Source organism: Manduca sexta, chromosome 26, assembly GCF_014839805.1.
Source record: "Manduca sexta isolate Smith_Timp_Sample1 chromosome 26, JHU_Msex_v1.0, whole genome shotgun sequence".
NCBI lineage: Eukaryota > Metazoa > Arthropoda > Insecta > Lepidoptera > Sphingidae > Manduca > Manduca sexta.
In genome coordinates this window covers 404763-648555 of record NC_051140.1, presented here as the reverse complement: position 1 = coordinate 648555, position 243793 = coordinate 404763, and the positions used below count along the sequence as shown (strand labels likewise).

Below are 243793 nucleotides of genomic sequence, written 5' to 3'. Positions count from 1 at the left end.
ATCCAGCGACGCACCTAGAGTTGGGGAGACCTGGGCTAAGTCTAGTTTAAGGATATGCCTAATTAATCAAATAATTACCATCTTATCAAAAAGACTATTTTCGATAGTTTAACTATATAGGTACAAAGTACAATATTTTATTTGTTTATTATGAAATACACAGAAACAACTAAGTACTTACATAAAATGATTGCAAAAGAAATAATCAACTTTGGTTATGTATTAACTACTTATGCTAAATGTTTTTTTAAATGATATAGTGTCTACTGTCTTTAATGGGGACTACGGGCTTTATAAAACCAAGAGGCCCATGTCTACAGCCCAAGAAGCTCACATGTAGATTCGCATCTGTCATTATCTCGTTCTATTCCTTGTTATCAAAAATAGTTTTGTTAACGACATACAAACATTCCTACCTATCTATAAAATGTACTGTTTTCTTCCTTTTCCATAAACAGTTATTATTTTGTATATTCGTTTTTTGAATCCACATTTTGACATCAACTCTCACGCGAATAAAAACACGTTTTGTACAATGTTTTGCAACATGGCCGCGCGACCTTGATTGATTTCGATTTACAATTATCGAATTACGAAATCAAAATATTGCGTACAGTTCGGAAATGACGTCAGAGCGGCAGATTTTCGAGAATCTTCTGTTATTAGTCGTTATTTAGCCAACCATCCCGGTTGGATATTAATCCTTTGAATATATTACATGCATAGCATTTTAATATTCATTTTTATATACTTACTTAATATTAAAAGCAAAGCCACAATTTTATATTTGAGATCAGAATAATTAAACCATCTGTAAAATCCAAATTTGAATAAAATATAATTAAAATTATACAAGATTAAACAACAATTTGGTGATAAATGCTGTCGATTTTCGAATATGGATAACAAGATGGCCGCCACGAAATATGAAAACAATTGAAGTAAAATGGAAATTTGGTCCACACGAAACATAGCGTGCTGTATATTTGACATCGCCGAAGCCCATACATTGTCAAAAACGTTTTAATATTTCTAAATTTACTTAGGGTTGTCACTTGTCACTGAAGTGTTTAACATTTCATGCGGTTTTGTCCGTTTGTACTTTTTAAAGTCTAGATTCTGCTTAGGTATCCTATTAAATGTTTTTGCTGATTTAATTCGTTGATTGTTCGTTGACAAAGCGCCCAGGCATGCCATTTGACCACTTTTTTGTTAGTTGCGAAACTATTTTTTGTACATAATGGCATGTGTATTAAAGTCATTATTATCGGCGAATAGCTTTCAAATGTTAGCCCAAATGCACTGATTCGTTGTAGATAACGCTCACAATACGAAACAAAAAACGTAGCTACCTCTGTTGGCATACCTTTTTTATGTCAGTCACTAGGTGTCTCTGACTCATATGTTTGTTATAACAGACAAACATACAGCATTGTCTTTTGCTATTGTTATAGATGACTGCTAGTTACATTCTCTTGGGGTGCAGCTAGATGGGTAAAATAATAGTTTTTATTGTCCTAAAGCCAATACTAATTTAGAAAATTTTACATTCCATTTTTAAAAGTGACATTCTATTAACATTTAAGAACCTTCTTTGGTTTGAAATAGTATAATGCTGCCAAGGACACCTACTTTAAAAAGGTTTTATAATTTCAATTTATATCGCTTTAAAGTAAAATTCTTGTGTTTTTACACCAACAGACTTACATAATGTTTATTTATTATTAGTGTTTCGCAACAAAATAATACTGATAAGTGACGTTATTCTGTCTAGATAATTCGTAGTATCAAAGCCGTAAATACCATATTTATTTTTGAATAGTTTTAGCGCGTGGTTCCGCCTACGTTAATTTTGAATATTTCGCTTCGTGGGGGTCGATTTCGTGACTCCCTTTTATAAGGTACCTATTAGAGCCACGTGGTACATTTTATTTGTTGATTCGAAGGCCCCGAGATTACTTAATTAGTTTGTATGCGTAGATAGTACTGGAACTCAGTATTTCCAAATTGTTTGTGACTGGAACCACGTCGCATTTTTCTTATTTTGTAAATTCCACAAACACCAGCCGTAAAAATTCCCAAATTGTACAGGAACGAGCATAATCCCGGCCAGCGTAGCATTGATTGGATTGCGAACGAATCCATCCATTACTGTAAAACTGCTGGAGCGATCAAGCGAAAATTCCACTGATAGGCGCATGGATATTATCTATATTCGTACTTAACCTGTAAATCTGTATAAAGGTGTGTAAGATGTCAAAATCGCACAAAAGCTGATAGCAAGAGTCGAAAATATAAAAAAACAATTAAATTTATTTGCGAACAAAAAAGCGTTTCGTTTCAATAAGTTTTTGTAGAAATCTAGCTCTTGGTATAAAAATAAATTAACTTAACCGTCCGACACACTACGCCAATGTAGTACAATCGAAAATTACAGATAATACAAACATTTTTTTATTTTTAAAAACATTTTCTTTGTAATATTTCTTTTGGCTTTTTTCTTTGTTTATTGACCTTATAAGTTCGTAAAAACTTGTTTGAAAGAAAAGAATGATATTATAAATACGTAAGTACTTATTTAGGTACTTTGTGAAATGTTCCATCGAAAAAATATTTATAATAAAATAATGGTTCGTATCTAGGAAATAAAATGTGTTCATATTTTATGTAATATCACATTAGTTAATTACAGAAACTCGTTTTGCAAGTCTATTATAAGATACGCGTTGTAATCAGACGTGAACGCGATTCTAGCGATGTCATACCGATAACGACATTAGATACCTCTATTATAAATCGTAAAACATGTTAACATAGACCTATAAACATAAAAAAAATATATATTTAATCGCTCCATGTTTTAATACAAAAAAAGTTCTAAATGCATAAAATTTAATTTGAATCTCCAAATATTTATTTCAATAAATGACACAGTCTTGGCATAATATAAAAAAAAAAATATGGCTTTAAAAAAAAAATACACATTTAACGACATAAACTAATAGCGATAACAATGTAATTAGCTTATTGCGACACTTAACAAGACTGGTTTCAGTATATCAATTCATTTGATGATGTACTGTGCCAATCATTATTTAAAAAATGTGTGTACGAGTGTGCCTGTGAGCGTGAGACGTTCGCCATCAGGGCCGCCATGTTTACAAATATTAAAATTTTGTTTCATTTACATTCTAATTCCCACGATATTTTGTGAAAGTTTGATTATTTGATTAGAATATATTTTATTTTGCCCTTTTTTAGAAATATATTTATTTATGTGTTTGTGTTTTGGTCTGAATTTGCATTAGTGGTGCTTAATTGTCCATTATATTCGTACATTGACCGTTTCGAACTTTTTAAATTTTATTCTATGAGCGTAGGTATGATTTAACGAGATGCATTATGATTTATGAAATAACTTATTAAAATCAAATGAAGTTTACAAATTCATGGTTTTGGTAGTTTTCTACAATATTATCATGTCAATATACACTTAGCCGTTTTGATGTTAAAACAAAATCTCGATAGTTTATGTAATAGAAGAATATATTTTTATATAATTTAAAAATGTTAAGTTCCAAAGTTAGCAAAATATTTTTTAAATTCTCGAATGTTCACTGGTCTGACTTTAAATTGAATCTAGAATCTCCTCGGTTTCATCCCCTAATATCTCGTCGATAAATAATTATATTAACTATAGTTAATAATTTTCAAAACACTTTAAAAATGCACACATCGCCAGTACATTTCCTCCGGTTTGCATAAAATTAATGAAAAATACATAAATAAATATATAATTACGATAAATAGACAAGGATCAACCCTAACAGCCTCGGCGTGTGAGCGGGCAAGAAAATATCCAACACACAGACACGGGCCAGCCGCGTACCGAAATGGCTGTGTTCATGTCAACGCGGACGAACATCGCGCGCGTATTTTGACTTATTTTTAATCAAACGATCGCCATATTGTTTTTGTTGTGTACCATAATTTGTAAAAAATAAAATTTATCTTTTTTGTTAATTCGGTTGTATAATACAATGATTACGTGTGTTTTGTATGAACCTTTATGACATTACCTAGTGTTTGGATTTAAATTTATAATGTTATCTGTAGTGAATAATTGAATAATAATCCATTTTCGATCGTTATCGGCCCATCGATTCCGTTAATTTGTACGTCCGTTTACTAAATCCGAGTTCCTTTGATTTTTTATAATTAAAAAATAAATTTGCAAAGTGGTAGTGTCCAAAAATAGCTTGTAAAAATAACAGTTTGAGAACCGTCAGAGTTGTGTTTAAATTTAGTGCAATGTCTACGCTGAAAGTTAAAATAAGAATGCATTTGCCATTGTTGTATAAATAGTTAATGTTGTGACTTTCGTGATTTGTGCAAGTGTTACCTTCATGGATACTTTGTCTATGGGATTTTAAAAATGGATAAACCTTTTTTCCGAGTAAGTAAACAAAGGAAATCATCAATCGCTTATCAATTATTTATCTTGTTAAAAGCTTTTCTGTCCAATTGTATGAATGTAAATCTTCTATAAATGTTGAATTTAAAAATAAAAATACCTAAGGGCGAATAATTAATACAAAATCAATTTTGTATTCAGAAAAAAGATAATTGGTAATTCAATTGATACTTTAGTTAACCGGATGACGTCAGCCATTGTCTCCATCGACAATATTTTGAAGGAAGTTTAAATGATACCGTGTTCATTTTATTACATTTTTATGCATATTAATTCGAAAGAAACTTCATACAAGTTCCTAAAACTACAATTTGGTAGTCTTGAAACAATGGTGAAGTGAATATTTGCGGAGGGCGCATTATAAAATATAACTCGTATTTATTAGTAATTTCAACCCTGCTCCGAGCGCCATATCAGCAAAAGCGCTAGTGCGGGGACGCTGTCGATGTATCGACATCGATGTTTTTGTGTAATAAAATCGTTATAAATAGAACGATCTGTTGGGTGAACGTTTTTACGAGTTTTAATATTTATGCGTTTAGGCGAAGACGCAGTGTCGCTTTATCGGTTTTTATATTTTGTGCTTTTTCATAGATTTTTTGCTATTCATTTGAGTTGTTTATTTTTTAATTTCGATAGAAAAAGATGGGGTTTTGGGGTTTGGTTATTCTTAGTATTTCCTATTAAATAATTATATTTTTGTGTGTTTCTGATTTTAAAAACCAAATAAAAATAATTTATTTGAATTGGAGCACGTCATAGGCTTGACTTGATAAACCTAAGCTGATTATTGACCGCAAAATCGCTTTGTCTCTTTCTACATATGGTCACTCTTGTAACTATATGGCTTTCATTTTTTATGATGCGGACATACAGACCGTATTGTTAGCTGACACGCTATCATTTTTTATGTCATTTTTTTTGGCAATTATTTGAAGATACATAATTACATACTAAGTCATTAAGTATTTAAAAGGTGTTTAGCTAGTATATATGCTAGTATTTTAAGTATCTAAAATATACCACCTAGGAGTAAAGCAAGACGCCATTATGACTAATCACCCTAAATGACGTGCATAATGGTATATGAAGGTGTTTGGCCGCGCATCGTATTTTGACAAGTCGTTAAATCAATACTAAGAGTCGGAATACAGGAAAGGTTTTGGGCCGTTTGAAAAACAAAGATAGCATTTGATTACGGATCCGTTTGCGAAAAATACCCCGAAATAAAAAAAAAACAGTTAAAATATACCGTTATTCGAGGTCAGTGCTTTATCTGTGAAATGATTTAGAATCAGTTGAGTTTGAAATAAAACTATTTTTATGATTTTATCACGGTTTATATTAAAAAAAAATCCCGACATTACGAAGACTTTGCAGCCTTCATGGTCACGTGGGGACTGAAGTGTCCTCTGTAAAGTCAAAGTAACAATATCTACATTTTATAATTAGTTGAGTACATCTTTTTACTTTTAACCATTGAATGTTTAGGACCATTGATTTAGAAAGCATTCTGCAGTCATTATAAAAATAGTACTAAAAATTTAATACTTTTATGGATTCTTAGAAAATAATAAGCAGTCTTACATCAAACGATATTTTTAATACTGTATTCCCGCACTCCGGATATTTTCACAGTTTTATGGCCTATTGCTTCCAAAAATAAAACTGGCTACGAATCAAACTACTTAACTAAAACTTGTCAATGGTCATGTTGGCGAGCGAGGGGCGGACGGAGGAGTACACTGGGGGCATACCTATGACACGAGCTCATGTTTAATCAGTTAACTTATTTTGTTACCGCGTTCTTGAACTGTTCTTGCTTATAATGACTGTAAGGAAAAGTTTGAAACCTTAATATAGCGTTTGCCGGAATTAATTTTCAGTTAATATTGGTGATGTAGCTTGGCATACAACTAAGCATGTACTCCACTGAGAATTCCTGTGTCGTTGATAAAGGAAACAACAAATTTCAAAGCATTTAGTCTCAAAACAAATATAAGAGATCAATAATGCATGCGGATTTGAACACGTGGCATTTAGTTTCCAAACTCGTCCGCTGCGGCACGGAGTCTATTGTAATAATAAATACTTTACCGACAAGTTCGCTAATTAGATGGATGTTAAATGAAACAGAATATAAGGTGTTAATTTGATTTTAGGGTGTTATAAATATAATGAACATTATTTTTTATATATCGCGGATGCACGTTACTATTTTTTCAAACGTCAAATAGGTTATCTATCAAGTTAATTATAACCCGACTGATTATAAAAGTGTGACAAATAGACAAGTTTTTACATACAACTGTCGTTTTTAATTCTTATATATGGCATTTTAACCTAAAAACATATATTTTTTGTGATCGAAAAATCATTCGTTATTTAAAATCACAAAATAAAAAGTAATATTAATTATAATTAGTAACAAAATAAATATATATTAAGACGAATCACATCCTCTATTGTTCCTTCACCCCTATTTGAGAAGGGTCGTAAGTCGAGCATCGTTCGCATCGCACATCACTATTTATATTCTATTTCAACTCGCTTCCGTGACTCGTTTCCCGGGGTCAGGCTAACCGTTGCTCCGACACCGACATAATGATTGCGACTGTTACGATCAACTGTCTTTGGTAAGGAGTATTGAAGAATTTGATAACTATGCATATAGGCATCTTATTGAAAACCAGCGATGCAGTATTATATGTGGTATTGCAGTATATAGCTGAATGGGAGGCCCATTGTTAGTGCAATGATTGTTTATGTTATGTAGGATTTTTGTTTTTATTTATTTTTGTCTTTGTTCCAACAATAAACTTCTTTCTTTCTTTCTATATATCTTAAAAAGGTTCGTATTTGGATTTTATTTTCGTCCCATGTGATTGGGGGCGAATCTAACACATTAATAAGCATTCTAAATCGAAATCTAGTTTTTCGAGGTAAAAAATCTAACTAGGTACTATAACAAATATAGCTCGCGGCTACGTCCGTTTATTTATTAATATTTTCAGCGAAAACGAACGCATCGAGGTTAATATTGTAGTATAAAGATACGTATACAAACAATGTTATTTCAATAAAATCTATCCAAACACCACGCGGACGGACAAAGAAAAAATCTAAAATGGCGGAGTTAGTCATCGCGTTAAGCCCGGTGCACACTGGCTAATCGCGCACAAATGGAAAGTTTCAAACGCACCCTTAGGAGGGTGAAAGGCGTGTTTTAAATTGATGACGTGATCAGTACGCAATAGGCTATTTTTCTATGTTTGATTTTGTAAATTATTCTTTATGTAACAGCAAATAGTACTAAAATGAAAACCTGTAAAAACTGCATTGAAATTAGTTAAGAAATTAGGCAGTAATTTACCTTTCAATTATTGCAATGTGCAAGAGTGTGCGCGAGTGGAGATATCGCTCTGTCACGTTCTTTCGCACGCACATTACTTCTGATGACGTCACGTGCGCGTATTGTGCCTTGTATTTCTTATTTTTACCTTTTCTACTAATATTCAAAGGCTTATTGTAGAGGTAAATATTTGATGTAAAAGAACAAAAACGAGTCAAATACCTTATTAAAAATATGATTTGGTTTGTGTAAAATTGTAATGATCATAATGATTTGTTTAATTAATTAATTGACTACGTTTGACTGTACGACAGCAGTTAAACCAAACATAAAGTACTCGGCAGTAAATACAAAATCAAAACTTATAAGTCTGCTATACTTTAACGAAAATAGTTCCGCACGCACACATACACATTCGTGACAATGACGTCACGTGAAAGAGATGATGTATCAAAACCTATTATATCTGTAATAATCTTAATTGTCACTATTTTGAGCCTTCAGATTGTGTGTGCTAATGGTAATTCTGTACGTTTTAATATCCCATCTGTTTAGAAAAGGACAAATTTGTTAGTTTCGTGTTCGTATAGCGTTGTCTCTCTCACTCCTCCGTCTCGTGATAATATTTACTGCTGTACCGTACAATTTCTCAATTGCATTAGATTCGGTCGATTCCATTAATGTCTGCGCAACTTATTGTTTAGAACCTTAAGTGTAATAAAAGAAAGATTAAAATAGATTGTACACAGAAATCGCGATTACTCATATTTTTATTTATGTCCCGCGATAAATCAATGCTTCTCAACATTTTTTTGGCGGCGAGCCAGTGGTTGAAGTTTACGGAGCTGTCACTGGTAAAGGGGGGGAAGGGATATATGTATTTTTTTTTCGAATTGAATAAGTTACTTCATAGTTTTCGAAAATGTATTTTATAAATTTTACGTTTTTTTTTTAAACCTCACACTTATACATATCTTTTTTTCGAAAAACCATAATATATTAAGAAAAAAAAATTAATTTGTTTCATTAATTTGAAATACACACGCTCAAGCCTTTTATGCTCGAAAGGGTAGGCAGAGGCGTAATTGGTGCACCCATTTTTCGCCGTGTGTATTCCATTCTATGATGTGATAAGGCCGAGCCTATCGTCATATCCCGCCGATACTAAATAGAAAACCCCAATAGCACTGCTCCACCCGGGATCCGAACCCGAGACTTCATTGCAGTGTCGTATCGCATACGTGATAGAACTAAACCACCAAAGTACTCATACGGGTACTTATGTAATTCCGAGAACACATTGCATTCACTATGTCGAAGTTCTTTTCCTACTGTTTAGGGGCCGTTTAATTATTGATTTTTTTAACCCCCTTGTTAGCAAAAGTAAGTTAAGGTCACACCCCCTCTGTCATACCTACATGAGCATATGTTTACAAAATCTATATACACTACTTTAAAGCTATTTACTTAACAAAAAATAAATAACTATAGCTGACATAATCACTGTTTAGAACCCCTTCGTCATTCATATAAAAAAAAAACTAAAAACCTTCTTTAGCTCTTACATATTACTTCAACAGCTCCTTATGAACAATCTACACTCGAGCAATATGTCACTAAAATAATCTAGCTCTCGACTCCAAATCTAGTTTGGATATTGTAGAACTAGTTGCGCAGACGCAGCACGATGCTACACTTTCTATTTGGTTTGGTGAGATGATCCGCTAATACTTTGTTTAGGCCAGTCGCGGACGCAGTGTGAGCGCGGATCGCGTAGAGTTCCGTATATCGGCCTTTTGTTTTATATTTCGTTTCTAATGGATTGTAAGTGTGTTACGCTGCCTACCCTTGAGCATTCAATATTAAGTTTTTCTACATAAATATAATGTGATTTAGGAATTAAATTCTACTTCATAGTTTTCGAAAATGTATTTTAAAAATTATGCATGTTGTATCCCTCATACAATTATCCTTTTCTCGAAAAACCATAATATGATAGAAAGAAACCTCATTTATTTCATTGATTTGAAATACACATACACTCACACTTTTTATCCACGAAGAGTAGGCAGCCACAATTAGTATTCATTTTCCGCCATGTTTATTCCGTCCATAATGTGATAGGGGCAATCCTATCGCTATATCGGGCATTAATTCCAGACTCTGATTTGATACTCAGTAGACAAATCCAATATTACTGCCCGGGATCGAACCCGAGACCTCGGCACTGCAGTCGTACCGTAATACAACTAGGTCACCGAGGCAGTCGTATAACGTAGGTTATTTTTATACTGAATCGATTTTAACATTTAATATAATGCCACATTAATGAGTAACATAGGCCATAATATAATTGTTTGCAAAGTTTTTCATTAATGCTCGGCTCCTACTGGTCATAGCGTGATGTAGCCTAAATCCTACCTCAATTAATGGACAAGCAACAGTACGCTAAATCAATTTTTGGCTTATTTCCGTTAGAATGCAACATTATTATTTCTTTATCTTTTATGAGCTTACAAAATCTCTTTTTTTTTTTGCTAAAAAATAAATAATTCTTGATTTACACAAAACTCGTAATGAGAAAGCTTTAGTATTATAAAATGTATCTTATTTTTCACTTTAAACGTCTCCTGTGAGTTACATTTTCAAATTAGCGTAGTGTTAATTGCAGCTGTCGAAATAATGTTTCAATTCGAACCAGTAGATCCTAAATTAGTGCGTTCAAACAAACTCATCAGCTTTATATATTAGAATAGATAATATAATATGATTTTGTTACGTTTGTTCAGCGAAAAATTAGCATTCGTGGTGTCAGCCGACCTGCCCGCTTCGTCATTCATTCTATGCATCTAAAACGAGCAAGTCATGCGCTACGATTGTAAACATCTTAGAACTACAACGATATCAAAAGCTTTGTGTATGGTAGTGTTAACACTAATCATCCTTCTTCTTATTTGTTATGGCTGCCACTGTGTTTGCCAATGTCAAGTAATAATATCAGATACAAAACAAAAGGAGACTTAAAATTAGGTCATCAAATAAACTCCATTTTCCATCATACGCTCGCCTTTATCTTAAAGATATTGACCAACGTTAGTGTACATGTTATAATAACAGGCTACGATATTCTTTACAGAGGAAATAAACAGAGAAGTAAGGGAAATAGTCGCTAATCAAAGTAGACTATCATGTACCTTCATAAATTATAACTATAAATAGCATTGATAAATAGCCTCTACATTCTACACTTTTGTGTTTATACCAACATTTTTTTTACAAAAATAATGTTACAATTACACTTAACGTGTACAGGCGATTTGGAGTTTTGATTCTGCTCGGGTACTTTAGTGGCTGACTACTTTTTTTAATACGTGTAAGACGAAGTGACCCCACTAAACTTGATGGTAAATGGAGTAGGGTCCAATAGAATGTCGATTGACGAAATGATTACCCTGCGGCAATCGACACAGTTATGCCGGCTTGTTGGAGCCGGATATATACAAGCTGATCCCGGAACGCCAGACTTACGTGAGCCACTATGGCGGGCTTTGACACCTTGTGTACGATGTTGGCTATCCGGGCGGATATAAAATATATCCTACCTAAATACCTAGCATGTTATTACAATATAACTAGAAATAAGTGAAAAACAGCGCCAGAATCTGGCCATCTCTCGCGGCTCGCTATGAATGAATGTCGCCTTCAATGCCCACGCTCCATTTGCGCACTCCGCGAGGAATTCACTCTGACTGGCGTTATTGTTAACATCAACTTTGCCCGTGGCTTTTCTCGGGGTGATTTGAGTATATTTCAGGCCTTTTATGTCCCTTCTTTTTTGAGGCACGCTAATTTTCGAAATTTTTAAAACCATATTTCTTGTACCCCTCACCCTTCCTGTACTTTGTAATGGCAATTTCTTCAATATTTTCGTAATTTCCTTTGAGAGCACTGCGTGCGCCGCGCGTCCCCCACAAAAAGCCTAAATAGGAACCCAAGGGCAGTATTAATATATGCTATTCAGCATCGCTCTCAAGTACGATATCAGCCGTGACGTTAAGTTACAGTGAGCATCAGTATCGTCAGTATTTAATAAACTAAACAACATCTCAAATGATATATTAAGTGATAACATATAACGAATTTTGACAGCTGAGTTTCGTTTATGAAACTGCATCAACTCAGCTGTCAGGCGCTTAAATGATAGCTCAGGTTTGTTTATTAAATAGTTCATCTTAAACGTCTACTTAAGATCCTACTCAGAGGTGAGATCGGATTTTTAATACGACCCTTCGCAATCAAATTCAACGTCTTCAAAACAAATTTAAAGTTTGGAATAAGACGGTATCGTGACTGCTGCTGGTGAAGGATAATCATTTGTTAGCTGGTACTATTGTAGGATGCTTTACTTCTCGGCAGTCGACACAATTATGCCGGCCTGTCGGAACCGGATATGGACAAGCTGATCCCGGAACGCGACATACGTGCGCCACTATGGCGGGTTTTAACACTTTGTGTACGGTGGCCCGCTATACGGGCGGATATAAAATATATCCTACCACCTGCAGCAGAGACTGCTTCAACAAGATTTCTGGAACTCCCATCATCCCTCCCCACCCTAACCACTATTTTTAGGCTAGAAACCCAGTTATGCTCCGTTTTGCATTGTTTATTGGTTGTCAGATGGCCGAAGAGTTTGATTGCCGGCATATAAAAAACGATATGCGTAGTGTAATCAATGCAAATGCATTCACGCATTTTTACGATCTTGCATAATACCAATATTTTATTCAACAATTTAGTTATTGTTTACATAACATGTTTGTTAGTTGACGATAACGACGCAAAACCGACATAATGAACACATTAATATACAAAATATGATAGATCTGAAATAAACACCGCCTTAAGTGTGTTTCTAATTGTATTTTACTGATTCAGTTTTTTAGAATAGACTTATAATATTCATTATACTCATTCTAGAATTTGTCGCATAGCCATTTTTTTTTAACTAAACCTAAATGTTTTCCTTCTGAACCAGTTCCTCGTCAGATTTATTAAACCAGTATCGTCCCAATGAGATTTTGTTTCTTTGAACGGCTGAACCAAATTCGATGAAACATTCATAAGCAGATAGGAGACTTCACAAAGTAACCTTACCTAAAATAGTTTTTGTCTGCGACTCCGTCCGCGTGGGAAAAAAATTCGGGGATAAAAGGAGCTACCTATTAGTAAAAAAAATTGAAAATCGGTTTAGTAGTACCCGAGATTAGCGCGTTCAAACAAACAAACTCTTCAGCTTTATATATTAGTCTAGATTTATCTCTACAAATGGACTTTCCCACGGGTTGAGTCCTGATAAAATAGTTGCAGTTGTAAATAGACTAATGCCGATGCAGTTTACGTAGGTCGTATAGTGCAACCATGGTTACTAGAGCAGAAAGGCCAGTTGCGAAGGACAGAGTGTGATGGGTTCCCACTGGATGCTACTGGATGGCAACGGATCCTGGATCAATTAGAAGCACTTTTTGTGTAACCTATTTTTTTTATTGCTTGGAATGACGAGACGAACTTGCCGTTCGCCTGATTGTACGGTGATCGCTAACCAGGCGGATATAAAATACATCCTACCACCAGCAAAACAACTATTTTTATTTCTGTAACTATATTTCTTCTGCGAAGTGTGATTTGTAAATCCCACTGTCCTCTTAAGTCTTAAGGCAGTTTCGCTGTGAAGTAGAATATTAGCTGAGACGCTATCACCTTAAGGTCGGCAACTTAAGATAGTCCCTATTTAATAAACCCATATTAACATCAGCTCAAGTGATAGAAAGTCACAATAAGTGACTGATTTTGACCACTGAGTTTTGATTATTAAACAACGTCGACTCACCTGCAGACAAGCTCTTAAACGACAACTTAAGCTTGCTTTATTATATAGCTCAATACATTAAACATCTACTTGTAATCCTATTCCAAGGTGAGATAGATTTAGGAATATGGCCCTTAATGTAGGCCAGAAAGTAACATAGCCTGTACATACACAAGAAATTTGCGAAACGTGGGAAATATATCAAAATATTGTTCTAGAAGCGCTCATAACATATTACAAACTGCGCCTATACAAAAAAAAAGCTAAACGGATATCGCAGTGCGCGCCTACCCTGACGCCACGTATGGCCTCCAAAAATTATAAATTATGCTAATGTTATTGGCGCTGGCAACATTTAGACTTCCTTTTTTAATAATTCTCATAGAGTTAAACACACACGCAGAGATGGACATTGATTTATTATTATAGACATTATGAGCTATAACAAATTACGTAACGTAAATTATTTGTCGATAAACAACTTCCTTATATGTATCGCTAATATGTTAGTGATGCAGCTCGTGTCGATACGAGAGTGTATTTTTTGTCGATTTTTTTGTCTTGATAGTTTGCGTTTCGTCGATCGATAAGCGAAATTAAAAACGTAGAGCTTGGGCAATTTTTTTGTAATAAAACGTTTAATTTGTCTATGAGTGATAGGTTTTATATCTAAAAAAATACTTTTTTTGTACATAAAAATGCGAGCGGAGCTGCGTGCCAAACACTCTTAGGTAATTTAAACAACTTTATTATCCAATGTGGTATAGCTAGTAACTATAGGAAAGGTTTTAAACATATCACCATTTTAAAAATAAACACTTCTGCGTAAACGCTTACCAATCAACGGGTCGTAAATGCTAAAATTAGTGTTAGACGACTATTTATAAGAGAGAGCCCCGTGCTCCGCCGTAGGGTCGTTTAATAGCGTGTTTAATTTTAATTTACGACTCCTCAAATCGGCCGGTTAAATAAACTGTAGCGTTATTTTTGTGTGTTGTTTTTGGAACATTGTGACGCGGGGCCATGTGCGCGCGTATTTTTGTTGATAATAGATGGCGCTTAATTGAATTAATTTTCGGATTGCGGACTACCCGCTATCAACATTTTTACTATTTCAATGTATTTGAAAAGTGCTAGCCGGAGATGTATTGCACTCTACAGGAAATAGAGGTGTGATAATGTAAAGTATAGTTTCACGCCTTGATCCCAAAGGGATAGGTAAACCAGTGCAGACATGTCGACGAGCATGTATCGCTATATCGAACACAAATTCCAATCGCAAGCAACTCAAATGTATGTGTGTCATGTGTGTCCTCTTTCATAAAATTTCCTTAAGGAAAACAACGATGTTAATATTAAAATAACTCGTAAATGTTGGGAAAAAATGATAATTTTGATCTGATTCCAAGTTCATTAGTCCACGTGTATTATATAATGATTATTATATAATTTAATTTAGTATAATTGTAACCATGAAGGCTGCAAACGCTTCGAAACGTCGGGATAAAAAATTAAATAAACATCCGGGATAATATCCAAAGAATAATAAATCTGTAAACTAGTTTAGATGTCTATTGCGAATATCCTAGTATTATAAATGGGAATGGCAGGATGTTTATCAGGAATAAATGCAGTAACTGCTGAACGTATTTGGATGAAGTTTGGCACACGGATAAACTATGTTTTAGATTTAACATATGGGCTATTTTTTGTCCCTGTAATTAGCTTTCGTGAGGGATATTTGGATTTTTAATCTGATTTTAAAGTAATTGATCTCTAGAGTAAGGGAAAGGAATTTCGTAGTGGGTTTTTATACCCAGTTATATGAAGCCCCAACAATAATAAAAGCCTACAGGATGGTGTGGTAATCTTTGGAGGAGGCATATATTCAGCAGCGAACGTCCTAAGGCTAATGGTAATAGGGATAACACAGGAATCGAATAGAACTTCTATAGATTCTCGTCCACTAAACTACAACAGATCCTGCTTTTATAGGTGACCGAATAAACGATGAGTCAACGCGAGTGCGAGAATAGGTACAGCATGACGCTACACAATCCGTTTGCCACAATTATTGGGTTAAACATCGACGGTACGATTGGTCGTGGGTTCGATTTCTGTGTAGAGACTGTAGGGTCCTGCGCGCACTGGTGGAGCGGCTGGGTAAGGGGTAATAACAATGTGTCTAGGTTTAACAATAGTATCTGTTGGTGTTTGTTTTTAAGATAAAGAGTAGCCTATAGCACTCACGGGTCATGTGGCTTCCTAATAGTGAAAGAATTTTCAAAATCGGTTGTGTGAGATAGTGATATTTCGGTTCGACTTCCTGACTGCCCTAGGTAATGCTTTTTTATCGCTATTTTATACCACACTAGGTTTTGCTCGCCGCTTCGCCCGTTTTTGTGCCAATTCCTGAGATCAAAAGTAATGTAGCTTCCTAATAGTGAGAGAATTTTCAAAATGGGTTCAGAAGTTCTTGAGATTATACATCACGAACATATAGCGTCCGGAGCTGCTATTCTGGCCGGTATTTGCAGGGAGTCGATCCAAGTTCTAGCTAACGGATAATTTGATATCGTTACTACGCCTTAATACCATTTTTTTTTTTATCCTTAAATACTACTTTCGATTGAAATAAGTCTGAGAGTTCTTCCAATCCCTTTATCGATAAGGCGTGAACTTACGAACGATTTAACGATCCCCCCTATTTCCCAAATAACCAAACAATAGTAATTAATGCGCACACAAACATCCCCATCGAACATGGCCAGATTTCAGCGGGCGATGTGCACGTGGGGGCGACCCCCGCGTGCACCGGCGGGGGGCTGGGGGGTCGGGGGGTTACACCGGGTCAGTCCGTCACTCGGTTACAGTAAAGCCGTATCAATCAATACCTTGATAAGGCTTTGGGTATATCCGTTCGTTTCCGGCCTGCGTTTTGTCAGGAACAAGATTGTTGGCATGCGTTTTGACTGGATACCTGGTGGTGGTCGATTTTTTTGTTATTGCTTTGAATGATGAGACGAGTTCACCGTTCGGCTGATGGTAAGCGATACGACCGCCCATAAACAGTAGAAACACCGTCCGACACTTTGAATTACAAAGTATTGTTTAGTATGCCACTGCGCTCGCCATCCTGAGACGTGAGATGTTAAGTCTTATTATGTCCAATAGTTACACTGACTACAATGTCCTTCAAACCGGAACACAACAGTGACTACACACTGCTGCTTGGCGGCAGAAATAGACATCGCGGTGGTGCCTCCTCTCACATATGGGAGACCTACCTCCAGTAAATGTTAAAAAAACGTGTCGTTTTGAAAAGAGTCAAGTTAAGTGTTGTGTACGTCTAATGCTAAAGCTGTTTTAGTGTCTAATGACGTTAATTAACGCGTTAGAGGCGAACCCTCTGATTGTATACCTCTCAAAGCATAGGTGTAAGCAAGATTCATCTAAGTTAGATATTTGTTGACATTTAATTTTAATTTAATTTTACACGATATCTATAACATTTTTGGCTGTAGAAATTAATCTTAATATATTTTTTTCTCACCTTCTTAAAATCTATACAACGTTACACATTATAAAATAAAGTCGTCCGCAGCGTCTGTATGTATAAACGCGATAAACTCAAAAACTACCCAACGGATTTCGATGGAATTTGGTATGGAGATAGTTTGAGACCCTGGAAAGGACATAGACTACTCATTATCCTTCTATATCTTCTATTATCCTAAAAGTCTTCAACGCGAGCTAAAGTTAGTTTATAATAAAACTGATATACACACTGACCGGGCAATGCACGGACCTATGTGAACGAACCTTATATTGATTTGATAACAACGAAGTTACCTCTAACAGATCAGACACGATTTACGCAGAATGTACAGAGTTCGATTCCCGATAGTAGAATTATTTTAGTTTCAGGATTTGTAGTAAGTAAGTAGTGGAATGGAGTGTTAGTGGCGTAGAGTAAAGGTTTTCGATAACATATACGTACTTATATGCATAAATGTGGTCTACAAAGCGTTCCAATGATATGTAATTATAGCTTAATGCTGATACTAAATATACTACAGAAAAACTGTGAACGTTGTATATAAATACATAGCGGCCCGCTCTGGCTTCGCACGGGTATAACATAACAAAATAACAGTATTTCTCCACTATTTAATGGATGTTATTATACATATAATCCTTCCTCTTGAATCACTCTATCTATTGAAAAAAACCGCATCAAAATCCGTTGCGTAGTTTTAAAGATTTAAGCACACATACATAGGGACAGAAGCGACTTTGTTTTATACTATGTAGTGATTTATATGTTACAAAAATTACGAAAGGGGAGGCGGTAGGAATCGGGGGTATAATGATTTTTTATGTTTACGCGAATGTTAGACATTGATGTAAAACTGTTTTTTGGATTTTGATGCGGTTTTCTATTATATTATGATTTTCTCCCGACGTTTCGAAGACTGATGAATGAACCTTAAAACCTAAAAAAACCTTCATATGACGAAGCGGGCTGTTTTTTAATTATAATATATATTTTTTTATAATTTTAAAATGTGGATATTGTAACTTTGACTTTTCGGACGACCAACGCCTCAGTCCCCCCATGGCTAAGAAGGCTACTAAATCTTCGAAACTGCGGGAGAAAAGACAAAATTATAATATAAAAAATCACGATAAATTTCAAAAAATACTTTTACTTGAATACTGAGTGTACTTAGTGGATATTGGCTGTAAAATTCAACTCTAAAGTAATTTTGGAGTTCACTGCGCTATCTGCAGAAATCGGGATGATTCGGGTGCATTGTGATTCCTTTGTCTTTATATCATGCAACGTATCTATTTTGATTTTGTGTGAGATAGTGATATTTCAGTTCGACCTCGTGAAAGCCGTAGGTAATGTTTTTTCCTCGCTATTTTATACACTAGGTTTTACTCGCCGCTTCGCTCGTTTTTGGGCCAATTCCTGAGATCAAAAGTAGTGTATATCAAAGGGTTTAGCTTCGTATCAATGACAGAATTTTCAAAATAGGTTAAGTCGTTTTTATTTTATCCATAACTAACATAATATGTCAAATCTTTTCTCTATATTAGTTTAAATAAAATCAATAATACTTATAAGATTTCGTGACCTAAAATTCTATTGTAGATTTCTAGAACACAAGCGCGATATCGGAGGTCGTCGGCCGATACCTGACTGATGACGTCACGGTCGCCATTACCACAATAAATTAATAAAAACGCACAATATTTTCAGTTCCACATGAAATGAGTTGATTTTATTCGACGTCGTGTCCAACGTAATGGAGAGGTTCCCAAACTTCGTGCTGACTTCGTTTATATTTGGATGCTAATTTTCATTACTGACTCACTTATTTGTATATGTTTTTTAAGGACAAAATACATGCTTAATTATTCTTTGAAACGTCCTCTATCTGTCGGTGAAAGTCCCGTTAAAATCGGTTTAGTCGTTTTGGAGATGAACACAGATGAACAAACTGGGAAAAAAAAGATCTTTACTTCATCGGGTGACCGCACTTTTGTTAGGTGACCTATGCTACAAAAGGGAAATTGTTTTGGAATTACACTTTTTTTACAAGCTTTTATTTGACTTGCAATATATGTATGGTTTTTGTACGTATGTACGTATTTGTATGTACGTGCAAGGCATACTGAGCCCACAGCACCTGGTGATAAGTAGAGTGGGGTCTTAAAGAATATCGACTGACGAGAGACGATTACCCCTCGATAGTCGACACAATTATGCCGGCCTGTTGGAACCGGATATACACAGGCTGATAGGCCATAATGGCGGGTTTTTAACACCTTGTGCACGGTGGTCGCTATCCGTGCGGATATAAAATATATCCTACCACCAGAAAAATGTATATGTTCGGGTGAAATCTTGCAAATGAATTTTGAAGCAGTTATCCTCAAGTGATTTGAATGGAATTTTGCACACGCGTTTAGTTTGGGTGACATTGTGAATCCAATATGGCGGACGGCTCAACATGATGAACTAGTTATTTTTGTGTACGCCAATGATATGGGTATCAAATTAAAATATATTTATGCTGAGAAAAATTAATAATTAAAAAACAAACGAATTTTTAAATCGAACCAAACTTTGTTTTATGAATAACTAGCGACCCGCCCCGGCTTCGCACGGGTGCAATGCTGATACTCTATACACTACAGAAAAACTGTGAACGTTGTATATGAAAACATAGCGGCCCGCTCTGGCTTCGCACGGGTATAACATAACAAAATAACAGTATTTCTCCACTATTTAATGGATGTTATTATACATATAAACCTTCCTCTTGAATCACTCTATCTATTAAAAAAAACCGCATCAAAATCCGTTGCGTAGTTTTAAAGATTCAAGCATACAAAGGGACATAGGGACAGAGAATGCGACTTTGTTTTATACTATGTAGTGATTATAAGAAATGTGTTTATACTGTTTAATTTTGAGATTTGAAATTCGTGCAATTAGTGTTAAAAATTAATGTTTTGTATTCAATTATCGCACTGCAAGTCTGTCTGTCTGTTATTTATTTTTTTATTAAATATGAACTTTACATTCGGAATACTTATCAACACAATTATGCAGATTTCCTTGACCGTTCAGCGAGCGATTAACAATCAACACAAATATAGTTGCTGTGGGCGATTCATTATCTGATTTTTTTTATTATTAAGTTCTCAAAATTACTCAATTTTCCTGAATGGTATATTCCAACATTTAAATTCATATTTGCAAAATAAAAACAATTACAGTAACAATTCTCACGGACACCGGGAGATAGGAGCCACAACGGAACAGTTTGCTAACACCTTATTTCGTTGGGTTACCACGAAGGCTGCAGTCTCCGAAACGTCGAAGGAAAATTAAAATATGAAAATCGCGATAAAATACGCTAAAAGTTTTATTTCATTCTCCGCTAGTAAGGGACGTATGGTCACCCTAGGTCTTCTGGATGACTTAAGGCTAGGATCGAACCCTTGGCCAATTCGAACTCTTACAGTACCACGACTATGGCTACTCTTTATCATAACAAAATAAAACCCAATCGACATTTTCCTGTTTACAAACTGTTTATACTTGGAAATAAATTAATTGCATCGTCTTTTCCCGATATTAAAATCCGGATTGTCCATTTAATGCAACCCGCCTGTTCACCGTCTCACTTATAGACATTTTGATAATGCGTTATAAAATGAAACCATATAGTCGTCTTTAGCTCTGCTAACATTGTGCCAAAAGCATCAGAGAATAACGAATATTTTCACCTAATATTCCAGTTTTACTATTATTTTTTTTATATTGTAGTTAAGTGCGTGTATTTCTAACTGAAAGCGTGATTTTGCGGCTGCGACGAATACTCCTAGATTAGTAATGGCATTAGGGAGTGTAATTATTATATTAATCTGTTAGCAGTTTTATTTTCAAGAAGACAAGTTGGTTTCATTTAGTAACGCAATGTCAAAACGACCTTCTGATGAATGTAAAACTTTGTCAATACATTTGTTAGTAAAAATGGATGCCGTTAAACGAATTTTGAGGATATTTGGTACACAGGACATGTCTCTAAGAACATGAGCAACTTTTTATCTCGAAAACTTACTCATTGAAAGTCATATTCCGGACACATTGGATTCTGAAGAAAGGTAGTTCTCATAATTAATTAAAAAAAGTAACCAAATGCTCCTCCCGATCCAGTCATAGGGGATACTTAGTTCTGGCAATTGACATTTAAAAAAAAAGAAACAAAATGGGTTCTCACAACCCACAGTCTTAATATAGTTTTAAAATGAAACAAGAATGCATTTTTTTTATATCATATCTTGGATGCAGGTCGCTTGACACGACCGCCTGGAAATCTTTAAGGCGACTTTATATGGTTGATGATAGTGATATCCTGGGTATTAATATCGGATGCCGCCTCCCCACTTCCCTACTTGCCATCACCGTGGCCCTCTACGAGATGTCACAATTACCAGCATAATTACGTTATGATATCCAAAAGTTTCGTGTTCTGAAAAATAGTTTGTTATCAACGCATGCGCACTTATCTGTATAATGCTGTTCATATCTCCATCCTTTGCCTTTAGGGCCACGTACGTGATATTGACGATAACTGTGCGATGTTTGTTTCTCGAAAGATCACGGATTTTGTTTGTATGACATTTTCCTGATTTTTTATTTCATAATAACTGACAAAAATGTTGAGGAAAAGTATTATTTTTAGAATATATTTACCTTCTTTATCCGAATACAGCGAAGCGAGGAATAATAATTATGAAATAAAAAACTATATACATTAAAAATATCTCAAAATATACTGGTCTCTTACTTATTACTATGATATTATGAAGGCAAATGTTCGGATGTTTGTTAAAAGTAAACACAGAAACAGCTGAACGAATTAGGATAAAATTTTGTATACGGTTACCACACGCCCTGGTTTAACGCATAGGCTGCTTTTATCCCGGTAATATGCTCCAAGGAAAATAAGAAAAACAAAAGACTTTTCATGAGATCGAGCTGGCGTTATAATGTTTTGTAGCGGGAATGCTGTTTACGCGTGCTGTATGTACAAAACCTAGTAATTAATAATATTACCTGGAATAAATAAATCGTTTTACTAATAAAATCCACATTACCTTTGTAAAGGCTATATTTTTTTAATACTATATCAATGCACGCGTGAAATACGCTTTTTATGTAAAAAAAATTGTCTGTAACCCTGGGATTTTCTTTTTGCTATACATGTTTTATAAATTTCGATTAGATAGCTTCTAGAAATACAGCCAGCGAGCTGATTTGCTAGGAGAGCACTTCAGTATAAAATACTGTAAACTCATGAGCTGATGCTGACAGAGCCTATGGTGAACAGTGGACATAATCGGGCTGACGATAATTACGATATGAAGATGAAAAGATTTGTTTGAGTAAATAATTTGTAATAAATAATAATGCTACAATATTGTTTTTATTATATATCGTATATCATTCTTTGGTGGTCCTTAAATAAATAAATGATAAAAAACTAAAAGATGCGCGGTAAGCAAAATTATTTGGCATAAAAATAAGATTTCTTTGCGCATTAAAAATGCATGCAAAGTTTGGAAGCCGCAGTCGCTGGTACCCTAAACCTATATACGGGCGTTACATTAGAGAACAGGGTTGTGCCGCAGGGCTGCCGCGCGACAGTTATTGATTAATCTGGATAATAAGGTTTAGATTTCTTTTTCGTTTAATTAGTTTCGTCTATGTTATAGAGATTAATTTGTTTTTATTTGAACGCGCTAATTCTAATTATTGGGGATGAAAAATACCTGTACCATGAGATGCTGGGTATTCTGAGTTGTGACGTGTACAAATGCAGTGGATTTGGTGAATAAAAAATATATTTACGCAATTACTTTAGGAAATTTAATATAGTACAATTTGCTAATTACTGTTATTTATTGACTCTGTAGTACATTGTTAAGTATAAATTGTATTCAAATTGTTTCAGAATCGTCTGTCAAATTTATCGACGATATACCCAATATTATGTTCTGTGTTATCATTTTTATACACTTGCCTCGGTCTATCTCTGCACCCCGCTAAAGTCAACTGGGAGAGAATGCCCTTCGTATTTAGTCCACCTGTATACCACGTGGATAAGATTTTAAATAAATAAATATTTGCAAATCACCATCTTTCGCAATAAAAATCATAATCCCTCCCCGCGGTGCTAACCCTACGTCCACCGAGCCCCGGTTCACGGGCTCACGTTTTATTAACCTCTGTGCGGGCGAGACGCAAACATCTCCCCCTCTCGCTCGCACTTGTCGCGCGGCCGAGCTGTTAGTTTTCTTCGAGAAAAATTAATGGCCAATACAGATATGGCGTAATATGTAGAGGTCACGTGATTTGGACCCGCTGGCGATGCGCCTACGCTTCGTCTTGAAGTGCGAGCAACGTATTGCAGAAAATAACGCAATTTTTAATATTAACATTATCTGTTTCGCGAAACAGCTGCGCAAACGCTGTTCTGTTGTTTTTGTTTCAAATTTGAATAATGTATGAATTCATATCTAGAGCGGCGATAGCCTAGTTGGGTGTGGAACGGACTGCTAAGACGAATGTCCGCAGGTTCAAATACCAAGGGCACACATCTCTGACTTTTCTAAAAAATCATGTGTGTATTCTTTGTAAATGTATCGTTCGCTTTAACGATGAAGGAAAACATCGTGAGGAAACCTGCACGTCTGAGAAGTTCTCTATAGGAATTTCGAAGGTGTGTGAAGTCTACCAACCCGCACTAGGCCAGCGTGGTGGACTAAGGCCTAATCCTTCTCAGTAGTAGAGGAGGCCCGTGTTCGGCAGTGGGCAAGTATATAATACAGGGCTGATAATATTATTATAATATCTAGAGAATCTTGATATAGAACATGTCTTTAAAATCGATTGCGCTGTTTGCTGTGTGTGCATTACTATGATTCATTGTTGTTTTTTTCGACATATTTATTCTTATACCGGCACAGTTAAGTGTCAACACTGTACCTGATTGTAAGTGGAGTGGGGTCCAATAGAATGTCAACTGACGAGAGATGATTATCCCTCGACAGTCGACACAATTATGCCGGCCTGATATACTCATAATGATCTCGGAACGCGACACACTTACGTGGCATACTATGACGGGTATTAACACCCTGTGTACGGTAGTCGCTATATAATGTAAAATATATCCCAGTAGCAAAATCATAATTTACTTATAAAATATTATACGTAATGTATAATTTAACATTAAAAAAAAACGTTAATTATTGATACCACACTAACGAAACACCCTGTGTAAACAAAGCACGTTTTATTTAACCTAATTGATATGACGTCTCCGAAAAGTCATTATAAAACGCACGTAAAGCGTGTTAGTCATAACTCCTGGAAGGGCAGGTAGAGAGATTACGAAGAAGTATTTCACCGCATTATCGTCCTTTACTTTATGGCCATTGGTCAAACTAATTCTACGTAAATTGTACCACACGCGAAACGTATGTAAATACCTTTTAAACACAATGACAATATCAAAACTGTTCAGTACGATGGATAAATACCAATATTTGAAATAATGAGGTTAGATCTGTGTACGTGGACTTAAGAATAACAAAACATACTTATAAACCAACTACATATTGTCATATATACACATTGGTCCCCGAAGGAGTGAACAGAGTTGCAATAAGAGTACCCAAATTTGTGATGATGTGATAGAGAGCGAGGTTATCGCCATATCGGGAAAGAATTCCAGACTCCGAGCTGATACTGAGCAGAAAACCCAATACCTATCCTTGAATCATTTGAACCTAGGACCTCAGTGTGATATCGTATCGCTCACGGAATACAACTTCGCCACTGAAACTATCATAACTCTATTAAATTAATTTATTTTTAATAAAACACTCTGTATAATCAAACGTCATCCAATTAAGTCGACTTAAAATGACAATTGACAAACAATAGCTTTTTAAACAGAGCGTTAATAATGTGCAATTAAAATACTCGCGAATCGCACCACCCTGTATGATGCACATGTCATTTCCATGGGCTGTGCAATGTTTGGAGAAAAAAGCGTAAGGTACTGCCCGCGGCGCGTCTAAGGCGCGTGCCGTCTCGCTCGCACGCCAGCAGCCCGTCCCGCTCGCACCGGGGCTGTTTCAATTTTATACTTATTGATTCAGAGGTCGCACGTTTGTATGTACCGTCAGCGTGTCACTGTTGTCTATTTTTGTTTCTTATTTAATTTTTATAAAAAATAATTGTGAATTATAAATATTTTGAGCAATTATTTATTAAAATTTAAGTAGTTTTTATTATTATAAATTCTCAAAAAGGCACATTTATTTTTAGATTTTAGAATCGAGCTCTCAACTTCAGTAGTTTCGCAACTCAAGTGCTAATGAGACGATGAAGTTGAAATTTCACCTAATTTTAATAAATGTTAAAAACAGTGACATCTAGTCCCAACTTGGATACTAACTATGTCTAGACGCGGCGGTCTAGATTCGTGCGGACTCCGGGGCATCCTCAATATCCCGAGACCGTCCTCAAGGGAGGGCGTTAAAACAAAATCTTTTTAAGTGAATGAAATTTTTATACAGCGAGGTCAACAGGTTGTGAATTTTTAACGGGTCCAAGAGGCATTAAAGGCCTCGCTTCTCTCATTAGGAGGTCCGTGTCAAGGACTCGAATGTCCAACTTCTAATATAAATATCGAAAGTATGTGAAGAATGGTTATGTCTGTTTGTTCTTTAGAAGTAAATGCATTAAACTCGATTTCACACTTGATTCCATTGCTATTATAGTTATTGAACGATACTGACCAAGTACTATCATAAAAACGATTTCGTCCTAAGTCCAAAAATAAAATTAATAAATTGTATATTTTTTTGCCGACCGTCCTGTTTAAACCGTTCACATCCGGAGTTTGGATTGTTACCGGCTCGTGCATTCGCCGTTAGCTGCACACACACGCACACACGCGTGTTTATGCACACACACACATTTTTTTATTAATCTAATAACTGGCCGGCGGATTTAATCGTTCTCGCGCGGTTTTGCCGAATTATATAACGTGATTTGATTGTTGCCAGGTTTTTGTCTTTAATCGGTTTATCCAACTGCACAAAGAAGGGGATTGTTTTTCGGAGTATATTAATTATACACAGTGATTCTTTTAAAGATTATAAAAAACGTTTGCAATTGGCGATAGCCTAGTTGGGAGAGGAACAGACTGCTGTGATAATGTCCAGGTTCAAAACCCAAGGGCACAGACTTTTCTAAAGTTATGTGTCTATTATTTATGAGTAATCGCTTGGGATTCGAACCCAGAATCTTGAAATTTTCGCTCGGATATGCGGGTTGCGTTACTAATGGGGATTGATCCCCTGGCTTAGCAACCGCAGCGGCGCTGAGAAGGGAAGGAGAAGGACATGGGGAAAGGAACAGTGGAGGCAGGATGGGAGCTTCCTAGGATTGGCAGAAAGGAAAAATAGGGGGAAGATTCGCGTTATTAGGTCTCAATGTGTTATACAACCACGAGGTGTACACACTGAACTGTGTACCTCGGCCTGCAACAATAGAGAACCGGCCCATGTTTGATTTTGTTCACTATTCTATATGTAATGGTTAATAATACGAAGAAGAAGCACTCCTGCGAAAACTGGATAAAAATTGCTTAAAAAATGGGCGAGTAATTCATATTTCAAATATCGTAACGTGTAGAAGTGGGCGTGTTGCCTGAATTAGGCTTCATCTCTTTATTTTTGCACGCGTCGCAATTCCCGATGATGTCAAATGTGGGTATTTCGTCTCTTTTCTGTTTCTCGTTAATTACCCCTTCCACTGACATTCAAAGACTTATAACTTGATTTTTTACTGGATTTTATGAATTCCTTCTGTGATATAATCTAACAGCGTAAATATTTGATGATAGTAAAGAACAAAAATGAGTCCGATACCCTATTGTCCCATCATACATTTGCTGTGAACACTGAGCGCACAATAATTGCCTCGGGGGACCAGAATCTTGAAGTCACCAGCCCAAATACTATGCAAATGTGTCAGTGAGGCTAATCGCCCTTCACCCACTGTCTTGGGAAGAGAAGCACCCGCTTATGAACTTATAAAATCATTGAAATAATAAAGAAACGTGAGAATTTGCTCAATGCGAGCTGGTTTATTCATTACCGTGTAAGGCGGCAGGTGGGCAGGGTGGCCTGTAAGGGAGGAGGGAGCGGGGAGGGTACAAATGTTTATCGATGTATTACTTATATCGTAATGTTTATAATAATAATAATAATATTAGCCCTGTATTATATACTTGCCCACTGCTGAGCACGGGCCTCCTCTACTACTGAGAGGGATTAGGCCTTAGTCCACCACGCTGGCCTAGTGCGGATTGGTGGACTTCACACACCCTTGAAATTCCTATAGAGAACTTCTCAGATGTGCAGGTTTCCTCACGATGTTTTCCTTCACCGTTAAAGCGAACGATAAATTCACAAAGAATACACACATGATTTTTTTAGAAAAGTCAGATGTGTGTGCCCTTGGGATTTGAACCTGCGGACATTCGTCTCGGCAGTCTGTTCCACACCCAACTAGGCTATCGCCGCTTTCGTAATGTTTACTGCTAGTTAATAAATATAGTTGAAGAATGAGAGCTGAAGGTCGAGAGTTGGAAGTGAGATCCTGTTTTACTGAACACCAACATTATTTAAAAATACGTTTTAACCGCGGCTCTGCCTGTGTGAAAAGTTTTTTCAGGGATAAAAAGTAGCCTATAGCACTCAGGAGTAATGTAAATTCCTATTTGTGAAAGAATTTTTAAACTTTAGCTGATTAGCTACTACAAACAAACCGTCAAACTTTTCTCGTTATAATATGGGAAATTAAGTTTTTTAACAATGATAGAATCAGACATTGTTATTATCAGCAGCCCGAGCGTATCCACTGTTCACCATAGGGTCTGTCAAACATAGACTACTGCGAGTAATGATTCTACAGCTTCATATACTAAGGTCCTCCTCCTTGGGAAGCGGCTTGCTGGCCGTATTTCTAAAAGCTATCTATTTGAAATTTATAAAAACGTACAGAAAAAAAATTAACATAGGTAGTTTTAATTTGTTTTAATAATATGATTGTTGTGACATTATTTCACACTAAAAATGCCACTATAGTTGTTGATTCCATGCATCTCCTAAAGTACACACCAATTAATTTCCAACCGACACTATTAAATAGACAATTTAAATGGTATTTTACTAGTTGAAAATTTTCAAAAATACGTAAAAATATTTTTTAAATAAATTATTCGTTAATATTTCCATTCCCGCCGTGACTCCTGCGTCGATCATAATGTATGGAACGAATGCTCAAGGCCGTTTGCTTGGAGGAAGATCTTAATACATATTAGTTGAAGGTATCTATATCTCACTTCCATCTCCAATATCTTACCTTGTCTCTTGTCTCCAGCTGGTGGGCGCGCCATGCGGCCAGCACGGGCAGTACACGTTCTACAAGGCGCTGCGCGTGACCGGCCGGCGCGAGCGCATCATCGCCATCGGGGACTTCTTCTTCGTCAGGATCTGGCAGGACTCCGAGCTGGTGTCCATCGGTGAGGCTTCTGATAACTTATTAATTTATTTGTACTATATTACCATCTCTTTACGAAATTTTAGCTCTCGTATGTGAGAGTACGACTGATTAACCGCCATTTTCAATAAACGATACCAATCGCTTTTTCGATTTCAAAAATGGACCAATCAGGGTAAAGTATTTATGACATGTTCACAAATGAGTTATTTTGATTGGTTGAAGATTAAAGATTGAGATTAGGATCGTTCATTGAAAAAAGCTGTAAGTGGTAGGAATTTACTTGTTCAAAGTCTTGTTTGTTAATTTGTACCGCTAAGCACCAGAGTGCAAGCACCGTTCGTCTGATAAGAAACAAAATTACACATAGTTTAATAATTTTAGAATGATCTTTTTTAAAATTTATTTATTGGTTTGAATGACGAGACGAGCTTACCGTTCGCCTGATGGTAAGCGATACGACCGCCCATAAACAGTAGAAACACCATCCAATACTCTGAATTACAAAGTATGGTTTGGTATTCCACTGCACTCGCCATCCTGAGACATGAGATGTTAAGTCTTATTACATCCAGTAGTTACACTGGCTACAGTGTCCTTCAAACCGGAACACAACAGTGACTACACACTGCTTGGCGGCAGAAATAGACATTGAGTTAGTACCTACCCAGGCGGACTCTCACACGAGAGACCTACCACTAGTGAACATTTTCATTTTCGATGACCTCAGCTCCTGTTCTGACGCGCGTGTTGACAGGCGAGCTGCAGCTGCTGTGGACGGACCGCGTGTCGGACCAGACCCTGGTCAGCTTGCGGCTGTACTTCCTGCCGGAGAACACGCCCGAGGGTCGTAGCCAGCATGGGGAGGTCAGTGTTTACACTTATACCAAACCCGTGTGGTGGTACCAATGCTGGACCTCTACTACTGAGCGTTAAGACCTTGGTACACCACGCTGGCTTAGTGCGGATTGGCGTTTAAACTTTTTGACATGGTTCAATGTGAGGTTAATATTTTTGTGAAGGTGTCTTGTAAACGTAGTCTATAGATCATATTTTTCGCTTTAGAAGACAATAAAGACTAAAATTCCTTGGCGTTATAAAAATTTGGTGCAGTTGAATGCAATACTACACGTTTCAGCGTATTTGTAAATTCCGGAAAAATTCCGGTTACCGTGAAATTTAATCCGGTCAAATTTACGCTATAGTGTGACAATGCTTTATCAACAGTCATGCATGACTTGTACTTATTGATTTACGCCCGAAATTAATAACCAATCCTAATCCAATGTATGCCATCTAAGATTGATAATTCATTCGTTTTTATGGATAAAGCATGCCAATAACCAATCCATAGATTGAGTAAGCTATCAGTAACAATAATCGATCTTTGAGAGGACGGATTACAGATCATAGATTACCCTCTGTTTGAAAATGACAGTTTACGCTTGCCAATACTCTATCTCTCCGTTTTGACATTTGATTTGATTGTTGTAAACAATCGCATTTTCCAATCGGACCAATTCCTCAGTTTACTCCATATGTTTTGAATATCGCTTACACTGATTTTAAGGGAAACGAAAAGGCAATGGAAATATCCATATTCTCAAGTGACAGTGACGACAGTGATTTGGAGGGATTAGCGATACTGATAGCGAAACTGAAAGTCGCGCTTCATCACTGGTAATGAAAAGAGTTAACTACATGCAGACCCTGGATGAGTTTGATTTCACGTTTAGATTAGGCTTTCGAAATCTGCTTGCCAATCAGTGTTAGTTAAACTGATCTCGTATATCCGTGTTACTTCTATGTACAAGGTAAATAATTTTTGACATTATTTACAAAAAATACCGTACCTACCGAACTATTAGATAGGTACGTACAAGGGGCAATTGCATCGTTTTTTCAGGAACTATGGTGTTTCTCCATTCCATCAACTTTTGCTGAGGAATAGGAAATATTTATATTATCTTTTTCAGGACATTTGGTACATAGAAACGTCGCTTCCCTGTGATTGCACTGACATTGCGGTTATCTTTACCTAAAGTTCAAACAATAATAATTGCAACTGCAGTTTTGCACAATATTTGTCGGAATCACAGGCTAGAGGAAATTCCAACCGAAGTGGAATTATCAACTGCTGATATTATTAATTATGAGAACAATATAGAGAATCAAAATGTTGGAGAAAGAACAGCATTAACAAATAACTTCTTTACTTAGTAAAATAAAATACCTTTACAATCACTGCTATATTTTATTGCTTATCTACATTTGTAATTCAAAATAATAATTGCAAATTAACATAGTTTTATTAGTTGAAAGTTAAAACATAGACACAGACAACATTTCCATATATTATCTATACTATTATATAAAGCTGAAGAGTATGTTCGTTTGAACGCGCTGGTCTCAGGAACTTCCGGTTAGAATTGAAAAATTCTTGTAGTGTTGGATAGCCCATTTATTGAGGATGGCTATTATAGGGTATATGTATATCATCACACTATGACCAATGGGACCAAAAACGGCTAAAATTGATTACTTTTGAGAGCTTCCGTTGCGTGCGCTGCATAAACGGTGTAAGTTATGCAACAATTATGTATAACGGAATTGTAATTTGTTCAATAACACTGGATAATGTGTACAGAGTCCAATTATTATTATATGGCACCGAGTTTACTGCGTACTTCATACTAAAAACTAAATCCTTTAAAGATTTATTAATATATTATGAACAATGTTATTAAACTTCAGTGTCAAAATATGTTAGCAACCACATTACTCACGTTCCATTTTGAAACTAATTAAAAAGTTTGTATCTTAAATATGACATGTACTAATTATTAATTATTTCTTTTGAGGGCTAAAATACATAAAATATTTTTTATTACTCCAAGTCTTATTTTTCGCAATTAGGCAAATATTGAAACGAATAGTTTGTATGGAAAATATAAAAGTATTTTTTTTACGAATGGAATATTCTGCATAAAATGGAATGGTCAGGAGGGAACGCATCTGGAAAATACTGCCAGCGATCTATCGTTGAAGGCAAGCAAGGATAGGCGAGTTAAGATATTGGCATGCCGGTAGGAGAGCAATCGAAAGATAGTCGGCAATCTAAGATAGGTTTCAGTCTTGGATAGTAGATACATTATTAATTTCGGGCGTTATTGTCATCAAATCCGCCGATAGCAAACGTCTGCCAAAACACGTATGACGATGCTTTTTGTGTTAGTTGAGAATAACTCGCGCCAACTCAACGTTTTAAGTATCAAATACGTATAATTTTGAAGGTTTTGTGTTGTAAGACTTAAGGCGATACCTCAAGGTCCATTTTCATACATTTTGTTTCGCCTTTAATCTGGGTAACTAAACAAGTATTGGCAAGTAAAGAATTTAAATTCACGTCTAGTTAGTGATTAGTTCTCGCAGTTGAAGAAATTTGTAAAAATAATTAATATTCATGGATATTTCTGCCTTTAAAATTTCGTCATATTAAATTTTAAAGGCCGAAATATCCATGATTATTAATTATTTTTACGTTTTTCTTTCAACTGCGAGAACTAATCACTAACTAGACGTGAATTTAAATTCTTTACTTGCCAAAACTTGTTTAGTTACCCAGATTAAAGGCGAAACAAAATGTATGAAAATGGACCTTGAGGTATCGCCTTAAACTAATCCCACTATCGTTACGTACCCTCAATAATCGACACATAATAAATCAGCAGTAAGTACAAATTTATAAAAGGATCTATATCCTAGTTACGTTTGCTTTGTAATTATTAGTTGGTAGATTTTAGTTTTAATTTGTCTTTTTGTAAAATATCAACATTGCGTACTAATTTGTGAGTGTTGTGTACTCCTATAATTGGTACACACATCTGAATGTGACTTTACTACTTTTATGTTGTTAATAAGAAATGTGTGTACTGTTGGAGAACCATATATAAATAAATAAATAAATAACGAAAACAACGCAAACATACAGACAAACATTAATTCGGTATTATTCTCGGTCGGAAATGGTCATCGCATTGTTTTCATGTCATACTAATTATAATAAAGTAATAAAAAATCCCGTTGAATTTGTCTTTGTTTATAACGAACATCGGAAACGAGTCAAACATTTGTGTACAAACTAGTTTTACCCGCGGTTCTGCCTGTGTGGAAATTTATTTATTATGTTTATTAAACACAAAACAGGTTACAATCATGAATGCATCATATTATGACATGAAAAATAATTCCTGGACTATAATTATAACCCAAAACCAGTGTTTTAGAAAGTATTAGTTACATATAGCATGTATAAATGAAATGAAATGATTTTTCTAGGATATATAGTATCCTAAAACGAGTAATATGGATTCCTATTAATGAATTTTAAAATCGGTTAAATAGTTCCAAAGACTAGGCCATACAAACAAACTTGCAAACTTGACTATCATATTAATATAATATTTTGTTGTATACTAGCATTTGACTGCGATTTCGCCGTGAAATATTTTTCAATTGGTATACAATTATTTGGTGTAGTCAGTATGTTGCTGTTGAAACTTAATTAAAAAAAAAGTACCTTAAACTTATAAATCTGATAGATGATATTAACTTAATTATATTTTAACTCAAATTTGATAACCTAATTGAATAATTTATGTTTAAACAAATTTTCCTAAATCGATCCTACGTACCAACGATCTTAGTCAACAACAAAGCCTCGCGCACCAATCGCTTATCAGTGAAAAAAACACACACTTTGAAAAAGTTCAAAAATCGAGACGCGGCGCAGGGTTGGCACGCGCGCGTAACCTTATTACCCGACGGAAGCTGTTCGGTGCTGGGCGCCCGCGTGAGGCAACTGCTAAACGTGCCGGCGTAATTATAGCAATTGTGTTGGCATGAGGGTTTAGGTTGTCTGCAAAAAAATTGTGGGTCAATTGGAAATGTGGTTGATTTTGGTTTTGTTTGCATCATGATGTATTTTTATCGTTTTTATAATTGTAAATAATAAATTAATAATAATACATACATATAAATAAGTATGATACAAAATCCCTTGAGACTGCACACCTCCCACCAATTGCACCCCCTCAAGAAGACAATCCTAATTGCGGAAACGTTAAAAAATCGAACCGCTCGTATTCTGTTGAAACCCTGTCGCGTGGCAACCCTACGCGGCGGAGGCCGATAGCGCCGTCTCGCTTGCACGCGCCACGAGAGATCTGCCGTCTCGCTCTAATCCCTATTTGGTAACGCCAACTATTTCATGGATGAAATTACTGAGCGGACGCGGCGCGAGTCATAAGCGAGCGATATAGCGATTTGGTGCATTGTCTTTTTTATTATTATGAGTTGGAAAATTATGTTGCAAATTATAAATTACTAAATAATATTATTTATGTGTATAATTTTTTTTTAATAAAAATTGGTTATTAGTGTCTAGTTTACTGAAAGAAAATTAAAGATGACTACATTCGGGTTGATACATGTATAATTGATTACTAATGAAATATATTGCGATATTTTTTTATTTTAGTTTTACACTTAATCATTCCGAACGCATTCGCAGAAGTATACGAAATGAACACTAATATTTAATAACTGAATGCACATTTTCTTAAAAAATATGTTTTTAGAATTTATATTACATTTTCTAACAAACTAACATCATTTAACACGTCATATAATATGACCTCAAAAACGCCAACAATGAAACTCACACGAAAAATAATAATAATAAATTCACAAAGAATATTTGTTTGCGCTCGGACCACACGTCTATCGGTATTGCTTTGTGGATGCGCGCGACTATCGCCTCTACTGCTCGGACTTAACCGTGAATGTCGCTTGCGCCCGTGGAAGAGTAATTTTGTAGTACGTTATGGGATTTTTGTACTGCGCGCGATGTGGCTTGAGCGTTGTAGTTTTTTTAATTTTATTTTTTAATGTTGATTCGGCATTTAGGTTAGAACGGAATTCTGAATAAAAGGTGGTATGTGTAGTCACAATAGACTATATTGATGTCGAAGTTTTGATTATTTGAGCTAAAAATTTAAAGAACGTTTTTGAAGTGCTATAATTTTTATGATGGCCGTCATGATAGCAAAAACCTTCCGCAAGCATGGATCTTCCTTTAATTACGTTAAACATAAGTAATAACATACTTAATTCCCATTCATCATATCTATTTTGAATTGATGCTAAGTACTGTAAAAAATTTATTGTTTGAATTGTTTTGCATACGTAACGGAGGTTAAATTAAATTACAAAATATTGTAATATGAAATCACGTCACTATAATCTAAAACTTATGGCGCTATCTCACGAATTAAAAGATAATTTAAATATGTTGAAACACAACTTAAATTATGTAACATCACATACATAATGTAATGAAAGTTATGCCTATTTTAAAATTTATATGCATTATAACAAATTGTAAAGTATCAAAAATCATCGGGCGCGCTACACAATACACTCGGCTGTGCGACGCGCCATGTGACGACTTTCGGTCGCAGCCGGCCATGGAGACGACTTCGAATAACATTTATTATATATAAAATATTTTTTTCTTATCAATTATATAGTTGAAGATAATGTGTTGGAAATTCTGACGTCATTTGACGTCATTCCGATTTATTCGAGATAACTACATATTTATTTTATTTTAAAACAAGTATTTTCATGGTTCGAATTGTTACATAAAATATTTTTCCACGTTTCGTCCTTCCAAAATACCTTGTCGTGTGCCTCACATCTTTTGTAATGTGTGTGTTTGATTAACTAGCTCTTAAGTCAAATATAAAAAATACGTAAGAAGAAATAAACAAAAAGTTCATCAGAATGGTCAGTAACTTTAATTAAATAAAACCTTATATTAAACATAATTTAAAGTGATGTAAGATATTAGTATTAACGGAAAATATAATGGCATTGTTAGAGATAGATATTGTTTCGTAAAAAAACACGCGAATTATTAATATATTTCTTTTTAATAGTAATCGTGAATATTGTTTCTAGACACTATATTGCACTTGTTAATTTTTTTATCCTATTGTCGCTCATCCGTCCCTTTCACCTCGCAATCCATACTACATCTACTCAGAATTTTTATTTAAACATGTTATTTTACTACACGATTTACGTTAGCCATTACGTGTTCTTGATGATTTGATAGTATCTAATCAATTGATAAACAACTTATCATTTTGTTATTAAGTGAGTCAATGTCTAACAAAGTCACAACTAAATATGAATTCATGGATTTTTAAGATCTTTTAATAGTACATATATTGAACTAGAAGGGTGCTCGCCTCTTATAATCCTTCTATACCTTCACAAAAACAATGATAACATCACCCAGAATTTCGAATTACTAAGTATTGCATGGCCAGTTTTACTTGTCATCGGATAGATAAATAATTAAAAAAAAACAGTGTTGTTTAAAGTCCGCAATATTCTTAAAAGCAAAGGACACGACTAGTCGCATGGTGCTGTTAGGACCAGACATATAGAAAACAGTCGTACGGAAAAGAAATTACCTTCATAAGATTTACCTATCAAAGTATATAATTTATTACATTTCTGTAGAATTTTTTGACGTTTAAATAAAATTTATAATATAATGCCCAAACGAGTTATGCATAATTTAAATGTGAAAAAAATAGAAGAGTAGGAACTTATGATATCATTAAAATGAAGCTGTAAGTAGTGCGGTAGGGCAGCGGCGAGCGCGCTCAGGTTCTGTTTGTAGGCAGTAGGTACGCGCGGTGGTTATCTTATCGCGGGTTCATTCTCTGTGTAAATAACTGATAACGCAATCGGTCGTGAGCTGTACGCTCGCGGCCATAAGCCGTTGGATTCAATTAGGAAATAGTTCTGGAAGTGATGAAAAAAACAGTTTTCATATATAAGTATTTTTTTGCTGACTTGGTGTTGCTGGCGGCTTCGCTCGCGTGTAAAGCGTTTTCCGATACAAAAGCCCTAAAATAATAACAATTCACAACGCAAGATATACGGTGCCAGAGCAATCTATTTAAAAAAATCTGAAAAAAAAATCCTTATATCCCATATGAGGAAATTACTGTGATGAAATGTAGCCTATGTGTTAATCTTGAACATGATCTACTCATGTGCCAAATTTCATTATAATCCGTTTCTGCGTTTACTTCCAAGAAACATCCAAACATTTTTACTAACTTTTCCATTTATACTTAAGATAGTAAGAACTAAGATTAGATAAAAATGAATTAACGGTCTTCATATATTAATCTAAAAAAATAGATGTAAAAGCTCATTGTAGCTGTTTCTAGTTGAAAGGTATTACCTATCGTTATCTTCAATGATAATGTATATTACATTCCACATGTTTAAATATAAAATAATATATAAAGATATAATTTAAATATGCTAATAATAAGAACCAAGAAAACAATGAATCATTCTTGAATCCATATCTTAAAATACGTGGCAAATGTTAGTGTTAATAATGAATATTCAATAACTTTTTATACTTTTAATTTTAAATGGAAATATAACAATAAAACAAGTTCTTCAAAACGACTGCTTGACTAATGTGTTTTTTGATTTTTAAATACATAAATCTTTACATAAGATTTCCAATTCTGATTATTAGAATTTGTAAATTTATTTTGTAATTAAAAATAGATCGGCCATTAGATTTTTTACTTCAAAAAACGGAAGTGATTTCCAATTTATCTATTTGTATATAATTTTTTGTATACAATAAGCCTTTATGTCAGTTCAAGATTTGGTTATTGTAATATATTGTATCAATTTGTATATGCACGATGTCCATGTAAAATGCAAGAGCTGAGTTTTAGGCTTGACATTGGATTCTGCTTTATAATTTATATAATATCTCACTGATAATTTGTTTAATAACGCACGTTTTAGCTAAACGCATCAGTAATAAAGTTAAACGAACCTACGTTCTCTTAGTTTTTTTTAAAATAATAATATATACAGCCGTAACAATGTTTAAACAGCTTTAAAAATGTAACTAAATATTTTATGCCTTTGTAAAAGAATAGTCATTCGGTGTCTCTGTCCTCTATTTGTAATATATAAGTGTGACTCGGTAATGAAAACCTATATAAAAATATTACAAGCGTATACACGAAATTTGATCTAAATTAGCACAAATCAATTTCTTTCTAGTTATAGCTGTAGTGTTTCTTTGTTTTAAAAGACCTTTTTTTTAATTACTCCATGTATAGAGTAGGTCATAAATGTCCAGTGCAGTAGATAACAATACGCGTACGGTGCGCGACTGTACAAGGCTGTAACTAAGCGATTGTGTTGATATTCTGCTATTTGATGTATTTTCGTGCACGTAGATAAAATATTCAGAACGATTCTCAAACTTTTATTTGTTAACAGATTGTATCTTCATTGACATATTTGGAGTTTACTTTCATTAAATATTTAATCGATCATGTGACGTCACCAATCACCAATCCCATTAAGATACAACTTTAAAGAAGAAACTCATTATTTTACGTATTTGTTATGTAATTACTAATTTATGTGCCAAAGTACACGATCATTAGCTATACTAAACTAAATATAGTGAGGAATTCTTCATTTAAACGATATTTAAATATTAACAATTATTTTATTCATAACTTATATGAACATCCTTATTCATTAAAATGGCGCTATTGCAATATTATTCGGGAGGAAATTAAAACAACTATTTAGAACATCTCTCTGCCGATGTGAAGATAGGTTTAAACAAAGGGATTATTATAAAAGAACGTAATATTTTTTAGCCTTTTTCTTTAGCTGAATATGGTACAAATAATTTCCTTTGTTCCAAAAGTATTGTAGAGAGCGGCGACTCCACTCCATTCGAGTTTAGCAATTATTTACCCGTGACGCGGCGCTCCACCGCTGCAGGGTTGGCAACCTTGCGCGGATTATATTTTTTAATGATGCCAACATTTGAATAAAATATACACGCACACACAAAGCCCGTGTCCGCACACAGGCGCTGTGTGTGTGTTTGTGTGACTTTGTGTTTTCCCACAGTTCACTGTGTTTTTGATGCGCTTTGTTGTGTTTTTTTTTTTAATTGGTGGAAATGTTTTCAACTGATTATTTTTAATAAATAATTTTCATTTTAAATTTTGTTTTATAATATTACAACGCTAAGATGGTTTACAAAAGCATTGGACCGTAACGGGAATCGAACGCCCGATCTCCAGTTACCGATCCTTTGTGCCATGAAGGCATTATTCGCTATTGTTATCGACTCTTTTCAACTATGCGCAGTGCTTAGAAACTAATTCGCCCGGCGTTGCTCGTTTTTTTTTAATCAATTTCATTTTAGTATAATTTTATTTTTATCAAGCATTGCTAGATGGTTTAAATGTCAATATAGCTAGTATAAATGAAAATCATTATAAAGCTTTAATCAGACGAAGCAATTTTCTCGTCTTACACTTGCAATTCTAGAAAACATAAAATTTTGTTCCAATTTAATACTGTTTGGTGACAATTTTTGACCGCTCGCATCAAGAAACTTGCCGCAAGAAACTCGCGCCGTCTAATAGAAGTTTTATGTTGCCACTGTTTGTGTGGGCGCGGTCATTAGATCCTAAATAATTTAAGTGTTAAACCCGCCATAGTGGCCCATGTGTGTCGCGTTCCGGGATCGGACTGTGTATATCCGGTTCCAACAGGCCGGCATAATTGTAACGACTGTCGAGGGGTACTCATCTCTCATCAGTCGACATTCTATTGGACCTCACTCCACTTACCATAAGGTACAGTGGAGTCACTTTGCAAGTATAAAAAAAATAACTGTCCCGCTGTTAATAGATGTAATGAATTTAGAAATTTCTCATTTTACTTGGTATTAAATTCAAAATCTTATATAATTTGTCGATTGACCTCTATTGATGTAGGTTTTTGATGTTATATTATTTCTTATTGAAACAATTTTTTTTTTGGGATTTACCGCGGTTTTTTTTATTATGATTTCCATCCAAAATATTGTAATATAAAAACTGCTATAAACCCGAAGAATAGTTTCATTTCAATGTCAAACGTTCGCGTAAACATAAAAATATCATTATTTTTATACTTAAGTGATTTAACATTAGGTTCAAAATTTAACAACGCGATTATTCTTGTACAAAGCTATTAAACAATAGCTTTGCTCGCGGCTTGGCTCGCGTGAAAAAGTTTTCTGGGATAGAAAGTAGCCTATAAACCTTCCCAGGGTCTTAAACTATCTCCATACCAAATTTCATAAAAATCCGTTCAGTAGATTTTGAGAAAATCGATCACATACAGACAGACAGGAAAGGGGACTTTGTTTTATAATATGTATAAATATTTAATTATCTATATTATTAACGGGCAGCGCCGCGACAAAGCCTTAGCTAGCTAATATAATATTGTCGAAAACAAACTTGTGTGTTTAAACATTTCGGTCAATCTTGTTGAATATTAAAGTTGTGGAGGAAAAAACTCCGAGCGAGACGGCGATAGACGTTTGTGGATGAGGGAAAGAGAGGTGCGACCTCCCGTGGAGTGCGAGTGTCAAATGTTTTTGTTAGCGCTAACACTGTGCTGTGCGCGCGGCTTGGTTTGATATGTTCAGTCAAGTAATAAGAGATGGAGAGGAAGAGAGAATGGAATGCTATGGGTGGGTTCAGCATCATCACCTGAAGAGAAGTCTGTTTAATCGCTGGTAAATTTGTCTAACAGATTTTTTTTAGTTTTTCTCTACACAAGATTGTTTGGAAAGTGATATTTAAAAATAAAAAAATCCAAATTCCAACCATTCACATTTCTGAGACGCTGACATTTTTACAAGACAAGGTCTGTTCGTGCCAAATTTTATCGAAATCTGTTCAGCAGATGTTTCTAACAAACATCTAAGCATACAAACTTTTACATTAATATATTTTTTTGTACTCAATTATTACATTATGAACAAGTCTAACAACTCCCGAGTAAATACTATTCGTCATACAAATGTATAACCCGACCAAATATCACTAATCTATGCTCTCAAATAAATAGTAATCAAATTAGTACTATCTAAATTAGCGGTTTAATACGGACCGTCGAATGAAATTCACTTGAAACATGTGAAATATGCCCTAAATCAGAGGTTCCCAAAGTTTATATTGCTGTCAAAAATATATGTGCTTCTCCTCTTCAATGCAAGAAAGAGAAAGCCGGAGACTCAAACCACTGACAGTTATGTAAAATTAATATTGTCGTTAAGTTTTCGTAAATTTTCTAATTTTCTTTGAATATTTTCTTGATTTTTTTCTTTCTTAAATTCCTTCTGACAGTAACAAACACAATAAAAAAAAATAGTGCAATCGGTCCAGCCGTTCACGCGTGATGACGTGACCAAGGGAAATAGGGATTCATTTTTATATATATAGATATATATAGGACAGCCAGTAGTTGTTACTATATTAGGTACATTATAAAGTTCAAAAAAACATATTTAAAAGTAACTCCTGTTTAAGGCGACAACATCCACCATTTGCGAAACATTAGGAATTCTTCATAAGTATTCTGATATTATAAAAGTGGCAGAAGACCTAGTAAAAGTTACTAGAGGTGGCTGGATGCGGGCCGCTTTCGATAAGTCGATCTGAGAATCTGTTGGGGGACATGTTCAGCAATGGACATCCTGTGGCTGATGATGATTGACTTTGTTTATTTACGCCTACACGCTTTTGAATCTCTCCTGGCAGAATTTCTGCCACGGCGGCCAATGTCAACGGAGATCAGCCAACGCAAGAGATATTATAGTGCACAAGTGTGTGCGCAATACAAAAGCACTCTCTGTTCCTTCACTCTCATAGTCCGGTGAGATAATCCGACATGACTAGAGAAAGATCTGGTGCAGGACCAACGGATTTACTAAGTACTAAACGGATGATCATGAATTGGCATATTTGTTATCAAGGGTGCAGAAGGACATAATGGCACATTTTAGTGGTGAAGGATGAAGTTTTACAAAAGGTAACCTGAGGAAAAAATAATTTCCTTAGTTTATATTCCGGACAATAAGGGACCGTCCTGTGTTTGATTTTGTACATTATTCTATGTGTAATGGTTAATAATACGAAAAAGAAACCCTCGTGCGAAAACTGCATTAAAATTGGTTAAAAAATGAGCCAGTAATTCATATTTCAAATATTACTATGTGCAGAAGTGGGCGTGAAGTGGGGATATCGCTTCATCTCTTTCTCTCGCACGCGTCGTAATGCCCGATGACGTCACACGTGGGTATCGCGCCTCTTTTCTGTTTCTCGTTACTTACCACTTCTACCGAAATTGAAAGTCTTATAACTTGTTGATATTTTACCGGATTTAAATAATTCTTTCTGTGTTGTAATTTATATAACGTAAATATTTGATAATAATAAAGAACAAAAATGAGTCCGGTCCCCTATAAAACAGCAAACAAAAAGTAAGACAAACATAAATGAACTAAAAAGGGAAGCCGGTAGTAATCGGGTTGTATCGGGTACCTTTAATTCAGGAAAAGTACAGTTCCCAAGGGGTAGAAATTGATTTACAAAATCTACATTAACGTCCCTCTTTTCATGTCACGCCTCCCTAGGTGTCCCCACTTTGAAAACCAACGAGCTATGATCTCAATATCCTTGTTTGGAGAACAACATATTGTATATAGCGTCTAAATAGTTTCTGCACGTGTTTTATCGAGGAAGCTATTATCACAAGGGCACCTCGACCTCGCCGATGCGCTGGAGGTCGCCGGTTCGATTTCGTGTCGTTCACTGTTTTGATCCGGTTTTTTATCCTAGTAAAGCAACTAGTAGTGGACTGTGTGTGGACTGGCAATGTTGCCGGGGTATTACTACAATGTTTTTTTTTTGTATCGGACCCCACAGTCAACATCGGGAGAAAGCTTCGAATGGGCTACTGGAATCCGTCGGCTTAGCGACATAGACCTGGAGGACAGTGAGGAGAGGATAGTTGGGTAGGAAGTGTGGGAGAAGAATAAGGAAACCTTTTAGGATGGAAGGAGGGCTAAATTACAATGCAGTTTTAACAGAAGGGCTTGTTATTCGAACCATCACTACACAGTATAAAACAAAGTCGCTTTCTCTGTCCCTATATACGTATGCTTAAATCTTTAAAACTACGCAACGGATTTTGATGCGGTTTTTTTAATAGATAGAGTGATTCAAGAGGAAGGTTTATATGTATAATAACATCCATTAAATAGTGGAGCAATATTGTTATTTTGTTATGTTATACCCGTGCGAAGCCAGAGCGGGCCGCTATGTTTTCATATACAACGTTCACAGTTTTTCTGTAGTGCATTTAGTATCAGCATTGCACCCGTGCGAAGCCGGGGCGGGTCGCTAGTTTAAGTATATAATGATGTACAAAATCACAGGCCAATACATTATCAGATATTATTCAGTACGGATGCGCTCTAGGGTTCTGTGAGTAAAAGTTAAATATTGATATTGTGGTACGTGTGGCAGATGTTGTTCCAAACAGACTATCGATTTGTGATTTGGCAGAGTTACAGTAGCCAAACATATATTACATACACGTTTCATTCGTAAAGGGGTGGATAGAAAGGTAACTGCTGCAACAGTATTTTCGGGCTAACAAGCTGATTTTTTAAATTGTAAATTGTCAGTAATGTTTAGCAGTTTTTTTGAAGCATGAATTTCGAAAGGGTTGTATTATTTTAAAGTGGCGGGGTTAACACTTTACAAAAGGTAGAAAAAACTGTCTTAGTTAACATATCGCGGCCGATTTAATGAAAAAATCTAAGATAAACGTTAATAAACCTAAAAGTGAAGCCGGTAGGAATCGCGTTGTATGGACGCTCCGCCACTGTCGTTTTAGGAACATTGTAGCCAGTGTAACTACTGGACATAATAGAACTTAACATCTCATGTCCACGTGAATGGCCTTGTTCAACATTTATTTCAAAGTTAGTATGTTATAATCTATCTCTATATATATGTATAAAAATGAATCCCTATTTCCCTTGGTCACGCCATCACGCGTGAACGGCTGGACCGATTCCACTATTTATTTTTTGTTTGTTATTGTCAGGAGAAGGTTCTTATGAAAGAAAAAATTAAGGAAGTTGAGCGGAACGTTAGAAAATTTAAGAAAAGTTAATTTCAGCGATTGACAGAATGCGCGCAGCAAATTCATAGTTAAGACGGGACTACTAGTATCAATATAGTTTAACACATACCATTTTAAATCCCTGTCGTTGAAATACCTCAAACTCCATGATCTGGAACGTTCTTATAATGTTAAATCTGTTTATCTTTATGTATAAAAAAGGGTGTTCCGTGTTTGACTGCATGTATTTATGAGTGTTCATCAACGGAAGTGTCAATATCACCCGATTCCTGTCGGCTTTACGTACAGTTTAAGTACACAGGTCTTTTATTATCACTTCTTTTTTGTGGCACGCTAAACCTCGAAAGTTGTAAGTCCTTAATTATTTGCACCCCCCTCCCTCTCTGTACTTTTTAGTGGCAATTTTTTCGATATTTTCGAAATTTCCTTTGAAGACACCGCGTGTCCTCACAAGAAAGCCCTGTAAGTTATATGTTGTGTCGGGATCTCTTTCACTATTGGTGTACATAGATTTTTTTAGTACGGAACCCACGCTCGTGGGCGCCGCTCGCGCGGTTTCCTCCGCGTTTTTGTGCATTGTCGGGTCGCGGCGCGATCCGCGCGACGGACGGACGGCGACACCCTTGACCCCCTTACATTAATGTTTTTGTAATGAACGCCTCTTGGACTGTGCTGCCGGAACACTAGAGACGCGCGCGGGTTCGCTCGCGGGCGTTTAAGTATCAAGTAGGTGATAATTAAAAAAAAACAAATATGTCTATCACATAATTATAGGCAGAGGTTTGGCCAGCGCACCCACTTCTCGCCAAGTGTGTTCCGTCCCATGATGTGATAGAGGGCGAGCCTATCGCCGTATCGGGCGCCAATTCCAGACTCCGGGCTGATACTGAGCAAAAAAACCCATACATACATCACTTTTGCCCGATCCAGGATTCGAACACAGGACCTCAGCGCTGCGGTACCGCGCATGCATTACCACTACGCCAGTCATTAGTTTATATTAAAAAAATCTAGCAAGTAATATTAATGATTAACTTCAGGAAATTATTAAGTTATAAGCTTACTAAATGTAATAGAAAGTGGGTATCGATGGTAAAGTCACGACATATATCGTGACGTCACTGCTATTACAAGCACGCGTGTGAGGGAGATAGCGCATCATTTTCATTAGATATCTTTATATTTGGAATATCAGAAGCTATCGTATTGGTGCATAACTAATAACAATATAATAGAGTAATTGAATACCCTTTGTTCAACACAATTGAACAGTAAGCCTATTAATAAAAAAACAAATAAGATTTTTCCAAAATCATGTGTGTATTTTTTGTGAATTATCGTTCGCTTTAACGGTGAAGGAAAACATCGTGAGGAAACCTGCACATCTGAGAAGTTCTCTATAGGAATCTCGAAGGCGTGTGAAGTCTACCAATCCGCACTAGGCCAGCGTGGTGGACTAAGGCCTAATCCCTCTCAGTAGTAGAGGCCTGATATTATTATTATATTAAATGTAAAGCAACATAATGTCAAAAACTGTCAATATTTTGTTGTAGTTTTTGCGTGATGCGTGAACAAACATACGGACAGACAAAAATTCTAAAAATGTTTTGGCTTCCGTTTTCCTAATAAAGGACCCCAATATAAATTTTTCTTCAATATCTATTATGTACAGTTATCTTCTACAATTTTATTATGAATAAAGATAATTCAATTCCCCCATAGAATTCGTTTAACACAAATTTTAACATTGGTAATGAAAAAAAGTTGTTTTTTTTCGCGCCAACACGCAATCTGTGACAAATCGACTTTCCATTGAACAGAGCCTCGTCCGCGTCCGTCCAATAAAAAAAATATTAAAAAAAAACAAACAAGTACAAATAAAACTAACTAATTATTGGCCCAGTTACGTCACCGCACCGCAGACGTGGTAACAAGAACTTACCGGCGACGTTTGAACAATTTCAAACCTTTAATTTGTTAATATAGGGTTTATTATTGCACGAAACTAATGTTGGTAATGTTTGAATCTTAATACTAGTTGGATAAAGTTTAAAATCCCACGTCTAGGAAGATTCGGTTCGCTCTCGACTCGTTTCTTTACATCACTGTGTACTCTTCCGTTCGATAAGGACTTAAGTGCTTGCACTTGTTGGTCGATTTTGAACTTTATGATGGGGTATTAAGACGTATTTTTGTCCGGCGGTAAGTGTATGGGATATAATAAATGTATGAACGGTCATAAAATTAGACGTGGCTGTGTGCGTGTATTAAAGGTTGCCTCGGCGGTGTGAGTGGTGTAGCGTTGCAACTCGGATTTTGATATTAATTTTTAAAAAATGTTACTTTTTTGAACATTGATGTAAATAATGGAAATTATTATTAGTTTTGGTATTGAAGATGAATGAATGAATAGTAATTTTGTTAATAAGACATTAATTGTTAATAAATAAAGTTAGTTAGAACGTAATTTTTTTTTATAAATTCATTATAACTATAAGAAATATTTGCGATGATTCGTTTTTATAATTGGTCCAAGAGAGACACACCGAAATTTGTTTACATTCTACTGTAATGTCGCTTCCTCCGTCTTCGCACATTCGTCTTGTCCACATACTATCGTGAAATTTGGCACGAAGCCTCGTCCAGGCATTGAACTTTTATTTTCCACATTTTATTAGAGCATATCAGTTGATTTTAATACATTTGTACACTTAATATTTGGTATTAATTAATGACTTTGAACTGATAAGTGGATTTAAATATTTTCGTCATCATAAAGAACATTATTTTTTCACGATTGTCGCTCGTCATCTCTTCGTCACCTACTAAATGATAACCTAAACCGATTATGCGATATTGATTGAAGTATCAGATCCATGTGTATTTTATATCTAGTTATGATAAAGAATCCTTTTGTGATTATTAAAACTTACCAAAAAAAAAAAAAAAATTTCCTTGAACGAGTGTGGACGCGTTTGATAGCCAAATATCTGAAAAAAGTAATAAAAACATGAATCAAACACCCTATTGTCTAGTCTAGACATTTAGAATGACTTCATAGATTAAAATTGTGTGATATTAATCAAACATGGTATCCATTAACCCGTGAGGTAGCTGAATGTTTGCCGGCAAACATTGACAGCTACGCGTGTGACGGAAAAATAACCTTATTATGTAGTATATATGTAGTATATAAGGTTATAATCCCGTGACACACGCAAATGTCATGTAGCTGTCTTGGCTCGCCGGCGATTCACGAGAGACCAAGAGTTAAGCAAATAAAAATAGTTTATGAAACGGAGCTGCAACGCTTGGCGAGTCAGCCGCATAAATATCAATGTACAATCGAGGTAATTTCTCTAGTTGGGGACGAGGCGCGCGCCGCGGGTTCGCTTGCGGATTTAATTTATGTGTTTTTTTTTTATAGAAATATTTTTTTGAAAATTTTATTTGCAAAATCTTAAATGCATTGATTTATTGATTAGTATTATTGTAGAAAAAATATAGGTTTTTTTTTTATCTTGATTTCAAGTTTTAACAAAATTCCATTTCCATGAATATGATAATTATATTATAAATAGCTAATAAAACTAATAAAGACATAATTATGTAAAACTACGTTCTGTCGGTCCGTTTAGGCTGTTTGTGTATTTATAGTCATGATTCACGTTTATATTGACTATTTCCGCGTCCCAGTGGACTCTTTGTTAGTAGCGGGGTGAGAACCGCCCGGTCACCAGTTCGATTTGAACCAAACATCTGTTAATATGGAAGTTTACCACTTACGATAGTTAGGATAAGAGGTAATATTCCAACTGTTGGGTATCGACCCCCCCCCCCCCGTTCCCCCTTCTATTCCAAATTCGTCTGCGAAGAGATAACTTTTTTTTTACTAATAGTTTAATGTTAATATTGTATTTAGTTCGTTGTTCGAGTAACAAGTAACAATTGCTTTCAACCGACTTCTAGAAAAAAAAATTGTTCAATAATCGTAATTATTTTTAACTTTGACACGAAGGGATTATAAGTTAAACGTGCATCTGTCTATCTGTGACATCGTAGCTTCTAACGGGATGAACTGATTTTGATTTAGTTCTGTTGTTCCAATAATACAGTTTTAGGATATAAATTAAATATAGCTACGAAACTTTAAATTTTAATTGTTTGTTAAGTGCTTTCTGGTTACGTATATTGACTGCGATGACCTGGTTCGATTCTCGGGTGGCGAATTTTAAAGGAACTTTCGCACATACATTAAGACTCAGATCATGCAAGCTGTTTCTTACTATTGCAGAGTACGCAAAGAAGCGAACCCGCGAAGAATACCTAGCTACTCATATATACACGCCGTTATCCAACAAGGGTAGGCAGATGTGCGCCACATGCTATGATAGTGACACTCTTCTAACCCCTCATCCGCATTCATAGTTCTCATACAAACATAATTAAACCACAAAACGGCGTCCTCAGCGCGAGTCGCGAGTGAAAGTTAGTATTACAATTTGTTCAATTCCCACGAAATAAAAACGATTTTAACATCTTAACGCGGCTCTCGGAGCTGTGCCGTTAACCTCAATGATAACACCGCTGTGTGTGTGCTGATAAGCGTGCGTGTGTGCGTGCGTGAAGGACTCCACACTGTATGTTGATGTAGTGAGAGTTTATTTTTCTATAAACGACGGGCAAGTTGCTCGTTTGATTAGCGTGTCAAATAGCTAATTTTGATAGGAAGCTATTTTTCTAATATTTTTAGTACATAAATGAGATTTAGTCTATGTTTTTTTAAAACGGTGTATTTTTAGAATCCTTTCGGTAGTTTGAGAGATTATCCTCTTCATACTTCACTTGTATTGTACATATATATTATATGTATATAATGTATGCATACGTGTACGAATCGTGTTACTAGGTATGTCTTTGTTTGCGAAAGTCCTTCGTTTAACATTCGTTCGAATGACGTCATAATTAATTAATTACTAAGTGCACAGAATATAATGGCGCTAGACAACTGGCGTGATTTTAGAATATAATGAGAAGTAACAAAAAATGAAAAAAAGACAAAATGGCGGATTTTCGTTTTGTTTTCAATCGTATTTTAGAATGTTTGAAAGTTCCATGTTTGTAATTTGAATAAAATGATGTTAACATAAAACAAAATGGCGGATTTGTATTTTTATTTTGTGGTTGTAGTTTCGCTCGTGGCTCGGATCGTGTGAATAGTTTTTTGGAATAATTGACAGAATTTTCCAGAATATAAACTATGTTATTCATCTACGTTAATCTGAGACAATCTGCGCGTGTGCTAAATTTCATCCAAATCCGTTCAGCGGAAACCAAAAAAATTTGCAACTTTTCGCATCTATAACACGTATCCAATATCCATCCGAATACAAAGTCATTTCATTATAAACAAAAATGGATAACATTATTTCTTTAATTTGGACGAGTTTCCGTACGAGTTGGAACTGTGCCAAATTTCAAGTCGATATCTCTACTTTGGGAGATAAACAGCTAACAGACAGACAGACAGTGTACACGGAACAAAAAAAATCTATTATCTTATATATTTCTATATTTCCCCTTATTTAAAATGGAACCAGTTTTATTTTTTATAAAAGTTTGAAATGACAAACGTATTTATGTCACATCTACTGACTCCAAGGTAAAGGATTAAGGTTAATAATATATTTCGCTGACGATGGAATATTTATGTTTATAAAAAAACAAAAATAAATACTTTAATTAAATAATCTCGGACATCATGTTTTTTATATACTTAATTAATATTGTTTCTTTTGTTTAAAAACCGACGAAATATTATAATCTTATTCCATTTTTAAATAATATTTCATCATTCGAAAATCCATTTGTACATTCACGAAATTAATAATAAAAATTAATGAAATACTAGTTAAGTATTTATATGCACGTCTCGAACCCTTCGCGGTGCGCGGGGGCGGCGGGGCGCGGCGCGGGGCGCGCGGCGGGGAGGGAGGGCGGCGGGGGAATGGATATAATGTGCGACAGGGACGGACGATTGTTGTAGCCACGCGAAAAACTATGGGGCGGCTTTATAATTTATTTATTTTTAAATTTAATATGGTTATATTATCATAGTCTAGAAATGTAAGATTGTGCTAGGAAACGTTTTTTTATATTTTTGTCTTTAAGATTTTGATCAGATCAAAATATTTATAATTTATTTCTCAATAGAATTCATATATGTATCAAAGATTTGTGCATCTTTAATAAACTCTGCAATGTAAAAAACATACTAAAAAATATCAGATCTTCATGAATTTATCATAAAATGACTAGCTATTTATAAGTCGCATTAATATGTAGGTGAGGACAAGGTGAGTTAAATCTAATTGATACATACTCTCGTGGTGATGTATTGAGGAAAACGTATTTTTTCATATTCCACCGTCTCTGAACGAGGTGGCACTGATATACTAACGACGAATAACAAACGAATATGTGACGTCCACTCATAGCAACTAAGTACAATATCAAATGTTTGTGTTTTACAACTGTACATTTACTATAATACATTCGAAATTTAAATATTTAAATAAAAAACCCATCACAGTGACCTCGTATTATTTGCAATAAAGATAACACAATAGACATGTTAAAGGATGTGGAAATTGTTAAGTTTAAAATTTTGTAAAATTTACATAAAACAAAATGAATATGATTCAAATTATACAAAACAATGATTCCCATTGTTTGAATAAAATATAAATTAAATAATTTAATGCATAAAATAATAATAATTAACACATCGCGGCGACTCCACGGCGTCGTGTCCGTCGGTGAAAAAATATCGGTTGGAGCATACTCCGCTCCAAGTGTTGAGGGCTGTCGCGCGCGACTTATTATTATTATTACTTTATATTTTTAATTTTACTAATGGATCAAGTTGGGTTAAATAAGTAAATAATGTGATGTCGTTTTGTATTTTTTTTATTTTTAGTGGAATTTATTTTAGTTTTGTTTTTTAATTTGTCAAATAATATATTTCTATACTTTTATAGTAATATTTAAGCATTTTTTTTCGTATAATGTACTTATTTATGCAAGCGCTTAAATATATTTTTTGAAATGTTGGATTCTGATTAATTTATATATTGAAATGAGGAAAATTAAATCAAAATATAATTTTTTCCTCAATATTACCATGTATTATTCCTTTATGTTTAAATATTGATCGACATTATCAGTAATATTTACTTCGAAGCATATTGAATCATATTATCAACACTCATATAGTAAACACACTCACGTCGTTTTCCCGAAGGGGTAGGCAGAGGCGAAGCTGGTGCACCCACTTTCCGCCAAATGAATTCCGTCCCGTGATATGATAGACGCGAGCCTATCGTCATATCACTGACAAAATCCAGACTTCGAACTGATACTGAGTAAACTAACAATATCACTTCCCGACCCGGGAAGCGAACCCAAGACCTCAACACAACAGTCGTACAGTAATATAACCACGCCACTGAGGCAGTTGTATATTTAAGAGGATAAGTTTGTATTTACGGAGTAATCTAAAGTTAAAGAACTTTGTTCTTAAAAGGACAAACAATTCACTTACATAAGACTGATACAACGATACATAAGCAATAATTGAAATATAGTAATAATAATAATATCAGCCCTGTATTATATACTTGCCCACTGCTGAGCACGGGCCTCCTCTACTACTGAGAGGGATTAGGCCTTAGTCTACCACGCTGGCCTAGTGCGGATTGGTAGACTTCACACACCTTCGAAATTCCTATAGAGAACTTCTCAGATGTGCAGGTTTCCTCACGATGTTTTCTTCACCGTTAAAGCGAACGATAAATTCACAAAGAATACACACATGATTTTAGAAAAGTCAGAGGTGTGTGCCCTTGGGATTTGAACCTGCGGACATTCGTCTTCGCAGTCCGTTCCACACCCAACTAGGCTATCGCCGCTAATTGAAATATACCATCTAATAATATACTGAATATTCTTTCATTAGAAGAAATTATGAATAACTTACAATACAATATTATTATTGCAAAAGTGTTATAGTCGTCTCAAACCCCTCATAATTGCTTATTTATTAATCAATTTAGACAAAAATTTTGTATTTAATAAAAAATACATTACTGGTATTAAAAAGACATTTTTAGGTTAGTAAAATAATTGTCCAATAGTAATCATTTATTAAAATTAATTATTAACTACATATACTACGTACTAGATTTGGTATTCCGAACATTCACTGTGTTCAACTGAATTGAACTGCAATCCATTCAAACTGACTAGTATGGTCAATATTGACAGCGTGTGGTTGTGCACTGACCGGCGCACGTAATATAAGAACTCGAGTCTAAGTGTAAACCTGGATGTGAATTAAAATTAGTCAAATAAGTACAATATTTGTTGTTCAAGTGAATAAATAGGTTATAACAGTGACGTTTCGGTTGCCATTTTAGTTCAAATTTAGAACAAATAGTTTATATTGACGTTCGTGTCTATAGAATATACGTTAATAGTTATTAATATAATATTATAATAAATAATATTAATTAATCTCTGAGCGCGCGACAGCCCTGTGCCCTCGAGTTTGCCTCGTTTGCTTGCTTTACTTACCACGCGCGAGTCGCACACGGCGGCAACTAATACAAATGGACACTAGTTTAATTTTTTTTTTTTAAATTTATGTCAACTGGCCAGTATGTGCGAATAAATTTAATAAATCGACGGTTTTAAGGCTGATTGACGTAAGCGACATTTTTTTGTGACACTTTATACGTTTTTAAAATCAGAACGTTTTTCTATATTTTTTTTAATCTAGTTAAAATTTTTCGAAAAAGGAATGTCGCTTAATTCAATTAGCCTTTTAACTAACGATATATAGATAAATATGTATAATGGTGCATAATAACTTAAATAAATTATTGGTTTTTAATATGACAGTAATTATTTAATTGGAATAAATTAACAAATAATATTGATGTTGAATGCAAATAAGTATTATAATAGTGGTAATTATTGATTATATAATAGTAAAGCATTTCATTGAAATTCATCTTTAAGAAATATGTATCAAATGTGAGCTGTTGAATTTATTTAAATCGTGTGAAATTTATAATTTACAATGCACTATTCAATATAATAATTTTATAAACTTGAAGTTGAACTAAACGATTGAAATAAACCTATTTACAGTTTTTATCGCGGTTATTTATGTATTTTTTTCGACGTTTCGAAGACTTTCCAGCCTTCTTGGTCACGTGGCGGACTATGAAAGTTACAATATCTACCTACATTTTACAATTATACAATTTTTCACATTAGTTTAGCGTTTGACGGTCGAATCTGCGCAGAACAATAAAATCCGGTAAATAGTTTTATTCTAATGTCTAACATTCGCATAAACATAAGAAATCATTACTAAACGATATTAATTACTGTATTACGTCAAATTGATTAAAGATACAGTAATTACGTTATTAGCGTATGATTCAACTGTTCGTTATTTACAGTTGCTGCATCGTTATCGCTATCTACGTATTAGATAAACATGAACTATTTGTGTTTAGTTCGAAGTTATATCATAATTGTATTAACATAAAAACATGACTTTAGTATTTCAACGATTTAGTTTTCAACTGCCATTAATATCCCAGCTGTTCATCGGTGTTTAATATATAGATCTATATTATCAATGTCAAACGATAATATTTTTTAAAGTTTTTATACGGTAAGTTGATCTATATTTTTTTGTTATGTATTTCATAATAAATATACATGAACGCACGCGCTAAAATAATATGTATTTTGTAATTATTTAGGAGATTAGTTTGAATAATTAAATGGACATTAGACCTTAAATATATTATAAAAATTAAATAATATATTAATAATGATTGTAGCGGTTTGTAGTTGCCCGTTTGTGCGTGTGGCGCGCGGTAACATTTCGTAAGCGACGCGCGACGCCGGATTCCGCCCGCGCTACCGCGACACACACCACTTGATACTTGCACTATTATATTAAATTATTTCAACGGTCAAGTACCAAAAATTACGAAATTTACATTTTAAACTAATTTAACAATATAATTTCGTGTCAATAATTTAAAATTTATATTTAAGTTAAATTCATATTAACATTATAATTGATACTGTATTTTTAATGACGTAAAATATTAATTTGATCAGCATTTGAATTTGTTTTTTCAAAGGTTTAGTCATGACCGTAAAACATGATTTTTAAATAGGCAACACACCGTCACGTCTATTTAATTATATTAATTAACCACACTAGTTACATTACTGCCTAGCCATTAGGAGATAAGACGTGAACGTATTACTGCTTTACATAAGCTTATAAATATGCCACCTAAATATATTTTTAATGCGAATCGCCTATCACCTAGGTATACACAGGGCAAAAAGTTCATTTGTCAGTTGCGCCTCTGCCTAGCCCGCTGGGTGTGATGTCGTGAGTGTGTCTTCTCGATGACTGATTAAATTCTAGTAATGCGATTAAATATTGATTGTTATTGTGAAGGTGATAATATTTGATTGTTAGTGTTGCGAATACTAGCTCGACTCCATTCCTCGTCAATTGATTTTTAACCGACTTTAAAAAAGATGGTTATTAAATTATTGACTTTTGTTTTTTTTTTCTTTATTACCTCATAACTCGGTCTTTTATTAACCGATTTGGAAGATTCTTCTTTTATTCAAAAGATTATGATCGTGATTGGTCTCATACAAATATTTTTAAAATCGGTTTGATAGTTTGTTTATTAAACCGAAATAATGTTTATGCCTACGAGAATGATGAAAATAAAAAATTTAGGTATTTAAAGCGATAATAAACAATTCTACTCGTAACTTAATTAACTCTTGGTCTCTCGTGAATCGCCGGCGAGCCAAGACAGCTACATGACATTTGCGTGTGTCACGGGATTATAACCTTATATACTAAATATATACTACATAATAAGGTTATTTTTCCGTCACACGCGTAGCTGTCAATGTTTGCCGGCAAACATTCAGCTACCTCACGGGTTAATAATCATATATAAAAACATTTTTTAACACAATTGTATAAAAAAAAAACACTCGCTCATCAAAAAACATTAATAATTATATACCCTAATCAATGGTGTACTTAAATCTAAACTTCAACAACAACCCCACCCCTAACTAAGGGGGTCAGCAGGCCGCGTCCGTCGCCATTAATAAGCTAAGATTTATACAAGTTTAGATTTGGTTTTGAATATAAAATGAGTATTGAATAACGTATATCGCACGAGGTGAGGATGGCGCGCGACCATCTGCTCCCGTAACTGGATATTGTGCGACCAAGGCGACCAGTGTAATGCGACCAGCGGTTTGGGATTAGATGTAATTATATATAAGTGTTGTCAACAACTTGGCGCGTGTAAATATTTCTTATAAAATACTTCATTTGGACTTGGAACAAAAGGTGTTGTTTGTGTTAATCGTAGAGTTTTATTTTTACTTATTTATTTATTTAACTGGTTTTTGGTCGCGTGAAAGAGTTTACCATATCTTTCTCGAGATAGAAAGTGGCCTCGGCTCGCCTCTATCACATCATGGGACAGAACACATAGGGCAGAAAGTGCATACACCAGTTACGCTTCTGTCTACCCCTTGGGAGATAAACGGCGTGATTGTGTGTGTAGTAAGATAGAATTATGTTCTTTAAAAAAAACTAGCTTTTGTTCGCGGCTTCGCTCGAGTGAAGGAGTTTTCCGGGATAAAAGTCCCGTAATATATTTTCCCGGGATAGAAAGTAGCCTATAACCTTCCCAGGGTCTTAAACTATCTCCATACTAAATTTCGTAGACATGCGTTCAGTAGATTTTGAGAAAATCATTAACATACATACAGACAGTAATGAACCCACTGTACACAACCGACATACATTGATACCAAACCAATTAGACAATACAAGAACTGACGAAACAATCAAAATAAAAAACAAAACTTGTCTCACAAAAATGTAGCTAATTAATCCGTCTGTAAGGTCGTAATTAGCGCACGGGCGGTGAGACGGTATTTCGGGCCGGATCCGGTTGTGTCCGGCTGCGACCGGCCAGTAATCCGGGCCGGACCGGCGCGAGCCGCCTCGTGCGCGGCCGCGGCGCGTGGTAGAGGCGGCCAGCGAGTTTACATTTGCATTTTTGTTCTTAGATTCAATGTCTTCAAGAAATGTAGAATAGTTAAAGTTACTGTAACATGTATCGGTTTATATCGATGGCTCCTTATTAAAAAAATCTTCTTTTATTATTAATGGATTTAGTACTAAATAGTATTAAGATAACGAATTGCTAAAGAAAAAGAAAAAAAGGAATGCTAAAGATTTTTGAGATACGATAGTGTACTTAAGGGTAACCGATGTCACAATTCTGACAAAAGTAACGTCAAATTGACCTTTACTCGCCTAGTTGTTAGGCGTAACAATTGCTAAAAACAACAGTGACACCGTCAGAACTTTTCCAAACACTTGCAATACACGTCACAATAACGATCGTACTAATAAATCTAACTCACATTTGTGTAGGATCTCAAGTAGACATTTAATGTATTGAACTATATAATAAACAAAGCTTAAGAGCTTGTTCTCGGCTGAATCAACGCTTTTTATTAATATAAAACTCCGTCGCATACTGTGATTTAAGATATCATTTGAGCTGGTGTTAACATAAGTCTATTAAATAGCGGCCATCTTAAGATGCTGTTCTTAATTTGACAGGGTCTCAGCTAATGTCGAACTTGAGAGCGAAACTAAGATGCGTATTAATACTTTCCTAAGACATTTGATATTATCGTCTTATAATAGCCAAAGGTACATGATACCAAACTCTAATCTTGACGCAAGGTTTCTAAATATTCCTTTCTATCACCAGCCCGTTCTACCTAATATAACCATAATGATTCCACAAACCCTTGACCCTCAGTCTTCATCAAAGAGCGACCTTCCCGGTCATCAGAAGGTAAACAAGAACCTGTTTAATTTCCTCGACGAGTTTCCTCCGAGATGTTATGCAAATCGATTGGATGAGCACAAAAAATCGATACGGATTCGAACCGACGACCTTGGGATCGATGCAATGACACCGAGTGACCTGCGTGTCTTGTTTTATGTAAATTCATTGAATAGCCGGTGGTTCTATAAATCCCGTGTTAAATATTTTTGATTATTTTTTACTTAAAAATATATAATTCGTTTTTATACCCGGAGAGGTAGGCAGAGGTGTAACCGATGTACCCACTTTTCCGCTCTGTGTTCTCACAAAATGATTTGGGCGAGCCTATCGCTATAACGGGCACAAATTCCAGACTCCGAGCTGATACTGAGCAGAAACTGTTTAAAACGGGATTTGTATCCCAAACATCAGAACGGTGAGGTACTATTCAAAAAAAGGAGGAGGTTCGACTGTATTTTTCGTTTTTAGTGGTTTTCGAAGGCTGGTGGCTGGAAAGTTTTGGTTGGTGCAACATACATTTTTATTTTGCAGAAAATATAACATAGTTCACGACAGGCCGTTTGTGAAGACATCCAAATTCACTCTTTAAGTTGCGTCTGTACGCTCGCAAAAACGGTAAAAAGATAATTACGAAAGGTTAGTGGTTGCTCGCCATTCTGTCCGCGTGATAACCACTCCAGAAGATTTTTTTTACATAAAACCAAAATCATAATATATGTAGATTACGATTAAATCTATACTAATATATACATACATATAGCAACTACTGAACCGTTTTTTTTATTAATAGGAAATTACACTATTCCTTAGTGTTATCGGCTTATTTTTTTTTTAAAACCTTGTTACTATATAATTCTTCTAAGGAGACATTGATATCTATTAGACACGTCGAAATAAAATGGCGCCTGTCGTATTAATATAATTTTACGTCATGACACATTTGACTTGTAATGAGGTCTAATCGCCTTCTTGAGTAACACTCTACCTCCTTAGAATTACTCCCCCGTGGGTACCTGCCCGCTGCCCGCTCCGCTCATGCCCCTATGCGCTACCTAACGCGTTCTATTATTAGTGTTCAATCGATAAGCCGGCATAAATATGACAGCGTGTGCACGACGCGCAGTATGGAAAACGCGGCTTAACCGACTTTGATAATGTGGCGTATGCGGTACAGAATTTTTTCCCGATTTTTTTTTACTAGTTTTTAATTTTTTTCATTAAGGGGGTAGCGAAAAAAATCGATAATCATGGGCAAGTTGTTTTCACATTAAAAATTCAAATCAAATATCAGCTGTACCATGTATCGTATGCTTGTCACAATGAATATTAAATTATCAAAATAAGTTTTTAACCGACTTCAAAAAAGTAGGAAGTTCTTATTTCGACGTACATATTTTTTTAAGTTTGTTACCTCAAAACTCATGCCTTTTATTAAACGATTTGGAAAATTCTTTTGTTATTTGAAAGTCCCAACACCAGTAAAACATAAGTAAATTTTTTTTTGCCTATATATATTAGCTTTTATGCAAATATAAACCATATATAATAGTTCTGAACTCGTATTGAAAAAATAATCAATCACAAGCTGGTGACATCTTTGTTGAACGGCTTAAATATTTTCCATATTGCATTGTTGAGTGACATTTAACGTCAGAGGAAGCGAGACAAAACATTACGTACAGACAGATGTGTGCAACAATTAATGAGGGTTATGGTGAGGTCAAATTCACATTTACGAAATAATCTTAGTACGTTAAGGTCTCCCGCGCGGGCGTAGCCAAGGTTTAATATAGGGGTTTAAAATAATTACACAACAAAAATGTGTTTAAATTGAAATTAAACTAATTTTCTGGACGTTTCAAAGACTTTGCAGCCTTCATGGTCACGGGGGGGACTGAGGTGTTCGTCGGGAGAAAAATAAAAAACAAAAAACCGCGATAGAATCTGGAAAATTAGTTTATTTCAATGTCTAACATTCGCGTAAACATAAGAAATCATTAAACAAAAATGTGCTTTAACATCAGTCGCAGGATGTAGCTGGGCCTCCTCTAAAGATTTTCTATTGGAAGCGCATCTATCGACCGATCTCCTGCGACTTTGATTAGGTCATCTGTCCTCGTGGGTGGACGTCCGCTGCGCTTGCCAGTTCATGGCCTCCATTCCAGAACATTCGTGCGCCATCGGCCATCAGTTCTGCGAGCTATGTGCCCGCTGCAACTTCAGCTTGCTAATCCGAAATGTGCATCGAATATTATTCATATTTATTTGAAAACATAATAGAAGATTGTCAATCATAAAAAGTCTAAAACCAATCTATTGTTAGTTAAACAAACTTCATTTCTGGGGTTTGAACTCCTTAAACCTCGCTTGGTTACGGCCGTGGTCTCGTGCGCGATATTCTGTCTGATATTGCTGTCAAGCAACGTTCAAGCGTTACTGGATATTATACATAATATGTCCATGTTTCGTTTAGAAGCCTTCATTTTGACTAGGTATTGCCCGCCCTTTCGCTCGCTCTTCCCTCTCAATCACTGTGACGATTGATAGCCCTACCTATAGGAGGCTAGCGACATCTACCTAAAAAAAACAATTATTTGCCATAGGAGCAAATTACCGGGATAAAGTGGCCTCTTTTTTAATCCAAAATATGTCCAAAATATCTATCCGTGTGCCAGATTTAATCGAAATCTGTTCAGCTGTTTCTGAGTTTACTTTTAACAAACATAACTTTTTTTTCACAAAGATTCTCATTTATAATATTACTAAAATCACACTGAAATTTAATCTTGTACATAATTAATTATAAACTTAAACAATGACCACCGGGGCCCATGACCCCCTTGCAACGCGCCGAGGTTCGGACCCTGCACTCCTATGTAGGTCATATCATGTCGCATTGAGTTGTGACGTCACAGCCAAATCAAAATGGCTGATCTCAAATTAAACCGACGCAGCGCTAGATTGGATCAGGCTTAATAATGCATGACGTCACTCCTGCATACAGTTAGCGGGTTCTTGACTGATGATTTTTGTGACGGATGCATTGGGTTGGGTACCTATTGTTTCATGATTTCAATGGATTTAATATCAAACTAGTTTAAATGTGAAAGTTTATGGATTTTTATAAGTGATGGAAAATTTGGAGGTTGGGTTCAGAAATATAGATGACCATATCATGACTAGGGTGCTTTCTCCAGGAAATTTTAATTATCTAGAAAAGACTTTAATTACAGGAAAACATAGTGTTATAAATATTTCACTAAAATTAAAATACCTTCTACCTGCCTGCCTACCTTGTGAGGCGTAATTTATCGCGTCAATGGAAAAAAATAACCAATGATCTCTTTACGTCAATCTTGGACTCGTACGTCAAATCAGTCATCAGTCAATACGTCCAACGCGACTGAAATGCCGCTCGAGTCGAAAATCGCAAAGAATGTCGTGTTCCATTTTTAAAATTCAAATAATGATAACATTGAGACAAGTTTGATCCAAAAACGGTCAAATTGTCAAATTCTATTTTTAAATTCGAATACGAGATAAAGACACATCATGACTCGAAAAGGTTTCACAAAATCGCAAACTCCTTTTTTATTGTTCGACAATTTGTTTATTATCTGTGCTTCGGACGGCCATGCAACGTAAATAGGCGAAAAAAAACTAAAAACGAAAAAAAAACACGGTTTCCTAATCTCCAAATTCTATATAAGCTAGGTATATTAATAAGTTGTGCAAACATTGTTGCCATTCTCAACTTTGTATTGTTAGTAGTAAAGTCTATTTTGATTTGTATAAAGTTTGACTGATTTAGCACTTAGGACGTTCCGCGCTTGCGGCTCTTTGAAAACTTCGTGAGCAGTCGTTAACTGCGGTCAAATGGTTTTGAAACTTGTTAATATATTTTTTTATCTTGTTGTCAGTAGGCATTGAGTACTGACAATTGAATGAACAGTTTTGTAATGTAGTGACAAAGTAATTTTTTTGCATTTAACTCGCAGCCAACTAAAACTTTTGTGCAAGCGGCGAAATATTTTTTTTGATTATTTGCATTCAATTAATTGTCAGTTTGGGAAAAAAATGACCATTGTATTCTATAAAAGAGAATAATTAACTAATTAGAATTCACAATAAGGTATTTAGATTAAAACACTTTTAAAACGATTCAAATGTAAATCACTTTACCAATACAGTGACTTTGTCGTACGATGTTAATAGTAAGTTTATGCTGAAGTCACCAATAACACGAGACAAGTTAAGCTCGGGCTTATCGTGTATCGCTTCATATCGGACGTCGATAAGAATAAGGGAGAGCGCACACTGCAAACGTTAAATATTAATAAGGCACGAGTCTTTGTATGAATTCTGTGTGTTGGTTTAGTTGTTTTTCGTCCAAATCTGTTTACAGTGTATATATTGTATGGATTGACAATTTAGCTAAGTAACGTCTTCAATAATGGTTGTTTGTTTTCTTAATATATATTATTACAATTTTTTAAGTGCACGATACACTATATTTTTTTATAACAAAATTATGTACCAAAAATTATTTTCACTAAACATAATATATTATATTTTTTCATTTATTTGTCTTTACACTTAGATGTCATATACAAAAAGCCATTGCTTTTTTTTAAAATATTCAATAACACTAACAAATTTAATTCAATAATAACATCAATAAATAGTAATTATAATTGTTAACACAAACCAATCAAAAAGATTACGTGTTATAAATAGTTAAAGTATCAAATCGTTCGGATCGCGCTCGCCGACCGAGCTCCTCATCTTTCACTGCTTTCGCACAGGGGCGGACTCGGGGGCGGCCGATTGTACATATTTTAATTATTAATAACTAGCACATGCTACCGGTTTTGTTTGTGTAAAAAAAAATCACGGAATATAAATGCTGTTGAATGAAACGTAGATCATGTTATTTTTAACTGACCGCGGGTCCGCACGCGTAAAGGTTTTTCCGGGATAGAAATAAAACTTTATATTTCCCCGGGATGAAAAGTTGCTTTTAGAACTCAGGAGTAACTTAGCTTGCTATTTGTAAAAGAATTTTCAAAATCGGTTCAGTAGTTTCAGAGATTAGCTCCTACAAACATATAAACAAACTCACACCCTTTTCCTCTTAATGTTAGAGTAGATTCGGGACTTGGTTTATCTGTGTAAAGAACTTAACTCGTGTAACAACTAGTACGATGACTGATAAGTATGTGTTAATATGTAAAAAAGTATCGACTATTAAAATTTACATCATTTTTCATACATTAGCCGTCGACAAATTGGAACGAGGTACATATTTATATATACAAAAAATAATGCAATATACTAAGAATTATTGATTTTCGACTTCAAATTTTGTTAGTTAAGTTATTCGTATCTCTAATATGTAATGTTCTTTATTTGGAAAGTCAAACTCCTCATATTTAGTCCATTGAAAAGTTACATTTGGGGTTGCGTTTTTTAGAGGACGCAATTTTATTTTTTTGAAGTGTAGGGGGGGTCAGTCTAAAGCTAAAACCAAGTTTGTGGGGTCGCCACCCTTGTCCCACGGCCGCCATCTTGAAAATAAGGGTTGAAATGGTTTTTACGATGTATCTCTTAAACTATTTATCTGACAAAAAAAATGTATAAACATTTTTTGTTGCAAATTAAATTCTCTACAACTTTGGTCCAGTAACTTTTGTCGTAGAACTATAAATAAAAAAGTTATAAGCGAAAATGTTAAGAAATTCAATGTTAAGCAATGTCCATTGCAACGTCATCAGAACGTGTGTTTATAAGGTTCATAATACTTTTTTTGTACTCTCATTAATACCCAAATACCCAAGGGACTATTAGGGAACAAAAGAACATCTGCCTGCTATTATTATTATTATTTCTAACCTCTCTTATTGTAAGAATACCTACCATGGATATTTCTGCCTTTAAAATTTCGTCATATTAAATTTTAAAGGCCGAAATATCCATGATTATTAATTATTTTTACGTTTTTCTTTCAACTGCGAGAACTAATCACTAACTAGACGTGAATTTAAATTCTTTACTTGCCAATACTTGTTTAGTTACCCAGATTAAAGGTGAAACAAAATGTATGAAAATGGACCTTGAGGTATCGCCTTAAGTTTGTTATTCTTAGTAAAGGACAGGTCAAAAGTTCCCGAAACCGGCGGGAATGCATGAAACACTTAATAAAGGTGGAGGAAGCGAGAGAAGTATGTCAGAATCATGGAATGTGGCATTCCATAGTCTCTGCCTACCCCTGAAATAAAGGCGTGATACTGTGTATGTATGCATGTATGATTTGCAAAAAAGATCAACAAAATAGTTGTTGTTGTTCGACCGATTATCTACCAATTAAAAAATTCCGAATAACAATAATTCATGTGTTAATTTAATTGCACGCCAAATGTCAAAAATTTCGTTTCCTGCACCTTCGTGGTTAACTGATACAATGTGTTTTAATAATTAATTGCATGTATTTCGGGAAATTCAGTGACTGAAGAACAATAAAATAATATTTTTTTTTAGTTTTGTATATGACATAGATCTTATTTTGCTGGTGGTAGGATGTATTACCGCTCGGATAGCGACGTACACGAGGATCAGCCTGTGTATATCTAGTATTAACAGGCCGGCATAATTGTGTCGACTGCCGAGGGGTAATCATCTCTCGTCAGTCGTCATTCTATTGGACCCCACTCCACCCATCATCAGATGCAGTGGGGACACTACGGTGCACGTATAAAAAAAGAAAAACCCATGATAAGACTTTTTTTTTAATATTACTAAGATAGCCGGAAGCTCGATTGCAATGCCTAATTGTCGCAGTTTATCAGCAATATATTAGCTTATTAGTATATGTAGTTGCTGGTGATCCTTCGTGATCCTTCGTGGTGATCGTTTTATACGATATATTTAAATTATGGATAATTAATAGCTTATAGTTAGTTAATACTGAATAATCATTAAAATATTTTGAACCCACACCTTTAAGTCAGCTACTAAGAGAACCACAATGAATATATTTCTTATTAATATACCCAAATGTAATGTTTAAAATTTTGGATCAATTATGTCAGTTATTTATTTATGTGCGACCTTGTTATATATATATTACTTCATCGAGAAACCTTGATATTTTGAAAAAAAAAACAACGTTTGCGGTATTATTTGTATTGTTTTTTATTGTATTTCGAGAAGTCACATAGGTACTGTAAGTATGCAAGCTCTGTAGCAATCAAACTCGAAAACCTTTCAGATCACTCAAACATGCGATTGCGTTATGAAACCATTTTCAAAAACTAAAATTAAATACACAAACCTTTTTTTATAGTTTTTTTTGTCTCTTTAAATCAGTTTTTATTAATACGGAATTCGTTAATAAAATTTTATTATGTTGTATATAATTCTCTCACGTTAATAACTCGTTAACAATAAATTTCATTAATATGTTTGTCTTATTTCCATAATAATAATAATAAATTGGCGAACGTGTCGAGTGCGGCCCTGTGGCGGCCGCCCCCGCCCCCGCCCCGCGCCGCCGTTTCGTGTTATTGAGAATTTATGTCGATTAGGCTGCGCACACACCGAGCTGTAATTATAGTTCGACAGATGTTTGTCGTATTTAGATTATTGTTAGGTCGTGATAAATAATGAAATAGATGACGAAAAATAAGAATTATGAATAATACTGGTGGGGAAGTTATTTTTATGTACTTTAGTTATTTATAAACAGTTTTTTATTCTTAAATTTTATTTTAATTTAGGTCTTTATATGTATAGGAAAATAATAATAATGTTATATATTTTAAGTCTTCACCGGTACAAATATATTTGTATATGTTTAGATCATATTTTTTTAATATTGGCTGTATTCAAAATCCCATGTACAATCAATTATTTAGCGTTTCATACGAATCTTAGGTACATTGTAATAAATATGAATTATAAACTTAACCTATAAAATATAAATAGAGAACCTAGGACAATAAAAAATGATAAAAAAAATGCCCCCAACAAGTACATATGGCCTTGATACCAAACAATTAAATTTATTACAATATAGCAATACAAAGTAGCACTAAATAAAATAAAGATGGCCGACAGCGTTTTTAAAACCGCCTGCCGCCACGTCTGCCCGCGTCCTAAGCCCGGGGCGTTGCACCGTCCGAATAGATCCGACGGGCGCTATCAATTCTGGCGGCTTGCGTGTGTGCGCGCTTGTGTGTGTGCGTGTCACATGTTCGTACAGGATGTTCCGAACGCGAACATTATACAAACATATCGAATTTTGTAGTAGTTATCGGCTTCCAATTTTAATTCTTAATTATTTTTTTTATTAAAATAAATTGCCATTTATCAAGATACGGGCTATTAAATGTAGATATTTGAATAGAAATCAAATTAAATCGAACGGATTCATCGAATTAAAACAAGTATAAAATCACCTTCAATGGAACGGAACTTGGAATACATTTGTAGAAACAAATCATAAAGCCGGCAATCGTAAATCGACTTCTAACAGTTTTTACTTATTTATTTACACCCTCGCCGGCTTCTACACCTATTCTAAGAATAAAAGGCGTGCATTTATGTATGAAATATACTCAGGTAGAATATATTTCAAACAAAACCTTTTTAGTGTCTAGTAATTCATCTTAATCTTACTACTAACATATTTTCAAAATTTGACATCAACTAAGCTTGTTTATTTGTAAATAATTTTCTTTAAATAAATAAAGTAATAAATAAATAAAAAGAAAATGCTTTTTTCATCACGTAGGCGAACATAGTTGCGCTTATAAGTCAGGGTACATGAGAATATTTAACTATTACATAAATAAAGTCACCTATAAACTAAAGATACTTTACATTGGACATAAAATAAGTGAGACTACAAAGTAAACAAAGAATCCAGCTCGGGCTGGCAAGAAGAAGAAATAAATAGGTTGTATATTATCTTAATAAACATTAAGGGAGGAACGCGACGCTCCTCACTGGTGAGGACGATAAAGGCCATAACCTAGCTAACCTCAGGGGCGTAGCTACCGCTGTAGCCGTATCAGTGATACGGGGCCCCTTAGCTTTGGGGCCTCTATACCTACATAGCCCCTACAAGCCTCCAACAAATATAGAGCCCAGGGCAAGCTACGCTACTGGCTAACCTACCAACCTTCCACTAGCCAATACGGGGCTTTGGGGCCCCTATACCTACATAGCCCCTACAAGCCCCTAACGACTATACACTCTATGGCAACCTACGCTACTGTCTAACCTACCTTCCACTAGCCATTTAAATAATATAGAAATAAGATCACCCCATAACGTCTCACCTTGTTCGGAGCCAAACAAACGCGTGTGTGTGCACGCGTGTGTGCGCACACATTTATGTTAAATTTAATTGTAAACGTAAACCGCGTGCTCAGTATATCTGTAGGGTACCGCGGGACGTGTGGAAAACCGATTGTACTCGATGTACTAATTGGGTTAGTATTAGTTGTGCACGCGGGTTTGTTTGTAATTAAATAATAATAATAATAATAATATCAGCCCTGTATTATGTACTGTCCCACTGCTGAGCACGAGCCTCTACTACTGAGAGGGATTAGGCCTTAGTCCACCACGCTGTAGTGCGGATTGGTAGACTTCACACACCTTCGAAATTCCTATAGAGAACTTCTCAGATGTGCAGGTTTCCTCACGATGTTTTCCTTCACCGTTAAAGCGAACGATAAATTCACAAAGAAAAAAAATAATGTTTAGAGTTAAATAAATATCAATAAAAGTGATTTTAATATTACACGCCCTAATTCCAATACTACTACTCTAAGAGAAGTCGTCGTAGCGACATCACACTTACAGTCAGAAATACATTTACGCGCCATATTCGCTGTTATTACAAAATAAATAAAAAAACCGAAAAGTAAAACTGAGATTTTTGTTTCCTGTAAGTATGACTTTTGACACAATGTTATCCGAGGTATGGACGAGTTCCTTTCTTAATTTAAATAAAATCTAATTATTATTAGAATGATCGGCAGACCGCATCCATGCATATAATTACTTACCTACTACATGTTGCATCGGGTTTCCTTTAGAAAAACTTCGCCCTTCGCCCCTGGAAGTCATCTAGTTAAGGAGCCGTTCGAGTATTACGTAACGCAACTTTTGAGGATTTATGAAATGTTACGCGCCGTAACATTTTCTTGTACTCCAAAAGTTATGTAACTCTAAAGTTACAATTTTATTCTGATAGTCACGCAAAATACCGAAAAGTCGCTAAAACGTTTGTTATTGTTTTAAAATAAACAAACAATGTTACATAACGCGTTGTACGAGATCCCCCTCCCGCCCCTGTAACGCATCGTAACGTTTTACAAGATCCCCCCCTTCAAATTGGGTTACGTAATACTTGAACGGCCCCTAAGAAACCCGTGCGAAGTCGGGCCGGGTCGCTAGTGGTAACATTAAAAGCAGTATAACTCTCGGTGTTTTGTAGCTTCTTATAAGTTAAAGAATTATTAGAAATGTAGCAATAGTTTCAGATATTAATTCAAACAACAAAGAAAATTTTACTTCTTATTATTATAAACCAGCTTTTTCCTGTGGTGTCACTCGCGTTATAAAGTTTTCCGGGATTAATAAGTAGCCTATAGTATTTGGGAGTAATGTACATTACTATTAGTGAAAAAAATATCAAAATCGGTTTAGTATTTCCTGAGATTAGTTCAAACTCTTCAGCTTTATATATTAGTATACATCATTTATCAATAATATTCTTGAAGAAATATCTCACATTGCAGTAGGGCAAATAGACGGTCAAGTAAGTATACGTATACCATCTTTCTCGCAGTCGGTTAAGTGGGGTGCGCTCACGAAGCAACCCTCGCAGTAATCACAAAGGATTGAATCAGTTTAAAATATTTTCCCAGTAAACTGCGCGCCGGCGTATTCTGAACTCTATGGCGTTGGAATATCCATTATGTATAGTTTTTATTATGCATAGAGTTTTTTTTTATTAGTTTTTATTGGGAAGACAACGGGTTCTAGCTCATACAGCCTTGTATGTATAGAGATGGGAAATGTTTTCTTTTTACAGATGGAAAGTTTGTATATTTATTTTTGGATCTGCTTATCTGATTTTGAAAATAATAAAAAAAAAATCTTATTGTGGACTGTATAGCAATAGCCGAAACCAAAAATATAATAATTAATATGAACATAAAGCAAAAAAATATCCCCGTAGACGTTGACCCAGCAAACATAATTAATATGAAAAGAAAGACAATTTTCATATTCAAGCGTGATTAGTATTAACTTCTGCAATCAAAATACGTAGATATATCCGATATCGAAACGATATTGTTCACCCGGCGCGGGATAGTGCCGCGGCTCTGTTACTTATTTGAAAGCAATTTTACCTCATCCCCCTTTCATTTAGAACCGTGCTGGGAGGCACTCGGTGGTTTGAAAGGTGGCGCGGACCCCCCGATGTATTTGTACTAGATTTTTTTTTAACGCAGTGTTAAATTTCTTGAATAATGATCATGTTAGTTATAGAATTTTATATCATGTTAGTTAAAAAAAGCGGCAATAGCCTAGTTGGTTGTGGAACGGTCTGCCAAGACGAATGTCCGCAGGTTCAAATCCCAAGGGCACACACCTCTGATTTTTCTAAAAAAAATAAGTGTGTATTCTTTTTGAATTATCGCTTGCTTTAACGGTGAAAGAAAACATCGTGAGGAAACCTGCACATCTGAGAAATTCTCTATAGGAATTTCGAAGGTGTGTGTAGTCTACCAATCTGCACTAGGCCAGCGTGGTGGACTAAGGCCTAATCCCTCTCAGTAGTAGAGGAGGCCCGTGCTCAGCAGTGGGCAAGTATATAATACAGGGCTGATATTATAGTTATAGAATTTGTCCTTACCTTTAGGCTTCTAATATGCGTTGAAGAATTTTTGCTGGATTATTTTATTAATAAACAAAATTGGAAAGTGTTTGCGTTGCTTGAAGATTCTTATTGTATAGTAAATCATTGTCGACACTCACTGATCAACGTTATAATTCTCGCTTTTTCAGAATATCAAGTTTAAGATTTGTTTCTTCGAGCGCGACTCGACCATTAAGCCTCTCGGACGATAAGTACATTATAATGTCAGTTCGGCTGTAAACATGTGGCGCCAGAGTCGAAGTCAATACACTATCTGTATGAATAGCTCATTATTATTAAGTGTTTTTATATAAAATATACTATTCAAACAACATTATTGTTATTAACTTACAATTTATCTGATAAAATAGTTTAAATACAATATTTAATTAGCTAATAGCGGTATATATTGCCTGATCTTTACAGAAATTGATTACAACATTAGTCACGAAGAGTCCATATAATTTGATTCCTGCCGGCTTATTTTATGTAATTTATGTAAAATCGTATCATAATTAGAACGATTTGTAAACTGCATATCTTGTGTTAGGTTTCTTTTCGGAAAACTTAACCTGTGAAAAAAAAACGTTTAAAAAAAAACTGTGAAACATAACGTTTTTAAATAGATTAACTATATGTATGATAATATATGTTTCAATTGAATATATGGCCAACACGTATTACTGGTGCTTTGTTTGATTTACTGACCGTGCCATCAGGGAGTTCTTACCCCATCGCCTCTATCTAAATCCGTCCCTGAGCCCCCCCCGCCGCCTCCAACCGAACGGTCGCGTGTAATTTCGCCGAGCCAGCGCCGGCCCCGGTGGACAATTTATTTGTTAGCTATTTAATTATGTACACAGAAGTGACACACGGGTTGTGCGTGGCGCGACACTCGTGTGGCTGTGGCGTGGCTTCGATAATGGATGAGATACATAAGGGATAAAAATTCAAATCTCGTAATTTTTTTTTATTCGTGCACCGCGTAGGTTGTTGTAGTGGAGTTCAATAGAATGCCGACTGACGAGAGATGATTTCCAGCAGTCGACACTATTATTTCGGCCTGTTGGAACCGGATATGCACAAGCTTATTCCGGAACCCGACACACTTGGGCCACTAAGTTGAGTTTAAAACCTTGTGTACGGTGGTCGGTATCCGTCTGTCTTCATTGTCGATTTAAAACACCCTCTCTCCTTCCAGGATGAGGTGCTGGCCATCAACGACAAGGTGGTGGTGCGCGCCGAGGACCTGATGAGCTGGATGAGCGACGGTGAGGGCTGGCGCTGGGGGCTGCGCGCGGTGTGGCGCGGCGCGTGCGCCCCGCCCGCCGAGCCCAAGCACACGCAGCCGCTGCACCACACGCGGCTCGACTTCAGCGATGTCGACAAGGAGAAGAGCGCCATTGGTTGGTTCACAGACTTCATAGATTATTCTACCAGCTTTGAGAGGTGATGCATGATGATATAGGGAATTTTGTTGATGGAGACGCGCGCAATCCATTGAGCAGGGTAAGGTGATTGATCCAAGCACTTTCCTTGATGCTATTATTCATTGTAGTGTGCGTGTGCGCTTATGCTGCTCACGCACGCTAGAAGGGATTAGGGTTAATAATGAGCCGCGTCTTCGTGGATGAAGTGATCTATATGCCTGTAATTTTTAAATTTTGATGAGACGAGTTGCTCTTGTATGATGGTAACCAAATGCTAAAAAATAGTACACTTTTAGGTCTCAATACGTCTCCTAAACGGTCTTCTACCTTTTAGGAAGGGGCTCCTAAACATTTTGGCCGATATGCCACCCTATTTTTACGTCACTAGATTACAAAATTCAACGCACTAACCCTCAACCCACTCTTATCCAGCTCAAGACGCGGAGTGTCCCGGCGTGGTGGTGTTCTCGTATCCAAGGTATTGCAGATACCGCGCGCTGCTCTCGCGGCTGGAGGGCATCCAGGCGGACTGGCTGCGGGACTCGCTGGTCGCCGCGCTGGGGGGGTACGCAGCACCCACCAAGAACACTAGGATATTATACTGCAAGGTACGTGGAGGAATCTTGATAGATGGCCTGGTGGAAAGATCGGTATTTCATAATATTTGAACATTTATGAACAGCACAGTGTTGTCAGACGTGGGATTCGAAGCTAGTATTTTTTGGTTGAACATCTAAGTTTATTTAGGCTGCTACAAAGATGATGAAATACAGCACTTTCCGTTCCTTCACTCGCATAGTCCGGTGAGACGACAAACCGACATGACCGGAGAGAGATCAGGCGCAGGACCGACGGCTTTACGTTCTTTTCGGAGCACGGGAGTATCACACCGCCAACTTTCTAACTCCGAGCTGCGATTGAGTAATTTTAAAATGAAGAACCCAGTCACAATTTTTTAGGCCCGACCCGGGATTCGAACCCACGCCCTCAGTAGTAGTAATACTGTGTACACATTACAGTTACCACACCGAGACAGTCAACATTTACTACAGCACATCCTAGACCTCTTCTAAACATAGACCTCAGACTTAAACATCCCATACCTCGCTGCACGCCACCTGTTTCAAGGTTCATCGTACAACAGGACGTCATATATGACGTGTCTACTGCCTTCACTCCAGCATTAGTCTGCTCTAAGCAGACCTTATCATCTGCTCAGATAATGAAGATATGGCTATTCTTGCAGGACACGTTCGAGTACCCCGAGCTGGAGGGTCACGAGTTCGTGTGCAACCACCTCGCGCCGCGGCTGAAGGGCCGGCCGCGCGGGCGTCGGCGCCGCGCCGCTCGCTCGCGCTCCCGCTCCAGGTCCTCGCGCTCCAGCGACTCGGACAGGGGGCCCGCGCCACCTCTAGTGAGTGTTGATGCTTCTCCACTGTTACTAGGTGCAGCTCACGTGATCTTTCCAGGGATAATAACTACCAATATTATCTGTATAAGCCGTGAATTTAGAGCTGTCATTAATCTTGTAGTTGATAACAACTACAAAGTGGATGCGCATGCGCAGATACCGTCAACACATACTTCAGCATGACCTGGTCTAAAAATATACACGTTGATGAGTTATTTACTTTTTATGAAACATTTCATCCACGAAGACGCGTCCCACTACTTTCCCTAGTCGCTTACAGGGTGCGTGAGCAGATTTTGATTGATCGATTTTCGGAATCGGATTGAAGATTGCGATTGAGATCGTTTATTGAAAACGCCTTGTATGTCTATGTCAAAGTCCGTTGAGCAGTTTCCACTCATTACAAACATCTAACCGTACAACATCACGTCTGATACCAGTTCGCCCTGTTTGCAGACTCCCCGGCGCCTCTCCCTTCGTAACGGCGCTCCGGACAAGCTGAGCGACGAGGAGGACGTGGACGAGAAGCCGCCCGAGGAGACGCAGGAGGACAGAGACTTCCTCGCGCAGCTCCAGCAGTTCTACAAGGACAGGAACGAGCCGTTCAAGGGGCACACTTTGAAGGACTGTGAGTGTCTTCTCTGTAGTATATACATATAATAATATTAGTCCTGTATTATATATTGTCTCACTGCTGGGCATGGGCCTCCTTTATTACTGGGGAATTAGGCTTTAGTCCACCACGCTGGCCTAGTGCGGGCAGACTTCACATACCCTCAAAATTCTTAAAGAGAATTTCTTAGGTATGCAGGTTTTCTCACGATGTTTTTCTTTATCGTTAAAACAAGCGATAATTTATTAATTTATTTATTTGTCAATGTAGTCTGCCCTTAAACTTGAATTAAAAAAAAAAAGGTTTTAATTCTCTATAAATAAAAAGTAAAAGTATAACCTTGTTATTGAATCAATTTTTGTTTTATACTATACTAGCTTTTGCCCGCGGCTCCGCACGCGTTATAAAGTTTTTCAGGCTAAAGTTTTCCGTTATAAAAGTAGTAGTTTCCCGGGAGCCTATGTTCTTCCCAGGGTCCCAAACTGTCTCCATACCAAATTTCATCTTAATACGTTGGGTAGTTTTTGAGTTTAACACGTTCAGGCAGACAGATGCAGCGGGGGACTTTGTTTTATAATATATTTTTAGAACTTTTTAAGAGGAACAATCCCGTCATACATCATTGTTGCATAACTTTAACCGTTTACGCAGTGCACGCAACGGAAGCTCTCAAAACTAATAATTTTTCGCCGTTTTTGCAACATGTTTCATTACTGCTCCGCTCCTATTGGGTATAGCGTGATGATATATAGCCTATAGCAATCCACGAATAAAGGGCTATCCGACGCAAAAAGATTTTTTCAGTTTGGACCGGTAGTTCCTGAGATTAGCCATTACTGCTCCGCTCCTATTGGGTATAGCGTGATGATATATAGCCTATAGCACTCCACGAACAAATGTCTATCCAACGCAAAAATAATTTTTCAGTTTGGACCGGTAATTCCTGAAATTAGCCATTACTGCTCCGCTCCTATTGGGTATAGCGTGATGATATATAGCCTATAGCACTCCACGAACAAAGGGATATCCAACGCAAAAAGAATTTTTCAGTTTAGACCGGTAGTTCCTGAGATTAGCCATTACTGCTCCGCTTCTATTGGGTATAGCGTGATGATATATATAGCCTATAGCACTCCACGAACAAAGGGCTATCCAACGCAAAAAGAATTTTTCAGTTTGGACCGGTAGTTCCTGAGATTAGCGCGTTCAAACAAACAAACAAACAAACAAACTCTTCAGCTTTATATAATAGTATAGATGTATAAGTGGTAGTACCCTACCACCAGCAAACCCTCCCTGTTCAATGGAAGTGTATCGTGTTGCAGTGTCGCTGCGCGCGCTGTACCTGAGCGTGGTGTCGCGCGGCGGCTACGCGGCCGTGTGTCGCCGCCGTCTGTGGCGCGCGCTCGCGCACCACGCGCCGCAGGCCGCGCGGCGCAGATACGAGAGGTACGCCACTCGGGGATCACCGGTGACTCACTATCACGTGTGGATCACCGGTGATACATAAACTGTGCATGTATCACCGGTGACCGAAGTATACTTGGTTGTCATTGGGTGTAATTTTTTTTCTTAATGCATAGCAAATGGCACAAACTTACCGACTGTGTATCACCGGTGACTCATACGTAACGATTTAACCCTTTTCTTTGGTAGTGATACGTTTGTTTAATGTTTGCTTCCTACGAACTGTCATGGTCACGGGACGATCTATCAATCTGTTTAGTAGTTTTATTTTGATATCAAACATTGGGTAACTATAAAAAATCATTACAAATACTATTTGTTTAATAAATAATCGCCCCACAGATTCCTCCTCCCATTCGAGAACCACGAGCGCAAGAACGGCGCCTCGTTCAAGCTGAACGGCAAGCTGGACGAGCCGCAGACCATCGACACGATCGACGTCACCGACTCCCCGCTGCGAGAGGTGGAGCACCCTGTACAGCTGCCGGAGAAGCGCCTGCGCACGCCCTCGCCCAAACGGGAGGTCAAGGTCAACGTGGACAGCGAGACTGGCGAGTATAAGGTGAATAAAAATATACTATAATATTAAACTACCAATTAAGCAAAAGTGTACGTTGGCCGGGAATCGAACCCGGATCAACTGCTTGGAAGGCAACTATGCTGACCATCACACCACCAACGCCCTTGCGTTTTGTGTCAAAAATTATTCTTAGAATCATAAGTTTCATTTACTTAAGTGTGTTGGGATAAGTTCGGATCATGGGGTAAGTCCGGCCGGTTACAATTTGGCCGGCATAATTGTGTCGACTGGCGAGAATAATTACCTCTTGTCAAATCCTCGTTCTGTTTGGACCCCACTCGGCTTACCATCAGGTGCAGTGTGATAACTGCAGCGCCTGTCTAAAAAAGATCGCCGATTCAAAAAAATCCTAACAAAAACTAATGCGATGGTATAAAAAATTGGTCCATGTTAGGAAATAAGTACCGAATTTATCAGTAATTTAGAATCATCGATCTTACCCCGTAATCCGGACTTAATAATATCAACCCTGTATTATATCCTTGCCCACTGCTGAGCACGGGCCTCCTCTACTACTGAGAGGGATTAAGCCTTAGTCCACCACGCTGGCCTAGTGCGGGTTGGTAGACTTCACTCACCTTCGAAATTCCTATAGAGAACTTCTCAGATGTGCAGGTTTCCTCACGATATTTTCCTTCACCGTTAAAGGGAACGATAAATTCACAAAGAATACACACATGATTTTTTAGAAAAGTCAGAGGTCAAAGCGGCGATAGCCTAGTTGGGTGTGGAACGGACTGCCGAGACGAATGTACGCAGGTTCAAATCCCAAGGGCACACACCTCTGACTTTTCTTATCCGGACTTACCCGAACTTATACAAGTAGATTGTCCACTGTTGGACACAGGCCTCTTCCAATATGCGCCATTTTACCTTGTCTTCGGAATGTCGCATCCAGTTCTTGCCAGCGAACTTTCGCCGACGAATTGAATTAAGTACTCACCTACTCTTCCTTTATTTACTTTCCAGGAGGAGATGAACGTGGTGTCCCTGCCCGCGGAGGAGTTGAACCGGGAATTCCTCGCGGCGCTGCAGCGGGACGAGCGCAAGATCACCGTCAAGCCCGTCGAGCAGCTGCTGCAGCCGCGGGACTACGCGCGGGACCACACCCGGGACCATGTCCGGGACCACACTCGGGACCACGGGCGGGACCACACCCGGGACCACGCCCGGACCAAGGACGGACATGTCAGCGAGCTCGCGCATAAGCTCATCAGTACGTTGGATACTATTATTAAATGTGATCAGTACACACTCACGCCTTTACCCTTGAAATAGTAGGTGGAGGTACAATTAGTGCACCCATTTGCTTAATATCCTATCGTCATATCTTGGCTGATACTGAGTAGAAAAACATAATATCACTTTGTCGGGCCGAAGACCCGGGGTCGAAGGCAGTCACAGTAGTTTAGACTAAACGTGCAGGCCACACTGTGAAGTCATTTTAAACCAAATATTATATGTATAAATAAAATACTTCATTTAAGGCGATACCTCAAGGTCCATTTTCATACATTTTGTTTCGGCTTTAATCTGGGTAACTAAACAAGTATTGGCAAGTAAAGAATTTAAATTCACGTCTAGTTAGTGATTAGTTCTCGCAGTTGAAAGAAAAACGTAAAAATAATTAATAATCATGGATATTTCTGCCTTTAAAATTTCGTCATATTAAATTGACGTGAATTTAAATTCTTTACTTGCCAATACTTGTTTAGTTACCCAGATTAAAGGTGAAACAAAATGTATGAAAATGGACCTTGAGGTATCGCCTTAATCCGATTCCGAGAATGAACCAATCACAATAACTCATTTGTGAGCATGTCAAAAATACTTTGCTCTGATTAGTAATTGTGATAGATTGACAGAAGCGATTGGAATCTATTATTCAAAATGTCGAATGGATAAGCGGAGAAAAGAAATTTATGCATTTGTTACAAATATTCTTAATTTTACGGTCGAATTTCCACCACTGGATGACCATTAGTTTTATTTAAATGGTAAATACTTTACAGGTCTAGTTGCCATACGTCACCAGTAAACCTATATTTCTCAGTATAGTTACATAAAGTTTTGATTAATTTCCTAATAATGGCACGTTGTGCTTGCAGCGTCAAGTGGTGTGGACACGCGGTTGTCGGATACATTGTCGGTGTCGGCGAGCGGGGCTCTACCTGCGGGGGCGGCGGCGGCGCCCGCGGGAGCTCCGCCTGCTCCCTGTCTCAACGGGCACGCGCCTGCGCCCGCCAGGACTCTCCCCGGAGATCAGGTACTTATATTTATACATTATCCTGACTTATTATATTGTTGTGGACGAATTTGTAGTCTTTTTTGATAATTTTTGTTCCATACATTTTTGAAAACAATTATGTAAGTACAGAAAATATCTGAAAATACATCAAATAATGCTGAGATAACGGTCCATCATAGCAAATAATAGTATAAGATTTCATAATCCATATAAAAATTATCGATTCGCTAAAGAGAGCTGAAAATAAAATTAAATTGTGAGTTACGTAGATAATATATTTAAAAAATTTAAACACGCACCATGACGTCAGTGGCATTAGGACACGCGCGTGCGAGGGAGATAGCGCGAACATTACTGAATTTTTCTCTTTTTCAGCAGCAATAAATATATACTTTTTTAAATGTATTTACAGAAAGCTCTTTTTTAACTTATTGTTTACAGTGTTTAAAATTAATTTGATTTATTTAAAAGTATATTTATTTCGATGACTTGAGCTGTTGGTAGTTCAACATCTCAATTGATCCGTGACCATGAAGGCTGCAAATTCATCGATACTAAACTATAATAATGATGAATCCTACAAATAGTTTGTGTTTGGTGTTGTGCAGAAGAGCAGTCGTCCGGCGGGGCGCAGCTCGCTGCGGGCCGTGCGCGTCAAGCCTGCGCGCGCGCCGCACGTCACCGCGCCCGCCGCCGCGCCCGCCACGCGTCAGTATACCACCACACACTTCACCATGTCCACAGATAGAAACTAGCCTATGACCTTCCCAGGGTCTACCACGCCAGACCTCACCATGTCCACAGATAGAAACTAGCCTATGTCCTTCCCGGGGTCTACCACGCCAGCCCCCACCATGTCCACAGATAGAAACTAGCCTATGTCCTTCCCGGGGTCTACCACGCCAGCCCCCACCATGTCCACAGATAGAAACTAGCCGATGTCCTTCCCGGGGTCTACCACGCCAGCCCCCACCATGTCCACAGATAGAAACTAGCCTATGACCTTCCCGGGGTCTACCACGCCAGCCCCCACCATGTCCACAGATAGAAACTAGCCTATGACCTTCCCGGGGTCTACCACGCCAGCCCTCACTATGTCCACAGATAGAAACTAACCTATGTCCTTCCCGGGGTCTACCACGCCAGACCTCACTATGTCCACGGATAGAAAGTAGCATATGATCTTCCCAGGGTCTCAATCTATCTACATACCAAATATCATTGAAATCCGTTTAGTAGTTTTTGAGTTTATCGCTTTCGAAAAAGTTAACGGCGAACTTTCTCGAGTAATATTTTTTTTAGAACTTTTTAAAGGAACAATTCCATCATTTATGGTTGTTGCGTAGCTTTAGCCGTTTATAAAACGCACGCAACGGAATCTCTAAATTTTTCCCATTTTGACAACCTTTTTAATTTATGCTCCGCTTCTAGGAGTCATAACGTAATGTAGGCTATTCAACACTAAAAGAATTTACATCCAAATTCGATGGTCCCTTATACAATTTTATCTCACCATAATGTCAGTTCTCGTTACCATTATTATTGTGTTGTGTGCAGCGCCGTCCCTGCCCCCTCCGCGCGGCGAGGCGTCGCCCCCGCTGGGCGCTCCGCTGCCGTCCGCCGCCACCATCAACAACTTCGGCATCCACCACCCGCCGCCGCACCGACAGCACCACAGCGACGACGAGATCGTCGAGGTAACTATCCATATTATTCAACTTTATAAGTATTTATAATTAAATCGATTAAATGAGTACTAAGTATTGATGATTGAACTCAAATATATCGATATTCGTCTACTTTCTGTAAGTTTCGAGTGTTAAATAATATTTTATTCATACATAACATAACATCACGCATTTTATCCCCGAAGGGGTATGCAGAGGCGCAACTAGGGCACCCACTTTTCGCCAAGTATGTTCCGTCCCATGATGTGATAGGGGGCGAGCCTATTGCCATATCGGGCACAAATTCCAGACTCCGGGCTGATACCGAGCAGAAAAACCCAAATATCACTTTGCCCGACCCGGGATTCGAACCCAGGACCTCAGAGCGCTATTGTACCGGACGTGCAATACAACTACGCCACCGAGGCAGTCATTCATGAAAATATAACCTTATTATGTAGTATATAAGGTTATATTCCCGTGACACACGTAAATGTCATGTAGCTGTCATGTTTGCCGGCAAACATTCCGATGCTTCAGGAGAATAAAATATTAACTATCGGAAATGAAAGTATATCGATACTTTCTGTTTCGATAATCGATATATCGCATATCCTGTATATTTCAGTATCGAATATAGAATTGAAAAAACATATTCACAATACCATTCTGTTCTCTCGTTCTAGGTGCCGTACAAACCAAAAACTCCAGAAATAATCGATCTCGACGAGTACCCGGAGAGTCCACAAGCAGTCAAGAAAAAAAAGCTGGACATCCTGAAGGAGCGCGGGCTCGAGGTGACGGCGCTGCCGGCGGGCGGAGTGGGCGGCGCGGCGGCTGTGGGGGGCGTGGGGGGCGGCGTGTGGGGCGCGGCGGGGGGCCCGGCGCCCGTGCTGCTGCCGCTGCTGCCGGCGCAGCTGCTGGGCGCCTACAGCGTGCCGTACCGCGCGCCCGCGCCGCCCGCCCTGCCGCGCCCGCCGCGCGTGCTGCAGTCCGTCTGCACCTTCGGCAGCAGCGGCCCGCAGAAGACCGTGTACGGCAACCCCAAGGACCCCTTCATGCCGCCGCCGCACGTGCTGCACGGCGCGCCGCTCCGCCCCGCCCGCGCGCCGCCGCCGCAGGACCCGCACGACATCCTGGACCTCACCTGCAAGCAGGACCTCTCGCCCGCGCCACCGCCCGCCGTCGAGATCGTGCGCGTCTCCGCGCAGAACCTCAGCAAGACCTACGTGCCGGACGGCAAGCCGGTCGGGCCCAACCTGGAGATCACGCTCGTCAACAAGGCGCACGCGCCGACGCCGGTCAAGAACCGCCCGCCGCAGAAGAGATCCTCGAACGGCAAGTTCGTGTCGGCGAAGACGCCGACGCCGCCGAAGGAGTTCCCGTCGCCGTCACCCTCGCCTTCACCGTCGCCGTCGCCGAAGCCGAAGAGGCCGGCCATCGTGGTGCCCACGTACCAGCTGGCGGAAGCGGGCGCGGCGCAGAAGGCGCTGCTGATGGACGTGCACAAGGCGGCGCCGCTGGCGTCCGTGGTGGACCCCTACGTGGCGCTGTACAGCTCGCTGGCGGGGCAGATGGACCACCGGCAGCTGGCCGTGTACCGCGACCTGATGGCCACGCAGTTCCGCTCGTACGGCGGCCTGCTCAACATGGCCACGCCCACCACCAAGAACTGAACCACTGTGGCGGACGTGTTGTATGGGAACAAGTTTTTATTCCCCTCGTTTTGTTTGCACAGACAAGTAACCTTGGAGCACGTGATCAGACAGTCATGCAATCAGACGACGGGTGTCTGAGGGGCCACCGCCACGATAGAGACATGTGAAATTGTCTCACAACTCATCCCCACCTGAAAAGGAGAGGAGTTATGGCGTGACGTCGTACGAGTGATAGTGACAAATTACGAATGTGGTGTGACGTCAGTTTTCGCGCAGTGGACCGTTAGTGTTTGTTGGTTTAATTGTCTGTGTGTTTGTAAATATTAGGGTACAATTGTGAGGGGTTCGCGGGCCCATGGTCCCCGGGGTGTCCCGGGCGGACCCGCGCGCGGCTCCGATAGTTCAATTCGTAGTTTAAAGCCAGACCGCCGTCGACAGCGCCGCGACACGATCTCTATTGTGATGTGAGGGAGAACTAATTATAATAAGTGTGGTCTGTTTCGAACTGTTTGAAAAGTTTTTGGTTGATTTGTCGACTGAAGAAGCAATTAGACGACATAATTGTAGCAAGCATCGTGATATACCCCGATTATGCTTGGAAATAAGTAACTTTAATTTGCTAGAAAATTTTGAAACACAAACTTTGCCAACAGTTTGAAACGAGCTCGTGATTTTGTGATATGGACATAGTGTTTACAAGTTATTGTTAACGCAATATTGATCTCTCACTAACTCTCCTGTGCCGTGGGTTTAGGGGAAGTTTGATGCAGACCACCCCCATTTGAAAAGTGGCCAAAGCGGGTATTTGGTAAAAGTTCAGGCTGAAAAAGATGCTTATGGTTTAGTTTGTTGAAAAATTCTAATTACTCTAGTGACTGTAAGCGTCTGTCTAAACAATAAATGTAATGCCTTAATTTAATGCTTACCAGGGGCCTTATTCTCTATCCCGCACGTTATTTAAACAGTGTGTAACAAGCACGTAACACAACGGATCATGTTTAGGACTAGAAATTTGGCTTACAGAATACCATTCCACGCACATTTCTCGAAGATAACATGACACGGCCGCGTTACGCGTTTACACTATCGTACAGAATAAGGGCCCTGTATACTTTGCACTGATTTCAATTTTAAGATACTAGTTTTTGAAACCTATCTGCCTCAAGGCCAACACAATCCAGTACTTTGTTTACATAAATTTTAAAACAATATTGCTATTGTGTACGGACAGGCGCTTACCAAGCGAGTATTAACTTCTCTCATTATAGAAAATATTCTAAGCATTTTTACAAGCGATGTGGTTGTGAAGTGTTCATCTATCCACGGCACAGAGAGCGGGTTGTTTCATACTTAGGTCATGAAAGACCTCTCATATCTAATTCACTACATTTTTTGAGTATAAACAGTGTAGTAGGCCTTTCTTCTGCATGAAAATACCTTATATTTTTAAGTATTTAAATTTTGTTCTGATACAAAAGTTTCTTTACTTAATTGAATAAATATTTGTGTCATATGTGGGTATAAATTAGTTATATTATATCTATATTTATATATAAAGCTGAAGCGTTTGTTTGAATGCCCTAATCTCAGAACCTACTGAACCGATTTTGATATTTTTTAAATTACTTCTGAGTGCTATAGGGTACTTTTCTCAAACCAAGTAGATATGGGAAATATTGAAACAGCCCGCTCAGGTATTAGGACCTGTTTATAAAAACGCTGCAGGTATCCAAAACGGAATAATAAGTATATACTTAGGTTTAATACACAATTTAACTTGACCGGAGTGAAGTTAGTCGCAGGTGCGACAAAAGGGCTGAAATTAGTAACAATTTTGTTACAGATACGGATGAATTTGTCCACAGTTTAGTAAATAATTCTATGGGTCTTACGTATACTAGTATAAATGCGAAAACACAACTTTACAGGAGAGCGATTTAAACATTATAAACTTTGTAAATTTGTCATAGTTCCTCACCTCAGTATTTCTTACCACTTTTTACTGCACTGTTGATAAATTTATCCGTATCTATATAAGCACAATTATTAATATATTACAGTCAAATTGAATTGTGTTTGAGCCTGGTCTCGGCAGGTCGCGGCGCGGTCTGGCTCGGTGTACAGGCATCGCACTGTGACGTTACGATTGGTGTACAAAATAAAACCTTTCAAACATTATATTGTGTTTTATGTTCCACAATCTGGTTCTGACTGCTTAGACGGATGTGTGCAGGTTCAATCAAGGGCTGACTTTTCTAGAAATTTGCGCTTGATTTAACGGTGAAGAAAAACATCGTGAGGTAATCTGCATTCCTAAGAAATTATCTATAAAAAATTTGTGGGTATGTGAAGTCTGCTAATGCACTAGTGCAGCGTTGTGGACTAAGACCTAATCCCTCTTAGTAGTTGAGGAGGCCCGTGCCCAACAGTCGAACAGTACACAATACAAAGCTGATATATATTCTGGTTTAGTAAAGTGGTTGTGAGGCCCGATGCGGAGTCCTATTTTCAAGTTTGTTTTTAGGTTGCCACACGAGTTTTTAAGCTGAAATTGACTATAAAACTCGGCAATGAACAGTGTTGTAGAGTAGCGGACTTAATATTTGCCGCCACGAGGTAATGGAAAAGAGCAGTCGTGTAATGCGTGCCCCTAGTACACATTCGAAAAAAAATGTGCGGTCTGGGGCAATTTTCTGCCCAACTACGCTACACCATTGGCAATAAACGACTTTTACGTCGTTTTTTCTTTTGTAGTCCACATCAAACTCTCATCTCAATAAAACACATTATTGGTCAACATATTTTTATTTGTTAAACCTTGTCTTTTAACATAAACTCGCTTCGTAAAATCATCCCCTTTTCACTCGAATTCCAAATGTCCACATTCGTCTCTTGCTCCAACACAGCCTAAGCTCTTCGATGACATCCAGTTCCACCAGTATGCTCAGGTCGGTGGCTCTACGCGAGCTCCGGCGCCCACAACTTGAAGGTTCTGTCGTAGGAGCAGGTCGCCACGTACTTACTGTCGGGCGATATGTCCACACTCATCACCTGGAAAGAGATATGAATTCATAACATATTCAAAGTAAGAAAAACAGTTATGTTATAAATAAATATTTTTGACATAGCAACTGGTACGTGTGAGAATGACCATTTTAAGCACGAGCGTAAACGTTCGCGTAATGGCTATGGTCTCCGCTGTCTATATTCCTGTGGTGTTGGGGGTGTCGCATTCTATATATGCATCTATACAGAGGGTGAATTTTCGTGTAGTCATGGAAAGCGAAATCCGAAACTATGAGGAATATGTAGGAATACTCAAAATGTGTCAACACGTACCTTGTTGTCGTGTCCGGCGAGGGTCCGCAGCGGGTGCCAGGCGGGATGCGACCACAGCTTGGCGCTGCCGTCGTACGAGCTGCTCGCCAGGAAGTGCCCGCCGCCGCTCTGGTACCGCACGTCTGCACCCACGGGACAATAGAAAGTGAGGTCAAAGAAATTTATTTTACGAATTTATACAGGATTTTCTTGTTGGAATTGTATAACGAGACGAGCATGAAGCTCGCTTGATAGTCAACTATATTGATTACGTTGAAACATCCGGCACGAAGGACCAAAAAAGGTTACTCGTACATTCGGCTCGGGGATCAAAAAAGGTTTATGTGTGTTGTACTACGGGACCCATAAACTACTTCCTTGTTATGATTGATAAACATAATCCCAATTTTAAAATACTGATATGTAAGATCCTTAATAATTATATGACACAATTGATACAATTAATTTGCAAAAACGACACAACGCACTTGAATTGATTTGGGAACTGACATGGTTATTTAATATTGGTGTAAAGTGGACGCCGCAAAGTACTTATAATACTTAGCTATAAGTTAGCTCGTATAATTACTTTATAATAAATTACGTTTTTCCACTCACCACTTATGAGATGCGTGTGCGCAGGTATCGTGTAGATCGGAGCTCGTCGTCGCAAATCCCATATTTTTATCTGTAATAATTGCGAAATACTAAAGGCACTGATATAGTTAAACACACAAAAAAATCGGACCCTGGAGGAGCTTTGAATTGTCCGGACCAGGACCAAGTATTCGGTCATGCGTGGGCGCAGTTATAGAAGCTCGCACCGAACGAATAAAAGGCTAGTCACGGCGCTGACAATATGGATATTCAATATACAGGGACATTTTGACATTGTGTTACTAAATGAAACCACACACTAGTATTCACCTTTGCGGGCGTTATGACAAAAATCATACATTAATAACTAATATTTTCGCGAAAAATCCTCATTTTATTTTACATCTACGACTCAAGTAACTTATTGTAAAGTGTTATTTCCAAGTAGATAAGTAGGGGTTTCATTTAGTAACGCGACGTCAAAATGACCCTGTCTATAAAACGTCTTTTGATGTCTGTCGTCACGTCACCGTTTGAACCGGCGTGGTACCTGGTGGTCGGCGGCGGCGGTGGCGAGCTGGTGTCCCTGCGGCGCCCAGTCCGCGCCCAGCACGCCGGCCAGGTGTCCCTCCAGGAACATCACGCAGCGCCCCGTGCGCAGGTCCCACACGCGGCCGAACGCGTCCATACCGCTACAACACATCACAACCAACTTTACAACAGATAGCATAAATAATCTCTGGTATTGCTTCGTCTAACGAACCTAAGGTTAAGTTACGAACAATACTGATGGATTAGAAAGATAATAATGCGAGTTATTTGACGTTATATTTGTACTAAATTTCATTTATAACAATAGGGTATTTAACTTATATTTATTTATGACTTTTATAAAAAATAAGGACGTCATATAAAATCCAGAGTTTGTAAGCCATTAAAATTAGGTAGTAGGAGTGTAGAAAAACAGAAAAGGGACGAAATACTTGCTTGTGACGTCAGCAAGAATTACGATGCGTACGAAAGAAAGAGATGGGGCGATATCCCCACTTCGTACTCACTCCTGTACGTAGCAACATTTCAAATATGAATTACTGCCACATTTCTCATCCAATTTTAATGCTGTTTTCACAGAAGGATTTCTTTTTGCAGTCATTGCTATTACATATAAAAAACGCACAGAATCAAACAGTCAAATACCTTATTGTTAGATCTGGTGTAGTCTTACTATGATATTTAGATAACAGACTTGGCTCTTACCCGGTGACGGCGAGCGAGCCGTCTCCCTGGAACGCCAGACAGTACACGGGCTTCGCGTGACCCTCCTGATGGAGCACCTCTGTCGCTGGAGACATAATACACGCTCATTTTGACATTACATTACATAAATTACTTTAAGTTATGATACTTTATAATTTTGGTGTATATTTGTTCTACCGACCCGATAACTCTTGTACTGTATTCTATTTGTGAAAGCTTTTAAATGGCCTTCTTGTTTAATCTAGCTGTAAGTTTTCCGTAAATAATAAAATAAATAAAATTACGTTAATGAAACCACATACCTCTGATAACATTGTGCCAAAAATTGATCATGAATAAGGAATATTTTCAGAAAGAATCCCAGTTTATTGCTAATATGATTTTTCATCATTTTGCAGTTTAGTACGAAGCGTGCGTGAGTGTATTTCTGACTGGAAGTATGATGTCGCTGCGAATAATTTTCTTAGAGTAGTAGTAGTGGAATTAGGGCGTGTGAACTTAAATTCATTTTTTTATTGTTATTTATTTTGTTCGAAACTTACACTTTTTTATTTTAAATCTACAGCTCAAGTAATTTACTGTAAAGTGTTATTTTCAATAGGTATATGATTTAATTTAGTAACGCAATGACAAAATGAACCTTTACTATTACCTTCTCAGTGCTCACTCATATTCATATGAACCAATTGCTATACTAACATAGTTGAAAACAAATTTAACCTGTCACAAAGAATGTATGACCCGCGTGACGTCACAGCTCTTTCTACGCGTGCGTGCGAGAGAGATAACAAGACATACCTATTAATCATTACTCAATCAACATTTATGCCTTTTTAACAAAAAAAAGAAAGTTTTCAATTCTTGACTTTTTATTAACATGTTTTGCCACTTTAGAGTTCAGACTGCTTCATCACAAACGCCTAGGAGTTGTGGAAGCAGTATGCGTCTTCGCATCTTAAACCCTTGTTACCTGTGGTGAGGTCCCAGAGGCGCCAGGAGTGGTCGAACACGGCGGCGGCGAGGAAGCGGCCCGACGGGTGGAACTCCACGCGCGACACGCGGTACGGACTGTGGCCCGGCAGCGACGCCAGGGGGGACTCGCTGCAGGGGAACACGGACATACACTTACTGATCAACTATCAAATTAGCAGCGACGATAGCCTAGTTGGGTGTGGAACGGACTGCCAAGACGAATGTCCGCAGGTTCAAATCCCAAGGGCACACACCTCTGACTTTTCTAAAAAATTATGTGTGTATTCTTTGTGAATATATCGTTCGCTTTAACGGTGAAGGAAAACATCGTGAGGAAACCTGCATACCTGAGAAGTTCTCTATAGGAATTTCGAAGGTGTGTGAAGTCTACCAATCCGCACTAGGCCAGCGTGGTGGACTAAGGCCTAATCCCTCTCAGTAGTAGAGGAGGCCCGTGCTCAGCAGTGGGCAAGTATATAATACAGAGCTGATATTATTATCAAATTAGAGTTTCTTAATATTGGAATATTATTTTGTATGAATTGGGCTACGATAAACATATTTTTAAAATGAAATTTATTTAATTAAAAAAAGGGGTGTTAGCCTAGTTGGATGTGGAACGGATTGCTGAGACAAATGTCAACAGGGTAAAAACCCAAAGACACGGTCTATAACTAACCATACTGTTTAATGCCTTCGCATACAATGGTTCTATAGCCCTTACCTGGCGAAGTTCCACAAGTAGACGGTGCCGTCATACGCGCAGGTGGCCATCGTGCACGCCTCCGACTTGTCGGCCGCGTCTCCTGCACCTGTGTCCATGATCTGTACAACCTCACTCTCACCAGCCTCCGCAGCCTCCGCAGCCTCCTCGATCTACAACAATACATTTGGGCATATACATAAAATAAGAAATCACCAGCATTGTATTATATACTGTCTGGGTTTAGCATGCTGGTCTACTGCGAGTTGACTGCCTTTGTAATTTCTTTGAAGAATTCTCATGTATGTAGGTCTCCTCACGGTGTTTTCCTTTCAATTACAGTGAACTTTAATTGATAAATAATACATGATATTCCTCTTCATATAATGTTCAGAAGGTGATGAATTATAAGAAGAAATTGAGGGTGTTACCTCTCTTTTAGATTAACGTACACGTAAGTGTGAGTACCCGTTTTTTATCATTCTCTGTCTGGGATAAAAAGTAGCTTGTAACACTCAGGAGTATTGTAGCTTCCCGTTAGTGAAAAAAATATTAAATTCGGTTTAGTAGTCTCCGAGATTAGCGCGTCCAAACAAATTAACCAACTCTTATATATGTATGCATAGATTAATTATGTTTATCGCTATAGAATTTGTATTGCTTGTGATGGTTGTGACCTTGTCCCTGAAGTGGTGCGGCAGGACGGCGTGCGGATGGAAGGCGGCGCCGCTGAGGTTGCAGGAGTGTCCGCGGAGCTGCTGCAGGAGGCGGCTCGCCGGCACCGACCACACCTTGCTCAGCCCCGACCTGCACACAACGCACTACTTCTAATACAACTATTTTTATATTCAACCTAGCTGTCCCGACAGACGTTGTCCTGTCTTAACTATGTATGCATGCGCGCATTCAAATTATTTCAAACCACTGACACTTATGTAAAATTAATATTGTCGTTAAGTTTTCTTAAATTTTCTAATTTTCCGCGTAATTTTTTGATTTTTTCTCTTTCATGAGAACCTTCTCCTGACAATAAAAAACACAACAAAAAAGAATAGTGAACCTAACCGTTTACGGGTGAGGGCGTGACCAAGGAAAATAAGGATTCATTTATATATATATAGATAATCTCCCGACGCTTCGAATACTTTGCAGCCTTCATTGTCTCTCTTAAAATCCGAAAAATTGTTTTATTTCAATGTCTCACGTTCGCATAAACTTAAGAAAACATTATTGCGGTAGTTATTGATTTTCTCTAGAGAGAAGCAGCTTTCCCGCCCTCACACCCACCACTACAACTCCTGTAAGCCAGGATCAGCATTGGCACGCATTTTATGACACCGAGCAGTGAAGCTCGGCGAGTCTCAAGGAACACTAATATGTCTCTATCCCGCAACGAAATTGATCAAATAGAAAGATAGGGAGGAGTTGGAAATATTAATTGTCCACTTCTCACAATAGCAAAGCGGGACACAAAATAATGAACTTTGGAGGCGTTTTAACTTAAATTAGGGACGTTTACAACTATTAGTAGATTAAAAGTTTCAAAAAGGCCTAAAAGTGTTGTATTAAATATTTTTTTCTTAAATCTTTGCATATTCCCACCGTAACTCCAAAATAGTATTGAACGAATTCTCAAGTAAGTTTGCTTGAGGAAGGGTCTTAGTCACAATAGAAATTTATTTATAGTATATATGTAAAAAGATTTTTGAGTAGTCTACATCCAGCCAGACAAAAACAACTCGGAAATACGTAGCAGCACTCACCAGCTGCCCGTAATGAGCATCTTGCTGTCGGAGCTGAACCTGCAGGAGCTTATCGGACGGGTGTCACCAATCTGTGGAAAAATAAGATACTATTGTTCACATATATTGTGTTTAATACATTTATACAAGGTCCTATTGACATTGCATTAATAAATGAAACTACATACTCATTTTCACCTCTATGAAGATTGTGCCAAAAATCAATCATGAATGACAAATATTTCTACCAGTTTTACTATTCTCATTTTTTTATTGTCTTATAGTTCACGAGGATCATGGCGTGTTGCGTGAGTGTATTTCTGACTGTAAGAGTGATGTTGCCGCTGTGACGAATTTTGTTGGAGGAATAGTAGCGACATTAGGACGTGTGAAATTAGTATTACTTTTATTGATGTTTATTTTGTAAGAAACTTACACATTCCTATTTTACATTTACAATTCCTGTCACTTATTGTAAAGTGTTATTTTCAAGGGGATAGGAATGTGATTTTATTTAGAGTAATTATATGTCAAGCTGACTATGGAAAAACTAGTAAATAAAATGAAATGAAATAATCTATTTGAATCTGTAAAATGTCCAGTTCTCACCAGAGAATGGGCAAGAAACTCTAGTGTTGCTCTTTTCAAAGTTAGTTTAAGGTATAAACTACAGTACAAGAGTAAGTGTGAAAGAGTACTGCGTACCTGGCTGCAGTAGATGGCGGTGGCGGCGGCGCGGCGCTGCGCCTCCTGCTTGGCGGCGGCGCGCACGCTGCCCGCCAGCTGCAGCTCCGCGCGGCACTTGCTCAGTCTGCACACGGACACGCAAAACTCTCTAGACTATTTATTTGATAATAATCAATTGTGAATTCTAAAATTTATATTAAGGATGCTATGTTATGAAAGGAGGCAAGGATTTCAAGAGAACACTGGTTATCTTCATAGAGTGGTCGCCTTATACATCTTTTTAGACAGTTCCTGGACATGCACTTTATTTCAAAGCTGTTAAGTCAATTTTAGAGTGACAAGCTCTCCACACAAATTATAAGTGAGACCTTCAATGGGTGGTATCAGCCCGATAATGTCTTAGTTTTCTGTCTGCTAATGTACTGATCCACATTATTATTACTTTTCCACGCATTATGATAGAATAATAAATTATCGTATATAAACGGAATTAGTTTTCATTAAGAATTACACGAGTTGAAGCGTGAAAGAAGACAGAACATACAGTATTTTGTTTTTAGAAAAAACTTATAGTCACAATAAATTACATTAATAAGGAGGTTGCCTTCATATTTCTTCACATTATAACTTTGGTTGAGCTTTTTTCATATCACATGGTCAATGCCAAATGTTACCATATTCATAGAGAATTGTTTCTGGCACATACAATACTTTGTGGTTGAGTTACCAAATCTCTTCCAAAAATCAAAAGTAATATTCTATAGCTTTCTGCACCTTCCATGTTGAACTAACCTTTTTTTGGCATTAGGGAGGGAATATCGCGCGATCCACAGCCTCGCCTGGCGCAGTTCCGGGGGTCCCTCGTGGTACCAGGTGCCCTCGCGCCCGCGGTCCCTCTCGATACGCGCCTCTTCCTCTTCCAGCTTCTTGTTTATCGCATCTTCTCCAAGGCTGGGAAAAAACACTAACAATTACGGACTAGAAAATCTACAATTTCACAAATTAATTCCAAAACAACAATGTTGACTTGAAATGTAAGAATAGGTATGAGCTACAATTATTCTGGAAAAGTGTGCCAGGGATTTAATTCTTGGTAATATATTTTTCATGAAATATTTATGCTATTTTAAATATGAGTTTAAAATAACATAAATATTAATTCTATAAAAAAGTATGTTCATAATATTCTGACAAACATGTCTTCACTGTGCATGTCCATCATTTAACAAGTTTTGATCTGAATACTCACTAGCTGAGCAAGTCCCTCAGTCTCACTCTTCTCTCAGCAGGCCCTTCTCCGAACAAGCACACTGGCTCGCCCAGCTGCCTGAGACTCCTACGGACCTACAACAAAAATACTGTTATTATTTCCTAAAGATTTATTGTTTAATTTAACTATTATACTTTCATTCTTGTGGGATACAAATAAGCTTTTTCTCCATGTGCCACCTCAGGATTACAGTATAATAACAATACTAGCCTTGTAGTATATATTGCCTATTGCCAAGTGTGGGTTTTCTCTACTACTGAGAGGGTTTAGGGCTCATTCTACCACACTAGCCTAGTGTAGGTTGGCAGTCTTCAAATACCCTCGAAAATCTTATAAAATTTTCAGGTATTCAGGCTTCTTCACAACATTTTTCTTCACTTTTAAGGCTAATGATAATTGAGAACAAATAAACACATTACTTGAAAATGATAGAGGTCCATGCCCTGGGTTTTAAACCTGTGGATCTATGTCTCAACAGGCAGTGCATGATTTTGGGTTATAACCATCACCATCATAGTATTTTATAGCAACTATTCATGAGACTTGACTAATAATAATAAAAAAAAAACACTAAAGCCTTATTTATTCATCTAGTTTTGTAGATTTTAGAGAGTTAAATTAGTTACCTCATCATCATCAGTAGAAACATTGAGTTGCCGCGCCTTCCGTCTACGCTCAAACTCCTCAAGCAGCGCCTTCTTGTCTCGCGACATTTCCTCCTCCAGCTCCATGTATTCTGGACAACAAAATTACTTATCAAAACTTTTTACGATGAAACTGAAAATTTGGTGGGAACTTGCACCTACCACTGGATATTTGAATGTCTCCAAGCTCTTTAACAGCGCCATCCTCGACTCCTTCCTTGGCGGCGGCGGCCAGAGCGGCCAGTCTGGCCTTCTCTTGCTCCTCCAGAGATCCATAGTGGACCTGTTTACTCTTTTTGGGTAAAACAATCTCTTCATCATCAGACATTTTGAGGTTATTTTTGGGGTTTCTTTATATATCACGCGATGAGAGGTAGGTATACAAACTTAGGTATTTCAAAGTTAATGAAGAGTTATTTGATACTATTAACCCAGAATAAATTGTTATTGCAATTTTTAAAGACAATGTTTAGCGTCTTGACATGTCAACATTAGTGACAAGAATAACAAAGTCATTCCAATTTAGTATTTATATCTTACTCAAAGTTTGAAAATGGACAACATTCTATGGGAGTTAAATTAAATACAAGTAAATTAAATTCTAGAAAATTAATGTATAATAATACATATGTTACTTCGTATATTATATTTTGCCACTTTTATTTGTACGTCATAGAATAAAAGTTAGTCTTATAATTTTTTTTCTTCTTCTTTTATATTATAGCTTCCATCATTTATGTATCGGTGATTTCGCCAATGTTGAATAATAACAATAGCGAACATAAAACAAAAAGTAACAAAAATCATGTCGCTATATAATTTTACGTAAATTGGAACATTGGACATAGACAACGATGATACCATTTTAAAATAATATTTACATGTTTGGGATTTAATTTTGCCGATAATGTGACGTGACATATTGTGTATGTTATCAGAAGGCAGCAACTGAAATGCATGTTCACAGTTCTAAAGTGTTTTTTGTATTAAAGTGTATCGTATACTAAACTCTTACATTTATAGTGTCGCATATTTAATTTTAAATATTTTAAGACTATGTGCCCGTATAAACTATGAACCCGCGCTACTTACTAAATGGTGAAATATTTCACAATTATAATAATTGAATGTAGTTGAAATATTAAATGTAATAGAATTTTGCATTACTATGAGTATGACCTATTGTAGTATTTTTTTTAATAACTCTAAATTGTTGGATTGAATGGACTGTCCTTTCTATCTCCTTTTTTAATGTCCAACCATAGTCATCTGGAAGATATTGGATAGATCAACAAGACCACCATTAATTGTGTTTATTGTTCTTTTTTTATTTAAAGATTATGTGACAATAAGTGGGAAAATAGCTAAATAAATTGGTAACTCACAATGTCTATGCTCGTTGTTTACGTCAGTGCGAAGAAGCATCAATAATCGTGAATTTTTGTATTATTTTACATAAAAATGTAATATTACATTTGATTAGTGCATAGCAAACAAAAATATATGAATTTAATGTCAAACAAATTTTGAGAAACTCATAAAACATAGGTTTTAAAGTATTATAACCTCAACATCATCTAGTCTTGTGAAGTGTTGTGTAGTTATCATTGTTAGTTGTAATTATGTCGCTCCAACTGTCCCGGCGGGAGGTGGAGGAACTGCGTACATTGCTGGACCGCGCTATATACAGGACCATCGGGAAATCGGACAGCTCCCTGCTCGCTGTCGTTTCCACTTGTCTCACCAATGGGTTCGTTCTTTTATTTGTAAATAACCTTGGGTTGTGTCATAAAATATACACCAAACGTTTATGAGGGTGCTTGTGTAGACCTAGGGTGTCAGTTATCGTTTTAACATTGAGTGAATCAACAAATCTGAGAGTGTAATATACTGATTTGTGTTAAAATCTGTCAAACTATATTGGGCTAGGGTTGTAGAAAAATTTATAATTTCTCTAATTTTATATATGTCCTATATTATAGGGAGCAGATTAGTTAGATAATTAATAATGATTTGATAGTGAATAGGGATTCACACTATTAAAAAAATACTGTATTCAAAAACCACTAAAATAAAAAACAAATTACTTGGTACCAATTTTGGAGTTGGTGCATCATTTAAATCAGACATTGTTTTTGTATGTATTTATCTAGCTTAGCTAGCAATTTTCTTTAGTCACTGATTCAAAAATTGGTAACCAGTATATAAGTAACCTTAAATTATAATTTGGTTTTAAGGTGGTTTAATTTTTTTTAAAATGATTTTATTTATAGCCATCTTGTGCTAGTAAGGAATAGACTGCTTTAATGGCGTAGTTATTTTATGCATGTGGTACTACTATTCAACTGAGGTATTGCATCTCTGTCTATCCCAGAGGAGAGAAAAGTGATGTTATACTGTATATGCTCTTATAATAAATACCTTTTTATTAAAAAAATGTAATGTGTGTATTATCTAATGGTGTCTCTAATAAATTAATAAAAATAATTTAGACGTAGAGTCAAAAACTGTAAAACACAGGAAACCAAATTCACAGTTTCATTTCCTTGGTTGGCATGCTTATTCTAGTTTTTTTAGTTTAAAAAGTATCTAATGAGCCATTTTTTTTTATATTCATTGTGGCCAATTTGGAAGTGTATTTTCCCAAATAATTTTGTCTTTCAAATCTGTTAATAAATAACTGAGTTTTTAGGTAAAAAACATAAAAAAATATACATAAAATTTAGAACCTGCTCCTTTTTTGGTTAGTAAAAATTGTGTATACATTAAAGTTTATCGGGGGAAATAAAACATTAAACATAGAATATGTCCAAATATATATTGGTAATAGCTTTTGACCACGGCTTTGCCCGCTTGAAAGACTCCCTGTTTAACCGTTTATGCAGCACTCACAATGGGACTCATTTTTCAACATTTTTCATAGATGCTCTGCACCTATTGGTCATAGTGTGGTGTTATATAACCTATAGCGTTCCTTGATAAATATGCTATACAACATCAGAGTTTTTTTTCAATTCGATCCTATTCCTCAGATTAGCATGTACGAACAAACAAACTCTTTAGCTTTTGACAATAGTACAGATGTGTAATTTATGGGTGTTCTATGAAAAAATTAAGTCATCATCAAAGACAAGACAGATGTCTTTGAAGTAGAATTATTAGGCATGTAATAACTTTCATTTACTTTCATAATAATTATTATTTAATACTTATTTTTACCCTCTATTCCAGATATGAACGCAGAAAGATCATAGACAGGATATCATCTCACATAGATCCAAAAAAGGCGAATAAGTTAGCCGACAAAGTCATAGCATTAGGACTGGAGTTGGCCTCATCTTCAAAATCACAGAAACGAAAGCATGACTCATCAGATAGAGATAGGGACTTCAAGAGGTCGAGACATGACGATGATCGAGATAGAGGAGAGGAGAGGAGGAAGGAGGCTGAAGACAAGTTGGGTAATGGGATGGAGCTGCCGTCCCTGTTGCCAGAAGGGGAGACTGTGGGTTCAAAGATAGCTGTGCTCAGTGCGGATAGGATTAAGGTGGGTGTCTACATTCACTATATTATTATCAGCAGGCAGTTTGTTCGGCTTATAATGTCTGCAATTTTCTACCATGGTTTCATTTGCTAAGATGGATATTGAGCCGCTTTTCAATCTTGTTTACATTTTCTGATGAGACCATCTTGTGGAGGCTTGTTCCACACTTTTATCACCCTGTTTGTCAGGAAATGTCTGTGAGGTTTGCTCTTGCATATGGTTTATAGTTTTTTTCTTGTGGCCTATGAGAAGAATATTGTTGTTTTGGTTAAACAAGTGGAGTTGGTGGATATCAAAATGCCTCTTTAATTTACATTCCAAAGCCATCATTCTTATATTGTCACAAATAAAAATTCCAAGAAATATTTCTTAATAACCATCTTTTCCAGCTAATGATGGCGAACGCTCAGAAGGAGATAGAGGAGCGCAAGCGCGCGCTGGTCGCGATGAAGGGCGGCTCTCAAGAGCAGAAGCCGAGCGTGAACGCGGCCGTGGCAGCCGCGCAGCATCTCAAGGTGCAGATGCAGCAAAACAACGCGATCCCACCACCAAGCGTTATCAAACCGGTGCTGTACTCCAAACCAGGTACTTGATAGCCTTAATGTATGATTTGTACAATATGTTATATGCTGGCGGCTTTAAAGGACGCGAGGCCCCGGGCGAAGTAAAAAAATAGTTTGCTGGTTTTAACAGTTGGTAAGATCGTAAAAAATGTACCTCCAAAGCACCTCGTAAGGCCAAAGTCTGCCTCTGATGTTATATACAAATATAAAAACCTAGAAAATAAAAGGAGTTAAAATTGATTGTAATTGAAGTAGAAATATATTATGCTTAAATAAAATGCTAGATATTAATTTTATGCTGCATTTTCTGGTGTTAACACGGCTTCACCAAATGTGTTTTTCGTTTGGTTAGCACATAAATGGAGTGTTGTAAAAAAGACTATCTCACTCACTCGCTTTGTGTAACCAGACGTCAGTGCGGGACAACATCTCGTTCGTGGTGTGCCGCACTGGTCGTTAATTGTTTTAGCGCAGCAGTCAATGTGTTAATGATGGAAATATATAAAGCATTTGATCCCTACATCATATACAGACCATTAACCTAAATCATAAATAACAGACATGCAATGTTAGTAACTATTTATTTTATCTATAGCTGCAATCAGTCACGAAGAGTTGGAGAAGCAGAGGAAGATAGCGGAGTTGCAGGCCAGGATACAAAGGAAGCTGGCGGGTGGGTTTTCTTTTTTGTTGTTTTTATATTATTAAATGTGGTACTTTGGGTAATTTTCGTATCATTTTTTTTCATATGGGCAAAGTATTGTGACTCTCTTACACCTGGTGGTAATTGGAGTGATGTTCAGATAGACTATCAACTGCCAAGAGCTGATACGCTGCTATACAACTGATTCCAAAACGCGATAGATGGGCCACTATGAGTGTTACACCTTGTGTATGGTGGTCATTATTTTGTTATCCAGGTGGCGCAGTTGTAATGCGTACGCGGTATAAGTACGACTATCGATCTGAGGTCCTGGGTTCGAATCCCGGGTCGGACCGAAATAATTGTGATTGGATTTTTCCATCTTAAAAATTACTCTGTCGTAACCTGGAGTCAGGTGATTGGCGGTGTGATACCCCGTGCCTCGGAGAGCACGAAAAGCTGTTAGTTCTGCGCCTGATCTCTCTCTGGTCATGTCGGATTGCCATTTCATCAGACTATGGGAGTGAAGGAAGAGAGAGTGCTTGTGTACTATATAGTCTCTGCATACCTGGTTGATCCTTCGTTGAGATTGACCACGCTGGCCGGAATTCGGCTAGGAAGGATTCATATACATGGTGGTCACTATTTTGATGGATACAAATATTACTAGATTTGTTTCATCAGCAATAATGATCTCCATGGTGCAGGTGGCGCGCTGGTGCCGGCGGGTCCGACGGGCCCCGCGCCGCTCATCCTGGACCGCGAGGGGCGCACCATCGACACCTCCGGCAAGCGAGTCCAGCTCACGCACGTCGCGCCCACCTTGAAGGTCAGTGGGGGGCAGGTCTAGCTTCATATTATAATTGGACATAGATTTCAAGGTCTATGATGATGTGTCAATTGTACTTTTCTTTTGTATCTCAAATAATGTTTTATCTAAGACGAGCGACTTGCCTCGGCTCCGCCTTGGTAGCAGAATATCAGGGTGTCAAACTATCTCCATAACAGATTGTTCGCGGTATCAGCAAAAAAAAAATCCGGGATAAAAGACCCGCTATTTATTTTTTTGAGAATTGATTTAATATTTAGAATGTTCTTAATTAATAAGAAATTATTGAAACATGAGCAATGTAATTTTCTTTCCAATTCGTGTTTTTATGTTTATATGCACATTAAAGATTTATTTGGAGACAGTGTTAATTATAAACTTATTTTAAACTTGTATTACTTTTTCTATTATTTGTAGGTTAACAATTATTTAAACAAGTTTATCATTTAGTGTTTTAAACATCACTCACATCAGAAACAGTTTGCATGACTTCAGAGTATCCTTCACCATGTATATGGTCTATGCCCCCCCCCCCCCCCCCCCCCGCAGGCGAACATCCGCGCGAAGCGTCGCGAGGAGTTCCGCGCGCAGCTGTCGCTGAGCGCGGGCGAGCCGCTGGAGGCGGCGTGGAACGACCCGCGCGTGCCCGCCAAGCCGCCCGTGCGCACGCGCCGCCAGCTGCGCTTCCACGAGCCCGGCAAGTTCACCGTCATGGCAGAGCGGCTCAGGATGAAGGTAACTCAGGAAGAAACCTTTATTGTCCATGAAGGGGAACAAACTAAGGTTCCAACAGACTGTTGAGTGATATCTCGTCAGTCGAAATTCTATTGGACTGTATTTTAGTTACCATCAGATGAAGTGGGGTCTTTTTGTCTCGCCCTTATAGAAAAAAACACTGATGCCATGTCCATACTGCCACGACCAGGTGGCTACCTCAATTTAAGCCGAGTTATGATAATCATTCTATCTTATCTTGCTTGCCAAAGTAGCTTTACTGCACCTGATGTTAAGCCCAAAGAATGTGCCAATCGGTAAAACATTCAAGCATCCCTGGACAGTCGACACAATTATGCCGGCATGCATAGTTGCTTCTTCACGTCCCGCTTGAAGAACACGAATAGAACTCAGACCAACGAAACTGAGAAATTCAATCTGCTTCAGCAAAGTAAAATGTAGAAGTCATTCCATGTATGGAAAAAGGATACATATTTTTCACATTAAATACAAAACCAGAGTATTAAATAATATATTGATATAAAATTATTCTCTATATATTCCATAACAATGTGACCTTCATTCCCACAGGCCCAGCTGGAGAAGCTGCAGAACGAGATCTCGCAGATAGCTCGCAAGACGGGCATCTCGTCCGCCACCAAGCTGGCGCTGCTTGCTGCCGACACGCCAGACTCCGACAGGGTGCCGGATATCGAGTGGTCAGTATCGTGGAATATATTGATTAACCCACTTAGCTTGCATGTGCTAGGTTGGGATTTTTTTTTAGGTACTGCCGCGGTTACCTCCGGGGGTATCCTGCTAACAGTGTACAAGCGATCCCCCGGCTTAGCAACCACGGCAGTCCCATGATGAGTTGGTGGGCCCTACCGCAATCACTGGATGTGTCAGTTGAAGGTTCACTGGCAGCATGCAGCTACTCGATCTTAGGGCCCGGGAGGAAGAAGGGAGGGGATAGAGGAAAGGAAGAGAAGAGGAAGGAGTAGGAGTTATTAGGATGGTTGGAAGGGTAAGGGAGGAGAAATGTTCACGTACCCTTATAGACCTCAATGTGAACTTAGCAACCATGAGATATACACACGGACTGTGTGCCTAGGGTCGCGGCCAATTTCCATGGGCGTGCATTTGGTGTGGAGACCAAGCGCACAAGATTTGTCTAGAGGGTGGTCAGGTTTGGTTAGGTTGCTACATCAAATGTATAACAGAAACACCCATTGTAACACCATTTTTCTTGTTGCTATTTTTCCATTGTTATGGAAATCACAGTGACATTTTCAATATCAGCCAGCTAAATTGATATAATAGGTATATAAAATCTTCAACAGCGTGGTCGTATATGTGACAGCGTCAAGTGGTCTGCAGGATACCCAACTCCTCAGCAAGTTACAGTAGATGTGGCGTGTTTGGGCTCACACGAATGGTCTCAATGAGTAGGTCTCAGATAGAGGATGATAGAGGCATTTTGTGGAGAAAAAAATAAATCCAAATCGGTTAATAAATTGTTGAGTTTTGAGGTAATAAAAATGAAAGAAAAAAACTCTTCCTTTTTTGAAGTTGATTAATAATGTTTGAAATTTTAATAATCACTGACACAAAATACCTCTAAAAAATAAAATGCGTTGGTCATTTTACTTTATTATAATTATCTAGAACCCCTAAAGAAGTATTTTCAAAGCCTTGGTTCAGGGTTCAGTCCCCTGACGTGAGGACGCCTGGGTAAAAATATTACTATGTACTTAGAATAACGTTAAATGACAAACAAACAAAAAATATTTTTTATATTTCACTTTTTTTGTGTTGGATTATTATTATTATTTTTTATAACCAAGCACTGATCACTTTGTGTTGGTCTCGAAAACCTGCAATATGAGATGTTAAAATCTCCTAATACCCACTTATATTAACTACATGTTCCTCCACATAAGTATAAAACAATGCTAATAGAAATAAACATAACATACCCACACAAACATAAGACCGTATCTTGTAGTAGAGACAGAATAATAATTAATTGATTAAATGCAGGTGGGACAGCGTGATCCTGATGACCCCTGAGGAGCGCGAGGTGAAGCGCCAGCGCAGCGTGCCCCGCGCCGCCGACACACACGCCGACACGCACGCGAACACACACGCCGACGCGTGCGCCGACACGCACGCCGACACACTCGCCGACACCCGCACCGACACGCAGCGTGTCGACGCGTGCAACGTCGGCGCCGACGACATCATCGACAACCTCAACGAGGACGCCATCACCAACCTCGTCGAGCACCCGCAGCAGCTGCGCCCGCCCAGTACGTACCATTGTATATATACTGTCCCACTGTTGGGCACTCCTCTACTACTGAGAGGGTTTAAGCCTCAGTCTGCTATGCTGGCCTAGTGGAGAGGATATAGGTCCACCAGGCTAGCCTAGTGCGAATTGCCAGATTTCTTATACCTTCAAAATCCTTATACAAAACTCAGGTTTGCAGGTTTCCTTACAATGTTTTTCATTGACTGATAAAGAATATACACATAACTTTAAACAAGGCAGAGGTGTGTGACCTTGTCTTTTGAACCTACGGACATTTGTCTCGGTACTTCATTCCACTCCCAACTAGGCTATCGCCGTATGTACTAAACACACATATCTATCTTCTAGTCCTATATATATATAAAAATGAATCCCTATTTCCCTTGGTCACGCCATCACGCGTGAGCGGCTGGACCGATTTCACTATTTTGTTGTGTTTGTTATTGTCAGGAGAAGGTTCTTATGAAAGAAAGAATTCAAAAAATTGCGCGGAAAATTATAAAATTTAATAAAACTTAACGACAATGTTAATTTTACATAACTGTCAGTAGTTTGAAATAACTGTCAGCGATCGACAGAATGCGCGCGGGCATACATAGTTAAGACAGGACAACGTCTGTCGGGTCAACTAGTTCTGTATAAATATAACATTCTCCATTACCCGCCCCGTAATGTATCAAGGTACCCACCCTTCTTAACACCTTGTTTAGTAATTTAGAATATCAAAGGTGCAGTAAAAAAATCATGTCAAATAAAATTATTTATTCAATCAAAATGCAATTAAATTAATGTCGCACATGGATGTGTTAAACATAAAGATAAAACTATTAAGCAGTTCTTTCTACACTGTATTTAGAGGATTTTGAAAACATTATTGGCCGCAGGTTGGCTAGTAAACATAATTTACAATAAATTTAACTACTTATTAAATAGGGGGAAAATAAAGTTGGGGTCACTGAGTAGTCACCTGAAAAATAGTTTTATTTTAAAGTCTAACATTCAGGTAAACATAAGAAATAATTATACAATTTTATTAAGTAATACCTAAAAACACAAGTACTCAGTTACTAGCCCAGTGTGGATGGCATAAGTCCCATCACAACAGTGCCTATAGGATCTAGATCAGCATGTACCAAACAGCGAATGCTTGAGGGTAATTTTCATCTAAACTCTAGCGCTATTAAAGCAATGTCAAAATTATCCTGTACAGTAAATCGCAATCTAATTATTATAACTACAACCATGAGTAATATAAGTAATTCTTAACCACCATTGGAAATAGAATTGGAATTTAATTACGTCAGTCAATTAGGCACATTAATTTTAATTCAGTTATCATCTAAAAGTTATTTGTCACTGCTCTTCCTTCTCTGAAGCATAGTGCGAAATATCATTTACAAATATAAAATTAATGAAAAATATATCCTCAATAATCAATCATGTATGGTCACTAACTGTAGTCGTCGTCGTCATTGACGCAAAGTATTCCCATCCTTTTCATGAACTGTGGACACCCTATGTTGCATATTATGCAAGATTTGTCGATGCGAGGCGTTGTCGACGTAACGTTCGGTGCGCTATATCCGGCTGCTGGGACGGGTGTGGGATATCCTGGGCTGTACGGGCTGTACGTGTTTGCATTATAGTTAGCGTTTGAGCTGGAACCCGGATATGGATTGTAGCCCGGGTTTTGGGGGTAAACCGGGTATGGGTTTTTGCCCGGGTTTCGGCTGTAAACTGGGTATGGGTTGTTGGCAGGATTTGTGCTATATTGGTTACGCGGAGTCCCGTCATGACCCGGGTATGTGCCGTTGCCCGGGTTTACGTTGAATCCCGGGTATGTGTTGTTTAGAAACTGAGCATAGCTAGGATAGTATACGTTGTACTTTGCATCTGTATTGTTCGGATACGGTGCATAAATCGGATACCGATAACCCGGGTACGTATTGTTATTCGGATTTTGTCGATAATACGGAACACCCGGATAACCGTTGTAGTAAACGCCGTTTGGGTTGCTTCCACTCGCGGTGTTATATCCGTTTGATCCGGATGTATTCATATTCCCGTTATAATAACCCGGGTAGGAATTTCCATAATTCCATGATGTGTTAACTTGATTCACATATCCGGTTTGCGGGTATACCGGGTAATTTCTCTTAACCCGTTCCTTAAAGTACTGTCCATTGAAAATTCTTTTTACATCGAGATTCGAATTGTGACCCTTATCTCCTGTAGTATACGGTTCAATTTGCGCGCTCCTTCTGACCCTTATGTCCCTCAATTCAGGCGTATTAGGTATATTGTAGTCATTGATGATGGCCAGGATGTTGATCACACCGAAGATGATGTATAGTCCGTACATTTTCTTGTTTACGTCACTGATTAGTTCCAAAACTGAAGCCTAGATGGCGCTGTTAGCTTATCAAATATGAAAATATTTTTCGTTTGGTTTTCTTGATGTTTGTAACGTTTTTTTTGTGGGTTTTCACTTCACTGTAACTTATTTTAATGTACAATACATATTTCCGTTAGTTTTTTATAGTTCCATTATCTTGAACCATGTTCTAAAATAGCTATTGTGTAATTTTATTCCGAAATGTTATTTTAATTGTAAACGTTGGATATCAACGAATTTGTTTGAATATATCAACTAATCACTGCAAAACTATATTCGTCACTAATAAATAACTATTTTCACAATTTTGCACGAATACCACGCTAGACTAAGACGCTAATAGCGTATGATTTATTTGAAACAGCTACATCAGTTTTATGCGCGCTTATCAGCAGCGACCTGTGTCATGAACTTCGGACGCGCGGATTGTAATATTGTGATGAAAATCTGCGTGTTTGTTGGGTTCTGTAGTAAATTCTAAGTCTAGCATCTACCAGCAACGTAGGCTGTATTTTATTTCCGCCCGGATAGCGATCACCGTACACAACGTGTTAAAACCCGCTATAGTGGTTCAAAAAAGTGTCGCGTTCCGGTAGCAGCCTGTGTATATCTAGTACTAACAGGCCGCCATAATAGGGGACCGGCCTATGCTTGATTTTGTACATTATACTATATGTAATGGCTTTTAATACGAAAAAGAAGCACTTCTGTGAAAACAGCATAAAAATAGGTTACAAAATGAGCGAGTAATTCATATTTAAAATATTGTAATGTGCAGAAGTGGGCGCGATGTGGGGATATCGCTTCATCTCTTTCTTTCGCACGCGTCGTAATACCCGATGACGTCATATGTGGGTATTTTGTCTCTTTTCTGTTTCTTGTTAATTACCCCTTCCACCGAAATTCAAAGACTTATAACTTGTTGATTTTTCACCGGATTTTAATAATTTCTTCTGTGTTATAATTTATATTATGTAAATATTTGATAATTGTTAAGAACAAAAATGAGTCCGGTACCCTATTGTGTCGACTGCCGAGAGTTGATCATCTCTCGTCAGTCGACGTTCTAATTTATTCCACTCCACTCACCATAGGGTGCAGAAGGATCACGGCCGTGCACTTATAAAAAAAATGTGTCACTTTTATAGGGGCTCTCTACTACTGAGAGGGTTTAGGTCAGGTGCTCCCAAAGTATTTCGGCACGCCACCCTGTTACTTAAAATAGAAATGCCCACGCCTCTCTTTGCTTTATTGCAAGGAAGAAGGAGTCAGGGGGCTCTCTGAGTATCCTAACGAATTAAAAAAATGAGTGGGATTCATGGTTTGATTATTCAACCGGTCGTAACAAAATTTGTATACCTACGTTGTCACCATGGAAGTTTCTTGTCCGTTTTTCTCTGGTGAGAACTGCTTTTTGAACTAGTGATAGAGTTAATATTAACGGAATCTAAATAATGTATAACATTTTACATATACAAATAAATTATGTCATTTCATTACATTTCAATATTTATAAGTAATTTCGAATAGTCAGCGATGTGTGCATTGGATTATTAATTTATTTATTTATCAATAAAGTATCACAAAAGTTTACAATGAAAACACACCAATACGACTGAGTGAAAAAAAATAACAAAATAAAACAATAAAAATTATCACGAAAAAAACAATGGTTTCATGAACTTGCGGATTGGTTTTGGCAATCCGTTCCTACACTAGGCCATCATGCTACATAAGGTATTATTCGTAGTATTTAGAAGTTGACTGCCTCGGTGGCATAGTTGTACTGCATGCGCGGTACGACAGCGCTCTGAGGTCCTGGGTTCGAAATTCGAAGCCCGGGTCGGGCAAAGTGATATTTGGGTTTTTTCTGCTCGGTATCAGACCGGAGTCTGGAATTTGTGCTCGATATGGCGATAGGCTCGCCTCCTATCACATCATGGGACGAAACACACTGGTTGCGCCTCCGCATATCCCTTCGGGGATAAATGCGTGATGTGTATGTATGTGTGTGTGTGTGTCTTTAAGTGGAAAATTCATTTTTTGTTATGACTGGATATCAAAATCTTAGCAGGAGGTCCCAATTCTAAAGGTGTCGTTTAAATGGGTTTTCTTATTTCCCTAAGGAACGCCAATATCAATGTTATTGTGTTTGAGTCACATTGTCTTGATATGTACATGATATTATTAATGTATTTATGTTTGTTTGTGAGATGTTTATATATGCGCAGACATTCACGATTTAATACTTCATCCTATTTTAAAACGTATTACAATATGTGAAGGTACATATTATCACTTAAAAAATATTGTGTTCATCATCACCAATTTTTTTTATATTTTCAATTATTTTTTTCATTATTATTGTAACACAATATGATCAAAGTATTACTTTAAAAAACATTGTTAAAAAAAATTACTTTATAAACATGGTTTACGGACAAAGCCACGAGTAAAGGCTGTAGTATTAATTAAGTTATTAATAAATAGATATCGTAAATTGTGTTGTAAACCGCAAATAGTTCCTTAGAATACATCTGTAAAATAACCCTGATTCAATGTTTAAAATCTATACTTATACATAAAGCTAAAGAGTTTGTTTGTTTGAACGCGCTAATCTCAGGAATTACTAAAAAACGATTTTGTTCTTATCTTTTATAGGAAGCTTTATTACTCCTTTATTTTAAACATCATGCATTTATCCCCGAAGGGGTATAGGCTGAGGAAACCAAGGTACCCACTTTTCGCCAAATGTGTTCCGTCCCATGATGTGACAGGGGGCGAGCCTACCGCCATATCGGGCACAAATTCCAGACGCCGGGCTGATACTGAGCAGAAAAACTCAAATATTACTTTTTCCGACCCGGGATTCGAACCCGAGTCAGTCAGTGAGTCTGAGTGATACAGGCTACGTTATATCCCGCGGAAAATATTAAACGGGACTTTTATCCCTGAAAACTTTATCATGCGGGCGGAGCCGCGGGCAATAACTAGATAAATATAAATGAACAACAATTCTTGTTAAATAGAAATAACGTAACGCGTAATAATAAATTAATCTATACTAATATGATATATGAGTTTGTTTGTTAGTTAGTACGCGCTAATCTATAGAACCATTGAACCGATTTTGAAAATTATTTCCCTAATACTGATATTAGGTCTGTTATATGTGACATTCTGCCTGGGTAGGTACCATTGCATGTCTATTTCTGCCGCCAAGCAGCAGTGTGTAGTCACTGTTGTGTTCAGGTTTGAAGGATATTGTAGCCAGTGTAACTTCTGGACATAATGACAGTTAACACCTCATGTCTCAGGATGTTGAGCGCAGTGGAATACCAAACAATACTTTGTAATTCAAGGTGTTAGATGGTGTTTCTACTGTTTATGGGCGGTCGTATTGTTGGCCAACGGGCGAACGCCAAGCTAATCTTGACATTCAACGCAATAAAAAAAAAACAATAATAGGAAGCTATATTACCCCCGAGTGTTATAGGCTACTTCTTATTCCAGAAAAGTTTTATAGGAAAAACTACTTCACGCATGGAGTCACAGGTAATTAGTTAAAAAGGCACCTAGGTGGGACCTGGCCTCCGACACCAATGGACCTATTTCTTCTGACCCTATTTCTTGCTATGGGACGCTTCGGAGTTGCGAAAATGTTCCACTGGTTGCTCTCTCCAGTGGAATCTCTCTCCACAGGCCCCTGTCCGGAGTTGCCATATATCCACGTGTGTTTGGTACATCGATCTTCTCTCATCCTCACTACGTAGCCTAACAGAGAATTATTTTAAAATAAGCATAGTAATTCCTTAATCTCCAGGATCCGCCTTCTCTCGATTTTCCGGTATATGTTTCGCTATACTTTTCCACTTTATTGGTGTGAGCAAATATATTTTTCCCCAACAGCGGAGCCACTGAAGCCGACATACATGCCGGTGTTCCTGACGAAGAAGGAGCGCAAGAAGCTGCGGCGGCAGAGTCGGCGCGAGGCGTGGAAGGAGGAGCAGGAGAAGGTGCGGCTCGGACTCGAGGCGCCGCCAGAACCCAAGCTCAGGTCAGACTTGCTAACGAAATATATGTACAAACTGAGAGAGGCACGAGTCGTGAGCACACTCGTGATTGGTCGGTTTGAGTCATAAGAAACGAAGTCTCGCGCGATTGGTTGCTCAATTAATGCTCGTTGTCTATTGGCTAGTAGTGTAGCTTGCTATAGAGGGGTCCTATATCAATATTTGGTGCGGGGCTCTTCAGGGCAGTGCGAAATTTGAGCGCCTGCTTAGTTTAATGTATGTATGGGCCAATAGGGGCCCCAAAACTCAGGGGCCCTGTATCACTGATACAGCGGTAGCTACGCCCCTGCTATTGGCTTACACAATACACATGCCATATTATTAACCTTTCATCCAATTTGCAAACGTGAGTCCATCCCACCACTGTTCATTCGTGCTCATGACTTGTGTTGTTTTCATGCTGTAGATTGTTGGTCCTGCGCCTGATCTCTCTTCGGTCATGTCGGATTGTCTCACCGGACTATGAGAGTGAAGGAACAGAGAGTGCTTGTGTATTGCACACTCACTTGTGCACTATAATATCTCCTGCGTGGCTGATCTCCGTTGAGGTTTTCCGTCGTGATCGAAATTTGACTAAGAAGGAATCAATCAATTAATTATATACCATCTTTTGAACAGAATATCGAACCTGATGCGCGCGCTGGGTACGGAGGCGGTGCAGGACCCCACCGCCATCGAAGCCAAGGTCCGGGAGCAGATCGCCAAGCGACAGAAGACGCATCTGGAGGCCAACAAGGCGAGGGCGCTCACCAAGGAACAGAAAAGGGAGAAGGTCAGGACTTGGTCTTATAATAGAGTTAATAAAGAGAAGTATCTGGAATCGTACACGATACCATACAATATTTCTCTTTAAGCCATGGTGCGTTGCTTTTAAGATGCTATTTAAAACTTAGTAAGTTACAATAATTGTTAATTTCCAGGTGGACAGAAAGATAAGAGAAGATACTTCAATGGGCGTCCATGTGGCTGTATATAGGTGTGTATTTAATTATATAACTAGCGACCCATCGCGACTTTGTCTCGTGTAGAAGAACATCAGAAAAATACTGGTCAATATTATACAGGGTGTTACAAAAATATTTTATCCATATAGAGGGTGTTGTTTTTAGAAGTTATTTCCAAAATGATATTAATTCGATAACTTGACTGTCAACTGTTACCGGCAGCCATTTGAGAGCGATTTTAATGGACCAGAAATAATTTTGGAAAATTATGAACTTTAAAATGTATTGATTTGAGCTTATTCTGCGCAGATCGGACCACCAACAGCTAACATTTTAAAAAGTTGTATAATTGTAAAATGTACTTGATTGACTTTGCGGATGAACAACACCTCAGTCCCCCCCGTGACCATGAAGGCTGCAAAGTCTTCTAAACGTCGGGAGAAAACTGAAATATAAAAAATCGCGATAGAATTCGAAAAGTAGTTTAATTTCAATGTCTAACATTCGCGTAAACATAAGAAATCATTACTCAAAATGTATTTTTAAATTTTAATAGATACATGAGTGATGTGTGTTGTGTGCAGAGTGAAGGACCTGTTCGAGTGTGCGGCCGCCAAGTTCAAGGTGGAGGTGAACGCGCAGCAGCTGCACATGACGGGCTGCGTGGTGCTGCACCGCGGCTGCTGCGTCGTCGTCGTGGAGGGCGGGCCCAAGCAACACGCCAAGTACAAGAGGTACGGGCCAGTCCACGCGCTGGATACACTAAATGTTACGTGAGGAATTCCAGATTTTGAGGGTGTTTGAAGTCTACCAATCCGCACTAGGTCAGCGTGTTGGACTTAGGTCTAATCCCTCTCAGTAGTAGAGGAGCCCCGTGCCCAGCGGGACAGTATATAATACGGGGCTGATATTATATTAAAGAACAGTAAAACTAAGTTCGTTGACTGCCCATTTTGAGAGAGAAGGGATTCGAAGCTGCGTCCATTCGTCGCAGTAGTCCGTTCCACACCTAACTAGGTTTTTCCCGCTTATATTACTACTGTTCTTACTGGAATCAAACCCAGCGACTACCATTCCACCGCTCAGCAGTGTTACCGGATTGACGATGAGGGTGATGTGTTTTCTTCATGGGTCTTGGAAGCGCGACCTCCTAAAGCCGTCATGTCACCACCAAAAGACCAATGAGCGTATTTAAACATAATTCCCATATACCTTCAACCAAGGGCGTTGTCAAGGCCCCCTCTTCTCTAGAGATTTTAAAAAAGTTGTCAAATGCAAAGCAACCAAAGTCCTAAGTCTTTGATTCGACTTGCTTCATCGATTATTCCCGTACGTGGAAAGTGGAAACTAGAATGAATTCACCAATTCCATTCCTAATATTCCTTAGGTGCGCTTGATTACGCTCTGCTCTATGTTATTGTTAAAGCGGGTGAGGAACATGTGCTCTCGACTTCAGCTACAATTCATACTTTTTTCAATCTTCATATAACCCCCCCCCCTCCCTAAGCTGGCGACGCTCTTGCCCTCAACATTACCACGAAGGCATCAACAGTTAACCCATCCATTTTGTCGCCAGACTGATGCTGCACAGGATCAAGTGGGAGGAGGACATGGTGAAGAACACGGACGTGACGGAGATGCCGAACAGCTGTCACCTCGTGTGGGAGGGCATCACCACTCAGCGAGCATTCGGAGACATCAAGTTCAAGGTGAGGTGATGTCATACACGAAGCTAAATTTACTCAGTATTACAAGGTCCTATGTTACTTCTTTGTTATGTTGCAAAAATGATTTTTCTAGTGGTAGGATATTATATCCGCCCGGATAGCGATCACCGTACACAATGTGTTAAAACCCACCATAGTGGCTCACGTAAGTGTCGCGTTCCGGGATCAGCCTGTGTATATCCCGATCCAACAGGCCGGCATAATTGTGTCGACTGTCGAGGGGTAATCATCTCTCGTCAGTCGACATTATATTGGACCCCACTCCACTACCATCAGGTGTAGTGGAGGTACTATACCGTGCACGATTCAAAAAAAGCCAACCGGAAATTAATGTATATGCAGATAAAGACCAAATGAATATATTACAAAGTAATTCATATGGCACGTCTTGTATTGACTGCCTCGGTGGCGCAGTTGTATTACGATACGACTTTAGTGTTGAGGGCTCGGGTTCGGTACCCGGGTCAGTGAATGATATTGGGTATCTCTACTCAGTATCAGCCCAGAGTTAGGAATTTGTGCCCGATATGGTGATAGGTTCGCCCCTATCACATCATGGGGTAGAATATGCACGGCGGGAAGCGGTTGCTCGAATTATGCCACTGCCTACCCCTTGGAGGATAAAAGGGGTGTGTCTTGCCAACGTATACAATCAATTGGCGTTGACTGTACATTATTTTAGTAATCTTTAATATCCCAGGTGATACCGACGGAGAAGCAAGCGCGGGAACATTTCCAGAAGCACGGAGTGGAGCACTACTGGGACCTGGCCTACAGCAGTGCAGTTCTAGGCTCCGGGGTCGACGAACCCTAGGGGAGACCGGGGATACGTCACCAACACTCACCCCACACGAGTGTTACGTGCTGCGAATGTAAAGAAATTAAAAAACATTTTTAGTGTTGAAGGATTTTGACCTTTAGACAATATGTAAGGGACGCGGTTATAAACTTTCCTTTCTGCCAACGTATCCTGTGTGAAATGATCATGCACACGTTTATAAATGTATTTTGTTAATAAGTGTGCGTGAAACAGATAAATATTTAAGGTGTATGTAGTAGTTGCATTCAAATAAACGGTTCTTTTTTGTTCGCGGCTATAAGCACGTGGCGCGTCCTGTCTTGATGGTCTAAGTACTCTCTAACGGATAATTTCTATTGAATGTGTTTACTTTCGCCTAAAAAGACGTTTGTTTTATGGCAAACAGTGTTGCCAACTTAGTGAATTTCCCCCTAAAACTGGTGGATTATATCCCACATTTTAGTGGAGAAATATTGGTTTTAGTTGCCGAATGTTTTTGTTTGTAGTTTATAACAGTTAGTGGGACGAGGTCCTTAATCCATAAAAAATATGCATTTCGTTGCATAATATAGCTTTTGCCGACCAACATAGCAGAGAGATGGCATACATGTAATACTACTGAGAAATGAAAAAGTTGCATAAAATGAGGCAATAATGTATATTTACGTGTGTAATATTTTAATACTAATTATTAAAATACGCAAGGAAAAGCCATTTCATTGAGAACACAATTTAATAACTTCTGACAATCTATTTCTTTTTAATAAAGAACCAAAACACCAAAAAGGTTATAACATAAAATTATATAACTTCTTATTATACCACAACGTGCCCAAAAATGCTCGCTAGATAATCAGATGTTTAATGGTCATTTATAGCAGGTTAAAGTCATTGATAGCGAATTTGGATAGAGATAACTTATGGCGAATCTTGTGGTTTTTAGTTCAACTGATACTCGGATGCTTATTCTAGAAGAAACTCGCTCAAGTCATGGTCACGATATTCACTGAACTAATGTGAAAAATTAAATGTATTTATGATCACCCCTCGGCAGTCGTAACAATTATACCGGCCTGTTGGAACCGGATGTACACAGGCTGATCCCGGAACGCAACACTTACATGGGCCACTATGGCAGGTGTTAACATCTTGTGTACGGTTTTCGCAATCGGAGCGGATATAAAATATATCCTACCATGCCAGCGAAGCCGTGGGCAAAGGAGTATTGATAAATAAGTAAGATCAGGGTTAATGTTTTTGTAACCCGCGTGTTTTGGGGGTATTATTTTCGCCTCTGCCTACCGATTCAGGGCGAAAGGCGAGAGCTTATATAATATGTAAATATACAGTAAATTCGACATGGCGTTACTAAATGAAACCACATACTTATCTTGTTGGAAATTACTTACTCAAGCCATAGATGTAAAATAAAAATGTAAGTTTCTAACAAAATGAACATCAATAAAAAGTAATTTAAATTTTACACGTCCTAATGCCACTACTACTACTCTTAGAGAATTCGTCGCAGCGGCAACATCACTCTCAGTCAGAAATACACACGCGCCTTATTCGTTCTAAACTACAAAATGATCAAAAAATCAGATAGGTAAAATTGTTTTTTTGGAGGAAATATTCATAATTATAGATTATTCTTGGCACAATGTTAGCAGAGGTATGTGGTTCCATTTATCAACGCAATGTCAAAATGACACTGTATATAAGAAATGCATTGAAAAATTGCATTTCTCTTGAGATACTAATGCAATGATTCTAGAGTTAGGGTAGTTATGATGTCATAGGATGTGAGAGATATAACTTCTCTATATTTTGACGCGAAATACGGTGCAAAGGCGATTTATTGTAAATAATTACGCGATGAATCTTTGGTCAAATATGTATGAAACTGTCTAGCATTTTGACGGAAAAATGAAGTAACTTCAAGAGATGATTACGTCTCATAAAATCACTTAGGGTCGTGTTAATAGATGCAACTCAGTTTCGCTCTCCAGTGCGATACCAGCTTGAGAGCCTGTCATGCAGCATCTTGAGTATCAGCTGAGAGCCTGTCAAATTAAATCAGCTTCTTAAGATCGTTATTTAATCAACGGATATCAACAACATCTCCAATCATATCTTAAGTGGTATTATCGATGTTGACAGCTAAGTTTTGATTGTAAAACAATGCCGACTCAGCTGAGAACAAGCTCTTAAATAACAACTTAAGCTTTGTTTATTAAATAGTTTACCTACTCAAAGTTGATTGATTTATTAATACGGCCCTTAATCTCAACTTAAGGGGATATAGGCCGCGGCGAAGTCAACGTCATTAGGGGCCCCTTAAATTGTGGGATGAGTGGTACAAGTTAGATTCAAGTAGTTTCTCCCTATGTATAATCTTTGAATTTAGAAATATTCGATAACTGTATGTATAATAAATGATTTTTGCATTACTTTGTGTTTTATTATAAATCGCTTTCGTGGGTATAATGGTGGAATGAAACCCAGGACCTTTCGACCCACAAACAGAAAAGCCCTAAAAGTTTATATTCTCCAGAGCAGAGGTTCCCAATTTTTTTTTCATAGACAATTGTCATTTTTCGTATTCCGGTGGACCGTTTTTTTGGTTTCGCGGAGAATTTGCATTACTAACTGGGCAACCGGACAGTTATGTTGGGGTTACCGTGCCTTACAAACCCTATCAATATTATCTGCCTTTATTGATCGGTGGAGTCAAGCCAACATTTTAGTTCTTTCTAACTAGATAAAATTTTCGTGTTACGCTCACGAATTGTAAACTCTCATTTTTAGTCATGCTAACGTAGACTCCCGCCGAGACTTCCGTGGACCCCTGGGGGTCCACCGGGATCACTGAGAATCAGTGCTGTAGATAAAACATAATTCATTCACAAGAAAAACAAACTCTTTGAGAGCTTTGTTCCAATTTAAAATGGCGTCACTAAAGTTCCTAGTACGGTGACTCAGAGCGATATTGGCTGCACAAAAAACAAGTGGACTTAATTTATTCGTTCAAACGGACGACCGGTCAATGATACCCAAGTGCTGTGACGTTAGGCTCCTTTCACATGCTACGCGAATTCTACGCCATGTTTAGTGAATTGTCCATCATACACACGAGTCGCTTGCTAGACGTCTCGTCAGTTTTAATTATAATGGAGCGTCGATTATCCGAGAATGTTCATTCGGAAAATCTGTTTATTCGGATAATCAAACTGTATAATTTTATATATGTATTAATATACTAAATATATATTTATATTATGAAGCTCGTTTATCAGTGTGGTAAGTAGGAAAAGTAGTCAATGAATCCCTCTTAGCCGAATTTCGGCCCTGGCCAATTTCAATGGAGATCTATCACGTAAGCAGGAGATAATATAGTGCACAAGTGTGTGCGCAATATACAGGAGGACTCTATTCCTTTACTCTTATAGTCCGGTGAGACGGCAGTCCGACATAACCCCACAGAGATCAGGTGCAGGACCAACAGCTTAATGTGCTTTTAATTAGGAATTGAAGTACAGATACCTTAAGGAACCAAAGATGTTTCTTTTTCTGCTTCGGACTAAAACGAACTTGACTGTCCACAAGGACCTAGTTGCATTTACTTAGGTTTTAAGCGTTAGAAAGTAACAAAAGTCCAGCAATTGGTATATATAATTGCGCCTTGTTCAAAAATATCTTATCCCAGTCTGGGAATGTCCCACTTTGTATCTCTATACTTTAATGAAATTAACAAGTAACAGTTATCATAATCCCATTATATTATCGTAATCGTTTATTTATTATTTCCTTCCTATCACTATCAAACGATATAACGAGTAATAACTTTTTTATTGTATCCTTTATTTGATTTGTTTATAGCAGTATTCGTAAACGCGGCCTTTGTTTTACTTTATTTTTGACGTTTACCGGGATACCAACTTTTGCTATAAAGATTCCTTAACATTTAGATATCGAACTGATATACAATATAATGTAAAAACATTACATGTTTAATGGATTAACTATTGCGAGATTTCATCTACATACACTTTTATTAAGAGATAAAGTAACTTGTCTAGCAACATGTAAATAATAAGTGATAAAAGTATTATCGCAACTATTGTTTCGCACGACAATTCTGTAAATCAATTACTATAATTCTGGATCGGATTTATATCAATAGTAATGAACTAATGGAACTACATACATAGATTTTAATCAGTCAGTCAAAACCGATATAAAAAATTAACATTTACATATTTTTAACCGCGACTTCATACATGTTTGCAGTGAAAATAATATTTTCTTCATGATATTTACAAACTAGATAACTTTTGTAGTTTTTGTTTTGCTATTCTACTATAACCTAAATAAAATAATTGAAAAGAAAAATCTTAAAAACTTAGTAATAACCCAAATATGCTATTATTACTGAAACAATACACGTACAACTTATGTAATTGAGATTTTATAAATAATTAAAAAAATTATATAAGGAAAACCTATGACCTTGAATATGAACTTGTTCATTGAATCCCCGTTCATTGAATTTCACCACTTAGTAGGTACTTTTGCCCAGTTCTTGGTATCCCTAGCGCAACCCGTCGCAAATGTCATTGACATCGGCACGAGAGGAATCTCTCGCACTGATTTCTAAACTGCATACCGTTAATTAATACACACAAAGTACACCGAACAATCACAATCTCATTACGATAAACCGATAAACATCTACAATTAATTAACAAGAATTTAATTAACGCGCAAGCATTCCGCGGCGTGCCGTCGTAGTGAGCAGACGTGGTTAGTGTTACAATGGTGATCGAGAAGATTTGCTGTTTGGGCGCGGGGTACGTCGGCGGGCCGACTTGCAGCGTGATCGCTCTCAAATGCCCCAACATCACAGTAACGGTATGCGACAAGAGTGTGGAGCGGATAAACCAGTGGAATTCGGAGAAGCTTCCGATATACGAGCCCGGTCTGGACGAGGTTGTGAAGAAATGTCGAGGTAAAAACTTATTCTTTTCTACTGATATCGCGAAGGGGATCCAGGAAGCGGATCTGATATTCATTTCCGTGAATACACCCACCAAAACTTTCGGTAACGGGAAGGGACGCGCGGCGGATTTGAAATACATAGAGAGTGCGGCGCGTATGATTGCTGACTTGGCGACTAGTAATAAAATTGTGGTGGAGAAAAGTACGGTGCCAGTAAAGGCCGCAGAGATTATCATGAAAATCCTCAGAGCCAACACAAAGCCAGGTGTTGAGTATCAGATTCTGTCAAACCCAGAGTTTTTGGCTGAAGGAACGGCTATTGTAGATTTAGTTGAAGCTGAGAGAGTTTTAATAGGTGGTGAAGACACTCCCGAGGGTCAGAAGGCAGTGCAAGCTCTGTGCTGGGTTTATGAACACTGGATTCCAGCTAAAAATATACTTACAACAAACACTTGGAGTTCTGAGTTGTCGAAGCTTGCCGCAAATGCATTCCTAGCGCAGAGAATCTCTAGTATTAATTCCCTATCTGCTGTCTGTGAGGCAACAGGTGCTGACGTGTCTGAAGTGGCCAGGGCAGTTGGTAGAGACAGCCGTATCGGCCCTAAGTTTCTTGAAGCGTCTATCGGTTTTGGAGGCAGCTGTTTCCAGAAGGACATATTAAACTTGATTTACTTGTGTGAATGCCTGAACTTGCCTGAAGTTGCTGCGTATTGGCAGCAAGTTGTAAGCCTGAATGACTACCAGAAGACCAGGTTTACACGTAAAGTTATAGAGTCTCTTTTCAACACAGTTTCTGATAAGAAAATAGCTATACTCGGATTCTCATTTAAAAAGAATACGGGAGACACAAGGGAGTCTCCTGCTATATACGTTTCAAATACATTGTTAGATGAAGGGGCGAAACTTCACATATATGACCCTAAGGTGGAGGTGGACCAGATTTACTACGAGCTGACTAATGCATATGTTACATCTGAGCCTGAGAGGGTGAGCTTTTTGATTTAATTTTTACTGTTATAACTAAAAATTATTCATAATAAGTTGTTTTTATTAATGCGAATTTTTGCATATTTAGCACCCATACAATATGTTTTAGTCAATTAGTTATTTTTTTAAGTGTATTATGACTTTCATCATAACTTCATACATATTAAATAACAAAGGGACAAACCAATGGTAAATATGAAGTTTTGTTAAATAGGTAATAGTGTTTTGTTTTACAGGGGATAATAACTGATTTTCACATCTTAAATAAAAAAAAAAATCGAATAAATTAAATTCTAAATCAAAGTTAACTGCACTCCACGATATAATTTTATAAAAATGATGCTTAATTTTAATAGGTATGTGACATAATTATGTACCCAGTCACCCACAGGAAAATTTATCAAATAATTCTTAAATATTTTTTGACTATTTCAGTTGATTGCAAAATGAGAAACATTTCTTCTTCTTTCTAAAATGAGAACAACATAAACTCCTGATGATTTCGGACTTTCTGAGCTTGCAGGCTACATCAGTAGCATACTCACTTTGATATAATGTATTGGAAAACTTCATATTTCCCTTGACAAATCGGTTGAATTAATCCAATTGGAACACTGTGAATTTTCATTTTAATGAAGAAAACTTGACTTTACTTATTGTTGGATTCAAAGGCCTTTTATACTGCTTGTTTAGTATAATAGTTATTAATTACCATAATATGTAACATAGTGCATCTACAATTGTTTTATAATGTTATTTGTTAGCTTTTCACATTCAGGTGGGCTTGTTTGCTAGATTAATTATTCTAGTTTAAATAAACATGTTTTAAAAAAACACACTTTTATAATTGAAGGGGAAGGGAAAGATGCAACCAGCGCACACACTTCGGCATGTGTGTTTAAGACCATGATAGGACGAGCATATCGCCATATCGGGCACAAATTTCAAGATACTGAGCATAAAACTCCTGCACCAGCATTTGACATTGAACATGTTTTATACATTTTTTAACATAAGTTTCCTCCTATATTAAGGTCATTGTGTATGGATTGTGCATTAGGAAAGACTGATCTCAATTTAGAGTTTGGAAAATATTGGAACAAGTATTTTTAACCAATTTTTGAAATACAACAATTAACACTTCTCAGTTTACTTAGTATGGCATTACCCAGGCCGATCTATTCCTGCTATAGGCATAAGTCTAACAGCTGTTTCCAATAAGCGATCACAATCTCAATCGTCAATCCGGATCCGAGAATGAACCAATCACAATAAGTAATTTCTAAGCATGTCATAAAAACTTGTTAACTAATTGTTCCAAAATATTTACATAGATCGCACTACGACTACCGCTACTAAGAATTTCCCCTGTCCAGGTGCGTAAAAACATCCAGATCCACGACACGGCGTATTCGGCGGTGACCGGGGCGCACGCCATCGTACTCTGCACCGAATGGGACGAGTTCAAAGAGCTGGACTTCAAGAAGATCTACGACGCGATGATGAAGCCCGCGTACATCTTCGACGGCAGGAAGATCCTGGACCACGAGGCGCTCATCAATATAGGCTTCCATGTGCAGACGATAGGGAAGAGGCTGTCCAGGGCAGGCAGCATCAGGGCGCAGGGGAGTCAGACGATGCCATAGTTTATGTGAGTGTTGTTTTTATTTATCATGAAAATATTAACCTGTGTCGTTATTGATTATTTTAAGTTCAAATTAAATGCAATGGCTCTATAAGCTACTTAAGCAGTTTATCTGCGGGAACATAACGAGCATCTTACGCTTTACAAATAATTGAATACCTAATAAATTGTATTCAAGGTATAAACATATATTTTTCATAGTTTAACAAACTTGCTTTCTTTTGGCTCGGTTTTAATAGGTATTGTCAATTTATTTAGACGATATATGATGCGCTTCTTGAGGGTTGTGTTGGCGTTATAATTATTAACTACTGGTACTGAAATTAAACCACTCCCCCTTATTATGAAGGCTGCAAAGTATTCGAAACGTCCAGAGAAAATAATAATAAAAAAAATCGCGATAAAATCCAATAAATAGTTTTATTTCGATGTCTAACATTCGCGTAAACACAAATTATTAAAGTCTTGATACGTCAAATATAATTAAGTTTTGTGTTATATTATGGGGGCCAGGGTAATTTCTTATTGTTCCCGTCGCCATGGCCATCTAGATCACTATAGCCGGTAACTGTAATAATATAGCGACTGAAGAAATTAATTAAAATATAATATGTGCAGCTGTGACACCATATTATTTTATTTACATTCACTGGTGTTGGCTTAGCTCATCTATTAATAAAAAATAAGTAAATGAAAACATGAAAAAGGAAATAAAATTAAGGCATAAATGTTGGAGATACATTAAAAATATTTGCAAGCATTTTTCTGTCCCTTTCACGCAAAATGGAGGTCAGTGTAGATTGAAGTGTGACGTCACTGAGAGGTCATGCCGTCCCTGTTTAACGGCGAATGTTAAAACCATTATGTCTGTATTATTTGACGTAGTTTGATCTGCGGATCAGTGGCGTAAGGAAATTTTGAAACATACAGATACTAATATGCATAAATGCCGTCTGTTAATGGTTCTTATGATAATTAGCTTCTACATAAGGGAAGCCGACGGGAATCGGTTTATATGGACTCTTCCCCACTGCTGCGGACACAAGTTATACCCAGCACAGCACAGCTGCTCATGCAAATTTGAGGCAATCCGTCAGTAATGAAAACTATATTCCCTAAGTTTAAAAACTTATATTGTCAAAACTTTTCTTTTATCCACAATCTTAATGCATATCATTATTGATGGTGCTTTCAGAAGCGACTAGAAAAGTAATTTAGTTGGCATTTTATTCTGTAAAATGTTTTATGTTTTATTCGGTGTGGTTAAGTGGCGATAGCTTAGTTGGTTGTGGAACGAACTGCCGTGACGTATGTGCGCAGGTTCGAAACCCAAGGGCACACACCTCTGACTTTTCTTTGTGAATTATCGCTTGCGTTTACGGTGAAGGAAAACATCGTGATAAAACCTGCACACCTGAGAAGTTCTCTATAAGAATTTCGAAGGTGTGTGAAGTCTACCAATTCGCACTAGGGTAGCATAGTGGACTAAGGCCAAATCCCTCTCAGTAGTAGAGGAGGTCCGTGCTCACGTGTGGGACGGTATATAATACAGGGCTGATATTATTACTTTGTAAAAGAAACAACATTCACAACATACCAAGGTCTCACTGTCGCAACTAACAGCGCTTTCTTGTTCAACCTTTATCGCATCAGATTATAAACGAAGAAAGAACAATTTCTTGTTTGCGGAAAATCTGATATAGTATTTTATCTTGTAGTTGTTTTATCGAAATCTGATTAGATCCAAATTGAGAAATGTACATCGTCGGTTTGATTCCAAGTATGTTTTATCGTCAAAATGACGGCAACGTACAATGAACGTTGAACGATAATATTCCTTTATGTTACATATTTACGCAATTTCATTGAAAGAAAAAATAGAAAGAATGATTTATTGTCAACAGAACACGTAGGGTAGATAATGAAGTTTTTTTTTCTTTTCCAATGATGAATCACAGAGTATAATTTAAATTATAAATTTTTTTTACATTGTGTTTCACAAAGGGTGAGGTTCTACTATTTGATACGCAATTCGTCCCCCCTAAGATGATGAAGTTACACCATCTGTATCATTTCGCCGTGTACTAATGTCCTTTTGGCTGCGAATTGTGAAGTTCCAGACGCAAATTACAAGACGGGAAAGTAAATATTTTTTGATGAAACCTCTAAAATTCGTTATGTTTGAAGTCGCGATCATCCACTATCACGTTTTGGGACGGAAAATGTCCAAGAAGTGTGAGTGCACTTTTTAAACATTTTGAGTCAAAATTACTAAAACAATAATGAAAATAAAATATCATCAATTATGGACGGGGCAGGCAGGGCAGGGACTGGGCTGGCACCTGCGTAATTAGACGATCCGGTCTATTTTTTTACGCTTTTTGGCATCCTTCCTATAGGACTTGAGTTTATTTTTAAATGCTAAGGAATGTAGATGACAGTGTAGCCAAAGTCTGTCGCACTGCTCGCTCTGGGCACCAACTCTGGGCCCTGGACTCTACCAACGGCCAGTCCTGAACGGAATAGCTCCCTAGCTTTGACGTGTTTTTGTTACAAACAGTGTAACAAATCGAATGAGTGTGACTATTCGATTGTTACAATGATTTGTGATAATGGCACAAAGGATTGGTCACGCCGCGTTACCTTTAATGAGCCGATGACGGTAACAATGTGCAGTTGATCTCAGACGAATAGGAACCATGTGCCATTCAGTTTGATTATATTATTGAAATAGAACTATTTTGCAGATACTATCGTGGTTTTTGTTTATGACTTTCTCCCGACGTTTCGTAGACCTTGCCGCCTTCGTGATCATGAGACAGAATATCATGTGAACGTTCGCGTTAACACAAGAAATCATTTTTACTATATTATTTAACTCAAGTTAGTAGTTCCCCTGTAGACACGCTCACTCGATAATACCAGGAGAAAGACAATTTTGGAATTGGAAGTCAATAACTCTGTACTACATGCGTCAAATTGTGATATAATCTTCCCGAAGCGGTTCTTTTACCCTCATTCTTCTCACCGAATGCTCAATGCATGGGGGGACATTTGTCGCGGGCCGAGGCACACAGTGTAGTGCGCATACCTCGTAGTCGTAGTTGTGGGGCTATTGCTAGCAATAATAGAGAACCGACCTATGTTTGATTTTCTTAATTATAATAATATCAGCCCTGTATTATATACTTGCCCACTGCTGAGCACTGGCCTCCTCTACTACTGAGAGGGATTAGGCCTTAGTCCACCACGCTGGCCTAGTGCGGATTGGTAGACTTCACACACCTTCGAAATTCCTATAGAGAACTTCTCAGATGTGCAGGTTTCCTCACGATGTTTTCCTTCACCGTTAAAGCGAACGATAAATTCACAAAGAATAGACACATAATTTTTTAGAAACTTCAGAGGTGTGTGCCCTTGGAATTTGAACCTGCGGACATTCGTCTTGGCAGTCCGTTCCACACCCAACTAGGCTATCGCCACTTTTCAAATCTTAATTATTCTATATGTAATGATTAATAACACGAAAAAGAAGCACTCCTGCGAAAATTGCATAAAAATTGGTTAAAAAATGAGCTAATAATTTATATTTCAAATGTGTAGAAGTGGGCGCGTTGTGGGGCTATCGCTTCATCTCTTTCGTTCGCACGCGTCGCAACTTCCGGTGACGTCAAATGTGGGTATTTTGTCTCTTTTCTGTTTCTTGTTAATTACCCCTTCCACCGACATTCAAAGACTTATAACTTGTTGATTTTTTACCGGATTTTAATAATTCCTTTTATGTTATAATTTATATAACGTAAATATTTGATAATAGTAAAGAACAAAAATGAGTTCGGTACCCTATTGTCAGAATTATCGCACCACACTGTTCAGAGGCAGACGAGAACTAATAACTCGCATGCGATTATGTCATACAAGAATCGCTTGAGTAACTCTCTCGCCTTTTACGAATGATTATACAATCTCATTTTCTGTAGTTCGTAAGTGTAATGTACAATATATTTTGAATATCTGTTAAATTACTGCTATGCGTTAATGTCAATTTGAAATAGAAGAAATGTGTAATGTGCTGTATTCATGTGCTAGCTTTTGCACGCGGTTGCTACTGCTAAGGTCTATATTAAGGTAATTCTTTGCATTAATGGTCAATTGTAATGGTCCTTAAATAATCTATACATACTATAAAACAAATTCTCCTTTTCTGTCTGTATGTTATCGATTTTCTTAAAATCTACTGAACGGATTTTTATGAAACTTGGTATGGAGATAGATTAAGACCCTGGGAAGGTTATAGGCTATCTTCTATCCCGGGAAAATATATAGCAGGACCTTTATCCCGGAAAACTTCTTCATGCGGACGAAGCCGAGAGCAAAAGCTAGTAAGTGTATATTATGTAAGTATTTAATTTTTATTTGATCTCTTTAATCATACGGACTGCCGAGTGTTGGAAGTTTCCAAACCCAAGGCACATTCTGTCTTGTATGACGCGACAACGTTTTTATATCCTCACAAGAATTGCAAATTGCATGTGTGAGGCAAATTGCCTTATCTAAATGAGGCTTTAACCGACGCCAACAAAACATAATGATGTTTTACAAACAGTCTATTGTTTGTATTGGCGATTTTGCCTGTGTATTGATTTCTTATGTTTACACGAATGTTAGTTATTTAAATATGAAAACCGCGATAAAACCTGAAAAATAGTTTAGTTTTGCCTGTGGTTCAGCCCGCGTGGGGAGTACAAACAGTCTATCGTTTATGGCAATTGAGCTTGCGTGGAGATCTTTTCTGAGAAAAAAGTAGTCTACAGCACTTAGGAGTAATGTAGCTTCGTATGAATGATAATGAAATCGATTTAGTTGTTTCTAATATTAGCGCTTTCAAACTCTTCAACTTTATTTTAGTATAGTTTAACGCATGCTATTATAGATTGCATACGTAAGTTTATTGGAACAGTTAAGTAAATATCGAAGCCTTGCGCTGTTTACGTATTTGCTATTCATTTTGTTTTTCTATAATAGTTCGACAAACAAATGGGTCACCTAGAGCCAGTAAACAGAACTTAACTGAACACTGAACCAGACGCAACCGCGTGCAAAACCTTGTATAGTAATAAAACACATTTGTTCTATTTTAAATTGACGTCGATTCGCAGTTATTGATCTATCGATGTTATGTTTTATTTATAAGTAATAAATCAATAGTGGACGTCCGTGACTTTTTGAGGCTGTAAATTGATGCTTTATGGTTTTGGAGGGGGGCAGGTGGCGGAGAGGGGATTAGTAAAAGTCAATATTTTAATATATCTAAGAATTTAAGTTAGAATTTCAAAGGTATGTGAAATCTACCAACTCAAGGACAGCGTGGTGGACTAAGGCCTAATCACTCTCGATAGTAGAGGAATTCCGAGCCCAACAGTGGGACAGTATATAATACAATGCTAGTATTTTTATTATCCATCATCATTATCAACCCATATCTTTGTCCACTGCTGGACATAGGCCTCCTCCAATATGCGCCATTTAACTCTGCCTTTGGCCTGTCGCATTCAGTTCTTGCCAGCGACCTTTCGTAGATCGTCACTTCACCTAGCTGGAAGGCGTCCTACACTACGTTTGCTGTGTCGTGGTCTCCGCTCAAGAACCACTTATTATTATCCCTTTCAGTATTTCTCAGCCACAAGCCAAGCGGCGGGCGTAAGCTAAACGTTTTAAACCAACGAAGGAAACGCACGCGATATATCCTCTCTCACCGGTGTTTTGAGATTTTCGACGAAATTTACTCAGTATTCATTGCAAGTATCAGATTCCCAAGCATCCGCTTGCAAAGTAAATGCAGTGCTCTATGTCGCTCAATCTCACGCGCGTGTGTATGCCCGTCTCTTTCCCGCAATCATTTGGGATTCCCGCGGCGTGCTGTGCTAATCTCGCAAAACAGTTACATGTTGTTTCCATAGCTATTGATTTTGTGATAACTTTCTGGTGGATTGTGGAATATTCTAGATTTTTATACTGTATCATGGTAGAAGCGGATAGCATTACAAGTGATTTTTTTTGAGTTTTTTTACGATTCGAGAGACTTTTTTTGATACGTGCATGACGTAGTGACCGCACTGCACCTGATAGTGTTAGCTTATTGGAATTACCATTGTTATTTTTATCTACATAATTATTAAAAGTAATGAATTTGACTAAATTATTTAATCGTAGCGGAAGTCGTTACATTTATATATAATTAAAGTTATGTTTGCGTTACCTAAAAGCTGTTGATTTTACCCATTATATTATACAAGGATTAAGATTGTATTAATGGCAAATGTAATAATAATTATATTAATTTAGTGGCTCAACGACACCTTTCAGTTCCTTCTCAAATAACAAGTCAATTGAGTGCTTGTAATCATAAATGTCAACTTCAAAGATGATTTTATTAATATAGTCAGTCGTCGTTCAGCCACTAAGTGAGAAGGTGAGGAGGAGAGACGATTGTGAATAAAGTGAATGTTACCGAGTTTATTTGTTTTAAAACTGAATAATTTAACAATAGTAAGTGGAGTGTGGTCCAATAGAACGTCAACTGACGAGAGATGATCACCCCTCGACAGTCGACACAATTATGCCGGCCTGTTGGAACCGAGTATACACTGGTCGATCCCGGAACGCGACACACTTACGTGGGCCGCTATGTCGAGTTTAACACCTTGTGTACGGTGGTCGCTATCCCGGCGGATGTAAAATATATCCTACCACCAGCAAATTATACATTTCTTTCATTTATACATATTTCACTTTCACTGAACAGTCAGCACTCAGCATCACTTCGGCTGTACAATATGCTAAAAAAAACAATTAAAATGGATTTACTTTATTTTGAACAAAAAAAAAAATATTCTAAGATACTAGAAGTGTGTAGATTATTTTGAATTTTTACCAACTTTGGGGCTGACTGTACTTAATATCATTACGAGGTAAAAATACTGGATAAATGTCTCTATGATGTCTAGTTGGCAATGAGCAGGTCACGCGAGCACCATCTTCGTTAATGACTCACAAACATTATAATTCCGGTGATGTTATGACGTCATTCGTCTTAAGCTTTTGCACGCGATTGAGCGAGATCCGGGAAGTTTTAGTGACCCTGGGGGGGGGGGGGGGGGAGGAGAAGGATGGAAATAAATAAAATAAATTTGAGTTCACAAATAAATCGACGTAAACACGACGTCCAGCCGTGTGGAATTAGTTTCCTAATATATCACTAAATTAACCGAAAACCTGGAGTGTTTTTCGGTATATTTTGGATCACAAGGAATATGACGCTGTTTGGATCAACCGGATTGCGGACAAAACCGCAATAACTAATTCATTGTCTTATATCATGTAAATTTGTACTAGCCGTATGAACTTAGTTCTTAATTCTTTACCACGTATTAGAAACTGTGGAATTAATTACCGCCAGCAGCATTTCCTAGCGACCTTCAAGAAACAGCGAATTCTCACCTAAAAGGTTCAACGCATTTCCATAACCCCTAGTATCCAAATGTTCATGGGCGGCGATGATCACTTGCCATCAGGTGAACCGTACGCTTGTTTGCCACCAGTAACAAAAAACGCGAATCTGTCTAGGTCATTGATTCCCAAAGTGGTACAGGTGGATTCCCAGGAGTCCACAGGAAACTCGACGGGCGTCTATGTTGACGTGACTAATTAATGGTGGTCCACAATTCGTAAGCGGGGGTCCTCGAAAATATTAAGGTTTGATAGTGAAGTACTAAAATGTTGGCTTGACTTCACCTATCAATGTAGGCAGATAATGTTGATAGGGGTCGTAAGAGACACGGTGACTCCAACATAACAGTCCAGACGCTGCCCGCGATGATCGGGCGGTAGCTATGATGCATTTTCTCTACGAAATCAAAAGAAAGGTCCACCAGAACCAGCAAAATTTTGAAAGGGGTCTATGAGAAAAAAAACTTTGAAAGCCTCTGGTCTTGATACGACTGTTTATAGTAATATGTAACCACTATAAATTCCAGTTTGAACGTCAGAATGTTAATGTGTCGAAAAAAGATCACAATGTAGTATATGAAGACTTTTTATCGCAATTTTGTACGCATGCCGTGTGTAGCAAGCGAGCGCTTCACTTAACATTATGTTATGTAAAAAATCTCATAAAAACTTTAGTATTGCCCGCTGGGATAGGCATGATTAATGTCTCAGCAAAACAAAAAATTATAAGTAGTTTGAGTTCACCAGATGTTGCATGGAGTGGTGAGAGAACTCTAAAGTTATGTGTCAACACATTTTTATACGATCGCGGCTTGTGATTTCACTGCATTTGATTTAAGTGGAGTAGTCTAGATCAGAGGTTCCTAAACTTTTTTCTCTTACACTATTTTCAAAATTTTGCTGGTACCGGTTGATCCCGTGCAGCTAAATCTATACTTATAATAAATCTGTAGAGAGGTCAATTCTGTACATGAAATATATTTCCAAAATACAGGGGGTGATTAGGGATCGATACTGATGCCAAAAATGCAATTAGTAAAATGTTTGTCTGTCTGTCTGTCTGTATAACCGTTATAGAAACAAAAACTACTCGACGGATTTTAACGAATCTTGGTACAATTATTTTTCATACTCCTGAGCTGGTTATAGTATACTTTTCATCACGCTACAATTAATAGGAGCAGAGCAGTGAAGGGAAATGTTGGGAAAACGTTAGAAGTTACTCCATTTTTTAAGCTTCCGTCGCGTGTGCAACCTTAATGATTAAACCTATACAGAAATCATGTATGACGGTCCGAAATCTACGCGGGCGAAGCTGCGGGCGGAAGCTAGTTAATAAATAAAACTATTTATCACATAGGCGAATTACGTTGCACATATGATACGTCAAAACAATGTAAGAATAGGTAATTACTATTATTTCTAATTATCAATTAAAATTACTTTTATAACTATGGACATTTTAAATCTATATATATAAAAATCAATTGCTGTTCGTTAGTCTCGCTAAAACTCGAGAACGGCTGAACCGATTTGGCTAATTTTGGTTTTGAATTAATTGTGGAAGTCCAGGGATGGATTAAACGGTGACGAACATAAATAATAAATAACGGAAAATACTAAAAACGACAATATAAGTTTTCAATACAAAATGTTCCTAGCCATGAAACATTCGATGTCTTTTGTCTTTTTAGAAATAAAGAATTGGCCTGGCTGTCACATATATATAGGTGCGTTCAGAAATTTGTCTGTTTCATAGTTGTACTATGAGGTCCGATTTCTTTGGTTTATTTTGTTCAAATACAAAACATTTCAGAAATAAATAAAGTGTAAAAGTGTCAGTGGGTTCTTAAAAATAGAAAATAAATAAATAAATTTCAAGACAATTATTAAAATCTATCATCAATTTGTCAGTGCGTGAGAACTTTATTTAATGTTATTGTCGCAAAATGCCACGGAGAAGATGACTTAGATCGTCGAAGTTTATCAAATGTGCGACGAGCTTCTTCACGTGCAAGCCGTACTGTTGACTAACGGGAGACAGATAATGATAACATACGTATTGGTATGGCAAAATTGCGTTCCACGATGAATAATAATAATAAATGTATGTAGGTGATACGAAGTTCACCGGGTCATCTAGTTAGGGATAAAATTTATAATGAAATCAAGGTACAAAACTAAGTAGCCAGCTCGGGCTGGCAAGTAGGGGGAAATAGATGGATAACGCGTCGCGATCCTCACCGGCGAGGAAATGAGCACTAGCCTAGCTAACCTACCAGCCTTTCAGTATAATATATATTTCTATCATATTTCCCAGAATATGCAATACGTAATTGTGCCAGTTTGTTTGAAACTGCGTATACGCCGACTGATCCCGAAACGCGACATATTTGTCACAATTAACCAAATTAAGTCGAATAAAGATTAAATAACTGTGAAGTGTCAATTAACCGACGAAACTATGACGTCGCTTTGTAAAAAAAATGGTGGATCGGACAAAAGATCGGCTGCCAGACTTCAAGACACTGTGAGCTCATTTTGCGTAGATCGGACCACCAACAGATAAAAAAAAAATTAAATTGTATAATTGTAAAATGTAGCCTAGTAGGTAGATATTGTAACTTTGGCTTTGCGGATGAACAACATTTCAGTCCCCCCCGTGACCACGAAGGCTGCAAAGTTTTCGAAATATCGGGAGTCAAAGTAAAACATTAAAAACTATTAACATAAGAAATCATTATAAAAAATGGTGGCCCTCATCCCCCCTACATTTGTAATACAGTAAATTTAATTTTAACTATTGCAAATTAGTTTTATCAGTTTCGTTACACTAAACAGACGTAACCTTCCTGTCAGCCCCGCCAAGGTCGGCGCGTGCTGATATAATTGTTAATCTGTATATAAAGATCTGCAGGTTTGTTTAAGTATACATTTTTTGTAGGGTTGCCAGAAGTTCTATTTTTCATGGACTAGTCCTATTCTCAAATATGTCCTGGAAAACCATTTGAAAATACTCAAATAATTATTTATTTGAATTTCCAAAATGTCCATATTTGCCATCCAATAAAGCTAAAACTCCACAGTTCTCAGCCTCATAATGCTGACATATCATTAGACCAATGGAGCCAATGTGTTTGAAACAGGAGTTTATTAAAAACACGTGTTGCAAAGTTACTTTTAACAGCTCACCCATAAAAGGTTGAAAAGGATGTTTTTTTATGTAACTAAAGAAACTTCGGTCTTCAGCAAAAAGTACATAAAACTTTTCCGCTCCATTGAGACCCGTATTAATAGTCAATATCACCTTTGAATAGGATCTTAAGTAGACATATGAGACAGTCTTACTTATAAAAATATCGCAAAGCTATCCTTAGTTAAAACACAAAACTTGATCAGTTGTAATCCAAAACCCGCCATCTTACCTTCTTAATAAGGTTTAAACCAGGAAACCGGTGATGATTTTCTTGGGCTTCGAGTCGCCCTTGCAAAGTGTGGAAAATAAACAAGGTTTTCCGTCAGATAGGAGCTTATATTTTTAACAGATTTAACACGTTAGACAGTCGTATTAGACTAGCACACATTGCTTAGTAACAGTACATTGTTATTTCATTCCAAATACAATAATTCAAAAAGATACATACTATTACGCGGCCAGTTTACATTACATTATAAAAAAGGTTTTGTATTTGTCTATGCAAACCTCAACAGTTTTTGACAGTTATTTAAGCAATTCTCAAGCACCTCTTAACGCTAAAACAAGTTTATAAGTAAGACTGCTAATGTAAGAAATAAGAAATAAATTTATTTTCCAAAAAGTTACACTTATTATACCAATTAGCAACGATGTCCACACTAGGCTATGCCTTATCAACTGTTTAATTAACAAAGCTTAAGTTATCGTTAAAGAGCTTCTTCTCAGCTAAGTCGGAGTTGTTTGGTAAATAAAACTCAGCTGTAAAAATTCTTAAGACTTGATATCATTTGAGATGTTGTTATCACTTTATGAAATGGCGACGGTCTTAAAATACTGATTTTAATTTGACAGAGTCTCAGCTGATATCGTATTCAGAGCGAAACTGATTTGCATTTATTAATATGAAACTAGAGCTTACGTGTTCACATCTTCCCGGAATTATATATTTCCTAGATCACATAATACAGCTTAAGCTGAGTTGGTAACCTAGTTGTTGCTATTTGGACACGGTGTCGGTGTGATTTTTTTTTGTTATTATTTATATATACAAGTATATAGGAATCCCTCCTAGTCGAATTTCGGCCACGGCGGCCAATCTCAACGGGAATCAGTCACGCAGGAGATATTATAGTGCACAGTTGTGTACGCAATACACAGGCACTCTGTTCCTTCACTCTCAGACGAGACGGCAATACATGAGCGAAGAGAGATCAGACACAGGACTGACGGCTTTACGTGCTTCCCGAGACACGGGGGTACCACACCGCCAACTTCCTGACTCCAAACTGCGACTTAGTAATTATTTAGAAAAACCCAGTCAATTTAAAATAAAAGAAGTCATATTATTCTATAAGTTGCAATACTCCAGACTCACTTCTCAGCGAGAACGTAATGTTGAACAAATATTTGGCGCGATAGAGAGGAAGTAGTTGTTTACGTAATGCAGATAGCGATCGACCGCGGTTCGGTCTCGTTCCTCTACAACGTTATTATTGTTGTTTTGTCTATTTTTTTTTTAAATTAACACGTTCTATGCTTGTTGGGTGAGGGACGGACTGCCAAGACGAATGTCCGTAGGTTCAAATCCTCATTCGTCTCGGCGGTCCGTTTCACACCCAACTAGGTTATCACCACTTAGTGGCATCATTTATGTATAAAAATGCGTAATAATAGTTAATTTGTGCAAAATTATTGCTTTACGTCATCTTCGGGCCGGAAATCATCCGATCGGGTTACGTTTTGCAATGTTTATATTAATGAGAAGAATATGTTCGATGCAATCATGAATGTACTTCCTAACTTGGTCTTACATTATAGCTATAAGTTATAATATTTAAATTATTGTAGTCGTAGCGTTATGTCTGCTGGAAAACCTAATAAATAATATAATTAAATTGTTAACCAAACATTTAGAAAAAGTTTACAGTGAGACTAGCTTTTGCTCGAGGCTTCGCCCGTGTGAAGAAGTTGTCCGGGATAAAAGTCCCGCTATATATTTGCCCGGGTCAGAAAATGAATTATACCTTTCCCAGGGTCTTAAACTATCTCCATACTAAATTTCATAAAAATCTGTTAAGTAGGTTTTGAGAAAATCGATAACATACGCACAGACAGAAAAGGGGACTTTTTTTTATAATATTCATAGAAGTTTGTATCATGTTTTCACAAGATTTTATTTACCTTACAATGTATGTTCGGGTCAACTCATGCAAATAATTTTATAGCTCTTATTTTCAACCTTTTACGATCAACTTATGCACACACGTTTAGTTTGGATGACAATGTACGGTCAACTAAGTAACGCCATTTTGAATCCAGTATGGCAGACCGCCCATTTGGACGTCATACTTAGTCTACTTGTTTTACTTTAAAAACCAAACTACTGAACCGATTTTGAAAAACCTTCTATGGGACCAAGCAGGAAGTATATTCTTTCAAACAAAGAAAGAATTGTTCAAATCAATTAATAAATGACTGAATTCTGAGATTACAAACAAAAAAATTCACGTCGAGTTGATAACTTTGTCCTTTTTTGAAGTCGGTTGAAAAGCAAGTCAATTTCTCTACTATCGCTCTACCATGATGGCTAGAGATTCTACGCATCATACCAAAGTGATGGCGCAATATGCAATCATAAGTCAAGGATGATAGCGTCCAAAATACACCGCTAAAGGTCAAAGCGTCGTGATTAGCTCGCCGGTGCTAATATTGACACGCGCGCCACTACACTGAGGTCTGTAATTGGCGTCGAGGTCCTATTGATCAATCGTTTTGACCTCACGATCGATGCGGCGACCTCTGAGCACTTCCTATTATTTTAATTACTTTTTTATTTATAATATTATAAATGCGAAAGTTTGTGATGGTAGATGTATGGATGTATGTATGTTTGTTCCTCTTTCACGAAAAAACTACTGAACGGATTTGGATGAAACTTTATAGTAATATTGGTTATACATCAGAATAACACATAGGATACAATTTATAATGATTTTGTGTAATTTGGTCATAATATAACGATACATGTCAAGTAAGTCGGAAAAAAAATTATGCTGGAAAACTCCTTCACGCGGGCGAAGCCGCGAGCAAAAGCTAGTTTATTATATTATGAATGCGAAAGTTTGTAGATGTTTGTTCGTTAGAAGTAAGCGAAAAAACAATTAAACGAATTAACACAGGACACTTTTTATTCCGGTAATTTGCTCGCATACGGTATAATAAATTATGTAATTTTCTTTTGTAAATAGATGGTGCTAATGGTGTATTTGTGACTGATTTTTTAAAAGGTCACGTAAAATTGAATAAAACAAATTAGATGTAATCTGACTCAATATAGGAAAGACAAATTGATAAGTTCATACATACAATACTAATTTTTAATTCCTTTGTGCCCTTATAATAATAGCAGCCCTGTATTATATACTGATTACTGTCCCACCACTGGGCACGGACCTCCTCTACTACTGAGAGGGATTAGACCTTACTCCACCACGCAGGCCTAGTGCGGGTTGGTAGACTTCCTATAGAGAATTTCTCAGGTATGCAGGTTTCCTCACGATGTTTTCCTTCACCGTTAAAGTAAGCGATAATTCACAAAGAATACACACATCATTTAAAAAACTCAGAGGTGTGTGCCCTTGGTATTTGAATCCGCAGACATTCGTCTCGGCAGTCCGTTCCACAACTAGGCTATCGCCGCTTATTGTGCCCTGTTTAATAAAAATCTGCTCCAAAAATTTGCGTTTTTACATCTTAAGTGCAGTGTCCCACTTTCGGTTTCCTAAAGCAGCCAAACGAATTAAAATTGATAAATACGCAATCACTTTTGTGGTTTTTATCAAACCGTGTCGACTTCCTGGCCTTTGCGATATGCTGATATGTGACCGTGAATGGTCAACTGAGTCACTAGTCGACGCGTCCTTGGTTCGAATCTGGGAGGAAAATGTGATTGTATAGAAATCTCAGGCGATGGATGACGGTTGATTTTGATTGTTATTTCGTTGCAATACATGTTGTAATGCCTTGGCATTGTCGGACTTGGGTTTGTTTTATAAATTCCAAGTGTTTTTTTAGATATCGTATTAAACATACTTTTACTGGTGTTAGATCTCTTATAATGAGAGTCCGCCTTGGTAGGTACCATTGCAATGTTTATTTCTGCCAAGCAGCAGTGTGTAGTCACTGTTGTGTTCCGATTTGAAGGACACTGTAGCCAGTGTAAATACTAGACATAATAAGACTTAACATCTCATGTCTCAGGATGTTGAGCGCAGTGGAATACCAATCAATACTTTGTAATTCAAGGTGTTGGATGGTGTTTCTACTGTTTATTCAGGGTCTTATCGCTTACCATCAGTCGAACGGCAAGCTCGTCTCTTCATTCGAAGCAATAAAAAATGACGTATTGCCTTCCTCCGTGGCGTAGTCGTATTACGGTATCACTGCAGTGCTGAGGTCTCGGGTTTGGTCCCCGGGTTTGTCAAAATTATATTGGATTTGTCTACTCAGTATCAGCCCGGAGTGTTGAATTTGTGCTCGATGTGGCGAAAGTAATCCTCTATCACATTATAGGACGGAATACGCACGGCGTAATTGTGTGCCAGTTGCTTCTTGAGGATAAAAACGTGATGTTTTTTATAATCGAAACTACATCAAAATTCGTTCAGCCTTCTTATGTAACGCGGAAAATTATCTATCTACTGGGTTATTTTATGTTTAAATTACTACAATTAAATACAATTAATTCATAAAAAACGACACGAATATCTTCTTAAAGGGCAAAGATTTTACAATTTATAAGACAGAGACAGCATGACGTTTTGTTGACGTCACATTCATATTGAAAAAGGTAATATCCGAAGTTTGTCAGTGCTAGAATCCTTGCATCCGCCCGGATAGCGACCACCGTACCCAAGGTGTTAAAACCCGCCATAGTGGCCCACGTGAGTGTCGCGATCTAGGATCAGCCAGTGTATCCGGTTCCAACAGGCCGGCACAATTGTGTCGATAGACGAGGGATAATCAATTTGTCACCTGCCACTGGTGCTCACTTCACTTACAATCATGCAGCGGGGTCATATAAAAAAAAATATTATTTTTACAATCTACACTTACACTACATTTTTCACGCAATTAAATGCTACTATTTCTAACCGACTTCAAAAAGAGAGAAGGTACTCAATTCGATGCGAATTTTTTAATATCTCTTAATTATTTTGGTAAATTTAGAGTCAGGAAAAACTTTGAATGATTTTGAAACACCACTTTATGTACAATTTGTACGAAATATTTTGACTTGCATATGTAATAAATTTAATTTCTAATTCCAGATGAACGTGGGACAGAGCAGTCGTGGGTCACCAAACATCAGTGACGTGGTTATTACTGACATATTTTATATTTAAAGTTCCTAGCGTTAACTTCCCTAAACGTCTGTAACCTGGGGTTTGAGGATCAGCTAATCAAAATCATGATAAAATCTAAATTAATGCCTAAATTGATCTTAATTTCTATCTTTGAGATCGAGGATGATCCAAGCAACATACTGTAAGTCAATCTTTATTCTGATTAATCCATTTTTGCGATCGATTTTTAAATAGATTGGGGATAAGGTTTTTAGATAGACAACTCACAGGAGATTTAATCGAAATAAGTACTTATTTAAGACTAGCTTTTGCCGCTGCTCCGCCCGCGTGAGAATTTTTTATAAATAAAGTGTTTCGTTATAAAAGTCACGCTATATATTTTATAGGATAGAACTTTAACCGTTTACGGAGCGCACGCACCGGAAATTTTCAAGAGGAATAAATTTGTCCTATTTGTGCAACATTTTTGATTAATGCTCCGCTCCTTTTGGTAATAGCGTGATGTTATACGCCCCATAGCCTTCCCCGATAAATGAGCTATCCAATACTAAAATATTATTTCAGTTCGAACCAGTAGTTCCTAAGATTTGCGCGTTCAAACAACCAAACTCTTCAGCTTTATATGATAGTATAGATTCCTTGTGAATGGAGTGTCAAATATTTTAATTCTTTACCAATATAAAATGTTTAATTCAAACAACGTACGGACCGACCTTAGCACATCCTCGTATCAATCAAACGGCATTGGTATAATTGAGTCATCTCTATTCCTTCATCGATCTACAATATTTTTTTCGGCTCATTAAAATTTTAATAGTCTTGTGGTGTAGTTTGTCAGGTTGGTGTCCTGAATTCGGTTCCCGGGCCGGGCTTGATCGAATAAATATTTAGTTAAATCGGTGAAGTGTCTATGCAGTAATTAAATGAAAAATAAGCGTGGTTAATAGTAAAAGAAAGATATACTCCCCTACCTATCCCTTCAAGAATAGCATGATTTTATTTGTTAATACCTTGACTGAGCATCGAACTTGTAACCTTACGATAATGGCTGATACTTTACACCCTAGGTTACATACATTGAAAATATCTTAATTTTTGTATCACGGATTATTATCTAAGATTATCAAATGTAATATCTCGAAAAGAAATAGACAGTCTCGAAAGTAATTTTAGGAAATAAACAACACAATTTACTTGATTGCTGACATGCGCAGAACTCAACAGAATAAGTTCTGTGTGCCAGATCTATACATTGGTCACTATATGTGATGTATTTATCAAGCAATAATAATGGCTTCTATATTTTTTGCTATACAAAGCCGCAGTGTTAGAGTTGCTAAGTTTGATCTTCGCTGGTGGTAGGATATTTAAATCCGTTCGGATAGCAACCAGCGTACACAATGTGTTAAAACCCGCCATAGTGGCAATCAGCCTGTGTAGTGTGTATATCCTGTTCCAATGGGCCGGCATAATTGTGTCGATTGGCGAGGGGTAATCATCTTTCATCAGTCGATTTTTGCAGTGGGGTCACCTTACCATGCCGATTAAAAAAAATCTGGCGAAATAATTTGCCTTTATTGTTGCTCAACAATGCTGGTCAACATGTATATGTGGAAGGTTTAGCGCCTCACATGTATCTTTGTGTCATGTCGCGCGACAAGTTGCGCGTGTCGTGTAGTCCATTTGTTGCTTAATAAATACTTTAATATACACTTGGTTGCTAAACCTACATTTAGTTAGAAGTCTATATTTTATGCTATAATTTCTGTTAATCAAACACAAGTTGAAGCTGACGAATAAAATAAGCGAAATGTAAGATATAACGCCTGGTGTGCGTGTAATGGTTGTGAGGGTGCGAATCCTGCTAAAGAAATCTTAACCAGCCTGGTCAGTGGAAAATGTTATGCGGGCCAGCGTAATACTGGCGATTGGCGACTGTCGACTTGTTTCATGGTCAATATTCCATTTGGATCATAGTACTTAATAATACCAGCTTGTATTATATACTGTCCCACTGTTGGGCACGAGCTTCCTACTGAGAGTTTAAGCTTTAATCCACCAATTTGTCCCAGTGCGGATTGACTTCACATACTTCAGAAGTTCTTTAAAGAATGCTCAGGTATGTAGGTTTTCTCTCGATGTTTTCGCTCACTATTAAAACGAATGATGTTTAAAAAAATATACACACGTAAAGTTGAAAAGCAGAGGTGTGGGCATTGGGTTTCGTACCTGCTGACCTTCGTCCTGATAGTAGGTTCCATTTTATCCCAAATACAAAATGTAACGGATAATATTTTTCAAAACGCACACAAAAATAAATAAGCTACAAAACTTTAAAATTTGTTGGAACGAGTACCCGTTAAATAAAAAATAATAGCAGATCGTGACGTCACGATTTGTCACCGCCCAGAACTGCGTGCGTGAGAATGAGATAGTGCGATAATCTTACCATACTCCCACTTTTATTCGCAACATTTTAAATATGAATAACTGCTTTATTTTTCAATCAATTATGTCCATGATTTTACAGAAAAAAAAATCTTATTCGTGTTATTCCCTATTAAATATTAAATAATATACAAAATCAAACAGGAAACTACCTTACTCAATCGTCGAATTAATATACATACTAAATAAATATTATTTTTTGGAACTCTATGAAGTTTAATTAAATCTCCCACTCCGTGCGCGCAATGTACTTAAAAAGGGACAAAAGTTTTTCGTCACCTATTAATATACTGATTTTCACTTTTCACACTCATACTCTGCTACACTCAAAACAGCAACAATTTGTGTTTGATTTTTATATGTTTTAGTTTATTATCTTCACTTGACCGGTTTTTATCAGTTTCAAAAAGGCTTTGGTGCTGACTATTCTCATGGACATATTAATGCTGTGTTGTGTTTATGTTAAAGTATAATTTATGGATGGCCATAAATGTATTTCGATATTTATTATGATTGTACAAATGGGCTTCATCTTACATAATATAATTTCATTAATTCAAGGAAGCCATTCTTGTGGCGAAATCATTTTAATTTTTATATAAACAGGGTCATTGATTTTTTATTTTGGGCCGGATTTTAAACACCTATGTTACAATAATTAAGATAAAGATATTTGAATATTTCATCTAGGGTCGGGCTAACACGACTCTAGTGTGGGTCTGGACCCCCCACACATTTTGCGATAGATAAGAAAAGAAAAGAGAAAAGATATTGTACACTGCCATAAACCTACATTTATTGCTTGTGGTCTATATCATTATGTTAAATATAAATTCACTGCCATTATGTAAGGAAATTAGATTGAGGTTAGGGGTGAAGAATATGTTGTGCCGACCACAAATTACAGTGGGATAAGGTCAGGTTACAGGAAGACTGGCATTGTGTTGTGTTTGAGCCTACATTGCAGGGAACATTTTTGGTGGAATATGATAAAAACTGGTCGACTTTTACTAGTTTTAAGTTTAATTTTGCCCTCAGTCTTTTGATGGTGTGACATATTATACATAAGCTCATTCCGGCTTTCTTATTGAATTGTTGTCTTATTATTATGATAATGAATACTGCATCAAAATCCTTTTAGCCCTTGGGAAACGCAAACAATTTAAAAGAGTATGGTTTTGTTATATCTATAGATTACTGTCACACCATTAAAAGTATGTGAACAGGGCCGGCGGCAGGTTTATTATGCTGGGGGGCATTGCCCCCTAAGTTTACTTTAAGCACAAATATCTTTAGTTTATATACACATTTCAGTTAGCCTAATTATTGTAAATTAATGTATGTTTAATAATAATTGTGATGTCTTTAAATCAACATATAAAGTATTTTTTAAATCATATTCAAGTGGCATTCCGGAAAAAGGATGACGTCATCTAGTTTTCTTTTAGCTAAACTAAGGCACAATCCAATTCGGCCAGAAAGAAAAATATTTTTATTAATTTTCTTAAAAGTATATTTTATTAATGACATATTTTAATTATGTTAATGTATTTCATGTCGACCGTATAATTTAGATATTTTATAACCCTAATTTTATATTTTTGATTATAGAATTTGACATAATTTTACCTAAGTGTTTATGTATGTTTGCAATGTCAGATATAAACTGTAGATACACCGGCGCGGACGCAGGACAGTGCTGCATTAACTATATTAATAATAATTTAGCTCATAGTTCAGAGCAGTAAATTTTATATAGAAAGTTCACAGGTTTTAAAGAAAATGCTAGATTAATGCTCTGCAGATCTTATAGTTACTAGAATTTTGTTTTTTTTTTGGCAATGCGACCCCACTATCACTGACTGCAATTGCAGTGGAGTCCAGAACGTGTCGACGATAGATGTTAATCCAACGCCAGTCGATACAATTACGTCGGCCTGTTACAAAATTTCGATGTGAAAATATTTTTTTTTAGAAAGACCTGTCCAGTGTTATGTTGTCTTTGTTGTCTACTCCGCCCAATGTCATTTGTGCAATAAATATAAATGCGTTCAAAAAATGGTACTCATTTACAAAGTTCAACAAATTGCAAGTATTTAAATTGTAAAGTATTATTTCTCGGTAAACGTTAAGTTCAAATCGAATTGTAACTGTATTTTCCAGTGATTAAATATATATTTTACGATATGTTTGTTTATTTAATTGTGTTGGACACCTATACAGACGGAATTATTTGCATTTTTTCCGAGCCACATTTTTATTTGCTCTTACCCATAACCCAAAATATTTGATACTTACTATAATTTACTGTAGTTTCGTTTAAAGCATTTCTAAATCAGCTTCACTCAACCTGCAACCCGCCCAGAACCTTTTTTTTTTGTTTTCGCGGAGAAAGTGTCTTATGACTACCGCTCAGCCTTCGTGGGGGGCGACTGAGCGGTTATGTTGGGGTCACCGTGCCTTACGACCAGGCATTGCGCCGCCCGGATTTGATGTCGACCTTCAGGCGACCGCCGGGCCGAGTCCCTAACCTATATACAACGCACGGCATACCAACTAAAACTCCGCGGTGGCCCTCTTCGGCGCATTAGGGACGACTGCGAGTTTCCTCTGACGGAAATGTCTAAGTCTACTTCCACAGCCGCCCCTGCGCGGTGCCGCCTAGTGCGGCCCGTCTCCTGTGAGGGGGGAACCCGCCCAGAACCTGACTAAAAAGTATTGAAACTAAAGAAACTATTTTCAAAATCGCTCGAGTTGTATGGTATTTGTTCCATCCTATAAGAATAAAATCATTTAGGCTGGCTCGCACAACGACTTCTAAACATATTTAACGCTAAACCCATTTTAAACTTCGTGCTGTCACTGTCATCTTCTTAAGAGTTGAGGAAGACAGCACTATAATTTAAACTTTTTTGCGTTAATCATATTTAGTGAGTGGTTCTGCAAGTCAGCCTTAGTTAAAAACTAAGCCACATTGTTCTTAATAATTTTCGTGGTGTCCCGTGGCATCGTCGATCTGTGTTTGTTTCGTATAAAAAATGTTGAGTACGGCTGATCTAGTTTATTATTTCGGTTAAACATGGACTAAACTACTGGTGGTAGGTCTCATATGTGAGACTGCGCCTGGGTCGGTACCACCGCAATGTCCAATTCTGTCGACAAGCAGCAGTGTGTAGTCACTGTTGTGTTCCGGTTCGAGGGACATTGTAGCCAGAGTAACTACTGGACATAAAAAGACTTAACATCTCATGTCTCAGGATGGCGAGTCCAGTAGAATAGCAAACAATGCTTTGTAATTAAAGGTGTTGGATGGTTGTTTCTATTGTTTATGGGCGGTCGTATTGCTTATCCTCATGCGAATGGCAGGCTTGTCTCATCATTTAAAGGTTTATATCTCAGACAAAGAGCAATGATGGCGTTTAATAGTAAAAAAAATCTTAGAACCGTTGCTATTGTTGAGGACGAGGCGACTCTTTGGAGGGTAGTGTTAATTACGACGCCCGTAGGACGAGCTGGGGTTTCTAAAAGTCGTATTAATAAATCAGTCTCACCTTAAAAAGCATCTCAAGTAGATATTTAATGTATTGAACTAATTAATAAACCAAGCTTAAGTTGTCATTTAAGATCTAGAACATAGCTGAGTCGGCCTGTTATATGCAAAAAACTTACTCGCAAGATCCGCCACGTATTGACTGTATTAAGATGGTGAATTTGACAGCGACTCAGCTGATATCGCACATTAGAGCGAAGCTAACAGCCGTTTTCAATAATAAACCTCAATCTCAATACGATTTCTAGAATGAACCAATCTAATTCATTCATTTGTTAACATTTCAAAAAAACTGTTCTGGTTAGTTATTTTTGAGGGGTCAAAAAAGCGATTACAATTGATAAAGATATGTTTATTCTGCAACTATAGGTAAATAACGATGACCAAACATGAGATTCTTTAGAGCAATCATATTTAACGAAAACACGGTATGCAAAATTACAATTTCTTCACGATTATACTACATATAAGATTTTTTTAAAGCATTTATGTCATAAGCATACATTATAAAAAATATCATTGTCAAATCCCAAGTAAGAATAATGTAAGAAAATTAGAAAAACATAAATAAATTAACAGTTCATTGTTTATTAAAAATGGCGGTATGTTGCATCTATTAATACGATCCTACGTATATAATATCAGAGCACTCTATATTGTCTCATACGGCATTGTCGATTGTGCGTCCTCTGGATGAATAGCTGTGTGGGTGGTTGGGCTCGCACTGCTCTTGATCCCAATTGGAAACGGGTCATATACTTCTTTTATCATTGGTCACGGGCGGTATGCGGCACCGCTCACCGCTTACCGAACGTTTGTGTTTTAGCGCCTGGTTGATTTCGGGTAAGTAATTGCTATATTTATGCAAGCAGGAGTAAAAATTCAGTAGGTCAAGTATTTTTTAAGTTACGTTACGTAAAACAAGAGAACATTTAATAATTAACTCAAAAATAAAAGTCTATGTAGCAGTAGCGAAAGGTGAAGTTTTCCGGAGTGACGAATTACGCCCACGGCTGCCAATCTCACTGAAGATCAGCTGAGTATGCACGAGATATTATAGTGTACAAGTGAGTACTCAATACATAAGAACGCTCAGTTCCTTCACTCTCATAGTCCGGTGAGACGGCAGTCCAACATGACTGGAGAGCGATAAGGCGCAGGACCAACGGCTTTACGTGCTTTCCAAGGCACGAGGGTATCACAACGCCTACATCCTAACTCCGAGCTATGACTGAGTATTTTTAAATAGAAAAACACAGTCACAATTATTTTGGCCTGACCTGGAAGTCAAACCCAGGACCTCAGCGCGGTAGTCATGCTCGCACCGTGTACAATTAAAATGTGCCACCGAGGCAGACAAATGTACCCATTTACCCGAAATCATAAATAAACAATAAATAAATGATTAGTTTGTGAAAATGTTTGTTTGTTAGAAGTAAGCGTAGACAATGGTTTTCGGTGAAATATGACACAAGAGTTGATTATGTATATAACACATAGACTTCTTTCGTCGCGGTAATTTGCTTCTACGGGAAATAATTTATTTTACAATAACATTGCTTTCATAGATGGCGCCAGCGTCATACTTTGTTTGTTGTTTTGCTTCGGTGACTTTTATACCGGTTCACCTGATTGATAAAGGAGTCATGCTTCACCCATTGATAAAATATTGCCAAATTAATGATTCAACCTGTTTATTAATGGAAAATGGGGCTAATTATTAAGCGAAATGCTGATGGGAAATATACGCCGCACATAAACATACATATATGGTCAATGACCTCGTAGCTGCGGAATTGGAGTCAAAGCGCAATAAACGATTAAATTGTGAGGTAACTCAGAAGTGACATATGCTGGAGGTATATTGTCAGATACTTGATGCCTCTATCGACTGCTTCGGTGGCGTAGCTGTACTACAAGCGCGGTACAGCAGCGCTCTGAAGTCCTGGGTTCGAATCCCGGGTCGGGCAAACTGATATTTGGGTTTTTCTGCTCAGTATCAGCCGGAGTCTGGAATTTATGCCCGATATGGCGATAGGCTCGCCCCCCATCACATCATGGGACGGAACACACTTGGCGAAAAGTGGGTGCCTTGGTTGCGCCTCTGCATACTTCTTTGGAGATAAATGCGTGATGTGTATTTGTATATTACCAGAGAGTTGATAACTAGTGCATGATCAAATTAACAAGGAGATCGTCGACGCAGTTATATTTTTACTAGGTAAATGTAAAGAGATATTGCCTTTTGTAAGCTTATTAAGATTTCCGCGCACTCCCTACCGTCCTACATTGCTAATCCGTAATCCATACTAGACTTATGTGATAATATGGATTTGTACGAACATAGATAATTTAAAATCTCGACACACATGCTCGCTGTTATATTCTATAAAATTTATTTATTTGAACAGCCAATAAAACATACACCTTACATTGTTATTTGTTACATTTTAGTAAGTAATTGCTGCAGTATGAGACATCAGACGTCTGAAGACAATAAACGTAATACGCAGTACATTGTTATAAACCCATGCAAATGATGATACTGAATTATTCATAACAGTAAGAAGATAATGGGACGCACAATACGCATTTACACACACATACACACACATTTTTTTTATTTAAGTACCTACAGAATGTTATCATTGTTATATCTTTTTATATTATGAAATATAAACTGTCGCCTTTTGCTGAGGAGGGCGTTATTTTTTTTAACCAGGTTCTTTACTAAGTGACGCCATTTTTGAAGATTTTTTAAAAGTTACGTAAATCTAAAGTGTTTTTTTTATAATATTCACAATTATGTCATGCAAAGTACCGGAAAGTCGCTAAAATAACTTTGTTATCGTTTTAAAATAAAAAAAAACAATGTTACATAACGCGTTGTACGAACCCCCCCCCCCCTGCCACCTCTGTAACGCATCGTAACGTTTTAGGAGAACCCCCTTTCCTCCAAATTAGTAATGTAGATATTATTGAACTCTAGCTTCGTCGGCGGCTTAAGAGCGTTTACGTGCCGCGCGTGAAGTCAACTATAGGTAATTCTTCGCAAAATTCACTCACACAGAGCCGTTGCGTAGCTGTGTGCGTAGAGTTAGCGCGTCGGCTATCTTTATAGTCAGACCAACCAATTTTGATCTTTTCGCTTTAATTATCTAATTGGAATGTAACTTATGATTTATGAATTTATGATAAATGAAGAATTCTATTATTAAACATATAAGAATTCATCATGAAATAGTTTATATGTATCATTTTGTAATTATAAAAAAAAATAAACATTTATAACAAATTTTAACGGCAATTTTATAAATCGTTATTTTTACTTTTTAAATGCAAATGCTTTAAAAATTTAAGCATTTGCATTTAGAAAGTACCCTTAGTAAAGTGGAGCTCATCATGAAGCCGAAAGATAGGCACCAGAACTCCGTAATCAGACTATAAATCAGGAAAATTACTGTGCTACGATGTTTATAATGGACCACATAATTACTCCATAGATCTGCAGTTTTTAATATTTAGCGTATTGAAAGTTTAAATTAAGTCATTAGAAATTACATATTGGAATTTATATTTTGAGTCAGAAGGTGTATGTAATGAGATGTCATTTTTAGATGTATAACTAACAAGTGAGAAATAAAAGACTTCTTTTTTCGGAAGTTGGTTATATTTTTTTGGATAGTTTTTTTTTAATAGGTAGTGCTTCTCAGTGACATCGATCATAAATCCATCGATTGTACATCTATGTATAACAATTTTCCAGTTTTGTATCTATAGTTTTGCATAATATTTGCGACACTCGACGAAGCAAAATAGTTGGTTCTGTACTTTTTTTCGACCAACAGCAGTCAGCTATAACTGTAAGTATGGGAATACCGTCTTTTACATCGCCACAGGCAACATCTTTATCAGTTTCTTCCCTAGCGGCCTCTTGCATCCTGTCCTCTGCAGCTAATTTCAATCATTTAGCTAACTTGTCGTAACATTTCATGTAAACATTTTGCGTTAATATTGGTAAATCTATGGAAGCTAACTGTTCGTTTAAATTTGATCTACCAACTCCAGTCATCATAGCTCCATTCACAGCTCCACGATATATGTCCATAATATCAGTATATCTCTTAAAGTTAAATTTGGTAAGTTCTATGGCAAAGAAAAGAGTTAGGAATAAATAAGTAAAGTTGTACGAATTTAACAAAAAGTTTGTAAGAATATATTTACAATAAAAAAAAAATCAAAAATAAGTTAAACATTTTGCTTCGACCGGATAAAAAAAGTTATAGAGCAAAAAAGAAAACTTTTATAAACATTTTCTCACATTTTTGCTTATAACTTCTTTAATTTTTAATTTAGGGCAAAAAGTTATATAAACATATTTGTAGGCAAAACAATTTGCTACAAATTAAGATTTTACAAAATTTATGTAAGACGCATAGTTTCCGAGATATCGCGAAAAAAGTGTTTTCACCCCTTTTTCATGATGGCGGCCAGGGGACAAGGGTGGCGACCCCACAAACTTGAGGTTAAGCTTCTATTGACCCCCCACACATGTTCTAAAAATAAAATTGGGTCCTCTAAAAAATACAAAGCTCGTGTAACATTTCAATGGGCTAGTGATTTTTGACATATATTTGCATGCTTCATACAAATATATGTCAAAAACATACATACCGACAACAAACAGACATATATTTACCCTTCTATTTCCCCCTACTTGCCAGCCCGAGCTGGTTACTTCGGTTTGTACCTTGTCTTTTGTATAAACTTTATCCCTAATTTAAAATGTCCATAGTTATATAAGTAATTTTAATAGTTGTTTAGAAATAATAATTATTCTTATTCTTTGTTTTGACGTATCATAAGTGCAACTTTGTTCGCCTACGTGATAAATAAAGTATTTTATTTTATTTTTTTATTTTTGGAATTGCGGGCCCACAATCGCGGCGGGCGTGGGTAAATACCGCTTTGTGAGTTTTTAGCTTAAGGTTCCATTTTTTTCCTGTGAGTAACTGTTGCTCAAGTGTTTAATGAGTAAAAAAAGCAACAACCATAACTACAGACGCATGTTATAACATTAGTACACCAATCTTTTAGCTCTTGCTTTAGCCGAAGTTTCAGCGTTGTTGCGTTTCCTTTTCTTGCCTAGAAATAGCTTTACTTCCCATTGTGTCTGAAATATAATAATAATTTATAGTAACTAATAAAAATATTGTCACTCATTAAAGAAAAAAAATATTTTACTTACTAAAGTACTAAGATGTGGCAATCACTGTATACACGTGACTATTTTATTACGCACAGCGAAGGCCAACTGGAGTCTGGCCGGAGCGACGAGCGATACATCCTCTCTCTAGAAAGCCTCAAGGCGGACTAATTTCAAACGATTTGCGCGTTGCGTTTTATAGTGGTATTTAAAATATTTATAGAAAAATAACAGAACTAATTTTGTTGAATTTTTAAATTGTATGTTTTTAAGGAGATGTTCTTCTATTATAGTAATCCAATATTATATTCAATTAAGTAAGATAAAGTGATAAAAAAAAATCATTTAAATGACCAATATTTTTGAAATTTTCGAATTCTTTGAATTTTTATTTCTCATGAATTAAACATAAAAAGATATTTTTTCTCTACTAACTTTTTTCTTCAGGATCTTTTTAGTTAGATAAAAATAACATATTGTTATGTTCTTTAGTGGTTTAAGATAGTTTGAGCTTCGAAATAGACGTTTGAAGCGCAAATTTGAAAACCTCTGTTCAGTAATCATTAAATAATTTACAAATACTCAATAAATCTAAAAATTTTCTCTACTAACTATTTAGACAACAAAATTTTCTATAATAATTACTAATTCATATGTTTCTAAAATAATGTTTTGATGGATATTATCTCCTTCGAAAAGTGCTGTTTTGGAGACGTAAGGCGCGCGGACGCGTAAACGCTCTTAACCCGTATGAAAAAAGTTTTTCCGAGATAAAAAGTAGCTTGTAACACTTAGGAGTAATTTAGCTTCTTATTAGTTGAAAAAAATTAAATAGATTCTGAGATTAGCGTTTTCAAACAAACTATTCAGCTTTAGATATTAGTATTGAAAAAAATACATCAATATTCCAAACAAAAAATATTATTATTAATTGTGTGTTGATGTCGTTTACGAAGGCATAGCGTATCATAAACCAATCGTCTCATTAAAAAACAAAACAGGAACCTGAATGTCGTTATGTTTAATTTTTTCTCTGGTTTTTCCTGTTACGAATTATTATTGCCTAATTTATTACTCGTATATTGTTGACGAGGGACATCCCACAGCTCTGGGTTTTTATCAACCGCTATTTTGCGAGTATATGAATGAACCGCTCTAAACGATAATAAAAAAAAATGATTTTTTTCTCTGAGTCATGTAGGGCAGTTTATACCTTTAACCAAGTTTGAACTTCGGATTCTTTTCTGGTGAGAATTGTTTTCCGAACTGGGGGTAGAGTTAATATTTACGGAATCTAAATAATGTATGACATTTTACATGTTAAAATAAATTATTTCATTTAGTTTTCGCTGGTTGAGTCCGAAGCACTTGTTAATGTCGGCCCAACACAATTCAGGCATGTTCGTGAGACGTTTTGAATTATTTTTTAGCTGCTACTAACATTGATTATAGTTTTAGTCCCAATTAAATTTTGATTGAAAAACTCTCATACATGGGAATTGATTTCATTACCTAAGATTTTGAGATAAAATAATTCTTGCGGATTTTATCGCGGTTTTTTATATTATAATTTCATCCCGACGGTCCGAAGACTTTGCAGCCTTCGTGGTCACGGGGAGATCATGAACAAAGTCTTCGAAACAGTAACAATCAATGACGTTTTACAAATAGACGCGTCTTAAACTAACACAATTGCACGTAAAAACAACGCACTATTTACTATAGTCACATACCTGTACAGCCCTAGCAGCTCGCATTGACACGGCCTGAACGTCGACCGCCGTGGCCATCTAGTTTATTGGTCTCTGGTCGTCATGACAGTCGTATAAAATGCATTAATTAGTTAATAATAAGTTAAATAGTGTCATATACTTATTACTGACGTATGATATGAAATGTTTTTTGCATTCACAGTTGGAGTATAATTTGTACATCGTCTAAAAACACAGGAAGGCATTTTATTTATAATACAAAAAGTTAGTAAGCCGACTAGCCGCGACAGTGGTTGGAGGTTGACTAAGTGAATGTCGGGCAATTACCTTGCTTTCGTCTAGCCAATATTGAGCTCGGACAACGTATCTATGTAATAAAAACATCTTAGGTCACAATTGCTGTATTTTTTCCGTAAAAATAAGAAATTATAAGTCCAAAGCACGCGCAGCCGCTAAGCCATAGAATCGATGTATGAAATTCTAACCTCCTAAGGCATAAAATCAATATCAATAAACATATACCTACCTTATAAACAGCATGATTTTATATATTAGCATAATCATATTTTGTTGAATGCATTGTGTTGTTTACATTCATTTGAATATTTCGTAGCAAGTTTTTTAAATGAATAACAATTGAGAAGACAAGCAAGCCCCTCGACAGCTTGATTTATAGGTCCCTACGTCACGTGCCACTACTACCGAAGGTGATGTATATAGGTGAACAAGAACCCAAATAAATAATATCTCCTAAGTGCGTGTAATACGACCAATGTCGGCCTTAAACCGAAGTCAGAACTCAGACGAGAGCAAAAGAGGTCTCCCATTAAACTTTTTGTAATTAGACTTACACTAACCTATTAGTGCTTTGTTAGTTTTTGAAAGGTGATAAATAAAAAGGTTGTAAATAATTATTTGTATTTTAAATCCTACTATAGAGGTTAACACGAATTTTAATCGTGATAAGAGAATATAATTTGAAAGATTTATCGATTGTTGAAGGAAAAATAAATATCTGGTCTGAAAAAGTTTGCTTTCTTGTCATCGATTTTCTAAAATATTTATCAATCAGTTGAATGATTGATAAATATTTTAGAAAATCGATGGTTAAAATTTTATTTATAGATAAATTTAAACATATATATACATTTTTATCATATCAAATTACAAAATAGTTGAAAAAAGTTAAAAAGTAAATCCTATCACTTTTCCTTTCATGTTTATAGGTACTTTCTCTCACTAAAACCCAAATATATATTATACAATTACTGAGGTCCGATTAGACAATTATTTTTTTGTCATAAAATTGATTTTATTAATCAAAAACTTTCTCATAACGCAAATGACCTGCGAATCTAATTCGGATCTTAACAATACTAAGACCTCTCCATAAGATCACGTGTTTTATTGAAAATTATCAAAATTAATACACTTAGGTTATTTATATTATTATGTTAATATACTAAAACCAGACGACCTTTAATACTAATTTGCATTTTAATATGTTTTTGATTTTTAATGTTTGGACTTTTTGCTACACAAAACATAGCATTGTTTTTCGGAAATTCTCTTCTTCTCTAATACATGAATAATTATTATTCATTTCGTAATTTCATAGCAATACAAATTTACACACTATAATTATATGCTGTACTTTAAAATAATAATAATTATTATTTAAGATAATATATTGAAATCTGTGAAATTAATAACGATGTCTTCCATAAAAGCAGTCTAGTTGAGAATTCCTTTTAAAGAAAATAAGTAAATTATAATTTAACTTAGCAATAGTTTGGATAAATAAACATTATTATTATTTAAATAAATATTATTAGTTCTGCAAATGTAAAAATAATATTAATTACACGAAAACTGGTACAAGCTAGTGTTATTATAAAACCTACCTATTTGAACAATACTAACATAATAAAATATGAAGCAGCGGCGTGGGAAAAAAGTTCATAAAAACAATAGCTTGTAAATATTTACTAGTTATGATGCGCAATCCTCTTCACAGCGCGGGATCTTGTTTTTGAAACGAGTTTACTTTGTGCTGCCTTATATTTTTCCTAAAATTTTTCCTTATTGGAACACGTTCGGTGTTAAAAATAGTATAAATACGCGTGGACTGTTCATTACGGCACAGAACGTCTCTGTGAGTGTAACTGATACGTCCGCATCCACTACTCAGCAACCATGAAGTTCACAACTGTATTCCTGATCGTGCTGGTCGCCATGAGCGCGCTGGCGGCCGTCACCGAGGCCGTAAGGGTGCCGCCCTGCGACGAGGTCTGCAACCGCATTCCGCGGGAGAGAGACGAGTGCTGCAGGGCCCACGGACACTCCGGATACTCCAGCTGTTCGCGGGGAATGTATTGTTATTAACGAAAGTAATGTTTCTACCTCTCTCTGACTGATAACGTATTTGTGATTCGGAATAAATGACTTGGCCTACATTTAAATCTTTAATTTTTAATGCCCTATTATTTTTAATATTTAATGTTTTAGTATTTGAACTAAGTTGGGTTCTTCTGTACAAAGGTTGTGCTAGGTCTTCGTGATTGGTTGTTTTAAAATATTAAATAATTTGTTATATTAGCGCATACGGCGCGGACTAATGGCGCCCACTATGGTGTCTAGTAACATTTTAATTTAGCGCCTTTTATATCTATAGAATATAAAGCAGCCAATTTACGTAACATTTAAGAAATGGCTTATGCATACAACGCTATATCTACCCGATAAGTATCTTAAGGAATATGTTTGATGCGCAACATGGTGTGCATCAAATTAAATTCCTTAGGCATTATATGATAAATTGGTTGTTTGCCAAACAACAGTACAAGGTTGGTCAAGTTCCGACGAAAGAAGATAATGGGTTCATTATGCGAATCCCGCGAAGTCTAATATTGTTATTGTGCACAGAAAACATTGTTATTTCCATAGTTTATAGAGTATTATGTGTTATTTTTTATTTCTTTATCGTTACATTTTTAATTGTTGTTGGATAAATTATATTATATTAATTAACTAGTCATATTACTAATGGAGCTTGGAATCATTAAAAGAATAATTTTAGACCCGTTTTTTATAGAAAAAATAAAAATAACTTTATTGATTGTTTAAAATAGCTCGAATAGGTAACTACGTCAAGATTTGATTATTTTTTGACATAAGTAGTTGTTAGTTGTTACCATTCGCGTATATAAAGGAAAATATAAAAAAAAAGGAAAAATGACGATCTGATTAGTCTCTTTTTGTTTTGTATCTGCTATTATTACTCGACATTGTCAAAATCACCGATAAATAAACGGTGGCAGCCATAATTTACAAGAAGAAGTATTTAAAAAAATTATATTAATAAAAAAAATGTTTTTTCTTAGGTATTCTCAGAGACGAATAAACTTTATTCTAAATGTTCATTTAGGCATCTTTACTTTATTTGGTACCTTTTCTGACCGTTTTAGGACATCTAATGTACTATTGTTTGTTATTCCGATTAAATATAAAAATAAATACTGAATGTTACGAAAATCGCATTTTAATAATTCCGCCCCTCAGTACAGTGCTTTAAGATACAATATTCTGTGTATTTATTACTATTGTGAAGGATAATTGTAATACTTACCAGTCAGATAGATTCTTTATTTATTTAAACATTGTATTATAACAACAAGCATTATATTACTGACACTAATTACTTGCAAAGGACACTTGAAGGTCGCATAATACCTAGGTTATGGACCAGATTAATGTTAACATATAAATATTTGTCTTAGTACGTTGTTAAATAAACCGTAACTAAGTATCTCTTCTCGGTACCGAATTTATTTTTTATGAGTGTAGGCCACTTTATTTCCGCCGCCCCATGTAGGTAAGTTTATGTATGTATGTATGTATGTATGTATGTAGGTTTCTAAAATCTATACTATTATATAAAGCTGAAGAGTTTGTTTGTTTGAACGCGCTAATCTCAGGAACTACCAGTCCAAACTGAAAAATTCTTTTTGCGTTGGATAGCCCTTTGTTCGTGGAGTGCTATAGGCTATATATCATCACGCTATACCCAATAGGAGCGGAGCAGTAATGGCTAATCTCAGGAACTACCGATTCGAACTGAAAAATTCTTTTTGCGTTGGATAGCCCTTTGTTCGTGGATTGCTATAGGCTATATATCATCACGCTATACCCAATAGGAGCGGAGCAGTAATGGCTGATCTCAGGAACTACCGGTCGAAACTGAAAAAATCTTTTTGCGTTGAATAGCCCTTTGTTCGTGGAGTGCTATAGGCTATATATCATCACGCTATACCCAATAGGAGCGGAGCAGTAATGGCTAATCTCAGGAACTACCGATTGGAACAGAAAAATTCTTTTTGTGTTGAATAGCCCTTTGTTTGTGGAGTGCTCTAAGTTATATATCATCACGCTATGACCAATAGGAGCGGAGCAGTAATGGCTAATCTCAGGAACTACCAGTTTGAACTGAAAAATTCGTTTTGTGTTGGATAGCCCTTTATTTGTGGGGTGCTATAGGCTATATATCATCACGCTATGACCAATAGGAGCGGAGCAGTAATGAAACATGTTGCAAATACCGGGACAATTTATTAGTTTTGAGAGCTTTCGTTGCGTGCGCTGCGTAAACGGTTAAAGTTATGCAACAATGATGTATGACGGGATTGTTCCTCTTAAAAGTTCTATAAAAATATATTATAAAACAAAGTCCCCCGCTGCATCCGTCTGCCTGAACGTCTTAAACTCAAAAACTACCCAACGTATTAAGATGAAATTTGGTATGGAGACAGTTTGAGACCCTGGGAAGAACATAGGCTCCCGGGTAACTACTACTTTTATAACGGAAAACTTTAGCCTGAAAAACTTTACAACGCGGACGGAGCCGCGGGCAAAAGCTAGTACTTAATAATTTTCCATTTGTTTGTATTACGGAAGGCACTAACGTTAAATAAACGAATGATTAATTAAATCGAATGAGCGTCCTCTGAAATCTGCCGCCCCTAAGAGACTGCCGCCCATAGGCCGCGGCCTATACGGCCTATTTACAAATCCAGGATTGTCTCCTATAAATGGTTTTTTGAAGCATACTATGGTATAGATGGGGCCAAATAATATCACAATGTGATGTGGCTGCCATCTGTAATAAAATTGGGATCCGTTTTATAAAAGTGTGAGTGCCTCGGTAACGACGACTACCGCACTGAGGTTCTGGGTTTGAATCCCGGGTCGGGCCAAAATAATTGTGACTGGATTTTTCGTCAGTCGCGACTCGGAGTCGGGAAGTTGGCGGTGTGATACTCCCGTGCCTCGAAAAGCACGTAAAGCCGTTGGTCCTGCACCTGAGGGTCTACTTCGAAAAACGAACGTCGAAACGCCGGTCCGAAACGAAGAAACGACGAACTTCGGATCTAATTTTACTACCAAAATACTTCGGACCCGTCACCGTACTGTAGTTTACCTTAGTGGTAGGATCAATTCCCCATATAATTTTTTGTTTTTAGAGAAAGCAGTGAAGCTTTATCTCCACAGATGGTTTTGTTAAAAGGGATGGCGAATCCCAATAAATTCTTAACATACCATACCAGAAATTCCATGTCTGAAATATTGCGATGAATGGATCGGATCCGTCACACTTCGTAGTAACAACACGTGCGATCCGTCATCCGAAACTACGAATTTCGTTTTTCGAAATAGACTCTCTTATCTCTCTCCGGTCATGTCGGATTCTCGTCTCACCGAACTATGAGAGTGCTTGTGTAGTGCGCACACACTTGTGCACCATAATATCTCCTGCATACCTGGCTGATATCCGTTGACATTGGCCGCCGTGGTCGAAATTAGGTTAGGACGGATTAATTGCTTCATTATGGACTTCAAAACGCCCTGAGTGGTGATCGAATTGTTACCTGCTAGCTGGATTGACCTTTCTTTAATTAAACAAATATAAGACAATCCAAAACCAACTTATTTTGTTTCGTTTTTTTTGCTTTGTTCTTAAAATAGTCAGACACAGGCGATCATTAATTAATTTATAGAATCGTTTGATATTATACCGGTTGCGAATAGGTTATGTGGATTTGAGTGCAATATATATTTACATTGGTATAATTGTAGGTATTACCGCATCTTCTCTCTGCCTCAAAAGTGCAATGTTCACTGTTCAAGCATTATTCCTATATTTGATAAATTTCGTTGCGTGATTGACAGAAAGTGTTCCCTGAGACTCGTCGAGCTTTTCTCCTCTGTGTCAGATGCGTGCCATTGCTGATCCAGGCTTACAGGAGTTGTAGGGGTGGGTGTGAGGACGGGAAAGTCTCTGTTTAAGCATTGTTGTGTACCGCTTTCTGGGTGACGCCAGAAGATTTGAAGGAGGGGCCATAGACAAGATGCTTTTTATAATCGTTAAGACTAATAGAAATTAAATGTATGGGAATGAATGCCTAAGTCGCTAGGAAATGTGATTCCCATACTTTTATTGTTTTTAATTAACATTATTGATTGCCTCGGTGACGTAGTTGTTTATTATTTTTATTTTGTTTATAATGTGTACACGGTATGACTACTACTGCGCTGAGGTCCTGGGTTCGAATCCCGGGTTGAGTCAAAACAATTGTGTCTGGGTTTAATCTTAAAAATTACTCAGTCGTAGCCCGGAATCGGTAAGTTCGCGGTGTGATACCCCCGTGTTTCGGAAAGCATGTAAAGCCGTTGGTCCTGCGCCTGATCTCTCAAGTCATGACGGATAGCTGTCTCATCGACTATGAGAGTGAAGGAACAAAGAGTGCTTGTGTATTGCGCACACACTTGTGCACTATAATATCTCCACGTACTTGGCTAATCTATTTTGAGATTAGCCGCCGTGGCCGAAATTCGGCTAGGAAAGGTTCATAAAAAGGCATATTGGCTACGGCATCAGTTGCTGGTAAATACAGACTACTATGAAAATATATGTATGTCTACTAACGGGAAGTGTTGCATTGCGAAGATAATATACTGCCCTACTAGTACTGCTAACATTTTTGTAAGTATAGATTATGAGAATATTGATTAAAAAGCTTAAAAACGGTTGGCAACAGAGTTTTAATTTGATTTCTTATGTTTACGCGAATGTTAGACATTGAAATAAAGCTATTTTGCGGATTTTATTGCGGTTTTTGCATAATTTTCTTCCAACGTTTCGAAGACCTCGCAGCCTTCGTGATAACGGGGCGGACCGATTTCTTTCATTGCTTTGAATGACGAGACGAGCTTGCCGTTTGTCTGGTAGTAAGCGATACAACCGCCCATAAACAGTAGAAATACCATCCAACACGTTTTTTTGTTTCGTCATTTCAGCCGGGAATCGTCAACTGTTGGACATAGGCTTCCCCCATTGAGCGCCACAGAGACCGGTTCTGGGCTGCCCTCATCTGTCGGACTCCGGCGACCCTCACCAGATCGTCGGTCCATCTAACACCTTGAATCACAAAGTATTGATTGGTATTCCATTGCGCTCGTCATCCTGAGACATGAGAAGTCTTATTATGTCCAGTAGTTACACTGGCTACAATATTCATCAAACCGTAACACAACTGTGACTACACACTACTGCTTGGTAGGGAAACAGACATCGCGGTGGTACCTAACCGAGCGGACTCTCGCATATGAGAGACCTAACACCAGTGAAGTGATTTAATTCAATGTTCAGAGTTAACATTTGTTTTCGTACATAGACAGTACTTAGTGATTACTTACAATCAAGTATACCACTAGCTGGATCACCGGTTTCTTACTATGTAAAAACTTATAAAATACCACGAACACAAATGACAATCTGTCCAATAACTTGCCAATGTTTTTGTTCCACACCCGAGATTGTCATTTGGAAGATGCATTTATAAATAAAAGATAATTATACTTGATATTCGAGTCACTGAACGTATAAAATAGGACACTACACCGGTTACAACCGGCTCGCGGTCCACGCTCGTGATCGGCTGCTCATTATCAATTGAATTTGCATCTTTTTTGTTTGTTTTTATACAGACTAGGGTTGAGAAGGGTCTATATTTATAAAATAGTAGCTTATGCTCGCGGCTTCGTTCGCGTCAAGGAGTTTTCCGGGATAAAAGTCCCGCTATATATTTTCTAGGGATAGAAAGTAGCCTAGTAGAAAGTAACATTCCCAGGGCCAATTATCTCCATACGAAACTTCATAAAAATCCGTTCAGTAGATTTTGAGAAAATCGCTATTTTCGTCGTAGTAGTTTCCACATAAAGGTAATTAATATAGAATAATAAACAGATAATAATAATTAAAAAATGTAATGTAATGTATTAAATTGCTATGATATATCCGTTGTACACTTAAAATATAAGTATGAGGCAATTTAAGAATACGTAATAGATGCTGGGGCCAATGCAACAGTTGTCTGATCTGATTCTGATTTTGTTTAATAGCACAAAAGATTCTCTGGCCTTTCCAGAGAGATAAGTGTATAATAAAAAAAAACCTTTAAAAATGTGTGATGTCTTACCCAAAGAGTAATTACTATCTAAATACATTGAATTAAAAACAAATAATATCAAATTATTTATTTATAAATATTATACACAATACACCAGGCCTTCGCGACAAGCCACATACTTAGAGTATCCGTGAACTTTGCAGCATGTGTTCTTCTCCATAGTTCCATGCACTCCGCAAATTTCGTTGCAGCCCGGGACAGGAACCGCCTGGCTCGCAGCTGGCGTGGAAACCATGAACGCTACCGCAATCAGCAGGACCATTAAAGTGTACTTCATTGTATCTGGTTTTTCCGAAGTACTTCGACGTACTGGTGAGTATTGGACGATTGGCTCGTATTTATACTGCTTTTCCTCATTTTCAAAAAGGAAAACAAGGATGATAATCATATGATATTGATTGCTTTGGTGGCGTACTTGTAAAGCGTGCGCGGTACGACAGATCTGAGGTCCTGGGCTCTAACCCTGGTCGGGCAAATTGATATTGGGTTTTTCTATTTAACATGAGCCCAGGAGTCGGGAATTTGTGATATGGCGATAGGCTCGCCCCCTATTAAATTATGGGACGAAACATACAATCGAAAAATAGGTGCCCCGGTAGCTCTGCCTACCCTTTCGTAGACAATGGCGTGATGTATTTGTGTGAGAACATGTTAAGTATCGGTACAGGAAAAAGACATCGGCATATATTTCAAGGTGAATTATAATAACCATTTAATTTTATTATTTTTTAACTATTGTATAAAGTTGAAGAGTTTGTTTGTTTAAACGCGCTAATGTCAGGAACTATAGGTTCGAATTGCAAATTCTTTTAGTATTGTATAGCCCATTTATGGAGGAAGGCTATAGGCTATATTACCCTAAGACCAATAGGAGCGAAGCATCGATGAAAAATATTGCTAAAGTGTGGAAAATTATTCCTTTTTAGTATGTATAATAATATATTCACAAGATATTGTGTAGGACGAAGCGCAATGAAACACACGTAAAACGATACTGATATTTATTGGGACGGTAGATCGAGAACAGGCCGGGAGGCACTACCCTGGACTCCTTTATAAATATGTCTATACTACATTATACAATATAGGTACGTACACACCACTTTTGAGAGCTTCTGTTGCGTGTGCTTCATAAACGGTTATAGTTTCGCAACAACCATGTATGACGGAATCCTAAGTCCTTAAAAATATATTGTAAAACAAAGTCTCCGGTGCCTGTTTACCTGTCTAAACACGATAAACTTAAAACCTCCCCAACGTATTTCGAGACACTGGGAAGGACATAGATTACTTTCTATCCCGGGAAAAATGTGAGACTTTTATCCCCAAAAACCCTTGCACACGGGCGAAGCCGCGAGGAAAAGCTAGTTTACATATAGATAATAAATTATTTGAGAATTAATTAATTTATTTATTTACTTATTTATTTAATAAAATTAAGACGCAAAACAGATTAAACAATCATAATTAAAGCAAATTATATAAAGCATAAAAACTAGATTGTATACCTAAACATTGCGCCCTAATTACTAGTTAATTACTTAAAGTGCGGACTAAGATAAATTAAGAGTATTGAGTATGGTGTGTAGTTAAAAAATTGAAACAAAAAAGTAGTACAAGTATAAGTAATTAGGAATGTTGGTGTCTGTGTTGATTTTTTAAAAGTAAAATTAATGAAACAATGTAGACTAACAAGAGATGTTCCTTCTACAGTCACAAGACTTAAGCTGTTGCTGGAATCCCTGGCCGGCCCCAAATGTGACTTGCTGGCGATTTAGGCTATAACCGACGCAAGTCCCTAAGGAAAATGCAAAAAGAAACGAAAGGAGACCCTGGACGGAGTAAAAAAGGGCTTTCTTTTAACCAGTTTCGTTGGTAAGATCGTAATAAGTTTCTCCGAAGCACCGCGCGAGGACCCTGTAAACACAAGGCCCTGGGCAGTAACCCGGTTCGCTTCCCCAAAAGGCCGCCTCTGCTTCTCTGCCGAGACGAGTAAAGCCTAGTTCAAACCACACTAATAAGTCGAGTAACACGTAGTTTAATAACTAAAAGAGTCAACTGATCTACTCGAATAAATTATCAATGTTAAGTCATGTTTATTTATTAATAAACCTTCCATTAGACTAAAATACTAGTGTAGACCGAACTGGACTGCCTCGGTGGCGTAGTTGTACTGCATGCGCGGTACGACAGCGCTCTTAGGTCCAGGGTTCGAATTTTGGGTCGGGCAGTGATATTTGGGTTTTTCTGCTCAGTATCAGCCCGGAGTCTGGAATTTGTGCCCGATATGGCGATAGGCTCGCCCCCTATCACATCATGGGACGGAACACACTTGACGAAAAGTAGGTGCCTTGTTTGCGCCTCTTCATACCCCTTCGGGGATAAATGCGTGATATTGTGTGTGTGTGTAGACCGAACTAGGCTCCAAAACAAACGATGCCTCGCGAAGTGATTTGGAAACCACTTATCGTATGGAAAAGCCGGAGTCATATTTCAATTTAATCCATGCTATAAAGATGACCGCAAAAGGAAAACGACTTGAGGAAACTTGGCTCCTTCTATTAAATGCATACACACACAGCATCACGACTTTTTGCCTTTGCAGGGGTAAGCAGAGGTGTTCAACAGTGTGTTGCTGGTAGGAGGTCTCTCATTTGTGAGAGCACGCCTGGTTAGGTAGTAAGTAGTATTGCAATGTCTATTTCTACCGCCATGCAGCAGTGTGTAGCAGTGGTGAAGCGTCCATACAACCCGATTTCTACCGGTTTCCCTTTTAGGTTCATTTATTTGTCTTAGTTTTTGTATTAGACGCGATATGGTAACTAAGGCAATGTATTTTTTGCCTCTGGTTACCTTTTGAAAAATTTCACTCTTCTCTACTAGTGTGTAGTCACTGTTGTGTTCCGATTTGAAAAACATTGTAGCCAGTGTAATTACTAGACATAATGAGACTAAACATCTCATATCTCAGGATGTCGAGTGCAGTGCAATACCTTATTCAAGGTGTTGGATAGTGTTTTTACTGTTTATGGGCGATTGTCGTTTATCAGGCTTATGGCGTCGTCTCGTCATTCAAAGTAATAAAAAAATCACATTCCTCCAGTTATGTCAAGAGTTACGTAATTGGGGCTGAGTTTTTTGCCATTTACAATTGCAAATTCCAGGCTGATGTTGAGCAGATAAATTCCACATTTCCCGACCCAGTATTCGAACCGGAGAAGGTAGCCATAACACGCATATATCATATCTACATGTTTTTGAGCTTTTTATTTCATAATAAAAAGCTATAAACTAGATATAAAATACTAACTAGTAAGTACTAAGGGCCTCTATACTTCTAGAAAGATTCTTTGTTTGAAATAATATTTAAAAACTTGCGAACTAATTTGCAGTTTGTTTTATAGGTGATATGTGAGACAAATGTGTATTTTAAGATATGAGTAATTAAAATTTACTGCATCTTTAATCTATATATATAAAAATGAATTGCTGTTCGTTAGTCTCGCTAAAACTCGAGAACGGCTGAACGGATTTATCTTATCTTGGTCTTGAATTATTCGTGGAGGTCTAGGGAAGGTTTAAAAGGTGAGAAAAATTCGAATAATTGCCGGGAAAATCCTCAAAACAGCATTTTTCTATTTCCCATACAAACGTTTTCTAACTAATACGTAGAGTCAATTTGAGCTTTATTGCTATTGTATAAAGTTCACTGTTCTCTAAGCAATGTAGGTGTGTTCCTAACATCAAAGCAGTGTGCGTTGGAGCACAGAATATAATAATGTAATGTCGCGTTCTGAAACTCAACAAAAGTGATATCGCGAACCCGACTAAATTGAACAATCACAAAATTTAATATATCATTAGTTATTTGGTTGGCTTCACGATATTATTTCTTTTGTTTTACTTATAAATGCATGTTTTCGTTATGGACAATTTTTGACCTACTTTTGCATATCTATACTTATAATAAATCTGTAGAGAGGTCAATTCTGTACATGAAATATATTTCCAAAATAACTGGGGGTGATTAGGGATCGATACTGATGCCAAAAATGCAATTAGTAAAATTTTTGTCTGTCTGTCTGTATAACCGTTATAGAAACAAAAACTACTCGACGGATTTTAACTTAACTTGGTACAATTATTTTTCATACTCCTGAGCTGGTTATAGTATACTTTTCATCACGCTACAATTAATAGGAGCATAGCAGTGATGGAAAATGTTGGGAAAACGGGAGAAGTTACTCCATTTTTTAAGCTTCCGTCATTTCGTGTGCAACCTTAATGGTTAAAAGTTCCTTCGATTTCACCAGGATCCCATCATCAGACCCTGACCGGACAATCGGACCACCTGCATACCACCATAAATTAAAAAAACATCCCGACAAATTGAGCACCTTCTCCATTTTTGAAACCCGAAATCCACGCGGGCGAAGCTGCGGGCGGAAGCTAGTACTTATTAAAATTGTTTAAACAATGACTATTTTTAAAGTCTGCAAAGTTACATAAAACAAAAAAAAAAAACAAGTTATTGTGTGTATTCTTTGTGAAGTATCACTTGCTTTATCGATGCAGGAAAACACTGAGTGGAAAATCATTTGAGGAGTTCTGTGTAGGAATTTTGAGGGAATGTGAAGTCTGCCAGTCTGCACTAGGCCAGCGGGTAGACTAAGGCCAAAGGCCTATCCGTACTAGAGAAGGCCTGTGCTCAGCAATGGAAGTAAACTGGTGGTATGATATAATTTATATCCATTCGGATAGCAACCACCGTACGCAAGGTGTTAAAACCCGCACATGACCCAAGTAAATTTGCGTTTCGAGATCAGCCTGTGTAGTGTGTATACCCGGTTCCAACAGGCAGGCTCAATAGTGTCGACTGTCGAGGGACAACCATGCAATGTGCCCGTTTAAATAAGAGAACAAATACAGGGATGTTATTATATTCATTTATTAAGTACATTAACGTCTGTAACAGTTCATTCCGCCATTACAGTGGGCGTGGAAGGCGTGTCCGTGGGCGCGGCAGCACTCGTCCTTCTCAGGGTTGCTGCGGCTGCAGACCTGGTCGCATGGTGGCACGCGGACCCAGTTGTTGATGGCCTCCGTGGTGGCCACGAACGCGCTCATGGCGATGAACAGGATCAAGGCGATGTTAGCGAACTTCATTGTGGATGTCCTTCGGTATTCTGCTTTGTGGAGAGAAATGCGCGCGTATTTATACTCTGAAACCAGTTGGTATGAGGAAAAATTTCGCATTAATATTGTGACTCGTTTCTAAATGATTTTGACGCGGTTTGCGAGTTAAGTACCTACATATATTGAGTAGATATAAATTATTTCATGTCATTGATACAATATTGCTTGATGGAAATAGAACAAATACTTAAATGTGAAATTTACAATAAAAAAGTATTTAGCACTTATATTTTTTGCCTTCATTAGGATCTGACATTTACCCTGAATATCAAAGTTAATGAGAAAATATATATTTTTTATCCAATGCAGTTTGTTTATAAACGTCTATAAACTAGTTTTTAGATTACATTCCCAGGACAGACAACATTCAGGGCAAACAATATAAAAATGTAGTTTTTCAAGTAAATAATTAACAGCACTAAGATAACAACAACTAATTGTGTTGTTTTTTTAAAAAAGCAACTACAGTTTTTTGCTTGGCAGATAATTCTTTCCGAAATGGCGATAGTCATACAATTTACGGTATTTAAATAGTATGTCGCATTTTGTGGGTTCATAAAAAAATAAAAAAGGAATTCATTTGTCAATATTCGACTTGACATACACAACTCTTTTATAAGCATTACAGTTTGTCCCCGATAAGAGAAAAAAATATCTCTAGGTACTAAAGGAGGCCCTTGTCCAGTGGGACACTATATAGGGTCATATTGACATCGCGTTATTAAATGAAAACAGATATCTACTTAACAATCAGTTACTTGGGCCGTAGATGTAAAATAAAAAAGTGTAAGTTTCGAACAAAATAATAAAAAATAGTTTTAATTTTACGCGCCCTTATGCCACTTCTACTACTCCAAGAGAATTAGACGCAGCAACAACATCATAATTTCAGTCAGAATTACACTCACAGACACGCCATTCGCATCAAACTACAAAATGATTAAAAAATCAGAAAACTAAAACCAGAATTTTTGGCTCGATGTCAGCAAAGGTGAAGAATGTGGTTTTATTTAGTAACGCAATGTCCAAATTACATTATTAGTATTATTATTATATTATGATGGCAAAATCGGAAACCACTTATCACATTATGGAATGGACAAACTGAGCGAAATGTGCGTGCAATAATTTCGTCTCTTCCCACCCTTTGGGGAATGAAGGTGTGAAAATATGCAAGCAGTTTTTCCAGGTGTATCAACGTTTCAATAGAAAGTATTTTTTTCCTTAACCTCTCTTTTGTTACAAGTTAATGCGTGCTTAGAACGTGTGAAGGTGATCTGTGTGGGTTTTTCTGCTATGCAATTTTTCGCGTCAATTTATCTTTCCTACTTGTTCAACGATTTTCTATTTAAATTGTTTTCAAACGTTGAATACTAATCACAATGAGATTAAAAGTGGTTGAATTATATATGTGCACCAAATATAGTCTAATCAACTACCGGTTTTTAGTTAACAATTATTTGATAATAGTTGAAAAACAATTACAATGAGTAATGTAATTAAAAATGGTTGCATTCTGTATACTAAGTACAGTTTAATATAACAAATATTTAAAACAGTGTTTGTAATTATAACAATGCATAGGCAGATTTATGTCGGCCTATCTTATTAACCCATTGTAGTTAGCATTAATAGTTACGTTTAGATAATTTCACCTTTGTTATCTCGTTAATACTTAATATTCATTTCGGAACACAAGTTTTGGGTTAGAATTATTTTAAAAACTTTAAACTATTTTGTATACAACGTGTACACGATTATAACTTGTTTTGTGTGTAATAAATAAAAATAAAAATAAAATAAAATGCATTATTATTAATATAGATATGCGTCGATACTGACTGACCCCAAAACACTGCTCTTCGGAAAAAGTCAATTTGGCCGATTTTTCAAAATGTTTGTGGTTACAATTAGGCGAAAAATATATCAGATACAACTACTACCGCTCCCAGTACCAAATAAATATAAATATTTATAATACCTACTTAAGTATATAAAAAAATCTTTTCTTTTTATAATATTACAAAACCTTTTTTCTGTTTTGCTATAAAAAAAGTAGTTTTTATTTCATCTTTTACTTTCTTATATTAACTGCAACCAAATCCATTATAGGGATACCGATCGTCTAGAGTAATAAGGATCACATAAAGCCTTATTAAAACGACTTTTGGAAATCTGAAGGTCGAGACGATCAGGTCATTCACAGTGGTATCGCATCTCAGAACTCAGAAATTTGTTACCGGGCCCTTACGGCGTCATAATATGTTAATTAGACGGCATAATGTTATTGTTTACTTTGGCTAGAATTGTTTGCGTATAATGCATAGCGCAAATAGTGGAGTTCATACTAGCACCTACTGAGACGGGTGATTGCATATTCTAGACATAACAAAACAGCACTATTATAAGCCATCTTAATTATCTGATACATCGATAAATTCTATATTTTTTGTTTTAAAAACCAAACCCTGTCGGTCCTTCAAAATACCAATTAACTGGGGCTTGTGTAGCGTCTTACGTAGTCGTTTTACTTACACTATGGCCAGTACGCTCTATGGCATATGTTCATTTGTCTATTACCCTTTCTTGTTTCGCCGTAGTCGAGTAAAAAGGCAAAAAAGGCGGTAATATTTTTTATAGGTTATTTTTAAAGCTGGCAGTATTTCTAAAATGACGGATCATATGTATAATTAATTAACGAGATATGTGTCATAATTATTCCTTAGACGCTCGCATGATTTATACTGTTATTTCCTTATAGTTTATAATGTTTAAGGAAAAATAAGAATTAGATCAAGTTATGCGGTCTGCAAGGACAATGTTGGGAACCGCAAGAAGGCTGTCATCGTTGACAAATGTTTTACGTTGGAATCATTTTGTTTCTATACTCTAGGTATTAATAAAAGAAATGTTAAGTATTTAAGCACTTTCAGAGGGGTTATAATATTATTCTGATGGCGTATTTTTATGACGATTTACTCTAGTGCGGCGTGCGGTCGGAATACTAAATTTTACAAGCATTTTCCTGTGTAGAGAAAGCAAGGGGCATCTTAACGCGATTACCTTAAGCGTTATATATGAAAAATTATAATATTGTCAGAGGTCGCATTATGGGTGTTGATCGGAATGAATGAATGAAAATACTTTATTGTATACTCCAAATATAGTAAAATAAGTACTTTGTAATTATTATACAATAAAAATGTTCACGAATAGTCTTAATGTGAAAAAGCGATTTCTTCAAGACAACCTGCCAAAGAAAATAACTTTATGCTTCTTCGGCGATCGGGTAAAATGCATTAGTTTCTCTATGTAAATTATGGTGTGTATTTGCATATTTTACCTTAATAATTTAATCTTGAAGTGCATTCATTATAAGCTTTTGTTTATTTTATTTAGATATGTCATATTTAAAATAATTAACAGCGTATTTTATTTATTAAGTAATATTTAAATAATTTCAGCATATTTTTAAAAACTTTCAAACTTTAGTTTCCCTCTAGCCATATTATTTTTATCAAACTTACGTTAATCTAATTAAAGAGATAAAATTAATGGTGCGAATGAAGTATAATTGAATGTGTTTTATAAGAGATATATTTCAAAACGGCTAATGATATACATTCTAAACACCATCATGTTGAAAACCTGGCAGAGGCGGCCCGAAACGGCGCGAGGTCCTAGGCGAAAGCTAAAAAACGTCAAATTTTAGGAGTATTTGAAGTGTCCCAATCCGCATTAGGTTGGCATGGTGGACTAAGAACTAATTAGTCGGACGATATATAATACAGAGCTTATATTATTATATAATAAATGATTTTCTTTAATAGGCGGCACCGAGCTCGCGCGTCTCGACTGCGCGTGGGCAAAACCCATGAGGAAGATAGGAAACACATCGTTAGACCGACGCGTTGAATGAAAGCCGTAACCTCTCGATAACCTGCGCCAAACAAATGTTGTTTACAAACAAACGGGTTTCGAGCCAACGCGATATTTAAGGAAATAGATTAGAATATTGTGATAAGGAATTTTTAACTGTTATTGCCCAATTTTCCTATATTTACATAACTTAATAATGGCAGCGTAGGTATTTGGGCTATGGAGAAAATTGTGCTTCATTGAGCATTCATCACATCATAGGGCATCAAAGACATAAAACTATATAGTAAAGACTGGACATTAGAGCAAAGGAGAATGCCCATTTTTGTATGAGAGTTGGGCTACGCTTGCGTCTGTACAAAACCTTCACAAAACTATAGGGAATATATCCTAATTTTTATACAAATTGAAAACAATTAAATATTCGATGGGAGTTCGGAGTAATCAGAATTTTTATAGCGCGGTTATTTTGAGGTTAAGTATGGACTGCAATAATGTAAGGTAGAAAGTACCTACGTGCCTGATTAAGTTCAATATTGCAGTACCTATCTACTTGTTATTGCTATAAGCGATTAGTGGACGGTCTTTTCACCTAGCGTTAATTGCCCTCATAAGAAACTCATAGGTACTAATATATGTGATAAGACGAAACTCCAATAAAACTTTTAACATAGTATGGCGGAATATTAGTTTTTTCGGAGCATACATAATATGTTACCTGACCTTTTGTGTATATGTTTTTCTGACTTACGACTTATTCTATAACATGGATTACTCTAATCTTTATTTCCACCTACCATTATCTCATCCCAATACGGCGTCAACACATATTGTAGAATAGATTCAGCTTAGTTTTTATGACCGGCCGTATGCCTGACGCCAACCCTATTTGGATGATTCCGATCCCAGGCAACTCATGTTAAAAATACCGAGATAAAATGTTGCTTGGCCTGGAAATCGAACCCAGGAACTCACTTCACAGCCTGATTAGGCAATAGTTATTTATCATAGGGAAAGAAAAATAAAACCAGAAATACGAAATCCGATGCATATTTTTATATAGATGTATATTTTTAATAGAGATATATATTTTTGGCATCCCAAAATAAAAACAAGAATTTAATATAGCTGCAGCACGTTTATATATACTCCTGAAGTGAGTGCATGACTTCTTGCAGCGCTGGTCGGGTCATGTCATGTTGTTGTTGTCTGTGAACCTCTCTATTAGCTGATCTCCAGCAGGCAGCATAAACTCATTCCAGCCTGGAACCTAAAATATTATGTAGAAGTTGAGTAAACATGTTCAGATTATTATTATTGTTAAACTGTTTTCTTTAACTTTGGCAAAATATTTCCCACATTGTGGGTATGTTAATAATAATCTACATAACTTACAAACTGGACAGCTCGTCTAAGAAATATACTTGTTGCTGTGGCGCCGCAAAGGTGCAGTCAATACACCGCCGGGATATGCGGTCTCGATTAACTGTCCTGGGTCTAGAGCCTAGGCTCTAGACGACATTGTGTTGCTTACTAAAAGCCTTACCTCTCAAAGTTCGAAACGCACATTATATACGTTGTTTTTAACATAGGATTTTTCGACTCAACATTAAAATACATAACAATAACACTCCGATCTTGAAGATATAATATAAGATAAAATATATTAAAATATTTTAATGATTTAACATTCAAACAAATCTGAAGTGTCAAAATGTCATTAATTTCAGTTGCCAGTGTAATAAAAATCTGTACCCATATATTCATTAATTAAAAATAAATTCCAAACATGTTTTAGCTGACCATTGTATTTCTGTCAATGCAAGTACAAGTCGCTATTTGTTTGTTTTTGGAACAATTAATATTTTCTCTTTTATTACCAGCTATTTGGAGTTTGGTCATAATTATTAAATAAAATATATTATTTTATTACAATATATTTGAGATGAATAATATATTTAATACATATATTATAGATTCAAATACGGGCACATTTATTGTACATAATATTTACTTTTTTATTCCATTTAAAAAGGGAATTTGTTATGAATTGGTATCAATTCGCCATATTGGCAGTAAATTATCCGGTGTTTCATTTGTAACAATTAAACAACTTTTTTTTCATGTCTTTTAAACCCCCATTCGCTTTTGACGGAAATAAATAAAAATGAAGTAATAATTAAAAAGATGATTTTTCGTGGATATTTGGTTAAGACGCATGACTGACGCAAAGATAGCCTGGTTTTGGGCATTGTCCTTTTTGCTCCAAAAGTTATTATCGATTTATCACTGTCTTATTTGAAATGTCCGTATGACGAAATGTCACAGCGTCCTTAGATATTAATACAAAAATAATATATTTACAGAAAATATGCTAATATTCGCATTAAAAACGTGCAAAAGATGATACGGAAAAAATATGAAGTATTTTACATTGTTGTTTTGCTTTTTCACAGTAGATAGAGTAACCATCGTGTGAGCGCAATATTTTTGAACGGGAAACTTATCAATGTCCGCTCTATAATATCTTGGACCTCTATGTGGGACGTTTAATTCGGGTCTAATGTGCGTATGACGTCGCATCGTCATAGGATAGTTGTTGGCCGGGTGCGACACGGCTCCGACCCGCCGCTCGTCTAATTGATATTCAAAACTGCTAGTCATTTGTTACAACTTACCACGGAATTATTATGTACGACGGTTATAATTCCCGATTGATTTATGTTTTGTTCGATACAGTTGCGTCGAGCACCGTTACAGGATAAGATTTTGATTTAACTTGTCCACGCAAATCGAGAAGTTTACAAAGAGTTCTTTTCTTCAGTATGGCCAATTTATTCAGACTTCATCATACAGAATAATGTTGATATAACAGTACTAATAACATTCAATTAATTAAACTTTACAAGCCGTTAACAATGTTGTTAATTCATTATCTTCAGGTGCATTCGAACGGTCGAAAAAATATCATTAAAATGAGTTATATTGTTAAAAATATTAAAATTATAATACCTATAATAAATATATAATACCTATAATAAATATTAGAAACAATATTATAATAAAGCTCCTCCTTTTTCCTAGCTCGTGTTCAGAGTTATTATTCACCTACACACTAACAGGTAAGCTGAAGATGTATGTAGGTACCTAATGCGTACTTTCATAGCTTTTCCCGCATGAATGCATTTTCCTTATTTAGGTATCAAATCAATGGTATAAAAGCGTGCAAAATGTTCACTACAGCACAGAACGTGTCTGTGAGTGTAACTGAAACATTCGCATCAACTCCTCAGCCGCCATGAAGTTCACAACTGTATTCCTGATCGTGCTGGTCGCCATGAGCGCGCTGGCGGCCGTCACCGAAGCCGTGAGGGTGCCGCCCTGCGACGAGGTTTGTCGCCGCATCCCGAGGGAGAGAGACGCGTGCTGCAGGGCTCATGGACACTCCGGGTACTCCAGCTGTTCGGGCGGAATGCATTGTTATTAATAGCGTGAAATTATTATTATGAAATAAATAATTTTACACTTTAATTTGATTATTTTATTATAGTATTATATATGTTATACCATCTCATTGCTGGGACCGAGTCTTCTCTACTACTGAGAGGGTTCAGGCCCTAATCCACCACATACCGAATGCGGGTTTCTAGACCCCACATGCCTTCTAAATTATTTTGTAAAATTTTCAGGTACGTTTTATAATTTTCCCCGATGTTCTCCCTCACAAGGGTTGATTAATTGACAGACATAAGTATATCGATAAATTAAAAAATCTGTCTATTCTCTGCTATAAATGTTATTATTCTCAACTAAGCTATCGCCAGTCACATTTTTGTTAAAAGTTCAATATTACTATAAACCGCCTAACTAAAACTCATTTGGAATTTAGTGCTTTGCCTATTTAGAATTCATATTATAAGATACATTCTATCACTTGAGAGGCACTGCACCCTTAACAGATTATTAACGTTACTGGTCTAGTTACTTGAACTTATTAGACACCAAATTGTAAAAAAACAAATCAAACATATTTCAAACATACCGGAATTATTATGTTGACTGGCGAGGGGGTTGACTGTCTCTCGTCAGAACGACATTCTATTTGGACCTACTCTTCTTACCATCAGCTTCAGCGTGGTAACTTTCCTAAACCCGTAAGGAAAAAGATGTTGAATATGGTCAAAGTACTATTGCTCACCAGTTTATCTCGGACACATCACATACCTTTATATTATCTCTTACTCTGTCATTCATGAACGCAAAATCAAATTCAAAACTCTCAAATAATTGTGCATAGTGAACAAAGGTCTAGATTTTTCTATAGAGCATAATACTATGGTAAATACTTAGGTTTAGGAGCCATAAGTGACATGACAGAGGTTTATACACCGAAGAATATGCTGTGGAGGACATCGTCACTTACATTTATATTTTGTAGCATTGTTGTAGCAAAAAATAAAAACTAAAAATGTGTATAATATGTTTAAAAGAATATTAGTTTGACATCTTAAAACCAGGGATGTTATGGATATGAAATTTCGGATATGGATATGGATATAGGAATAAAATTATATCGGTTTCGGATACGGTTACGGATATGTAATTATTTCGGATTATCCGGTAGTTTCGGATAGTTTCGGTTACGGATATTAGATTAAAGTAAATTAAAAATATTATGTAATACAGTAGGGCGGTGATTCCTAACTATCGTTCGTCATCATCGTCGATTATTAAATATCGATGAACTAATTGGGGGACATAGGTGTTCGGAAAACCTCTGTGTTTTAATTTGAGATGAAGTTTCAGTGAAGTAGCGCCACCTCCTCTCTGTGAAAAGTTTTTATCACACTGTTTACATTTTGCAAAATCAATTTAGTACGTAACACAACACTTCTCCTTCACTTTACTAAATGAAGTACCTACCTACTCCTAAATAAAAAAAAATACTATTTATGAATGAGGTTAAGTATGTTATGATTAAAAATAACAAACAAACTATATAAAATTCACGTAGCGCGTGAGCGGTGAAACAAAAATCTGTAGTAACATATTATCCGTGACTTATCCGAAACTTTTTTAACGGATACGGTTACGGCTACGGATATATTTTTATTTCGGATATCCGATAGTTTCGGTTATGGAGCTACATAACATCCCCGCTTAAAACTCCCCCTGGCTGCGTGCATGACACATAGGCCTAATCCAAAAATACAGTTAGCGCTCCGTTGTGCTAGGGGCAACTTAATGATAGTGATCAGTTATCAAGTGACCACTTGTTCGCTGATCATTTTCTAAAATAATAATAAAAAATGTGTAAATCCTGTCTGCTTATCGTCTCCGTAAATTTTGGTTCATTAAAATTCACGCTAAGATATATGAAGCGTTGATGCCGGGGTCACACCACTAAATAGATTTTCCTTATTTATAAACTTATTGATAACAAAGTGGTATAAATGCGTGCGGACTGTTCCCGACGGTACACACGCAGCTTTGTACCGGAAGCATTTGAACCAACTCAGCCGCCATGAAGTTCACAACTGTCTTCCTGATCGTGCTGGTCGCCATGAGCGCGCTGGCGGCCGTCACCGAGGCCGTGAGGGTGCCGCCCTGCGACGAGGTTTGTCGCCGCATCCCGAGGGAGAGAGACGCGTGCTGCAGGGCTCATGGACACTCCGGGTACTCCAGCTGTTCGGGCGGAATGCATTGTTATTGATAGCGTGAAATTATTATTATGAAATAAATAATTTTGCGGTTTAATTTGACTATTTTAATTATATAATTATATATGTTATTCCAAAAGAAAACGACATAGCCCTTAGAGTTACGAAACTAAAGTGGTAGTGGGCTGGGCACATAGCTCGTAGAACTGATGGCCGTTGGAGCGGAAAAGTTATAGAGTGGCGACCATGAAGCGGGAGACGCAGCGTAGGTAGGCCCCCCCACGAGGTGGACCAACTATCTGGTCAGGGTCACCGGAGGCCGATGGATAAAGGCGGCTCAAAACCGGTCCCTGTGGCGCTCCATGGGAGAGGCCTACGTCCAGCAGTGAACGATTCCCGGCTAAAATGATGATGATGATATATTATACCATCTCATTGCTGGGACCGAGCCTTCTCTACTACTAAGAGGGTTCAGGCCCTAATTCACCATTCTCACCGAATGCGGGTTTCTAGACTTCACATGCCTTCTAAATTCTTTCGTAGAATTTTCAGATAGGCTATAATATAAGTTTCACCGATGTTCTCCTTCACAAGGGAAAAAAAATTACAGACATACGTATATAGATAAGTTCGAAAACCTTTCTATTCTTAGCCATAATTGGTGTTATTCTCAGCTAGGCTACCGCCAGTATCATTTTATTTACATACATATATAGAATCACGCCTCTGTCCTATAGGGGTAGGCAGAGAGCAATTTTAATTAGGCACCGACTCCAAAATTGGTATCCAATATATACTTGTTATGTGAAATTATTTTTTGGTTTTGAGTGGTTTTTGAAGGCGGTTTAATTTTTTGTTAAAATTATTTTTATTTTTTGCTTTTTTGTGTTAGTAAAAATTATACCGTCTCAATGGCATAGTTGTGTTTCGCTCACGATACGACTATCGCGCTGAGGAGTTACACCTCTGCCTACCCCTGAAAAAGTGCTACATATATGTACATTTCTTTCTTTATATATATATACAGTTCCTATATATAAGTAGGAACTTAAAACTTTGTGAATTTATCGTTCGCTTTAGCGGTGAAGGAAAACATCGTGAGGAAACCTGCACATCTGAGAAGTTCTCTATAGGAATTTCGAAGGTGTGCGAAGTCTACCAATCCGCACTAGGCCAGCGTGGTGGACTAAGGCCTAATCCCTCTCAGTAGTAGAGGAGGCCCGTGCTCAGCAGTGGGCAAGTGTATAATACAGGGCTGATATTATTATTATTATTATAGGAACTTAAAACACACAAAACAGAATTAAACATAATTAGAAGTGACAAAACATAACAAAATCTTATGTTATAATTTAATAAATTATAAACACATATAATGTTGTAATGTCTTGTCACTTCTTATTATGTTTTCGTAAAAATGAATAAATTCGCATAAAAATAAGAAATCATTGGCCGACATGTATTTTTAATAAAATTAAAAAACAGTCAAGTACAGAACTATACCGAAACCATTTATTTCACTCGATTTTTTGCATTAGTGTCAATAACAATTCATTCCGCCCGTGCAGCTCCAGTACCCGGAGTAACCATGAGCCCTGCAGCACGCGTCTCTCTCCCTGGATATACGGTAGCACACCTCGTCGCAGGGCGGCACCCTCACGGCCTCGGTGACGGCCGCCAGCGCGCTCATGGCGACCAGCACGATCAGGAATACAGTTGTGAACTTCATGGCTACTGTGTTGGTTCAAATGCTTCCGGTACAAAGCTGCGTGTGTACCGTCGGGAACAGTCCGCACGCATTTATACCACTTTGTTATCAATAAGTTTATAAATAAGGAAAAAGTATTTAGTAGTTTGACCCCGGGACCGCGCTTCACATATCTTAGCGTGAACTTTAAATGAACTAAAATTTACTTCACGATTCGCAGATAGGATTTACACATTTTTATTATTATTTAAGAAAATAATCAGCAAACACGTGGTCACTTTATAACTAATCACTAGCATTATAGTGACCCCCTACAAAACGGCGCGCTGGCCGTATTTCCAGATTAGACCTCTGTGTCATGTGCGAATAGTTGAAGTTTTAAGGTTTGAAACTAATATTTTTTTTAGTACACATACCCTTATTTTTTCTTTTTTGCTACAACAATGCTACAAATGAATGTAAGTGACGATGTCGTCCACAGCACATCCTTCGGTGTATAAACGTCTGTCATGTCACTTATGACTCCTAAACCGAAGTATTTACGTAGTACTATGCTCTATAGAAGAATGTAGCCCTTTATTCATGTGTACAATGATTTGAGAGTTTTGATATTGATCTTTTGAACATGAATGACAAAGTAAAAGATAATATAAAGGTACGTGATGTGTCCAATATAAACTAGTGACCGATAATACTTTGACCATATTCAACATCTTTTTCTATACGGGCTCGGGGAAAATTACCACACTGACCGTGGTGGAATAGCATAGGAATAGGTCCAGAGAGATTGTCGTTCTGACGAGAGACAGTCAACTCCCTCGCCAGTCAACATACTTATTCCAGCATATTTGAAATAGGTTTGATTTGATTTTTTACAATTTGGTGTCTAATAAGTTCAAGTAACTAGACCAGTGACGTTAATAATCTGTTAAGGGTGCAGTGCTTCTCACGTGACAGAATTTATTTTATAATAAGAATTCTAAATAGGCATAGTACTATAATCCTAATGCGTTTTAGTTAGACGGTTTATAGTAATATTGAATTTTTAACTAAAATGTGACTGGCGATAGCTTAGTTGAGAATAATAACATTTATAGCAGAGAATAGAAAGATTTTTTAATTTATCGATATACTTATGTCTGTCAATTAATCAACCCTTGTGAGGGAGAACATCGGGGAAAATTATAAAACGTACCTGAAAATTCTACAAAATAATTTAGAAGGCATGTGAAGTCTAGAAACGCGCATTCGGTGAGTGGTGGATTAGGGCCTGAACCCTCTCAGTAGTAGAGAAGACTCGGTCATAACATATATAATACTATAATAAAATAAACAAATTAAAGTGTAAAATTATTTATTTCATAATAATAATTTCACGCTATTAATAACAATGCATTCCGCCCGAACAGCTGGAGTACCCGGAGTGTCCATGAGCCCTGCAGCACGCGTCTCTCTCCCGCGGGATGCGGCGACAAACCTCGTCGCAGGGCGGCACTCTCACGGCCTCGGTGACGGCCGCCAGCGCGCTCATGGCGACCAGCACGATCAGGAATACAGTTGTGAACTTCATGGCGGCTGAGGAGTCGATGCGGACGTTTCAGTTACACTCACAGACACGTTCTGTGCTGCAGTGAACATTTTTCACCTTTTTATACCTTTGATTTGACTACTAAATGAGGAAAATGCTTTCATGCGGGCAATGACGCTAACTTGTTTGTGCGCACGTAGATAATAAATACTAACTCTAAACCTGGACTAGAAAAACGGAGGAGCTTTATTTTTAGGTGTTATTGCACTTGGTTGGAATCCCAAACGGGGTGGGATACATCAATACGTTTTATGTCAACTAAACTGTCCAATGACAATGCTTCCATCCAGTGGCAGCTGTAAACAACGAGACACGCGGCCCCAGGCGAAATAAAAAGAACGCGAGGCCCCGACCGAAGCAAAAATAAGTTTCCCGGTTCTATCAGTCTCGTGTGTAAGATCAGAAAAAGGGTCCTCAGAGGCACCGCGCGAGGGCCCTGTAGGCGCGAGGCCCCGGGCGGTTGCCCGGTTCGCCTCCCCCAAAGGCTGCCTCTGATTACATTCCTCATATTACTTACCTAAACGATGGCTCTATCTTGTTGGAGTTACACCTAGAGGTAAAGCATGTGCGATAAGACAGACTTTACTGAGGAGCAGCTCTTGGGTTCGATCTGTGTGCCGGCAAAGTGGAACTGAGTTGGTAAATGGCAATAGATTCGAGACCTATAATAGCTGATGAACCACGGGCATTCACGGCACGCCATACATAGTATAGATGACACCTTATACCTTATTGTCTGTCGACATTCTATTGGCCCCATTCCGCTTACCATCAGGTGCAGTGGGGTGCCTGTATAAAGGAAAGAAATACCGTAAAAATAAGCAGTGCGACTTTTCCCGGAAAATCGTTCTACCGGGTCAAGTCGCGAGAAACTCCCTATTTTATATTGAAGTATCACAACTAATAAGCATCAGTAACTAAATATTCCTTATTAAATTGTCTATGTAATAATGTTAGTTGCGAATGAAAATAATGCGTACTTTAGGAGATGCACGTAATCAACAATTAAAGTGACATTTTCATTACGAAATTAAACAATATCCACATTATAAAATATTAGCTACTGCTATATACTATAATACTACTTTTGCTCGCAATTTCGCCCGCGTGAAGTTTTACGGGATAAAAGTCCCGCTAAAAATATAAGTATATCCGATTTAATTATATTTATGACTCACTATTTTGCTCATAGTGGCTTCCACATAAAAGGTATGCTGTCGCGGACTTTTATTTAGAACTATTTAAGACAAACAATCCTACGGTACATCATCCTTGTCTACTCCAACGGTTTAGGCAGCGTGTACGCCAAGATAATATTTTTTTCCGACTTATCAAATCAAATCATTTTATTTGCGAATACAGGCCACATAGATTATACAGATGTTATGTATTGAGAGAAGATCTCGCCATATTCAACCCTTACTGGGCATGCAAATGAGTAAATGGAGACATTTATATCATTCATTAACTTCTATTAAAAGTGATATATATACAGTTCCCTTATTATATTGCTTATCATTATATATGCTTAAATACAGTGTTTTAAGTTGTATAGTTTTTTTTTAGTGTTAGTTTTTAATTTATAATGTTATTATTAATATATTAATACCAATGAAATAATACAATATATTTCTTCTTAAATTTTGTCATCAAGAAATTCCTTTATCGAGTAATATGTCTTATCTAGCAAAAGCATTCTTAATCTATTTTTGAACATATGAGGTGGACCTGTTTCTTTAAGGTGGTAGCTCAAGGTCCATTTTCATACATTTTGTTTCGGCTTTAATCTGGGTAACTAAACAAGTATTGGCAAGTAATATGACGAAATTTTAAAGGCCGAAATATCCATGATTATTAATTATTTTTACGTTTTTCTTTCAACTGCGAGAACTAATCACTAACTAGACGTGAATTTAAATTCTTTACTTGCCAATACTTGTTTAGTTACCCAGATTAAAGCCGAAACAAAATGTATGAAAATGGACCTTGAGCTACCACCTTAAATAAATTTGTATCCCAATACTAAATATACTATTTTTATACAGTTTTGTTCTAGTTTTTAGGGTACATAGCTGAGTTTGATGTCTCGTGCTTTTTAGAGTCTTATAGTTGTTAATATCAGATCGAACCAAGAGAGATGCTTCATAGACATATAGAGAAGGAAGCGTTAAGATTTTCAGGTTTTTGAAGTATGGCTTACATGAAAAAGTCTGATAAAGCCCACACATTGATCTAATGCATTTCTTCTGTGCCTTAAATGCAGTATTTATGTAAGAAGAGTTTGCCCAATATAATACGCCATACCTTAATGTAGATTCCACATAAGCATGGTAAGCAGTCAATAAAGTTTTTTGGTTCGCTACCTTCCTAAGCATGTATAATGCATATGAATACTGATTCAGTTTGGTGCAAATGTGTCCAATATGAGTCCTCCATGTCATGTTACAGTCTATAAGTATAAATGCCCAGAAATTTGGTACTATTCGTTTCAGTGATTTGCACACCTTTATACTGTATTGATAGTGGCTTTGTTTTTGTATTTTTATTTCTAAAAGTCATATAGACTGTTTTTTCTAAATTTATTATAAGATTATTATTGTTTAACCATTTCATAATGTCAGCAAGGGATTTGTTAATTTCAAGTTCTTGATAATGATAATTATTATTTGTTAATAATGCTGTGCTATTATCTGCAAATAGAACCATTGGATGGGATATCGCATTAGGCAAGTCATTAATATATACCAGGAATAAAAGAGGACCTAATATGCTTCCTTGAGGCACTCCATATTTAACTGTTCTAAGATCTGATATATATTTCTTTTCTATATAAGTTTTATGACAGATTCTTGTAATTTCAGTATACTGTTGTCGTCCTGTAAGATACGATTTTATTATTTTTAAAACATTTCCTCGTATACCATATGTTTCGAGTTTTCCAAGTAGGATTGTGTGGTCTACATGATCAAATGCCTTTGTCATGTCCATATATAAGGCTGTTACTTGTTTTTACAATCTAGACCTGTCAAGATATTCCTTAAAAATTGGTTTATTGCCATGTTTATTGATTTGCCTTTACGAAATCCAAGCTGATTGGTGACAAAAATATTATTTTTTTCAAAATATTCTCTGAGATTATTGTATAGTACTCTTTCAATTTTTTTTGCTAAAACTGGTGTAAGTGTGATGGGCCTATAGAAATGAACGTCCTGTTTATCACCTTTTTTAAAGATTGGGGTAGCTACCGATGTTTTTAAATTTGTGGGAAAACATCCCCCTTCCAAGCATTTATTTAGTATAAAACTAATAACTGGTGATATAATATTAGACACGCGTTTAATGACTTGATGATGAAAATTATTGATTTTGCACCTTTAATATTATGTGCATAATTGTCAAGACATGTTTACTTCTTTATATTTACTACTATTACTATTATCCACAGTTTCGTTTAGTGCAATTTCAATTTCCTTTGGATCATTATCTGTTTGCGTTGCCCTGTTACACATTTCATTCGCCAAATTTGCTTTTCTTACCATTTCTTTAGTATATCTAGTATATTTACGAGAGTAATCTAGTTTTAATATGTCTTTCAAAATATATCTGCATTTACATAAAGTCATGTATTTTCCCTTGGGTCTGTACGTACTAAAATTCATATCTATGTAACTGACATTGCTGAACTTGCCACATACGAATTTCAGTTCATAGTTTAGTTTTTGCTCATTGAGAGTTTGATTGTATGGAACCTCACATACAATTATGTTTACATTCTTCATTTTGGTTAACCAGCTCTGTAGACATGATTGTATATCATATGGGTTTTTATCATTTGTTCCGGCCAGTCATACAAAATAGTCATCACATCCAAGGCTTTTTATTTCATCTTTTGATACGAATGCTAGAACATTTTGAAGACTCGCTCCTGATTTCCATAAGGAAGTCACGTTATATTGTACCCCGACTAAGTTTTGTAGCATATTTTGCATGTTTCTGCCTTGTTGATCCGCTAAAATGATTATTTTGTTTGGGTTCTGGTAGTCTATGTTATTTTTACTTTGTTCGTTTCTTTCTTCTATAGTCGCCTGTCGAATACTGCTATCATTATTTTGTGTTGATTTGATAATTGAGCTCAATGATCTGTCTAGGCTTTTTACTGGTGTACTTGTGATGTTTGTCACTAGAGTGTCAATGTTATTGTTACCAGCCGTAGATTGTTTCTTCTTTTTATTTTTCTTTTCAGATTTAGGTGTAGTATATTTGTTGTCATCGAATCCAATTTTTTTGTATAGTTGTAGCGTGTTATTTTTCTTCTCTAATTCTCTTTTTAGGTCTGTATTTTCTGTATTGAGTATTTCAATTTCTAGATGAGCAGTTTCTAATTCTTTATGTAACAAGTCAATTTTTTCTAAAAGTTCTTTTGTGTAGTAACTGTCGTCGACTGAGGTGTTATGTAGGCTCAAAATTGTATGCTCAGAAATTGACGAGTTGTTTGATGTTAAATCATTTAAAGAGTAAGTCCTTTTTTGTGGTTTTCTGTGAGTGACGTTCTCCTCCATGTTTATATTTATGTTTTTATCAATTTCTTATACTTGATATTTATTACTTCTTACTTACTTGATATTTATCCTTATATCATGACCAAATTACACTAATATGTGTATGTGTTACTCTGATGTATAATCAATATAACTGTAGAGTTTCATCCAAGTCCGTTCAGTAAGTACTTTTTAGTGAAAGAGGAATAAACATGCATAGGTACATCCATACATCCATCCTCACAAACTTTCGCATTTATAATATAAGTAGGATACACTACTAACGTATTTAGGTACTAGTGAATAATAATAATAATATCAGCCCTATATTATATACTTGCCCACTGCTGAGCACGGGCCTCCTCTACTACTGAGAGGGATTAGGCCTTAGTCCACCACGCTGGCCTAGTGCGGATTGGTAGACTTCACACACCTTCGAAATTCCTAAAGAGAACTTCTCAGATGTGCAGATTTCCTCACGATATTTTCCTTCACCGTTAAAGCGAACGATAAATTCACAAAGAATACACACATAATTTTTTAGAAAAGTCAGAGGTGTGTGCCCTTGGGATTTGAACCTGCGGACATTAGTCTCGGCAGTCCGTTCCACACCCAACTAGGCTATCGCCGCGAATAGTGAAACCAGTGGTGAAATCCAGGAACAGGCACCTATCCTCTGCCACCTGGGTACGCGGTCATGTATCGAAATATTCAACTTTCGCGAGAAAAACAACCATTATAATACTAAACTTATTTATTATCACTCTAATAAACTATAGGTAACAATACATTCCACCGGAGCAGCTGGAGCAGCCGGTATATCCATGCGCCCTGCAGCACTCGTCCCTCTCCCGCGGGATGCGGCCGCACACCTGGTCGCACGGCTGGACCCTCGCGGCCTCAGCCACCACGGCCAGCGCGCTCATGGCGACCAGCAAGATCAGGAATACAGTTGTGAACTTCATGGTTGCTGAGGAGTTGGTTTGGTAGACTTACTGTTGTTTCTGTGCTGATCGGAACAGTTTGCAAGTATTTATACCAATAACAACAGGTTTTGGAGTACCTGCCTAAAACACCATCGTAAAATATTAGCTAATTGTCGTTTACAAATATTAAAATATTTTTGTGACAACAATTTTTTTTATGTATTTTTGGTTGTGTCCGATTGCAATTCATTACATTTATTTATTTATTTACTTATAGCCGAAGTCAATGGTTTTATAATCGACTTCAAAAAAATAAGAGGGTTCTCAATTCAATAAAGTACTGACTTCAAAATTGTTAACCAGTATATGAGTAATGGTAACTTAACTTATTTTTTGAGTTTTGCCGGTTATTATACGTATTTTTTTTTGCTATTGTTTTAATATATGTTATTTTTAAAATGCTTTTTACAATTTTAGACTCTTATTTATTTTATTATTTGAGGATTGCCAACAAAGTTAACATTCTGATTGTTATTATTATGAAAATAAAACTATTTGCAACACAGAGTACAGGCCACCACAAAACGTGTTATATACTTAATTTTTCATTACCTAAAAATTAAAAGGAACTAAACAAAAAAAGGATAGATTTATCAAAATGTTTGGATGTTTAAAAGAAGTAAACTCATTAAAATCTAATCTGATTTGGGTGTTTAGCACTTATGTGCTAGACACCAGACCATTTTTTGGATTAACACATAGTTACTTTTTATCGCGGTTATTTGTTCCCATGGGAAATAATAGAATGTTTTAATCGTTTCATTTTTAATAGATAGCGTTGGTGTCGTTCAAGTGGCGTTATGAATCACAATATGGTTTTAGAAACTTTTCTAGCAGAGGTTTCAATACGGGCGAAAGTGCAATCATAACTTATGTAGATATAAAATTAAAGCCAAAGGTACTTTTTTTCCCCGAGTAAAAAACGGTTTACCTCTATCGTCACTTGGTGGGTGAATGGAACGGTTATGCCTATGCCTAGTCGACATTCTATTGGACCCGACTCCATTTACCATCAAGTGCAGTGATAAAAAATATCATATATATTATATTATATTTTACTAATAGTAATAATAAAAATATAAAACAGTCAAGTACATTATTAAATCGAAATCATTTATTTCACACCATTATTACATTAGTATCAATCACAATTCATTCCGCCCGAGCAGCTCCATTGCCCGGAATAACCTTAGGCTTTGCAGCAGGCGGTTCTCTCCCTGGCGAGGCGATAGCAGGCCCGGTCGCAGGCCGGCACTCTCACGGCCTCGGTGACGGCCGCCAGCGCGCTCATGGCGACCAGCACGATCAGGAATACAGTTGTGAACTTCATGGCGGCTGAGGAGTTGATGCGGACGTTGCAGTTACACTCACAGACACGGTCTGTGCTGTAGTGAACATTTTGCTCGCTTTTTTACCACTTTTTTATCAATTACTTAATGAATAAAGAAAAACTATTCAATAGTGCGGCATCAGCGCTTCATAAAGTGCGTTCTGCTAATTCCGAACGGTTTTTCGATTTGTTGCGAGGAGTCTCGAAAATATTTTTTTTCTCATAACATCTTTATGTGTTACCGGCATTTTTTACATGAAACTGGTTATAATTAATGCTACTTTATGTGATAATTCAATCATCCTCCAATTCTCTCCGTTTAAGCTTAAAAATAGGTGATAATATCTGTATAGAAATTAAAAATCCTAAGAAAAGATCGCCCGTTCGCGGGGTACGTTCGGACTTCGTTCTAATAACGCTTCTAAAGCTAGTATGATAAGGTCCACAAAATCAAATAGAAGTCTGGGTCAGTGTTAAAAAGAGCGAAATCCACCTTTTTTGTTTCACTACACACAGCACACATGTTCTTGATCGTAGCATGAACTTTGTCAATAGGGCGGGGCAAAAAGAAACAGCATCGGTGCGTATGTAGCTTAAACTAAAAAATAACCATAGTTTCTTGGTATTTTTCGTTATACGATCTTACCTCGTTTACTCGAACGCACCTTATATTTTAGCGTGAAGTTTAATTGGACCCAAATTTCCATACACGATAAGAAGACATTTTCACATTTTTGTATTATTATTTTATAATATAGCCAGCGAACAAATCGTCACTTGGTAACTGATCAGTACCATTATGGTGCCTCCAGCAAAACGATACGCGAAACGTATTTTTTAATTACCCTTATGTGCCCTGCGCGTATTCAGGGGGTTTCAAACTAATAGTTGTCCCCCTGAGGCAATTCTTGGGTGTTCTATCTCCACACCGAATGCACGCTCATGCACGGGGGGACATTGGTCGCGGCCCTAGGCACACAGTGCAGTGTGTATACCTCTTGGGTCAATAGGCTTAAGAAGGCTCGCGAACATTTCCTGACCAACGTCACTCCGCCCATCCTAATACTTCCTTCCCCTTCTTTCCTCCTCTATTTCTCCTCTTTCTCTCTTCCTCCAGGGCCGCACAGTCGCTAAGCCAGGGGGAACCAGTACACCGTTCGCAGGTTTCCCTCGGCGTTGAATGCAGGGTCTGTACTTTAAAAAAAACTAACAGTTGTTAGGTTTTAGACTTTTAAATCTAACAAACTTCTGTTATTTTTAAGTATATTATAGATGTATACATATTTTCATTTTTTTGCTCAATACTAAAACATGGCTTGCTAAAGGTTGATGATGAATCGTAGTATTAGAAGCTATCTATACAAAACATATATAGAAAAAAAATCATATTTTTACGTTACCTTTGCTTTGATACTTTCAAATATTTTATAATTTGTAATTCATTTCATAATGAAAATGCCATTTTAATTGTTGATTCCACGCTTCTCCTAAAGTACGCATTATTTTGATTTGCAACCAACAACATGACAGACAAATTTATAAGGAATATTTAGGTGATGTTCGCGACTTCCCCGGTTCAACGAGATTTTTCGGGATAAAAATACCACTGCCTATTTTTACGTATAAAGTCACATATGTCCTTTTATAGTTTAAGACAACTTGATACCAAACTTCACCAAATTTTGAGTTGGATTATAAAAAAAGATAAAACAATAAAATTAAATCTTTATCACATAGGCGAACAAAGTTGCACTTATGATAAGTCATAACCAGTTATAAAAATAGTTTTTATTACTACATTACAGTATATATAACTACGGACATTCTAAATAAGAGATAAAATTAATAATAAAAATAATTTTCACAAAAAATTAAACCGCCTTCAAAAACCACTCAAAACCAAAAAATAATTTCACATACTTAACAAGTATATATTGGATACCAATTTTGGAGTCTGTGCCTAATTAAAATTGCTAGTTAGCTATATTTGTTGCATAGTCCATCTATGAGCTAAATTTCTTTCAAATCAATTAAAAGGAGTAGGTTTGCGTGTACTACAACATACACAGTGAAAGGTGTAATACCAAGCACATGTATGGTGTTTCATCTTTTATTTCCTCTTTTTCGAGGCAGGGAGTGTAATACACCCACATTGGACCAGCTATATGTAACAGGGGAAGAATTTGGGTAGCGTACAGTTCACAAATTTAAATATTTCCTTAATAGCTTCCATTTGCTGTGCTGCGGCGATGTGTTTATCTCCAGTGACGATCTGACTTGCTGACTTTGTACGCTGTCAGCACATTGTTTTCGTATATTAATGTATTTATCTAGCTTAACTAGCAATTTTAATTAGGCACCGACTCCAAAATTGGTACCCAATATATACTTGTTATGTGAAATTATTTTTTGGTTTTGAGTGGTTTTTGAAGGCGGTTTAATTTTTTGTTAAAATTATTTTTATTTTTTGCTTTTTTGTGTTAGTAAAAAATAGACTGTCTCAATGGCATAGTTGTGTTTCGCTCACGATGCGACTATCGCGCTGAGGAGTTACACCTCTGAGTACCACTGAAAAGGGGAAAAGGTGTGATGCTATATATATATGTATGTATGTAAGAAGTAGAGTCAACTAATCCCAACGCAAAAACACAACTAATGTGTTTCGCTCGCAGTACGACTATCGCGCTAAAATGTTACACCTCTGCCTACCCCTGAAAAGGGGAAAAGGCGTGCTACTATATATATGTATGTAAGAAGTAGATTCAAGCAAACCTAACGCAAAAACACAACTGATATATTTGGCTCACAGTACAACTATCGCGCTGTGGTGTAACACCTCTGCCTACCCCTGAAAAGGGTAAAAGGTGTGATGCTACATATATGTATGTATGTAAAAAGTGGAGTCAACTAAACCCAACGCAAAAACACAACTAATGTGTTTCGCACGCAGTACGACTATTGCGATGAAATTATACGCCTCTGCCTACCCCTGACACGAGGAAAAGGCGTGACGCTATATATATTTATGTAAGAAGTAAATTCGAGGAAACCTAACGCAAAAATACAACTGATATATTTGGCTCACAGTACAACTATCGCGCTGTGGTGTAACACCTCTGCCTACCCCTGAAAAGGAGAAAAGGTGTGATGCTATATGTATGTATGTATGTAAGAAGTAGAGTCAACTAAACCCAACACAAAAACACAACTAATGTGTTTCGCACGCAGTACGAATATCGCGCTCAAATGTTACACCTCTGCCTACCCCTGAAAAGGGGAAAAGGTGTGATGCTATATATATGTATGTAAAAAGTAGATTCAAGCAAACCTAACACAAAAACACAACTGATATATTTCGATCATACTATAACTATTGCGCTGTGGTGTTACATCTCTGCCTACCCCTAAAAAGAGGAAAAAGTGTGATGCTATATACATATATGTATGTATGTAAGAAGTAGAGTCAATTAAACCCAACCCAAAAACACAACTGATATATTTCACACACAGTACGACTATCGCGATGAAATGTTACGCTTCTGCCTACCCCTGACACGGGGAAAAGATGTTATGCTATATGTATAAGTATGTGAGAAGTACAGGCAACCAAACTCAATGCAAAAACATAACTAAATACGTCACAGGAAAGCTAAATTCGCGATTTCGTTTTCTTGGACGACATAATTATTCTAGTTTTTTAAATTTTAAAACCAAACTACCGAAGCGATCGTGAAAAAAATTTTATGGGACCAATCTGGAGAGAAATTCTTTCGAATAAAAAAAGTATTTTCCAAATCGGTTCATAAATGGGCGAGTTCTGAGGTACAAAAAAAAATTAAAAAAAAATTTACGTCGAATTGATAACCTCCTCCTTTTTTTGAAGTCGGTTAAAAAAAAGGACAAGGTAGGCCAAAGAAGCGAGCTCGCGCGTATAAAATAAGTACTAGAAAACAGTATGGATTACGTTCCGTTACTTATTTCCTGTGTCTTCCAGTTTTTTTTAATATTTTACTCGTGGAAAATCTGCGATATTAATAATAATAGACAGACTGTAATATAACGAATGCATTAAAGCGCTATTTTTAGTTTCCCGCACAGGCGAATTCCTCTGGGTAGGCACTAGACACCACTTACTTAATTAAGGCATTTTATATAACCAAAACACACTTAAACAAACCAAACATACATTAATTAACTTAATGAATGGATGAAATAAAATCACAATTTGTGTTGTAGTCATATACAGTCTGCAAAGCAGTAAATAATACAGGAAAAATTGCTTAAAATTATACGGTGGGGGTTTTTACTCAAAAACTAGTTGTAAATGTTGGTATAAATACGCGTGAGCTGTTCAGATCATCACAGACACAACAGTGAGTCTACTGAACCAACTCCTCAGCAGCCATGAAGTTCACAACTGTATTCCTGATCGTGCTGGTCGCCATGAGCGCGCTGGCCGTGGTGGCCGAGGCCGCGAGGGTCCAGCCGTGCGACCAGGTGTGCGGCCGCATCCCGCGGGAGAGGGACGAGTGCTGCAGGGCTCACGGATACTCCGGGTACTCCAGCTGCTCCGGAGGGATGCATTGTTACTGATAGTGTATTTGAATAATAAATAATAGTTAAGTACTAGATTTTTTATTATTTTCCAATGAGAAGCCTTTAGTTTAATGAAAGATGTTGCTAGAAGTTGTTTTGTCTTTTCATTGTGATTTAACCTAAATTTTTTTTCACTACAAACGTGGTAGATTTGCTTTTTGTGGTATATATTCGATCAGTAACAGAGTAAGCTGTTTGTGGAAATTATGTAAACGAATCTAGGATGTACTTTATATGAGGGAAATATTATGTAGGTACTTACTAATGTCTTAAATATTCATAAATAGAAAATGTTGTTCGGATATAGTACTTTGGCGTAGTCGCAGCGCTTATAATCAGGTGAGTGGCGTGACTCACTAGGCACGGGCTCCACTAATACTGAGAGACATAGATTTCACCCAGAGATAGATTTTATGCTTAAGATTCCTATAGAAAACTCAGATATACAGGTTGCCTCATGATATCTTCCTTTGCCGTTAAAGCAAGCGATAATTCACAAAGAATACACACATAACTTTAGAACAGTTAGAGGTACTGCTCTGGAGTTATGAACTTGCAGATATTCGTGTTGGTAGTCAATTCCACACGCAAGCAGACTATTGCAACCAGCAAGCTTACAACAACTTTGCATTGGTTACGACTTTATTTACTTCTTTGGGCATAAAACGCATATCTGCGTTAACCAAATCCATTTTGTACATAGGCCTTTCTTCTATTACAATAGCTATATTCCGTCCAATATGGAGGCTCATTGTTGTGGTATACGATATATAATAAAGATAAAAAAAACAGGTCCAAAACTCCGCCCATTGCACGCACGGGAAAACCGCAACACAACGCGATATAAATTTTACATAAGGAAATAAAGAAGTCGTACTACTTTTTTATGACATAATAATGTATAGATCTCTATGGGCCTTAAGAAATATATCTCATCTTTAAGGTGGTAGCTCAAGGTCCATTTTCATACATTTTGTTTCGGCTTTAATCTGGGTAACTAAACAAGTATTGGCAAGTAAAGAATTTAAATTCACGTCTAGTTAGTGATTAGTTCTCGCAGTTGAAAGAAAAATGTAAAAATAATTAATAATCATGGATATTTCGGCCTTTAAAATTTAATATGACGAAATTTTAAAGGCAATTTAAATTCTTTACTTGCCAATACTTGTTTAGTTACCCAGATTAAAGCCGAAACAAAATGTATGAAAATGGACCTTGAGCTACCACCTTAAGTAGGATTGAGGAGGATAGTAAATAACAACATTTTTATTTATTTTACAACTTTGATGTCCGTCAATTACAAACTATGATAATCATCATGTAATGTGGCTCTGACATTTGCCGATACGCAATGTCAGTTGTCACTCTGATATTTAGTTGTGTGTACAAATATAACTTTGTTCCCCACTCGACATTGGCAAAATCACCGATAAAACGGTGGGGCCATTTCTTTTAAAAGAAGAAGAAGATAACTGTTCTCAATAATAAATATATTGGTGATTTCGACTCTAATTTGGACCAAAATTTTTTTATACTGGATTTTAAGATACTTCTAACGTTTGGCTTGGTTTCATTCTACTGGCTTTAGTATTACATACGCGTGGCATTACTCTATACATAACAAATAACATGGGAAGCGAGCGCAAACCTTATACAAATGTAAAACTAAAAAATAATCTTGAGAAATGCCACATGTAGTCAATTTTAAACACCTGGGTATTTCTTATCTCACAACGGAATAAATTACTTATTGCAACATATAAAATGATACATACTTTCGTATTTAGTAAACTTATATATATAAAATAGTCTTCGTAGAAATGTATATCATATAAGATTATTATCAAAGGTAAATAAGGGTAATAAAATATAAAGGTAATCAACTAGGTAGCTACGTCTTGATATTCTTTTTTCTTTATTTTCAATGTTATGCCTATATTTTGTACTGTCCAAATTTATTTGTTATCTTCAACCAAAAAAGGAATCCTTTTAGCATTACTTATAATTTGTTTTTTTTACTAACAGTAATCCATGTCAGTAAGTTAGATACATACTAAATAAGGATAGCAAGACTCATTGCTATTGTCTTTTGTTATCACTTCATCCTTCGGGTAAACAAACTTTATTTTAACAAATTCTTTTTCACAACAAACTGCTACTACTGCTTAACTATCTTAACTCATTAATGAATATTCTGAGAAATTAAACTTGAGGTCACATACCTTTTTTCAACGACAATATTCTATTAAAATTTTAGGTTAGATAATCCAAGATAAATAAATAACTAAGAAAAATAAATCATGAAACATGCTCTATTCACAAATATTTATTTATGTTTCCCACCTTATATTATTTTTATTATGTCTATGACAATAATTAATGTTAAGCTAAAAAAAACATTATTGATATTGATCGCTTCGTCGCGCCAGTCAGTCTGATTGACACCCTGTTACCAGGAACGCACAACATAGAGGCTTCCTGAGCATCTTTTTCTTCTTCCATCTGCAAATACGTCACTTCCATATAATGTCAGCGCAACATGTATTTTGATCTTTATTGTGGGAATAAATATTTTGGATTTGTTCTACCGACCTAATACACGAAATAAATAATAAGTATTATTTGCTTTATTGTCACAAAATAACATTATTATTTATATAAAAATTATAATATAAACACATTAGATAGATACGTAATTATAATTCACAACCTGTGAATGGATACCGCTGTTATATATTTTTTAAAATTAAATGCAATAACTAAACGTTTCCTTGACGTATCTCACTATCTATTTCTTGATACAACAGAGAAACACAATATCGAAATAAAACTAAATTTCGGATTGTGTCGCGGTTTTTTATATTATAATTTTCTGCAGACGTTTCCAAAGACTTTGCAGCCTTCATGGTCACGGGGTGGACTGAGGTGTTGGTCATCCAAAAAATCAAACCTACAATATCTACTTACATTTTTAAATTATACAATTAGTTGTTCGTGGTCAGATCTACGCAGAATGAGCTCACAGTTTTGAATAACTCAATATCACTTTATCCAACCCGGAATTCGAATGTATGATCTCTAAGGCAGTCATCGGAGGAAGCTATTAATAATGCAGTCGTCGCAGAATGCTGTCGTAGTCTTAAAATTTTACATTTAATTCATATAAAACTGCCATACTCGCGTATCTTAACAGCCCGTAGTTATAGGGCTTATTATTATATTCAACTTCATTTCGCTCTCAAGTGCTATATCGGCTGAGACGCTGTCAATTAAGGTCGGCTTCTTAATTCAGTCCCTATTTAATAAACCCATATTAACATCAGATAAATTACATTTTAAGCTACAATATGTGACAGGTTTTGACACCTGAGCTTTGTTTGTGTAACAGCGCCAACTTATCTGAAAACAAGCTATTAAAGACAGCTAAAGAATTTAAGACGCGCCAATGGCCTTGATCGTTCGGCCGGCAGTAGGTGACATAGAGTAGATATAGGTCTCAGGTATAGGTTACGACTGTGCATTCTAATAATTTTATTTCACTTCGCTTGTCAATATTGCGTCCAGCCGGCCGAGCATGCGCGGGACTCCGAAATTTGTGCCCGACATGACAATAGGCTCGACCCCTACTATATCATGGGAAGGAACGCACTCGACGAAAACTGAGTGCCCTGGTTACCTCTCTGCCCACTACTTCGACGTTCAAGGCGTGATGTGTATGTTAACATTCCTTGTTGTACAAACACGCTTTAAAATATGCAATTCGGCAAACAAATTTAGGCCTAGTGTTCAGAGCCTTTATTTTAGCAGAGTGCAACCACTATCGCTCATCCTCAGACGACTGGTCTATCTGTTACAACCATTGGTCGATACAACGTGAAATCGCCCTAAAAAAAGTGGTGACCGCTGGATCGAATCCCTAATACCTACCATTACCAGTACATAACCTAACCTAACACTACATAATATCTACACATCTACACAGACATACGAACCAAAATCCCGCGGGAGCTCTCTACGGCGAGATGACTCCGAATTCCTCTAATAATTTGTGAGGTAGCAGCCGCAACCGTTGATAGAACCCAGAGACCCACGTTTCTCGATCTACAGCTCCCACTAAACCGATGGAGCAAACAAATAATTAATTTCCTCATGATATGATTAGTGCGTTGCGGCTTTTCCACCGGATAGTAGGCGGGGCGCGCTCTGACCTTTTATCGACTGCTTAATAAAAACAAACACGATTGTCTATCTTCTATCAACAATTTATAAAGGTCTAGCTTTTGCTTGCGGTTTCGCCCGCTTGAAGAAGCTTTCCGGGATAAAAATCCCGCTATATATTTACCCGTGATAAAAGTAGTCTATAACCTTCCCAGGGTCAACTGCATTCGACACAATCACTCCATACGAAACTTCATAAAAATGCGCTCAATAGATATTGAGAAAATCTATAACATACAGACAAACAGAAAGGGCCTACTATTTTGTGTTAATTTTTTTACACACACACACACGTCTTTTATGCCCCAAGGAGTAAACAGAGGTGCGAGTGCATATATTTATCTATGTGTGCTCCGTCCCATGAAGTAATAGGAATCTGTTTCCATTCGGACACAAATTCAACACTCCTGGCTGATACCGAACTGAAAAATCTTATATCTCATAGCCGACACAGGATTCGAACCCAATACAACTACGCCGCCGAGACAGTCCTTTCTTTAACAGCTGAATAGTGCAAATCGCTTTCCTGTTAACCCTATAATGTGTAATTAAAATATAACATGCTTAGCATCCTAAGGTAAATGTACTATACCGTCTATTAGTCTGTGGATATATTTAGTATCATCTGACCATAAAAATAAAAAATCACGTCATTTTATAAAATACGTAACGAATTTCTGTAGTCTATACTGACACCAGTAACCTTAAAACGAAAAAGCTAGTGACGTCCCAAAAGCAGGTTTGTAATAATTCAACTGCGTATTGCAGCTTGCTGTGTATAAGTCAGGGATCTAGGCGCCAAAATGAAATTCCATAATCATTATTCTTCTTCTTTTATATCATGGCTGCCACCGTTTATTTATCGGTGATTTTGTAAATATCGAGTAATAATGGCAGATACAAAACAAAAAGAGACTATACAATCAGATCGCCATTTTGTCCATCAAATTCAAGGAGCGTAATCATTATTCCTACGCTCCTCCAGCCGCACTATGATGTTTTTTGATTGTATATATTTATCAGGTGACCTATTTGCTTTGTCAGACAACAACACATTTAGGGCTTTGTCCACTTGTGAAAAAAAATACTACGCGATCTTGTCATCTTATTGCATTCTCTAGAAACCAGTTATTATCCTTTTAAGTATTTAATTTGTTTATATATTGCACTTCATACATGATGCACAACATTTTCCTTATTGTCATAACAAGTTACAGCCATTATGGGATAAGAAAATGGTATAAATACGCGCGGACTGTCCACTACGGCACAGAACGTCTCTGTGAGTGTAACTGAAACGTCCGCATCAACTCCTCAGCAGCCATGAAGTTCACAACTGTATTCCTGATCGTGCTGGTCGCCATGAGCGCGCTGGCGGCCGTCACCGAGGCCGTGAGGGTGCCCCCTTGCGACGAGGTCTGCAACCGCATCCCGCGGGAGAGAGACGAGTGCTGCAGGGCCCACGGACACTCCGGATACTCCAGCTGCTCTGGCGGAATGTATTGTTATTAACGATAATATTTTATTACTGTTTCCCGGCTTTTTCAATAACTGTGTTTCGAAATACATGATTTAACTCCCATTTTTTTGTTTACTTCATAATCCTTAAAGTAATTACCTTAGGTCTTCAACCCATTTTTGGCAAGTTATGTGCAGTGCGTAATGTGATTTTTATTTAAGTATTAATATGACAATGAACTATTTTGGAGTCTTTTTCCATTTATCAAATAACTTTAATTGGACACATAACTTTAAAATTTTAACGGAATAATTAGATATATAGAAAATATGTCAAAATTACAAATTATAACTTATATATCATATATCCATAAGAAATTATGTGGCAATAATTAAAACACTTCTTTCACCGTTTACTCTGTAGGGCGTCTTATGTACGACAGATTTCAATAAAAATATAATTTTAATTCCTAAACACCACCTTCACTGTCGGGGTGGAAATGGATTTATTTGACATCTACAAATAATTTATTGTCATTGGTTCATTTTTACTATTGATTCGAAGTTAGGGATGAGGATTTAATATACAGAATAATTTATTACAATCCGCCGATGGTTAAACATGTCTTGCCTTTTTTGACGTTAAATATCATCCAACTTGATCACACAAAACACTGAATAAGCAACGCCTTTAGTGAGATGATTAATGGGGATTATATCAAATCATTTGCAAACGATGGTGTTTGTAAAAAACATTAATCATTTTCACAGTAATATGTAGCGACTAGCGAACAATGCCAAACATCTTGGAATATGTTTAATTTATTGCTTACTAGTTGTAGAGCAATGTGTTTTTAAATTTTTGCTGATAATCAACTGAGATAAAAACACGGGCAATATGATATCAAATGATCAGTTATTAAATGTAATATACCAGAAAGTCCAAGTTGGAATCGCGCATCGAAGATTCCATAACTAACATTGCATTTGCATGTTTAGACATTGGTTTTTGCCGAATTTCATGATTTTAAATCAGCGGGAAGTTTTATATCCTATAGGTTTTTATTTCTTTGTGAAATTGCAAAATATTGTAGCCAATGTAACTACAGGAAATAATAAGACTTAACGTCTCGTGTCTCAGTAGTGCGAGCGCAGTGGAATACCAAACAATACTTTGTAATTCAAGGTGTTGGATGATGTTTCTACTGTTTATCGCTCCTATCCTTTACCATCTGACAAATGGCAACCAGGTCTAAAAAGTAAAGGGATAAAAAAAATATACACGACATAAACGTTCAATATTTGACTTTATCACAGCTAAAAAACGCCATAGTCTAGAATATTTGAGATAAATGTCAACTTGATACGGCCACGTGCTTGTTGTAAAAATTGTCTATATAGAGAGATAGACGAGCAACAAAATGTATACAGGTTCCTTTTTGAAATGCAATTATTTATATGTACCCGTAAAGTGTTATACATTATTTAGATTCCGTCAATATTAACTCTACCACCAATTCGGAAAGCAGTTCTCACCAGCGAACACGGGACAAGAAACTCTAATGTCGCTCTTTTCAAAATTAGTTATAGGTATTAACAGTGCATGATACAGAGAAAAAAAAAACCTTTCGTGTTGTTTTATTATTGTTTACAGCATTTATTTTTGTATTATGAAACCCTAAAATAGACACTCTCTTTTTGAAATCTATTAAAATATGACCAATCAATTAATCGAAACAATGACAACACACATAATAATTGCAGCCATACATTATCGTGTAAATGTTAAACAGCACCAGTTTATCCCTTCAGTTCGCGAGCTGTTAGCGTGTTAAACAGGTACTTATTAACAAGTGACGCTAAGTAGGTTGTGTACAAGTGAACACAAACACAAAATATAGTGCATACTTTCTTTATTCTTACACACTTATGCCCTATCGATATTTCTAATCATAAAAACCTTGACAAGTAGGTAGTAAGTACCTTCCTAGTCAAATCATTGTAAAGTTGGTATAACCGACTACGATCATCATGTGTGATGTCACCCATCCTCCAGCAGGCCGTCCCCAATCAAAACACACATATCACTAAAATAAAAAAAATCGGATTTCATTGCTATGTTTATATTTTAAATTCTTCCCGATGTTTCGAAGATTTTTCAGCCTTCGTGGTCATGTAGGACTTGAATAGTCCTGCGCTTAATAGTTTCATTTTAATGTCTATCATTTGCGTAAACATCAAAATTATTACACATTTCACTCCTTTATCCCCGAAGAGTAGCCAGAAGTTCTGTCGCATGATGATAGCGGGCGAGCTAGATGCGATAGATATAAAAATCTAATATCACTTTGCCGACTCGGGGATCGAACCCGAGACGTCAGCACTGTACTCATACCGTAATACAACTACGTCACCGAGATAGTCAAAAGAACATTATGTATGAGTATAGTCCATAGTAATATAAATAGCTTTATGTATTAGTAGACAGATATAAGTGAACAGTGAATGAGTCGTAGAATATCTGAGACGATAAGTTTTTGATCAACATCGCAAATCAAACGAACCTCACCTGCAAATCGTACTTCGTCGCTAACAAATGAGCTTCAGAGACTTTTTCGCCCTCACACCCACCACTACAACTCCTATGAGCCTGAATTTGTCTTTATCCCGCAACGAAATTAATCAGTTATAAATATAGGGAGGAGTTGATAATATTAATTGTCTACTTCCCTCCATAACAGATGAGCTTATAAGATCGTGTCGTCCCTTTAAATCATCAGAACCAGTGTGATAAATGATTCAAGCAATAATCAAAATATTTTGGGAGCCTGCTCCCAAACATGTCAATAGAAAAATCAAAACAAAAGAAATTGAGTCCAAAACATTTATTCCGAATCGCAATTACGTTATTACAAGTTAACATTTGGGTTTGAACTTAGCGTTAGTAACAATACATCCCTCCGGAGCAGCTGGAGTACCCGGAGTATCCGTGAGCCCTGCAGCACTCGTCCCTCTCCCGCGGGATGCGGCCGCACACCTGGTCGCACGGCTGGACCCTCGCGGCCTCGGCCACCACGGCCAGCGCGCTCATGGCGACCAGCACGATCAGCAAGACAGTTGTGAACTTCATTGTTGATAAGTTTGGTTTGATGACAACGATTTTCTGTGGAGTGCCGAAAATTTCCCGCGTATTTATACCACTTTGTTGTATAATAACTGGTTATAATGAGGAAAAATTCGAAACAAAATATAACTCAAATAAGTACCTACTACAAAACTTGCTTATAGAGATTGCTTTGAGGCGTAATCCCGCGTAAATGCGGGACTGGTACGTAAATTAAATCCTCATTACTTAATTGGCAGGAACGTTTCAACAAACGTATGCAACTGTTTGAACCACGGCCTTTTTCCACCTTTTTCCGGAAAGGCGGTACAATTTTACTTGTGAAAAATTATTATTATTCTTTATTTGTAACTATTTAAAATCTGATTGTAGTAACTGGAATTATTAAATGGGACTTGCTGCTTTTTAAACTGATAAGAATATGTAAATTTAAAAAATTTGTGCGTAAAAAATTACTAATTTCAAAGAAGTTGCTATGAAATGTTATCGAAAAGCGCTCCTGTGAAAAAATGCATTGTAATAAAAATTTTATAGATATAGCATAATTCAAATAATTATATTTCACAGTCAACGAAAAAAAATATTATTTTCCCGCAAACACCGGAATTGAAATGTTTGGGAATTGGCCGCAATACTTGTTTCCTAGTGATACTTTGCATAATTTTTCAAAACACGTTATTAAAACAAAAAAATCAAAACGTGTCCAAAAAAAGACGTTAGTTTGTTACGGGTATAAACCCGAGATATATTAACGCTTAGAAGGCCATGGATCGTTTTGATTTCTTTGCCATACCTACACATTAAAAGTAAAAAACGGGTATGTGCCAAAACAAGGGTAAGGTAGTACATACATTTGTGCCTACATCACACTCTGTGAAGGAAAATATTAGGGAATTGTGTTTGCATTTTGTAAAATACAGCTGTGATTTGAAAACGATTAATATTATCAAAGTTAATTTTATGTTTATTGGTAAACCCGTCCTTGGAGATCAAAACGGTAAATAAAAAAAACCTTATGTGCATAAAAGTAAGCAAAAATATACTTATAAACTCTAAGAAAAGAAAAAAACCATTAAAAGGGAGAGTACACGCCCCATGTGCTTCTTTTATGTATCAAACACTATTTTAACTGACTTCAAAAAAAGGAGGTTCACAATTCGACTGCAGTTTTTAATGTTTACTACCTCAGAACATTTGACTGGGTGAACTGATTTTAATGATTCATTTTTGAACTCATGCAATATTACAAATTTAACTATAATTTCATGTTATAATTTTAAATACTTTTTATTGATTAAACACTCCTTTTTTAATTGACTGCACGAAAAGAGATTTTTTTTTATTTTCTCTTATAGGAGCTTCTTAATCTGACTTGATTTTTTTGTAATATTTGTTATCTCAGTATTCAGTCTTTTACTAACCGATTTGAACAATTCCTTCTTTATTTGAAAAAATATACTTTTAGATTGGCCTCATAGTTGTTTTTTTTCAGGGCACTGGACAATTAATATTTCCACCTCCTCCCTATCTTTCTATTTGATTAATTTCGTTGCGGGATAAATACAGATATTCCCTAGACTCGCCGAGCTTCACCGCTCGGTGTTATTAAGTGCGTAATCTGACTGATCTTGGCTTACAGGAGTTGTAGTTATGGATGTGAGGACGAGAAAATCTTATCTTCCTGGGGCGTTTATACCACAATTTCTATACTTAGATAAAGTATTTCTTCTTTTCAAATAATGACTGGCCGAAAGATTTAAAACAAATACTTATATTGTATTATGAGTCCAAATATTCCTGTGTAAATCCCTGATCATACTATCTGCTATTGTCCTCAATATCGCTCAAACTTGAAACATAATAGTGCCTACTACAAAGGGACAAATCCCCAATACCTAGATAATCGCATACTCACATCTCCTTGTAGAAGGTGTGGTGCCACAGCTTTTTTATCTCCTCTCAAGTCTTGCAGCAGGTCAGCACTGACCGGCCACTAGAGACAGGAGAGGTCTTGCTTTTCGATAGCTTCCCGACCACAGTATATAAGAGGGAATCGTTCTACGAGTTCTGAGCGACGAATTCTGGAGCCAAAGCATTGTAGAGCTACTGGGTCTCTATTAAAACCGCATTTCCATTGGGCAAGGATGCATGAAGTCATACTTGCGTGTCAAAACTGTCTGCAAGGTTACCTTAACAAATTATACAAGTTGAACAAGAATTATATTAAAAGTCAATTAATAAATTAATTAACTGTTTCCTTATGTCTTAAAGTAGTTTACATTACGGGTCATCCGTCATGCCATTCGATAAGGTAAATGCAGCTCTGGTATCCAATATATTCATTGATATAGGTAATTGCTTTGTTAATAAGTTTATTCTAATAGCATGCAATCTAACATGATTGCTTGACATGTTTGTAATTTGTTTCTGTGAGAATTATTGCGTATATAAGGCTGTTGAATAGATGTTCTAATCCCGAGGTAGGCAATCAAAATTGGAGGTTTTCAATTCTGAAACCACGTGAATTATTATAGGTTTTGCCATATTTTATTATTTATTTATTTTTTGATGAAAAATCGGGTAATTTGTTGGAACTTGGAAAGCAAATCAATAAGACTTAAGTAGTGTCATAACCTCACCGGTTTCGAAATATTTAAAAACTGTCTGGGGACTTCAAATACATGATGTTTAAATGTAAGTATATAATAATAGAATGGTTGACACTAACCAAAACATTTATCGTGTTTAATTCCTAATATAGCACATGTTGCCACGTCTCGGGCCCCTTCTTTACAAATTTATAGTATCACTGCATTAAATTATCCCACTGTTGGACACAAGCCTTAACTTGTAAGAAATTTCGGACATTTATAGATCACTATAATTGGAAATTCTTAAAAATACTTGAAAATGGTTTTGACACGTTTTCCTTTGTCCTAAAGTTGCATTAATAAACTTAAAGACCCAGTAGAAATCGGACTCCAACCTGGGAGCGACCGCAACACAACATCTGGGTCTTACAGTTCATTCCACTTTATATGATTTATATGTCTCCAAGCATTTTTTATGATTAACCTGGATGCATTAACCTAGTTAAGTTCAAACGTTATCGCTTATTTATTTACTTACCTATCATAATTTATTGCATTTTATTAATATTATTGAAATAAGAACAGTAAATGGAAAGTTTAACTTGTGTAAATATCCCGTTTATATGACAAGGGTTATCTGGTGCGTCAGCATATGAACACTCAGATTCAAAATACTTGAAGTTTCTACGCGCGGTTTGCGCCCGCGCATCTAACACTTGCCATTTTAACGGGGCCTAAAATATAATAGAAGCAGGTTCCTTTTTAGGTAAATGAAAGAGCAACACAAATATATGATCTATTCCTAGAAAAAAAGAATAGGGGTGAGATGTGAAAATACTATTTGGATATTTTATTTTATACCTTGCATTTTTATATAATCTTTTATTATAGTTGTCAGCAATAGCTGGTGGTAGGATGTATTTTGTATCCACAGTACACCGTACACAAGGTTTTAAATCCCGCCATAGTTGCCCACATAAATGGATCGCGTTCCGGGAGCAGCCTGTGTACATCCGGTGCCAACGGGCCGGCATAATAGTGTCGACTGTCGAGGGATAATCATCTCTCGTCAATCGACTTTCTATTGGACTCCACTTCCACTTACCGTCAGGTCCAGAGACGTCGCTTTGCCGTGTCAATTTAAAAAAAAAACTCTCAGAAAGTATTTGGTAAAATACGTATTTTGTATCTAGCATTTTGAATACCATTTCCAAAAGTATACTTAGTCTGATACCACAGATGCTTTATTTGCAAGTATCTTGTAACTTCTAGTTTAGATACTTTTGTAAGGTATTTTGTACATCTCTGTATGCGAGGCTATGGTGTTAAAATAGGTTCGTGAATATAGGCTGTATATTTTATTGATTAATTGCCGATAACCGGCTGTCGATTACTACTTATTGTCTATAACTAGAGATCCGATTACTAGTTTATTTATTTATTTATTTACTAATAAAGACACAAAACAGAATATAGCCAAGGAAAAACAATAAAAATACAAATTCAAAAATATACTAAACTAGATTATACTCCAAAGCATGTGTCCTAATCCATTTCAGATGAATTTGCTTGTGTGTATCCATCTAGTTAAAATACACATGGAAAGCAGCAAAATTAATAGTGTCACTACAGTGGGTTATAGGAAGACATAATATTAATAATTTTGATTATACGAATGTTGTACGGGAATTTGACTTTTTTTAATGTTAAAAAAATACTTTTTTATCACGTAGATGAACATAGATGCACTTATGATACGAAAATATTAGTTATAAGAATAGCTATTATTAGTAAATTACATTTAAATCAAATCTATAACTATGGACATTTAAATTATTATCAAATTATATCCAAAAAACACAAGGGAAACCAAAGAAGCCAGCTCGGGCTGGCAATTAATGGGAAGTAAACTATTTAATGTTTTGTTTTTTTCCTAATTTTAGCATAAGATAAAACTTTACTTTCCTAGCTCGACACTTTGAATCTAAACATAAAAAAGGTATTTCTTTTTTAATTAACATTCACATCGAATTGATGACCTCCTCCTTTTTTGAAGTCGCTTAAAAAAACGAAATATATAACCACTTTTAAAGTGTCGACAATAGAAGCAATGACGATAAGTAACTGGTTTATAACTTAAAAACATTTTTAGAACACCGTCTAGACATTTGAATATTTTTCTAAATGTTGTTCGCCTTTTAAAAATAATAGTACTAAAAAGATTATTCTTTAATGGTTTTGTTAATTATTGGAAAACTTAACTTACTCAGTTTGATGGAAAACCTATTTTGACCTAACCAAATTAAATAAAGTAGGTAGTTAAGTTTAATCGAACTATGAAGTAGGTCACCTAAGGTGGTAAACCATGGGTGGTTTGTCGTCTTAAAGAAGGAAATGTGAATGTGCGAAGAGGCAATATAAGGAATATTTTCTATATTGTATTCCTACACCTACGTCGATTAATTGTTTCCATTTTATGTTAATACGCGAACTCACTGTTACGAAGTGCGAGGTAACTTGGATTTAATACAATACTTATCGAACTTTTATGAAATAAAAATATATACCTCAGGTCTGTCGCGCAAATCAGTAACCCTTTTCTACTGGTTTAACAATGTAGGGGCGTTAACGGAATAGATATCACGAGTTCCGGAACAATAAATTATTCTTTGTTTCAACTACCATCCTTAACAACACACACGTCTTTAATGTCCGAAAGGGTAGGCAGAGGCGCAAATGGTGCATCGATTTTCCGCCGTGTGTATTCCGTCCTTGTCATGGAGACGAGCCTATCGCCATAGTATGCACATACCAAACTCCGGCCTGATGCTGAGTAGAAAAACCTAATATAGCCCGACCCGGCGATCAAATCGGAGACCTCAGCACTGCAGTCGCACGGAACAACAGGGTAGGGTATTATTAAATATTTACATAATATGAATTATAACACAGAAGGAATTATTAAAATCCGGTGAAAAATCAACAAGTTATAAGTCTTTGAATTTTGGTGGAAGGGGTAATTAACAAGAAACAGAAAAGAGGCGAAATACCCACATGTGACGTCATCGGGAATTAAGACGCGTGCGAAAGAAAGAGATGAAGCGATATCCCCACATCGCGCCCACTTCTGCACATTACAATATTTTAAATATCAATTACTCGCTTATTTTTTAACCATTTTTTATGCAGTTTTCACAGGAGTGCTTCCTTTTCGTATTATTTACCATTACATATAGAATAATGTACAAAATCAAGCATAGGCCGGTCCCCTACTACGCCACCGAGGCAGTCATATAACCATAACTGAATGAAAATCATATCGTGGAACCATTCTTAAGTTTTTTAAACACCGATAAGGAAAATATGGACTGTTTTAATGTGTATAATTAACGAGCGGTTACTTAATACACATATTATCTTTAAACCTGCTGGCATAAGGAAACACGCAGTTTTTTTAAAGCCTCGTGTACTAACGGACGTAATAATACTTAACATCTGATGTCTCAGGATGGCGAGCACAGTGGAATACCGAACAATACATTGTAATTCAAGGTGTTGGATGGTGTTTCTACTGTTTATGGATTATATCGCTTAGCATCGGGTGAACGGCAAGCTCGGCTTCTCATTCCAAGCAATAAAAAATAAATAAAAGACAGCTGTTTTTTTATTTGATTTTGCCTTACATATTAGTTATAAGATATATTTTTATATTTTTTTGTTGTTGCGTTGGCTATATATAAATTAATTATAACCAGTGTAGATGAATAAGCGACATCATTTTTACTGATCCTTATTTTATCTCCTAATTAACAAAATAATAGATACAATGTTTTACACATCGTAAGTTTCTAAGCAACTACGGACAAATAAGTTTACCTTCAGAGCTGTATGCTTGTCTGTTTTGTATAAAAAACTCCAACAAACTTTAATTCGAAATGATATTCTTATCTAGCCTTGAGTAAACCTGAACCTAATTTACTGAACATTAAAATTCAAAATCTTCAAGAACCAACGCAGATAATAATAGCAGTTCGCGCGGCCATCTTGACTAATGTGTTTATTTATGAGTTGGTATCTAAGTAGGTATTACAATACATTATTCGCTTGAATAATAACAGAGAGTGGGAGAAGAGAGTCAGATGCGAAAACCAAATTGTTTCATAAAGGGTCTACTGGCGAATTGCAAATGAATTCATATTGAGGCGAAGTTCCTGCGCAATCGTCCAACATAAGATGATTAACATTGCTTGACCACGGATGAAACAACACGGGTTTTTGGAACTTGTGTCACCATCTTTGCAAATTAATAACGCAATTTTGCGTTATTTAACAGACAGCTTCATTTACCAATCATTTAAAAGTCCAGCTTGATATGTTTACTCAGGGCATGTTTCACAACTCCTGAGCAAATGCTACTCTTCACATAATTGTATAAGCCGATCAAATACAAAAGTCACACTAATCTATGTTTCCAAATAAATAATTATAAAATGAGTATTATCTGCATTAGCTGTTTTATTGAAATAGAAAATTTGTAGACACATAAATTATTTCACGATGTCTTTTTCATGTTTTCTTTTTACCCATAAAGTCCTACAACTCCCCTACTCCCTCCAAGAGGTTAAGAACTTTAGCTAGTAGAACAGCGAGATTGACTGAACATTTGGATGGAGGGTGACCGATTTAAATGTAAGTTTCTAGATATATCGATCGTAGACATCGTGGACGGTCCGTCATGGTGGCTGTCACATCCCTACGCACTGAACCATCGTCAGGTAGTTCACTCCGCACACATCACTACGTTCGTAAACAACGCTATTTTGGGCTTGCTGGATGTGGGTTTTTCTGCGAGCACTGTTTTAAGGCTGACGATAATAAAAACTCGGTCTTGTAGTGGCCTTTAATTGAATACTTGTTTGCTGTGAGACGCGCACTCCGCTGTGTTCTGTTTTAGAAGTCCCCTTGTCGTAGACAATACTCGCGTCTAGTTTTTGTGCATAGGCATAACGAGTGACGTTCGGATACGCTACATTATGGACAATTGCCATGTTCTCGTACGCTTTGTAATTCTATAAGTACTAATATATAAAGCTGACGAGATTGTTTGAACGTAATCTTATGAACTACTGCACCGATTTTGATTTTTCACTAATATAAAGGTACATTACTCCTGTGTGCTATAGGTTAATTTTTATACTGAGAAAATAAGTACTTATTCCAGAAAAGCCTTATGACAAGGGCGGCGCCGCAAGTCCAGCTATTTACTTATAAAACTAATTGGATTCCGAGGTCACCCAGTGTCGGTATGTCCCGTAAGACAGTAAACAAAAGTCCTAGATCAAAGACATTAAACAGAATACTTAGTAATAAAACTTTGTTCTTGACCGACGTTAAAGAACGCAAAGACTTTATTAATTTTATTTAATTTTTGACTGTACTATCAGTGTCGCTAACAAAATTGCCAATCACAAGGATAACATGAAATAAGCACCTGAGGTATTAAAATTTATGAAGTCGCAGCTTTTTTGTGATGCCGTATGGGGAAAATTGTATAATTACATATTGAGACCTGTATGGGTATGGAATTGGCGTAAAAACACCAAGGCCTTATTTGACGCTTATGTTTCCTTGTTTTAGAAAAAAAATTAACGTTTTTTTACATATTTTTTTTTATTGCTTTGAATGGCAAGACGGCAAAGAGCAAGACGGGCTTGCCGTTTACCTGATGGTAAGCAATACGACCGCCCATAAAGACATAAGATAAGTCTTATTATGTCTAGTACGACTACACAGCAGAAAAAGACATTGCGATACTTACCCAGGCGACCCTCACATATGAGACCTACCACCAGTAAGAAATACACATAACGATGAAACAGGCAAGATTCCCGCTTGCTTGCTCCATAAAAAAACTAGAATTCAATATTAGAAGTAAAAGCCTCTCGACTACCTTTAACAAGATGAGACAAGCTCATCCTACAGTTGTATAACTGACTTAAATCTCGCTAAACCCAAGTCTTTTAAAGTCCGGGGCTGTCATTGCAAATCATTACTACCTCAGAATTTCTACAAACAACTTAGTCGCCATTCTTTGGCATTACTAGAGATATGTTTAAACATCTTGCGCAGGCGTCAGATTCCCCAAATTCCACCGACTGTGGAGTAGATGACGTACATCATGTTTTGTCGGAGTGTGTGCGGAGTGGGCCTCATACTTTGAGCTTCAATATGGGCAGTATAAATAGTTTTTTGTCGGTTCCTGTGTCGGAAGAGGCTAGGGCTTTATATTGGTATGAAAAGTGAGTAGGCACCGCTAAAAGCAGACGTATGGAGCGACATAGTCATGAAATAACGACAAAACTCCTTGAATAAAGATTAAAAAAGTATTACATAGCCGTGTACTCTCATCACCTGTAAACACAAGACATATACCACACAATGCACAATACGTCGTGTAGGTAATAAAGACCATTTTGTTCAATTATGGTAAAAAATCCATACATAAGTACTACAAAAGAACACACAAAGCGATTATCCGAGACTTAACACTAAAATTGAAACAATGACTATTTAATTGCTTGGTATTCCCTTATCGGCAGACTTCAGTGGATGCTCCGTAATTATAAGGAAAATACGGCAACTGGGAAATCTTTTCTTGCATTAGTTCGGAAAGGAAAATATAACGTGTCGATTTACGCTAAGAAGTTTGATTTGTCCATGCGCTATGCATTGTTTTTTTTTCTTTGCAAATAATTTGACTTTGGATTTTTATTTATTTATCAGTTTAGTGGAAGACAACATCACTATTGTGTGTAAATGGGTTGTTGGGAGTGAATGGGGCAACGCTATTCGATACGTCTGTCTTTCACCCCCAAAGTTGATACGAAATAGTAGTATCTGGTGATTAATTAACAATGATGCAATTGTGAGATAGTGATGTTGTATTTAGGGGTGAATCGGGGGCGAGCGGGGTCCGCTCTTGGATACGTTGCCCAAGAGCGGACGCTCTTGCGTTATGTATAGTTAACAACTAACGTCTACCTCCTAGCCTTTTTAGTCTATTACATTCCCAAAGTGGGCTCCACGGGAGACTTGATGGGGATCAACGTTGGCGTGCCCAAAATATGGCGGTTCACAATTCGTAAGCGGGGTCCACGGAAATTTATCTGGTTGGATAGTAAAGAACTTAAAATGTTGGCTTGATTTCACCCTATCAATGTAGACAGACAGATAGTATTGATAGGGGTCGTAAGGCACTGTGACCCCAACATAATTGTTCAGTCGCCCCCGCGAAGGTTAGATGGTGCTCTTTCGCCTTGATACCAAAAAAAAAAATGGAATTGTGGAACTAGCAAAATTCTAGTCTAGTAGCTATATTACTTAACATGCATCCTGACCATTTGAGCTGACTTAAAAAATCTTACTAAAATAACAAAAATTATCCCCGAGATCACTTGAGTTGTATGGTAACCTTATTAGAATAAAATCATTCAGTAAATTCTGAATTACTTATTAATAAAATAAATAAAAAGTTAAATTATAATTACGTTTTTACAAACTTGTGGATGCCGATTTATACATTTTGGCCCGATGTATCATAATTCATAACTAAGACGTTTTAGTGCCTCAGATATAATTTATTTATCTATATAGATTGAATAGGAAGTCGAATGCCCAGAGATCGAAAAAATAATGTCAAATCTTTTCTCCCTGTAGCATTGTAAATATATTTTTAATAATATGACTCTTTGTGAATTTATCGTTCACTTTAACGGTGAAGTAAAACATCGTGAGGAAACCTGCACATATGAGAAGTTCTCTATAGGAATTTCGAAGGTGTGTGAAGTTTACCAATCCGCACTAGGCCAGCGTGGTGGACTAAGGCCTAATCGCTCTCAGTAGTAGAGGAGGCCCGTGCTCAGCAGTGGGCAAGTATATAATACAAGGCTGATATTATTATTATTATTTAATATGATCTAGCATTAGATACATTCGACTCACCGGTTTTTTCTGTATTTTTAAACGATTTGCAATAACATTTGGCCAAGGTTTACGAGTTAGCGTCACATCCTCGGGGGTAAATACCTAAAACACTAAATTTAGAACCTGCATAATTTAAGCATACAATAATATAATGTATGCGCGACGTACGAAACCCGCATAATAAATGAAGCCGAGTCACTGCACCACGTTTGTTTATTTAGGATGTAAATACATTGTTTTGCAGGTTTTTTATATTGATTCAAGGACAGGTCGCCAACGCTTCCCCATATTAAGCAAAAGATCCGGAGATTTATATCGAAAACACTGCATCATTGTGGACGTTTATAATATATCTTATAACACACACTCACGCTTTTTATATCCGAAGGAGTAGGTTTTCCACCGTGTATTCCATACCATGATGTGATAGGAAGCGAGCCTATCGCTATCGCGAGCACAAATTCCAGACTCCAAGCTGATACTAAGTAGAAAAACACATTTGCCCGACCCGGGGATCGTTTCATCGAAGCAATTGGATATCATCCGTAAATGGTTAAAATGTCCTTCAAACGCAGTTTTTGGCTGCTTAGTAACAATAAACTGAATCTGACTATGATTTGTTGCCAATAATTATATGAGAAACCTTTGATTAGAAATATAAAATACTGATAACCTAATTAGCATAATATATTTTGATCCTTACTGGATAAGCAACGTGCATGCCGAAAGTTCAGAAGAAAAGAAGTGCAAAATAAAATTTAATTTGTTTATAATGTATTCTTGTATATTTTGATGCTCAACCACAAAATAAACATATCAAATGGTGTAAAATTCTGTTACGTTTTCAATAACATTACCTACCTATTTACATTGAACATTACATTGAATGGTCGTGTGAAAAGCGACAAAAAATTATAAACTTTATAATGACATGAGTTCCAAAAGCATTTAGAAATGTTTCATAATGTTATTTGTCAAAATAAATAAGTTTTGAAGTTAATATTCAATACAAACAAATATAACCTCATAATTTTGCTTTAAAAAATCCAAATAACTGGCCCCTGCCTAAAAAAACAGTTTCTGACCATGCCGCCTATTAATAATAATCGATTGGAATGCATAATTTATAATTTTTACCATGTTAAAATATATAAAAACAAATTATAGGTCGGGAATACTTCTTTATTTATCCACACTGTGCCCCTCGTGTCGGCTATGTGCTGCCATCTATAGTTCGTGCACGTTTTCTATAGACTATTTCACCTCTTTTGTTTTTTAGTATCAACCTACGGCAGTTTGTTGTTGTCTTTGTAGTAAACTGTGGATAATATTGTGGGCTGTACACTTATGTAAATGTTGATACAGTAGCAACCCTTTGTAAATTTTGTTGTGCAGCTGTTTGTTACCCCAAAATAAATAATTATTTAGCTCGTTGTAGCAGGTTACTTTCCGAAAAAATTTAGTGATATGTCGGCATAATTAATAGACGCTACATATTTTGTCCACATTATATTTAGACTATATTGTATTTTCTGGTATTAAATTATTTTAATTTTGTGCTTAATAAAAGCCAAGATTTTTTTATATTGACAAACGCAACATTGCGTTTAAGCCAACTAACGCCCTCTATGCTCTAACACATCAAACTTACTTTAAAAATAAATTATATCGGTTCTTATTGGAAACAAACATGTTTCTGGAGTCTTAAGTAAGGATAATAGTATATTACTTATTTTGATGATTACAATGTAGCAAAAAAAACGCGAAATAAGAGTCAGTATCCTTTATCGTTATTGGTCGAGCGACAAACACGTGACTCACGCGTTGATCTCTTGACCAATCACAAACATCATATCGTAGTTTGAAGGGTTGACTTGAGAGACATTTTTTTTTTCGACCAATTATATCAAGCTTAAAAAACATGCTGACTGCCTCGGTGGTGTAGTTGTATTGCATGCCCGGTACAATAGCGCTCTGAGGTCCTGGGTTCGAATCCCGGGTCGGGCAAAGTGATATTTGGGTTCTTCTGCTCAGTATCAGCCTGGAGTCTGGAATTTGTGCCCAATATGGCGATAGGCTCGCCCCCTATCACATCATGGGACGGAACATTCTTGGCGAAAAGTGGGTGCCCTAGTTGCGCCTCTGCATACCCCTTCGGGGATAAATGCGTGATGTTATGTATGTATGTTAAAAAACATAGAAAATGTGCTGATTTTATATACGTACGAAACTTTGTCACAAAAAATATTCGCAGTCAATTAGCAGATCAACCGTCGATATGTAAACGACACGATCTTTCGTATCGTCTTTATTATGCTACGTTGTACGGCAGTCTAACCAAATTAAAATTTTCTTAGTAAGTTAAATAAAAACTTCTATAATATCATGTTCAGAATAAATCACTGTGCAAAGTACATTCAAAAATACATATAACACATAACAAAGTAAATTGCTTTAACATCGAAGGAAAACATCGTGAGGAAATCTACATACCTGAGAAGGTCTCTATAGGAATTTTGAGGGTGTGTGAAGTCTACCAACCCGCACTAGGCGAGCGTGGTGTACTAAGACCTTATCCCTCTCAGTAGTAGAAGAAGCCTGTGCCCAGCAGTGGGACAGTATATAATACAGAGCTGATATATATAATCAGATTAAAATTATAAATTACTTTACTGACATTAAAAAACATTGCAAGTTAAATAAAATTCTAAAATATCGCGTTACAGACAAAAATCACCATACTTCTGCAGTAATCACCGCATACCTCAAAGAAAAGATTACAATAAAACAAGTAAATAAATTACAAAATGCTATTTATTGAAAAATGACACGAGTTATGAACATACGCCGCGCTGGCCGCGACTCTACAATATACAGTTACTGTATCAAAACCACTGTCTCGCCACTCACCACTCACCATCCACCGGCCACCAGCGTCACAGGCGCCCTACTGATTCCAGGACACATTAACTAAACAGGAATATTATACATTTTTTAACCTGACTGTAATCTTTGAGTACGTGCAGCAATATTCGACTTCAGGGAGCGTTGTAACGGTCGCCCAAATTGGCAACTTGACAGTTATAATGTTAAATGTATATGGGAGCTTATACGCAAACAATAATTATACAGTACTTTCGCATTAATAAATTGCAAATATATTTTTAATTAAAAGAAAGCTTTTTTTTATCTATCTATATATACTATTATATAAAGCTGAAGAGTTTGTTTGTTTGTTTGTTTGAATACTATTATATAAAGCTGAAGAGTTTGTTTGTTTGTTTGTTTGCACGCGCTAATCTCAGGAACTACCGGGTCAAACTGAAAAATTCTTTTTGTGTTGGATAGCCCTGTGTTCGTGGAGTGCTATAAGCTATGTATCATCACGCTATACCTAATAGGAGCGGAGCAGTAATGGCTAATCACAGGAACTACCGGGTCAAACTGAAAAATTCTTTTTGTGTTGGATAGCCCTGTGTTCGAGGAGTGCTATAGGCAATATATCATCACGCTATACCCAATAGGAGCGGACCAGTAATGGCTAATCTCAGGAACTATCGGTATGAACTGAAAAAGTCTTTTTGTGTTCATAGCCCTTTGTTCCTGGAGTACTATAGGCTATATATCATCACGCTATGACCAATAGGAGCGGAGCAATAATGAAACATCTTGCAAAAACGGGGAAAAATTATTAGTTTTGAGAGCTTCCGTTGCGTGCGCTGCGTAAACGGTTAAAGTTATGACAATGATGTATGACGGAATTGTTCTTCTTAAAAAGTTCTAAAAAATATATTAGAAAACAAAGTCCTCCGCTGCATCTGTCTGCCTGAACGTGTTAAACTCAAAAACTACCCAACGTATTAAGATGAAATTTGGTATGGAGACAGTTTGAGACCCCGGGAAGAACATAGGCTCCCGGGAAACTACTATTTTTATAACGGAAAACTTTAGCCTGAAAAACTGTATATCACGCGGGCGGAGCCGCGGGCAAAAGCTAGTCTATTCATAAACGCGACGGTCATGATAGACCATGACGTCATACTTTACGTCGATTGTTCGTTCGTCATACCTTTTGTTTATTTAATATGACGTCACAGCTCAAATGTCGATGATGCATGATTATTTTCGCGCGATATTTCAAGTCAATGAAGTAAAATGTTTTTATAATTTACTCACACAAGCACTCTCTGTTCCTTGACTCTCATAGTCCGGTGAGACAATCCGACATGACCGGAGAGAGATCAGGCACGGGACCAACGGGTTTAGATTTCCGAGGCACGGGGACATCACACGGACAACTCCTTGACTGAGCTGCGACAGCCATTTTTAAGATGGAAAATCTCAGTCATATCTTTTGTAAATTATTTGAAAAATACCTACCCGATCTGTCAAGTAGCCAATTTTGTCGACCTGCTTTGATATACCCCAGAACGTCAACAGTAGAGATGACTTCTAAAGTATTTTTCACCACATTATAATATTAATAGTTAAATTGTAATATTCTCTCCCTCTTAGCAGCAATGTTAAGTCTATATTTATTGGGAATATGAAGAGAACTAGATATTTAAACATTCGGAAAACACATATTTATATTTCATGATCATGCGCAGTATGTTATTATTATTTACCATAGAAAACAGTCCCGAAATCAGTTATGGGGGGTCGAACCAAGCAGCAATCGCTCCGAAACGATTCCATTCTCGACTGGACTGCGTAATATTGTACGAAATTATTCTCACATCACAAGATATTCGGTAAATGTAGATTGTTTTCGAGATTTACACTTTGTTCATGAATTCGTTTTAGATCTTCAAACTGATACCAATATAATGTATAAATATAGTTCAGGAATCGCTTCAGAGGCTGCAATGGCCCTCGGACAGGCTCGTGGCGCTCCACACTCCATCTAACATACAATATTTTATTTTACAACTAACGGAACATTTTGTCCTAGTTGATACAGCGTATACACATTACAAAAATTAACGATCACATTATAAATGCTATATGAATGGTCACAAACCGGCCGGCGGGGGATCACGGCCCCCGCCGAACGACTCCTAACTCCGCCCCTGACTATCAGGGCGACATTATTGCTCGAGTGTACATGCCATTATTAAAATAAACATAGCTGCATAAGTTTTGTTTGGGGGTACTGCCTCCCATATATCTCACTCTACTATTTCCACGTGTTGTGGCAGTGATTATATTACATTTGGATTACATATAAAGCATAAAAATAAATAAAAAATATCTGAATTGCATCTTATGGGAACTTACATGCCCAATTATTTGAATTATTCTTATATTTGGAAATAATAACATAAATAAAATCTTGTTTCATTTGCTTCCGTGGGAGGCCATATCCCCTTTCAATTAACAAAATGCGTATCTGTCTCAAAAAAAAATTGTTAAATATTAGTCATGCAATTAAAATTCGTTAATAAATAAATATATCAATCACGCACACTCCTTAGTCTACACTATGACACAACCATGTCGTGTGGACAACACGAGAGCTTTACAACCCACACTCAATACTAATACAAAGCAGTCTAGTCACTCAGACATATGGAATTAAAACTTGGTGGATAAGAGGTTTCACTTTAGGCAGATTTTTATTAAAGGTTATCTAATCAAACCACGGAAGCAAATGAAACCGAATGCCGTACGTTCATTTTGTAAATTTATACAAAATCACAATCATTGTATAAAAAAATGTAGCACTGTAAGGTGTGGGGCGCATGCGAGACAGCATAGCATAACGCAAACGTCAAGGGCCCTTATTCTGTATGATAGTGTAAACGCGTAACGCGGCCATGTCATGTTATCTTCGTGAAATGTGCGTGGAATGGTATTCTGTAAGCCAAATTTCTATAGTCCTAAACATGACGCGTTGTGTTACGTGCTTGTTACGCACTGTTAAAATAACGTGCGGGATAGAGAATAAGGCCCAAGGTTTCTCCACACATACTTATTTGAAACGGAACACTTGATATATTGATCACGCCTGTAACCGCACTCCCAAAGCAGGTGATTATCAAATTCTAATGTCATGTGTGGAGTGACAGAGGATGTGGTTACAAAAATTGAGAAGGGTATGCTAAGGTGGTTTGGGCATTTCGATAGGATGGATGATAAAAGACTGACAAAGAGGGTTTAGGCGAATATGGATGGAAGAGCCGGTAGGGGTCGACCGCACCGAACCTTCGAATGTCAGATATCTGACATTCTCAGTAAAGGCCAGGTCAAAAGTACCCGGAACCGGAGGGGATGCATGAAAGGATTAATGAAGGTTGAGGAAGCGCGAGAAGTATGCCAGGACCGTGCAAAGTGGCAATCTATAGTCTCTGCCTACCCCTATGGGATAAAGGCGTGATACTATGTATGTATGTATGTAAATATGTAATTTAATTTCCTACTTTATTCTTCAGTAGTTTAATATGAAACTTATTTTATTAATTGGTCAACAGGGCCGTCCACAAATTACGTCTCACAAATTTCATGTTTTTTTTTACCCCTCCACCGGTCCTTGTCCCACGTGGTCACAATTACGTGACCGCCCCTTAGTGTGACGTCACATGATTTGCATTTTTACAAGCCTCGTATGACCCGAAATAAAACGTATTTTTAAGATTCATATTTAACATTACCGTCCTGTGTTTCTTTACTGAAGACTGCCATGTGACGTCACGAAACTTTTAACGAGTGACGTAATTCATGGATGACCCTAAAACTGTATGTAAATATTGTGCAGTGCACCCCCCACAACACGTTACATACGCGTCACTCTATGCTGTCTGCGCCGACGCCCAACCACTTTTACGTATTAGCCGCCATTTTGAAATGTCGATACAAAAAAAATATTTTGTATTAAATAACTCACCGACTGCGCGATACAAACAGTCCGTTTACATAACACATACATATACCTCGTACATACTAACTATTTACACTTAACTATAAATAATATACATGATAAATTAAAATCTCGCGCTCAGTTTGATGCGTGTGCGCACCTCGCGCACGCGGGACGGCGGCTGCGACTCGGCAAAGGCGGTAATTAAATTATCTTGATTCATGATTGATTGTTTTTTCTTAGTTCGATCTGCGACATCGACAAAGATCCTTTAATAAAGCGCGATTAACCTTTTTATTATAAGCTCCCGTACCCCAAAGGACACCAACGGGATCTTATAATCAACGTCACATGATAGTATTTACAATCATTCCTACTTTCAAACAACAATCGTGACGTCAGACAGAAATGATGTCAGTCTTGCGACATTCATGAATATATCAATTCAACACACCGCCTCGCGCAAGTCCAGTAACCAGTCGAGCCACTGTCCCGCACAGGCGAGGCCCGCCCCGCGACTATCCCCACAAATGGCACTGTACGTTCGTTTAGCGTTAAAATAATTTTTAACTATATCGCCCGTATTGTTCTGTCCGCTCTCAAGGATTTAGACCTGGTTTGATGTTGCATTTTTCCTCTTTTGGATTTCAATTATATTATCAAGTATGTCTGTCCTATAGTTTAAGTCTCTTTGATCCATGTTTTTCACAGCTTACGCGTTATGGTGGATAAAATTATTTAATTATTAATAATTTAGATAAAACTGGAACAGAATTTTTAAAACGCGAGTTCGATATTATCTGACTGTAAAAAAACCTCCAACTTTAAATCTGAAATAAATAAAAAAAAATTGCAACTCAACATTTCTTCTTAAGCGCCATCACGCAATGGATGACGCATCACGACCTGCCGCCAGAGGGGCAGACAGAACATACGGACAACTCATCCGTATATAGTTTACACATACGTTCACAACTAAACGCGTCGCAACGACTCGGGACCACAACCTTTTACACCTACGGGTGAAAATCTAGATCAGATTCGCTTAAGCGACATTGAATTTTATACATATTTGAATACTGCACACTTTTCTGTTTTTTTGACTCGATAATTTTTTTTATAAACAAATGTCGCTTATGTCATTTTGCGTCACACCCATTAATGGTTCCGTGTTAACTTTTTTGACTCGATAATTTTTTTTTAAAACAAATGTCGCTTATATCATTTTGCGTTTCACCGGTCAATGTTACTTTTCATCTTTCGCCAAGTCTGGAAAATATTATACTTGTATAAAAGTGATGAGATCGTATTTTCTAGTTTAATATTGGGGTCGAGTGCCTTACAGTGGCTAAGGGTCCATATAACCAGATTCTTGCCAGCTTCACTTTATGTAGAATGTAATTATCATTAGAACGATTTGCATATCGCATTTATGCATATAAGTACATATATGTTGTATCAGGTAACCTTTCGAAAAAAATCTTTCACTACTGGTGCCTTAATAATTAGAGCTTGGCTAAGCTGAATATCTTAAACAGAATCCACGTTAATTTCGACATGTACTGTCCCAACTCTGTTATAAAAAAACTTACAGAACTAATAGTTTAGTTGTAACCAGAACTCTCCATGGCCAAAAAAAAAACACAAAAATACAGTACTAATTTATGTCTGGAACAAAAACAGCCTCCGACACCAACAACTCCTATGCTTGTGATTATAGATTGTGATTTTTACACTTGGCTTGAGTATTTTGTGCGTTCAATCAATATTTGTGACATTTATAGTGTCACAAATATTGACAGTGAGATCATCATCTGGTACTATCAGTTTTTATACGAAAGCTTCTGCCCGCAACTCTGTGCGTGTGAAAAAGTTTTTCCGGGATAAAAAGTAGCACCCACAAGTAATGTACCTTTCAATTATTGAAAGAATTTTCAAAGTCGGTTCAGTAGATCCAGAGATTAGCTCCTACCAACCTACATACAAACTCACATTATTTTTCTCTTTGTAATACTTATATAGATAACACGGCCATCTTGGGAAAAGATCTCAAGTAGACAGGTTCGAGTCCCGAGTCGCGTCGGCGCTGGGTTACACATAGGAAGTATACAAAACATTACACTAGGCGCTATGTACATCGTCCTGTATTACTCCGTACCGCGGGCCACGTCTCCACACCTCGATGGCGCAACGCTCAACAACACACCCACAGGGGTAGGCAGAGGTGCAACTGGCGCACCTACTTTCCGCTATGTGTGTTTCATGTGATAGGGGGTGAGCCAAATTAGGCACAAATTCCAGACTCCAGGCTGATACTGTAGAAAAACTCAAAATACTGCCCAGTCCGAGGATCGAACCCTGGACCTTAGCACTGCAGTCGTACCGTATAACTACGCCGCCGAGGCAGTCAAAAATCCATTAACGGTGCTCTTCAATAATCGATTCCAATAAATGGACCAATCAGAACACAGTATTTTATGACATGCTTACGGATGAGTCATTTTGATTGGCCTATTCTGGGATCGAATGGAAGATTAAAATTGAGATCGTTTATTCATTATAAATAAACTATCTTAGGAAGTAACTTCGAATCATTGGTAATTAACGAATCATAATGATCCATCATCATAAACTTTATTATGATTGATCCATTTTTGGTGGCGATCCGTAGGTAGTTAGGATCGTATGTTGACTCCTTAATCTTTTTGATTAAATTTGAGATAGGTAGCCAACATTTCGAGAACTTATATGCACTATTTTTCAGTAATAAAAATACTTCTCGATCTAAGGAGATACCCCCATGTGGTTTTGGTTTACAGACAACTTGATCCGTACCATAATATGTTGATTATAAAATTCAAATTTGTGCGTGTAATTAACCGAAATATTATAGTAAAAAATTAAAAAAATGCTTGCTTACATTATGAACACTAAAACATAAATTTTTGAACCACCTGTATTACACTACATTAAATTGGAAGATTTGTGCAATATTCAGACGTCAAAATAATTTTAATGCAAAATATTTTTTTTTACAGTTCTGGAACCTGGTCCTTTGAGCCAACACACGCATCGCGGTGTCGAAACGTAGCCAGAGTAAATAATAACGTGAAAATAAAATGTTACAAATGACTGCACTATAAGTTAACCGTCAAACGTCACGTCGCTACGTATTTATAAATAAACATTGTGTTCGCGCGAACTGGCGCTCCTCGCTCCCCGCTCCCCTCCCTCCTGCACCATACGTCCTCACGCCCCGCCTCCCGCCCGCGCGACTTACAGGTGGGTCCTGGAAGAATATGCTGTGTGTTAACTAAAATTATTGTATAATATGATAAGTGCAAGCTTAGGAACAAAAGTTTAAAATATGTGCCGATATTTTTAAATGTTTTTCTTTACATAGATCTACTCAGTTTTGGTAGTATGTGTTTTTATAATTTACAATGTAGCAACCGCCAGTCAATGTGCAGGTTTTTATAATAAAAAAAATACAGTGGATTATCTGATAATATGTCACCACCATCGGCCTTAATCATAAACAACTAGACTCTAGTTCAGCTGTACTCAACCTGCGGACCACTGGACTTCGAAGATTATACTTATATTAAAGAAACTTGACCCAAAATCACTTAAACTGTACATGCACCTTATGATAATATAATCATTCAGTTAATGTATAAATTAAATATTATTTTCTTTCTATGTATATATAAAATTTTATTTACGTTTTGAGCCACAGACGTATACAAAATACGTCGTTTCATGTAAATCTTAGGCTATTAGTAATTCTGCAAGCACTAGGAAAGCATAAGCCACCGACCGTTAGAGGAAGAGCACGGGTCGGTCGGCGGGCGGGTCGTGCAGCGGCTCGGAGCCCGACGCGGACGAGCTGGAGCGCCGCTCGGAGCGCTCGGGCCGCTCGCCGCGCTCCGCTCGCTCCGCTCGCTCGCCGCGCTCCGCTCGCTCCGCCCGCTCGCCGCGCGCCCGCTCCGACCCGCCGCTCGACCCGCCGCTGCCCGACACGCCCGACTCCTCGCGGTTGTAGCTGCGGACAAATATACCACATGGAACGAGGGGCGATATAGCCAGCGCATGCTCAGAGTATGTCCGAAAAGGTGGACTGGGCGGGCTAAAAAAACCCGTATTCACAAATAATACTATGGCCACACATTGTGCTCGAACACATCAGCAATTTCATACTTTTCCTTGACATTGTTCAGCTTTGTTTATCTGACATAAACTGAAATAATGTCGTGTCTCAGTATTAGCCAACCACAGTGCTCCTGTATCTACACATTGCGAAAACTTTTATATCGAAAACACTGAGAAACAGACTTATTATTAGCCAATAACAGCACTCCTGAACCTACGAACTGAGAAGGCTGTCATGCCAAATATATTGAAAAACAAACTTATTGTCACAGCATTGCTCCGCAGTTTGCTAAGTAACATTCATGAATATAGGGGTCAGTATTCAGCCATATTGTTTATAAAAATATGACTGATATTTAAATTACTTTATCTGTGCCTTTTTTAAATCTATTGAAAAATTTGATAATGATATATGGTTAATTTTTTTTTAATCTAATGGTGCCATCTAATTTTTGCATCAGTCCGTATAAGTCACAATGAATTGTAAGAGTATTGTGTTGACAGCAGGTACGTACCCGTAGATGGTGTGTTCGCTGTTGGCGCACGAGTACTTGAACGGTATCGGCTGGTACCCGTATGAGCCCGCGTACGGCATGTACCCCGGACCCATCAGACTGCAACGCAACAAACACAATTTCAATCAAATGGATTCTTATGTTCACACGTATGTTCGACATTAAATCAAATTATTTTGCAGACCTTTTAAACGACTTTACAGCCTTCAAAAAAACTAAGGCAAATATTTCAAAAATGAGTCCAGGTCCCAAATTGCCTATAACCACGTGACTCACTTGGGGTTGGGCAGCGGCTTGAGTCCGTCGCTGGCGAGCGAGTCGGTGTCGGGCGCGCGCAGGCGCAGCGCGGCCAGCTCGCCCGCCACCGCCCCCACCACCCCCGCCCCGCCCGCGCCCAGCCCCGCCGCGCCGCACACGCCGCCCGCCACGTAGTAGCACTGCTCCGAGAACGTTATCTTGTTCACCGTGTGCCGGATGAACCCCGCCTGAGAAATAACATAGTATTACTTATACATGGATTTATGACTGATGATAAAACTATGAAAAATCATCTCTGAAATTACAGATACTATTCTAATGATTATTTCACTATCACATAAAATACTGTAGTGTGTGTGGCTGAGGCTAAAGCTATAACTTTGATGAGCTGGAACGAGCTGCTGGTGTGAATATTCCACCAAGTACACACTCGCTACCCAGCTTGCTACAAAGTATACCCACTACCCTCCAAGCCCGTACCTTGAGCATATGCGACGCGTACTTCCTGGCATCACGCCGGTCCGCTATCCCTGCCACGTGCGCCAACACCCAATCCACCACATCAGCACCGATGAACGCGTTAGGGATGGTGATCTTGAGCCACATGCGGTCGCGAATCTCCAGCCCCGAGTCGGGGCGCAGCATGTGCCGCACCACCAGCGCCATGTCCATGTTGACGGACAGCTGTGCGTCGGCGACGTCGCGGTCGGAGGCGGCCGACACGGGCAGCGCGGACAGTGAGGGCGGCGGCGGCGGGTAGGCCTCGCGCAGCGCCGCCGTGTGCGCCACCCACGCGCCGGGGTCGATCGGCCGCACCGGCTCCGTGCGCGGGATCGTGAAGTACCCCTTGGGGTTCGGGTCCCAGCACTTGGCCACCACCAGCTTGATCGGGCCCGGTTTCTGCACCACCTCGCGTAGCACGCGCACCGCCTCGTCGTTCGTCATGTCTTCGAAGTTCACGTCGTTCACCTGCAAATTAAATAGATGCTAGTTAATATCGACTTGCGTAATGGTCCTCAACGTAACTTTTCGGTGCGTTATGATCAACTAGGAAACCTAAGAAGAACGACAAAACCCAATCTATAGATCTAAATACAATTACATTGTCTTTATTACTTCTGTTTGTGATTACCTCGGTGGCGTATTTATATTACAATACCACTGCAGTTCTGAGGTCTCGGGTTCGATCCCCGGGTCGGTCAGCGATAATAGGATTTTCTACTCAGTATCAATGCGGAGTCTGAAATTTGTAGCCGATAATGTCGCTATTTATCACATCATGGAATGGAATACACACAGCGGTAAGTGGGTTCACAAGTTGCGCCTCTGCTTACCCCTTCAGGAATAAAAGGCGTAAGTGTGTGCTTGTTACTTGAATAAAAAAAAATTCTTTCTTTCAAATAACGTGACAAACAAAAAACTAGCTCCAAATGAGCGCTTTGTCCGCCCATAACAATTAGAACGTCACATAAACCGTTGGGTACCAAAACCTTTGCCGTCAACACAAACCACTCGTCAACGGAAGATATTGCTCTGGCTACAAATTACAAAACTCTTTAAACCGGAACAAACTGAAAACGGCGCCTGCAGATAATTTTTTCGTTACAATGTGTCTCACTGCCATTTTGAATCGCTTTTCTCAATCTATCTCAAAAATTTGACCAATCAGAACAAAGTATTTTTGACGCGTTCACAAATAAATTATCATGATTGGTTCTTCCTCTGAAACGGATTGAAGTTTGAGATTGGTCAATGCAGATCCTTTAAGAAAAACAGCTGTAAGTGATCGATAAAATATAAAAAAAAAACACTTGCTCCTTAAATACAAGTGGATATTTAAGTGATTCATTAACTCCCGCGAGCACTCAGGGATATTTCTAGAGTGGCGCAAAAAAGGGGCCAGAATTTTCGGCATAAAATTTCATATGGAATTACTTAAGTAACTTTTTTTTATAAAAACGGCAGAAGTAACCCCACTGCGCCACACGGTAAATGGAGTAGAGTCTAGATAGAGTACCGCCGAGTACTGAGCTAATCATGTCTCGTCAGGCGATATTCTATTAGACCCACTCCACTTACCATCAGGTGCAGTGGGGTCGTCACTTTGACATAATAATAATATCAGCCTTGTATTATACTTGCCCACTGCTGAGCACGAGCCTCCTCTACTACTGAGAGGGATTAGGCCTTAGTCCACCACGCTGGCCTAGTGCGGATTGGTAGACTCCACACACCTTCGAAAATCCTATAGAGAACTTCTCAGATGTGCAGGTTTCCTCACGATGTTTTCCTTCACCGTTAAAGCGAACGATAAATTCACAAAGAATACACACGTGATTTTAGAAAAGTCAGAGGTGTGTGCCCTTGGGATTTGAACCTGCGGACATTCGTCTTGGCAGTCCGTTCCACACCCAACTAGGCTATCGCCGCTTCACTTTGACATGCAAGTAGAAGAAAAAGGTAATATTGATACAGTTTACTCAGTCACTAACCATGAGACCGACTCGTTTAACTCGACTTTTCGACTCATATCTATACATATTATAAAACAAAGTCCCCTTTTCTGTCTGTCTGTATGTGATCGATTTTCTCAAAATCTACTGAACGGATTGTTATGAAATTTGGTATGGAGATAGTTTAAGACCCTGGAAAGGTTATAGGCTACTTTCTACCCCGAGAAAATATATAGTGGGACTTTTATCCCGGAAAACTCCTTCATGCGGGCGAAGTCGCAAGCTAATTTGTACAATAAAATACTTAGTTACAATACCGTACTAAATCAAAGATGGATTTTTGTAGGAAACAAGATTAAGATATCGCGTCAGATTAGATAGTCCATACTGTCATTGCGTACTCACATCATTTTATAAGAATATTATATATGCCTTTGATATTAACATTTTCGCCTTTTATGTCTAAGGGAGCATAAAATATGGGCAGTGGACTGGATTCCGGAGAGGCGGGTTTGATTACTAAATACGGATAACACGTCGTTTTTTTTTTCTATCACGTTTTATTTAACGACAACGTGCATACTACATAGCGTGTAATTTAACCTGTTCAGACTTCAGTATGTGTGTGCTCTGGCGGAATGCTCTTATCAACATGCTAAAGTATGTGTATGCTATAGCAATAGGTTCTTATCAAAATGCTAAACAGTTTCCATATCTTTGATGTCTCATCCTCTCCCAGTGACCGTCCTGAGCCGAGGTTCGTGACCCGTTAGTGCCCTCAGCATGGTCGCTTAATTTTCAAGGGTTGCGTGCGCCTAAAGTGGTCACCCAAAAGTCCGATGTGTTTGCATAAGCCAGCCCTTGCCAGGCTAACAAACTAATTGTCAGGTTAAAAAAAACTCAACGTCATAGTATTTTTGGATCATGAGGTTTTTGATACCAATTCTTATGACATGGTAAAAAAGTACTACGAACGGTATGAGGACCGCCATTGCTCTGAACGACGATTCCAATAATAATTTGGCTGTTGCATTTTGTGGTATGATGTTCGAAGATCTAGTCACTATCAAGCATTTTGGTAAAAAAAATAGTGGTGGTTGTCACCCATTAAACAACAATGTGAGATGCAATACATGGAGTGTAGAGGCTGTCAAAACTTGCTTAACAAAAATAGACCTTATTTCATGCGGAATGTGAAGAAGCAGGCCAGCACATATGTGCTGACCATCCAGGAATATTTATCTCTTGCCAGTCAAGTTGTTTTTGGGTATCTCTTCACTTACCATCAGGTACAGTGAGACCACATTTCCAAACCCTCAGTAAAAAAACTACCATTAAAAAGCACCAAAGTTTATATAACTGATATTAATAAACAGGTGATTGTTTCACTGGGTAAAGTGATTATGACAAACAGTAAGCCTAGTTGTAGGAAACATAGTAACTATCAGACAGTAAACATAGTGATATATGTACTATAATGTTATTTATCTATCTTGATATGTCATATGTAAATCATAATTTGTAGACAATATAAATAATTTGCCATTGGCTCGTGGTTCAAAGAAGACTAGTGTTATGAAAGAAATATTATAAAAGCATGAGAAGTCAGTTATTTATTCTTAAATTTGTACTAAAATAAAATTCTTAATAAAAAGGACTTCTTAATAAAAACTTACATTATTTTTAATATTGCACCACATTTAAATCAAGATAATTTTAATCCAATTACATGCATTCTGTATATTGAATGAGTAAGTAAATAAAATTAAAAATATTTTGTGGCAATATGGCCTCTATCACATCACAGGTTAGAAAACATATGGTGGACTGTGAGTGCACAAGTTGCAACTCTGCCTACCCCTCCAGGGATAAACGGTGTGAGAGCATGTGAATGTGCAGCTAAACAAAAATACTTATCAATTATATTCCTACACAATTTACTTGAAATCATTTCAATGGGCTCAGTGTGTTATTCAAGATTTAAATTTATGCTGAACATTAAACATATATCTCATTAAAGTATGTGAATAATGACTAACTTCAGATGCCTGGTTGCACCCCTATCTAGCCCTTCAGTGATGAAAGTGTGAGTTTAACACAAACATTGTTTGAATGTTGTATTTATATTTAAATAAATGAAAACCATATCTAATATTATATTGTTATTCTTCTTAAATAATAGTATATGTTTATTAAGTTTTATTTCCATAATTGCTACCTGAAATAGCACTCAGGATATTAAAATGATCAAAAACGGGAGACTTCTTTGACATATTTGAATGAGTTATTTAGAAATTTAATATTACATTGACTCAATATACCAAAATTACACTCAATTATAAATATAAAGGAAACTAGCTCACCTGCAAAATCATGTCTCCAGGTTCTATCCTTCCATCCAAAGCCACCGCTCCACCCTTCATGATGCTGCCAACATAAATACCACCATCTCCACCCTTGTTGGACTGACCGACTATAGATATGCCCAGGAAATTCACAGTATCCATGTTCAGAGTGACTGTAATTATGTGCATGGACATCGTGGAGTCTGTTATCGAGGAGTAGGAAGAGGTTCGCGACATGACTTGCGGCCGCTTCCGCCTGCGCTGAGGTCTCTTGCGCGAGCTGACCTGCAGGTGCGACACGCTACTACACTCGGTGAGCGCTCGGTCCACTGACGCGTTGGTGTGCCGGCCCGTCGTGGTGGTGATCTCTGACTGGCTGTCGAACAGGCTCGTCGAGTCCAGGTCCGAGCTCAGCACTGAGGCCGTCTCGTACTCCAACCCATGGTTGCCGTATTTTGAGTGCCCGTTGATCCTGAGCCCTCTGTACTTGTACTTGTCGCAGGACGCCCTGTGGCCGGGCCGGGAGCTTATCGTGCTGTCTGTGTCGGTGCATGTGTCCCTCGTGAGGGGCGCCGACGGAGCCCCGTGTGTGTTTTGTTTCGTTTTACCTGCGTTGCTGTCCGTGCATTGAGAAGCACCGTCCGAAGGGTTTGATCCCTCGGCGGACACCAGCCACGACACCACACGACCATTAAAACACGGCAAATGCGCATTGTCGTCCACAATTTCTTCTTTCACTACACCAAAATCATCGTCCATCGACTTGAAGAAAAATTTGTAGTTGGGCCTGTTCAACTGATTTTTAAAGTCTAATAGCGTCACTTTCTCCGGCGATATCGGTATTTTGACCAAATACGGCGTCTCCTCATCGTCTATATAGTAAATAACTTTAGTTTCCTCCATTTTAATGCATTTATTTATTGAAAAACAACACTCCCTACGATCTATAAATATCGGCCGCCATCACAAAAATGGCGATTACGTATAGTACTATATTCAGCTAATGCGAGGCGCCACTGTAGCTTTTGTTTTTATTTCGTACGTTCGGATACACATTTCACACTCAGTTATTAAAATAACAATCGATTATTGTATCCCTATTGTTGTATAATCGACTACAATTTCTTATCTGTTCTTTATCAAATATGATTCACTCACTCTTTCATGTTTCTATAGTCTGTGTTGATTATTTATTTTGAATTTTGAAATTTCAACGAGCCGTTGTTTATCAATTTGATTCAAAGAACGTTTATAATACTACGGAAAATTTTAATTCAGAGTTTAAATCAATAAACTTTTTACAAAATGACTGTGGATACAAACGAACAATGGTATTCTGGTGTAATAAAGGATTTAGATGCATTTTGTAAACTAGTAGACGGTAAGCTAACCTTGCAAATAATTATTCTCAAAAAACTTAAATTCACTTGAAGTCAAAGAAAACTCAGTATACAAATAGTTCCATTTATTTATTCAAATCCATTACAAAGTTTATACTTATACAGGTTACATATTATGATTTAATTAGTTTATTTCTTATTTGTAGACAAAGTAGAAAAAGAACAACAGCGGCTGAAGGCGTGTAAAAAACAAAACGAATTGGAATACAAAGTGTTACAGGAAAAGAAATTAAATGTAAGACCACTTTTCATACGTATATCATCATTAATAAAAATAAATAGTCAATTTGTCTTAGTGCGTAGTAACAAATCAAATGAAGTTTTAGTTATATTGGTCTGTTCCCAGCATTCAATAATGAACTTAATAAACTCATGCAACTGTATTGATTATAATGTGTACTTACTGAACAATGAACTGATATTGCAGAATATTGATATTTTATGTGAAAAACAAAAAAAACTGTTACAGAATGACTTCACACAAAGGCAAGCAGAGCTCAACCGACACTGCACAGAACTGGACAGGATTTGTTCCACATTTGAGTCCCGGCTCACCATAGCAGACAATGACAAACATAGACTAGAAAATGCCAAGTAAGTATCAATATCTTATGATTAAAGTAATTTATACCCAAATTCGATTGCTCCTAAGTACACTATTGTATCTAAATATGTATAGGTTTTGACTTTTTTAGCATTTCATTAATTAGTCCTAAATCCATAAAAAAAAGTAATGATTTTTTTAATGAGTTTAGTAAATAATATCTAGGTAACGAAATACTAATAAAGTAAAAATCACTATTTTTTCAGATACAATACTTTACTTAGGAGCCATGGCAATATATGACTTGTTTTTGCCTGCAAAACCGCCTGTGTAAAATAGGTTTGCCAATAAAAAGTGGCCTGTAAAACTTAAGAGTAATGTAGCTTCCTATTAGTAAAAAAATATCATAATAGGTTTAGTAGTTCCTGAGATTAGCACATTGAAAAAAACAAATATTAACCATTACATATTAGTATGATCAGAACAGATGGCACAAAAATTTGAGCTGTCATTTCATTACACTTAATTTTTCATACTAAATGTTAGCAGGTTTGATTTTCAAGTAAACTTATGCTAGTTACGTTGTTTGTGCTTGGAGTAGGTATGCACCTTAAGTATATGGCACTGGAGTATAAAGGGAAGATACTTATTGTTATTGACATTAAAGTGTAAAATGGACACCAACATACTTCTTAATAGGCACATGGCCCTCTAGTATATAATAAAAGATTATTTTTCAATACAACTTGCAGCATAATTAATTTTTATAATTCCTAATATTTAACCATCAAAATTTTATTCACATAATTTTGTTTTTATATATCAATCAATAAGAATCTGCATGTTGTATTAAAATACAATTTAGTAAGATATGTATGTTATAGACACTTAGATTAATATTTCAAGAGTATCCATAATCTTAATTATATTCGCATGATATACACAGGCACGGATCCAGGGGAAAATGTGGGGGTCACAGCATGTGATATTGCCCCCATAGTAAATTATGAAACTATTAAAACATTCAATAAAAATTACCTCCTCCCGTTTGGAAGCCCTGGATTAATACCTGAATGTACACAGCATTGAACACAGAATTAAAATAGTCATACAAGTTATAAAAATGTCTTTTAAGAAATACTCACTAGTTTCGTTTCAAAGTTGTAATAATGAGCTTAACAATGATATTGTATATTTTAGTCTTATGATATACTTTAAAGCCAGGAATAAGAAATAAAATAGATGTTTATCTAAGGACAGATCCAGGGGAGTGATGGTAGTCATGACCTCCCACCCTAGGCTGGGGTTAGGGGACTCTTGATAATATTGTATGTATAATAATAGCAAATACACGCGAATGACACGCATAATACTTCATATAAAATTTTTTCAGACGAAAATTAATTTCATTATTTGATAAAAATTATTTTCAAGTTAATACCATACATTTTTTTTTTAATTACAATTGATTTCGAGTATGTCCTGACTAGACCTTGACTATATAACCCCCCTGCTTGAAAGCTGGATCCGTCCTTGGAAAGATCAGATATAAGGGTGGTGATCACACTTTAAATATCCAGTTGTTAAAAGTTGTAAAAAATATTAAATTGAAGCACCAAATGGGACATTAGGCCTCAGTGTTAATAACTTAATACGTCTTCAACAAACGACTCATACACTGTCTTACAATAAGTACAATTTAAAAAATTCCATAAAAACATTACATATTTTATCAAAATACTATTCATGCATAATCATAAAAAAATTATATAAAAAGTGATGCGGATTGAATTTGCATCTCATCTCCATTCATGCTGTTACAGAGAAACCTATCAGCTGGCGAAGGAGCTCACTGGCATCCGTCTAGACTTCAGTGCACCAAGCAATATAGCTAAAGGCTGTATCCTTTTCATTTACATGTTATTTCATTAGTTTTTGAGCAATCCATTTCATATATTTACAATGAAAAGAGGCCAATATTAGTCTCTCTTTTAACCTCACATGATCAGAGGGTAATTACTTCATTTTTAAGCTGAACATATTCATATTCACGTATTATTTGATGAGAGAGAAACCTATCACAAACTAGTCTTTTTATATAAGAAAAGTATCACAAATTTGCCCGAGCTGAAGACAAAGTCCAAAACCTATCATATTCAGCCCACATACAGATCCCTCGCGAATGGGATGATATCATATTTATAATAATAAGCTCAGTACCTTAAATATACTTTAGCGAGAATTTTATAAATTCGCTTAAAAACAAATAACAAAACAAAACTTGGCAACCATTAAATTCTGGCGGGAGCTTGCCATGTGACGTCAGCCCCATTAAGGTGCGAGCGTGCGAGAGAGATAGCACGTTTCAACGACACAAGCAATACCTTAAACAACACTAAAAATATTGCAAACTCATTTAATAAGCAAATCACTAAAATAAAATTATGCATTAAAGGTATGTTCGAGGTTCTTAGCCAACACATTCGGGACACGAGCAATAGTCGATTGCACTTATTGAACCCTATTATGAGGTTCTGGTAAACCCACGAGGCGGCAAGCCGCATTATGCCAGCTTATTATTTCCAAACACCTCCAAAAATTACCTGGGAGAAGTCTCCAACAATTGGACACTTATAGATTGGTAAAAAAAGAATATAAACCATACTCATATTCTCCAGACATGATTTAAATTTTAAAGTCCAATCTTTGTTACTCTTTGCGTTTAAAGTCGCGCATTTATTAATTTAAAAAAATTGCCAACTTTTTTTCACACGCTTTTGAAAGACGTGGATCTTTGTCGATTCATATTAAAATTAATTTTATTAAAGAAACAATTTACGGTTTAATGTTTAATAACTGCTTATAAAAGCAATGAAAATTAAATAATACGTTTGTCTTTTGGCCATAAGGATTTTAAAAAAAATGTACAGGCTTCTCGAGCGGTTTAGCCACTGTTGCCCGCCCCGGCTTCCACCTTCCTATATAAATGCCCATATTTTCGCATGTACTGTAGGAACAGGCTTTTGCAAATGTTTTTGCCAATGATCGTGTCCAGCTCGATGCGTCTGCGCGACTCCCTCAACGCCTCCTTCAAATTTTTGTTTTGTTTGGTGAGTCTGGCATTCCGTTTCCTCAAATGATGGATAATTTCGTTTCTATCACTCAGCATTTTTGTATATCTTCCTATCGAGTTCTGCGCTGAGTCGTTTTTGTTACCTTTCAGCCGAGATCCTGCGCGGGACTTATTTTTTTTGGAGGGTTTTGATTGATTCTGTACTTCTTTGTGCGATTTTTTATATTTGTCGTGGGTAGATGGCCCGACATCCGGCACTTCTAGATCATTGCTTTCGGTCGATGATTCTGCTTCCTCGATTTCGTAAATCTCTGGAGTATCATCCTGCATTAGAAAAAAAATCATATAATGAATAGTAAAAATTCATATATCGAATGTACGCAAACTCGACACAGGCGAAAATTATATGAAAACTGTACAGTACTGAAGTGCCCAGTTGTGAAAAATATACCTACGCTATAGACTTGGTTCACTACGATGGCTAATCAGAATGTGACCCGTCGACAGGTCCAAATTGAGCCACTACACTTGCTGCAATGTCTGGCTAGATGTAAGCACTTTCAACATAACGGATCTATCGATAACTAACGATATATAACTCACGGTGAAGCAAGGAACAGCCGTCGTGTGCAGTTTCAACCCTTTGTCCGAGTCGTACATATCCTTCTCGGCGAAGTGTTCGGAGCATACGACGCTGGAGTCGTTGGGCGTGTAGATCTCCTGGCACCGCTGTTGAGCCACCACGGACACCCACTCGGCACATCTGAAGGGGTCACGAGGGAAGCTGGAATAAAAAAAGTAGTTAAATAAGATGCAAAAATCTAAAATAGTTATCGTATAAATACTTAAATAGGAAATAAGTATGTTTTTGTAGTTAGTGAAAGTTATATCTAATAACGTATAAAGGATGCATGGCCGCCATAATACGTCATCCGCTTTACGGCGAGGCGTGCGAGGGAAAAAGCGAGACGTTTCCATTACGCGCCTACTCTGGCTGAATACATATAAAAAATTTTAATTGTCGCCACTTTTTCCATAATCATTTTTATGCTGATATTTGACAATTGATATATATTATCTATTTTTATTTAAACCAAGGGAACAAGTCTGTAATGGTGATTTCTTATGTTTACGGGGATGTTAGACATCGAAATAAAACTAGTTTTCGAATTTTATTGCGGTTTTCTGTTTTTTTTTCGTCACGACTCCCACGTCCTCAGAAACATTATGATCCGCCGCATGACCATGAAGGTTCAAAGGCTGAAGTCTTTGAAACGTCAGGAGAAAAAAAAAGTACAAAAAACCTCAATAAAATCCGTAAACTAGTTTTATTTTAAATTCTATCACGGTTTCATTTCACGCATAATATATTGGCACCAGCGAATGGAAACGCGAAATAATATTTTATACTTAGTTATAACAAAACTTTTGTCTGAATAAAGTTTGATGGCGGGTCTCGATATAGTTAGTGGATGGTACGCCTCCGCACCACCCGCGTGCCGTAAATCCTTTTTGTTCGCAAAATAGTTTTTACGATCGATACAGGACGGGTTACATTTATGCCCGGGCGAGGAGGCTATTACCCGGCAATGTTACGGTGGTTACGAAAAAATCGCCGCCATATTTACTTTATCGAAATCAGTACTATTTTTTATGGTGAAAATGCTAAAATAATTTGGTGATAGCACAATATAAGTTTCGTGGCGCATCGGTGGAATTGTCGGTTATACAATGAGAGACCGTAGGATCGATTCCCGAATAGACAGAAGCGTTTCTGTGACACGCAAGTTATTTCATCGCGTCCTCGTTTTTTAGGACGTTATAATGTCTCTTGTAGTCAGATGATTATGGCATATTGTATTTCAGAAATTAGTGAGCACAATGTGCAATTAGTTGGTTCATTTGTTAAGGCTTAAACGCAAAATATATAATAACATTCAAGATAATTCGCCATTAGACTCAGACGTAATGCGACCAAATACAAAAGTCGGTCATAAATACAACTTATATTAATAACATATCAATTTTACATTTATTCAATCAATAAATCACGATTAGCAATACATTCGCAGTTGTAGCATGTATAATAAATCTTACCGAAAATATACAACGCCATCATTTTTTACAGCATTCGACGCGCCGTTTTTACAATTTTTAAACGCGCACTTAGACGTCATGATTTTAATGTCACAAGCTGCTATCACACTAATAATAAATGACACGCTTCTAATATTAATTATTGTCTCGATAATATCATGAATTTATCCTAAACTGTTGATTTTTAATCTAAGGTAAACGGTCCTCCGCGAGTCAAGAGACGCGAGTGACATAAAAGTGCATCGACAGCTGTCTCGCTCACTCTTGTGGGTAGAATCTTCATTTAATCAATAAATGATATTCGAAACATAACTATTTAGGCGCCATTGATTGATATGCAATGTGGATGGACTGTTATGAATTTTTAAGTCGTTAGGCAGTTGATAAGTCGCGTTTATGAAAAGACCGTCAAAGCATGCATTATCGCGTCGAATTTTGCTGCCAACTAGAAATATGCCAGTAGGTACTGTTGGTTTTATATAGGTACCTACCTAAAGGTCAAAGGACGTGAGTCAACAAAATTCTCTGGCCTAGAGTATATGTCATTAATAAATACATAAATTGACTAACTGATGACTGTATAATCTCCCTGATCGCTTCAAATGCGCATTAGCGCTATGCGCTGTTACTCTAAACACTGGTGTTGCTTGTCTTACCTCGGGCTAAATATGGAGCCTATGGAGCCCCTCATCTAAAATTACCTACAAACTCCCCTGACGGCGTCCTTCCCCCTGGACACGCCAATGTTAACATTATATTTTGACGCATTAGTCAATAAAAGTAAATAGCTAATAAGCCACGTAAAAATCCTTAATCAGCATTCAGATATAAAAAGCGAATCTCGGAAGCTGCTCCAGCCGTTCGAGTTCGAGCTGGGGGGCGACAGCGAGGCCGTGTGGACGTTGCTACAATCCACCACGGGCTACACACGCGCTGATAAAGAAAACCGACCCGACAACTGAGTATTTGTGTATATGGAATAATAAATAATTGAGTTGAATTGTTTTTTTTTTATTGTAATTTAATTGTATTGTATATAAATATTAGGTATTTAAAGATTTTATGACAAAAATTTGATCACAAACATAAGCCACCTTTCTGACAAAGATACAAAGATTAATACAATGTTTTGAAATAAGAAAATTCTCCTTTTTATACGTGTGTGGTCGAAATTAGATTCATCGCTGCTCGACCACAATTTTGAAGTTCCCGCAAGAACTGATGGTGTTGACCAGTATCGATACGCATAGACAGAATCGTATTATATTGAGAAATATCTTGATTTTAATTTGTAGTTTTATTTAAATATTATTAAAAATGCTCTCTGCATAATAAGAATATAAGATAATCACAGTTATCAATTATTTATTTAATCACAGATAAAAATAGCAGTTACAAATATTTTGTATGAGCGGAACATATTATGTCAAATCATAACACCTTAGCCAGTTGCCTATGGAACGTATTTAAAAAAATATTATGCCAAAATTTTCGAACTGTCAAACTGACAGTTTGTTTCACGTGTATATTTTGTTGTGTTAGTTTGTTAATTTTAATGTAATCATAATGTTATTAACTGAAGACACAGATATTGATTTATTCGTCGCCAGTAAAATCGGCTCATTTAAACGTAAGTATATAATATCTTGAGAACACAAGCACAAATGTAAAGCTTTGTTTCCAAGTTTGTTGTGAACATTTCAAGCGTGTTTTTGCATAAATAACCTTTGTAATCTTATTAAATAGCTCCAGTATCGTTCCATGCTATTTGCTAGTTCTACTACAAGAAGTCGCGAACCCGTCCCGATGACCCTCGCTCTAAAACAAATGCTTGTATCATCCGCAAATATTTTTTAGAGACTGCGTGTCCTAATACCTCGCACCTCACTGAGCTATTGTAATGGCTGTATTTATGCAATTCAATCTTATTTTATAGATATAAAATACCACACGGAATCCAGTAAGAACACAAAGAAATGCATAGAGAACCTGGTAGATATAAAATCTCTGCAGAAAGATGATTGTGTGACATGCATGGAGTGGGGGAACAAGGACCAGACAGAGATACTTATTGGAAAGAAGAATCAAGAGGTCAGTGATAACATCACAACTATTTTTTTTTTTTTATTTAGCATAACAACAGCATAATAACATAATTTAAAGTTCTAAAATGACATTACAATGTCAACATACAGATTGTAGGCATGCGTGACACTTAAAAAATATAATATTTTTTAATTAAATTATATAATTATAGCTGGACTGAATACTATTTAAAAAAGTTTAGTTGGAAAAAAAATAAGCACCTTAACAAATATCCACCTACACTTATGTGAAATTACATTTAATTTCTATTTTGGTTAAGCAAAGAGTGCTTGAATTAACTAAATGTATGAGAAAATATGTCAACAGTATTGTTTTTCTTTTTAATTCAATGGTGTGCAAGCATTTAGCCACCTGGTGATATTTATATTACAAGTATAGGCAATTGCCCTAAGCTAGCCATGATAACATGAGTAAAAAAATATATTTACACAAAAATGTTTAGGGGGTTACTTTCACTGCAGTAATAAATGATATCACATCATTTCTACCTACCTTAATATTGTGTCAAATAGCATCCATAAAAAACTTATATTTATTCAAAAAATCCAATTTTACTTTTCAGTTTTTTGGTTGTTTTATAGTGAGTGTGAATATGGTGTGTCAAGGGAGTAAAAGAAAGTGTGATGTTGCCTCTGCAATAAATTCTATTAGAGTAGTATTTGCAATAGGACATGTAACATTAAAATTACTTTTTATTGATATTTATTGCATTGGTAACAAAGATTTCTTTATTTTGAGTATTTTATTCTAAAGTATTATTTTCAAGAAGACAAGTTGATTATATTCAGTTACACAGTTTTAAATGACCCTGTATAATTACATTATATTTATTTATTTACAATTATAAGTACACTTAACACTAACTGTTAACAGTGATCTTAATGCTATATTTCAATAAAAATATATACAAATGTATTACTTCAATGAGTAATCTTTTGCGTATGTCAATATCAATATCAGTTATTTAACAGTGCTATATCCTCTATGTAATGTACCTTCACATACAAGGAGTCGGCTGTATGAGGTGTGTTGCGCACATGCCGCAGCTTTACAACATTGCCAGCTAACTGAACATTTGGATTTTGCCTTTATGCATGATCCTCACTATGCATATCACAATTGTTCACTAGTGCTTCTTCTCACTTCTTCTCTGTGCTGTACCCTTGAAAAATAGTAATAGAAAGAATTTCACTGGCATTATCCTGCTAACACTACCTTCAATCACCAATATTGTTTTAAGGTCTATGTAAATTTAATATAACTTTGATCATTGATTCATTGATTCTTCTAAGCTACACTCATTTTCAACCCAGATCCAAGTATATTCAACACTCCAAGGCTTCACAAAGACGTACACAGCAGACTACTCGGAGGGACATGTGGTGGGGCTGGGGCGGTGCGGGCGCCGGCTGCTGTCCGCGACGGCGGGCGGCGTGGTGCGCGTGTGGGGGAAGGATCTGGACATCAACACTGGCGGCAAGCTGGATCGGATGAGGGTGTGCGATGACGACACTCTGTTTGCTACAGGTCAGTGATGGGATATTTTTTTTATAATATTTTATTAAGTTTTAGAAGCTTATGCAGGGTCTATTTACGGTGCATGCGTAGCACGCGAGCGGTGCCTGAACAAATACTACAAATATTGTTAATCTTACTTGTTATGTTACTGAAATTATAAGTTTGTGAAAATGTTTCAATGTTTGTTAGAAGAAATTGCAGAAAAAGCAGAAGATATTTGAATGTAATTTAGCACACTGGTAGACCAAGTACTCAATTAACACTTAGGCTACTTTTTATCCTGGTTACCTGCCCCGCTGGAAAATAACGATTTTTTTTATTTGCTTTTGTAAATAGATGTCGCTGACGTCGTAGTGTTTATGAATGTTTTTAATAAAAGGTTTTACAAGCGAGTGTAGCCGTGACCAACGGCTAGTAACACTTTATTTCATCTCCTACACCATTATTGCTGGATAAATAAATCAGCATAATCCTTTTGATTCCTTACAGGTGGAGAAGAGAATGACCTCAAAATATGGCGCCTCGGTGAAGCCGAGCCGGTATTCCAAGCCAAGAACCTCCCTCACGACTGGCTGCAACTCCGGCGGCCTATCTGGGTGACAGACCTCACCTTTTTACCTGGAGAGGGCGGGAGATTGGCCGCCGTGTGCTCCAGGCATGGATATGTAAGGTGAGGCATTTGAATTCCTGAAGCTATGGATCAAAAGTCTTGACTGAGACATTAGTGGTTTTATAGTTGTCTCATTCTTTCTTCCTGATAATAAGGTAGTGATAATTTGTATAATACACAAAGGGATGATGACACTTTTACATTGATATTTCAGACTAAACAAAAAAAAATGTAAAAAATATCCAATATAAAAAAAAATTACACATAAATTACAATGTAAGTTTTTTAAAATGGTTTTGCAGACTGTACGACTCGCGAGCCCAGCGCAGGCCGGTTCACAACGTGGAGTTCCAGCTGGCGGCCACCTGCATCGCGCCCAGCTTTGATGAACGGTCAGTAATGATTAGCCATTTGTAATATTAAAGTTTACACCGTCGCCACTTTTAAACGAACTAATGACGCTCTTATAACCTATTAAATAGCTCTGAGCACGCCTTTCCAAATTCAAAGAAATGCAAGGCTATGTTATTTCGCGTAAAAATTTGCAAATACCTTTTTTAAGGCAAAAATTAGTATCCGCCAACTAGAATATGGAGTATATTCATTTTTATATTATGTTATTACAGACAAGTGCTGGTAGGCTTCGGCCGCGGTCAGATCCACCAAGTAGATCTGCGCGTGGGCAGGCCCGACAAGGGTTACAAGGGATGCGTGGGCTCAGTGACTTGCCTCGCGGCCGTCAAACAGCAGCGGCTCATCGTGAGCGCCAGCCTCGACAGGCACATCAGGGTGCACCGCTACGAGACAAAGGAATTGTTGTATAAGGTAAGGAGTATAACGATATCTTAATTTACGCGAATGTTAGACTACGAAATAAAATTATTGTTCGGATTGTATCACAGTGTTTCATATATTAACCGATGTAACTAATATCGAAAAGGAAAAAAAACGCGGTAAAGTTCAAAAAATAGTTTTAATTTCGACGTAAGTAGTAACAAGGTCTACAAACATTCTGTGTTTACGGCAAACCAGTCGGCCATGGTACAGTTGAAGTGTGACGTCACATTTTAATTAACAAAAAACTAGCTACGATGTCCAAACTAAAATTTAACGTAAAGTGTTTCATCACTCGTGTATGCCCGCGTTTTCGTTCTTGTAATGGACAAAAAAATATATATACTTATACGAAAAAATATAATTTTAATGAATATTACTGTAAATAATATAATTATTCTTGGCCTTTAAGCTACCATTTACGATATATTTTATTTTTCCAAGTTCAAATAGCAATAAACAATTCATCAGGTCCAATAACTAAATAATTTCCTTCCAGCAATATCTAACATCAAAGCTGACGTGCGTGCTGGCTCAGACGGAGTCCAGCACTCCTCTGAGTAAGCAACCGGATGAGGTGAAGGACGAGCCCGTGGAAGCGGAAACAGCGCAGGACCCTCCCGATGATATGGACCAGCTGTTTGACAACATGGAGACTGTGGGGTAAGAATCAGTAGAAATAGTCACCTGGTGTGGGTATGCAGGGGTTAGGAACTCGATCCAATGCTCGGTTGGATGACGCTATACTTCTGAGTCGACATTGGGCCGTAAGACCGGTTAAACCAACCGTTCTACTAAACCCACAAGTGATGGTAGCAATAATGCGTCTTTGCCAGGAAAAGAAAATAGTCTCCCTGAATAAAATATATTCTGTAGACAATGAGTTCTAAAAGGTCCCTTAAATAATATATCCACCGCAGGATAAACCGTTTGTTGGATTAGACAGGTAGTTGTTTGTTAAAATTAACCTAAATGTACAATATAAGGTACCTACTTGATATTAATGATTCTAAGTATTTTTTTTTTAAATATTCATTTATAAACCTGTCTATTCTGCCACTTAATTTTAAAAAAAGTATTTTTAATAATTTATTTTTATAATAATGTTCGCAGCTCCACATGTGCGAAAAGCTTTTCCAAGATAAAAGTCCCGTTTTATATTTCCATGGTACAAAAAGTACCCTATAGCACTCAGGAGTAATGTAGCTTCCCTTTATTATATATTTCTGTGAACTTTTTAAAGAAAGGAAGAAACTTTAACCATTAACGCAACATAGGCTGTCAAAATGAATAAAATTTCCATGTTTTTACACTTTTTATTGCTGCTCTGCACCTAATAGTCATAGCCTTCTTGATAAATGGCCTATCCAACAATACAAGATTTTTCAGTTCAAACCAGTAGTTCCTGAGATAAGATTGTACAAATAAACTCTTTAGTTTTATAAAATAGTAAACATGTGTGGTAATTACTAATTATCATAAACAATTAACTTGTAACAAATAAAACCTTGTAGTTAAATCTACTTTTTGTAAATCCAGTTCATGAGGTTCATTAAAATATTGTTATATTGTTTATTTGTGGCATTCAGTTCAGATTATGCAAAATATACTTTATACTTATTGTCAGAAAGGTTTATTTAGTAAGTGAATTTATGAAAATTAGTTTTGGTAACATTATACTTAGGTATCCTTGCATTTATTTCAATGAGCACTGAGTGAAGGTAATTTAATTCTCTCTTACTATGAAATGTAAGGGGTTATCTAACCTTTTAATAATGCCTATTGTCAGGAAAGCATAATGGAGTAAATAAAACAAGTGATTAAAAGTTCATTGTATTAACATTTTGGGGTTGGAGCTAGATAGTTTACCTCCAGCCCCAACCCCAAACGTCTGGGCGACGGGGTATATTTATCGGCGCCGACGGCCTCTGAAATAGTGCTCTTGGCGGCGATATTTGCGGGACGATGTTCCGCCATCGCGCCGCCCGTTTCTTGCGCTCGTACAGCGCGGTGCGCCACGGCACGACGCGCATGTTACCATTATAGCCGTGTCTAGAAAAGAAATTCGTAATTGTAAACCGATAAGACTAAACTACTCAATGTCTAGAAACAATTACTTATGTCTGCTTCAAACAAAGCCCTTCATAAGGATGAAACTGTTTGTGTCGAGTTTCATCAATTGGTATTTACAAACCAGAAAGAGATTAATTACTTTCAAGATTTACGTCGGGAATTCATTGTACCTACCGATATGTAACAATTACGTAGGAGTTAGTACCTATGTAAAAACTGGTTGCGAAGGGTCCGATTAAGTACCTGATTAGCCTGGCTTCCCTTTTCTATTTCATGTAAAATGTAATTATCATTAGAATCATTTGCAGACCGCATTTATACATACTATTATTAGTACCTATAAGTTGTGTAAAGTTTTTTTTCGGAAAATTTCACCCTCCTATTGGCAAAAACAACAAAACAAGTGTTGGTTACCTTTTGGTGTATAGACGCCAAGCAGACTTTAAAAGTCTCCACACAATAACCATGTAATTAGTTGGCGGCCACATCTCGCACGGATTGAGTTCAAAAGTTGCAGTCAAGTGACGAAATATGTCAAATAGTGAGTGACGTATCACGTTTCGCGCCAAAAATTTGTATTGTTAAAAATTTAACCCCGTAATGGTGGTAGCATAAACGCGTTTTTCTACCAAAAAAATTAGTTGAACTAAGATACGACTCATTTGACACAAATTTAGCGGAAACATCTGCTTAGAAAACAGTAAGCGTTAGTAAAGTGAAAAATAATTCTTTAACACTTTATTGATGTAAGCTTTCAAATCCGCAACGCTCGCCATAATTTGGTACCATAATAATAAATCAAAATACCCCAACTGCAAATCGTCAGTCTCGGCAAAAATTCAATAAGTAAACAATGGACGCTGCTTACAGACAAAGGCGTTGTTGTAGGACCGATATTTATACGAACATACGAAAAAATGTGAGCGATCTTTAAAGTGGCTTTTTTAGATTATTTTTAGTCTGAACACGTGCTATGAAATAAATTGTAAATATTTATACAATAGTACTGTATAGAGCACCATAGCTATTTTTAATAACCCGTAATACCAATTATATTGTCGTTCGAAAAATAAGTACAGTATCTACCGGTGTTTTAGTTTTGGTGAGGCTTAAATATTAGACAAGTTTACCTTCCTTTAGCGCTACATTATTTACGAAAGTTGTACATAGTTGATACATTTTCCCTGCATTGGTAGAAAAAACATATTTAATTCTGTTTTGCACAAATAAAATGATTATCAAAAACTTTTTTTTTTAAATAAGTATATTGTAATCACATTAAAAAGTTCGAACATACATGGCGTGTCTTCTCGCCTGGCGCCGCAGTTTTGGATAGGTATTATTTACAATGCATCAGTTGTGTGCTCGCCGCACATTTATCGCGGCCGAAATTAAAAACTATTTATATGTGCCGCAGCGAAAGTGGTAATCGTTTCTGAATTACGAAAACTGGGCGAAAATAATTAAAAAACTCCTCTTCAATTGAAAATTCTGCAATATAACTTAAAATTATATTTTTTGCAGTGACAAACCTAAAAAGATCAAAAAAGAAATGGAAGAATCTGTACAGTTGAAAAAGATGAAACCATCTACAGAGGGCAGCACTGTCGTTGATCTTACCGAGGAAGAGCGTGAGGACGCCATCAAGCAGCTTCTGCGCAGCACCGAAAAGCAGAAGAAGAAGAGAGAGAAGAAAAAACGACAGAAGAAAGCGAAGAGCGTGTTCCATAATGCTTAATAATAAAAGTAGTTGTAATTGAATTGTTGTTCTTATTTGGGGATAAAGGATGTCATGAGTTTTTTTAGATTTGTTACTAGACCCTTACTGTAACAAATCACATATTTTTACATAATATTTTATACTTGTAGATTATTTCTATAATATAATATCATATATTATGCTTTTATGTGGACATCTTTGCGCAATTTTTATTTTTGAAATTAATTTGACTATTTAGCAATAGATGGCGCAGTAATAACTTCGTGGGTGCCCAAAATGAGTAACTATATCTAGAAAAATTTTCAACTACGTGATTTCTTCATGCTTTATTTTTATAATTTTTCGAAAATATGTTAATAATTTAAAACTAGATAAAAGATTTTATATATTACAAAACTATATCTTACTTCACAAACGCAACGAGGTCATTGACCTAAATGTCAAACAATTTTCGCGAAATATGCAGTTTTGGTAAATAATCAATGATTTTAATTAATTTTGTATAGTAAAATCGTATTTGAATTAGCTGGTACATGTTCAACTAGTGCTTTCACGCCGTATGAACGCAACAGAGATGGGCGACATAGATTTTTCAAAGGTCTGCCGCACTTGTTTAGGTTCAGAATCGCTGAACCCAATCTTCAGAGATGCTGATGATCATCAGAAATATTCTACAGCTGTATATATGACTACAGGTGTTAAGGTATAGAGGAGTGTAGTATTTATCAAAACAATTAATTTTTAAGCTGCAGTGAATTTTTGTTAAACTGAATGGAGACGAGGTCGTTGCCCACCTGATGATAAAAACAAATAAATACGAGAAAAAAGGGTTTTTTTAAAAATCAGAACTTTTTACCAAGTACTGCATGCGTCATGGCACTGCATTATAATATGTGTTTATTTCATATCTCATATAATTATTCATTGTTTTATAAGATTTCGTCCTTTTAAATTCATGATTTCCATGCTAGAGTGGCTAGGCAGCTGCTGTGAAGTAATAATAATAAGTAAAATTGAGTGTGTGTATGTAGGATAGACAGCCTTTTAAGCCCAAAAGAATAGGTCTGGCACAACTGGTTCACCCACATTCCACTGTGTTTATTCCATCCCATGATGTGATAGGTGGGGAGCCTATCACCATTTGGTACATAAACTTCGAACGCCAGGCTGATACTGAGTAGAAAATCCCAATATCACTGCCCAACCTAGAGATTGAACCTGAGACCTCAGCACTGATTTGTACTGTAATTCAACTACGCCACTGAGGCAATTAGGTACCAATATACACTAAATTAGTGTCACTACAATATGAATAAAACGCATATATGTTTTATTATCTGTTTTCTTCAGATGCAGGTTCAAATTTGATCTGAATACAGCAAAACTGCAATCCATTTTTAATAAAACAAGAAAATAGCTAGTTTTCACCAATTTCATAATTATTAAAAAAGTATTTTACAAGCTAAGATTATATTTTATTTCACTGCTACTTGACACACTTTAATCTGCATGAAATGATTTAAATATTTATGTACTTCAAACATTATTTCCAGGTGGAAATGAATGACGGCCTGCCTCAGAACATGTGCACACAATGCATGACACACCTGAACGACTCCCTGAAGTTCAGGAAGCTTTGTAAGGACACAGAGATGCTATTACTAGACTACAGACAGAAGATGGACAATGCATGTGAACTGTATGATCTTAAGGTGCAATATTTTAAAATACTATGTATAATGTATTTGTTGAATTTTAATGAACTATTTAGGTATCTCAATTTTGATAAATAAAAAAAAAATAAAAAAAAAAAAATTGTGTGGGTTGGATCGAATATACATTTATTTTTATTTTTACTGTATTTCATGTGGAAACTTGTAATTGACCTTTCATTATTAACTTTCCTTTTATATAGCCATGGCAAATTAATCCCACAGCACCTGATAGTAAGTGGAGTGGGGTTGTGGGGTCTTGTAGAATATTGACTGACGACAGACGATTATCTCGCGACAGTTTGTTTTGGGTTTTATCTCTAGGTCAGGAAATGTGATATTAGGTTTTTCTACTCAGTATCAGCGCTGGACTGATCAAGTTAAATCTGCCGTGAACCGTCCCGTACATGAGTGCACCAGAATATCCTCTAACAGAGAGATATGGTGAAAGATCATGAGGCGCATTGCATCTGCTCCGGAAAACACTACATGATGACCACAACCACTCTGTCAAGAGTGCTACAACTTAGAAGAAGAAGAATCAGCCCAGAGTCTAGATCCAATATAGCGTTGAGCTTCGCTGCGCCAGTTGCGCCTTTGCCTACCTCTTCGGGGATAAAAGGTGTTAGTGTGTGGTGTGTTTATTGATTTGTAATTGTTTTAGGTACCCAAACAAGAATTCCTGGAAGATACTGGACAGATTGATGACCAGGATGTGAAGCAAGAGTTGGTGGACACCACTCTCTCCTCAGATGAGGATAAACCTCTCAAAGATCTGTTAGAGGTTGAAAATAATACACAGAACATGAAGCTTCCAGTTACATGTATGTTTTTGTATTTTAATTTAACTACACAAAATGGTATTTTTAATTTTACTATGTTTAATTTTAATAATTATTTAATTATTTAATAGCAAATAATAAAGAAAATAAGCTCTTTTATGTAACCATAAATAACATAAGTTAAAAATGGTGCAGCAATTTATATTTCAAATATTGAATATGCAAAAATGGGCGCATAGAGGAACGTTATAGTTTCATCACTCTCTTTCGCGCACATCCTAATTTCTCATGACGTCATAAAGATATTATTGCGTCTTTTTTTCGTTTTCGTCATCTAGCACTTCTTTCGGTTTTTAAAGGCTTAAGTATATCTTGTTGATTTTTATCTTAATTTTAGAACTAATTACTTGTATATCGGCACAACAACAACTAAAACTCTACCGTGTAGTGAATGTGGACCCGTCAGCGCCGTACGAGCCGGTGTACGGCACGGGGCGCGTGCGCTGCAAGCTGTGCCGCGCGGAGCTGTCGGTGCGCAGCGTGGCGGCGCACGTGGCGCGGCGCCACCCCGGCGCCGACGCGCGCCGCGACAAGTGCGAGCTGTGCGACGCGTACCTGCTGCGCGCCAAGATGCGCCGCCACCACCGCCTCGTGCACGGCGCCGGCGCGTTCAGATGCGGGGTGAGGGGCTTGTGTTCATTGTATCGTCGACACAGTATGAGTATTACTATATGTGGAACACGTGACGCCATTATTTAATGATAAAGATATTTTAATCATAGTACTGTCTTTGTCTACTGACTGATGACAGTGACACCGCGAGGTTTTAAACGGTTTAATCACTGGCGTAGTGTGAGTTAGATAAAAAAAGTCATTTGCAGAAACAAGGAACCTCTCTAACCACTTATACATGATACAAAAGTAGAAAAAGATTAAGATTTTTTTACATATTTTGTCGTCCCTATAAAAGCGACAAACCCGCCTCCCTCCAACTACGCTACACCAATGGCTTTCATTGGGCCACACTTCTCAAACCAGATGTAAATATTCATGAATTACAACAGAGCCTCAAAGCAAGGGTGGAACCCGCCACCTCGTGTAGCCTTATCATCACCCATACGATAGTTATTAAACGCTATTTTAACCCCCAGTACTGCAAGTCAGAGTTCGACGCGAAGGAGTTGCTGGTGGAGCACGTGGCCGCGTGCACCGCCAAGAACAAGAAACGGAAGGTGTCCGAAGCGGTGAGTTGTGATAAACCGCCATTTTGAATAAGCTAGCCCAATCGCTATTCTCTATATCAAAATGGACCAATCAATGGACCAAGAACAAAGTATTATTGACGTTTACAAATGAGTTATTCTGATTGGTTCAATCTCGGAATCGGATTGAAGATTGAGATTGGAAGCTTTTATTGAAAACGGCTGATAGTCGATACGGATATAAACCTTTTGCGCATGGGGATGAATAGTTCGGGTGAGGATTTTCATATCACTCATTTATTCTTGGGGTAGACAGCGGTGTAACCAGGGCACTTACCTTTCGCCAAGTGTGTTCCACCCCATGATGTGATAGGGCATTCATCGCCATATCGGGCACAAATTCCAAATTCCGGGCTGATATCGAGTAGAAAAACCCATTATCACTTTACCCGTCCCGGGGATCGAACCCGGAATCTCAGTGCTACAATCGTACTGTAATACAACTATGCCGCCGAGAAAATCTAAATCTATGCCGTACAATAATTACTAGAATTGAATAATAGTGATTGTTGGTTAAGACATAATTTATATTGTTCCCAATTTATAAATAGACCAAAAATGCGCCACCCGACCCCTCTCGTTTGGTCTCGGTTTATTATCAGAAAAGCTCCCTATCAACGAATTGTATGCTAAGTAAGACAGCATACGTTCTGTCTCGCTTCCACGTTCCATATCTTCGCGTGCTTAATTGGGGTCAATTAGGGTTCGGTATAAGAAGAAAGAAACATTTATTCGCACAATATACTGGGACGCACACAAACATTTATAACAAGGTACAAAAAAAAAATACATAGAGCGTTCGGGCAACGTGCATCTCATAATACTGCCGAAAAGGTTCCAGTTCAGCATTAAATGCCAGGCAAAATATGCCTGGCGCTGGTTTTTGAACTGGAACCTATTAGGGTTAATATAGCTGCATATATTCCAGAGCAGGGAGCTCCGGGAGTGCGACATATGCCATAAGACGATGCAGAAAGCAAGCTTGAGGTTGCACAAGGCGGTGAAACACGCCGGCCTGGGACCCGTGTGCGAGGTATGTAAAATGTATGTCATACAAAATTTAACGGTAAAGGAATTTTCAAAATCCATGAAATTATTTAAAAATTGTGTAAGGAGTAGTCGCCAAATAATCGTAATAGCAAACTGTGACGTCATCGAGTATCACCAGCCATAATGTTGCGTGCGTGAGAAAGAGAGCGCGGTAGCCCACCACTCTCCCACTTTCACTCACAACAATATTACAAGTATAATTGTTTTATTTTTTAACCAATTGTAGGATATATTCTATAACTGGATGCTGCAATTTGTTGAACTGTTTGTTGGTATATTGTTGTTGGCAGCACTGCGGGAAGCGTTTCGGGAATAAGTTCCGTCTGAAGGAGCACTACCGCGCCAAGCATGGCTACGAGAAGTTCAAATGCTCCTACTGCGACTTCCAGAGCGCCGCCATCATGGCCATGCGGGTGAGCACGGGGAATTCCATTATATTATACATTTATTTGATAGCTCTATTCATATTCCGCTACTTCTGAAAGCTGCGTCAAAATAAGTTAAGCCGTTAAAAAAACGCTTAGTTGTTTGGTTCCCTCTTGCATTCATCAAAGCGGGCATTACTATTTTAGGTGGTAGGATCGTGCGTCAAAAATATACTTCCGGAACCACTGCTATAGACTAATGTAAATATGCGGTGTGGAACAATGGCCATCCTAAGCCAAGATTCGTAACCCGTCAATGGGTTGCCCTCAGAATGGTCGCTTAATTTCCAAGGGTTGCGAGCGCTTAAAGCGTTCACCCAAAAGACCGGTGTGTTTGTATAAGCCGGCCCTAGCCAGGCTATCAAACGTATGCCCAAAAGAAATACCGTTGCGCAGAACCACGAGCGTCGCCACCGCGGCGAGAAGCCGTTCGTGTGCGAGTCGTGCGGCGCCAAGTTCCACGCCGCGTACCTCCTCGCGCAGCACCGCCAGAGCCATCGCACCGAGAAACTCGTCAAGGTAACACCGTTCTCTTTAGCTCTTTATTTTGTCTCTCGCTTTGCTATGGAGGGAAGTGGCCAATAATAAGGTACCGGACTCATTTTTGTTCTTTACTATTATGAAATATTTACGTTATATAAATTATAACACAGAAGGAATTATTAAAATCCAGTAAAAAATCAACAAGTTGTAAGTCTTGGAAAGTCGTTGGAATGGGTAATTAACAAGAAACAGAAAAGAGACGAAATACCAACATTTGACGTCATAGGAATTACGACGCGTGTGAAAGAAAAAGATGAAGCGATATCCCCACAACGCGCCCACTTCTGCACGTTACAATATTTGAAATATGAATTACTCGCTCATTTTTTAACCAATTTTTATGCAGTTTTCGCAGGAGTGCTTCTTTTTCGTGTTATTAACCATTACATATAGAATAATGAACGAAATCAAACATAGACCGGTTCCCTATTATAAGTAATTAACTCCAACTCCCCCCTATCTTTCTATTTGATTAATTTCGCTGCGGGATAATGACATATTAGTGTTCCCTGAGACTCGGCGAGCTTCACTGCTCGGTGTCATAAAATGTGTGCCACTGATCCTGGCTTATAGGAGATGTAGGGGTGGCTGTGAAGGCGGGAAAGTCTTAACACAGTCTTAACACTGTTTTCTTTAAACCAGTAATGCATAGTGACAGGTGCGGGTTCCATAGCCAACACTCGGTCTGTTGACAATAGGCAAACTTAAGCCTCCCATATGCTAAGGTATCTGCGGATCCATGCACCCCAAATGTAGGAACCGCGGGGCGAAGAACATTAGTTTAAAACCCCTAAAAAAAATCACTCCGTCTGGGTAGGTTGCAGTGGTAGTACCGAAGATTTCTGCTAAAAACCAATTAGTGTTAGCTCTTAATTATTATTTAAGTAAAAAACAGAGAAAGATAAATGTTTTGATGCTGTAACTTGCTAGGTATAAGAGTCTGCTTGTGTGAAAGCGATAAACTTGAAAACTATCTAATGAATTTTCATACGGATTTGACAAATTCATGGGGTGATTCAAGAGGAAGGTTAATTTATACTTATAATTTACAACTGAAAAAAGGGTAAATAGGAATGCTCTTGTATTGTGTGTGACGCCGGGGCGGGTTGTTTTATTTATATATGGTATTTATGTTCCCAGTGTTCGCAGTGTCCGGCGCGGTTCAAAGCGAACAACAGCCTGCACATGCACAAGCTGACGTGCCACAGCGCCGCGCTCTACAAGTGCACTATGTGCGCACGCGCATACAGGTGCGTCGCATATACACATATACATACTCACTCAGCTAGTTTGGTAGTTAGTCAATCCGATATTCAGACACGAGTCAGCCCCAATGAGTCCATCAAATAGGCATTTTTAATTATATAAAATGTCATTTTGCTATCGCTACATAGTATAAAACAAAGTCGCTTTCTCTGTCCCTACCTTTGTATGCATAAATCTTTAAAACTACGCAACGGATTTTGATGCGGTTTTTTTAATAGATAGAGTAATTCAAGAGGAAGGTTTATATGTATAATAACATCCATTAAATAGTGGAGAAATATTGCACCCGTGCGAAGCCGGGGCGGGTCGCTAGTTTAATAAATAAATGAAACAGTATACTGGTGTTTATCTCTGCAACATTGCTAAAAATCATCCATGAATAAGGAATATTTTCACCAAACGTCTCAGTTTTACTTTTTTTTATCATT

General features: G+C 37.0%; 10 protein-coding genes and 1 non-coding gene across 15 annotated transcripts in view; 6 read left to right on the top strand and 5 right to left on the bottom strand.

Annotated features, from left to right (window-relative positions):
- Nucleotides 1-3877: 3877 nt before the first annotated feature.
- LOC115455416 lies at nucleotides 3878-82214 on the top strand. Of its 2 annotated transcripts, none has more exons than XM_037443366.1 (14): nucleotides 3878-4456; nucleotides 28745-28886; nucleotides 29622-29731; nucleotides 70164-70368; nucleotides 70825-71000; nucleotides 71639-71806; nucleotides 72260-72431; nucleotides 73742-73865; nucleotides 74226-74445; nucleotides 75433-75679; nucleotides 76572-76729; nucleotides 77320-77419; nucleotides 78269-78408; nucleotides 79065-82214. In XM_037443366.1, the coding sequence occupies exons 1-14, from the start codon at nucleotides 4436-4438 to the stop codon at nucleotides 80052-80054; spliced, it is 2973 nt and encodes a 990-aa protein (XP_037299263.1). In that variant the 5' UTR covers nucleotides 3878-4435; the 3' UTR covers nucleotides 80055-82214. The 2 variants fall into 2 exon arrangements, with proteins under 2 accessions (XP_037299263.1, XP_037299262.1); XM_037443365.1 differs by having other exon boundaries at nucleotides 29595-29731.
- On the bottom strand, nucleotides 74494-74565 carry Trnag-ucc. The gene has a single exon. It is a non-coding gene; the product is annotated as a tRNA-Gly (tRNA).
- A 611-nt stretch (nucleotides 82215-82825) lies between the features above and the next one.
- On the bottom strand, nucleotides 82826-91745 carry LOC115452958 (U4/U6 small nuclear ribonucleoprotein Prp4). The gene is made up of 14 exons (XM_037443572.1): nucleotides 91389-91745; nucleotides 91209-91318; nucleotides 90562-90656; nucleotides 90105-90263; nucleotides 89331-89436; nucleotides 88647-88717; nucleotides 87561-87690; nucleotides 86905-87056; nucleotides 86179-86309; nucleotides 85209-85293; nucleotides 84502-84643; nucleotides 83973-84042; nucleotides 83376-83497; nucleotides 82826-83087 (listed from the first exon to the last, which is right to left on the bottom strand). The coding sequence occupies exons 1-14, from the start codon at nucleotides 91552-91554 to the stop codon at nucleotides 82995-82997; spliced, it is 1632 nt and encodes a 543-aa protein (XP_037299469.1). The 5' UTR covers nucleotides 91555-91745; the 3' UTR covers nucleotides 82826-82994.
- An 842-nt stretch (nucleotides 91746-92587) lies between these two features.
- LOC115454254 (U4/U6 small nuclear ribonucleoprotein Prp3) lies at nucleotides 92588-112221 on the top strand. Its single transcript, XM_037443347.1, has 14 exons — nucleotides 92588-92976; nucleotides 94458-94773; nucleotides 95160-95355; nucleotides 95929-96006; nucleotides 96684-96805; nucleotides 97355-97540; nucleotides 98111-98238; nucleotides 99563-99831; nucleotides 106138-106285; nucleotides 106920-107073; nucleotides 107222-107277; nucleotides 107830-107979; nucleotides 108822-108954; nucleotides 109673-112221. The coding sequence occupies exons 1-14, from the start codon at nucleotides 92849-92851 to the stop codon at nucleotides 109784-109786; spliced, it is 2178 nt and encodes a 725-aa protein (XP_037299244.1). The 5' UTR covers nucleotides 92588-92848; the 3' UTR covers nucleotides 109787-112221.
- On the bottom strand, nucleotides 100581-102598 carry LOC115452955 (DNA-directed RNA polymerase II subunit RPB1). Its single transcript, XM_030181580.2, has one exon. The coding sequence runs from the start codon at nucleotides 102193-102195 to the stop codon at nucleotides 101284-101286; it is 912 nt and encodes a 303-aa protein (XP_030037440.1). The 5' UTR covers nucleotides 102196-102598; the 3' UTR covers nucleotides 100581-101283.
- A 2161-nt stretch (nucleotides 112222-114382) lies between the features above and the next one.
- Nucleotides 114383-138107, top strand: LOC115452957 (UDP-glucose 6-dehydrogenase). The gene is made up of 3 exons (XM_030181581.2): nucleotides 114383-115756; nucleotides 117133-117407; nucleotides 133437-138107. The coding sequence occupies exons 1-2, from the start codon at nucleotides 114587-114589 to the stop codon at nucleotides 117400-117402; spliced, it is 1440 nt and encodes a 479-aa protein (XP_030037441.2). The 5' UTR covers nucleotides 114383-114586; the 3' UTR covers nucleotides 117403-117407; nucleotides 133437-138107.
- Nucleotides 138108-207890: 69783 nt separating this feature from the next.
- On the bottom strand, nucleotides 207891-221339 carry LOC115451932 (segment polarity protein dishevelled). Its single transcript, XM_030180346.2, has 6 exons — nucleotides 220369-221339; nucleotides 216033-216521; nucleotides 215571-215779; nucleotides 215295-215393; nucleotides 214448-214672; nucleotides 207891-213916 (listed from the first exon to the last, which is right to left on the bottom strand). Exons 1-5 carry the CDS (start codon nucleotides 221251-221253, stop codon nucleotides 214450-214452), a joined length of 1905 nt encoding a protein of 634 aa, XP_030036206.1. The 5' UTR covers nucleotides 221254-221339; the 3' UTR covers nucleotides 207891-213916; nucleotides 214448-214449.
- Nucleotides 221340-221509: 170 nt separating this feature from the next.
- Nucleotides 221510-228464, top strand: LOC115451938. The gene is made up of 5 exons (XM_030180358.2): nucleotides 221510-221731; nucleotides 221897-221985; nucleotides 222220-222344; nucleotides 224118-224194; nucleotides 228290-228464. Exons 1-5 carry the CDS (start codon nucleotides 221656-221658, stop codon nucleotides 228424-228426), a joined length of 504 nt encoding a protein of 167 aa, XP_030036218.1. The 5' UTR covers nucleotides 221510-221655; the 3' UTR covers nucleotides 228427-228464.
- LOC115451937 lies at nucleotides 225186-227680 on the bottom strand. Its single transcript, XM_030180357.2, has 3 exons — nucleotides 227465-227680; nucleotides 225971-226151; nucleotides 225186-225691 (listed from the first exon to the last, which is right to left on the bottom strand). Exons 1-3 carry the CDS (start codon nucleotides 227542-227544, stop codon nucleotides 225239-225241), a joined length of 714 nt encoding a protein of 237 aa, XP_030036217.2. The 5' UTR covers nucleotides 227545-227680; the 3' UTR covers nucleotides 225186-225238.
- Nucleotides 228465-228959: 495 nt separating the features above from the next.
- LOC115451939 (WD repeat-containing protein 74) lies at nucleotides 228960-236366 on the top strand. The gene is made up of 8 exons (XM_030180359.2): nucleotides 228960-229094; nucleotides 229401-229555; nucleotides 230884-231097; nucleotides 231578-231758; nucleotides 232001-232090; nucleotides 232325-232523; nucleotides 233032-233195; nucleotides 236130-236366. Exons 1-8 carry the CDS (start codon nucleotides 229031-229033, stop codon nucleotides 236341-236343), a joined length of 1281 nt encoding a protein of 426 aa, XP_030036219.2. The 5' UTR covers nucleotides 228960-229030; the 3' UTR covers nucleotides 236344-236366.
- Nucleotides 236367-236717: 351 nt separating this feature from the next.
- The window catches only part of LOC115451941 (transcription factor Ouib), an 8017-nt gene continuing 941 nt past the window's right edge, over nucleotides 236718-243793 (top strand). The window contains exons 1-9 of one of the 4 annotated variants that reach the window (XM_030180363.2): nucleotides 236718-236796; nucleotides 237879-238037; nucleotides 238702-238861; nucleotides 239268-239500; nucleotides 239971-240063; nucleotides 241010-241114; nucleotides 241422-241544; nucleotides 241953-242075; nucleotides 243240-243349. In XM_030180363.2, the coding sequence (XP_030036223.2) occupies nucleotides 237885-238037; nucleotides 238702-238861; nucleotides 239268-239500; nucleotides 239971-240063; nucleotides 241010-241114; nucleotides 241422-241544; nucleotides 241953-242075; nucleotides 243240-243349 (1100 nt within the window). In that variant the 5' untranslated portion in view covers nucleotides 236718-236796; nucleotides 237879-237884. Of the gene's footprint in view, nucleotides 237029-237161; nucleotides 237448-237878; nucleotides 238038-238701; nucleotides 238862-239267; nucleotides 239501-239970; nucleotides 240064-241009; nucleotides 241115-241421; nucleotides 241545-241952; nucleotides 242076-243239; nucleotides 243350-243793 lie in introns of those variants that run through there. The other 3 variants (XM_037443678.1, XM_030180361.2, XM_030180364.2) reach the window with 3 other exon arrangements.

Coding starts and splice junctions, on each gene's coding strand:
- LOC115455416 (XM_037443365.1), top strand. CDS start 4,436: ATGGATAAACCTTTTTTCCGA. Junction 28,887..29,594: donor CTCCGAGCTGGTGTCCATCG/GTGAGGCTTCTG, acceptor CGATGACCTCAG/CTCCTGTTCTGACGCGCGTG. Junction 76,730..77,319: donor GGACTCTCCCCGGAGATCAG/GTACTTATATTT, acceptor GGTGTTGTGCAG/AAGAGCAGTCGTCCGGCGGG.
- LOC115452958 (XM_037443572.1), bottom strand. CDS start 91,554: ATGTCTGATGATGAAGAGATTGTTTTACCCAAAAAGAGTAAACAGGTC. Junction 88,718..89,330: donor CCGCCATCTACTGCAGCCAG/GTACGCAGTACT, acceptor ATTTTTCCACAG/ATTGGTGACACCCGTCCGAT. Junction 83,088..83,375: donor TCGCCGGACACGACAACAAG/GTACGTGTTGAC, acceptor ATCTCTTTCCAG/GTGATGAGTGTGGACATATC.
- LOC115454254 (XM_037443347.1), top strand. CDS start 92,849: ATGTCGCTCCAACTGTCCCGGCGGGAGGTGGAGGAACTGCGTACATTG. Junction 96,007..96,683: donor GATACAAAGGAAGCTGGCGG/GTGGGTTTTCTT, acceptor TCCATGGTGCAG/GTGGCGCGCTGGTGCCGGCG. Junction 96,806..97,354: donor ACGTCGCGCCCACCTTGAAG/GTCAGTGGGGGG, acceptor CCCCCCCCGCAG/GCGAACATCCGCGCGAAGCG.
- LOC115452955 (XM_030181580.2), bottom strand. CDS start 102,195: ATGTACGGACTATACATCATCTTCGGTGTGATCAACATCCTGGCCATC.
- LOC115452957 (XM_030181581.2), top strand. CDS start 114,587: ATGGTGATCGAGAAGATTTGCTGTTTGGGCGCGGGGTACGTCGGCGGG. Junction 115,757..117,132: donor TTACATCTGAGCCTGAGAGG/GTGAGCTTTTTG, acceptor TCCCCTGTCCAG/GTGCGTAAAAACATCCAGAT.
- LOC115451932 (XM_030180346.2), bottom strand. CDS start 221,253: ATGGAGGAAACTAAAGTTATTTACTATATAGACGATGAGGAGACGCCG. Junction 215,394..215,570: donor AAGCCGCTGCCCAACCCCAA/GTGAGTCACGTG, acceptor GTTGCGTTGCAG/TCTGATGGGTCCGGGGTACA. Junction 214,673..215,294: donor AGCGAACACACCATCTACGG/GTACGTACCTGC, acceptor ATTTGTCCGCAG/CTACAACCGCGAGGAGTCGG.
- LOC115451938 (XM_030180358.2), top strand. CDS start 221,656: ATGACTGTGGATACAAACGAACAATGGTATTCTGGTGTAATAAAGGAT. Junction 221,732..221,896: donor ATTTTGTAAACTAGTAGACG/GTAAGCTAACCT, acceptor TCTTATTTGTAG/ACAAAGTAGAAAAAGAACAA. Junction 222,345..224,117: donor CATAGACTAGAAAATGCCAA/GTAAGTATCAAT, acceptor ATGCTGTTACAG/AGAAACCTATCAGCTGGCGA.
- LOC115451937 (XM_030180357.2), bottom strand. CDS start 227,544: ATGACGTCTAAGTGCGCGTTTAAAAATTGTAAAAACGGCGCGTCGAAT. Junction 226,152..227,464: donor GATGGCGTTGTATATTTTCG/GTAAGATTTATT, acceptor TTTTTATTCCAG/CTTCCCTCGTGACCCCTTCA. Junction 225,692..225,970: donor CGGCTGTTCCTTGCTTCACC/GTGAGTTATATA, acceptor TTTCTAATGCAG/GATGATACTCCAGAGATTTA.
- LOC115451939 (XM_030180359.2), top strand. CDS start 229,031: ATGTTATTAACTGAAGACACAGATATTGATTTATTCGTCGCCAGTAAA. Junction 229,095..229,400: donor TAAAATCGGCTCATTTAAAC/GTAAGTATATAA, acceptor CTTATTTTATAG/ATATAAAATACCACACGGAA. Junction 231,759..232,000: donor TCCAGGCATGGATATGTAAG/GTGAGGCATTTG, acceptor ATGGTTTTGCAG/ACTGTACGACTCGCGAGCCC.